Here is a 287,695-nt window from a genome sequence, read left to right on the forward strand (position 1 = left end):
CCTTTTTTAACTCATTATAGATCATTTCCCAAAAGGCCTTCACTTTCGGACATGTCCACCAGAGATGAAAGAACATCCCTTCCGCCTCTTTACACTTCCAGCACTTATTATCAGACAGGTGATATATCTTAGCAAGCTTGACTGGGGTCATGTACCACCGGTATATCATTTTCATAATATTTTCTTTCAGGGCATAATATTTTCTTTCATGGTAATCAGGTGAAATGAAAACTAAGGCACAAGAAGATAGAGGTGAAATTAAGAAAAATTTTTATTGCATTATGTTTTAATCACAATACATAAGATCATGGTTATAATAACTTTGACTTTGGTAACATGATGAATTGAAAGATACAATAAGTAATGAAATAAGATAATAAATAGCTGAAGACTTTGTATTATGAACATTGGGTTACAAATATACTGAAATGGGTAATATGACAAAATGAAAGATACAATAAGTGATGAAATAAGATAACAAAATGCTGAAGTTGGTATTATAAATAATGCAGATTCGGGAAGATGTGGGGAAGTCCAAAAGATTCTGTAAAAGAAATATGATTTATGAAACTCTTGTATTTTTTTTTTTTTTTGTTCTTTTTCTTATTCTGTAAAATTAATAAAAATTTAAAAAAAAAAAATAATAAAAGCAACAAGACTAAAACCTGAGGAGGGGAGAGCTACATTTATAGGGACAGGGAACAAGCTAGAAGGGATACATTTTGGAGGGAACAATATCAGGCAATCACAGTCCTGCCTTTTGGAGGAAACCAATAAGACAGAGGATCCAAATACAGCAGCTTAAATGAACCAATAGTAGCTGTACCCTCTGGAACCAAAAGGCAGTTACTTTACCCTAATTCAATTACAGACAATAATAATACAGATATAAAATCCTTTGACTCAATACACAACAGCAGGATTAAGATTTGGGACTGGGATTTTCAGAGCCACTTTTCGCATGAGATTTCTTCCGCAAAGAGGCCTGAAGATGTTTGGCTTTACCTGTCCCAGTTGTCGTCCCAATAGCCGCAGTTGGGCTTCTCCAGCCAGGTGCCAGGGCAGGACAGGAGGCTGTGTTGGCCGGTGAAGACAGAAGCAGTAGCAGCAGAAGAGTTTGGATTTGATATCCCACTTTATCACAATCTGAAGGAGTCTCAAAGCGGCTAACATTCTCCTTTCCCTTCCTCCCCCACAACAAACATTCTGTGAAGTAAGTGGGGCTGAGAGGCTTCAGAGAAGTGTGACTGGCCCAAGTAACCCAGCAGCTGCATGTGGAGGAGCGGAGACGCGAACCCGGTTCCCCAGATTACGAGACTACTGCTCTTAACCACTATACCACACAGCCCTGGTGGAGAACCGGTAGGGGAACCAGGGCGTTGCCAGAGCTTTTACCCACCAACAGCAACTGCTGCTGCTTCCCAACCCGCAAGCGGCAGCTGCAGCTGCTGCAACAAACTGCCTGAACGCCATGGAGGAATGAAGGAGGGAGGGGGTGACGAAGAAAGCGCGTGAGGAAGCGGCACGGAAAAGGGGCGCAAAAAGGGAAGGAAAGGGCGGACTGAGGGAGAGGGAGGAGGAGCAGGAGGAAAACTCAGCAGCAGCCGGCAGCCAGCGTCACACCCCCTTCCCAGCGCCACCCTTCTGAGGCAGGCAGGCGGGTGAGCTGACTCCACCCATTGATGGCACCCGTTGTGGGACAAGATTGCTCGTCCCTGAGGAGAAAAGCGCCGCCGGGTGATGGAGAGGGAAAGAACGTGCGTGCTGGCAATCCATGCGGTGATTTCCGGACCGTCCACAGGCCGGATCTAGAAGGCAATCGCGCCTGATCCGGCCCACAGGCCTTAGTTTGCCAACCCAGATGCTTGGAGATTCAGACACCCATTAGAACAAGAGTAAACATGTTCTTCTGATTCAAAGGATTCTGCGGGAAGAAGAAACATGATCTGGATATTGAAGGAACTGCCTACAGGATTAAAGACTGTAGAGATCCAGCCAAGAACTATATCAGATCAAACTCAACATGGATGATAATGAGGGGTGAAAAGAGTTCATTGTATAGATGGAGACTAAATAAGGGTTTATTTGAAAAACACTGAATTACAACATATTCCAATTACGTTAGAGTATCAAAAAATGTTAAAAACATTTGGAAATATAGGGGAGGATGAAACTATCACTTTTACGAAGGATTTCAACCATAAAGAGAAATGTTTTACCTAAGATACTGTTTTTATTCTAAATGATACCAATAATAAATAATACAAGCTTCTTTAACGAATGGCAAAGAGATATTTCATGATTAATCTGGCAGGGGGGAAACACCAAGAATAAAGTATAAAATTTTGATAGATACTAAAAATAGAGGTGGCTTCGCACTGCTAGATTTTCTACTACGAGGCAGCCTCTTTGTGTTGGTTAAAAGAATGGATATCGTTGGACAACACACTATTGCTGGATTCTCAGTGGAATCTCGGTTGTAGAAGGCTTCGGAAGTTGAACGTTTGGGGCTTTCAAGCGCCAAGAACCCAGAGGTGAATGCTTCCATTTTTGAACGCAATTTGTAAATGAAATTATATACAGTGGTGCCTCAGGTTAAGTACTTAATTTGTTCCAGAGGTCCGTTCTTAACCTGAAGCACCACTTTAGCTAATGGGGCCTCCTGCTGCTGCTCTGCCGCTGGAGCATGGTTTCTGTTCTCATCCTGAAGCAAAGTTCTTAACCTGAAGCACTATTTCTGGGTTAGCAGACTCTGTAACCTGAAGCGTATGTAACCCGAGGTACCACTGTATTAATAAAATTATCTATATATAAAGTAAATGAAACACTTCCCACACTGTTGGGTTGAAATAAGCGACAGACGAATGGCAAGGTGTCATACGGGAGGCAGGTTAAGGTTAAGATGGGAGGCATCGCTCGAGCAAGTCTCGGAGAGTCCCTTTTATTGAATATTACAGCATTACATATGTGCTTGTTGCTGATTGGTTAACATGAATACAATGCAAGGGTTGAATATAGGTATTAATCATCAATAGATTAAAGGGTGGGAAAGGGAACACAGAATTGGACAGGCATGAAACCTCCTTATTAAACTATTAACTAGTGATTGAGTATCAAGACTTAAACTATTACTAATAATTGATTTTGCATGACATGAAAGAACATAACAATCGCGTTCCGTAGATGTGGTCAACAATGCGTTAAGAACAGGTCAGGGTACTGAACTCAATGTGAACTGATCAGAACATTCCCAGACCCATGCGTAGAGGCAAAAACATCCCAGCATCCATCCCAGCACCACACTCCTTCCATTCAAACCATTTTAGATTTTTCAGTTTGTGGATTGTAGGGTTTCAACTCTTAAAGCTTTTCCTCCTTGCGAGTCCATTGATGGTTTCTAAGAACATCAGGACTGAAGCTCTATGTACGCTCCATATACGTAAGTGGTTTTCCCTTTTTGAGTTCGCTGATGTTTGCTAAGGTTTCCACTTCTATTGACGCTCCTCCCACACTCCATACATTTATTTGCTTGTCCCCGAGTGAGTCTGTTGAAGTCGTCTAAGTTTCCTGTGTGTGAAATTAGGGTTCCACTCTGAAAGAAACGCTTTCAACTCTCCATACATTTAAATGGTTTCTCCCGTGTGAGTCCGTTGATGTCTTCTAACATTTCCAGCATTGGTGAAGCCCTTTCCACACTCCTTACATTTAAATGGTTTCTCCCCTGTGTGAGTTTGATGGTGGATACTAAGTGCTGTACCATCAATAAAGCTCTTTCCACATTCCATGCATTTAAATGGTTTCTCCCCTGTGTGAGTCCGTTGATGTTTTCTCAGTGTTCCACTGCGATTGAAGCTCTTTCCGCACTCGGTGCATTTAAATGGTTTCTCCCCAGTGTGAGTTCGATAATGGCTTCTCAGGTCTCTACTCTCAATAAAACTCTTTCCACATTCCATGCATTTTAATGGTTTTTCCCCTGAGTGAGTCCATTGATGTCTTCTTACTGCTCTATTAGAAGTAAAGCTCTTTCCACACTCCTTACATTCAAATGGTTTTTCCCCTGTGTGAGTCCGTTGATGGAGTCTAAGTGTTCCACGATCAGGGAAGTTCTTACCGCAATCCATGCAATTAAATGGTTTTTCCCCTGTGTGAGTCCATTGATGGATTCTAAGGTATCCACTACAAGTGAAGCTTTTTCCACACTCCATACATTCAAATGGTTTTTCCCCTGTGTGAGTTTGATGATGGATACTAAGTGCTGTACCATCAATAAAGCTCTTTCCACATTCCATGCATTTAAATGGTTTGTCCCCTGTGTGAGTCCATTTATGTTTTCTCAGTGTTTCACTGTGACTGAATGTCTTTCCACAATCCATACATTTATATGGTTTTTCCCCTGTGTGTGTTCGATGATGGATTCTAAGTTTTCTACTCTCAGTGAAGCTCTTATCACACAGCATACATTTAAATGGTTTTTCCCCAGTGTGAGTTTTATGATGAATATTCAGTCCTCTATTTGAACTGAAGCTCTTTCCACACTCCAAACATTTAAATGGTTTCTCCCCTGTGTGAATCCGTTGATGAATTCTAAGGTATCCACTCTGACTGAAGCTCTTTACACATTCCATGCATTTGAATGGTTTCTCGCCTGTGTGTGTCTGTTGATGTTTTCTAAATGTTCCACTATCAGTGAAGCTCTTTCCACACTCCATACATTTATAAGGTTTTTCCCCTGTGTGGGTTCGTTGATGGTTTCTAAGGTGTCCAATCTGACTGAAGCTCTTTCCACACTCCTTACATTTATATGGTTTCTCCCCCGTGTGAATGTGTTTATGTATACGAAGGTTTGAACTCCAACCAAAGCTTTTTCCACACTCCATGCATTTAAATGGTTTCTCTCCTGTGTGAGTCCGTTGATGTTTTCCAAGTGTTCCACTGTCAGTGAAACACTTCCCACACTCCATACTTTCAAATTGTTTCTCCTCTCTCTTTTCACATTCCATGAATTTATATGGTTTCTTCGTTATTCCCATTGGACATGGCCCTCCAGAATTTTGAATGCCTTCTCCATTGTCTTCTTTCAACAGGGAGGAGCGGGCGGGGGGGAGGAAACCTAGGAAGAGAACAAAGGAATATTACACACATCAATTAGCACCTGCTCTTATTTTGACGTCCCGTACATTCTTTCCTGTCCTCCATATGTTCCAATTTTTAAGGAAAGACAGATGAAATAATGTTAAATAATGGTAATGCATCATCAGCCTTTCCTAACCCTTAATTAAGCATTAATGAAGCAGCATTATCTTAGAATACGGTTGAACTGTGGGGTTTACGTTTTATAAAAAGTGGTTTCTCACGGGAACGGGAGCTGCTCTATGTTCCATGAACCTGGCCAATATTAATTAGGATCCTAAATTCATCATGAAGTTCTTCATCTGCTGCACTATAATCCTCCACCCCTTGGGCCACATTTTGTCCCCTTCAACCTCTAGATCTTTATTAATCACCTGCACAGTCCCTTTGGCCTCAGGAGGTCCAGACTGACCATTTTGGGAAACCCATATATAAGTCTAGTGACAAGGCTTGGTGCTTGTGGTCGGTTGAAGGAGCGCTCAGTTGGAGAATGTTCTTGGGGTTGGACCTCCATCTCTCAGCCTTGCATTATGGAATGGAGAGAGCTGGAGATGCAGAAGGAAAGCAGCTGGAGCCTGACTGCTGGGAAGGCCAGATTGAGACACCCACCCCAATTATGATTTATAATAATTATATGCCACCGGGTCTCGCACCCGCCTCCTGACACTGGCTTATCTTAGTGGAGATTCCCTGTCCAGGCCTCTCTCACTGTTCTTCCTCCTTTGTTATGGGTGGCCAAGGGCTTCTGGATATTCTAGCTCTGCTCCAACTGGGAATTATTTATTAAATTGTTATACCTCTCTTCATTTGAAGATCACAAGATAAAAATATGTGTTACAGTGAAAAAGGTATTAAAGGTGAATAACACTGATTGTGGGAAAGAATAGAAAGATGATGAAACCAGTGGTGTGTCCACCTGAATGTAATATAATAAGAATAAGAATAAGAATAAGAATAATGAAGTGTAAAGAAGAAACCAATCTTCAAATCAGTTTCATATACCCTGGCTGTATTTCTCAGCCACGATTGTGACTCAGAATCTTAGCCACACTTTTTTCTATAATATCAACTGGATCTCTTTGTAATAGGAGCCAGACATCCCTGGGATTTCATCCAGACATTCCTTTAGTGTGGGCAGCAGCAGCGGAGAAAGGAAGGAAGCAACTTTGGGGGCAAACCATTTCCTTCAGAAGGTCTTCCCCAACGGCCAGCAGGGTTGATAAACTGCTCAGTGGGGACACCTTGGCTTTATAGTGTTAGGGTCTGGATCACAATCCCTTGGAAATGTCTCAAGAACCCTTAAGATCCAGTTCCACCAACTCCCAAGTAACACTGAGCCCTAGAGGAACCTTCTGTGCTGAGTTGAGGCATCTCTGGTCCTCCAGATGTGGTTGGACTCAAAGTACCACCTGCCCAAGCAAGGATGGCCCATGGCCAGGGAGGATGGGAGTCTTATCTGGTGGGACAAACTTTCCCCTTCTTCCCCCCTCCTCTGAAAATTCTGTATATCTGCATTTTGTTTCCTCCTTCCTCCGTGATCTCCAACATCTTCCTGATGAAGTCCCACCAACTGCACACATTCCCAAATCATCCTGCACCATTGACTTCCCAAGGCTGCTGCATTGTGTCTGGGACACTGGCAATGGGACAACACTTTCCACTGGATGAGAGGATAGAGGGTTAAATCAGGGCTGGCCAAATGGGACTCAGCTCCGTCCCCTCTTTGCCCCTCCCTGCATCTCCTGCCTGAGGGGGCTGCCTCAGTTTCCCTCATGGTGGAGCAGGCCCTGAGAACAGCCTTTTCTCTTCCCCCAAAATACAGGAAACACGACAAAGAAGGCCTTGGAGCGTCACCGTGGAACATAACAACAACAACAACAACAACAACAACAACAACTGGTTGTAAGTCACTTTGGGTTGCCCTGGGCAAGAGAAAGCAACTAATAGATTCAATAAATAAATAACAATAAGAATAACTGAAACTGCATTACAGTGGTACCTCGGGTTAAGTACTCAATTCGTTCCGGTGGTTAAGAAAGTGTTCTTAACATAATGGGGCCTCCTGCTGCTGCCGCGCCGCTGGACCACAATGTCTGTTCTCATCCTGGGTGAGCGGAGTCTGTAACCTGAAGCGTGTGTAACCTGAGGTACCACTGGAAGAAGAAGAAGAAGAAGAAGAAGGAGGAGGAGGAGGAGAGGAGGAGGAGGCAGGCTCTTGAGGGGGGAACACGGAAGAAGAAGAAGAAGAAGAAGAAGAAGAAGAAGAAGAAGAAGAAGAAGGAGGAGGAGGAGGAGGAGGAGGCAGGCTCTTGAGGGGGGAACACGGAAGAAGAAGAAGAAGAAGAAGAAGAAGAAGAAGGAGGAGGAGGAGGAGGAGGAGGAGGAGGCAGGCTCTTGAGGGGGGAACACGGAAGAAGAAGAAGAAGAAGAAGAAGAAGAAGAAGGAGGAGGAGGAGGAGGAGGAGGAGGCAGGCTCTTGAGGGGGGAACACGGAAGAAGAAGAAGAAGAAGAAGAAGAAGAAGGAGGAGGAGGAGGAGGAGGAGGAGGAGGAGGCAGGCTCTTGAGGGGGGAACACGGAAGAAGAAGAAGAAGAAGAAGAAGAAGAAGAAGAAGAAGAAGAAGAAGAAGAAGAAGGAGGAGGAGGAGGAGGAGGAGGAGGCAGGCTCTTGAGGGGGGAACACGGGAACCCACCCATTTCCATAACAATCTTCCCCATCCCTTAAACCCACAGAGTTAAGTGAACTGATATAGTGGGAATAATGGAAACCAGGTGAGAAGGAGTTGGGCCCAGGTGTCTCGGGGGGGGGGGGAGCCCTTTAGATGCTTCTGCACAGAAACACAGGCATGTGGGGGAGACTGGAGTTGCCCAGAGAGAAGCCTCAAAGGGGGGGGGATAATAAAGGGGGCTTCCTTTTTCCCCCCATGGTTGGACTCGCTCTAACAGCCCCCAGCGCCCCCTGCAGCTCCTGATCTGGGACCTGAGGCAGGGCAAGGACTGAGCTTCAGGGGAGGAGAGGGTGGCTGGATCGGGGCCCCTGCTCAGGGATCTCTCCCTGGTCTAGTCCTGGCAGATTCCTGGGCGGGAGGGAGAAGTCAAGGCAGGCGGCCCCCCAGTCCCTCTCTCTTTCTCCAAGATGGCTTCGATCCCTCCCCAGGGATGCTTCCCTTCCTCCCTCCGCTCCCCCACAGGGTCCCCTTTCCCCAGAGCCCCCCCTGGCCGGCTCAGCCTCCCTGCCAAATCTCTCCCCATCCCAGGAGGGAGACGGGGGGGGGGTCCTCCATCCAGGCCTCTCTCGCCCCCATTAACCCTTATCCCCGCAAAGGGGACCCACCTAGCCTAGGATCGCGGCGCCCCAAGGATTCCTGCCAGGGGGAAGCCAGAACTGGGGCCTGGGTTCAGGTCCCAGCCCTGGGGGGGGGGTTCCCATTTCCTTCCCGGGGGGGGGGCAGCTGAGCATCTCTTCTCCCCCCTCCCTTGCTCGCTTTGCTATTCCCATTTCCTTCCCCGCAAGACAAAGGGCTGGGGGTCTCCAAGGAGGCGCCCCTTCGGGGGGAGGGGCTCCTTTCTCCTAAACCAGCCCCTCCCCCGCTCGCCGGATCCCCAGAAGGGAGGGGGAGGAGGAGGAATCCCCCACTTTCCTTTCACCCCCCGCCCCAAATCCTGCCCCCCCTTCCCAGCTGCCCTGTTTGCAGATTCCGGGGGAGGAAAAGCGCCTCCTTCTCCCCCCACCCACGATGATATAGATATATTTCGCACCTCTTTTCCCTCCTCCTCCTCCGCAGAGCTGCTCCTCTTCCGGGAAGGTGGATCAGGCCCCTCCCCTCCCCCCTTGGCCCCCTCCCCCCTGCCTCTCTAGGAAGCGGAGCTCACTGGCCGGGGGGGGGGCAGGAATGAGTGGCCCCTCCCTCCCCGAAGACACAAATTCTCCTCCTTCCAAACCAGCTCCGTTTTCCGGATTCTCTCCTGAGAAAGTCCCGGGTTCGATCCCCGGAGGCGGCAGGGAAGGAGACCCCGCCCCACCTGGGAAAAAGCCCTCCGGGGCAGGAAGGAGACCCCCCCCACCTGGGAAAAAGCCCTCCGGGGCAGGAAGGAGACCCCCCCACCTGGGAAAAAGCCCTCCGGGGCAGGAAGGAGCCCCCCCCCACCTGGGAAAAAGCCCTCCGGGGCAGGAAGGAGACCCCCCCCACCTGGGAAAAAGCCCTCCGGGGCAGGAAGGAGACCCCCCCCACCTGGGAAAAAGCCCTCCGGGGCAGGAAGGAGCCCCCCCCCACCTGGGAAAAAGCCCTCCGGGGCAGGAAGGGGACATGCCCCCCCACCTGGGAAAAAGCCCTCCGGGGCAGGGAAGGAGACCCCCCCCCACCTGGGAAAAAGCCCTCCGGGGCAGGAAGGAGACCCCCCTACCTGGGAAAAAGCCCTCCGGGGCTGGAAGGGGACATGCCCCCCTTTTAATCCCTTGCCGGGAGAGGGGGGTCCGGTCAGTCTCACCCCCATTTCCCGACGGGGGGGGCAGGGCCGGGGCGCAGGGGGTCCCCGTTACAACAGCCCCGCAAAGTAGAGCGGAGTTGCTGCGCCCTTTGGGGACTCGGAGCAGTAACTTAGGACCCCCCTAAATGGGGTTATCCCTTGCCATTATATGTATATATATATATATATCCGCTGATTTTGTGTGAGCTGCTCGCAGGACAGCTTTGGTTCAAAGGCAAGACTGAAATGCAAAGGTTTTCCCCATTCGTAGCAAAGAGCTCTCCCGCCAGGGCTCCCCCCTTCCTCCCCCCTTGGAAGACAAAGCCAGAGCATCGCCCCCTCTCCTGGGAGTCTCTTCCCCTGCCAAACAGCTCTTGCTGGCAAAGGTTTAGTCAGAATCGCCTTTCTTGCAGCTTGAGGCCATGGGTTCGAGTCCTACCCTACAGCCTAGAACAGAGTTCTCTTTCTTTGTTGCTGCATCACCCTGTGGACTCAGGTTAAGCTAGTGGTCCACCGAGACCCCTGGGTGCTCCTCACGTGTACTGCTAGTCAGCCAGGTGTCCCCCATCCTCTATTTGCGCAGGTGGGTCTCCCTGCCTAAGTGCAGAGCCTGACCTTTGTCCCTGTTGAAGTTCATTCTGTTACTCATTCTGTTCTGCAAGGACGTCCCCCAGCGGAGCTGCTATTCCTGTTACAGGAAATCTCAGGGGAGCATCAATAGCGCAAGTTGCACCCAAATTCTCGGTCCTGGTCCTCCCGAGTGGTGGCTCTATGGCTGGGCAGGATCTGTCCCGCCTCAGACTGCAGGGGAGGCAGCTGGCAGGATGGACCACTCCCCAGTGCACTCCTTCTCCCAAGGGAGGAGGGTCCTGGCTGGACATCTCCTCCCCCCTGACTTGCTCTGCTTCCCCACGTGGTGGAATCCATGTGTCCCAGAACAGAGGGTCTTCCTTGCAGGCTGAAGTGGTGCAGTCCAGATACAGGCCAAACCCCTGGGGTGTGTGGAGGAGGCAGAGACCTTGGGCCTCTCCCTCCCTTCCCCACCCCCTGTGAACCATGGGTTCAGCCGTTCCTGGAAAGAGCCCTGAAAACTGGCCACGCCAGGTCCACGTGCCCCTATGACCTTCAAAGGAAGCTGCCTCAATGCTCAGAGGTGGCTCCTGCCTCCAGGCAGCGTGTGGATTTGTAGAAAGTTGACCCTTAAGTCTGGGACCTGCCAAACGCACACTATAGACATCCACAGGGTTTCTCCCCTAGGTGTGTTATCTAGGGGATAATGTGAGAGGAGCTTCCAGTGAAGCATTTAACACACACTTAGGCCACCTCCCCACTGCATCGAGGTCTCTCTGGCACTGCCCACTCTCTGCTCTGCCACCTTCCCCCTTCATGCAAGATTCGCAGCTAGGAGGCCAGTCCTTCCTGGTTATGCCGCTAAACAGATCTCCCCCCCCCCCCCCCGAGATAATGTTTTATATGAACACTTCCCTCTTCACATAGCTAAGAACGAGGAGGTGTTGTGACACAATTTATTTGTAAAATATAAACAATAGCACTTCCAGTCTGGAGCTGCCATGGCAAACAGCAGATCCCATGATAGTGGACATGCAGATAATTAAGGAGGATTGGAGAGTAATTCTCTTTGGAAGCCCCCCCCCCCCGGGTCGAGGGGGTGAGCTCTCACTCGCAGATCGTCCAATACCTGTCGCTTCCCTCTAAGATGCGGGGCAGGGGACGCTGAGTGCATGGCGCTGCACTTATCGGTAACTCTCCAACGTAGTCACCATGAGCGGCGGTTCCTCTGTTTTTTAAGATAGATATGAATTTGGACTTAAAAAACAGACATGCTCTGGAAGAAGGAGACAAGATAACCTGCTGATTGAATCAGCCACTGAGTGCAAGGGTCTCGATCTGGAGAGGACTATTGTCGTAACCGGATTGGAAGGTGGGTGAAGGGAAGCCTTTGTGGGAAAACGCTCTGGGCTACCTGCAGCCCAGCCTCCCCGGATCTCCAAGCGTCCTCTGGTGAGCATAGCTCTGGAAAAGGCATCCCCTTCTTCTCCAGGGCGCTCCAGCGACATAAACCATCTTGATTGATGCACACTAGCCTTCTGGCTTAACTCAGCAAAAGAAAGAAGCATCGTCGTTCTAAACTACTATTTATTTACATAATATTTATTTACATAATACATATGCATAATGGCATCCGTTCTCATCAGCTCCAAGAACAAAACAGAATGACATAAAAGTGACAGAAGTTTCACAGTCTCACACCGGAAGGGAGATAAGACAGTCTTCCTTTCTCATGCTCCACTCAGACAGGCGTGTGAAATATATCAAACATAAAATCAGCACTGGGGAACATGAAATCCCAACAGCCTTTGTTCTCTCTCTATACATGCACTACATTGTTTTATGATGTGGCAATCCTTCACTCAAGAAAGAAAAATAATTCCTAATGGAATATAATTATTAATGGATGGTAATTAGTAATGGAAAGCTGGAAGTCAGCCCTTGTTGTTGTGGTTTAGTCGTGTCCGCCTCTTCGTGACCCCCTGGACCAGAGCACACCAGGCACTTCTATCTTCCACTGCCTCCCGCAGTTTAGTCAAACTCATGCTGGTAGCTTCGAGAACACTGTCCAATTATGGTGCTGGAGTTTCCTCCAGCACCATAATTCAAAAGCATCAATTCTTCAGCAATCAGCCTTCTTTACGGTCCACCTCTCACTTCCATACATCACTACTGGGAAAAGGCAAAATGCCAATGAAAGATGGCCGAGTCGATTGCACAGCAAGAATCAAGTTCTCAGAGTGGGGTTGGGGTGGGGAATACCGGAAATAATAGATTACAACAGGAAGGGAAAGACCAACCTTAAAAGATATTCCACACAGAAAGTTACAAGATATAAACCCCTCTGGAAAATTGAAAGATATGGAATAGCTAAATACGAACCAAGTGGCTACGTCAGTGGCTGCGAAGATTAAGGAACAACATTGGAACTGAACTATTTGAATTAAAAAAGAATGGAAGCAGGAGAAGGAACAACAACAGCATCTCCCCAAGACCACAACATGGGAAGTAATCCAAAAATGCTTAATTTGGAATAGAATAATTGGCTTTTTTAATTGTATTATGAATTGGTATTGTATTAATGTGGCTTATATTGGATTATTATTAATAAAAAACTAATAAGATTATTATAATAACAATATATGAGGTTTTGGATATTAGCAGTACGTATAAGATGCTTCTACTCTTTTTGTGTCTTTTATTATTAATAATAATAAATACATTGGGTATACAATATTCAATAATATACATATTCAATAATAACATATTCAGCTCAACCATATGTACAATTCTATATACCTTAACACTCCTCCCTCCCCAAGGTTTATTTAACTTTTAACATTTTAATTGCCCCAAATTGTTCAAACCTACCCAAATAATTCAGTATCTTCTCAAAACAATCCTCCTCTTTCTCACTGACCTTAAGCCCTTTCAGTCTATGTATAAGATGCTTTTCGTCTTTTTGTGTCTTTGTTGTTCCATCAATGGGAGTTATGATGCTGTTCCTATAATACTAATCCCACCAACCCTGCTCCCAAACTACCACCACAACTCAAACACCAACATTTCCAACTCCTTCCACCAAGGCCCAAAAATCAGCTGGCTCTCAGCCCAGCATCACTCACCCCAGCACCCCAGATTCTCCCCCTCCCTATCTAACATTATATTATATCTGCTATTCTACTTGTGAGACATGACCTTCATTTCTTTAAAGACCTGTCTATACAACTTTATATACAAATACCAGAACTTCACATGCACTCCATGCATTTAAGACTGATTTCCCATTATCTGAGTTCATTGATGGGAAGGAAAGTGAACTCGGAGAGAAATACGTCAAACACTCCATACATCTAAAGGTTTTCCTCTTCCCTTTGAGAATCCGTAGAGGTTTCTTAAGCATCCCATTCTAACTGATGCACCGCTCTGGGACTTCCAGGTTGTCGCATCGGAGTTCAGTCGCCTGCCATGCACCCTCCGCAGCAGATCAGGTCCTGTGGTCAACTGGTCCCCAACCATTAGCCCCTCCCTCACCTGTCTTTGCTCTCCGGCCAGACCAGGTTTCTGGAGCAAGGCTGGCAGACCCTTTGACCTTTTCAGAAACAGGACGAAACAGAACTGGTAAGGCTGGCACCACTCCCTTGTCCCAGGGTTACCTTAAGCCACAGCTCAAGGGAGACGGCCGTGCTTCTTTGATACCGGTTAACCCCAAACTACAAGTTGCTTCCACAAGCTTGCAGGCAGAAATTCTTTAGTAAGGCGCAACCAAGAAGCTAGACGTTGGATTTAGCTATTCCCCCGGATAGGCACACACAATACAAGAGAAAGTTTCTTGCTTAAAATTTATTTTAAAACATAAAGAACATGCTAAAAAGCAGGCTCATCTTTTGTTAGATTACAAGTAAAGAGAAAATAAAAACGTTGCAAAATATAGCTAGCTAATACTCACTTCTACACTCTAAGGCAAAGATAGGATAGTTCAGAGTCCTTCAGAGATCCGCATTCAGAGGTCTTAGAAAATCTTCATCACAAAAGAACGGCTGCTTAGGTGGAACATCAGCAGCAGCCGGGCGATTTTGCGGACTGCAGAGCGCACCTTCCCAGCCATTCTCAAGATCTTCTATCCCTAATTTGCACGTGGAATCCGATCCCCCAGGCCCAATCACCACTCTTGGTTACATTTGAATTCTCCAATGACCAGCTTGTGGGCTAATAATTTTAACTTCTGACAGCTGGGCCAATTAAGACTCCAGAGCCTAGGTCAAAGATGTTTCCTCCCTTTCTTAGAGCTTATGCAGATGCACCTCCTTTGGGCAATTAACAGGGAGATAACATCACCGGCTGGATATACATAACTTCCCTCACAGGTATCTGAAGAAGTGTGCATGCACACGAAAGCTCATACCAAGAACTGACTTAGTTGGTCTTTAAGGTGCTACTGGAAGGAATTTGTTTTGTTTTTCCCTCACAGGTGTCAACCCTTGACATTACCCAGAGAATTCCTCTCCCATAGTAAACCTTTCAGGCCCTTGGAGCCAACGGGTCTATGGGTTAAAGCAACAGGACCTAGTTCCCATAATTCTTGCTGGTTTCCCACAAGGCCTCACTCTCCGCTTGAGCAAAGTACTAACTTTACTACAGGTGCCATGGGGGTGGGAGAGAGAGTGTGGGTATAGGCCCCCCCATAAGGCTCTGGGGTTACTGGAACATCGGAGCACTCTGCCAAAAGTGGAAAGCTATAAAAATGTTGGGTGTTAACAAGAACTTGACTATGGGCCAGACGAGGAAGACACCCTCAACCAAAGTAGAGAAGGAGAAACAAGAGGAGAAAGAAAGAAAAAACCGACTTGATGGAGATTCTTGCTTTCAGAGTGAAATCAGCTTATGCAAAAGCAAATAAACTACCAGGAGTTTGATTGATTTTATGAAACTCAAGATCAAGAACGCCAAACACACTACCAGAAAAACTGATTACAATGCTCAAAATTGCTGAAGAAAAGAACCAGCTATAAGTTTCTGGCTGATACGCTCAAGAAGAATTCAATTCCCTTTAGTTGAGAATTCCTGGAAGGGAATTTTTTTATGTACATAGGGAAGAAACAAAGATGGCCTGTTTATGTTGGCCAGATTTAACATGTTTCCCTCGGTGGTAGTGAGAGGAAGATACTTAGCTATTCCAGAATTAGAGCGTCTCTGCAAATGCAGAAAACAGGAACCCGATACTTTAGAGCATATATTCTTTTCCTGTGATTTTGGCAGTTATGCCAGAAGACAATTATTTGAGGCCCTAAAATTTAATAGACAGGTGTTTACACAACCACCTGTTCAGGACCTGCTGGCGGACAGCGAAGATCAAATTACTTTAATAGCGGCTGAATTTTTAAGTGCTGTCCATGAAGAAAGAATGGGCCATGATAAAGAGACTTAGTGGTTTTTAATGGTAGGTGATGTTGATATGCTGTGGAAAAGGTAAGGTGTAAATATCTGAAATATGCAGCAATTTAAAATTCTATGGGGAGACCATGAAGTCAAGTATGAAATAAATGTGTATCTGGAAAGTAGGTAGCAATTTGTAAATAAATTCCATATAAAAATAAATTGCATATAAAATTATATACATATAAAGTAATAGAAGAACTTCCCACACTCCTTCCATTCAAATCATTTCTGCTTTTTCAGTTTGTTGGTAGATTGTTGGGTTTCAACTCTTAAAGCTTCTCCTCCTTGTGAGTCCATTGATGTTTTGTAAGAACATCAGGACTGAAGCGCTATCTACACTCCATTTAAGTAAGTTGTTTTCGCTCTGTGAGTTCGATGGTGTTTGCTAAGGTGTCCACTTCTATTGAAGCTCTTTCCACACTCCATGCATTTAAACGGTTTCTCTCCTGTGTGACTCCGTTGATGAATTTTAAGGTGTCCACTCTGACTGAAGCTCTTTCCACACTCCATGCATTTAAATGGTTTCTCTCCTGTGTGACTCCGTTGATGAATTTTAAGGTGTCCACTCTGACTGAAGCTCTTTCCACATTCCATACATTTAAATGGTTTCTCCCCTGTGTGACTCCATTGATGAATTCTAAGCTGTCCACTCTGACTGAAGCTCTTTCCACATTCCATACATTCAAATGGTTTTTCCCCTGTGTGAGTCCGTTGATGGATTCTAAGTGTTCCACTACAAGTGAAGCTTTTTCCACATACCATACATTCAAATGGTTTTTCCCCTGTGTGAGTTTGATGATGGATACTAAGTGCTGTACCATCAGTAAAGCTCTTTCCACATTCCATGCATTTAAATGGTTTCTCCCCTGTGTGAGTCCATTGATGTTTTCTAAGTGTTCCACTGCGATTGAAGCTCTTTCCGCACTCGGTGCATTTAAATGGTTTCTCGCCAGTGTGAGTTTGATAATGGGTTCTCAGTTCTCTACTCTCAATAAAACTCTTTCCACATTCCATGCATTTTAATGGTTTTTCCCTTGAGTGAGTCCATTGATGTCTTTTTACTGCTCCACTAGAAGTGAAGCTCTTTCCACATTCCATACATTCAAATGGTTTTTCCCCTGTGTGAGTCCGTTGATGTCTTCTTATTGCTCCATTAGAAGTGAAGCTCTTTCCACATTCCATACATTCAAATGGTTTTTCCCCTGTGTGAGTCCGTTGATGGATTCTAAGTGCTGTACCATCAAAAAAGCTCTTTCCACATTCCATACATTCAAATGGTTTCTCCCCTGTGTGAGTCCATTGATGTTTTCTAAATGTTCCACTATCGGTGAAGCTCTTTCCACACTCCATACATTTATATGGTTTTTCCCCTGTGTGAATTCGATGATGGATTCTAAGTGTTCTACTCTCAGTGAAGCTCTTATCACACAGCATACATTTAAACGGTTCTTCCCCAGTGTGAGTTTTATGATGAATATTCAGTCTTCTATTCGTACTGAAACTCTTTCCACACTCCAAACATTTAAATGGTTTCTCCCCTGTGTGAATCCGTTGATGGATTCTAAGGCTTCCCCTCCGACTGAAGCTCTTTCCACATTCCATGCATTTGAATGGTTTCTCGCCCGTGTGTGTCTGTTGATGTGTTCTAAATGTTCCACTATCGCTGAAGCTCTTTCCACACTCCATACATTTATATGGTTTGTCCCCTGTGTGGGTTCGTTGATGGTTTCTAAGGTTTCCAATCTGACTGAAGCTCTTTCCACACTCCATACATTTAAATGGTTTCTCCCCTGTGTGAATCCGTTGATGGATTCTAAGGCTTCCACTCTGACTGAAGCTCTTTCCACACTCCTTACATTTATATGGTTTCTCCCCCATGTGAGTGTGTTTATGTATACGAAGGCTTGAACTCCTAGCAAAGCTTTTTCCACACTCCGTGCATTTAAATGCTTTCTCTCCTGTGTGAGTCCGTTGATGTTTTCCAAGTGTTCCACTGTCAGTGAAACTCTTCCCACACTCCATACTTTCAAATTGTTTCTCCTCTCTCTTTTCACATTCCATGAATTTATATGGTTTCTTCGTTATTCCCATTGGACATGGCCCTCCATAATTTTGACTGCCTTCTCCATTGTCTTCTTTCAACAGGGAGGAGCGGGGGGAAAGGAAACCTAGGAAGAGAACAAAGGAATATTGCACACATCAATTAGCACCTGCTCTTATTTTGACGTCTCGTACATTCTTTCCTGTCCTCCATATGTTCCAAATTTTTAGGAAAGACAGATGAAATAATGTTAAATAATGGTAATGCATCATCAGCCTTTCCTAACCCTTAATTAATTGTCAGGGAACTGACATCGGAGCGAGAGGTGGAGGCAAGGCTCCCGAGCGATGCAGGAGAGGGGACCAGCAGAGGGGAAGGAATTCAGCGCAACACCAGTAGAGAAGGTAGGGAGATGGAGGATTCGGAGAGGGGTCTCCAAGAGGAACCGAGATTTGGAACAGCGTGTGGCTCTACTGACGGCGCGGCTGGATGAAAGGCGAGCTCAGGATGCACAGGTCAGACCCACCCCCGTGGCAAGGAAGGTGCCAGGACTGGTACACAAGTTTGGGGGGAAGCCCCAGGACTATAACGCATTCCGAACGGAAATAGAGTACGCTTTGGAACTGCAGCATGATGACTTTGCTGATGACGGGGAGAGGGTGGCATACATCATGGGGCATCTGCAGGATGGGGTGCGTGAATGGGTCAGGCCCCTAATGGCTACGCAGAATGCTGCCTTGAAGGACCTTTGGAAGTTCTTTCAGGCTTTGGACACGATGTATTACAGCCAAGTGGAACAGAGTGTGACCAGACGGGAACTGATGGGGTGCAAGCAGGGGAACCTATCAGTTAGAGACTACTGGTCCCATTTTGCGATGTTGATACACCGGCTGGAGTGGGACCTAGATTCTCCACCCATACAAATGCTGTTTGAAGAGGGGTTGTCTCCAACCGTGAAGGACGAGCTTTCCCGCGCGCCCCGCCCGCAGTCGATGGATGAATTGACGAAAGCTGTGCTTGCAATAGGAGTGAGACAGGAAGTGCGCGCTTTGGAGAAGCGGGAGGGGAGAGGAGAGCGTTGCCTTGACTACCGCATTCCTGAAATGCCAAGGCAGCCTTCCCAGCCAGTTGAGCCAATGGAAATCGATGGAGCGCGCGCGCGCGTGAGGTTTCAAACTCCAGTGAAGGACGCAAGAGGGAGGGAAAGGATTGGAAAGGCACCAGGAAGTGTTTCCTCTGCCAACGGCCAGGACATTCTGCCAGGGCCTGTCCACAAAGAAAGGCTTGGCAAGGGATGGTGGGAGCCGCTGGTGGTGAGGAGGAGGGGGAAGAGGGGAAGGTGCAGGGAAATGCCAACACTTGGCTGCCAATCAGCGGGCACAGCAGCCAGGCCAGCAACTAATAGAAGTGCCCCAACCAGACCCCCCCCCAAGGCAGCAATAGCCATAGAGGTGGTGCTAGAACTCCAAAACGGACACCCAGTCAAGGTGAAGGAACTGCTGGATTCAGGCAGCTCCTGCAATTTCTTCAGCAAGGACTTTGCTCTAGAGCACCAACTCCACCTACTGCCCCTGGATTTCCCCCTCCAAGTCACAACGATAGATGGCAGGGAACTGCTGGGAGGGGAGGTGACGCATCAGACCCCACCAATGAGAATGAGGGTTTCCAGGCACACGGAAACCATTGCCTTTCACGTGGCCACACTGGCAGGACCCCCAATAATATTAGGCATGAGCTGCCTAGCACTACATGATCCAGTAGTGGCTTGGCATCAGCGGACGGTCACCTTTGGGTCAGCTCACTGTTTGGAACACTGTCTAGGGGGGCGAAAGCCAAGGATGATGGTGGCCAGGGTGGCGGGAATGGCAGTGGAGCCAAGAGGAGAGGTGCCACCACAGTATGCTGACCTGCAGGAGGTCTTCAGCAAGAAGGAGGCAGACAGGCTACTACCCCATAGGCCCTTTGACTGCCAAATCAACTTACTCCCAGGGGCTCAGCTGCCGGTGGGTAAGCTGTATGCCATGTTGGACCGGGAGATGCAGGAGTTGCGGGATTTTATTGACAAGAACCTGAAAAGAGGTTTCATAAGAGAATCAAAGGCCGTGGGGGGCAGTCCGGTGTTCTTTGTGGACAAAAAAAACACTAATCAGCCCAGATTAGTCGTAGATTATAGGGCCTTGAACCTTGTATCAGAACCCGTGACCTTCCTGTGGAGTTTGGAACTGACAGGGTTAAAACTCCGTGGTGTCCTGTATCTGGGAGGAGCTTGACGCAGAGAAGTGCGTCAGTGTTCAGACTTGCTTTCGCTTCTGTCTGAGACACAGCTCAGGCTCGGAGGCTGCGTGTGTGTGCTTTTGGAAGCACGGAGATGCCGGAAAGCTCCGATGGAATGAGACTGATATATGGCTTGTAAATAAACGCTTCTAGAGATAAGAACTGATCTGTCTTTGGACTTGATTTATCCCTCTCTCATCTCACACGGACGCAGGACCGCTGCTGCTACTCTGCTCTCCTGCCGGGTCAGCTTCAAAGCAGAGGCAACGCAGGGAAGCCTGACTGGACGCAGGATTTGTTTACCCGAAAACTTCCCAATGCCCAGAATTGATGACATTTTAACACGGGGGAGGAAGGGGAAAATCTTCACCAAGCTGGACCTAGAGGAGCGTACAATTTGATTAGGATGAGGGAGGGGGACGAATGGAAAACCACCATGTTCACCCCCCTGGGGGGCCTTTGAGTACTTAGTTATGCCATTTGGATTACAGTCAGGCTCAGCCTGTTTTCAAGCCTTCATGCACCATGTGTTGGGTTCCCTACTGTACAAGAACTGCGTAGCCTTTCTGGACGACGTCCTAATCTATTTGGACAATGAGAAACAGCATGTGAAGGACGTCAGGGAAGTGCTAAAGAGACTGCAGAAGCACCAGTTGTGGGTCAAGCTGGAGAAGTGCCAATTTCATGCCAGAGAAGTTGAATTTCTGGGGTACAAGTTGTCAGACAGGGGCCTAGCTATGGACCCCAGCAAGGTGCAGGCGGTGCTGGAATGGAAGACCCCCAAAACACGGAAGGATGTGCAGAGGTTCCTCAGGTTCAGCAACTTCTACCGGAAGTTCTTCAAGAACTTCGCCCACTTGACCGCACCCATCACGGATTGTCTCAGTAGCAAAAAGAAGTTTGCCTGGACAGAAAGTGCCCAACAATCCTTCGAAAGACTGAAGAAGGCGTTCGCTTCGGAGGAGCAACTCCTGCACGTGGATCTGCAGAAGCCAATGAGGCTGGAGACCGACGCATCAGACCGGGCCATCGGAGCGGTGTTGTTGCAGCCAGGGGGGGGGGTCCAGCAAAACTGGAGACCGTGCGCCTTTTTCTCGCGGAAACTAAGCAAGTCGGAACAAAACTACACGGTGTATGATCGCGAACTGCTTGCGATTTATGCAGCCTTTCAGCGATGGAGACATCTGCTAATAGGGGCCCAGCACAAGATCCAGGTGTGCACGGATCACAAGAACTTGGAATACTGGAGAACGGCTTGAGTTCTCAACCAGAGACAGATTCGATGGGCACAGGAGTTCTCCAAGTTCGTCTTCGAGATCCGATACATGCCGGGAGAGGAGAACGTAAGAGCAGACACTCTATCCCAGAAGCCGGAGTACACGGAAGGAGAGGGACCGCCGGAAGTCAGACACGTATTCCCAGAGGAACGATGGGTGTGTGGGGGAGCGTTGGTTGGGAAACGAGAACTAGCCGAGCTGATTCGCAACGACGAATTCGCTCAAACAAGAATCAGGGAACTCCGGGAAGTGAGGGAAAACCAGGGAGGCTTTGAGGAAAGGGAAGGGCTACTGTACTACAAGGGGGCGATGTACGTACCAGGGGAGACCTTGAGGGGAAGGGTGCTCAAACAGCTCCACGACAACCCAACGGCGGGGCACTTTGGTCAGCACAAAACCATGTTGCTGGTTACCAGGCAGTTCTGGTGGCCAAGGGTAAGGGAAGATGTACGAGAGTATGTACAGGGGTGTGACCGCTGCCAAAGGGCTAAAGGGGAGAGGGCTGCCCCCGCAAGGTTGCTGGAACCCTTACCCACGCCGGGAAGACCCTGGGAGGTGGTATCCATCGATTTTATGACAGATTTGCCCAAGTCTAGAGGGAAGACAGCAGTCATGGTAGTAGTGGATCTGCTAACCAAAATGTGCCATTTCATAGCTTGCTCACATGCAGTAACGGCAGAGGAAACAGCCAGGTTGTTTGTTGATCACATCTTCAGGCTGCATGGAGCTCCCTCGAGGGTCATATCGGATCGCGGGAAACAATTTACTTCGTGGTTCTGGAGGAAGCTCATGCACTTGCTGCAGGTGGAGGTGGGGTTCTCGACGGCGAGACACCCGGAAACCAACGGGCAAGCAGAGAGAGCGAACAGTATTTTACAGCAATACCTACGCTCCTACGTCAATGAGAGACAGAACGATTGGGTAGAGAGACTAGCGCTGGCTGAATTTGCGTACAATAACGCTGAGCATGTGTCCACGGGAATGAGCCCGTTCATGGCCAATTATGGGTGTCACCCCAGGGCCTTCCCGGGGAGGGGGGAGGAAGGGTGGAGCATGCCTGCGGCAGAACAGTTTGTGGAAGAAATGGAGGCCCTGCACCAGCAACTTAAGATGAACTTGGAAAGGGCCAAGGAAGCTTACAAGAGGCAAGCAGACAAGCGCCGCCGGGAAGGGGAGACCATAAGGGTGGGAGACCGGGTGTGGTTGTCTACCCAAGGGCTACCCTTCAAGGGAGGGTGCAAGAAGCTACGGCCAAAGCGGCTGAGACCCTTTGAGGCAACACAGCAAGTGAACCCTGTGGCATTCAAGCTCAAGTTGCCAGACAGCATGAAAATACACCCGGTGTTTCATAGGTCCCTACTCTCACCGTACAGGGGGGGAAACGGGAGTTCCGGGGGGAGAGGGAGAAGTCACCACACACCCGCAGGTAGAGGAGAGGGAACACCACAACCAAGCGGTAGAAATCCTAGATTCAAGATGGCGGGGGCGGCAGATGGAGTACTTGGTAGCTTGGGAGGGAGAACCCAAGTCAGAAAACACGTGGGTTCCCGCGGGGGCGATCGATGATGGATATCTTGTGGAGCAGTTCCACGACAGGTATCCGGGTAAACCCAAACCAATAGAGAGATTCTGGGAGGAGCAATTTGGGACCACAGACGAGGAAGAGGATTTTGTGGGTTTTCCTGCTTCCGAATAGGAAGGGGGAGAAGCGTCAGAGGAGGAGGAATCGGACTGGGAAGCCTGTCCCGCGCGAAGAGATCGGAGCGGGTGGGAAGCGGGGTTTGAGTCCTCGGGGGATGACGGCAGCTCCTTCCAGGGATTCCCTGCATCGTCGGCTGAAGAAGGAGACGAAGTTACGTCACAGGGTTGGGCCGGGGGTGGAGGGGGTCCTGGGAGGGAGGTGGATGTCAGGGAACTGACATCGGAAAGAGAGGTGGAGGCAAGGCTCCCGAGCGATGCAGGAGAGGGGACCAGCAGAGGGAAGGAATTCAGCGCAACACCAGTAGAGAAGGGAGGGAGATGGAGGATTCGGAGAGGGATTGGATTGGATTGGATTGATCTTTATTACGGCCATTGGCCCATTACACGACAGTTTCCCATACCAACATATTATACTTAGACCTCCAAATTTAAAATCGCCTAAACTTACAAAAGACAAACAGGAACCGAAGCAAAACAAAAACAAGGACGACCATCATACATTACAATAAATTTGTAACCTATACATCGCCCTCTGCTCATAAATTAATCACGGATATCAATGGTGATATCGCTTAAAACATAGATCATGGTTTAAAACAATGGTGATATCACCTAAAACATAGATCATGGTTTAAAGGGGTTATCCGAGCCACACAGGAGACCGTTTCTCTTCTTTAGGGATAGGACGTTGATCAAGAATCTGGCAACCATGAGTGATCTTAGGGGGTCATCGTCAATTAGTAGATATCTCAGTTTGGCTTCAATCGTATCATCGGCAATTCCCTTAAGATATTGAGCAAGAAACTTGCTCCTAGCCGGTAAGTGCAGAGCACAGTCAAAAATTATGTGATGTAACGATTCCGGTGCCCCACAATTACAATCACATAAGAGCGATATCTGTCCATTGGAGAATCTATTTCTCAGCACGTTCGATGGGAAGGTGTTGAATCTTGCCTTTACAAAGGCATATCTATGAGCTGAAGAAGTTAAGGAATTCAAATAGTTTGGGAGCCTTAAGAGGGGTAATAAACCAAGATTTAGAGGTGAGCAGGTACCATTGCCCAAGACCATTTTCTGCTGCAAGTCCATCTCCTCTAGCTTACAGGTTACTGTTCTTTTAGCTGGGACTATGTCCTGCTCTAGTAATTTGATGGGGAGATTCCCATTGCCGTAATTTTCAGCTGTAAATTTTTTACCCATGGGCTCTGGAAATCATCTCTCCACATACATTGTATCAAGTACAAGTTTGGGAAATTGTGCCATAGAGATAACCAGTGACAAAGTATGTGCTTCCACAGAGCATTTTCCAGGGATACAATATTAAGTTCCATGCGTAACGCTGTATTACTTACACAGTTGGGCAGTTTCAATATCCCTCTTAAAAACTGATTTTGAATGACCTCCAGGTGAGATAGGTTGGCAAAAGTCCCCCAAATTGAGATGGCATAAGCAATTGTCGGGATCACCTTGGCCTTGAAGACTTTCAACGCCGATGGGATATGAAGGGCCCCATCGGTGAAGAAGAATCGCAAGATCACCAAGGAGATAGCTTTGGCTCTATTTGTAACATAGGCTACATGGGCCTTCCATCTGAGGTTATGTTGTAACCAGACTCCCAAATATTGGAATCTGTAGACTTGTTCGATGACTCTCCCATCAATTCTCCAATTATGGAGTTTCTGGCTCTTTGAGAAAATCAGGATCTTAGATTTTCCATAATTAATTGTAAGGGAGTTTGCGTTACAGTATGATCCAAAAATTTTTAAGGCCCTCCTGAGACCTACTCTAGAAAAAGAAAGAATGGGAATAATGATGGCAAAAAAGGTAAAATACCTTGGGGTATGGATTACGGCTAAGAATATTAACCTGTTTAAAGATAATTATGAGACCACCTGGAAAAACATTAAGAAAGATTTGGAAATTTGGGACAGAATGAGACTATCCTTCTTAGGAAGGATAGCAGTTGTAAAAATGAACGTTTTACCCAGAATGCTGTTTTTATTTCAAACTATCCCGGTACTTAAAGGTCCAAAGCAATGCCAAGAATGGCAGAGAACCTTGGCGAGATACATCTGGCAGGGAAAAAGACCGCGAATTAAAATGAAAATATTAGTAGATAAAAAGGAAAGAGGGGGCTTTTCCCTACCGGACCTGAGTCTATATTATGAAGCGGCATGTTTATTGTGGTTAAAAGATTGGATAAGATTGGAAAACAGAGAATTACTAGATCTGGAGGGCTTCGACAACAGGTTCGGGTGGCACTCGTACCTGTGGTACGGAAAGGTGAAGGCACACAGGGGCTTCCTAAACCATATTTTTAGGGGTCCAATACTCCAGGTATGGGAGAGGAATAAAAATCTTTTGGAAAGGAAGACTCCTTGGTGGATTTCACCAATAGAGGTGTTGACTGTTAAGAAAACTAATATGGAAGAGAAGAATGCCACTTATGAAGAACTTATAACCAAATCAGAACAAGGTTTGAAACTTAGACCATACGAGCAGATAAAATCTTTTTTCACAAGTTGGCTACAATACCACCAGGTGAATGGTTTGTTAATTGAAGACAAAAAGAATTCAGGATTTGAAGATAAAAAATCTAGGTTTAGTGTGGAGGTAATAGAGGGAAAGAGTAAAACACTGTCTAGGATTTACGACATATTACTGGAGTGGTACACTAAAGACGAGGAGGTGAAGGAGGCAATGACAAAGTGGGCGATAGACGTGGGTTATAACATTGATTTTGAAAGGTGGTTAGAATTATGGAATAATAACACAAAGTTTACGGCGTGTATGGCACTGAGGGAAAATATGTGGAAGATGATATATAGGTGGCATCTTACACCTGTGAAACTAGCTAAAATCTACAGGTTAAAGAACAAAAGGTGCTGGAAATGTGGGGAAGCAGAAGGCGATTTTTACCACATGTGGTGGTTATGTAATAAAGTGAAAAAAATTTGGGAACTAATATATAATGAACTTTAAAAAATTCTTAAATATACTTTTCCCAAAAAACCTGAAGCCTTTCTGCTAGGAATGTTGGGTAAAGAGATTAAAAAAGAAGACAAGAATATATTCCTCTATGCCACCACAGCCGCAAGAACTATGCTGGCACAAAACTGGAAAATGGAAACCATACCTAGTATAAGTGATTGGCAGGTTAAAATGGTGGAATACGCCGAACTTGCTAGATTAACGGGTAGAATACGAGACCAAGATGAGCAAAAATTTCATAAAAATTGGAGTAAATACTGGAAATATATTGAAAATAAATAGTAGAAGACACTGGTGGGCCTGGATTAACTCTAACAGAGAATGTCTAATATTTAAGATTAAGAGAAAATACGTGAATGTAGGATTATTTGATACTTACCAATAGGGTGGAGGGAAGTCCAAAGGGTTTTGTTTGTTTGTTTGTTTGTTTGTTTTGATGATAAGAAATTTTTGTTTTTTGATCCTTTTTTTCTTTTCTCTTTTGTAAAAAAGAAAAAATGAACAATAATTTATTTATATGTATGTTTATACGTTCAGTGATATGATGATTTGTACAATGTATATTTATATAGACATGTGTATTATTTAAAGCTTGAATAAAAAAGTATTTAAAAAAAAAAAAGAAAGAATGACTGCGTCATCCGCATATAGTAACAAGGGGCAGCGATAAAGTGCTAGGCGGGGTGCATGAATCCTTTCTTGGGCCTCTATTAGGGGAGTCCTCATGTCGCTTATGAACAAATTGAACAGGAGTGGAGCCAACATACAACCCTGTCGGACACCTCTGTTAATGGGAATTGAATTGGTGAGATCACCCTCGGGGGTGAATCTCACTCTAGCCGCTGAGTTCTCATGGAGTTTGATTATTAGCCAGAGAAGCCTTCTGTCGATGCCCCAGCGGGTGAGTTTTTCCCAGAGGGTGCTCCTGGGGATACTATCGAATGCTGCCTTTAGGTCAATGAATGCCACACAGAGTTGGCCACCCTTTGGGGTGGAATATTTCCAGGCAAGATGTTGTAAAATTAGAATATGATTGATTGTTGACTGTTTTGGGCGGAATCCAGCTTGTTCGGGCCCAATTAATTTTTTCTCTTCGGCCCATTGGATAAGTCTGTTCAACAGGGAGCGGGCATACAGTTTCCCCACTATTGAGAGCAGGCTGATGTTTCTGTAATTCCCCGGGTCATCTGGTGAGCCCTTTTTGTGGATTAGAACGATAACAGCGTCCTTCCATACTTCCGGGATCATTCCAGAGTTGTTAACTGCATCGAAGATGGTCGCCAGGACCTTGGCCCACCAGTCCGCATGGTATTTTATAGCTTCTGCCGGGATCAGGTCTGGCCCAGGCGCTTTCCCTGTTTTGAGTTTGACGATCAAGTCATGGATGTCTTCCGGATCGGTGGGGGGCCAGAGGGGAAGCTGATCTTGAAATCCGTCTCTTGTGTTAACGATACAGTCAGTTGTGGTAAAGTAATTTTTTAAATAAGATTCCCAAACCGGGGTGGGAATAATAGTTAAAGGGTATCTTTTAGTTCTTTTATTTACCAGGAGCCAAAATTGTCTGGAGTTCCGTGATGATGAGGCTTCTATAATTGCCCGCCACTGGTTCACTTGCCATTCCAGTCTGGCACCCTTTTGAATTTGCTTGTAGGCCGATTTTGCTTGGAAATATTCTTTTGGCTTTCCCCCCCCTTTCTCTCCAGTTCCATTAAGGCCAGAGTTGCATCATGTTCACTCACTTTTTTTGCAATTGGCACAAACTTTTCCCTTGTCTCCTCAGCAGTACTTTTAGCACTTTCAGCAATTTTCCTTGTTTCTGAACTTTCTTGTATTAATCTATTTATAGAATCTGTATTAGATGTTACAGTTGCCATATTCAAATCCAATCTCACTGTCAGTTCTGTCAATTTTTTAGAGTTCTCTGTAGACTGCTTTGTCAGTGCTTCCAAAGATTGATTTATTTTAAGCAGTGCCTGTGTCATAGATTCCATTGATGCTGTTGTTACTTTTTCCTGTGCAGCTGGTACTCCTGACATAGAGCCCCTTTTCTTTTGTGCTTGCTTTGTTTTTGATCTGGTTGATATCTCATCCGCTCATATCCTCATGGTCGTTCTCACAGGAAAGATTTACAAGTGGAAAATCCCACTGTTTCTTCCTCAATGAAACTGTCTCCCTTTTAATCCTCTAGAGGGAGCAAATTGTATCCAAATGGAAGTAAACAACAAAGAAACAAGGAAACATAGAGCGATGAAAAAGTTCCAAAAGTCCAACTGTAAATCCTTACTTTGTCTCAGTCTGAAGTGCAACAGTTTAAGTCCACTAAAGTCCCGTTATTTTGTTTCAGATAAAGTCCCACTTTGTATCCAAAGTCAATCTGACAGATCACTTTCCCGGTGCCTTGTTCAGGCAGCTCGGGCCAGGGGATTTGGCAGTGCAAGGTTTCCCGTCCAATTTATTTTAATGCAGGTTAAACAAAGTCCAAATTTTCTTCCCCCCTTCTCCTGCCTGATGGGGGGAGGTCTACGTTAGATGTCAGGTTTAGCAGAGTAAAAAGGGATTTTTCTTTTAAATACAGCTTGCTTTTTCGTTGCTTTGTTAGTCATGCAGTTCGGGGAGGCAGACTTCCTTAATTTTTGCCTTTCCCGTTTTCAGCCAAATGTCAAAATTTAATGTCCCGTTAAATCTCTTATTCTCTTGTTCTTACTCACGGGTGTTGCTGTCAATCTGTAGTTTCAGGAAGGAATCGGTGCTCTCTGTTCATGGCGACGCGGCTTCACTCCGCGGGCTGGGTAGCGATTCTCAGCACTGCGCTCACTCCCGGTGCCGCTCCGGAGCCTTTAAAAAGGCTCTTTCACAGTGAGGCAAGGGAGAAGGGCTACCCCTATGCTATCCACATAATCAGTTATCAGAAACCAATATATTCAATATATTCAATATATACCCACATATGCTTATACAAATCAAGGATTACAGTACTTTATAATCCATTTTGAATCAAAAGGGAAGCTGTGCTGCAAACTGCTTGAAACGGCAAAAAGTTAGAGCCAACCTTTCCCCTAAATATCTGTGCACCCCGGACAAGGGGGAAAGACATGAATCAGAGATTCTGGTACAAAATCCCCTCAGATACAGGCTAAATTAATCCACAGAACAGGAAGAGCAAAACCACAAAATGTCCAAGCTCCCTGTCCTGTCATAACTGGGGGAAAGGTTAGACAGAGCGTCACTACAAGCATCGGAAAGCAGAAGTAGGATCCGGTGCTGACCAAGGTTTGACCGGGGGTCAAGTAGCGTGACAACCGCTTGCTGATTGGCTGATTCTCGCTGACAATATTGTGAATCCTTCCTGATTGTCTCATGATCAATGATTTGCTGTGTTCTGCTCAGGTATAAAGACCTCTGGATTTCTGTCAATCGGGGTCCCCAGTTCTTTGGAAAATATTCCAACTGGGTACCTTATTGCCTGGCAATAAACCTCACCTTCTTATTCTCCATTGCTGTCTGGCTGATCTATTTTTAACACAATGTGAGTACCTCTTTGCTTCATTTGGTGCCGTGACTCGGATCAGACAGGCCAGTAGGGTTTTTTTAACCCAAAAGAGCCTCGCTCGGTTCTTGCGGGGGGGGGGGGCGTGTCGGGGACCTTGTTCCAGCTCCAGGCGCCATTCGGACATCATTTCCGAAGGAGGGGGGCAATCGCCTCGGCCCGGATCCCCGGCAAGACGGAGGCAAGGACTGAGGAAGGAGAATCTGAACGTGAGCCAACAGGAAAAGCGCGCCACGGAAGGAACTCACGGTGAGTTGAGATAAAAAATGAGTGCTTGATCAACACTCGGGCGACCCACTAGTAACCTCCCGTTAAAGGGGAAAGGATTCCCAGAAGGGAAAGGGAGGAGAAGCTGGGTGAGCCCAAAAAAGGAGGGAATAAGGGAGTTCTGCAGGAAAAGGTTAGGAAAACAAGAAACAAAACAGCTGTGTGTGTGTGTGTGTGTGTGTGAGTTTCTCTGCCAAAGTTGTTTCGCCGCAGGCAAAGGGGGGCGAAAAGGGCGGTGTGTGTGTATGATCGAATGGAAGAGTGTCCCGGGACTTGTGGTTGAATGAGTAAGGACTGTGATATATATAAAAGGAAGAGTGTTTGAAAAGAAAAAAAGGGAGAAAAGGGTTCTGAATGAGCGCAGAAAAGCAAGAAAAAAAGGGGGAAGTGTGCTGTGGGTTTCCTTGTCCTATTTTTGAAACTGCCTAGCTAAAAGCTTGCCTGGCGAAGAGGGAAAGTTTTTGCAAAGAACAACTATGGGGGGAAAATGTTCAAAACCAGTTCAAGCCTGTACACCCCTAGAATGCATGTTAGAGAATTTTAAAAGAGTTTTTCCAGAAGAACAGGGAGAGGTCAAACCAAGTAAGGAGGTTTTAAAGAAATATTGCCAGCAGATTTGGCCCCAACAGGTCAAAAATTGGCCACGGGGAGGTACCTTCAGGATTGAGCTATGTCAAGCAGTTATGGACTCAATAATGCAGAAACCGGATTTGCTTAAGGAGCAGTTTTATTATATTTCAAAATGGACTACTATTTGTTAAAAAAATCCGGACTGGCTCAGGATAAAGGGGAATAATAGCAGCTGTGAGATTTTTGCTGTAAGACAGGAAGCCAGGAAAACCACAAATTCTTCTGCAGCTGACAGAAAAATTTATGTTGCTCCACCAGAGGAGGAGGGAATCCCTCCACCGCCATACAATTATAGCAGCACAAATCAAGCAATGCAGCCGCCTTCAGGGCAAGTGTTGCCAAGTCAAAATGCAATGACAGGACAAGCCCAACAGATACCTGTGCCCCGCCCATCTCAGCTGGCGGTAAATAACTCACAACAAGCTTCTCAGGCAGCCCCACCTTTTCAGGCAACGCTGGATGTGCCTAGCCTTCCAGATTTGCCTTCCCAGCCAAATCAAGCGGCTGCCTTAGATCAAAGCATGTTACCCTCCCCTCCCGAGGAAAAATTCAACCAGGACCTGTCAGTCCGGCAGACACAGACAGAGGGAGCGGAAGGAGGAACCAGTACATTTCAAATGTCTGGAGCATGGGGGGAACAAACTAATTCATTAAGAACCCCAGGAAGCCATGACAGTTCAAAATTATGGAAATTAATGGATGCAATTACAGATTCAGGCCTTTGATCCAGAAGCCCCAGAAAGTAAGCAAATGGTAAATGCGGCATTTGTGGCTCAGAGTGCTACGGACATTAAGAGGAAATTACAAAAGTTAGACGCTTTTGAAACATTGCAAATGGATCAGCTCCTAGCAATCGCTCAAAAGGTTTCTTGAACAGAGAGAATGAGGTTAAGAAGGACAGAGTTCGGGAAATGAAGCAAAAGGCAGTGTTTTTGGCTGCAGCCATCAGCCAAGGATCGGCATTTGATGCAGGTGCCCAAGGGAGAGGTTCAAGTAGGGCACGTGGAGGTAGAAGTGGAAGGGGAAGAGGACTGCCATTGGGAAGGAATCAATGTGCAATTTGCAGGAAGGAAGGTCATTGGAAGCAAGAGTGCCCTGATGCAAGGGAAGCAGAGGGAGAAGGTGGATTCAGGGATCAGAGGGAACGTGGACGTGAATGGGGATCGCAGAGAGGAAGGATGCAAGCAGGAAGATATGTGAGAAACAGAGGAAGTAGCAGAGATTTTGTTGGATTAGCGCAATTGGAGGAATATGAGAATGAGAATGCATAGGACTGACCGGGCTCAAACCTTTCTTTAGGCTCCCAGGAGCCCATGGTCTCGGTTAAACTGGGGGGGCCGTTTAGTAAATTTCATGATAGACACTGGAGCGCAATTTTCGGTGCTCACGAAGCCATTAAAAGCAAAAAGCAACCAAGCAGTGACAATTGTGGGAGCCACAGGCAACAGGGTCCTAAAACCGTTTCTGCAACCTCAAGAATGCCAGATTGGAGGGAAAACACTTACACATCAATTTCTGTATGTGCCTGAATGCCCAATTCCCTTGCTGGGACGTGACTTTCTATCAAAGGTCCAAGCACAGATTACATTCACACCAAAAGGGGCAGAAATGAAATTACCCCAGGCTGCATCTGGGATAGTCACAGTAGAGGTGCCTAGGGAACAGGCATGGAAAATGATGGTGGCTTTGTCAAGTAAAGACTCTCAAAAAGAAATTTCACAGATTCCTAAAAATCTGAGAGCCCCACCTGGAGTATGGGCAGAGGACAACCCACCAGGCATGGCAAAGAATATAGCCCCATTCATAATAAATTTAAAACCAGGGGCAAAGCCGATAGCAACTCGACAATATCCAATCCCAAGACAAGCAGCAGAGGGAATGCAGTTGCATATAGATAAGTTTTTGCAATATGGGCTTTTGGTAAAGTGCCAGTCCAGCTGGAATTCTCCACTTTTTCCGGTGCGCAAGCCGAATTCAGATCAGTTTCGCCCAGTCCAAGATCTGAAAAGGATTAATAATTTAATACAGACTCTGCATCCATGTCTGCCCAATCCTTACAACCTCCTAGGATTGATTCCCTCAGAGGCAACTGTGTTTACAGTATTGGACTTAAAAGATGCATTTTTCTGTTGCCGTGTTGCCTCCCAGAGTCAGCCAATATTTGCATTTCAATGGGAGGATCCTTACAAGGGGACAAAGACTCAGTTAACGTGGACAAGGTTGCCTCAAGGATTCAAGAATTCCCCAACACTTTTTGGTACAGCAAATACAATGGAAACTGCATGCGGCATATAGACCTCAAAGTTCAGGAAAAACAGAAAGGATGAATCGGACTCTGAAAGCACAATTAGCGAAATTGTGCCAGGAAACTCATTGTAAATGGATAGACATGTTGCCTATAGCTTTGTTTAGGATCAGATGTTCACCAACAAAGAGACTGAAACTTTCTCCGTTTGAGCTTTTGTATGGGAGACCACCTCCAATAGCCAGGGGGAAAACAGCAGACTTGACTCAGGTGGGGGGGCAGATAACAGCAGAACAAATCCAGGCTCTTTCCCGTGTTTTTCTTGATTTAAACAGGTGGTGTCTCCAGCGCATTCCCATCTGCTTATCCGACCCAGTTCATCCTTTTCGGCCAGGAGACCGAGTGTGGGTACGAGATTGGAAAGACGAACCACTGACGGCTCGCTGGAGAGGTCCCTACACGGTTCTGCTGGCCACACCTACTGCAGTAAAAGTAGCGGAAGTAACCCCGTGGATTCATCATTCTCGTCTGAAGCGGTCTGAGGGTCATTGGAACTGTGAGCTGAACCCGTCTGACCCTCTGAAGCTGAAGCTCACCAGGAAACCTTGCACCTAGCCCCTCCGGAAGCGGGCAGGAGCACGGGCAACGGGACTACAGGTCTGCTCTCACTGCACCTGGAAGCCAGTGAGTCTACGCACACCGGAAGATTTGGAGCTGCACCAGCATATGGGAGGACCCCTACCAGTTAAAATTTCGGTCAATCCTAAATTCCAGCCAGACTTTGCTCATAAACCCTTAGTGCAAATAACAATAACAAGGGTGGACAAAAAGGGGGACATTCGTGACAAGTGGGTGGATTGGGTAACTGCATACGGTTGTTACATCCCTTTCTTTCTTTGGGAACTCTACATACCAGATTGGGCACAAGCAGGTCCAAGACAATAGTTCACATACAAGGGAAGAGTACATGCCAGGGGAACCAAGGAGAGCCATACGAAGCTTCTCCTACCCACCTCCCCAAAAGAGCATTTCCTGGTGCTATACTGGTCACTGTAGCTGTATTTCCTCCGCCACCCACAGGTCCCTTCAAGGTAGCAGTTGCAGAGTGTATACAGTGTGAGTTGACCTCACCAGTTCGATCAGAACCTGGGGACCACCAATAAGTCCACTGGGTGCGGCCGAGCGGGAGGCTATATCTCACTGAAGGGTATGTTCTGGTACCTGCTACCTTATTTAATTGTTGCAATTTCGCTCCTTCTGGTCCTGATCATTGTATTTTGTTTATACAAGAAGGATCACAGTATTAACATCGACCTAGAGCCAGAACTGATAAGGTTCAACCTTGAAGGCATACATGGGGAAAATGAAAATGAAGCTTCTGTTGATATTGATGTGCTTGTGGCTCCAGAGAGGCCCAATGGTAGTAGGTAATGTCTTTATAAACCATGCTGAACACATGTTCCAGATATATGGGGAGAATGCTACCCTATATTATGAACACCTAAGGAAGGTAGCAGACATGTCCCTTATACCAGGATTAATCAAGGATCCTGATGTTGTTTTGGCAGGCCTACTTTACAATCAGAGTGGTCTCTTTGCAGCCCCACCTACTGAAATGAATGACATCCCCTACCGATATATCAGATATACCAGAACCACAAAAGGTCTATGTTTTTGTTGTTATGCCACTGGAGTATGGAATTCCAAATGGAGGTATTGGCCCCAAGTTAAGTACCACATTGACAAAGGATGGCTGGGAAATTATACCCAATGCTCGGATAAATTTTGGCTTTGGGGATCCCACAATGCCTCCTACCAGGGCAATACGACCTCATCAGATTTATACCCATACTTTCCTCAGTATTCAGTTAATTTCACCGGACAAGGGTCCATTTGTTCTGGTTGGATGATTAAAGATCCTAACCTCTGGTTTCTATATGATGGATTGGCGACAAATTTCCATCCAGGAAATTTCCAGTGTGTCGGTGTAGGGGCATTCACCTTTCCGGTTGCAGTGGAGGTCAACCACATGGTACCTCGTCTTGCAAGCAGACGGAAAAGGGCAGCCCTAGGCGAACACTGTGAAGATGAAATTTATCTGACAAATTCTGTAGGGAGCGTTGGGGGTGGATTTATAGGATTCCTCTCAATGGGAATTTACCCAGGAGTAGTTTCCGAGCAAAATAAGGAAGCACTGTTTGCTCTTACATGCAGGTTGGAAAAAACTATCAATGCCACCATCCATGTCTTGCGCTCTTTGCAGTCAGAGGTTGAGGATTTGAACCAACTGACGATGACCCATAGATTGGTTTTAGACTACCTCCTTGCACGTTCAGGCGGTTTTTGTAAAATTGTCCCAAAAGGTCAATGCCAGGTTAAGTTCCACGACCTTAACAAGACAATCGAGGATGAATTGGAAAAACTTCAATCCCTGGTAGTTGACAACACACCCACTCAGAATCCCTGGGGAAAGATGTGGTCATGGATCCCAGGAGAGGGGTGGGTGCATGGCCTTCTGACCGCCTTAGCTATAGGAGGAATTGTTTTTCTGTTGTTTCTTTCTGTAATCCCTTGTTGTCTGTCTTTGCTTAGAGGAATGATAGCCCGCAATGTTAAACATCTCACTGACCCTCAGATTCTGGCAATATATCGAGCTTTGCCACCTGTGCCAGATGAGCCAGAGGAAGACGATGGTTACGAGCGAATGCATAGGGAACCGGTTCCGGTGCAGGAACAGGCCCCATTGCAGGAAGCAACGGTTTATTCTGATGTCTTGAGTGGTGTTCAAGCTCAGGAGTCAGATGAATCTTCTCTCTGAGCTTGAAAAGGGGGGAATGAGGCAAGGGAGAAGGGCTACCCCTATGCTATCCACATAATCAGTTATCAGAAACCAATATATTCAATATATTCAATATATATCCACATATGCTTATACAAATCAAGGATTACAGTACTTTATAATCCATTTTGAATCAAAAGGGAAGCTGTGCTGCAAACTGCTTGAAACGGCAAAAAGTTAGAGCCAACCTTTCCCCTAAATATCTGTGCACCCCGGACAAGGGGGAAAGACATGAATCAGAGATTCTGGTACAAAATCCCCTCAGATACAGGCTAAATTAATCCACAGAACAGGAAGAGCAAAACCACAAAATGTCCAAGCTCCCTGTCCTGTCATAACTGGGGGAAAGGTTAGACAGAGCGTCACTACAAGCATCGGAAAGCAGAAGTAGGATCCGGTGCTGACCAAGGTTTGACCGGGGGTCAAGTAGCGTGACAACCGCTTGCTGATTGGCTGATTCTCGCTGACAATATTGTGAATCCTTCCTGATTGTCTCATGATCAATGATTTGCTGTGTTCTGCTCAGGTATAAAGACCTCTGGATTTCTGTCAATCGGGGTCCCCAGTTCTTTGGAAAATATTCCAACTGGGTACCTTATTGCCTGGCAATAAACCTCACCTTCTTATTCTCCATTGCTGTCTGGCTGATCTATTTTTAACACAATGCGAGTACCTCTTTGCTTCAACAGTACCGGGGGGCGCAAAGGTGCCCACCGAATCTCCTTGCTCACAGGCTTCAGCGCCTGTGATTTTAGGGGTCCCCCGCTCGCCGTAGCGGGTCAGACCCGAACTCGCGGAGCAGTCCTGCTTCGGAGCTCGAAGCAAGGACCGCCATTAAACGCTGGCGCCGACCGGAAGTCCCTAAGATTGGTTCCTGAAAGTGAGGGGGACAGCCTTGCGGAATTCCTTACAGAGAACTTTGAAGAATTTTGGCATGATGTTTTGGAGGAAGAGGAGGAGTTTGTGATAACTACAGCCTTCCGGCTTGGCAGGAGACAAGGCAAGAAACCAAGGGATTGTCTAATTACACTGAGATCTAAGGAAGAGAGAGATAAAATACTGAACCTACATTATCAGAAGGCACTGGTGATTCAGAATTGTCAAATACAGATCTTCAAGGACATCCCTAGACACATTTTGGAGGTGAGAACCTTCTATAAAGATCTAGTCGACCTGCTGAAGGAAAATAACATCCCATTTAGGTGGGAGTTCCCACAAGGACTGTCCTTTAATTTTAAAGGTAAGAAGATTAAAATAAAAACAATTCAAGACAAAGAACACTTTTTGGAGAGATATTTTGAGGACCTACAGAAAGGAACTGTAAGAGAGAAAGAATCAACTGATATTGCAAATGTATCATTTGGACTTAACCTAACACCAACCGAGGAGGAACAAAAACTTGGAGCAGTCGGTGGAAAAGCCCAGTAACAAAATCTCTCTGCAACTTCTGAGCTGGAACTGTAATGGTTTGAACCTTCCCCGAAAAAGAAATCAAGTTTTTCATATCTTAAAGAAAGAACAGTTAGACTTAATATGTTTACAAGAAACCCATATTGCCAGGATACACAGGAAGCTTTTGACAAATAAGGGATTGGGAATGGAATTTATTTCATCAGATAAAGTTAAGAAAAGAGGTGTGGTGATCTACGCAAAAGAAAAATTGGCACCAAAAATGATATTCAAAGATGAACAAGGAAGATACCTGGCAGTTGAAATTCAAATTCAAGGAGAAAAAGATTTGATAGTTGGAGTTTACGCGCCCAATGAAGGGAAGGCTGAATTTTTTAAGAAGTTGCATGAGACTTTAATGGATTTTTTGGATTATAAAATTGTAATGATGGGCGACATGAATGGAGTCGTCTCCACAAACATGGATAAAGCACAGAGACAAGTGATTTCCAAGGAAGGGAGACTACCAAAGACCTTTTTTGAAATGACTGATACCATGGACCTTATTGATATTTGGAGAACAAGGAACCCTCTGGAAAGAGAGGGAACTTATTTCTCTGAAGCAAAAATGACATGGACAAGAATTGACCAAATCTGGGTTTCTAGTTGCCTGGTACCAAGAATTAAAAAAACAGAAATCTGCCCAAAAACCTGCTCCGACCATAATGCAGTAAAGATGGAGATAAAACTAACAACAGCTGGATCCTTTTGATGGAGAATGAATGACACCTTATTTAGAGATGAAGAAATCTACAAGAAGGCCCAAAAAACATTGAAAGACTATTTTGAGATAAATTTGAGAACAGAAGTGGAGAAAAGAACAATTTGGGACGCTAGCAAGGCCGTGATGCGTGGTTTTTTTAATTCAGCAGAACTCTATAAAGAGGAAAAAACAAAATGAGAAGAAAGAGAAAATTTTGGAAAAAATGAAAGAAGGAGAGAAGAAATTGAGATCTAAACCAAAGTCCCAAGAGATTTTGAGGGAAATAAAATATTATCAGACGCAATATATGGAATTGATGAACCAAGAAATAGAATGGAAAATAAAGCAAATGAGACAAAAAACATTTGAATCGGCAGATAAATGTGGGAAACTTCTGTCATGGCAACTGAGAAAGAGGCAAAAATTGAACACTGTGACAAGCCTAGAAATCGACGGAAAGATCATCCACAAACCTAATGAGATAAGTAATTGCTTCCAAAGTTTTTTCAAGAAATTGTATGCGCAAGGGCCAGTAAAGGAACAAGAAATAGAAGACTTTATTAAAAAATATGGACTACCAAAGATTTCAGAACAAAGTAAAATGACTTTGAGCAAGAAAATTACAGAACAAGAAATAGAGGGTGCCATCCAGAACATGCAACTGGGGAAATCACCAGGACCAGACGGTTTGACTGCTAGATACTACAAAGCGCTGAAGGAATGGTTAATACAACCATTGAAGGAAGTATGCAATCAAATTTTGGAGGGGAAAAAGGCTCCTGAATCGTGGAAAGAGGCATTTATCTCACTTATACCAAAAACAGAGACTGAAAAAAACCAGGTTAAGAACTACCGCCCTATATCATTATTGAATGTGGATTACAAAATTTTTGCAGACATTTTGGCAAAAAGATTTAAGAGAGTGCTGTTAGAGGAGATTCACAAGGACCAGACAGGCTTTCTCCCAGGGAGACAGATGTCAGACAATGTGAGGAACATTATAGACATTTTGGAGTTGCTGGAGGTGGACATTAACAGAAAGGCGGTTTTGATTTTTGTGGATGCGGAGAAAGCCTTCGATAATATTTGTTGGAGCTTTATGAAGAAGAATCTCCAAGGGATGGGGGTAGGCCAAGGTTTTGAAAACGGTATAGGTGCAATATATTCTGAACAAAAAGCAAAATTAATTGTAAACAATGTGGTAATGGAGGAAATACCAATAGAAAAAGGTACACGACAGGGATGCCCAATATCCCCTTTGCTTTTTATATCAGTCCTGGAGGTTTTGTTAAACATGATTAGAAAGGACCAGCTGGTTAAAGGAATACAGGTCGGAGCTAAACACTATAAACTAAGGGCTTTTGCAGATGACTTAGTGTTAACTTTGCAACAGCCAGATACTAGTACTAAAAGAGTATTAGAACTAATTGAGATATTTGGTCAAGTAGCAGGATTTAAATTGAATAAACAGAAAACAAAAGTGTTGGGGAAAAAATTAACAATGGAGGAAAAAGAGAGATTTCAGAGTGAAACTGGTTTGGAAATAACGAAAAAAGTCAAATACCTAGGGGTGAACTTAACATCTAAGAATGTGAACCTATTTAAAGATAACTATGAAAAATGTTGGACAGAAGTAAAGAAAGATCTAGAAATATGGTCTAGGCTGAGACTTTCCTTGTTAGGCCGAATTGCTGTTATTAAGATGAATGTATTGCCGAGAATGCTGTTTTTGTTCCAGACGTTACAGATTTTGGATAAAATGGACTGTTTCAAGAAGTGGCAGAAAGACATATCTAAATTTGTCTGGCAGGGCAAAAAGCCCAGAATAAAATTTAAGATTTTAACAGACGCAAAAGATAGAGGGGGCTTTGCCCTGCCGGACTTAAGACTTTATTATGAATCAGCAGCATTCTGCTGGTTGAAAAAATGGCTACTTCTTGAGGATACAGACATTTTGGATCTGGAAGGGTATGATAACAACTTTGGTTGGCATGCATATTTATGGTATGACAAGGTAAAGGTGCATAAAGGTTTTAAAAACCATATTGTTAGGAAAGCATTGTACAATGTTTGGAATCGATATAAAGATTTGTTGGAAAGTAAAACTCCCAGGTGGTTGTCACCAATGGAAGCTAAGGCGGTGAAAAAACTTAATATGGATTCTAATTGGCCAAAATACTGTGAAATCCTAGAACAAGAGGGTGAAAAGTTTAAACTTCAGAGTTATGAGAAACTAAAGTTCAAAGTTCGAGACTGGTTACATTACCATCAGATAAAGGAGACATTTAAGCAGGACAGGAAACTAGGATTTCAGAAGGAGAGGTCAAAGTTAGAAATAGAACTGCTAGAACCCAATACTAAGAATTTGTCTAGAATGTATAACTTGCTGTTGAAATGGAATACACAAGAGGAAACGGTTAAATCAGCTATGATTAAATGGGCACAGGATATCGGTCATGACATCATGTTTGCTGACTGGGAACAGTTATGGACCACTGGCATTAAGTTTACGGCATGTAGTGCCTTAAAAGAGAACATAATGAAAATGATCTACAGGTGGTACATGACCCCAGTCAAGCTTGCAAAGATCTATCATTTGCCCAATAATAAATGTTGGAAATGTAATGAGTCTGAAGGAACCTTCTATCACCTTTGGTGGACCTGCTCAAAGATTAAAGCCTTTTGGGAAATGATCTATAATGAAATTTAAAAAGTCCTTAAGTGGACATTCTCAAAGAAACCGGAGGCTTTTCTCTTGGGCATGGTGGGCCAATTGGTGCCAAGAAAGGATAGGACATTTTTTATGTATGCAACCACAGCAGCAAGAATTCTTTTGGCAAAGTATTGGAAGATGCAAGAACTACCTACTCTGGAAGAATGGCAGACAAAGGTGACAGAATTTATGGGACTGGCAGAGATGACCGAGGGAATCCGCGACCAGGGGAACGAGGCGGTGGAAGAGGACTGGAATAAATTTAAAATATATCTTAAAAATTGTTGTAAAATTGAGGACTGTTAAGATGTCAAGGGGTAAGAAAAAGAGAATTACAGCGGTAAACAATTATTTTAAGGAAATCTAAAGAGAATTAAATAGAGAAATTGACTTAAGGGTTGCTAAAGAATTGCAAAATAAGCATGCAGAGAAAGGGAGGTGTGGGGAAGTCATGTTTTATGTTTCTGTTTTTTGTGTTTTGTTTGTGTTGTGTTGTGTCTTTTGTTGTGGAAACCAATAAAAATCATTTTTTAAAAAAGGAAATATTCTTTTGGCAAGACCGTTGCCCCAGAGGCTTTGTACTCTGTGTAGATGTTACCAAGAAGTTGTCTAGCCTGTTTACAAGCACTGTTGAACCACAATGCACCTCTCTTCCTTTGTGTTCGATTTATTTTATGCGTCAGGACAGAGAAAAAAGACGTTAGATCTTCCGACAGATTCGAGAATAGTCTTAGAGTTTGGTCATAATCATGATAATCCTCAGTTAAGCCTGAATATGCTTGTTTTAGTCCTTGTTGGAAATATGCTGAGAATTTTTGAGCCTGTAGTTCGGACCATTTTACACTTTTGACTTGCAGTACTGAGTTCGTAATCAAATGTGTTGGATGTCTGTCTCCATCTGGGGTCCAGTCTATAATCATTGTGGCGACCAACGGTAGGAGGTCGCTCAGTTGAATATTTTCAACTTTAAAATGGGAAAATTTCATGAGATAGATTCGGAGAGGGGTCTCAAAGACTCTTCGCCCAAAACTAGTGGGGAGAGCACGGCCACGCCTCTGCCCACTCCTTCCCTGTGCAGAAGATTTCCGCGCAGGAAGAGTAGGCGGAGACTTGGCATCAAACAACTTCTTTGCTGAAAGAGGTTCAAGAAACGCCCACTGACGGATTCTGCAAGCGACTGAACGGCCACGGAGTGAAAGGCTGTCAGCCGAGGCAAAGTTAGCCAGGCAATCTGCCCAGCAGTAATGGCAACTTACGCACAAGTAACCCCTTATAACAGTTACATTAATCATTAATGAAGCAGCATTATCTTAGAATACGGTTGAACTGTGGGGTTTACGTTTTATAAAAAGTGGTTTCTCACAGGAACGGGAGCTGTTCTATGTTCCATGAACCTGGCCAATATTAATTAGGATCCTAAATTCATCATGAAGTTCTTCATCTGCTGCACTGTAATCCTCCACCCCTTGGGCCACATGCTGTCCCCTGCGACCTCTAGATCTTTATTCATCACCTGCACAGTCCCTTTGGCCTCAGGAGGTGCATAGTGACCATTTTGGGAGACCCATATATAAGTCTAGTGACAAGGCTTGGTGCTTGTGGTTGGTTGAAGGAGTGCTCAGTTGGAGAATGTTCTTGGGGTTGGACCTCCATCTCTCAGCCTTGCATTATTGAATGGAGAGAGCTGGAGATGCAGAAGGAAAGCAGCTGGAGCCTGACCGCTGGGATGGCCAGATTGAGACACCCACCCCAATTATGATTTATAATAATTATATGCCACCAAGTCTCGCACCCGCCTCCTGACACTGGCTTATCTTAGTGGAGATTCCCTGTCCAGGCCTCTCTCACTGTTCTTCCTCCTTTGCCGTGGGTGGCCAAGGGCTTCTGGATATTCTAGCTCTGCTCCAACTGGGAATTATTTATTAAATTGTTATACCTCTCTTCATCTGAAGATCACAAGATAAAAATCTGTGAGACACTGAAAAAGGTGAGTATTAAAGGTGAATAACACTGATTGTTGGAAAGAAAAGAAAGAAGATGAAACCAGTGGTGTGTACAGCTGAATGTAAAATAACAACAACAACAACAATGTGTAAAGAAGAAACCAATCTTCAAATCAGTTTCATATTCCCTGGCTGTATTTCTCAGCCACGATTGTGACTCAGAATCTTAGCCACACTTTTTTCTAGAATATCAACTGGATCTCTTTGTAATAGGAGCCAGACATCCCTGGGATTTCATCCAGACATTCCTTTAGTGTGGGCAGCAGCAGCAGCGGAGGAAGGAAGGAATTAACTTTGGGGGCAAACCATTTCCTTCAGAAGGTCTTCCCCAGCGGCCAGCAGGGTTGATAAACTGCTCAGTGGGGACACCTTGGATTTATAGTGTTATGGTCTGGATACCAATCACAATCCCTTGGAAATGTCTCAAGAACCCTTAAGATCCAGTTCCACCAACTCCCAAGTAACACTGAGCCCTAGAGGAACCTTCTATGCTGAGTTGAGGCACCTCTGGCCCTCCAGATGTGGTTGGACTCAAAGTACCACCTGCCCAAGCAAGGATGGCCCATGGCCAGGGAGGATGGGAGTCTTATCTGGGGGGACACACTTTCCCCTTCTTCCCCCTCCCCTGAAAATGCTGAATATCTGTATTTCGTTTCCTCCTTCCTCCGTGATCTCCAACATCTTCCTGATGAAGTCCAACCAACTGCACACATTCCCAAATCATCCTTCACCACTGACTTCCCAAGGCGGCTGCATTGTGTCTGGGACACTGGCAAAGGGACAGCACCTTCCACTGGATGAGAGGATAGAGGGTTAAATCAGGGCTGGCCAAATGGGACTCCGCTCCCTCCCCTCCTTGCCCCTCCCTGCATCTCCTGCCTGAGGGGGCTGCCTCAGTTTCCCTAGTGGGGGAGCAGGCCCTGAGAACAGCCTTCTCTCTGCCCCCCAAATACAGGAAACACGACAAAGAAGGCCTTGGAGCGTCACCGTGGAACATAACAACAACAACAACAACAACAACAACAACAACAACAACTGGTTGTAAGTCACTTTGGGCTGCCCTGAGCAAGAGAAAGCAACTAATAGATTAAATTAATTAAAAAAATTAAAAAATTAACCCTTTCATGGATTCCCCACTCTCCCCCCAAAGGGGACCCGCCAAGCCAGAATCGCAGCACCCCAGGGATTCCTGCCAGGGGGTTCAAGTCCCAGCCCTGGGGGGGGGGCTCCCATTTCTATTGCCTCAAAGGCGCCCAAGGGGGGGCAGGGGAGCTGAGCATCTCTTGACAGCTGAGCATCTCCTTGCGCTGCAAAGGAGCTCTTGCAATGCAAACCCTTTCGGTGCTGCCTCTGCAGGAAGCCCCCACCCCCACCCCGCCGCATTTCCCATAGTAAAAGGCAGGAAGGCTGATCTCGGGGGGGGGGGGGCGTGCAATGCAATCCCTGCGAAAGGAGGGGCCTCGATCTCCAGCCGGATTGCATGCATCGGGGCCTCTGTTGTTGGGGGGGGGTCTCTGCCCCCTTCCCCTCCCCGCCCTACAGCTTTGCCTCTTTGTCCTCTCTGTCGCTCCCCTTCCATCGCTCGCTCTGCTATTCCGATTTCCTTTCTCGGGGGTCTCCAAGGAGGCGCCCCCTCGGGGGGAGGGGCTCCTTTCTCCTAAACCAGCCCCTCCCCCGCTCGCCGGATCCCCAGATCCGCCCCAAATTTCACACCCCCCGCCCCAAATCCTGCCCCCCCTTCCCAGCTGCCCTGTTTGCAGATTCAGGGGGAGGAAAAGCGCCTCCCCCCCAAGATATAGATATATTTCGCACCTCTTTTCCCTCCTCCTCCTCCGCAGAGCTGCTCCTCTTCCGGGAAGGTGGATCAGGCCCCTCCCCTCCCCCCTTGGCCCCCTCCCCCTCCCTGCCTCTCTAGGAAGCGGAGCTCACTGACCGGGGGGGGGGAAGGAATGAGTGGCCCCTCCCTCCCAGGAGACACAAATTCTCCTCCTCCCAAACCAGCTCCGTTTTCCGGATTCTCTCCTGAGAAAGTCCCGGGTTCGATCCCCGGAGGCGGCAGGGAAGGAGACCCCCCCACCTGGGAAAAAGCCCTCCGGGGCAGGAAGGGGACACCCCCCCTTCATCTCTTTTAATCCCTTGTCGGGAGAGGGGGGTCCGGTCAGTCTCACCCCATTTCCCGACGGGGGGGGAGGCAGGGCCGGGGCGCAGAGTGTCCCCGTTACAACAGCCCATCGCCCCCTCTCCTGGGAGTCTCTTCCCCTGCCAAGCAGCTCTTGCTGGCAAAGGTTTAGTCAGAATCGCCTTTCTTGCAGCTTGAGGCCATGGGTTCGAGTCCTACCCTACAGCCTAGAACAGAGTTCTCTTTCTTGGTTGCTGCATCACCCTGTGGACTCAGGTTAAGCTAGTGGTCCACCGAGACCCCTGGGTGCTCCTCACGTGTACTGCTAGTCAGCCAGGTGTCCCCCATCCTCTATTTGCGCAGGTGGGTCTCCCTGCCTAAGTGCAGAGCCTGACCTTTGTCCCTGTTGAAGTTCATTCTGTTACTCATTCTGTTCTGCAAGGACGTCCCCCAGCAGAGCTGCTATTCCTGTTACAGGAAATCTCAGGGGAGCATCAATAGCGCAAGTTGCACCCAAATTCTCGGTCCTGGTCCTCCCGAGTGGTGGCTCTATGGCTGGGCAGGATCTGTCCCGCCTCAGACTGCAGGGGAGGCAGCTGGCAGGATGGACCACTCCCCAGTGCACTCCTTCTCCCAAGGGAGGAGGGTCCTGGCTGGACATCTCCTCCCCCCTGACTTGCTCTGCTTCCCCAAGTGGTGGAATCCATGTGTCCCAGAACAGAGGGTCTTCCTTGCAGGCTGAAGTGGGGCAGTCTAGATACAGGCCAAACCCCTGGGGTGTGTGGAGGAGGCAGAGACCTTGGGCCTCTCCCTCCCTTCCCCACCCCCTGTGAACCATGGGTTCAGCCGTTCCTGGAAAGAGCATTTAACACACACTTAGGCCACCTCCCCACTGCATCGAGGTCTCTCTGGCACTGCCCACTCTATGCTCTGCCACCTTCCCCCTTCATGCAAGATTTGCAGCTAGGAGGCCAGTCCTTCCTTTCTGCCCGGATTGGAAGGTGAGTGAAGGGAAGCCCTTGTTGGAAAACGCTCTGGGCTACCTGCAGCCCCCCTTCCGGATCTCCCTCCGAGCGTCCTCTGGTGAGCATAGCTCTGGAAAAGGCATCCCCTTCTTCTCCAGCGACATAAACCATCTTGATTTGTGCACACTAGCCTTCTGGCTTAACTCAGCAAAAGAAAGAAGCATCGTAGTTCTAAACTACTATTTATTTACATAATATTTACATACATATGCATAATGGCATCCATTCTCATCAGCTCCAACAACAAAACAGAACGACATAAAAGTGAAAGTAGTTTCACAGTCTCACACCGGAAGAGAGAGAAGACAGTCTTCCTTTCTCTCGCTCCACTCAGACAGGCGTGTGAAATATACCAAACATGACATCAGCATTGGGGAGCATAAAATCCTTTATATTTGAATATTATTAATAAAAAACGAATAAAAACTATTATTATTATACAATACTTGTGAGACATGACCTTCATTTCATTAAAGACCTGTCTATACAACTTTATATACAAATACCAGAACTTCACATGCACTCCATGCATTTAAGACTGATTTCCCATTATCTGAGTTCATTGAAGGGAAGGGAAGTGAACTCTGAGAGAAATTCGTCAAACACTCCATACATCTAAAGGTTTTCTTCTCCCTTTTGAGAATCTGTAGAGGTTTCTTAACCATCCCATTCTAACTGATGCACCGCTCTGGGACTTCCAGGTTGTCGCATCGGAGTTCAGTCGCCTGCCATGCACCCTCCGCAGCAGATCAGGTCCTGTGGTCAACTGGTCCCCAACCATTTGCCCCTCCCTCACCTGTCTTTGCTCTCCGGCCAGACCAGGTTTCTGGAGCAAGGCTGGCAGACCCTTTTACCTTTTCAGAAACAGGACGAAACAGAACTGGTAAGGCTGCCACCACTCCCTTGTCCCAGGGTTACCTTAAGCCACAGCTCAAGGGAGACGGCTGTGCTTCTTTGTTACCGGTTAACCCCAAACTACAAGTTGCTTCCACAAGCTTGCAGGCAGAAATTCTTTAGTAAAGCGCAACCAAGAAGCTAGACGTTGGATTTAGCTATTCCCCCGGATAGGCACACACAATACAAGAGAAAGTTTCTTGCTTAAAATTTATTTTAAAACATAAAGAACCTGCTAAAAAGCAGGCTCATCTTTTGGTAGATTACAAGTAAAGAGAAAATAAAAACGTTGCAAAATATAGCTAGCTAATACTCACTTCTACACTCTAAGGCAAAGATAGGATAGTTCAGAGTCCTTCAGAGATCTGCATTCAGAGGTCTTAGAAAATCTTCATCACAAAAGAACGGCTGCTTAGGTGGAACATCAGCAGCCGGGCGATTTTGCGGACTGCAGAGCGCACCTTCCCAGCCATTCTCAAGATCTTTTATCCCTAATCTGCACGTGGAATCAGATCCCCCAGGCCCAATCACCACTCTTGGTTACATTTGAATTCTCCAATGACCAGCTTTTGGGTAATAATTTTAACTTCTGACAGCTGGGCCAATTAAGACTCCAGAGTCTAGATCAAAGATGTTTCCTCCCTTTCTTGGAGCTTATGCAGATGCACCTCCTTTGGGCAATTAACAGGGAGATAACATCACCGGGCCCCTTCATGGATCACTGCCTTGCTGTGGCGAAGGGGCTTGAATAACTCAGAGAATCTATGAACTATGCCGAGCAGGGCACCCAAGATGGACAGGTCATAGTGGAGAGTTTTGACCAAACGTGATCCACCTGGAGGAAGAACCGGCAAGCCACTCCAGTATCCCTGCCAAGAACACTCCATGGACAAAGACAACAGGCATATAAAAGTTATGACGCTGGAAGATGAGCCCCTCAGGTCGGAAGGCGTCCAACATGCTACTGGGGAAGAGCGGAGGACAAGTACAAGTAGATTCAGAGCTGATGAAGCAGCTGGGCCAAAGCCAAAAGGTCACTCAGTTGCGGATATGCCTGGAAGCGAAAGGAAAGTCCAATGCTGTGAAGAAAAATATTGCATAGGAACCTGGAATGTAAGAACCATGAACCTGGGTAAGTTGGAGGTGGTCAAAAATGAGATGGCAAGAATAAATATTGACATCCTGGGCATCAGTGAACTAAAATGGACGGGAATGGGCGAATTCAGTTCGGATGACTATCATATCTACTACTGTGGGCAAGAAACCCGTAAAAGAAATGGAGTAGCCCTCATAGTCAACAAAAGAGTAGCGAAAGCTGTACTGGGATGCAATCTCAAAAATGAGAGAATGATCTCAATACGAATCCAATGCAGACCTTTTAACATCACAGTAATCCAAGTTTATGCACCAACTACTGGTGCTGAAGAAACTGAAATTGACCAATTCTATGAAGAGTTACAAGACCTTATAGAAGTGACACCAAAGAAGGATGTTCTTCTCATTATAGGGGATTGGAATGCTAAAGTAGGGAATCAAGAGATAAAAGGAAAAACTGGCAAGTTTGGCCTTGGAGATCAAAACAAAGCAGGGCAAAGGCTAATAGAGTTCTGTCAAGAGAACAAGCTGGTCATCACAAACACGCTTTTCCAACAACACAAGATACGACTCTACACATGGACATCACCAGATGGGCAACATCAAAATCAGATTGATTATATTCTCTGCAGCCAAAGATGGAGAAGCTCTATACAGTCAGCAAAAACAAGACCTGAAGCTGACTGTGGCTCAGATCATCAGCTTCTTATAGCAAAATTCAAGCTTAAACTGAAGAAAGTAGGAAAAACCACTGGGCCGGTAAGATACAATCTAAACCAAATCCCTTATGAATACACAGTGGAAGTGAGGAACAGGTTCAAGGATTTAGATTTGCTGGACAGAGTGCCTGAAGAACTATGGATGGAGGCTCGCAAAATTATACAGGAGGCAGCAACGAAAACCATCCCAATGAAAAGGAAATGCAAGAAAGCAAAGTGGCTGTCCAATGAGGCCTTACAAATAGCGGGTGAGAGAAGGCAAGCGAAATGCGAGGGAGATAGTGAAAGATACGGGAAATTGAATGCAGATTTCCAAAAAATAGCAAGGAGAGATAAGATGGCCTTCTTAAACGAGCAATGCAAAGAAATATAGGAAAACAACAGAATGGGAAAAACCAGAGATGTGTTCAAGAAAATCGGAGATGTGAAAGGAACATTTTGTACAAAGATTGTGGAGTTTGGAACTGACAGGGTTAAAACTCCGTGGTGTCCTGTATCTGGGAGGAGCTTGACGCAGAGAAGTGCATCACAGTCTGTGAGCAGAGTTGCTTTCGCTTCTGCCTGAGAGACACAGCTCAGCTCCGAGGCTGCAGGCTGTGTGAATGTGTGCTTTTGGAAGCACAGAGAAATGGCCGAAGTTTCCGATGGAAAGAGACTGATTTATGGCTTGTATATAAACGCTACTAGAGATAAGAATCGAACTGTCTCTGAACTTGATTTATCCCTTTTCTCACACAGGACCGCTGCAACTCTGCTATCCTGCCAGGCCAGCTTCGGAAGAAGAAGAAGAGTTTGGATTTGATATCCTGCTTTATCACTCCCCTTCAGGAGTCTCAGAGCGGCTCACATTCTCCTTTCCCTTCCTCCCCCACAACAAACACTCTGTGAGGTGAGTGGGGCTGAGAGACTTCAAAGAAGTGTGACTGGCCCAAGGTCACCCAGCTGCTGCATGTGGAGGAGCGGAGACGCGAACCCGGTTCCCCAGATTACGAATCTACCGCTCTTAACCACTACACCACACTGGCTCTCGACACAGAAGGCTGCGCAGGGAAGCCTCGCTGGACGCAGGTTTTATATTCACCCGAAGAAAGATTACCATAATAAAGGACAAAAGTGGTAAGGACCTAACAGAAGCAGAAGACATCAAGAAGAGGTGGCAAGAATACACAGAGGAATTATACCAGAAAGATATGGATGTCTCGTACACCCCAGGTAGTGTGGTTGCTGACCTTGAGCAAGACATCCTGGAGAGTGAAGTCAAATGAGCCTTAGAAAGCACTGCTAATAACAAGGCCAGTGGAAGTGATGGTATTCCAGCTGAACTATTTAAAATTTTAAAAGATGATGCTGTTAAGGTGCTACACTCAATATGCCAGCAAGTTTGGAAAACTCAGCAGTGGCCAGAGGATTGGAGAAGGTCAGTGTACATCTCAATCCCAAAGAAGGGCAGTGCCAAAGAATGCTCCAACTACCGAACAATTGCACTCATTTCAGAAAGACATCTACTTCTGCTTCATTGACTATGCCAAAGCCTTTGACTGTGTCGACCACAGCAAACTATGGCAAGTTCTTAAAGAAATGGGAGTGCCTGATCACCTCATCTGTCTCCTGAGAAATCTCTATGTGGGACAAGAAGCTACAGTTAGAACTGGATATGGAACAACATTGGTTCAAAATTGGGAAAGGAGTACGACAAGGCTGTATTTTGTCTCCCTGCTTATTTAACTTATATGCAGAATTCATCATGCGAAAGGCTGGGCTGGATGAATCCCTAGCCGGAATTAAGATTGCCGGAAGAAATATCAACAACCTCAGATATGCAGATGACACAACCTTGATGGCAGAAAGTGAGGAGGGATTAAAGAACCTTTTATTGAGGGTGAAAGAGGAGAGCGCAAAATATGGTCTGAAGCTCAACATCAAAAAAACAAAGATCATGGCCACCTGTCCCATCACCTCCTGGCAAATAGAAGGGGAAGAAATGGAGGCAGTAAGAGATTTTACTTTCTTGGGCTCCATGATCACTGCAGATGGTGAGAGCAGTTGCGAAATTAAAAGACGCCTGCTTCTTGGGAGAAGGGCAATGACAGACCTAGACAGCATCTTAAAAAGAAGAGACATCACCTTGCCAACAAAGGTCCGTTTAGTTAAAGCCATGGTTTTCCGAGTAGTGATGTATGGAAGTGAGAGCTGGACCATAAAGAAGGCTGATCGCCGAAGAATTGATGCTTTTGAATTATGGTGCTGGAGGAGACTCTTGAGAGTCCCATGGACTGCAAGAAGATCAAACCTCTCCATTCTGAAGGAAATCAGCCCTGAGTGCTCACTGGAAGGACAGATCGTGAAGCTGAGGCTACAAGACTTTGGCCACCTCATGAGAAGAGAAGACTCCCTGGAAAAGACCCTGATGTTGGGAAAGATGGAGGGCGCAAGGAGAAGAGGACGAAAGAGGACGAGATGGTTGGATGGTGTTCTTGAAGCTACCAGCAGGAATTTGACCAAACTGCGGGAGGCAGTGGAAGACAGAAGTGTCTGGTGTGCTCTGGTCCACAGGGTCACGAAGAGTCGGACACGACTAAACAACAACAACAACAACATCACCGGCTGGATATACATAACTTCCCTCACAGGTGTCAACCCTTCACATTACCCAGATAATTCCTCTCCTATAGTAAACCTTTCACACCCTTGGAGCCAACGGGTCTATGGGTTAAAGCAACAGGACCTAGTTCCCATAATTCTTGCTGGTTTCCCACAAGGCCTCACTCTCCACTTGACCAAAGTACTAACAATAAAAGCAGAGGCATTCTAGTTATAAAGATGAATGTATTGCCAAAAATGTTGTTTTTGTTTCAAACTTTGCAGATTGTGGACAAGATGGATTGTTTCAAGAGGTGGCAGAGAGATATTTCTAAATTTGTCTGGCAGGGCAAAAAGCCCAGAATAAAATTTAAAATATTGACTGATGCTAAAGAAAGAGGGGGGTTTGCCCTGCCAGACATGAAGTTGTACTATGAATCAGCAGCATTCTGCTGGTTGAAAGACTGGCTACTTCTTGAGAACACTGACATTTTGGATTTGGAAGGGTTTAACAATGCTTTTGGGTGGCATGCATATCTGTGGTACGACAAGGTTAAAGCTCATAGAGCATTCAAAAACCATATTGTCAGGAAAGCCGCGTTTAATATCTGGACAAGATATAAAGACTTACTGGAAAGCAAGACCCCAAGGTGGTTATCACCTATGGAAGCTAAAGCTCTGAAAGGAGGGAGGCCAAGTGGCCGAAATATTGGGAGATATTATAACAAAATGGAGACACATTGAGATTGCAGAGTTTTGAGAAACTAAAAGATAAAGTGCGAGATTGGTTACATTATTATCAAATTAGAGAGGCCTTTAATTTGGATAAAAAAAATAGGCTTCCAGGTGGAAAAATCGAAATTAGAAACAGAATTGTTAGAACCTAAAACTAAGATACTTTCAAGAATGTATAACTTGCTGTTAAAATGGAACACTCAGGATGAAACGGTCAAATCAGCTATAATTAAGTGGGCGCAAGATATTGGTCATAACATCATGTTTGCTGACTGGGAACAGTTATGGACCACTGGTGTGAAATTTACGGCATGTAATGCCTTAAAAGAAAATATTATGAAAATGATGTACAGGTGGTACATGACCCCAGTCAAGCTTGTAAAAGTATATCATTTGCCTGATAACAAATGCTGGAAATGTAAAGAAACTGAGGGAACATTCTTTCACCTTTGGTGGACGTGCCCAAAGGACAAGGCTTTATGGGAAATGATCTATAATGAACTGAAAAAGGTATTTAAATATACCTTTCCTAAGAAACCAGAGGCCTTTCTTCTGGGCATTGTCAGCCAATTGGTGCTAAAGAAGGACAGAACATTTTTTATGTATGCAACAACAGCAGCAAGAATACTCATCGCAAAGTATTGGAAGACACAAGATTTGCCCACCCTGGAAGAATGGCAGATGCAAGTGATAGACTATATAGAATTGGCAGAAATGACTGGCAGAATCCAAGACCTGGGAGAAGAGTCGGTGGAAGAGGACTGGAAGAAGTTCAAAGAATATCTCCAAAAACATTGTAAAATGTTTGAATGCTAAAATGATGTTGGATATAAAGATAATATGGCATCAGTGACATAGTTAAAAGGATTATGCAAAAATGTTTTAAAAGAAAAGGGTGAAAAGACCAGAGTAAAATTATGTCAAAATTAAACAAAATGATACAAGGGATTAAGTTATAAAGAACATGTAAAAATTGATTTAAAAGGAAAGGGAAAACCGGAGACATAATAGGTTGAAATGTATAATATTGAATAAGATTTGAAAGAGGGTAAAGAATTGCTGAATTTGATTGTGTAAAGGGGAACACAGAAAAGGGAGATGCGAGGAAGTCAGGAAAGAGGGTTATAAAGATAATAAGTAAAAAACTATATTTTCTTTGTTTTTTCTTACCTTTTCTATGTTTTTTATTGTACTTTTCTGTTTTGTTTGATTATGCTGTTTTTTTATTGTCTTTCTCTTTTGCGTTTGATTGTGATGCTTGTTTTATTAAACAAAATCTTAATAAATATCTTTTTTAAAAAAGCAGAAGCATTCTAGAGGAAATATATTAAAAAAAAGAGCTGGTAGATGGATGCATCAGTAGAAGAGCTGGAGGAGGGAGATAGCTGATAAGGGGAAAGGGGACTTAAAACTGTTTAAAGGATTCAATGATGGATTTAAAACTGTTTTCATTGAATGTGAATGGTTTGAATAACAAAACCAAATGAAATAAAATTACACATATTTTCACAAGGAAACAACAACAAAAATGATTATTGGTAAATAAAGGACTAGGACAGGAATTCATATAAAACAAAGAAAAGAGGGGTGGTACTATATATGGATTCCAAACTGGACTCTAAACAGATCTTTAGAGGCGAAGAATGATTGCAGTGAAAGTGATGGTGCAAGGAGAAAAAAATATTATTGGTAGGAGCTGACGCACCTAATGAGGAAAAAGAAAGATTTCTTCCAACTATTGGATGAAAGTATGTCTGAGGTTTATGATGGAAATATAATTATTATGGGCGATTTTAATGGAGTAGTATCACTGGACTAAGACAGAAAACTGCAGAAAGGTATCTCAAAAGAAGGCAAAATACCAAATACGTTTTTTGTAATTAATTATGTAATTAGGGAGAATTTATAGAGAGTTTGGGAAATGTATAATTGCAAACATGCGCTGGATTATGGAGAAAGCTAGAGAGTTCCAGAAAGACATCTACTTCTGCTTCATTGACTATGCAAAAGCCTTTGACTATGTTGACCACGGCAAACTATGGCAAGTTCTTAAAGAAATGGGAGTGCCAGATCACCTCATCTGTCTCCTGAGAAATCTCTATGTGGGACAAGAAGCTACAGTTAAAACTGGATATGGAACAACTGATTGGTTCAAAATTGGGAAAGGAGTACGACAAGGCTGTATTTTGTCTCCCTGCTTATTTAACTTATATGCAGAATTCATCATGCGAAAGGCTGGGCTGGATGAATCCCTAGCCGGAATTAAGATTGCCGGAAGAAATATCAACAACCTCAGATATGCAGATGACACAACCTTGATGGCAGAAAGTGAGGAGGAATTAAAGAACCTTTTAATGAGGGTGAAAGAGGAGAGCGCAAAATATGGTCTGAAGCTCAACATCAAAAAAACGAAGATCATGGCCACTGGTCCCATCACCTCCTGGCAAATAGAAGGGGAAGAAATGGAGGCAGTAAGAGATTTTACTTTCTTGGGCTCAATGATCACTGCAGATGGTGACAGCAGCCACGAAATTAAAAGACGCCTGCTTCTTGGGAGAAGGGCAATGACAGGCCTAGACAGCATCTTGAGAAGTAGAGACATCACCTTGCCAACAAAGGTTCGTATAGTTAAAGCTATGGTTTTCCCAGTAGTGATGTATGGAAGTGAGAGCTGGACCATAAAGAAGGCTGATCGCCGAAGAATTGATGCTTTTGAATTATGGTGCTGGAGGAGACTCTTGAGAGTCCCATGGACTGCAAGAAGATCAAACCTCTCCATACTGAAGGAAATCAACCCTGAGTGCTCACTGGAAGGACAGATCGTGAAGCTGAGGCTCCAGTACTTTGGCCACCTCATGAGAAGAGAAGACTCCCTGGAGAAGACCCTGATGTTGGGAAAGATGGGAGGGCACAAGGAGAAGGGGACGGCAGAGGACGAGATGGTTGGATAGTGTTTTCGAGGTTACCAGCAGGAATTTGACCAAACTGCGGGAGGCAGTGGGGGACAGAGGTGCCTGGCGTTCTCTGGTCCATGGGGTCACGAAGAGTCGGACACGACTAAACGACTAAACAAATAAGGATTTGTTGGAAAAGAAAACATCTTTGTGGCTTTCAGCCAACCAGATGAATTATAACTAGGGAGGAAATTACTTAGGATGATGCTCCTGAAGAAACCATGAAGCATTTCTTTTAGGGATAACTGGGTCAAATGTTCCAAGAAGACAGATGAACGACAGCAGCAAGAGTACTTTATGCACAAAAATGGCCAAATCAAGAGACAGTTACACTTGATCAAGAGAGCAGCAGTTAAAAGTGATGGAATATGTCAAATTGGCAAATTTAACTATGAAAATAAGAAATCAAGGCAGACTTTAAGGAGGAGTGGAAACCTTTTGTTGAATATTTAAAGAATTTTTGTAAACATGTACAAACACAGGTAGGAGCTGAATAAAAAACAACAGTTGAATACTTGCTGGAGAAGAGTGTGGAAAAGGTAAGGTGTAAATATCTGAAATATGCAGCAATTTAAAAATTCTATGGGGAAACCATGGAGGCAAGCAATGAGGAAGCAAATCTGTGGCCAGAAGGCCTGATCCTTTATTTGTTGCAACAAAGGTCTCAATCTCTAATTTGAGTGCCAAATTAAAGTGTTTCTAAGCCCAATTTTCCGTTCTACTCACGGGTACTTGTTTAGAGTCCAATTGTCCACAGGAAAAAGTCAGCTCTCTCCGGCAACGGCTGTGCGGCTTCACCGTAAAAATAGCGGTCAATTCAAAACACCGCGCCGCTCTCCCCACGTCGCTTCGGATCCCCGAAAAGGGGTCTCCTTGCGTGTAGGGGGGCACTTCTGGAGTCAGCCGAATCCCACATTCCCAGGCTTCCTCCGCCTGGGATTTTTAAGGGGTCTCCGCCTTCGCTGCAGCGGCAAGACCCGATTTTTATTAACAATTGTTAGTTTTTTTGAAAATGTCTGTTGGGTCACTTTGATACACTAAGACATGGGACGCATTGATATGTATAAAAGTGCCCCGCTTAGTGTACAATAATCTCTAAACAAGTGTCATATCTCAGGAAAAAACCAGAATCTTGTATGTTTGTCTTCCCTATTGCAAGTGTTGAATTCAAGGATGTTGTTTTGCGGTTGCCAAAACCAAATTTCCCAAAGGGCACATCTTGAACATCATCTCTTTATACTTTTTCTATTCACTTATGTGGATATAATGTGTAACAGAAGCTAAATGTTAAGTAATTATCTTATTTTTATAAGCATTTTGTTTAAATTACTATTTTTTGACTACCTAATGTGAGTTCTTATACTTTTTAAAGTTTTTCCAAACTTCCGGCCCATGGGCCTTAGGGTGCCTATGCCTGGGATAGAGGGTTAAATCAGGGCTGGCCAAATGGGACTCAGCTCCGTCCCCTCCTTGCCCCTCCCAACATCTGCTGCCTGAGGGGGCTGCCTCAGTTTCCCTCATGGTGGAGCAGGCCCTGAGAACAGCCTTCTCGCTGCCTTCCAAAAGACAGTCATACCTCGGGTTACAGACGCTTTGAGTTGTGTTTTTGGGTTGCGCACCGCAAGAAGGACACTGACAAACTGGAACGTGTCCAGAGTAGGGCAACCAAAATGGTCAAAGGCCTGGAAACGATGCCTTATGAAGAACGGCTAAGGGAGCTGGGCATGTTTAGCCTGGAGAAGAGGAGGTTAAGGGGTGATATGATAGCCATGTTCAAATATATAAAAGGATGTCACATAGAGGAGGGAGAAAGGTTGTTTTCTGCTGCTCCAGAGAAGCGGACACGGAGCAATGGTTCCAAACTACAAGAAAGAAGATTCCACCTAAACATTAGGAAGAATTTCCTGACAGTAAGAGCTGTTTGACAGCGGAATTTGCTGCCAAGGAGTGTGGTGGAGTCTCCTTCTTTGGAGGTCTTTAAGCAGAGGCTTGACAACCATATGGTGTTTCCTGCTTGGCAGGGGGTTGGACTCGATGGCCCTTGTGGTCTCTTCCAACTCTATGATTCTATGATTCTATGACTTGCCCTGCCGGGTCCTGGGGCGAGTTCTGCACGCCATAGTGGGGAGTGGAGAGGGGGCTGGGGGGGTCAGGCTGTGCCCCCAGGAGGAGTCTTTTCAGGGATTGGGGAGGGGGGGTCTTCTCCAGCCGGGGATGGAACCAGAGACCTTTTCAGGAAAGAAAAGGAATTATAGGGCTTGTTTGGAGGGAAGGGAAATGACGTTTTCTGGGAGGGGGAAGAACACCTTTTTGCCCCACATTCCCCCCCCCCCGAGTCCCAGAGGAAAGAAGTTGTTTAAAGGAGAGGCAGGTTAAAGGAGAAGGGTCTCTCCCCTCATTTTCAGAGGCCTGGAGAGAAGGAGGAAGAGGGGCCACTTGGGGAGGGAGAGGAAGGCAGAGAAGTGCTCCCCTCCCCGTGGATCAGAAGAGTGGGAGAAGGGCTGGGGGGGGGACTCCCCCCAATGTTTGCATTGCAAGATAATTTTTACAGGGCAGAGATGGAGCCAGCCTTGAGGGCGGGGGGGCCAGAGACGAGTGCCCCCCCTAAAGCAGCCCCACTGGGACCCTGAGCAGTCACCTGGCGACAACTATCTTCTCCCCACCAAAAAGGAAAGGCGTGGTCTTAGATGCAGCCTCTCCAGCACTGTTTTATGGATTGGGACACATCCAGCAGCAGGCTGGACTCTGTGACTTCTGTGTTATGGGGAAAATTGGGGTTCAGTTTTGACAGCTCCCCAACTCCATTCAGGTGAAAAGAACATTTCTTGCGGTGCGCTACCTTAAAGCGCTTTCCAACTTTGCTAGAGTCTAGTCCTGTGGATGCTGGATTGATCAGAAAACGCGAGACGGCAGGCAAGCAATGAGGAAGCAAATCAGTGGCCAGAAGGCCTGATCATTTATTTGTTGCAACAAAGGTCTCAATCTCTAAGGAGGCAAAAAAAGAAAATGTCCAGAAGAAAGATTACGTGAGTTTTTAATAGTTTCCACGTTTCTCAGTGGGTCATCAAAACATCCCAGGTATGTCCCGGAAGAGGAGTGGTGTTGGGCAGAAATCTGTGATCCAGACATGCCCATGTCAATCACACCTTGTTTCAACATCCAGCTAACACAAGGAAAAGAAAATATCATTACTGAGGTCCACTTCCGAGGGTCTTCTGGCAGTTCCCTCACATTTACAGGGTACCAGGCAGAGGGCCCCATATCACCCCCCCCATATCAGATGTCAAAGAGAGAACTACATAACTTTTGGGAGACATCTGAAGCAGGGTGGAGATCTCTCAGAAGTGAAGGCTTTGCGCTGTGATATGGAAAGGGGGGGTGCCTTCCTTCACCCTTCCGTCAGTCACCAGATGGTCCGAGGCGATGACCTCAAGGGCACCCAGCCCTACATCAACCCCTCAGCCCCCACACCGTTGCATAAGCACCACACTATACCCCTAGCCCCATAAATAAAGTGCCTTTCCCTTTCCTTATACGGGCGAAATAAGCCCCTCTTTTCCTTAAGCCTCCCTCTCACTCCATCTTTACTGTGGGTTGACCGTATCAAGCTGTATCCTCCATTCGCTACAATGGCTGCGTTCTACCCAATCAGAACCATGCATTCGCTTTGCAGAGCTAGCTCAGTGAGCTCCTGCACGCCTCATTTAACCTCTTGACAAGCTGCTGACGGCTCCCCACTGGGGGAACAATGGAACCGAAACTTGTGAACCCATAAAAGTGTCAAATCTCGCACCAATGTATCTATTTTATTTCCGACTTCAATTATCAATATAAGAATGGACTGAAACGGACTAAAAACTTCTAAAATTCGTATAAAATCAACCGCAGCTCCGATCTCCTTGGTTTTGGTGTCGATCGACTCAGTTTCTTCAGGACTCCATGACACCTCCTCTGTCTCCATAATCCCTCGAGCGAGGAGTCACATACTCAGGAAGACCCTAATCCGGTCAAATCACCCTGCCCAACCTTTCCTCTGGGCAATACCAGGTGCCAGACTTTACATACTTGGACTATTGTCCTCTCATCACCAATACTCAGGAAGCGATTATCCGCGCATATCTCCAGCTCTGCATATTCCCCCTCCCTCCTCGGTATGCTAATCTCTGTAACCCGACCTCTCTTTAATGTATTCATGATGTAACTATGATGTATTTTGCACTGTATTCTGGGACATGGAGGGAAGTTTCAAAAACTCATGTCACCCCTTTCTCGATGTTCAATCTCGCCTTGAACCTGTTGCGCAATAAACTTGGATCTTCTGCAGCTTGCTCCTGTCTCCGGCTGAGCTCATTTTCCTCCGCAGGGACCCGCGGACTTAGTCCGATGAGCTGGGTGGCAGAGCAGCCTCGCACCCAGATTTTTCCGTAACAGCTGAGAGATCTGCTGAGGAGCGGCTGGCTGCCTTCAGGTGGTGCAGGGGCTCTCAGATGCAGCTTCCGGGCTGCCTCCACCTTCCCCAACCCCAGCAACTATTCCGCCTGGCTGCCTTCACGGGGTTGCAGGGGATCTGAGGCGGGGGGGGGCTCCTTTAAAATTCTCCCTTGAGGGGAGAGCACAGCCTCAAACCCCTCAATGGAAAGGGTGACGGAGCCTGTCCCTCCCCAGCTCAGCAGCCCCCATCCAGCTCCTCTTCCCGTGCAAGCAGCAACGCTGCCTAGCGGAGCAGCCCCATCCCATTCCTACTTGCCGCCCGGCCCGCCTTCCCTCACAAGGAAAACAGAAGTATGGCACTCAAAATGGAAGTTATACTCAGAACAGAACATGTTCGGCTTCCGAAAAAAGTTCCAAAACTGGAACACTTGTTTCTCGGTTTGAAGAGTTCAGGTTCCAAGTAGTTTGAGAACTAAGCTGTTCGAAAACTGAGGTACCACTGTATTTATTTTTCCCAATTACAACTGTATTTATCCCCTCCCCTGGTGGTGATTTTCTTGAGTCAAAATGAGAGTATACCCCTAAACATTTTCTTTTTTTTGGGGGGGGGGAGAACTGAGTTATACCATAACATTACATATCAATGGAAAGATAATTTAATGAAGAATGTAATGCAATAACTTTTATGAAGGATTATTTATTACAACAGTAGTCATAAAGAAGAAATGTGAAACAAACAGAAAAAAATTAAATATATAGGTACAATTGCCACGTTATAGTAATAATAATAATTTATTATTTATACCCTGCCCATCTGGCTGGGCCACTCTGGGTGGCTTCCAACAAAATATTAAATTACAATAATGCATCAAACAAAAAAAGCTTCCCTAAACAGGGCTGCCTTCAGATGTCTTCTAAAAGTCTGTTGTTAGTTGTTATCTTTGACATCTGATGGGAGGGCGTTCCACAGGGCGGGTGCCACCACCAAGAAGGCCCTCTGCCTGTTTCCCTGTAACTTGGCTTCTCGCAGGGAGACAACCGCCAGAAGGCCCTCGGCACTGGACCTCAGCGTCTGGGCAGAATGATGGGGGTGGAGACGCTCCTTCAGGTATACTGGACTGAGGCCGTTTAGGGCTTTAAAGGTCAGCACCAACGCTTTGAATTGTGCTCGGAAAAGTACTGGGAGCCAATATAGGCCTTTCTAGACCGGTGTTCTGTGGTCTCGGCGGCTGCTCCCAATCACCAGTCTAGCTGCCGCATTCTGCATTAGGTGTAGTTTCCAGGTCACCTTCAAAGGTAGCAACCACATAGAGCGCATTGCAGTAGTTGGAACTTTATGATGAAAAAGTGGGTTTCGTGTTGCAGTTTGGGTACTCGGTCTGGAAAAGGTTTGCAGTCACTGCCCTCGGATCATGTCCAGTTGCAAAGGTGGAGGGAGGCTTTCCACCCTCAGGGCCCAGAGGTGGCTCCTGCCTTGGGGCAGCTGGTGGATTTGGAGGAAGCTGACCCTTAGCAGTCTGGGTTGGGGTCCTGCCTGAACCTCCTTCCCCATTATACTCATCCTTACGCTTTCCTTGTGGGGATAGCATTCTACACACACTTGTGTCACCATGGTTCCCGCCCCCCAGCACATTGCTTTGAGATGCTCTGGTACGGCCCCTTCTTCCCTATGCCCCCTTCCCTCCTCACGCAAGACCACCAGTCTCAGCTCCACTTTGAGCAACTCTCCATTCCCAGATACAAGCATTTCCAACTCCCTCCACCAAACACCAACACCAGCTCACTCTCAGTCCACCCTCATTCAGCAGCAACACAACTGATTCACATTAAATATTATATTAGGCTTAATATTGTGAAATGTGACCTTCATTACTTTAAATAAATGTCTAGACCACGTTACAAACAACAGAAGCTCACATACGCTGCATGCAATTAAGACTGATTTCCTGTTATTGATGTGAAAGAAAGTGTCAATTCGGAGAGAAAAAGGTTCTACTCTCTAAAAAGCGTTGCATAATAAACAAAGCAGGATCCACACTCCTTCTAGTTAAACCACTTCACTTCCTTAATTCATGGCCTGTAGGTGTTTCCACTCTTACAGCTCTTACTTCTGGGAGTCTTTTGATGGTTCGTAAGACTTCCACTATAACTGAACCTCTGTCCATTTCCCTAGGACTTATATGGTTTCTCCCCTGTATGAGTTTGTTGACGTTTTGTAAGAACTCCATTTGCACTGAAGCTCTTTCCACACTCCATACATTTAAATGGTTTCTCCCCAGTGTGACTCCTTTGATGAATTCTAAGGCTTCCGCTAGTAGTGAACCTCTTTCAACACCCCATAAATTCAAATGGTTTCGCCCCTGTGTGATTCCGTTGATGAATTCTAAGGTCTCCACTCTGACTGAAGCTCTTTCCACACTCCATGCATTTAAATGGTTTCTCCCGTGTGACTCCGTTGATGAATTCTAAGGTGTCCACTATGACTGAAGCTCTTTCCACACTCCATGCATTTAAAAGGTTTCTCCCCAGTGTGACTCCGTTGATGAATTCTAAGGTGTCCACTCTGACTGAAGCTCTTTCCACACTCCATGCATTTAAAAAGCTTCTCCCCAGTGTGACTCCGTTGATGAATTCTAAGGTGTCCACTCTGACTGAAGCTCTTTCCACACTCCAAACATTTAAAAGGTTTCTCCCCAGTGTGACTCCGTTGATGAATTCTAAGGTCTCCACTCTGACTGAAGCGCTTTCCACACTCCATGCATTTAAATGGTTTCTCCCCAGTGTGAGTCCGTTGATGAATTCTAAGTTTTCCACTCTCAGTGAAGCTCTTTCCACACTCCAAGCATTTAAATGGTTTCTCCCCTGTGTGACTCCGTTGATGAATTCTAAGGTGTCCACTCTGACTGAAGCTCTTTCCACACTCCATGCATTTAAAAAGTTTCTCCCCAGTGTGACTCCGTTGATGAATTCTAAGGTGTCCACTCTGACTGAAGCTCTTTCCACACTCCAAACATTTAAAAGGTTTCTCCCCAGTGTGACTCCGTTGATGAATTCTAAGGTGTCCACTCTGACTGAAGCTCTTTCCACACTCCAAACATTTAAAAGGTTTCTCCCCAGTGTGACTCCGTTGATGAATTCTAAGGTCTCCACTCTGACTGAAGCGCTTTCCACACTCCATGCATTTAAATGGTTTCTCCCCAGTGTGAGTCCGTTGATGAATTCTAAGTTTTCCACTCTCAGTGAAGCTCTTTCCACACTCCAAGCATTTAAATGGTTTCTCCCCTGTGTGACTCCGTTGATGAATTCTAAGGTGTCCACTCTGACTGAAGCTCTTTCCACACTCCATGCATTTAAAAAGTTTCTCCCCAGTGTGACTCCGTTGATGAATTCTAAGGTGTCCACTCTGACTGAAGCTCTTTCCACACTCCAAACATTTAAAAGGTTTCTCCCCAGTGTGACTCCGTTGATGAATTCTAAGGTCTCCACTCTGACTGAAGCTCTTTCCACACTCCATGCATTTAAATGGTTTCTCCCCTGTGTGAGTCCGTAGATGAATTCCAAGGCTTCTGCTAGTAGTGAAGCTCTTTCCACACTCCATGCATTTAAATGGTTTCTCCCCAGTGTGAGTCCGTTGATGAATTCTGTTATAATAATTAGGCTTAATTGGTTTACGACCCCAATTAAGCGCAGCTCCTTCAATGGCTGTCCGGCACTCTTCCGTTGCGACCTCTGCTCAGGTCCTCCTCCGGCAGCCGCAAGTTTGCAGAGTAAAATACAGCGGAACAACTGTTGCTTCAAAACCATCCAAACACACGAAGCGTTAGTGTGCTTAATTATTTATCAGTCCTTTATTGCAGCAGAATATTTACAGCTCAGCATTTCTCAGATTCTCCTGGGCTGCTAGCAGCCATGGCCACCGTCTCCCTCGGAAACAGAGACGGAATAGTGAGAAACAACTCCTCCCTCTTTCTGAGTCACGCGACAGGAATTGAGGGACGTCACACAGAACTCTTTAACCCTGTGAGTTCTGAAAACACTAACACCCCCTCTTCCCTCCATTCCTGAGGTGACTTGGGTGTTTACCTCTCCAGACTTCTGTGAGATCAATCCCATCCCCAATGCCTTGCGCCCTCCCTTGGCGTACCTGTTGGGCATCTGTGGAACAACCTCACAACTCTCAGATTCGCACTGTGCGAAACTTACCCACGCACCTGTGGCCTGATACCTCTCAGGTGGAATACCCTTCGTTGTGCGACTGGATCGCCTAGGCACAAACTCAGATGTTTCCTCTGACTCACCGCGATCATCAGGTGTGTCCTCAGCATCACGGGATTCCCCCTCTGACTTAAAGCGTCTTCGAATCCTCTCCATTACATTAACAGGAGAACTAGGCTCACTCTTGGGCTGTCCTTTAACAACCTGTGGAGATGCCCCATCCAGCTCCTGACTCTGGTCAGCGAGCTGATCGTCAACAGCTGACTCAGCCTCTCCTTCTTCCTCATCAGAACTGTCTTCTGGATCAGAGAGACATTCTGAAAGAACATCATGCTGTGCAGAAATCTTTGGCCTTTCATCCTGCTCAAAGAATTCAGCGTGCTTACTGATCAGCACTTTACTCTGATCACCTGATGGGTAAGCAAACCGCCATGCACGAGCTTCTGGCTCATACCCACAGAAGATCATTTTCTGGAACTTGGCTCCATCTGGCCCTTGCAAAGCCTTAGGCACAGGGACAACCGCAGGAGACCCAAACTTGCGCAGAAAATGGATCTGGGGTTTCCTGCCATGCAGCAAACCATAAGGTGTGTCACCTATCACTGAATTATAGATGCGATTCCAGGTGACACACACACACCGTACCGCCTCCAACCAAAACCTTGGAGGTAACCCAGAGTCTGCAAGCATCACCTGTGCAGCTTGAACCAGAGCTTCACTCCTCAGCTCTGCCACCCCCCCTTGCTGGGGAGAAGTAACTGTGTGACGTATCCCTTTCTTGTGAAAGAACTCCTGCAACGCAGAACCAGTGTACTTAGCATTTCTGTCACTGATGACCGCTTGCACTCTGGTGCAGAACCTTAGTTCCACCCCTTCAATCCAGCTCTTGATCAGCTGTGCTGCATCCTCCCTGGACCTGAGACCATGAGTCCAGGAGTTCTGCGAAAAATCATCGTGAATCGTTAGCAGAAACCTGGCCCCCCCTAGACTCTGTTCTTTTACAGGATTGAACAGATCTATGTGTACCAGCTCAAAAGGTTTAGTGGTTACTCGTTCCACCTTTGGGTAACTGCACCCTCTCACCTTCGCCTGTTTGCAAGTGTCACAATTAATGGCACTTTCACAATTTTTAATCTTACAACCTTTGGTGACCTCGGGTAAAACCTGCAAATCCTCTACAGGGCTGTGATTCGTTTTCTGATGCCATGCGCAAGCACATTGAACATGAGTGGGAACTGTATCACGCTTATTGGGAACTGTAGCACGCAACGCTTGTGCTTTCTCAACCTTCCCCTCACCCCCAAGAGACGTTTTAAGAACGAAAAGATCATTCTGTCCCCTTCTCACTTCAACAAGTCGTCTTCCTTCTCTGGAGATTGTGCAGAAATCCCCCTGGAAACAAACCTGAAAACCTTTTTTCAACAAATAAGGCACAGATAACAAACAGTGATGCACCCCTGGAACAATACAAAAATCCAGCTGTTCCTGCAAAACAGAAAAATAAGCATTAGCAACAGTTGTTATTTTTCCCTTTTGTCCATTTGCGAACTTAACAGTTTGCCCTTTCGGAACTGCCATGCAATTCCACATCTCGACTGCAGGGGTCTCTGGAACCATGTTGCGGTTAGCTGCTGAGTCGATGACAAAGCTTAGTTCAGTGTCTCTCTCAGAGCTGTCCTCAAACATTGCCATAGCAACAAAAGTCTCGCTGCCCCCTCCCACTGGGCGTCTGCAGCAGTTCTCTCTGGTTGCCATGTCAACCAACTCCCCCTTGCAGGAAGCTACTTCCTCTGTTGCCTTGGAGACCGGACTGGCCTCTGCTTTCCCACGCAACTCTTTGGGGCTTATCTTGACTTTTCGCAGGTGGCCGGCCTTGAAGCGTCTAGCTCTCCGCAGCTTCCCAGACCTCTGCGCACGACGAAAACAACTCTTGGGTGCCTTTGGAAAACAAGCCGTTTCTGAGCTTTCACCGCTCACTGCCCCCCCACTGCTCTCAGGGCTCCCAGGACGTTTTCCTGCACCCCCTCTGGTGGGTAAAGGGCTCCCAACGCTTGGCTCTTGGCCTGGCTCCTCACACAGGCACGGTGCAGCATTAGTACAGCTGCCAGCAATAGTCCCTTCGTCCCCCTCTGGGGGCTTACAGCTTCCCTCAGCTGTGTGTTGGCTCTCAAGAATGTGCCCAGCGCCATCTTGCCTCTCCCCTTCTGATGCAGCCGCGTCTAGGCATTGGCGTTCCACTCCTGCTTCACAGGCCTCACAGGCCACAGGAGTGCTAGCCACGCAACCTCAGGCCTCTCAGCATCTATGATAATAGGCTTCAGCGCATCACTTACATTCTCTGTCAGGAAAGCTAGCACACACTCTTCAGCTTTACTCAGCTCTGTAGCTGCTCCAGCCGCTTTCTGTGGCTGTACTGCTTCCCAAAGGTTTGTCCCCACAAGAAGAATTTCTACGTGGAAGCTCCACTGCAGCCAGCCTTCGCGCGTCAGCTTTTCACATGGTAGCTTAAGCTCAAAACCATGCTTCTGAAACTGCGCCATCTTCTCCCCCAGTGCCCCAGCTTACTCACGTAGCAGTAGCCTCCAGCACCTGTCTTTGGAGAAGTGATTCTCAGCTGCTCTCAGCATCGGGCAAAAAACAGCGTCTCACAGCCAGCTGCTTTGCCTCAGAACGCACACCTCCGCTCTCGGTAGCGTCTTCCAGCTGACCCAGCTGACTTCAAAGCATTCCAGCAGACCTCCAGCAACAGTTTTACAAGCGGTAATTAGGGTCCATAACCTGTGCCAATAATTAGGCTTAATTGGTTTACGACCCCAATTAAGCGCAGCTCCTTCAATGGCTGTCCGGCACTCTTCCGTTGCGACCTCTGCTCAGGTCCTCCTCCGGCAGCCGCAAGTTTGCAGAGTAAAACACAGCGGAACAACTATTGCTTCAAAACCATCCAAACACACGAAGCGTTAGTGTGCTTAATTATTTATCAGTCCTTTATTGCAGCAGAATATTTACAGCTCAGCATTTCTCAGATTCTCCTGGGCTGCTAGCAGCCATGGCCACCGTCTCCCTCGGAAACAGAGACGGAACAGTGAGAAACAACTCCTCCCTCTTTCTGAGTCACGCGACAGGAATTGAGGGACGTCACACAGAACTCTTTAACCCTGTGAGTTCTGAAAACACTAACAAATTCTAAGTTTTCCACTCTCAGTGAAGCTCTCTCCACACTCCAAGCATTTAAATGGTTTCTCCCCTGTGTGAATCCGTTGATGATTTCTAAGGTTTCCACTCTGACTGAAGCTCTTTCCACACTCGATACATTCAAATGGTTTCTCCCCTGTGTGTGTCCGTTGATGAATTCTAAGATTTTCACTATCAGTGAAGCTCTTTCCACACTCCATGCATTCAAATGGTTTCTCCCCTGTGTGAATCCGTTGATGAATTCTAAGGTGTCCACTCTGACTGAAGCGCTTTCCACACTCCATGCATTTAAAGGGTTTCTCCCCTGTGTGAGTCCGTTGATGAATTCTAAGTTTTCCACTCTCAGTGAAGCTCTTTCCACACTCCAAGCATTTAAATGGTTTCTCCCCTGTGTGAATCCGTTGATGAATTCTAAGGTTTCCACTCTGACTGAAGCGCTTTCCACACTCCATACATTCAAATGGTTTCTCCCCTGTGTGTGTCCGTTGATGAATTCTAAGTTTTCCACTATCAGTGAAGCTCTTTCCACACTCCATGCATTCAAATGGTTTCTCCCCTGTGTGACTCCGTTGATGAATTCTAAGGTGTCCACTCTGACCAAAGCTCTTTCCACACTCCATGCATTTAAAAAGTTTCTCCCCAGTGTGACTCCGTTGATGAATTCTAAGGTGTCCACTCTGACTGAAGCTCTTTCCACACTCCAAACATTTAAAAGGTTTCTCCCCAGTGTGACTCCGTTGATGAATTCTAAGGTCTCCACTCTGACTGAAGCTCTTTCCACACTCCATGCATTTAAATGGTTTCTCCCCTGTGTGAGTCCGTAGATGAATTCCAAGGCTTCTGCTAGTAGTGAAGCTCTTTCCACACTCCATGCATTTAAATGGTTTCTCCCCAGTGTGAGTCCGTTGATGAATTCTAAGTTTTCCACTCTCAGTGAAGCTCTTTCCACACTCCAAGCATTTAAATGGTTTCTCCCCTGTGTGAATCCGTTGATGATTTCTAAGGTTTCCACTCTGACTGAAGCTCTTTCCACACTCGATACATTCAAATGGTTTCTCCCCTGTGTGTGTCCGTTGATGAATTCTAAGGTTTTCACTATCAGTGAAGCTCTTTCCACACTCCATGCATTCAAATGGTTTCTCCCCTGTGTGAATCCGTTGATGAATTCTAAGGTGTCCACTCTGACTGAAGCGCTTTCCACACTCCATGCATTTAAATGGTTTCTCCCCTGTGTGACTCCGTTGATGAATTCTAAGGTCTCCACTCTGACTGAAGCTCTTTCCACACTCCAAGCATTTAAATGGTTTCTCCCCTGTGTGAATCCGTTGATGAATTCTAAGGTTTCCACTCTGACTGAAGCTCTTTCCACACTCCATACATTCAAATGGTTTCTCCCCTGTGTGTGTCCGTTGATGAATTCTAAGTTTTTCACTATCAGTGAAGCTCTTTCCACACTCCATGCATTCAAATGGTTTCTCCCCTGTGTGACTCCGTTGATGAATTCTAAGGTGTCCACTCTGACTGAAGCTCTTTCCACACTCCAAGCATTTAAATGGTTTCTCCCCTGTGTGAATCCGTTGATGAATTCTAAGGTTTCCACTCTGACTGAAGCTCTTTCCACACTCCATGCATTTAAATGGTTTCTCCCCTGTGTGACTCTGTTGATGAATTCTAAGTTTTCCACTCTCAGTGAAGCTCTTTCCACACTCCAAGCATTTAAATGGTTTCTCCCCTGTGTGAGTCCGTTGATGAATTCTAAGTTTTCCACTGTCAGTGAAGCTCTTTCCACACTCCATACTTTTAAATTGTTTATGTTCTTGTTTTCTAGGAAGAGAACAAAGTACTATTACAATTAGCACCTGCTCTTATTTCAACGTCTTTTACAATCTCTCCTGTCCTCCATATGTTCCAAATTTTTAGGAAAGGCAAATCAAATAATGTAAAATAATGGTCATGCATCATCAGGCTTTAATAACCCTTAATTATTGTTAATGAAGCAGTATTATCTTAGAATACGGTTGAACTGTGGGCTTTATGTTTGATAAAAAGTGGTTTCTCACAGGAAAGGGAGCTGCTCTATGTTCCATGAACCTGGCCAATATTTATCAGGGTCCTAAGTTCATCATGATGTTCTTCATCCGCTGCACTATAATCCTCCACCCCTTGGGCCATATTTTGTCCCCTTTGATCTCTAGATCTTTATTCATCACCTGCATATTCCCTTTGGCCTCAGGAGGTGCATAGTGACCATTTTAGGAGACCCATATATAAGTTTAGTGACAAGGCTTGGTGCTTGTGGTCGGTTGAAGGAGTGCTCAGTTGGAGAATGTTCTTGTGGTTGGACCTCCATATCTCAGACTTGCATTATTGAATGGAGAGAGCTGGAGATGCAGAAGGAAAGCAGCTGGAGCCTGACCGCTGGGAAGGCCAGATTGAGACACCCACCCCAATTAGGATTTCTAATTATATGCCACCGGGTCTCGCACTATCTCCTGACACTGGCTTATCTTAGCGGAGATTCCCTGTCCAGGCCTCTCTCGCTGTTCTTTCTCCTTTGCCCTGGGTGGCCTAGGGCTTCTGGATATTCTAGCTCTGCTCCAACTGGGAATTATTTACTAAATTGTTATACCTCTCTTCATCTGAATATCACAAGATAAAAATCTGTGTGACACTGAAAAAGGTGAGTATTAAAGGTGAATAACAATGAAACCCGTGGTGTGTCCTCCTGAATGTAATATAACAACAACAACAACAACAATGTATTTCTCAGCCATGATTGTGACTCAGAATCTTAGCCACACTTTTTTCTAGATTATCAACTGGATCTCTTTGTAATAGGAGCCAGACATCCCTGGGATTTCATCCAGACATTCCTTTAGTGTGGGCAGCAGCAGCGGAGGAAGGAAGAAATTAACTTTGGGGGCAAACCACTTCCTTCAGAAGGTCTTCCCCAGCGGCCAGCAGGGTTGATAAACTGCTCAGTGGGGACACCTTGGCTTTATACTGCTAGGGTCTGGATACCAATCACAATCCCTTGGAAATATCTCAAGAACCCTTAAGATCCAATTTCACCAACTCCCAAGTAACACTGAGCCCTAGAGGAACCTTCTAGGCTGAGGTGAGGCACCTCTGGCCCTCCAGATGTGGTTGGACTCAAAGTACCACCTGCCCAAGCAAGGATGGGAGTCTTATCTGGGGGGACACACTTTCCCCTTCTTCCCCCTCCTCTGAAAATGCAGACACACCAACAATATTTCAATATCAATAAATGATATTCCTGTCGCGACATCACCCAAATGTGCCTATACATGTATGAGTAGAACAGTTGCGACTGCGCTGGCTGCCAGTTAGCCGTTGGCATTTGAAGAGAGTAGGTGTGTTTTTAGCACGACCAACTAAAATTTGTGTGAAATGTAAAAGTGTTCCAACACTTTTTTACGTCATTTAGTTAAGATTTAAAAATACCAAAGGTAAGTTATTCTACTCAGTAATCATGATTACAGGTGATTTTCAAATAAGTTCAGTGCCTTTATTAACAATTGTTAGATTTTTGAAAATGTCCGTCGGGGCACTTTGATACACTAAGGGTTAGCGCCTCCAGTAATGGCTGAATTCCTCTGATCGGGAGGAACTTGCTTTGTGGAAATCTGTGTCTGGCCGCCACGGCGAAGGCGGAGACCCACTAAAAATCACAGGAGGGAGAAGCCTGTGAACGTGGGATTCGGCTGGCACCTTTTGCGCTTCCTCTACTTGCGGGGAAACCCGGTTTCGGGGATCCGGAGTGACGTGGGGTGAGTGGCGCGGTGCTTCGAATTGACTGCTTCTTTCACGGAGTGAAGCCGCATTGCTGTTGCCGGAGAGCGCTGACTTTTTCCTGTGGACAATTTGATTCTAAAACAACTACCCGTGAGTAGAACGGAAAATTGGATCTTTAAACGTCTTAATTTGGCACCGTAACGGGGAGGTTTCAAACAGGATGTCCGCCTCCCCTTTTTGCAAATAGACTGAAGCAAAGAGGCTGCAAGCTAAAGTGTTGGAAAGCCTTCCGTAAAGGATTAAACTTCCATCGGTTAAAATCACTAAAACCCCCTTGGAAGCAGGAGAAGAGGGGGGAAATTTTGGACCGTGTAAGCCTGCAGGAGAGAGTGAAGAAAGTCAAATTGCCACCGCTCTGAACCTGGAAACGGGCTGCTAGTAAGACCGACGTTTTGGAATTGCCCATTGAATGTGAATAGATCGTTCGTTGACAGCTAGTTAAATAAGAGAAATACATTGTTTCCATTGTCTCCCTCTGCGTTTAAAAAGGAGTAAAAGTAACTGAAAATTGAAACTAACTTTATTGTTTGAACTCTGCTTAAAAGGATTGATACAAATCGAAATTGTTTCCCTCTAGAAGAAGCTTTTGAAATTGTTACATGAGTTGAGCTGGGGGGGTCTCCAGCTGCAAGATAAAAAACTGTGAGAATCTGGGACTGACCTTGGATCGTTAAGAATGTTGACAGAAGAAGCCTTAGTGGTTGCATTATGCAAGATAAATGACTCACTGGAACAGCTCCACAAGAAGACGGATGTGATGACTATAAAAATTGATAACGGGACAAAAAGTGACTAATTTTGGACAAAAAGCGAACATTAATACAGAAACTATTCAGGAATCGATACAGGGATCTACTTTGACATGGCAAATTGTAGAGAAGGCGGGGAGAAAGTTGTCGTTGTTGAACCTAAAATAGCACAAGTGGACAGGGAGAGAGCCCCAGCCTCACAGATGTAATTTGATGACTATAAGTTGATGCCTTTTATGATTGAATTTAGGGAAAGTCAGATTTTGAGGATTGGAGCCCCGCTTCGACTGGAGAAGGAAAGTTGGATAGATCCCTTCATACAGGGATTTATTGACCTCCGGGACCTGGACTTGGGTCAGGAGGAGATTGGAGTTGTGGGGACCTCCAGATTTAGAGGAACTTTGAAATACGTCCTTAAATATCTTTGGGATCTTAGTTTTAACTAGGGAGATTTGGCTGAGCTGTCGAGAAGGAATAAAAACATTGCTAGGTGGGAATTTCCCCGAGATCTACTCTTCAGCATCAAAGGAAGGAAAATACGAACAAGATCAGCAGAAGGCAAAGCAAAGTGCATGTATAAATATGAAGAAGACTTCCAAGTCCCTTCTGCAAGAGTTAAGAGCCTCGGAGTATAGTCCAGGTTGATGGACTATATGGAATTGACGGAGATGACTGGCAGGGTCCGAGACCAGGGAGAGGAGATGGTGGGAGAAGATTGGAAAAAGTTTAAAGTTTATCTATGGAAATACAGTGGTGCTCTCTAGACGAAAGAGTCTTCTGTTTTGGAGGTGCTTCGCAAAACGAATTTCCTATGGGCTTGCTTCGCAAGACGAAAATGTCTTGCGAGTTCCTGTGGTTTCCCCCCCTTCCCCCCTTTTTCTAAGCCGCTAAGCCGCTTATCCGCTAAGCCGCTAATAGCGCTAATCCGCTAAGCCGTCAATGGTCTTGCTTCGCAAGACAAAAAAAACCGCAAGACGAAGAGACTCGCGGAACAGATTCTTTTCGTCTTGCGAGGCACCACTGTAATGTAAAATTAATGAGTGTTAGAAAAATGTTGGAATGAAATTATATGGCTTTAGTAGAAATGTTATAAGGAATTAAGCATAAATAAGTATTTGAGTATTAACGGAAAATAAGGTTAAAATATGTTGAGATAACTATATGACAGAAAATAGAGAAAGATGGAGAGGACTTGCTGAAATAATTTATACAAATGGGAGGTGAGAGGAGGTCGATGAAACAAGGGAATGAAAGAGAGGGTATTGAGATGGTATGATGTGTGTTCTTTTTGAATTGTTTTTGTTGTTGTTTTGTTTAATGTGTTAATGTCGTGTTGTGTATTTTTTATATATTGTATTGTATTGTATTGTTTTTTCTTTCTTTTGTTTTTTCTTTTCTTTTCTCTTTTTTTGTAAGGTTTAAAAGTAATAAATATTATTTTTTTAAAAAAGATTTAAAAATACCAAAGGTAAGTTATTCCACTCAGTAATCAGGATTACAGGTGATTTTCAAATAAGTTCAGTGGCTTTATTAACAATTGTTAGATTTTTGAAAATGTCCGTTGGGGCACTTTGATACACTAAGACATGGGACGCATTGATATGTATAAAAGTGCCCCGCTTAGTGTACAATAATCTCTAAACTCATTAAATTTGAAAAGAAAAAACCTGTTGTTTACTACGAGGCCAAAGTCATTTCTAAATATAATATGATTTCAAGGATGTTGTTTTGCGGTTGCCAAAACCAAATTTCCCAAAGGGCACATCTTGAACATCATCTCTTTATACTTTTTCTATTGACTTATTTGGATATAATGTGTATCAGAAGCTAAGTGTTAAGTACCGTATTTTTCGCCCCATAGGACTGTCACAGCTAAAATGGCCGCTGTTTCTTTAATGCGAATAAAGCTGGGTCAGCATGGCTCAGCGGTCTGCACCAAGTTGTATATATAAGTGAGAAATGTTAGTTTGTTGCTGAGGCTGGTGTTTGGGTTGGTTGGTTGGTTAGTGCTGGTGTGTATAGTTATTCAGTCGTGTTTTGCACAAAGACTTTTAAGAATAAAACTCTGCAAGGATATTCTCGTGGACTCTTTTTGTGCCGACATGGAGACTGAGGAGACAAAGGGAGGTCAGAACCCTTTCCTTCTTTTTTTTGCTTTTTACAAACACTGACAGGTTATGGGCCCAGTGTTTCTGAGCATCTGCAGAGTGCAAAACGACTGACCGCAGCTCAGCAGGGAGCTGGTGAGTCCTGGTGGTGTACGAAGCCAGTGACTGTGCGTTGGAGCAGTTGGTGGCAAGCTGTAACTGTCTGCAGTGACGCTGGAGCGGCTAGGATCTGAGGATCAGCAAAGCACTCAGTGTCGGCTACTGGAACAGTTTGAACTGCTAGAGGACCACAGTAGGCGACTCACAGAGCGGCTACACCAGTTGCAGAGCCAGACGGGACCTGAGGGTCAAGAGGCAGCAGCTAGAAGCCGGTGAGTGCCAGCCAGGACCATCCAGTTGGACTCTAAAGAAAGAGTCAGGAGAGATTGCTGGAGGCCCCACAGAAGGGGCTCAGCAAGCACCAGCAGAGATGGCAGATTTCCAGCCTTCCCAAGTTGTAAATATTGGGGGAGGCATCCCTTTTGAACTTCTCTCAGAAAACAACTGGCTGAGTTGGTCAATTAAAATGCAGCAGTTGTTAAGGAGAGATGGACTATGGGACTGTGTTGAAACTGAGGTTTTGAGACGGTACTCTGCTGAGAAAATAGCGTTTGAGTGCTGGAATTTATTAAGGGCAATGCATGTCAGAGAAACTGCCGGAACTATCATTTCTCTGACCAGAAGGCTGTTCAGGACTGTTATGAAGGAAGGTGAGAGTTTGGCAACTCATCTTCAAACGCTGAAATCTCTGTTTCTTCAACTACAGCAGAGAGGTAAGCGTTATGATGAGACTGACCAAACCTACATTATCCTTTTAAGTTTGCCTGAAAGCTGGTTGCCCGTGATTAACAGCATGGAGAGTATGCGTCCCCAAGATCTGACCCTTGAGTATGTGGTTGGCAGATTGACCGAAGAAGCAGAAAGAAGGTCAGATAAACAGGCTGAACTCCAAGAGCGGAGGAGTTACAGTCGAGGGGGCCAGCAGCAGAATCTGCCAATGGAGCAACGCCAAGGTTTGGACTTGGCCATGGCGGTGAGGAGGTGCTATAGATGCAACCAACCCGGGCATCTCCAACGTCAATGCAGGGCAAGACTTCCAGGAGACGACATGGAGCAGAGACAGCAATCAACGCAGAAACGTAAGCAGAAGGGGTTCTCTTCAGGGAAGAAGAACACACGTTCTGCTCAGTTTGTTTCTGCATTTTCTCAAGAGGAGAGGAAGATACCTCGAGGAACATGGTTGCTGGACTCTGGGAGCAGCAGGATTATCTGCAACCGTCAGGAGGACTTTAAGACCCTGGGGAAGCCAGCTGATGGAAAAGACTCAATCTATCTTGCTGATGGTCGTAGAAGCAAGATTGATGGCCAGGGAACATGTTTCCTGTAGTTCTTGAACACTACTCTACCAGAGACTCTGTTTGTCAGCAGTTTGGACTATTGTTTGCTGTCTGTAAGATTAATGCAGGGTATAGTGTTAAGTTCACGCAGGATGGCTGTCTGATAAAGAATGGAACTCAGGTATGTGGCCATGCAAAGATGGAGAATGGGTTATATGGCCATGCAAAGATGGAGAATGGGTTATATGGCTGTCTGATAAAGAATGGAACTCAGGTATGTGGCCATGCAAAGATGGAGAATGGGTTATATGTAATGCAGGACAAGCCTGTTAAAGCAGCTCAGGTGGTTCAGGAAAATTTACCAGTTCATAAGGGGTGTGTACATGAACTGCACAGAAAACTGGGTCACGCCAATTTCCGTGGGCTTTCAGAGATGCAAAAGGTGTGCAAGAACCTAAAAGTAAATAGCTGTAATTGTTTCCTAGATTGCAATGTATGTAAAATGCAATGTATGTAAAATGTAAAATGGCCAAATCTAAGAGGAAGCCTGTGGCTTCTAAAAGTGGCAGGGGGTTGGACACGATGGCCCTTGTGGGGAAACTCTGCAAGGATATTCTCGTGGACTCTTTTTGTGCCGACAAGGAGACTGAGGAGACAAAGGGAGGTCAGAACCCTTTCCTTCTTTTTTTTGCTTTTTACAAACACTGACAAGGACGCACATTTCCCCCTCCAAAAATGAAGGGGAAATGTGTGTGCGTCCTATGGGGCGAATGCAGGCTTTCGCTGAAGCCTGGAAAGCGAGAAGGGTCGCTCTCGCTCTCCAGGCTTCACGCAGATCTCCACAAGCCGTAGGAGCCCACGCTGGGCTCCCACGGCTTGCGGAGAGTTGCCTGTATGCTGAAGCCTGGGCATTTCCCTGCTATAACACACAACTTCCAATTAAATCCTAGTATTTGCTATACCTAACATTGAGCACCACAGACTAATAATAATAGCGATAATAATTGATTATTTATACCCTGCCCATCTGGCTGAGTTTCCTCAGCCACTCTGGGCGGTTCCCAATCGAGTGTTAAAAACAGTAAAGCATTAAATATTAAGAACTTCCCTAAACAGGGCTGCCTTCAGGTGTCTTAAAAATAAGATAGCTGCTTATTTCCTTGACATCTGATGGGAGGGCATTCCACAGGGCGAGCACCACTACCCAGAAGGCCCTCTGTCTGGTCCCCTGTAACCTCACTTCTCACAGGGAGGGAACCGCCAAAAGGCCCTTGGAGCTGGACCTCAGTGTCCGTGCTGAATGATGGGGGTGGAGACGCTCCTTCAGGTATACAGGACTGAGGCCGTTTAGGGCTTGAAAGGTCAGCACCAACACTTTGAATTGTGCCCAGAAACGTACTCAAATATTCCTCTGCGGTAAAGGAGGCAAATGGAAGCCTTCTCATTGTCTTTGTGCTTACAAATACCGCCTTAAGGAGGGATGAACAGGGTGGGCCTGTGACCTGGATTCAGGAACTAAAGTATTTGCCATCACAAAAGAATGGCCAGGCTGCCCAGGTAATGAAGTTAGTGACCATTAACAGGTATCCTTGGGGACAGGTTTTCTGCTGTAGACCGCCTTCTGTGATCTATTCCTGCTGTAGACGGTCTCCTTCTGTATATTTGGGGGGGTGGTCTTGGGTGGGCAATTTCAAAAGACTATATAAGGCCTTGCACACCTCCCTCCTGGTTGTGGTGAGGGGGGGACACTGTTGCAACAGGGTAATAAAGATCAGGCTTACTAGCCGCTTTGCTTCCCATATACTCTGGTTGGCCTCTGTTATTTTCTCCTACCTATATGGAACCCACTTAAGGACTATATGGGCTCTTGGATACCCCATAAGGGGAAAGGAGCAGGCTTTTTCTTAGAACAAAGGTTGTAAGAATATGTTTGGTTGGCACGCTTATTTATGGCAGGATAAAACTAAAACACACAAGAGCTCTATGAATCAGGGTATGGGATAAATATAATAATCTGCTGGAAAGAAAAACACCTCTTTGGCTTCCACCCACAAAAGCAACAGCTTTTTAAAAAATGCAATACGGAAGAAGCAATGGGCAACTTACAGAGATCTTTTTGACTTTTCGGAAGAAGAAATGAAACTGAATAAACAGTGTTGTGTATTGAGTCAAAGGATTTTATATCTGTATTATTATTGTCTGTATTTGCATTAGGGTAAAGTAACTGCCTTTTGGTTCCAGAGGGTACAGCTACTATTGGTTCATTTAAGCTGCTGTATTTGGATCCTCTGTCTTATTGGTTTCCTCCAAAAGGCAGGACTGTGATTGCCTGATATTGTTCCCTCCAACATGTATCCTTTCTAGCTAGTTCACTGTCCCTATAAATGTAGCTCTCCCCTCCTCAGGTCTTAGTCTTGTTGCTTTAATAAAGAAGTGTTACTAGAGAACTGTCTCCAGCATATTATGTCAAGAGAGCTGAAATCACAAACCCCACATCACAACAAACAGGATGAGGTGGGAGGTGTGGTGGCGGATTGGTTTCAATACCATCAAATCATCTTGTTTGGACAAGATAAAGGGAGAGGTTTTTGGACTGAAAGTTCACAGTTTGGAGGACTTCCGGAGGCGGCGCGAACGACAATGGCGGTCCTCCTTACTTGCTGAGGAGGAAGCTCCGCAGAAACGGGTCGTCCGCTACGGCAAAGCGGAGACCCGCACCGAAAAACCTCAGGCAGCAAGAGCCTGAGGACGTGGGACTCAGCGGGTGCCAGAAGCGGCCCCTGAAACGGAGAGGAGACCCCGTAAGGAGCCTCCGATCGTGGAGGGGGTCGCGGCGCTGTGAGTCAATCACTATTCTGCGGAACGAAGCTGCGCAGCTGCTGTCGGTGAGCGCTGACCTTTCTTCCTGGAAATTTTCGAATTAGAAAGCTACAACCCGTGAGTAAGAAAGGACTCTTACAATTTGAACTTAAAATTGAGGAAATTTGGCTAAAAGCGGAGCGAGGAGAACAGGAAGTCCGTCTTCCGCTGCTATTTAAACTTCAAAGCAAAAGAGCTGGAGGTGGAGTCGTTAAAGAGGCTTTTAAATAGATTGTTTTGAGCATCCATTGAAGGTACAATTTATCTACATGATTTATCCTTTATATGGACTGTGTTTATCCTCTTCTTTTGGATTACAAATTATTGATTGCGAAGCCCAGATACTTGGGCTGCCAGGAACAGAGCTGTCAGTTTGCAGACTTAGTTACTTTAAAACTGGACTTGCAACAATCTGAGGGTATTTGTACTTGCTACTTTGAAACACCAGCTGGTACTTGTCAGAATCATCGCAACACTGTTAACACCAACTCTGCTAAATTTTAGCCACGGAAGGTCTTTGGATAAACTGATTATCTTTGGATAAACTGATTATTTTATTATTCTGTTTACTTTTATTTTCGATCCGGCTTCTCTCATTAAGAAATTTTAAGCCCCCTCTAGAGGACTTTGGACTTACAGCAGTGACACTATTTTATTTCTCTTTCCTTTCCTCCTATTTGACGGTGCTCTGGGGCTGCTGTATTCCCATGGGAACATCCGAATTTGACCTTGACTCAGAGATAAACTTGGAATGAGCAGTACAAGAAGAAGAGGACCAAGAACTAGACAAACAACCTTAACCTCAGCCCTACAGACACGCAGATCCTCTGTACCTACTTTGCCCTCAGCAGGGGGAGAAGAAAGTGTGCCTGTGCTGCCGTTGGAAGAAGGAACAGAGCAGCTACAATTGGAAGATATGGCTACAGGAGCAACTGCTTCAATTTTAGAGAAAATATATGAAAAATTGGAATCTTTGGACAAGAGAGTGGAATCTTTGGATAAGAAAGCTGATGAACAAACAGCTAAAATTGATCAAAATACAGCTTGCCTAAATAAAATAACTGGGCAAGTGGCACAGAATGTACAAGCAATAGGACAGTTAACTGAGGCCACTATAGAAAATCGTAAATTGGCTGAGGCAACTAGCCAAAAAGTTGAAAATTTAGAACAAGAGGTAAAACCATTCTGCAAACAAGTTGAAGGGCACCAGACGTATTTGTCTATGTTAGAATTGCGGAATCGGGAAAGTAATTTAAGATTAAGGGCAATACCAGAAGTTGAAGAAGGCAACTTAGCTGAGTTCCTGACCAAAGAATTCTCCAAGTTTTGGCCTATCCAGGAGGAAAAGGACTTTAAAATTGTATCGGCTTTTAGACTTGGAAAATTTGCAAAGAAAGATAAGCCCAGAGACTGTTTGATAATTCTGAGATCGAAGGAGGAAAGGGATAAGATATTAGGCTTACACTACGAAAAGTCACTGGATATTTTGGATAAAAGGGCTGAAATTTACAAAGATATCCCGAAACAACTGTTGGATCTTAGATCCGCCTACCTTGAACTGGTTAGATTGCTAAGGAGTAATTCAATCATCTTTAGGTGGGAATTTCCCCAGGGACTATCTTTCACCTTCAGAGGGAAGAAGGTTAAAATCAAAACACTTGAGGACAGAGATAAATTTCTGACTGCTTACGGAGAGGACCTTCAGAAAGGAATTGAAACATCCTTTGGGCCTGGAGCATCGGCTGTACCTTCACCCCTAGAACCTGGAGATCCGGAAAAAAAGACACCACCACCAGAACAATAACAGATTTATCCAGGATGTCTCTGCAACTTTTGAGTTGGAACATTCATGGTTGCAACTCCCCAGAAAAAAGGAGGAAGATATTTCATATATTAAAAAAGGAACAATTGGACATTATTTGTTTGCAAGAAACACACGTGACTAGGCTCCATAGGAAAGTGTTAATTAACAAAAGACTAGGCCAAGAATTTATTTCTTCGGATAAAGTAAAGAAGAGAGGAGTGGTGATTTATGCAAAGGAGAGCCTGGCACCTAAACTCTTATTCAAAGATGAACAAGGAAGAATTGTGGCAATTGAGATACAACATCAAGGAGAGAAGTTTTTGATATTAGGAATTTATGCACCGAATGAGGGGAAATCAGAATTTTACAAGAAGTTGCATGAGAGTGTCCTGGACTATCTGGACTATGATAACATCATTATGATGGGAGATATGAATGGTGTGGTATCAACCAACATGGATAAGTCACAGAACCAAAATATATCAAAAGATGGCAGACTACCTAAGACTTTTTTTGAACTGACTGACAATATGGACTTGATTGACATTTGGAGGACAAAAAACCCCTTGGGAAGAGAAGGAACATTCTTTTCTGAAGCCCAGCTGACATGGACAAGAATCGACCAAATATGGCTATCTAGAGGCCTGGCACCGAAGACCAGAAAGGTGGAAATCTGCCCAAAAACCTGCTCCGACCATAATGCCGTAAAGATGGATATGACACTACTACCATCCGACTCCTTTAGGTGGAAGATGAATGACAACTTGTTCAGAGATCAGGAGATTGTCAAAAAAGCCCAAAAAGTTTTGAAGGACTACTTTGAGATAAACTTGAACACCACAGTGGAAAAAACAACTATCTGGGACGCAAGCAAAGCGGTGATGAGGGGGCTCTTGATACAACAGAATGCTGTAAAAAAAAGGACACAAAATGAGAAAAAAGACAAGATCTTGGAGAAAATTAAAGAACTGGAGAAGAAATTAAGATCAAACCCGAAGTCACAGCAGATTCTGAGAGAAATTAAATTATACCAAGCACAATATTCTAAATTGATGAACCAGGAAATAGAGTGGAGAATTAAATTAATGAAACAAAAAACATTTGAATCGGCAAATAAATGTGGGAAACTGCTAGCATGGCAGTTGAAGAAGAGACAGAAAATGAATACAGTTACCAACTTAGAGATTGAAGGGGAAAATGTTCAGAACCCCACGGAGATTAGAAAGTGCTTTCAGAGGTATTTTAAACAACTATACACTCAAGGCCCACAAGATGAGGCACAGATAGAACAATTTCTGATAAAGAATGGGCTGCCAAAATTGTCACAAGAAAATAGATCAATCCTGAAAAGCAAAATAACACGACAAGAGATGGAACAAGCCATTCAGAACATGCAACTGGGCAAATCTCCAGGGCCAGATGGGCTCACCTCCAAAGACTACAAGATACTGAGAGACTACTTGATACAACCATTGATGGAGGTCAGCAATGGAATTTTGGAAGGGAAGAAGGCGCCGGAAACGTGGAAAGAAGCCTTTATCACATTGATACCAAAATCAGAAACTGAAAAGACACAACTTAAAAACTACCGCCCCATCTCGCTTTTAAATGTGGATTACAAAATATTTGCAGACATTCTAGCAACTAGATTTAAGAAAGTGCTAAATGAAGTAATTCATAAGGATCAGGCAGGCTTTCTCCCTGGCAGACATTTGTTTGCTAATACAAGGAATATTATTGACATTTTGGAACTTTTACAAACAAACATTAATACAAAAGCAGTATTAATTTTTATAGATGCGGAGAAGGCCTTCGACAACATCTCTTGGAAATTTATGAAGAAAAATCTGGAAGGAGTGGGAGTGGGACGGGGGTTTGAAAATGGGATAGAGGCAATCTATTCAGAACAAAAGGCTAAATTGATAGTTAACAATGTGATTACGGAAGAGTTTAAAATTGAAAAAGGAACACGACAAGGCTGCCCTATCTCTCCATTGTTATTTATCTCGGTCCTGGAGGTGCTCTTGAACATGATTAGGGGGGACCGGATGGTTGAAGGAATTCAGGTCGGAGCGAAACAATACAAATTGAAAGTGTTTGCAGATGACCTAGTTTTGACCCTACAGAAGCCAGAGCCTAGTACGAAAAAAACATTACAATTGATTCAAGAATTTGGCCGGGTGGCGGGATTCAAATTAAACAAACAGAAAACTAAAGTATTGGGAAAAAACTTGACAGATACAGAGTCAGAATGGTTTCAGAAAGAGACAGAGTTAAATGTTGTGAAAAAAGTAAAATACCTAGGGGTAAATATAACATCAAAAAATCTAAATCTATTTAAGGATAACTATGAGAAATGTTGGTCAGAAATTAAGAGATCTAGAAAGCTGGACAAGATTGAAACTTTCTTTGTTAGGCCGAATCGCCGCTGTAAAGATGAATGTATTGCCAAAAATGTTGTTTTTGTTTCAAACATTACAGATTGTGGATAAAACAGAATGCTTCCAGAAGTGGCAGAGAGATATTTCCAAATTTGTCTGGCAGGGAAAAAAGCCCAGAATTAAATTTGAGATACTAACTGATGCGAAAGAGAGAGGGGGCTTTGCCCTGCCAGACTTAAGGCTGTACTATGAAGCAGCAGCTTTCTGCTGGTTAAAAGACTGGCTACTTCTGGAGGACACTGATGTATTGGATTTGGAAGGTTTTAACAATGCGTTTGGTTGGCATGCATATCTATGGTATGATAAGGCTAAGATTCATAAGGCTTTTAAGAACCATATTGTCAGAAAAGCAGTGTTTAATGCCTGGACAAAATACAAAGACTTATTGGAAAATAAAACTCCAAGGTGGCTTTCACCATTGGAAGCTAAGGCCCGAAAAAGACTCAATATGGAGGCCAAATGGCCGAAGTATTGGGAAATATTAGAAAAAGATGGAGACAATTAGAAATTGCAGAGTCAGGAGAAAATGAAAGACAAAGTGCGAGATTGGTTACACTATGCCCAGATTAAAGAAGTTTTTAAACTTGATAAAAAACTAGGATTCCAGGTGGAAAAATCAAAATTAGAAACGGAACTGTTAGAGCCTAAGACCAAGGTACTTTCAAGAATGTACAACTTGCTGTTAAAATGGAACACACAAGATGAAATGGTTAAATCGGCTATGATAAAGTGGGCACAGGACATTGGGTATAATATTATGTTTGAGGACTGGGAAAAGTTGTGGACTATTGGGTTGAATTTCACTGCATGTAATGCTTTGAAAGAAAATGTAATGAAAATGATATATAGATGGTACATGACCCCAGTCAAACTTGCAAAAATATACCACTTGTCTGATAATAAGTATTGGAAATGTAAGGAAAATGAAGGAACGTTCTTTCACCTTTGGTGGACCTGCCCTAAAGTGAAGGCCTTCTGGGAAATGATATATAACGAGCTGAAAAAGGTATTTAAGTATACCTTCCTTAAGAAACCAGAGGCCTTCCTTTTGGGTATTGTCGGCCAAGGGGTGTTAAAGAAGGATCAAACTTTTTTCATGTATGCAACAACAGCAGCAAGGATACTTATTGCCAAGTACTGGAAAACCCAAGATCTACCCACACTGGAAGAATGGCAGATGCAACTGATGAATTACATGGAATTGGTTGAGATGACTGGCAGAATCTGAGACCTGGGAGAAGAAACCGTAGAAGAGGACTGGAAAAAAATTAAGTTTTATTTGCAAAAATATTGTAAACTGTATGAATGTTAAGCAGGATGCTTGATTTTAGACAAATTGGCACCATTAAAATAGATGAAGCAAATCATGAAGATAATTTAAATATAAGATGAAAAATCTCTTTTTTTAGATAACTATTAGGTTAAATTTAACTTTCTTTTGTAAGGATTGGAATAAATGTATCTAAAATTTGAAACATATTCGAAATTCGACAGTAAGGATGGAGATAAGGGAATAAATTGTTGTTTTAAGTTTATTAAACTAGAACGTAGGAGCGGGAGATGTGAGGAAGTCCAGAAGTGATAAGAAAATATGTTATATGTAATGTTTTGTTCATTCTTTCTTTATTGTAAATGAAAAACTCTTAATAAATATCATTTAAAAAAATAGAAATAAGAGTTAGAAATCACTAACATTATCTTTTTTTTTAAAGAATATTTATTAAAGTTTTCAATAGTAATACAATAAAAAGAAAAAAGAAAGAAAGAAAATAACAAAAATACAAAAATACAAAAATGAAAGTTCACAGTTTGAAAGAGATATTATTGCGAGGAAAGAGAAAGTGTTTCCCAAATTTCAGGTAGAAAATTGTCCAATCTGAAGAAGTGTGCATGCACACGAAAGCTTATCCCCAGAACAAACTTAGTTGGTCTCTTAGGTACTGCTGAACAATTTTTAAAAAAAAAACTTTCCAAAATGTATGAGATACTATTAGAATGGGAAACAAAATAAAACTGGTAAAATCTGCAATGATACACTGGGCCAGAAATTTAGGTCATAATTAGAGCTGGGCTTGATGTTAATGTGCCAACTGTTTCCCAATATTTGAGCTGACATTATATCGCAAATCCAATGTGTATAAGGACTAGGAAATATGTGATTTTCAATATCGTGATAACTCGTCAGCTAACATTTGCAATGTTCTCACCAGCTAAACCTCACAATATGACCTGCTAAACATTGCCATGTTATCAGCAGCTAAAGATTGCAATCAGGGTGGATACAATCAATGATTTTTTTAAAAAATATATTTTTTTATTTAAATCAGTTTTTTTTAATCAGATTTTTTTCATGTGCGCTAAAACTCAGCCTGTTTGGTTGTTGTTTTTTATTTTAAAAAAATATTTTTACCAACATGCTATCATATTATTGTTTTAGTTAAATAAATTGTTTAAGTTGTTACTAAGGAAATTATTATTTTTCTCCTTCCAATAAATTACAGCAGAACTGTTGTCCAAATATAGACAGTTAACTTATTAAACCTCAGACTGATTTCATAATTATCTGTCTATGTATTTCTAATAGTGTAACCAAATCAGAAATTTTTGATTTAAATAGAATCATACTGACTAGTGATTTACTGTAAATTGTGATTGAAATCAATTTGATTTATATCAAATCCACTCTGATTGCAATCTACCACAATGTCTGAAATAAGGCTGGAACTATACAGAGGCGAACAGGACAATGTCCTGGCAGGTGCTACTACTATTTAGGGGTCTGAAACGGATAAATGAAAATATTATCAATCCTCACACACTCAGTTTCATCAGCAGGGAAGCCAAGATGCATCCTAGCAGGACTTTTGGGTTTGGGCTAGGCTACCAAATGGTGGAATTCAGGACAATCCAAAGTATGGAGATGAGTCCTAGTGAATGCAGATAACCTGGTAGTGTCATCAGGGAAGGGGGGGAGAAGGGGAATAAGATGTGATGGAAGGGGAGGGGTCTCTGTTGAGGCTCCTCTTTTTTATTATTTTTATAATATTTATTGAAATTTTCCATATAATAACAAAACAAAAAGCAAAAATTAAAAAACACAAAAAATATCCAAAAAAGGAAAAAAAATTAAAAAAACACATATTTAAAGAACTTTATCTTCTTTCACCTTATTTCTCAGACCTCCTCCCCCCTCCCCTTCTTGCATTCCAGTTTGTGTTCTCTGCTCAACAAGTTCTTATCATTTTTCTCAACCTTAACTTAATAATTTCTTTATTCCTGCTATTTATTTTCCTTTTCTTCTTTCTTCCATTTCTCAATTAATTTTAAAAGCCTTATTTCTAATTAATTTAAAAAAACCCATGATGATCTGGGACAGCCAAGACCCTAGGCAGGGAGGCTGGGTGATGGGGGTGGGGGTCAGGGGTGCTGGAAGGGGAGGGGTCTCTGTCGAGGCTCCTCCCCTTCCTTTAACCCTTCCATGGACTCCCTCTCTCCGTTCCCAAAAGGGACCCAGCCAGGCGCCCCATGACCCCAGGGATTCCTGGGGACAAACTGGTAAAATCAGCAATGGTACACTGGGTCAAAAATATAGGTCATGATTAGAGCTGGGTGATATATTGGTATATTGCCCAAGACTGGCTTGAAGTTTACATCGTGATAACTGTTTCCTAATACTGAGCTGGCAATATGTTACGAATCACAGTGTGTGCAAGGGCTAGGCAACACCTGCTTTTCAACACTGCGATAACTTACCTGCTGTGCGCTTTAATGTTCTCACCAGCTAAACCTCACAATATCACCTGCTAAATGTTGCAGGGCTATTAGCAGATAAAGATCGTAATGTTATTATTACCAAAACTCACAATATCACTTGTGGTTTATTACCAGCTAAACCTCACAATATCACCTGCTAAACGTTGCCATGTTATCAGCAGCTAAACATTTAAATCGGCCACAAGGTCTGAAATAGGGGTGGAACTGTACAGAGGAGAGCAGCACAATGTCCTTGCAATTGCTACTACTTAGGGGTCCAAAATGGATAAATGACAATATTATCAATCATCATCTCAGTGGGACTTTTGGGTTTGGGCTTGGCTAGCAAATGGTGGAATTCAGGGAAATCCTGTATGGCAATGGTGGAATTCAGGGAAATCCTGTATGACCCCTTCCGGGTCTGGGAACTTCCGGCGCCTTTCGCGGCGACACTTCCGGTTCCTTTTGAGACGCGCGCATCCCTAGAGCTACGAATTTAGAGCAGCCCCTCCCTGTGTCCGGAGGGGAAGGAGACGGGACGGCGCTGCCTCTGGCCTCCTGCTCTGGGGGCTCCATGGGGACCCGGCCCCCGCCCCCCAACTGCCTCTCCTCCTCACGGGGAGTCTCACGGGGGGCGGCAGGGAGGGGGAGGGTCTCCTTCTGCAGGCCAAGCACTCAACCGGGGTCCTTCTGCATGCAGAGCAACTGCTGCATTGCTGAGCTACGCCCCCCAACAGCCAAGCCCCGCTTCAAACACCAGCCCCCCTCCTCTCCCCCATTAAAAGACCCCCCCCCCCTGGATTCAGAGGCAGGGAGGGATTCCAGTCACGAAATTAAAAAACGCCTGCTCCTTGGGAGAAAAGCAATGAAAAAGCTGGACAGCATCTTAAAAAGCAGCGACATCACCTTGTCGACAAAGTCCATATAGTTAAAGCTATGGTTTTCCCAGTAGTGATGTATGGAAGCGAGAGCTGGACCATCAAGAAGGCTGATCTTCAAAGAATTGATGCTTTTGAATGGGCTGCAAGAAGACCAAACCTCTCCATTCTGGAGGAAATCAGCCCTGAGTGCTCACTGGAAGGACAGATCCTGAAGCTGAGGCTCCAGTACTTTGGCCACCTCAGGAGAAGAGAAGACTCCCTGGAAAAGACCCTGATGTTGGGAAAGATGGAGGGCACAAGGAGAAGGGGACGACAGAGGACGAGATGGTTGGACAGTGTTCTCGAAGCTACCAGCATGAGTTTGACCAAACTGCGGGAGGCAGTGGAAGACAGGAGTGCCTGGCGTGCTCTGGTCCAGGGGGTCACAAAGAGCCGGACACGACTAAACAACATCAACAACAACAACAACAACATAACTTTGTGTACAAGTGAGCCCAAGGATTTTCCTAGAACAAGATACCTTCAGTCCTTCTTTGTCTTCATTTAGTAGCAAAAGCTGGCTGGTGGCATTTTAAATATTTTTGGCTAAGCTCAGTGGTAAGAAAATCCGCTTTGCATGCAGAAGGCCCAATGTTCCACCCCTGGCACCCCCAGGGAGAACTGGGAATGTCCCCCATCTAAAATTACAAGGTCCTGTGATGGTGTTGCTTAAACAGGGACAGGGGCAGAATTGGGCTCAGAGGTTACCTGCAGGGCCCACTGAGTTTCTGTCTCGCCCTCCCTGAAAACCTGCAGAACCATTTCCCCCATACCTTTGGATTTTCAAAGGTTGAATTGACGGCCGGGGGGGGGGGGATTTTCAAAAGAAGGCACTTTGTCCTCGATTTAAGACAAGTCAATTGAAAACTCATGGGCTTTTTTGGCGTTTATTTGGGGCCTTGTCTAAAAAAGAAAAAAAAAAGTTCTACAGTTTTGGGGTTGTCCTGGTTTTTACTTTTTGAAATACGGCAACCCTAATTACTCTGGTCTCTGCTTGAACTGAATCTCTCCCTTTTAGAGCTCAGTCGGTAGAGCATGAGACTCTGAATCTATGGGTTAGGAGTTTGAGCCCCACTTTGGGGAAAATACCTTAATTCCAGGGGGCTGGGCTAGATGACCCTCGTGGTCCCTTCCAACTCTGCAATTCTAGGATTCTACCATGTGTAGAGGAAAGATCGCCCTCTTGTGGGCAGTGGAGGAATGATGTAATGTTGGTTGGTGGGAACTGTTCTTGAGTGTTGCCTTGTCACACACATGCAACACCACAACGGTCCTGTGAAAGGAAGGGGGTGTGTGCATTTCTGCAGGCTGATGTCCATCCATCCAGCTGCCCAGGCCCCAGCACCTCCCCCTAAGAGTGAAGGGTCCCAGTCTGGAAATCCTCCCTTCCTGTTGGAGATGAGGCAGTGAGGGATTCCAGACAGACAGAGGCGCCCTTGCTCTGGAATTTCCTTGCCAGCAGGGAGACTTCAAAAGCCCCCCCCCATGCCTCCCCCTTCCCTCATTTAGTAGGGAGACTTTTCATCTTGTGGTTGGGTCGTTTTAAATCCAGTTTTTCTCTCTCTCCCTGCAATTTTAAGCAATTGTGGCTCTTATGATCCCTGCAGGATATTAAGTGTTGTTCTAACCTCCCTATTGCAGGTGGAAAGAGGAATGTGGGGCTTGCTTATAATATCTTAGGGTGGCAGGATTAAGATTTGGGACTGGCACTTTCAGATTCAGAGCCACTTTTCACTTGAGATTTCTTCCAACTACTGGGAGCCGACTCCCCCCGTTGATGGCACCCGGTGTGGGACAAGATTGCTCGTCCCTGAGGAGACTAAATAAGGGTTTATTTGAAAAACACTGAATTACAACATATTCCAATTACGTTAGAGTATCAAAAAATGTTAAAAACATTTGGAAATAGAGGGGAGGATGAAACTTTCACTTTTACGAAGGATTTCAACCATAAAGAGAAATGTTTTACCTAAGATACTGTTTTTATTCTAAATTATACCAATAATAAATATACCACTGTATTAATAAAATTATCTATATATAAAGCAATTGAAACACTTCCCACACACCTTCCATTCAAACCATTTCAGATTTTTCAGTTTGTGGATTGTAGGGTTTCAACTCTTAAAGCTTTTCCTCCTTGCGAGTCCATTGATGGTTTCTAAGAACATCAGGACTGAAGCTCTATGTACGCTCCATATACGTAAGTGGTTTTCCCTTTTTGAGTTCGCTGATGTTTGCTAAGGTTTCCACTTCTATTGACGGTCTTTCCACACTCCATACATTTATTTGCTTGTCCCCGAGTGAGTCTGTTGAAGTCGTCTAAGTTTCCTGTGTGTGAAATTAGGGTTCCACTCTGAAAGAAACGCTTTCAACTCTCCATACATTTAAATGGTTTCTCCTGTGTGAGTCCATTGATATCTTCTAACATTTGCAGCATTGGTGAAGCCCTTTCCACACTCCTTACATTTAAATGGTTTCTCCCCTGTGTGAGTTTGATAATGGGTTCTCAACTCTCTACTCTCAATAAAACTTTTTCCACAATCCATACATTTATATGGTTTTTCTCCTGTGTGAGTCCGTTGATGGAATCTAAGTGTTCCACTACAAGTGAAGCTTTTTCCACACTCCTTACATTCAAATGGTTTTTCCCCTGTGTGAGTTTGATGATGGATAGTAAGTGCTGTACCATCAATAAAGCTCTTTCCACATTCCATGCATTTAAATGGTTTCTCCCGTGTGAGTCCGTTGATGTTTTCTAACAGCTCCAGCATTGGTGAAGCCCTTTCCACACTCCTTACATTTATTTGCTTGTCCCTGAGTGAGTCTGTTGATGTCATCTAAGTTTCCTGTGTGTGAAATTAGGATTCCACTCTGAAAGAAACTCTTTCAACACTCCATACATTTAAATGGTTTCTCCCGTGTGAGTCCGTTGATGTTTTCTAACAGCTCCAGCATTGGTGAAGCCCTTTCCACACTCCTTACATTTAAATGGCTTCTCCCCAGTGTGAGTCCATTTATGTTTTCTAAGTGTTCCACTGCGATTGAAGCTCTTTCCGCACTCGGTGCATTTAAATGGTTTCTCCCCAGTGTGAGTTCGATGATGGGTTCTCAGGTCTCTACTCTCAATAAAACTCTTTCCACATTCCATGCATTTTAATGGTTTTTCCCCTGAGTGAGTCCATTGATGTCTTCTTACTGCTCTATTAGAAGTAAAGCTCTTTCCACACTCCTTACATTCAAATGGTTTTTCCCCTGTGTGAGTCCGTTGATGGAGTCTAAGTGTTCCACGATCAGGGAAGTTCTTACCGCAATCCATGCAATTAAATGGTTTCTCCCCTGTGTGAGTCCATTGATGGATTCTAAGTGTTCTACTGCGATTGAAGCTTTTTCCACAATCCATACATTCAAATGGTTTCTCCCCTGTGTGAGTTTGATGATGGATACTAAGTGCTGTACCATCAATAAAGAAGAAGAAGAAGAGAAGAGTTTGGATTTGATATCCCGCCTTTCACTCCCTTTAAGGAGTCTCAAAGCGGCTAACATTCTCCTTTCCCTTCCTCCCCCACAACAAACACTCTGTGAGGTGAGTGGGGCTGAGAGACTTCACAGAAGTGTGACTGGCCCAAGGTCACCCAGCAGCTGCATGTGGAGGAGCAGAGACGCGAACCCGGTCCCCCAGATTACGAGACTACCGCTCCTAACCACTACACCACACTGGCTCTTTCCACATTCCATGCATTTAAATGGTTTCTCTCCTGTGTGAGTCCGTTGATGTTTTCTCAGTGTTTCACTGTGACTGAATGTCTTTCCACACTCCATGCATTTAAATGGTTTTTCCCCTGTGTGAGTTCGATGATGGATTCTAAGTTTTCTACTCTCAGTGAAGCTCTTATCACACAGCATACATTTAAATGGTTTTTCCCCAGTGTGAGTTTTATGATGAATATTCAGTCCTCTATTTGTACTGAAACTCTTTCCACACTCCAAACATTTAAATGGTTTCTCTCCTGTGTGAGTCCGTTGATGTTTTCCAAGTGTTCCACTGTCAGTGAAGCTCTTCTCACACTCCATACTTGCAAATTGTTTCTCCTCTCTCTTTTCACATTCCATGAATTTATATGGTTTCTTCGTTATTCCCATTGGACATGGCCCTCCAGAATTTTGACTGCCTTCTCCATTGTCTTCTTTCAACAGGGAGGAGCGGGGGGGAAGGAAACCTAGGAAGAGAACAAAGGAATATTACACACATCAATTAGCACCTGCTCTTATTTTTACGTCTTGTACATTCTTTCCTGTCCTCCATATGTTCCAATTTTTTAGGAAAGACAGATGAAATAATGTTAAATAATGGTAATGCATCATCAGCCTTTCCTAACCCTTAATTAAGCATTAATGAAGCAGCATTATCTTAGAATACGGTTGAACTGTGGGGTTTACGTTTTATAAAAAGTGGTTTCTCACAGGAACGGGAGCTGCTCTATGTTCCATGAACCTGGCCAATATTAATCAGGATCTTAAATTCATCATGAAGTTCTTCATCTGCTGCACTATAATCCTCCACCCCTTGGGCCACATTTTGTCCCCTTCGACCTCAAGATGTTTATTCATCACCTGCACAGTCCCTTTGGCCTCAGGAGGTCCATACTGACCATTTTGGGAGACATATATATAAGTCTAGTGACAAGGCTTGGTGCTTGTGGTCGGTTGAAGGAGTGCTCAGTTGGAGAATGTTCTTGGGGTTGGACCTCCATCTCTCAGCCTTACATTATTGAATGGAGAGAGCTGGAGGTGCAGAAGGAAAGCAGCTGGAGCCTGACCGCTGGGATGGCCAGATTGAGACACCCACCCCAATTATGATTTATAATAATTATATGCCGCCAGGTCTCGCACCTGCCTCCTGACACTGGCTTATCTTAGCGGAGATTCCCTGTCCAGGCCTCTCTCACTGTTCTTCCTCCTTTGCCCTGGGTGGCCAAGGGCTTCTGGATATTCTAGCTCTGCTCCAACTGGGATTTATTTATTTAATTGTTATACCTCTTTTCATTTGAAGATCACAAGATAAAAATCTGTGTGACACTGAAAAAGGTGAGTATTAAAGGTGAATAACACTTATTGTGGGAAAGAATAGAAAGATGATGAAACCAGTGGTGTGTACAGCTGAATGTAATATAATAATAATAATAATAATAATAATAATAATAATAATAATAATAATGTGTAAGGAAGAAACCAATCTTCAAATCAGTTTCATATTCCCTGGCTGTATTTCTCAGCCACGACTGTGACTCAGAATCTTAGCCACACTTTTTTCTAAAATAACAACTGGACATAGGAGCCAGACATCCCTGGGATTTCTTCTAGTGTGGGCAGCAGCAGCAGAGGAAGGAAGGAATTAACTTTGGGGGCAAACCATTTCCTTCAGAAGGTCTTCCCCAGCAGCCAGCAGGGTTGATAAACTGCTCAGTGGGGACACCTTGGCTTTATAGTGTTAGGGTCTGGATACCAATCATAATCCCTCAGAAATGTATCAAGAACCTTTAAGATCCAGTTCCACCAACTCCCAAGTAACACTGAGCCCTAGAGGAACCTTCTATGCCGGGTTGAGGCATCTCTGGTCCTCCAGATGTGGTTAGCCAGGAGGATGGGAGTCTTATCTGGTGGGACACACTTTCCCCTTCTTCCCCCTCCTCTGAAAATGCGGAATGGGGGAGGTGGGGCACATTGACACTGAGGAGATTTCACCCCTCCCATACCCAAGAATCTCCTGATCATCTCCTGAGGTCTCTGCTGACTCTACAGAGGAGGAGCAATGTACTGCTCTCTACTTAATTAGTCAAGTGAGTGAATAAGCTCTGTGTGTGAGAAAGTCAGTCAGTGTGTCGGAGAGAGAGTGCAAGAGATCGTGTTTATAGATAAGATTGCTGCTAAGAGCAGCTGCAGGCACTCAGAGTATAGCATTGATTTATGCTCAGAATATTTAGCTCTGTATATATTTTTGTATTATAGCTGTAGTTGTAGAATAAAAGGAAGATATTTTACAGAGCTGCTCTCCGAGTGGTTTATACTCTGCAAGACTCTGCAAAACGCTGCTGCGCAACGACTGCATCATTGAGACAGTGAATTCGGTGCTCTCAGCTCCAAGCTGTGAGTCCACAGCACTGTCACCTGTTCCTGTGGGAAAGGAGGTCTCTGGCAGTGCTACCCAGCTCGCCTAGCCCAGTCGGGGCTGTAGTGCATGAGTCCAGTTGGTACACTGGCTCCAGGGCGATGCTGACATCGGTTATGGGCCCAGTCGTCTGACCAGTCGTTGTTCCAGTCATCCCAGTCGTCCCAGTCGCCAGAGGTGTCTGTTGCTGATCGCTGGACGGTGGAACGGAGGCTGCATGCTGGACTGATTTGTGGTGCCTAGAAGCAGAGCTGTGTTGGAGCAGAGTGTTCAAGCTGCCGCTGTTGCTGCTGCTTGAGGTATGTTGCTGACTGCCAAAGAAAGAAGATAGCATCCCTGTTTGCCTGTTAATTGCGCTCTGAGTGGGAGAGAGAGTGGCTGAAGAAGTCCAAGGCTTTATCTGTGTTTGCACGAGGGAAGTGTCTTGCTCTAAGTAATAGCAGACAAGGCCTGTGCACATTCTGGCCAGATGGCTCTATCCTTTCCCCTCCTCACGCCTGAAAACTATGCAGTTTGGCAAGTTAAGATGAAAGCGCTTTTACAGAGGGAAAAGCTATTTCACACGATAGAAGATGACCCTCCAGATAAAGATGATGATGATTGGGCTGAGTGGCATGCTGCAGATATGAAAGCCCGAGGGACAATTGTTTTGAGTGTTTCAGACCACTTGCTGGTGAACTTAGAGGGTCAAGAGACTGCACAAGCTGTTTGGCATAAGTTGAGAGATATGCATCTGAGACAAAATGCTGGTTCCAGTGTGATTTTCTTCAAGAAGCTGTGCAGGTTACAGTTGCAGAAAGGTGGTGATTTGCCTAGCCATCTATCTCAGTTAAAGCGTCTCAGACAGGACCTTGTTCAGCGAGACCTGGCTATTTCAGAGGCTGTGTTTGCAATGCTGATGATAAATAGCCTAGATGAGTCTTATGATGGAGTAGCTGCCCAGATTTCTACAATGCCTGCTGACCGGCTAACAGAAGATTATGTGTCTAGCATGCTCCTGAATGAGTGGGATCGCAGACAGGCTGTTAGAGAAAGCCGGGACAATGGTGCTGTTAAAAATGTGCTTGAAAATGTGCCTGAGTTTTCAGCAGGGGAAGGTGAAAGTGAAACTGCTGCTGTTAAAGCACTAAAGTTGAAGCGGTGCTTTTCATGTGGAGCACAAGGCCATTTGAGTTTCCAGTGCTGCAAGAAATCTTCAAAGAAGAAGGGAAACTTCAGAGGCAGAGGGGGAGGAGGACGAAATCCCCAAGCACCTGCTACTTCAAAGGTTTTGATCTCTCGCTGCTGCAATCAACGTGGGCGGAGTTTCTTCGTGATCGACTCTGGCTGTTCCAACCACGTAGCCAAAGATAAGGATCTCTTTGTTCAGCTTGAGAAGCAAGAGAAAGTAATTCATCAAGCAGATGGGACAGTTCTCACGAGTGAGGCTAAGGGAACTGTGTTCTTAAAGAGCCTGAATGCAACAATTAAGAATGTCCTGTATGCGCCTGATATTCAGGACAATTTGTTGAGTGTTTCCCAGCTTGATCATCAGGGTTTTAAGGTGGTGTTTGCTAAATCTCGCTGTGAAATTCGTCGAGATGGCAAGCTCATTCTATATGCAAAATGTGTTAATGGTCTGTATCAATTGCCTTTTGTTTCAGGTACAGGTACTGTAGCAGCAACTGAGAAAGAGTGTTGCAATTTGTCTGTTGATAAGAATGAGAAGTTGCATGATCAATGTATTCATTATTACCATCGTGTTTATGGTCATTTGAATTTCCAGGCTGTGGCAAAAATGCCTGATTTGGTTCAGGGTATGAAGCTGAAAGAGTGTCCCTACCACATGAAATGTGTTTCTTGTGCTGAGAGTAAGGCAAAGCAAGCTCCCAAAGGTACAGAGTCTGGGAGAGAGGCCAAGAAACCATACGAAGTCATTCATGCAGACTTAGTGGGGCCTCTAGCGCTCTCTAGAGGCAATTCAAGGTTTTTCATGGTTTTGATAGACTCCTACTCTAAATATGCATGGGTCTATCTGCTGCAGAAAAAGTCTGAAGCCTTTACCAAGTTTCGTCAGTTTTGTAAATGGCTCAGGAATGTACATAATGAGAATGTGCATTGTTTTTTCACTGACAGGGGTGGAGAGTTTTGTTCAGAAGAGTTTGAGGCTTTTCTTTCTGAACAGGGCATTGAGCATAGGACCGCCACGCCCAGATCACCCTGGCAGAATGGTTTATGTGAGAGAATGAACCAGACCCTGCAGCAAGGAATCAGAACACTGTTACATGATTCGGGGCTGCCCAATCCCTTTTGGGCCGAAGCTCTTTCGTTTTTCTGTCACGTGTATAACAGGAGGTACCAGTCTAGTGTAAACTGCACCCCATATGAGATGCTTCACGGAAGGAAGCCATGTGTGAAGCACTTTAAAATTTTTGGTTCGGAGGTTTGGGTGCACACCTCGCAGGGTGACAAACTGAGTAAGCGTGGAGAACATGGTGTTTTCCTAGGATATGAGAAAGGGTCTTATCGTGTCCTGATCACAGACACGAAAACTATAAGGCTGACCAGGAGCATTGACGACAATCCACAATGGGACAGAGTTGGCGTTTTTCAGTGCCATCCCATTTGTGATGATGGTGCAAAGGGGGCAAAGAAAGTTAAAAGGGAGGCAAGTTCTGATGTGATTGATAATTCTGATGCCAATGTAGATCCAGATGATGGCACAGATTATCAGAGCCCAAAAGCCACAGGTGAGTCTGACGCTGATTCAGACTTAGCAGCTTCATATACTTTAGCTCCCCATTCTCCTGAAGAGGAGGAAGCACCAGAACAAGAGGATCAGAGAGTTTTGCGCAGATCTGAGAGAACAACCAAGGGGGTACCACCGAAAAGGTTTTCTGAAGAGTTTGCAAAGGCTGCGGTCACATGCAACTCTGGTGGGGTTTTTAAACCTAGCATGAAGTGTACTGAGAGTAGTGGCACAAAACGCTGAATTTATTTCCTTACCTGACATTTGAAGGATCAGGATTGAAGGAGCAAGCATGTGTTTAAAGTGGTTTGTTCAAATCTGCCTAATTAGAAATGTAAATTTGTATTTGAGAGGAAGCAATGTGTGTGAAGATTTTTCTAGAAGCTGCTTATTCATTTGTGTGTTCACAATGTGTATTTTGTGTAAACTACAGGTTGAGATTTATGCTTTAACTCTTTCTTAATAGACACAGAGTGGTTGAAGTAACTGTTTAATGATGTGATAAAGTGTCTTAGATAAGGGGGGAGAGAGATACCTGCAAATATGTAAACCAAGGTTGTAAGCAGAGAACAACTTTTGGAGTGTGTGTGCAAATTGCAGTCATGTTAAAGATTCTTGAATGGTCGGATGAAATGGGGGAGGATGAGGAGATTTCACCCCTCCCATACCCAAGAATCTCCTGATCATCTCCTGAGGTCTCTGCTGACTCTACAGAGAGGAGGAGCAATGTACTGCTCTCTACTTAATTAGTCAAGTGAGTGAATAAGCTCTGTGTGTGAGAAAGTCAGTCAGTGTGTCGGAGAGAGAGTGCAAGAGATTGTGTTTATAGATAAGATTGCTGCTAAGAGCAGCTGCAGGCACTCAGAGTATAGCATTGATTTATGCTCAGAATATTTAGCTCTGTATATAGTTTTGTATTATAGCTGTAGTTGTAGAATAAAAGGAAGATATTTTACAGAGCTGCTCTCCGAGTGGTTTATACTCTGCAAGACTCTGCAAAACGCTGCTGCGCAACGACTGCATCATTGAGACAGTGAATTCGGTGCTCTCAGCTCCAAGCTGTGAGTCCACAGCACTGTCACCTGTTCCTGTGGGAAAGGAGGTCTCTGGCAGTGCTACCCAGCTCGCCTAGCCCAGTCGGGGCTGTAGTGCATGAGTCCAGTTGGTACACTGGCTCCAGGGCGATGCTGACAGACACACCAACAATATTTCAATATCGAGAAATGTTATTCGTCTCACGACATCACCCAAATGTGCCTATACATGTGTGAGTAGAAAAGTTGCGACTGCGCTGGCTGCCAGTTAGCCGTTGGCGTTTGTAGCACGACCAACTAAAAATTATGTAAAATGTAAAAGTGTTCCAACACTTTTTTACGTCATTTAGCTAAGATTTAAAAATACCAAAGGTAAGTTATTCCACTCAGTAATCAGGATTACACGTGATTTTCAAATACGTTCAGTGGTTTTATTAACAATTGTTAGTTTTTTGAAAATGTCCATTGGGTCACTTTGATACACTAAGACATGGGACGCATTGATATGTATAAAAGTGCCCTGCTTAGTGTACAATAATCTCTAAACAAGTGTCATATCTCAGGAAAAAACCAGAATCTTGTATGTTTGTCTTCCCTATTGCAAGTGTTGATTTCAAGGATGTTGTTTTGCAGTTGCCAAAACCAAATTTCCCAAAGGGCACATCTTGAACATCATCTCTTCATACTTTTTCTATTGACATGTGGATATAATGTGTAACAAAAGCTAAATGTTAAGTAATTATCTTATTTTTATAAGCATTTTGTTTAAATTACTATTTTTTGACTACCTAATGTGAGTTCTTATACTTTTTAAAGTTTTTCCAAACTTCCGGCCCATGGGCCTTAAGGTGCCTATGCCTGGGATAGAGGGTTAAATCAGGGCTGGCCAAATGGGACTCAGCTCCGTCCCCTCCTTGCCCCTCCCTGCATCTGCTGCCTGAGGGGGCTGCCTCAGTTTTCCTCATGGTGGAGCAGGCCCTGAGAACAGCCTTCTCGCTGCCTTCCAAAATACAGGCATACCTCGGGTTACAGACGCTTCGAGTTGTGTTTTCGGGTTGGGCACCACACGGAATCTGGAAGTACCAGAACAGGTTAATTCCGGGTTTCGGCACTCGCGCATGTGCAGAACCACTAAATCACGCTTTGCGCATGTGCAGAAGCACTGAATTGCAACCCGCACATGCACAGACATGGCACTGCAGGTTGTGAATGTGCCTCCCGCACGGATCACGTTCGCAACCCAAGCATCCACTGCACAGGAAGGATGACACAGAAGACCTTGGAGTCTCACCGTGGAAAACAACAACAACAACAACAATTGGTAATACATCACTTTGGGCTGCCCTGGGCATAGGGTGTCCCCGTTACAACAGCCCTGCAAAACAGACCGGAGTTGCTGCAAGCTTTTGGGACTTGGAAGAGTAACTTACGGCAACCGTAAAGGGCAGTTCAGTGTCGTCATTACGGGGGCCTCTTTTAAATAGGGGTGGTGTTTGAACTTGGGCTTTGCTAATATTACGGAATTGGCGGCGGGGGGGGGCACTTGTGTGAGAGCAAGTTTCTTTGGCCGTCTCCCCCTTCCTTGCTTGCCCCTTCTGCGTTCCCATGGCAAGCCCAGCCGAATTCGACTATGGTGTGTGGAGCATATCTCCGCCTTCAGACGGATGGAGCCAGGCAGCTTTCCGGGTCATGTGCCCAACTTTTCATGAGCTGATATTAAATCCCAAAAGAACTACAGCTGCTTGTTACAAAGGGAGGGGGCAGATTCCGGTAGGTTAATGATATTAACTCTTTCCATGCTCATTTCTGATGCTCAGAAGCAGGTGCACCCTTTCCTATACCTTCCTGATGACATTCTCAGTCTGACACACAGTATTTACACAGAAACACGGATCAAACACAAAAAACCCTTCACATAACTCCCTTTCTAAAATACACCGAGACTACCTTATAACATATCTCCATTATAACACACAAGTTCTAATTAAATCCTAATATTTACTATGCCTAAGCATTGAGCACCACAGACCTATAATAGTAGTAGTAGTAGTAGTAATAGTAGTAGTAGTAGTAATAATAATAATAATATTTATTATTTATTCCCAGCGCATCTGGCTGAGTTTCCCCACTGGTTAGTGGGGTAGAAGTGGAAGGATCATTAGGCGCGAGTGATCATGCTCTTCTGAAGTTTACTATACAGCGGAAAGGAGCAGCCAAGCATACTAGGACTCTATTTCTTGACTTTAAGAAAGCCGACTTCATAAATCTTAGAGAAGTGCTGGGTGAGATCCCATGGACAGTAATACTAAAAGGAAAGGGAGTTCATGATGGCTGGGAGTTTGTTAAGAGGGAGATAGTAAAAGCACAACTTCAGGCAATACCAATGAGACGGAAACATGGAAGGTGCCTCGAGGTGGCTTTCCCCTCTGGAAGCTAAGGCCCGAAAAAGACCCAATATGGAGGCCAAATGGCCAAAATATTGGGAAATATTAGATAAAGATGGAGACAATTGGAAATTGCAGAGTTTGGAGAAAATGAAGGATAAAGTGCGAGACTGGTTACATTACGCTCAGATTAAAGAAGTTTTTAAAAATGATAAAAAGTTAGGGTTCCAGGTGGAGAAATCGAAGTTAGAAACAGAATTGTTAGAACCAAAGACTAAGGTATTATCAAGAATGTATAACTTGCTGTTAAAATGGAATACACAAGACGAAATGGTTAAATCGGCTATGATAAAGTGGGCACAGGACATTGGGCATAACATTATGTTTGAGGACTGGGAAAGGTTGTGGACCAATGGGCTGAACTTCACTGCATGTAATGCTTTGAAGGAAAATGTAATGAAAATGATATACAGATGGTACATGACCCCAGTTAAACTTGCCAAAATATACCATTTGTCTGATAATAAATGTTGGAAATGTAAAGAAAATGAAGGAACATTCTTTCACCTCTGGTGGACCTGCCCTAAAGTGAAGGCCTTCTGGGAAATGATATATAATGAGTTGAAAAAGGTATTTAAGTATACCTTCACTAAGAAACCAGAAGCCTTCCTTCTGGGTATTGTCGGCCAGAAGGTGTTAAAGAAGGACCGAACATTTTTTATGTATGCAACAACGGCAGCAAGGATACTCATCGCTAAGAACTGGAAAACTCAAGATCTACCCACACTGGAAGAGTGGCAGATGCAGCTGATGGACTATATGCAATTGGCGGAGATGACTGGCAGAATCCGAGACCTGGGAGAAGAAAGGATTGAAGAAGATTGGAAGAAATTTAAGATTTATTTACAAAAATATTGTAATTTGGTTGAATGTTAAGAAGGATGCTTGATCATAAAATAATTGGCCACCACTAAATTAGACTGGAATTTGATGATAAGTGAGATTAAGGAAAATATAAACCTTTTGGAGAATTGTTAGACTATTTTTAAATGAGTGGAAATAAGACTGTAAACAAGATAATTTGCTTGAAAAAAAATTTCAACGATGTAAGTGGGAGCAGGAGACGTGAGGAAGTCCAAAGAAGCTATGAGATTTTGTTATGACATAACTAATGTTGTTTATTATTTGTGCATTTCTTTTATAAAAAAACCTTAATAAATATTTATATATATATAAAAAAAGAAACATGGAAGGTGCCTAAAGAAGCCAGGGTGGCTATCTAAAGAACTTTTAACTGAGTTAAGATTAAAAAAGGATGTGTACAAAAAATGGGAAAGGGGGGAAACCACCAAAGAGGAATTCAAACAAATAGCCAGCACGTGTAGACACAAAGTCAGAAAAGCTAAAGCACAGAATGAACTCAGGCTTGCTAGAGAGGTTAAAAGCAACAAAAAAGGCTTTTATGGGTATGTTTGTAGCAAAAGGAAGAACAAAGAAACTGTGGGGTCACTCAGAGGAGAAGATGGTGAAATGCAAACAGGGGACACAGAAAGGGCTGAACTCCTCAATGCCTTCTTTGCCTCAGTCTTCTCCGAGAAAGAAAACAATGCCCGACCTGAAGAATTTGGAGCAAATGATTCAGCAGAGGAAACACAGCCCAGAATAACTAAGGAGATAGTACAAGAATACTTGGCTAGTTTAGATGTATTCAAGTCTCCGGGGCCAGATGAACTGCATCCAAGAGTATTAAAATAACTGGCAGATGTGATCTCAGAACCACTGGCAGTCATCTTTGAGAATTCCTGGAGAACAGGCGAAGCCTAACCAAAATGGTCAAAGGCCTGGAAACGATGCCTTATGAGGAACAGCTAAGGGAGCTGGGCATGTTTAGCCTGGAGAAGAGGAGGTTAAGGGGTGATATGATAGCCATGTTCAAATATATAAAAGGATGTCACATAGAGGAGGGAGAAAGGTTGTTTTCTGCTGCTCCAGAGAAGCGGACACAGAGCAATGGTTCCAAACTACAAGAAAAAAGATTCCACCTAAACACTAGGAAGAACTTCCTGACAGTAAGAGCTGTTCGACAGTGGAATTTGCTGCCAAGGACTGTGGTGGAGTCTCCTTCTTTGGAGGTCTTTAAGCAGAGGCTTGACAACCATATGTCAGGAGTGCTCTGATGGTGTTTCCTGCTTGGCAGGGAGTTGGACTCGATGGCCCTTGTGGTCTCTTCCAACTCTATGATTCTATGATTCTATCTAACCACTCTGGGCGGCTCCCAATCGAGTGTTAAAAACAGTAATGTGCTAACTGTTTCCTAATATTTGAGCTGACATTATATCGCAAATCCAATGTGTATAAGGACTAGGAAATATCTGAAGATGTTTGGCTTTACCTGTCCCAGTTGTCGTCCCAGTAGCCCCAGTTGGGCTTCTCCAGCCAGGTGCCAGGGCAGGTTGGAGGCTGCGTTGGCCGGTGAAGACAGAAGCAGAAGCCCCGGCGGAGCCCCGGACGGAGGCAGGGGAACGGGGGCATTGCCAGAGCATTTAACCACCAACTGCTGCTGCTTCCCAACCCGCAAACGGCAGCTGCAGCCGCTGAAACAAACCGCCTGAACGCCATGGGAGGAATGAAGGAGGGAGGGGGTGACAAAGAAAGCGCGTGAGGAAGCGGCACAGAGAAGGTGCGCAGAAAAGGAAGGAAGGGCGGACTGAGGGAGAGAGAGGAGGAGCAGGAGGAAAACTCAACAGCAGCCGGCAGCCAGCGTCACCCCCCTTCCCAGCGCCACCCTTCTGAGGCAGGCAGGCGGGTGAGCCGACTCCCCCCGTTGATGGCACCCGTTGTGGAACAAGATTGCTCGTCCCTGAGGAGAAAAGCGCCGCCGGGTGAGGGAGAGGGAAAGAACGTGCGTGCTGGCAATCCATGCGTTGATTTTCGGACCGTCCGCAGGCCGGATCTAGAAGGCAATTGTGCCTGATCCGGCCCACAGGCCTTAGTTTGCCAACCCAGATGCTTGGAGATTTAGACCCCCAATAGAACAAGAGTAAACATGTTCTTCTGATTCAAAAGATTCTGCGGGAAGAAGAAACATGATCTGGATATTGAAGGAACTTCCGACAGGATTAAAGACTGTAGAGATCCAGCCAAGAACTATATCAGATCAAAACTCAAAATGGATGATAATGAGGGGTGAAAAGAGTTCATGGTATAGATGGGAGACTAAATAAGGGTTTATTTGAAAAACACTGAATTACAACATATTCCAATTACGTTAGAGTATCAAAAAATGTTTAAAACATTTGGAAATAGAGGGGAGGATGAAACTATCACTTTTACGAAGGATTTCAACCATAAAGAGAAATGTTTTACCTAAGATACTGTTTATATTCTAAATGATACCAATAATAAATAATACAGCTTCTTTAACAAATGGCAAAGAGATATTTCATTATTACTCTAGCAGAGGGGAAACACCAAGAATACAGTATAAAATTTTGATAAATACTAAATTTTTCAGTTTGTGGATTGTAGGGTTTTGTTGGAGCCAGCCATCACAAGTGGCACTTCTTTAGGGTAAAATAAAGACGCAGAAAGCCAGTAATATTTCCATAATATGAGAGAGCAGCTCATTCAGACTTCTTCTCCTCTCCGGTAACTTTTTATTGTCCTTTGTTCTGTCCAGCCGCATGGCCGTTTGCCAATCTCATGTTACCTCATCCGGTCAAGCTTTTATTACCCCTTTACCATATAAGGTAATCATTGCCCAGAGGAATGTCAGGGGGCACCCTTAGTTCCAGTTACAGATAGGTAGCCGTGTTGGTCTGCCATAGTCAAAACAAAACAAATTCAAAACAAAACAAAACAAAGGTGCTACTGGAAGGAATCTGTTTTGTTTTGAGGGGGCACCCTGCCGTATTTACAAGCCTCTGCATTGGCTTTATGACTCCCACAGGGTTTCAACTCTTAAAGCTATTCCTCCTTGCGAGTCCATTGATGGTTTCTAAGAACATCAGAACTGAAGCTCTATGTACGCTCCATATACGTAAGTGGTTTTCCCTTTTTAAGTTCGCTGGTGTTTGCTAAGGTTTCCACTTCTATTGACGCTCTTTCCACACTCCATACATTTATTTGCTTGTCCCTGAGTGAGTCTGTTGATGTCATCTAAGTTTCCTGTGTGTGAAATTAGGGTTCCACTCTGAAAGAAACTCTTTCAACTCTCCATACATTTAAATGGTTTCTCCCGTGTGAGTCCGTTGATGTCTTCTAACATTTCCAGCATTGGTGAAGCCCTTTCCACACTCCTTACATTTAAATGGTTTCTCCCCTGTGTGAGTCCACTGATGTTTTCTAAGTGTTCCACTGCGATTGAAGCTCTTTCCGCACTCGGTGCATTTAAATGGTTTCTCCCCAGTGTGAGTTCGATGATGGGTTCTCAGATCTCTCCTCTCAATAAAACTCTTTCCACATTCCATGCATTTTAATGGTTTTTCCCTTGAGTGAGTCCATTGATGTCTTCTTACTGCTCCATTAGAAGTGAAGCTCTTTCCACATTCCATACATTCAAATGGTTTTTCCCCTGTGTGAGTCCGTTGATGGAATCTAAGTGTTCCACTACAAGTGAAGCTTTTTCCACACTCCATACATTCAAATGGTTTTTCCCCAGTGTGAGTTTGATGATGGATACTAAGTGCTGTACCATCAATAAAGCTCTTTCCGCATTCCATGCATTTAAATGGTTTCTCCCCTGTGTGGGTCCATTGATGTTTTCTTAGTGTTTCACTGTGACGGAATCTCTTTCCACAATCCATACATTCAAATGGTTTTTCCCCTGTGTGAGTCCGTTGATGTCTTCTAACATTTCCAACATTGGTGAAGCCCTTTCCACACTCCTCACATTTATATGGTTTTTCCCCTGTGTGAGTTCGAAGATGGATTCTAAGTGTTCTACTAACAGTGAAGCTCTTATCACACAGCATACATTCAAATGGTTTCTCCCCTGTGTGAGTCCGTTGATGTTTTCTAAATGTTCCACTATCGGTGAAGCTCTTTCCACACTCCAAACATTTAAATGGTTTCTCCCCTGTGTGAATCCGTTGATGGATTCTAAGGTATCTACTGTGACTGAAGCTCTTTACACAATCCATGCATTTGAATGGTTTCTCGCCCGTGTGTGTGTGTTGATGTTTTCTAAATGTTCCACTATCGGTGAAGCTCTTTCCACACTCCATACATTTATATGGTTTTTCCCCTGTGTGGGTTCGTTGATGGTTTCTAAGGTGTCCAATCTGACTGAAGCTCTTTCCACACTCCTTACATTTATATGGTTTCTCCCCCGTGTGAGTGTGTTTATGTATACGAAGGTTTGAACTCCAAGCAAAGCTTTTTCCACACTCCATGCATTTAAACGGTTTCTCTCCTGTGTGAGTCCGTTGATGTTTTCCAAGTGTTCCACTGTCAGTGAAACTCTTTCCACACTCCATACTTTCAAATTGTTTCTCCTCTCTCTTTTCACATTTCATGAATTTATATGGTTTCTTCGTTATTCCCATTGGACATGGCCCTCCAGAATTTTGACAGCCTTCTCCATTGTCTTCTTTCAACAGGGAGGAGCGGGGGGGGGGGGGAAGGAAACCTAGGAAGAGAACAAAGGAATATTACAAACATCAATTAGCACCTGCTCTTATTTTGACGTCCCGTACATTCTTTCCTGTCCTCCATATGTTCCAAATTTTTCAGAAAGACAGATGAAATAATGTTAAATAATGGTAATGCATCATCAGCCTTTCCTAACCCTTAATTAAGCATTAATGAAGCAGCATTATCTTAGAATACGGTTGAACTGTGGGGTTTACGTTTTATAAAAAGTGGTTTCTCACAGGAACGGGAGCTGCTCTATGTTCCATGAACCTGGCCAATATTAATCAGGATCTTAAATTCATCATGAAGTTCTTCATCTGCTGCACTATAATCCTCCACCCCTTGGGCCACATTTTGTCCCCTTCGACCTCAAGATGTTTATTCATCACCTGCACAGTCCCTTTGGCCTCAGGAGGTCCATACTGACCATTTTGGGAGACATATATATAAGTCTAGTGACAAGGCTTGGTGCTTGTGGTCGGTTGAAGGAGTGCTCAGTTGGAGAATGTTCTTGGGGTTGGACCTCCATCTCTCAGCCTTGCATTATGGAATGGAGAGAGCTGGAGATGCAGAAGGAAAGCAGCTGGAGCCTGACTGCTGGGAAGGCCAGATTGAGACACCCACCTCAATTATGATTTATAATAATTATATGCCACCGGGTCTCGCACCTGCCTCCTGACACTGGCTTATCTTAGCAGAGATTCCCTGTCCAGGTCTCTCTCACTGTTCTTCCTCCTTTGCCGTGGGTGGCCAAGGGCTTCTGGATATTCTAGCTCTGCTCCAACTGGGAATTATGTATACCTCTCTTCAACTTAAGATCACACACTGTGACACTGAAAAAGGTATTAAAGGTGAATAACACTGTTGGAAAGAAAAGAAAGAAGATGAAACCCGTGGTATGTCCTCCTGAATGTAAAATAATAATAATAATAATAATAATAATAATAATAATAATAATAATAATAATGTGTAAAGAAGAAACCAATCTTCAAATCAGTTTCATATTCCCTGGCTGTATTTCTCAGCCACGATTGTGACTCAGAATCTTAGCCACACTTTTTTCTAGAATATCAACTGGATCTCTTTGTAATAGGAGCCAGACATCCCTGGGATTTCATCCAGACATTCCTTTAGTGTGGGCAGCAGCAGCGGAGGAAGGAAGGAATTAACTTTGGGGGCAAACCACTTCCTTCAGAAGGTCTTCCCCAGCGGCCAGCAGGGTTGATAAACTGCTCAGTTGGGACACCTTGGCTTTATAGTGTTAGGGTCTGGATACCAATCACAATCCCTCAGAAATGTCTCAAGAACCCTTAAGATCCAGTTCCACCAACTCCCAAGTAACACTGAGCCCTAGAGGAACCGTCTATACTGAGAGGAGGCACCTCTGGCCCTCCAGATGTGGTTGGACTCAAAGTACCACCTGCCCAAGCAAGGATGGCCCATGGCCAGGGAGGATGGGAGTCTTATCTGGGGGGACAAACTTTCCCCTTCTTCCGCCTCCTCTGAAAATGCGGAATGGGGGAGGTGGGGCACATTGACACACCAACAATATTTCAATATCAAGAGATGATATTCGTGTCGCGACATCACCCAAATGTGCCTATACATGTGTGAGCAGAACAGTTGCGACTGCGCTGGCTGCCAGTTAGCCGCTGGCGTTTGAAGAGAGTAGGTGTGTTTTTAGCACGACCAACTAAAAATTATGTGAAATGTAAAAGTGTTCCAACACTTTTTTATGTCATTTAGTTAAGATTTAAAAATACCAAAGGTAAGTTATTCCACTCAGTAATCAGGATTACAGGTGATTTTCAAATAAGTTCAGTGGCTTTATTAACAATTGTTAGATTTTTGAAAATGTCCATTGGGGCACTTTGATGCACTAAGACATGGGACGCATTGATCTGTATAAAAGTGCCCCACTTAGTGTACAATAATCTCTAAACTCATTAAATTTGAAAAGAAAAAACCTGTTGTTTACTACGTGGCCAAAGTCATTTCTAAATATAATATGATTTCAAGGATGTTGTTTTGCGGTTGCCAAAACCAAATTTCCCAAAGGGCACATCTTGAACATCATCTCTATACTTTTACTATTGACTTATGTGGATATAACGTATAACACAGGGGTCTGCAACCTTTAAGACAAAAAGAGCCACTTGGACCCGTTTCCGAAGGGAAAAAAACCTGGGAGCCGCAAAACCATTGCGACATTTAAAACAAATATATCTCTGGAGCCGCGATCTGACAGCGGGCAGGAAGGTGACGTCAGGACGGTGCGTGACTAACGCACGCACTGCCCCCATGCAACGTCACAGCCAGTACAGCGCCCGCCACAGTGGGGAGTGTCGGGGCGCACAATGCGCCTCCTCCCCTCGCTAGTATCCGCCCCGGAGCCACGGCAAAGGTGTAAAAGAGCCACATGCGGCTCCGGAGCCGCGGGTTGCAGACCCCTGGTATAACAGAAGCTAAATGTTAAGTACCGTATTTTTCGCCCCATAGGACGCACTTTTCCCCCTCCAAAAGTGAAGGGGAAATGTGTGTGCATCCTATGGGGCGAATGCAGGCGTTCGCTGAAGCCTGGAGAGCGAGAGGGGTCAGTGTGCACCGACCCCTCTCGCTCCCCAGGCTTCACGCAGATCTCCGCAAGCCGTACGAGCCCTTGCAGGGCTCCCACGGCTTGCGGAGAGTTGCCTGTATGCTGAAGCCTGGGCATATCCCCGCTATAACACACAAGTTCTAATTAAATCCTAATATTTACTATACCTAAACATTGAGCACCACAGACTAATAATAATAGTAATAATAATTTATTATTTATACCCTGCCCATCTGGCTGAGTTCCCCCAGCCACTCTGGGCGGCTCCCAATCGAGTGTTAAAACAGTAAAGCATTAAATATTAAGAACTTCCCTAAACAGGGCTGCCTTCAGATGTCTTTTAAAAATAAGATAGCTGCTTAATTCCTTGACATCTGATGGGAGGGCATTCCACAGGGCAAGCGCCACTACCCAGAAGGCCCTCTGTCTGGTCCCCTGTAACCTCACTTCTCGCAGGGAGGGAACTGCCAGAAGGCCCTCGGAGCTGGACCTCAGTGTCCAGGTTGAACGGTGGGGGTGGAGACGCTCCTTCAGGTATACAGAACTGAGGCCGTTTAGGGCTTGAAAGGTCAGCACCAACACTTTGAATTGTGCCCAGAAACGTACTCAAATATTCCTCTGCGGTAAAGGAGGCAAATGGAAGCCTTCTCATTGTCTTTGTGCTTACAAATACCGCCTTAAGGAGGGATGAACAGGGTGGGCCTGTGACCTGGATTCAGGAACTAAAGTATTTGCCATCACAAAAGAATGGCCAGGCTGCCCAGGTAATGCAGGTAGTGACCATTAACAGGTATCCTTGGGGACAGGTTTTCTGCTGTAGACCGCCTCCTGTGATGTATTCCTGCTGTAGACAGTCTCCTTCTGTATATTTGGGGGGGGTGGTCTTGGGTGGGCAATTTCAAAAGACTATATAAGGCCTTGCACACCTCCCTCCTGGTTGTGGTGACAGGGGTGGGGGGACACTGTTGCAATAAAGATCCGGCTTACTAGCCGCTTTGCTTCTCCATATACTCTGGTTGGCCTCTGTTATTTTCTCCTACCAATATGGAACCCACCTAAGGACTATATGGGCTCTTGGATACCCCATAAGGGGAAAGGAGCAGGCTTTTTCTTAGAACAAAGGTCGTAAGAATATGTTTGGTTGGCACGCTTATTTATAGCAGGATAAAACTAAAACACACAGGAGCTCTATGAATCAGGGTATGGGATAAATATAATAATCTGCTGGAAAGAAAAACACCTCTTTGGCTTCCACCCACAAAAGCATCAACTTTTTAAAAAATGCAATACGGAAGAAGCAATGGGCAACTTACAGAGATCTTTCGGACTTTTCGGAAGAAGAAATAAAACTGAATCAACAGGATGAGGTGGGAGGTGTGGTGGCGGATTGGTTTCAATACCATCAAATCATCTTGTTTGGACAAGATAAAGGGAGAGGTTTTTGGACTGAAAGTTCACAGTTTGAAAGAGATATTATTGCGAGGAAAGAGAAAGTGTTTCCTAAATTTCAGGTAGAAAATTGTCCAATCTGAAGAAGTGTGCATGCACACGAAAACTTATCCCCAGAACAAACTTAGTTGGTCTCTTAGGTACTACAGAACAATTTTTTTAAAAAAAACTTTCCAAAATGTATGAGATACTATTAGAATGGGAAACAAAATAAAACTGGTAAAATCTGCAATGATACACTGGTCCAGAAATTTAGATCATGCTCTTCCAGAGGTTTCTGTAAGATTATTTGGAGAAGTTTTTCTAATGAGAAGATATTGTCACAGATGCTTGTTTTTGCCATTCTCAAAAGTGTGAATTTCTGTATCTGCAGAGATAACATGCCTTTACAGGAAAAATGTTAAAAAATAAACATACAGAGTTGACGGAAAACCTTAATCCCATTGTTCCTTTGCAGATTTATATACACAGAATCAACCCCTTAAATTCTAAGTTCCAAGAAGTTCAATGAACAGATGGTTTGCAGTGTAAGAGATCTGCACAAGTAGCTAAGTGTGAAGCAGTAAAAACGAAAGTGCAACCTTGTGAGCAGAATACTCCACACATCTTGGGGTCTTTGTGTAATAATTGTGCAAGTCAGACTTGAGGCAAGCGCTGAAGGCTCTTCAGGGCTGGCAACCTCTTCCCAATCCCACTGGGTTCCAACAACCGCACTAACACTTAACCGTACAGAATAGGCACCTGGATGCAGAAGCCAATCCAAAGGGGTGGCTGGTAGTGGAGGTGGTGAAATCCACAAGTTCTGAGTTTTTCATGTGCCCTAAAACTCAGCCTGCTTGGTTGTTGTTTTTTATTTATTTATTTATTTTACCTATAATTTCCGTTTTCCAGTTTTGTGCCAACATAATTCTTGCGGCTGTAGTGGCATAAAGGAATAGTATCTTATCTTCTTTTTTGATTTCTTTATCCAACATTCCTAGCAGAAGGGAAATTATACCCAGTATAAATGATTGGCAGGTTAAAATGATAAATTACGCCGAACTTGCTAGACTAACAGGTAGAATAAGAGACCAAGATGAACAGAAATTTCATGGAAATTGGAATAAATATTGGAAGTATATTGGAAATAATTTGTAGAGGGCACTAGCGGGGCCGGAACAACTCTAACAGTGAGCGGCTAATATTTAAGATTAAAAATAAATTACGTGACTGTAGAACTTATTTGACACTTACCAAAAGGGTGGAGGGGAGTCCAAGGCTAGGTAGAGCCTAAAATATTGTGATTCTTTGTTTCTTTCTTTTTATATAATTTGGGGAGGGGATATAAGAACCTATGTAAATGAACTCTATGTGTATATATATATATATGTACGCTGATATGTTTATGGATATGTTTATGTATTCAATACCTACATTGATATATTTATTTGCATAATTTGAATAAAAATGCATTGGGGGGAAAAATAATTTTTTTTTTACCAACATGCTATAATATTATTGTTTTAGTTAAATAAATTGTTTAAGTTGTTACTAAGGAAATGATTATTTTTCTCCTTCCAATAAATTACAGCAGAACTGTTGTCCAAATATAGACAGTTAACTTATTAAACCTCAGAATGATTTCATAATTATCTGTCTATGTATTTCTAATAGTGTAACCAAATCAGAAATTTTTGATTTAAATAGAATCATACTGACTAGTGATTTACCGTAAATTAAAACAAAAAATTCCTTCCAGTAGCACCTTAAAGACCAACTAAGTTAATTCTAGGTATGAGCTTTCGTGTGAGCTTTTGACTATGGCAGACCAACACGGCTACCTATCTGTTACCGTAAATTGTGATTGAAATCAATTAGATGTTTATCAAATCCACCCTGATTGCAATCTACCACAATGTCTGAAATAAGGATGGAACTATACAGAGGCGAACAGGACAATGTCCTGGCAGGTGCTACTACTATTTAGGGGTCTGAAACGGATAAATGAAAATATTATCAATCACCACACACTCAGTTTCATCAGCAGGGAAGCCAAGATGCATCCTAGCAGGACTTTTGGGTTTGGGCTAGGCTACCAAATGGTGGAATTCAGGACAATCCAAAGTATGGAGATGAGTCCTAGTGAATAAATACAGATAACCTGGTAGTGTCATCAGGGAAGGGGGGGAGAAGGGGAATAAGATGTGATGGAAGGGGAGGGGTCTCTGTTGAGGCTCCTCTCCCTTCCTTTAACCCTTCCATGGACTCCCTCTCTCCGTTTCCCCACCCAAAAGGCATCCAGCCAGGCGCCCCATGACCCCAGGGATTCCTGGGGACAAACTGGTAAAATCAGCAATGGTACACTGGGTCAGAAATATAGGTCATGATTAGAGCTGGGTGATATATTGGTATATTGCCCAAGTCTGGCTTGAAGTTTACATCGTGATAACTGTTTCCTAATACTGAGCTGGCAATATATTACGAATCACAATGTGTGCAAGGGCTAGGCAACACCTGCTTTTCAACATTGCAATAACTTACCTGCTGTGCGCTTTAATGTTCTCACCAGCTAAACCTCACAATATCACCTGCTAAACGTTGCCATGTTATCAGCAGCTAAACATTTAAATCAGCCACAAGGTCTGAAATAGGGGTGGAACTGTACAGAGGAGAGCAGCACAATGTCCTTGCAATTGCTACTACTTAGGGGTCTAAAATGGATAAATGACAATATTATCAATCATCATCTCAGTGGGACTTTTGGGTTTGGCCTTGGCTATCAAATGGTGGAATTCAGGGAAATCCTGTATGGCAATGATGATCTGGGACTGCCAGCAGGGAGGCTGGGGAATAAGATGTGATGGAAGGGGAGGGGTCTCTGTCGAGGCTCCTCCCCCTCCCATTAACCCTTCCCTGGACTCCCTCTCTCCCTTTCCCCAGCCAGGCGACCCCAGGGATTCCTGCCAGGGGGAAGCCGGGAGAATGGGGGGCCTCAGCCCCACCCCCAGCCCTGCTTGGGGCGTCCAGGGGGGGGGCAGGGCAGCTGAGCATCTCTCGGCCCCCCAGGAAAGAGAAAGGGGAGTCTGGCGGTGCTGCTGCTGCTGCCCAGGAGATCTTGCCAGGTGTAGATCCCTGCAGGTGTTGGGTCCCCCCTTCCCCCCTGGGTCGGGGCCTGGATCGGGGCCCCTGTCGACGGGCCCCAGGGAGGGCGCTTTCCTTACGGGGGGGGTCTCTTCGTCCTCCCCCCCTCTTATCCCCTCCTCCCCCCTTATCCCCCCCTCCTCTCCCTCCCTCTTTACCTCTTGGTCCTCCGCCTCCCTGGCTCCAGATTAGTCCGCTTTCCTGGTCTGCAATAGAAAGGGGGGCGGCGGCGACGGGGGGGGGGGGCTCTTCAGCGACGCCCCTCCTCCTTTCCCGGTCTGGACACTTCCGGCGCATTTCGCGGCGACACTTCCGGCTCCTTTTGGGATTCGCTTGCCCCTAGAGCTACATCCGCAGAGCAGCCCCTCCCTGTGTTGGGATGGGAAGAGGACGGGACAGCGCTGCCTCTGGGGGCTCCATGGGGACCTGGCCCCCCTCCTTCCTCCTCCCCACAGCAGGGGAGGGAAGAGGATGAATGAGAAGGAGGGAAGGGCTGCCCCTCCCCCTGTGGGTCAGGAGAGTGGGGGAGGGGCGAACCCAGGGAAGCCAGGGGGGGTCCCTCCCCCCTCCGCCCAGATTTGCCTCGCAAGGTCCTCTGTGAAGCCCAGAGATGGAGCCAGCCTCGGGGGGTGGGAAGAGACATGGGGCTGCCCGAGAGAGAAGGGGCGCTTCCTTTCCTCTCCCCCCTCCTCCCCACAGGCTCTCCTGCGCCCAGAGACCCCCTTGGCCCGGCTGCCCCCTCGCCAGGCAGGGAGAGGGTGGGGTCCCCTTCCGCCATGAGAGGAATGCAATGGGGTTGTGGGGGGGGGGAGAGAGAGAGAGACCCCTTTCTGCTCCCCTCACAAGAGGGTCCCCGTTGTGTCTCTGAGGGACAAGAGAGGAGGCGCCCCTCCCCCCGCTGCTTCTTTCCCTCAGCGACTCTGAGGGCAACGACTTTTCCCGCCTTTTCCCAACTTCCCGCCCTTCGAAATCTGAGCCTCGCCTCAGTTTCAGGCGCCAAGGAGGCAGATTCCCGGGGCTCCCTCATTTATTAGTGGATTTCTTCTCATTCGCCCTGATTTCTGCTCATATATCTGGCTTTTGGAGCTTTTCCCTGCTTCTTTAGTAAGAAGGCTGTATAACACCCCCTCACCACTGCCTGCACCCCATACAGTATGTAAAAGTCTGATTTCTTCCCATTTGCTGTGTATAATTCTTCCTCCAGGACTGTTCTTCCTTCCTCCCAGTGTCACTTCCAAACTAATGATTCTTCCCTCACTGTCCTTATATAGCTGCTTGGAGTCTAGTTTGGGGCCTGCATAAAGAACCTCCTCTCTTTTCTCCTTTTAGCTGTAGGTACTGTAGCAGGAACCCCCCCCCCCCATCATCCAGTTTGTACAAACTTCACACACACACTCACACACTACATACGCCACACTTCTGTTATAAATTCATATAAAAAAAATCAACCATACATCGGATTTGCACTGTTCCATTTTTATTTTATTCCATATGACAAGGACTATCAAAAGGGGGTGGCTTGGTTCTGGTCAGCCATAATCCCTTGACCATCCCAGCACATCTACAGGAGCCCTGCCCAGTTATGGCTGTACCAACCCGGATGGTCCCAGACAGAAGACAATCAAGATCACAAAGAACTTGCATATGGGAGTGGATTCAGCATGGACTGAAACAAAGGACACTGATCAGCTCTTCCCTCTGGGGGCAGGAAACTGCAAACTCCCCTTTGTCTCCTGGAAGTGACTCATGGGGAGGGGGAAAGGAGGAACCAGCCAGGTGACAAGACACTCAGGTTACCACCAACTCCTTCCTCAACCCCTCCTTTCTGTAATGTATGATAGCCCTTTCCTGTAAATAAAGGAAGCACTCCCTTGCTTGGGCTACATGAAACATGATCCCTTAGAAAACTTCTTGCCTTGGTAAGTGCTTGAATTGCGGAGTTTATTGTTTTATTTTAAATCTAACCCTATTTTTAAAAATCTACTCCTTACCCTTCATTTCCTTTATTCAAATGGTAATTTAGCCAAAAGATTCAACATTTTCAATAGTATAAAAGGTTTGCTGAGACATGAACTCTGCACATGCACAGAGGCTAGATCAGCAAAAAGAGAGAGAGAGAGAGAGAGAGAGAGAGGAAGGAGGGGGAACTGTAGAGAGAGGAGATGCTCGGCTGCAGGGAGAAACTTACCCAAATTTCCTTATGTAAACTTGGAACCATTGAGGGAAATCACCCTTGATGTGTCCTTTGCTCCAGGAACTACGTAAAGCAAAAGGATTAAGTACTAGACCATCAAAAGTCAAGACCTTGCCAAGTTTCAAATCTTAACATGCCAAATTCTTTTCACAGGTAAATATCAAAGCACTCCCACTGTGAGTTCCACTCTTGACTAGTTCTCCCCCCATGGGATTTAACTTTTATAACAGGTTTTGTGTGCATTATAGGAACAGCATTCCTCACAGAGATTTTCACAGGAAATAAAAAAAATTCCCTTTCAAACAGGATACGTGAACCCCTAAGAGAATTCGGACCCACATAAGCAAAATGTTTAATAACTTGCCAATTGTGTTCAAATTAACAAAGGTTTTGTCCCTTCGTTTTTTTCCACAGGCAAACTAAGTGAAGGAAACAAACAAACTTAGCAGATAATAACAGTAATTATATGAAAATGTGATGATAATAATATTAAAATGAGTAAAATGCTTAAGATGCTAAGATTTTATTATTTGCAGCTAATAACTCAAGGAGATTTTATTGGGGAGGGGTTTTTTTTTTGCTCCTGCCTTTTCTAACTGTCTTTTAAGTCCCCAAAAAACCCTAACCCCTTACAGGATATCACTTCTACAGATGTGCAATGATGAAAAAGCAGCAACAACCCCTCAACTCAGTTCTTCGCCATCACAAGACCTGCAACAACAGACACCAGAGTTTTCAAAATGCCCACAGCTATCTCTTTCAAAGGATATAGACTGCCGGGGGAGTGGGGCTGACAAAGGGGGGTGGAGTTGAATTGCAAGGACATCTTCTCACTTTGAACCTCAAGATACATGCGTAAAAATATCACAATTGTCTCAAGATATGCAACTGATATTTAATTAGTTTGTTTTGTATTATGTGTTATTACGTAGGAATGTTGAAATGTGTCTTGACAGTTTGTTATTTCCACAAATGGGGGGGGGGGGCTATTTTTGTGTGTAATTGTTTTTATGTTTAATGTCTTATTCCTTACACCCCAGTGGAGGATTCTCATACATTTTATGCTTTTTTACAGATCAGGCTATTATGTAGTCCAATGTTTAGAATTAGATAAATTTATAACCACATTTAGTTGTTTCACCTGGCACTCTGCCAACTTCCCTACCCATTTTAACAATGTTCTAAAACTCACTTTACCAAGGAGAAGCTTCAGGAAGGTGTATATGCTTTGGTTTAGCCGGAATAATCCCTTATGGAGTTAAATTGACTTATTTGGAGAAGTGTCCCTTAAGAATGGTTTTGCTTTAACAGATTGGTTTGAAAAGTTGAGAACCATGGGGCAAGATAAATTCAAATTGGACTCAGTTTGAATTGGGCAAGTGTATCCAGGCTGCAATTAGCTTTTTGGTCCTTAATGTGCAAGTGAGCAACTTCCCATGACTGCAAGACCAGAGCCTATAATAATAAAATCCCATGGAATGGCCAAGGCAAAGATATTTCTCTCATGACGTATCCAAACCTGTGCCAGCTGTGGTGGGTGCCAGGCAACATGGTTAATATGAAAGCCCTAAGTGAATTCACCAGGGATTGCCACTACTGTGACACCATGCCGGTGTGAGACCACAGAAGAGCTACCTTGACACCTGAGAACACAAAAATGGCGGGGGGGGGGGCAAAGCAAACTGCATCTTTCAGTCATTAGTGGATCTTCCTGCTAAATGCAAAGCATAGACCACTATTGAGAAAATATTTCTTCCAAGGTGCTAGAATACCACAAGTAACTGAGCAACAAAATATTAATTTAATGTCTTAACTATGTGCACTGTTACACTGTTATATTTCTATGCAAATATCCTTGAGAATCGTGACATCCAAGTCCCTTTCAGGTTCACATGGACACACGCATCTGGGAGGGAGAATAGCAGGTTAATATTTACCACCTTAAATTGTGCGGAGAAAAGGATTGCAAAGTAGCCACCTTTGCAATCTTATCTCTGAAGGGGGGAACTGTAGCAGGACCCCCCCCATCATCCAGTTTGTACAAACTTCACACACACTCACACACTACATACGCCACACTTCTGTTATAAATCCATAGAAAAAAAATCAACCATACATCGGATTTGCACTGTTCCATTTTTATTTTATTCCATATGACAAGGACTATCAAAAGGGGGTGGCTTGGTTCTGGTCAGCCATAATCCATTCACCATCCCAGCACATCTACAGGAGCCCTGCCCAGTTATGGCTATGCTAACCCTGATGATCCCAGGCAGAAGACAATCAAGATCACAAAGACCTTGCATATGGGAGTGGATTCAGCATGGACTGAAACAAAGGACACTGATCAGATCTTCCCTCAGGGGGCAGGAAACTGCAAACTCCCCTTTGTCTCCTGGAAGTGACTCACGGGGAGGGGGGAAAGGAGGAACCAGCCAGGTGACACGACACTCAGGTTACCACCAACTCCTCTCTCAACCCCTCCTTTCTGTAATGTATGCATGATGTTTCTGGGGGTAGGCTTGACCTAGAGGAGGGGAATTTCAAAAGTTTTTATAAGGTCTTGCACACCATTATTCTGGGTCTTTCCTCTCACCTGCAAGTGAGGGGAGCACCCTGTCGCGACAGTCTTTCTTCAATAAAGGCCAAGCCTACAGGCTGCTGATTTGCTCCAATTTACTCTGGTTGGTGTCTTTAATTTTTGTCCAAGGGAGCCCTCGGATTTTTCCGGTAACAGTACAAATTCATGGCCAAAAGCCTTATTGAGACACAATCTTCCATCCGCTGTCTGCTTACTCGGAAGTAAATCCTAATCTGCTCCCATGTGCGGAGCCAGCAGTTCAGGCTGTTCTGCTAGCAGGAGGCCAAAGGACCCAGAGTGGTTTGCAACCAGGGTGGTTTCCAAATGCTGCCCTTTTTGATACATTTCCATTTATTCTTTTGCGTGGGGACTGGCCAGATTGAACCCCCACCCCCGCCATTGAAAAGAAAGACTAGCAAAAGATTTCAAAGGCGGAATTTCCAAAAGATGACACTGTCCTGAATTTAAGACAAGTCAGTTGAAAACTCATGGGCTTTTTTGGCGTTTATTTGGGGCCTTGTCTAAAAAAAAGCTCTACAGTTTTGGGGTTCTCCTGGTTTTTACTTTTTGAAATATGGCAACCCTAATTATTCTGGTCTCTGCTTGAACTGAAACTCTCCTTTTTAGAGCTCAGTCGGTAGAGCATGAGACTCTGAATCTATGGGTTAGGGGTTTGAGCCCCACTTTGGGCAAAATATTCCTGCATTGCAGGGGGCTGGGCTAGATGACCGTCGTGGTCCCTTCCAACTCTGCAATTCTAGGATTCTACCATGTGTAGAGGAAAGATGGCCCTCTTGTGGGCAGTGGAGGAATGATCTAATGTTGGCTGGTGGGAACTGTTATTGAGTGTTGCCTTGTCACACACATGCAACACCACAACAGTCCTGTGAAAGGAAGGGGTGTGTGTGCATTTCTGCAGGCTGATGTCCATCCATCCAGCTGCCCAGGCCCCAGCACCTCCCCCTAACAGTGAAGGGTCCCAGTCTGGAAATCCCCCTTTCCTGCTGGAGATGAGGCAGTGAGGGATTCCAGACAGACAGAGGCGCCCTTGCTCTGGAATTCCCTTGCCAGCAGGGAGACTTCAAAAGCCCCCCCCCCATGCCTCTCCCTTCCCTCATTTAGTATGGAGACTTTTCATCTTGTGGTTGGGTCGTTTTAAATCTAGTTTTTCTCTGTTTTAATACTGTTGTTGGTTTCCTTGTTTAAATTATTCTGTTTACTAGTGATATTTCACATAGTGTTTGTGAATGCAAAGCAATTGTGGCTCTTGGGTAGAAATCTGTGATCCAGACATGGCCTAGTTAATAACACCTTGTTTCAACATCCATCTAACACAAGGAAAAGAAAATCCCCCCATCATTTAGGCCGGACACTGAGGTCCACTTCCGAGGGTCTTCTGGGAGTTCCCTCATAATTCCAGGGAACCAGGCAGAGGGCCTTCTTGGTAGCGGCGCCCTCCCTGTGGAACACACGCCCCCATAATAATTTATTAATAATAATTATCATCATCATCATCATCAGATGTCAAAGAGAGAAAGTAACTTTTGGAAGACCTCTGAAGGCCTTCAGGGAAGTTCTTAATGTTTGACATTTTACATGTTCCTTTGTCATAGAACCAAGCTGGCACCATCCATTGGTTCTGGCAGGGTTCTAGTTCATGGTCAACAAGATTAAACACATGCACGTTGGGCTGATGAGGAGGAGGTGAGGGACCAGGAGTGAGACCTTGGGGTCATGTTAGGTAACTCTGGGAAATTGTTGACCCTGTGTGCACTGGCTCGGGAAACTGCAAATCTCACGCTGGGGATGTTTAGGGAACCGATTGAAAATACACCTGCCACTCTCCTAATGGTTGTAGTGCAGATCTTGTTGGCATGCAGAGGGTCGCAAGCCCAGCTGGCTAGCCCCAGGTGGGTCATCTCCTTCCAGCCGTCCTGCTGCGAAGACCCATCAACCTCTGCTCCAATTTAAATCAGCGGCCCAGGCTTCGAAGCCAGGGCACACTATATCAGCAGAGCGAACTGCGGACACAGAATAGGCGTGAGGCTTGTGGAAGCATACTACAACTACGGATTTATTAATCATAAATCAGGACAAAGAAACATTCCGTCTCTCTCTTTGTATTCTCAGAGAGACAGAGAAAAGCAACGTTACACACAACGGAAATTCCCAGCATACTGTGCTGGAATGTAAACCGAAATGTGACACATAACAAACCCATATCTGCTCCTTAAGGAGGAATGGAAATTATTTATGGAGATCTATGGTGTGAACACATTTGGAGTACTGTGCACAGTTCAGTATCTGGGACCTTTCAGTTTGGAGAGAAGACGAGGAAGGAAGGACATGTCAGATAGAATGGAGAAAGAGGATAGAGAAAAGCCCCCCCCCCAATAAAAATAGAACTCATGGAATCCAGTGAAGCAGGAATGGTGGAAGATTTAGGAGAGCGAAAAGAAGGGTCTCCCCCCCCCCTTCTCTGCATCCAGCCAGTCCATGATGGCAACAGCAACAATAAGATAATTACATCAATAGTATGCATTGTGCTCTGCTGGCAGGAGGACTCCCTCGGATCATGTCCAGTTGCAAAAGTGCAAGGAGGCTTTCCACCCTCAGGGCCCAGAGGGGGATCCTGCCTTGGGACAGCTGGTGGAATTGGAGGAAGCTGACCCTTAGCACTCTGGGTTTGGGACCTACCGGAACCTCCTTCCACATTATACGCATCCATATTGTTTCTCGCCTGCGTCATTTTGGGGATAGCATTCTACACACACTTGCGTCACCATGTGCCCCCCTCCCAACATTGCTCTGAGATGCTCTGGTACAGCCCCTTCTTCCCTGTGCCCCCTTCCCTCCTCATGCAAGACGTGCAGCTGGGAACAGAGCCTTTCCTGGTTATGCCAGGGAATGCCCCTTTTATTTCTCCTGCCATCAAATATATCTATACACATTATATCTGACATGATGCATCTATAAATCAAAAGAATAGATCAGGGTTTCAAGACTACCTTCGGCATATAAGTAGGTGCTTTCAATCTTTCTGTGTCTTCAGGGTTCCACTATTGCAATTATAACAATGGGAGTTATGCTGCTGTTCCTATAATATTAATCTAATTATGCTTCCAAAGCAACACCACCAGTCTCAGCTCCACTTTGAGCAACTCTCCATTCCCAGATACAAACATTTCCAGCTCCCCCCACCAAACGCCAAAACCAGCTCACTCTCAGGCCACCCTCATTCAGAAGCAACACTACAGATTCACATTAAGTATTATATTCTACTTACTATTGTGAAATGTTACCTTCATTACTTTAAATAAACGTCTAGACAACATTACATGCTAACAAAAGCTCACATACGCTGCATGCGTTTTGATTTCCTGTTATTGATGTGAACGAAAGTATATAAACTTATATAAGGACACTTATGAGAAGAAGTGGAAGGAAATAAAAAAAGAATTAGAGACTTCGGGAAAATTGAATTTGTCTCTGTGGGGGAGAATATCCACAGTTAAAATGATGGTATTGTCAAAGATGATTTTTATGTTCCAAACAATACCTATAATTAGAGGCATAAAGTGTTTTAAGGATTGGCAGAAAGACCTTGCCAAGTTTATTTGGCAAGGGAAAAAACCACGCATAAAATTTAAGCTACTAACAGAGTTGCAGGAAAAAGGAGGCTTCGTGGTCCCTGAGCTTAAACTGTACTTTGAGGCAGCGTGCTGGACATGGATTAAGGAATGGATATTAATTAAAAACACGGAAGTTCTAGATCTGGAGGGATGGGATATTGTGTACGGGTGGCATGGCTACATAGGCTATAACAAGGTTAAATCTCACAAAGGATTTTTAAATCATATGGTGAGAAGGGCATTATATGAAGTATGGGAGAGGAGTAAAAAATCAGTAGTAACCAAAACACCATGGTGGCTGTCACCAATGGAATCTATGTCGGTCCACAGGCTGAATATGAACAGCGATTGGCTAACATATAAGGATTTAGTAGAGGAAACAAGTAGTGATCCGAAAATAAAGGACCTAGGCGAATTGAAACAGAAGGGAATAACCTGGCTGGAGTATTATCAATTAAAAGCCGCCCTTGAAAAGGATAAAAGAACCAAAGGATTTGACAAAAAAATATCCTATCTAGAGAAGGATATTTTATATAATAATCAAAAGACACTTTCTAAAATGTACAAACTACTTTTGAATTGGCAAAGAAAGGAGGAAGATATCAAAGAAATTACAGAAAAATGGGAGAGGGACCTGGGACATACGAATTATGGGCTAAAAATATAAAATTCACGGCTTGTCTCCTTATAAGGGAAAATCTTATGAAAATGTACTATAGGTGGTACCTGACCCCTGTAAAACTTGCAAAAATAAATAAATCAAATATTAATAAGTGCTGGCGATGTAAGGAGCAGATAAGAACATACTACCATATGTGGTGGTCCTGTCTAGAGATACAAAGATTTTGGAACATGATTTATGAAGAGATAAATAGATTGATAAAAACTACATTTAGCAAGAAACCGGAATAATTTTTACTAGGAATGGTTTCAGATAATATTCCCCAAAACAAAACTAGGCTATTTATGTATGCAACGTCAGCAGCAAGGGTTATAGTGGCAAAACACTGGAAAGATAAAAATACACCCACTAAAGAGGAATGGGTAGTCAAATTGTGTGAGTACTTGGAGCTCGCAAAGCTGACAGATGCAATAAGAGATAAACCTAAAAAATTGGTGAAAGAAGAATGGGAATGTTTAAATAATTATTTAGGGGACAAGGGCTCAGGAAGAAAGATTGGCTATGTTTAGAATGATGCCGCATAGAGAAATGTTCCCTGATACTAAGATGAGGGATTCCTTTGGAATGCAGATAGAGTTAATTGATAAGAATAATGATCTGTTGAGTTTGACAGAAGTGTACAATAGATGAGCTTTCCTGCTTTGGCTCATCTTCCTTTTTCTTTTTCTTTTTTTCTATTTTTCTTTTCTTTTATCTTTCCCATAGTTGCTTATGTTCTGTGTCATGTACTTCAATAGTTTTTGTAGTTTTTTTCATTACTATTAAGGAATTCTCCTTTGTAATTTTTGGCTGTTTATATTTATGTGTACCTGTTTAAGCAAAATAAAAGCTATTAAAAAAAAGGAAGTGTCAACTTGGAGAGAAAAAGGTCCTACACTCTAAAAAGTGTTGCATAATAACCAAATCAGGATGCAGATAGGTAGCCGTGTTGGTCTGCCATAGTCAAAACAAAACAAATTCCTTCCAGTAGCACCTTAAAGACCAACTACAGTGGTGCCCCACAAGACGAAATTAATTCGTTCCGCAATTTTTGTCGTCTAGCGAATTTTTCGTCTTGCGAAGCACGAAATCCCATAGGAATGCATTGAAAATCAATTAATGCGTTCCTATGGTCAAAAAAAGTCCAAACAAAGCCAAATTTGGTACAACAACAGTTTATTAACTGCTCTTTAAAGTCACACATACTGTAAAGAGCAGTTCAAAAATTGAAGGGAAAATAAATTAACTTTATAAACATGACAGAAAAACATTTAAAAATCAACAAAGTGTACAGTACATTTTCTAAGACTCTGGGGGACCACTCGAAGAAGGCTCCTCTTCCACTCTTTGCTTCTTGGTCAAGAACCTGTCCATAGTCTGCTGCTTTATCCGCCTTTTCAGCAGCTCCCTGAAAGACGACATGACCCTCGTATCATAAAAGTTCCCAGCGTCATGTGCCACGTGCTTCTCATGGTGGTGTAGATCTGCAAAAGTCTGCACCTCCTTCCACTTCTGGCAAATGTCCCTCAGTCTTTCGGAGGACAGCCGTTCCTCAGTTGCTTCCTCCTCTTCCAGTGAGGCCTGCTCCTGCGCAGCCTCTGCCTGCAGAACGTAGCCCTCCGTCGTCACAACCTCCAGGAACTCCGCTGCAAAGTCTTCAGCCGCAGGAACATCAGAACTGGCAGCCTCTCCATGCCTGACCACACTGTGGATGCCAGATCTTGTCTTGAACCGGTCAAACCAACCTCTGCTAGCCTTGAAGACTTCTGGCTCGGCTGAGGTTCCTGGCTGTTCCCGGATGAGGTCAGCGTGCAAGGCCTTGGCCTTCTCACAAATGACGGCCTCAGACACTGTGTCCCCTGCACGCTGCTTCTCTTCTATCCAGATGAGCAGCAACTTCTCGACCTCCTCCAGGACAGCTGGGCGGTTCTTCACGATCCTGGTGACTCCCTTGGCTGCATCAGTCGCCAGGATCTTCTCCCTCATCTTCAGGATGGTCCCGATGGTCGATGGGTTCCTGCCGTACTCCCTGGCAATGTCCGTCACACGCATTCCGCCGTCGTGCTTCCAGATGATCTCCTTCTTCATTTCCAGCGTCACCTTCTCCTTCTTCCTCTCGCCGGCCACCACAGCAGCAGTCTTCTTGGGTCCCATGGCAGCACAGCTCCTACCTTCGTAAACTCAGAAACAGAAAAAAAAATCAGTGATGTGCTTCAAACCCAAAAAATACAAAAGCAGCCAGCCACCCACCACACAGAAATTAAAACCCAGAACCAAGGCCTTGAATCCCAAGCACCCCAACCCCAAATCCAAAATCCAAAAACCCCCAAAAAAGTTTTAAAAGTTTAGCTTACCAAATGGATGAAAGAGAAGTTCTGGAAAAGCTTCAACAATCAACCACCGAAGTCCTCAGAAACCTCAAATGGCTGCAAAATAAGTTTAGGAAAAGCTTCAAAAATCACCAATGTCTTCAAAAACCTCAACTGCTCCCACAGACACGCACCAACCCACCCACAACACAGAAATTGCAAACCCCTCCCCAACTACTCCCCCAGCCCCTCCCCAACTGCTGCAAACCCCTCCCCAACTGCTTCCCCACCCAGACAAAAAAAAATTTCAAAAAATAACAACATGGCCAGCACTCAGAAATTCAAACTCAGAAAATTTTTCAAAAAAAAACAACCTGGCCCAGTGGTCACAGAAAATCATAAAAATTCCCCAAAAAACCCCACATGGTCCCAGATTTCTGCAGAAACCTCCCCAACTGTTCCCCTAGCCAGCCAGCACTCAGAAATTCAAACTCAGGAAAAAAAAATGAAAATAAACAACCATGCCTAGTGGTCACAGAAAATCATAAAAATTCCCCAAAAAACCCCACATGGTCCCAGATTTCTGCAGAAACCTCCCCAACTGTTCCCCTAGCCAGCCAGCACTCAGAAATTCAAACTCAGAAAAAAAAATTGAAAATAAACAACCATGCCTAGTGGTCACAGAAAATCATAAAAATTCCCCAAAAAAACCCACATGGTCCCAGATTTCTGCAGAAACCTCCCCAACTGTTCCCCTAGCCAGCCAGCACTCAGAAATTCAAACTCAGAAAAATTTTCAAAAAAAATCAACCTGGCCCAGTGGTCACAGAAAATCATAAAAATTCCCAAAAAAGGCCCACAAGCCCCCAGATTATCACAAACCCCTTCCCAACACCAAGTCCTTGAATCCCAAAAACCCCAACCCAAAATCCAAAACCCCCCAAAAAAGTTTTAAAAGTTTAACTTACCAAATGGATGAAAGAGAAGTTCTGGGAAAGTTCTGGAAAAGTTTTGGAAAATCTTCAAAAGTGAGCAAAGTCTGAGAAAAGGCTACCAAACCACGTGCTAACAGTTGCTCCTCGAAGTCAAGTCACAACTGCAGCTGCTCAAGCTAAGCACCCTTGGTTTTAACGGTTTTTACACAAAGGAAACAAAGTCGCGAGACGTTTTCGTTTTGCGAAGCAAGCCCATAGGGGAATTCGTCTTGCGAGGCAAATCGCGGGCGAAAAAACCTTTCGTCTAGCGAGTTTTTTGTCTTGCGAGGCATTCGTCTTGCGGGGCACTACTGTAAGTCAGTTCTTGGTATGAGCTTTCGTGTGCATGCACACTTCTTCAGATACACTTCTTCAGATACACTTCTGAAGAAGTGTGCATGCACACGAAAGCTCATACCAAGAACTGACTTAGTTGGTCTTTAAGGTGCTACTGGAAGGAATTTGTTTTGTTTCAAATCAGGATGAACACTCCTTCTGTCTAAATCCTTTCTCTTCTTTGAGTTAATTGATGGCCTGAAGGTGTTTCCACTATTACAGCTCTTACCCTGTAGCAGGAACCCCCCCCCCAATCATTCTGTTTGTATAAACTTCACACACACACACACACACACACGCCACATTTCTGTTATAAATTCATAGAAAATCAACCATACATCGGATTTTCACTGTTCCATTTTTATTTTACTCCATATGACAAGAACTAACAAAGGGGGGTGACTTAGTCCTGGTCAGCCATAATCCCTTCACTGTCTCAGCACATACACAGGAGCCCTGCCCATGCCAACCCTGATGATCCCAGACAGAAGACAATCAAGATCACAAAGAACTTGCATATGGGAGTGGATTCAGCATGGACTGAAACAAAGGACACTGATCAGATCTTCCCTCGGGGGCAGGAAACTGCAAACTCCCCTTTGTCTCCTGGAAGTTCCTGGAAGGGGAGGGGGAAAGGAGGAACCAGCTAGGTGACAAGACACTCAGGTTACCACCAACTCCTCCCTCAACCCCTCCTTTCTGTAATGTATGCATGATGTTTCTGGGGGTGGGCTTGATCTAGAGGAGGGGAATTTCAAAAGTTTTTATAAGACCTTGCACACCATTATTCTGGGTCTTTCCTCTCTCCTGCAAGTGAGGGGAGCACCCTGTTGCAACAGTTCAATAAAGACCAAGCCTACAGGCTACTGTTTTGCTCCAAGTTATCCTGGTTGGTGTCTTTGTTTTGTCCAAGGGAACCCTCGGATTTTTCCTGTAACAGTTTTGGTGACCATGCTCAGGGACACTTGGTTCTCCTGCAAAGGTGAGAGGGGAGATAGAGGGGATCGGGCGCCACTGGGCAACCTTAGCCCAGGGATCCTTCTTCCTCTCCCTGCCTCCTCTTTGCGGGCGGTAATCAATCATCACCAAAAGCCCAGCCAGGGGGAGCAAAGGCAAGGTCAAGCCGGCTAAAGAAAAAGGATCCCGGGATCCGCGGGGGACATCTTCAAACGTATGGTTTGAAGTAAATACATTGGGAGGGGGGTGGAAAAGTAACGTCCTCATGACAGCCAGACTTTCCTTCTTTCATTTCTGACGTTGCCCTTCGGAGTCGGCCGGGAACGTTTAGCTCTATTCTTTTCTCCCCCGATCCTCCCCTTTCGGAAAGTGGCCGGGAAGGTCGCAGAACTTTACTGTCTAACGTTGCCTCTCGGGGTCGTCTAGGATCGTCAAAACCTTTCCCTTTCTCTCCCCCAAATTTCTTATGCGGAACGTGTCCGGGGAAATTGTGGTACTTTTACTGTTTTCCAACGTTACCTCTCGGGGTCGTCCAGGAACGTCTTAATCTCTCTATCCCTTTTCTCCCCCGTTTTCTGCCTTGGAATTGAGTCCGGGAATGCGTGGCCCTTTACTATTTTCTCTGACGTCCCTCTCTCGGAGTCGTCCAGAGGCGTCCTTCAAAGCACACTCTCTCTCTCTCTCTCTCTCCTCTAATTATGCAAACAAAGCCTCCCCTCCTGCCCGGCGACCTTTGTTAGGGATGACCCGGGTACGTGAGAACGCAAGGTTGTTTGTTTCCTTTCCAAACCTTCATTTTCTCGGGCCTTAATCTGGCATTGCACTGCGCAAGCGTCCAGTAGGGGTTCCGAACTTAGTCTCAACAGCTAGGCAGGAGGCTGTTGTGGAGGGTAGAGCGGGAGGTTCACAAATTGGGGCCCCACACTAGGATTAGTCTTGTAAACAGCGCTGAGGTAAAGGAATTCTGGGCAGAGGGACCCGTGGTTTGAGTTTCCGGGCAGAGGGACCCGTGGTTTGAGTTTCCGGGCAGAGAGACCCGTGGTTTTGTTTCAGGTTCAGGTTTGAGATTTCCAGAAATTAATTCGTGGTTTATAGATAAGTAGGAATTGTGTTAGTCAAGGATACTTCAAGTACTGAAAGGATCTTTTTTTCTGTCCCCCCTTTCTTTCCCATTGCCCCTCTTTCCTTGTGTGTGTGCGTCCACTCTTTCTGTCTTTAGCGTACTTCGTTAACGAAAAAGAAGAAGAAGAAAAAAGCCTAATAATAACATATGAGAGAATGGGAGCTCACTAAACACCCTAGCTGGACTCCTCCTGGCAACAAAGCTTCCATGAAGCCTTTTTGCCCCAGAGAGGATTCTAATATGCCCCTCCAGCTTGTCATCTCCAATTGAAAAAATAAAATAAAGGGGCAAAATGGTCTTTCCAAGTACAAAGTACGAGACCATTGTAACTTTTAGTGGGTGGCTTAGGCCCACCACCTGGAACCCAGGGCACAGTGGCCACCCCAGGGATCCTTCAACAAAATCAGTGTTTGAACCCTTAGGGAGAGCTGAACACATCAAATTTGGGTCATTAAACTATAACCTAAAGCTAGAACATGAAACCGTAAACTTAATGGTGCTCAAAAGGCAGTAGATATAATAGCCCAGCCTCAGCCTGGGAGCCCACGCATTTGAGATCTTAGTTTCTCAAAAAAAAAAAAAAAAAAAAAATTAATAAGAGATGTACTCAAAGATTTGGAAATATTTAAAGGGTTTGTGTTTACATTGGCTTCGGCATCCACAGACTGTTCTTAAATGCACCTAATTTTTAAATTGCAAGCATGCTTCAAAATTTTAAATCTAAGGAAGCCATGTTGGGCCTCATCAATCTTAAACAGGACCAATAAATAAATAAATAAATAAATAAATAAATAAATCATTAGAATGAAGTGTGCAAATGTTTGTTCTTTGAGAGAGGCTCCAAGGAGTCTTCCTCCGAGTAGCTTGAGTGAGGAGTATGATTTTAAGTTGATGGTAGATAATGTTATGTTGCAACGTTTGAGTTTATATCCGTGTTCCAGTATTTTTTTCCAGTATTTAGAAATGTGCTGTGAAGGAACTAATGTTTCTGCTGCAAAAGCCTAGTAGAGCCAACTGCTCTCTCAAGCTAAAATGCAGTGTGTGTATTTCATTAAGCATCTGCCTATGAAAATGTGTTCTTTCTAAGAAAATTGGTATTAAAATTGGTATTAAATGTAGAGGCTTCCATAGCCAGCAAAATTGTCTATCTGAGTCCAGTCCTGATATCAGTCTCTATAAGACTTCCTGGCCTCTTTTCTTAGAAAATGCCCCCCTTGTTTCATTCTGTCTCTTTCATGTTTTTTTTCCTTTCTCCTTCTTACTTCTGTGCCAGGTAAATTTACACCCAAGTAAGCTTCCTTTAAAGGAAACTGCAAGGGGGGGGGCATAAATTAGGGTTACTATTCCTCTGCAAGTTCAGAAAAAAAAGTTCACTTTTGTATTCCCTTTAAATCAAATCTATGGCTGTTTTAACTATGTTTTATAAGAGATCCTCTCCCTCTTAGGAAAAATGTTCACTTCAATCTTCCTTTAAAGATAATTTCTCTAGGAACTTGAAGGAAGCAAACTCACTCAAACCATCTCAAGATCTGCTAGAACGGTTCTGTGTAAAGTTGGCTACTTTCCTTTCCCTCTTCCTTAGTACATGATACGAGCATAGATGTTTCCTTTCCCGGTTGAAAATCTGTACTTAAATGTATATGTCCTTTTGGTAGTGCAAATCTTGCTTTGAAATCTTGCTATGAACACTGTATTTAGGGTTGGACTAGATGACCCAAGGGTCCCTTTTAGCTCTCCCAATTTGTGGCTGTGTGGAGGGCCATGTGTCTGCAAGCATGTGATGAGTTGAAATTCAGCCCAACTTTGCTCTTTGTTTTTCTTTAAAAAAGGTGAGAGGTAAAATCCGTGATGTTTTGAAGCAGAACTGGTGATATCAGGCATTTGAGTGATTACAGTGCTTATCATTTTGTCTATTATTTACAAAAAAATCCGACTTAAAAGTCTACACAAAGTTTAAGCACATACAAATTCATATTCAAAACAAAACAAATTCCTTCCAGTAGCACCTTAAAGACCAACTAAGTCAGTTCTTGGTATGAGCTTTCGTGTGCATGCACACTTCTTCAGATACCTATTGTTTCCGCCATCTTCTATGCTGAGTTGAGGCACCTCTGGCCCTCCAGATGTGGTTGGACTCAAAGTACCAAGCTGCCCAAGCAAGGATGGCCCATGGCCAGGGAGGATGGGAGTCTTATCTGGGGGGACACACTTTCCCCTACTTCCCCCTCCCCTGAAAACGCTGAATATCTGTATTTCGTTTCCTCCTTCCTCCGTGATCTCCAACATCTTCCTGATGAAGTCCAACCAACTGCTCACATTCCCAAATCATCCTGCACCACTGACTTCCCAAGGCTGCTGCATTGTGTCTGGGACACTGGCAAAGGGACAGCACCTTCCACTGGATGAGAGGATAGAGGGTTAAATCAGGGCTGGCCAAATGGGACCCCGCTCCGTCCCCTCCTTGCCACTCCCTGCATCTGCTGCTTGAGGGGGCTGCCTCAGTTTCCCTCATGGTGAAGCAGGCCCTGAGAACAGCCTTCTCTCTTTCCCCAAAATACAGGAAACACGACAAAGAAGGAACATAACAACAACAACAACAGGTTGTAAGTCACTTTGGGCTGCCCTAGGCAAGAGAAATAGACTAATAGGTTTAATAAAAATAAAGGGGGGGGGGACACGGGAACCCACCCTTTTCCATAACAATCTTCCCCATCCCTTAAATCCTACAGAGTAAAGAGATCTGATATAGTGGGAATAATGGAAACCAGGTGAGAAGGAGTTGGGCCCAGGTGTCTCGGGATGGGAGCCCTTTAGATGCTTCTGCACAGAAACACAGGCATGTGGGAGAGACTGGAGTTGCCGAGAGAAGCCTCAAAGGGGGAGGGGGATGATAAAGGGGGCTTCCTCTTTCCCCCCATGGTTGGACTCGCTCTAACAGCCCCCCAGCGCCCCCTGCAGCTCCTGATCTGGGACCTGAGGCAGGGCAAGGACTGAGCTTCAGGGGAGGAGAGGGTGGCTGGATCAGGGCTCCTGCTCAGGGATCTCTCCCTGGAGTCATGGCAGATTCCTGGGCATAGCTAAGAATGAGGAGGTGTTGTGAGACAATTTATTTGTAAAATATAAACAATAGCACTTCCAGTCTGGAGCTGCCATGGCAAACAGCAGATCCCATGATAGTGGACATGCAGATAATTAAGGAGGATTGGAGAGTAATTCTCTTTGGAAGCCCCCCCCCCCGGGTCGAGGGGGTGAGCTCTCACTCGCAGATCGTCCAATACCTGTCGCTTCCCTCTAAGATGCGGGGCAGGGGACGCTGAGTGCATGGCGCTGCACTTATCGGTAACTCTCCAACGTAGTAACCATGAGCGGCGGTTCCTCTGTTTTTTAAGATAGATATGAATTTGGACTTTAAAAACAGACATGCTCTGGAAGAAGGAGACAAGATAACCTGCTGATTGAATCAGCCACTGAGTGCAAGGGTCTCGATCTGGAGAGGACTATTGTCGTAACCGGATTGGAAGGTGGGTGAAGGGAAGCTTTTGTGGGAAAACGCTCTGGGCTACCTGCAGCCCAGCCCCCCCAGATCTCCCTCCAAGCGTCCTCCAGTGAGCATAGCTCTGGAAAAGGCATCCCCTTCTTCTCCAGCGACATAAACCATATTGATTTATGCACACTAGCCTTCTGGCTTAACACAGCAGAAGAAAGAGGCATCGTAGTTCTAAACTATTTATTTACATAATATTTACATACATATGCATAATGGCATCCGTTCTCGTCAGCTCCAAGAACAAAACAGAACAACGTAAAAGTGAAAACAGTTTCACAGTCTCAAACCGGAAGAGAGATAAGACCGTCTTCCTTTCTCACGCTCCACTCAGACAGGCGTGTGAAATAAATACCAAACATAACATCAGGATTGGGGAGCATGAAATCCTAACAGCCTTTGTTCTTTCTCTATACATGCACTACATTGTTTTATGATGTGGCAATCCTTCACTCAAGAAAGAAAAATAATTCCTAATGGAATATAATTATTAATGGATGGTAATTAGTAATGGAAAGCTGGAAATCAGCCCTTGTTGTTGTGGTTTAGTCGTTTAGTCGTGTCCGCCTCTTCGTGACCCCCTGGACCAGAGCACGCCAGGCACTTCTGTCTTCCACTGCCTCCCGCAGTTTAGTCAAACTCATGCTGGTAGCTTCGAGAACATTGTCCAATTATGGTGCTGGAGTTTCAAAAGCATCAGTTCTTCAGCAATCAGCCTTCTTTACGGTCCACCTCTCACTTCCATACATCACTACTGGGAAAAGGCAAAATGCCCATGAAAGATGGCAAAGTCGATTGCACAGCAAGAATCAAATTCTCGGAGTGGGGTTGGGGTGGGGAATACAGGAAATAATAGATTACAACAGGAAGGGAAACACCAACCTTAAAAGATATTCCACACAGAAAGTTACAAGATATAAAGCCCTCTGGCAAATTGAAAGATATGGAATAGCTAAATACGAACCAAGTCGCTACATCAGTGGCTGCCAAGATAAAGTGGCTGCCAAGATTAATAAAAAATACATTGGGTATACAATATTCAATAATATACATATTCAATAATATTCAATAATAACATATTCAGCTCAACCATATGTACAATTCTATATACAGTGGTGCCTCGCAAGATGAAAAGAATCCGTTCCGCAAGTCTCTTCATCTTGCGGTTTTTTCGTCTTGCGAAGCAAGTCCATTGACGGCTTAGTGGATTAGCGCTATTAGCAGATTATAGCGGCTTTTAGCAGCTTATCGGATAAGCAGTTTAGCGGCTTAGAAAAAGGGGGGGAGGAAAAAAACCCCGCAGGAACTCACAAGACATTTTCGTCTTGCGAAGCAAGCCCATAGGAAATTCGTTTTGTGAAGCACCTCCAAAACGGAAAACTCTTTTGTCTAGCGAGTTTTCCTTCTTGCGAGGCATTCGTCTTGCGGGGCACCACTGCACCTTAACGCTCCTCCCTCCACAAGGTTTATTTAACTTTTAACATTTTAATTGCCCCAAATTGTTCAAACCTACCCAAATAATTCAGTATCTTCTCCAGAATCTAGTACGAAAAGAGTATTACAATTGATTCAGGACTTTGGTCGGGTGGCGGGATTTAAATTAAACACAGAAAACCAAGGTGCTGGGGAAAAATTTGACAGATACAGAGTCAGAACGGTTTCAGAGAGAAACAGAACTAACTATGGTTAAAAAGGTAAAGTACCTAGGGATAAACATAACAGCAAAAAATCTGAGTCTATTTAAGGATAACTATGAAAAATGTTGGTCTGAAATTAAGAGAGACTTGGACAGTTGGACAAAACTGAAGCTTTCTTTGTTAGGCCGAATTGCTGCTATTAAGATGAATGTATTGCCAAGAATGTTGTTTTTGTTTCAAACACTACAGATTGTGGACAAAACGGAGTGCTTCCGGAAGTGGCAGAAAGATATATCTAAATTTGTCTGGCAGGGCAAAAAGCCCAGAATTAAGTTTAAGATATTAACAGACGCGAAAGAAAGAGGGGGCTTTGCCCTGCCAGACTTAAAGTTGTACTATGAAGCCGCAGCTTTCTGCTGGCTAAAAGACTGGCTACTTCTCGAAGACACTGACGTACTGGACCTGGAAGGTTTTAACAATGCTTTTGGTTGGCATGCATACTTATGGTATGACAAAGTTAAGATCAATAAGGCCTTTAAGAACCATATTGTCAGGAAAGCAGTGTTTAATGTCTGGACAAAATATAAAGACTTATTGGAAAATAAAACTCCAAGGTGGCTTTCACCTCTGGAAGCTAAGGCCCGAAAAAGACCCAATATGGAGGCCAAATGGCCAAAATATTGGGAAATATTAGAAAAAGATGGAGACAATTGGAAATTGCAGAGTTTGGAGAAAATGAAGGATAAGGTGCGAGACTGGTTACATTACGCTCAGATTAAAGAAGTTTTTAAAAATGACAAAAAGTTAGGGTTCCAGGTGGAGAAATCAAAGTTAGAAACAGAATTGTTAGAACCAAAGACTAAGGTACTATCTAGAATGTATAACTTGCTGTTAAAATGGAATACACAAGACGAAATGGTTAAATCGGCTATGATAAAGTGGGCACAGGACATTGGGCATAACATTATGTTTGAGGATTGGGAAAGGTTGTGGACCACTGGGCTGAACTTCACCGCATGTAATGCTCTGAAGGAAAATGTAATGAAAATGATATATAGATGGTACATGACTCCAGTTAAACTTGCCAAAATATACCATTCGTCTGATAATAAATGTTGGAAATGTAAAGAAAATGAAGGAACATTCTTTCACCTCTGGTGGACATGCCCTAAGGTGAAGGTCTTCTGGGAAATGATATATAATGAGCTGAAAAAGGTATTTAAGTATACCTTCACTAAGAAACCAGAGGCCTTCCTTCTGGGTATTGTCGGCCAGAAGGTGCTAAAGAAGGACCGAACATTCTTTATGTATGCAACAACGGCAGCAAGGATACTCATCGCAAAAAACTGGAAAACTCAAGATCTACCCACACTGGAAGAGTGGCAGATGCAGCTGATGGACTACATGGAACTGGCCGAGATGACTGGCAGAATCCGTGATCTGGGAGAAGAGAAGATGGAGGAAGACTGGAAGAAATTTAAGATGTATCTACAAAAACATTGTAATTTGGTTGAATGTTAAGAAGGATGCTAGATTATAAAAAATTGGCCACCACTAAATTAGATTTAAATTTGATGATAAGTGAGACTAAAGAAAATATAAATTTTTTTGGAAGAATTGCTAGATTATATTTGAATGAGTGGACATGAGATTGTAAACAAGTTGATAATTTGTTTGGAAAAAACTTTTAACGATGTAAATGGGAGCGGGAGACGCGAGGGAGTCCAAAGAAGTGATGAAACTATGTTTGTGACAGAAGTAAGATTGTTTATTATTTGTGCATTTATATTTAAAAACTTTAATAAATATTTATTAAAAATAATAATAATAATTCAGTATCTTCTCAAACCAATCCTCCTCTTTCTCACTGACCTTAAGCCCTTTCACTCTATGTATAAGATGCTTTTCGTCTTTTGGTGTCTTTGTTGTTCCATCAATGGGAGTTATGATGCTGTTCCTATAATACTAATCCCACCAACCCAGCTCCCAAACTACCACCACAACTCCTAACACCAACATTTCCAACTCTCTCCACCAAGGCCCCAAAATCAGCTGCCTCTCAGCCCATCATCACTCCCCCCAGCACTCCAGATTCTCCCCATCCCTATCTAACATTATATTATATCTGCTTGTGAGACATGACCTTCATTTCTTTAAAGACCTGTCTATACAACTTTATACAGTGGTGTGAAACCTTTATACAGTGGTGTGAAACCTTGAAACGCCGTTTACCTTCCCGCCAGTAAGCGGTCCCTATTTATCTGCTTGCACCCGGGGGTGCTTTCGAACTGCTAGGTTGGCAGGCACTGGGACCAAGCAACGGGAGCGCACCCTGCCGCGGGGATTCGAACCGCCGACCTTTCGATCGGCAAGTTTTTCCAAACTTCCGGCCCATGGGCCTTAGGGTGCCTATGCCTGGGATAGAGGGTTAAATCAGGGCTGGCCAAATGGGACTCAGCTCCGTCCCCTCCCTGCATCTGCTCCCTGCATCTGCTGCCTGAGGGGGCTGCCTCAGTTTCCCTCACGGTGGAGCAGGCCCTGATTTCTGGTTTCTGCTCTCTTCACTGTGCAGCGAAATGCTTGTCACAAGACAATGTTTACATTCCACAGTCTGTGCTGTTGGGTTTTCCCACGGGAAAGGGAGACTGGATGTGACGTACACTGGTTTCCTGTTTTTCACTGTTCTTTGCAGTTCAGTGTGTGTGTTGTTCTCTCCGTGCTTTAGAGGAGAGAGGATGCTTTTCTCTGCTCCGGCAGAGGCAAGATGCTTTTCTGTAACATACCAGCTTTGAAGTGTAAATAAAGCAATATAGAGTATGTGGCACGTACTCCTCATCCTTCCGCTGTGCACGGGACACTGCATATCACCAACAGTTTTGCGGTTGCCAAAACCAAATTTCCCAAAGGGCACATCTTGAACATCATCTCTTTATACTTTTTCTATTGACTTATGTGGATATAATGTGTAACAGAAGCTAAATGTTAAGTAATTATCGTATTTTTATAAGCATTTTGTTTAAATTACTATTTTTTGACTACCTAATGTGAGTTCTTATACTTTTTAAAGTTTTTCCAAACTTCCGGCCCATAGGCCTTAGGGTGCCTATGCCTGGGATAGAGGGTTAAATCAGGGCTGGCCAAATGGGACTCAGCTCCGTCCCCTCCTTGCCCCTCCCTGCATCTGCTGCCTGAGGGGGCTGCCTCAGTTTCCCTCACGGTGGAGCAGGCCCTGAGAACAGCCTTCTCGCTGCCTTCCAAAATACAGTCATACCTCGGGTTACAGACGCTTCGAGTTGTGTTTTTGGGTTGCGCACCGCAAGAAGGACACTGACAAACTGGAATGTGTCCAGAGGAGGGCAACCAAAATGGTCAAAGGCCTGGAAACGATGCCTTATGAGGAACGGCTAAGGGAGCTGGGCATGTTTAGCCTGGAGAAGAGGAGGTTAAGGGGTGATATGATGTTGTTGTTGTTGTTTAGTCGTTTAGTCGTGTCTGATTCTTCGTGACCCCATGGACCAGAGCACGCCAGGCACTCCTGTCTTCCACTGCCTCCCGCAGTTTGGTCAGACTCATGTTTGTAGCTTTGACAACACTGTCCAACCATCTTGTCCTCTGTCGTCCCCTTCTCCTTGTGCCCTCCATCTTTCCCAACATCAGGGTCTTCTCTTCTCATGAGGTGGCCAAAGTATTGAAGCCTCAGCTTCACGATCTGTCCTTCCAGTGAGCACTCAGGGCTGATTTCCTTAAGAATGGATACGTTTGATCTTCTTGCAGTCCATGGGACTCTCAAGAGTCTCCTCCAGCACCATAATTCAAAAGCATAAATTCTTCGGCGATCAGCCTTCTTGATGGTCCAGCTCTCACTTCCATACATCACTACTTGGAAAACCATGGCTTTAACTATACGGACCTTTGTTGGCAAGGTGATGTCTCTGCTTTTTAAGACGCTGTCTAGGTTTGCCATCACCTTTCTCCCAAGGAGCAGGCGTCTTTTAATTTCGTGACTGCTGTCACCATCTGCAGTGATCATGGAGCCTAAGAAAGTAAAATCTCTCACTGCCTCCATTTCTTCCCCTTCTATTTGCCAGGAGGTGATGGGACCAGTGGCCATGATCTTCGTTTTTTTGATGTTGAGCTTCAGACCATATTTTGCGCTCTCCTTTTTCACCCTCAATAAAAGGTTCTTTAATTCCTCCTCACTTTCTGCCATCAAGGTTGTGTCATCTGCATATCTGAGGTTGTTGATATTTCTTCCGGCAATCTTAATTCCGGTTTGGGATTCATCCAGCCCTGCCTTTCGCATGATGAATTCTGCATATAAGTTAAATAAGCAGGGAGACAATATGCAGCCTTGCCGTACTCCTTTCCCAATTTTGAACCAATCAGTTGTTCCATATCCAGTTCTAACTGTAGCTTCTTGTCCCACATAGAGATTTCTCAGGAGACAGATGAGGTGATCAGGCACTCCCATTTCTTTGAGAACTTGCCATAGTTTGCTGTGGTCGACACAGTCAAAGGCTTTTGCATAGTCAATGAAGCAGAAGTAGATGTCTTTCTGGAACTCTCTAGCTTTCTCCATAATCCAGCGCATGTTTGCAATTTGGTCTCTGGTTCCTCTGCCCCTTCGAAATCCAGCTTGCACTTCTGGGAGTTCTCGGTCCACATACTGCTTAAGCCTGCCTTGTAGAATTTTAAGCATTACCTTGCTAGCGTGTGAAATGAGTGCAATTGTGCGGTAGTTGGAGCATTCTTTGGCACTGCCCTTCTTTGGGATTGGGATGTAGACTGATCTTCTCCAATCCTCTGGCCATATCAAATTTGCTGGCATATTGAGTGTAGCACCTTAACAGCATCATCTTTTAAAATTTTAAATAGTTCAGCTGGAATATCATCGCTTCCACTGGCCTTGTTATTTGCAGTGCTTTCTAAGGCCCATTTGACTTCACTCTCCAGGATGTCTGGCTCAAGGTCAGCAACCACACTACCTGGGGTGTACGAGCCATCCATATCTTTCTGGTATAATTCCTCTGTGTATTCTTGCCACCTCCTCTTGATGTCTCCTGCTTCTGTTAGGTCCTTACCACTTTTGTCCTTTATTATGGTAATCTTTGTACGAAATGTTCCTTTCATATCTCCAATTTTCTTGAACAGATCTCTGGTTCTTCCCATTCTGTTGTTTTCCTCTATTTCTTTGCATTGCTTGTTTAATAAGGCCTTCTTCTCTCTCCTTGCTATTTTTTGGAAATCTGCATTCAATTTCCTGTATCTTTCACTATCTCCCTCGCATTTTGCTTGCCTTCTCTCCCCTGCTATTTGTAAGGCCTCGTTGGACAGCCACTTTGCTTTCTTGCATTTCCTTTTCATTGGGATGGTTTTCATTGCTGCCTCCTGTATAATGTTGCGAGCCTCCACCCATAGTTCTTCAGGCACTCTGTCCAACAAATCTAAATCCTTAAACCTGTTCCTCACTTCCACTGTGTATTCATAAGGGATTTGATTCAGATTGTATCTTACCGGCCCAGTGGTTTTTCCTACTTTCTTCAGTTTAAGCTTGAATATTGCTATAAGAAGCTGATGATCTGAGCCACAGTCAGCTCCAGGTCTTGTTTTTGCTGACTGTATAGAGCTTCTCCATCTTTGGCTGCAGAGAATATAATCAATCTGATTACGATGCTGCCTATCTGGTGATGTCCACGTGTAGAGTCGTCTCTTGTGTTATTGGAAAAGGGTGTTTGTGATGACCAGTTTGTTCTCTTGACAGAACTCTATTAGCCTTTGCCATGCTTCATTTTGATCTCCAAGGCCAAACTTGCCAGTTGTTCCTTTTATCTCTTTATTCCCTACTTTAGCATTCCAACCCCCTATAATGAGAAGAACATCCTTCTTTGGTGTCACTTCTATAAGGTCTTGTAAGTCTTCATAGAATTGGTCAATTTCAGTTTCTTCAGCACCAGTAGTTGGTGCATAAACTTGGATTACTGTGATGTTAAAAGGTCTGCCTTGGATTCGTATCGAGATCATTCTATCATTTTTGGGATTGCATCCCAGTACAGCTTTCGCCACTCTTTTGTTGACTATGAGGGCCACTCCATTTCTTTTACGGGTTTCTTGCCCACAGTAGTAGATATGATGGTCATCCGAACTGAATTCGCCCATTCCCGTCCATTTTAGTTCACTGATGCCCAGGATGTCAATATTTATTCTTGCCATCTCATTTTTGACCACATCCAACTTACCCAGGTTCATGGTTCTTACATTCCAGGTTCCTTTCGCTTCCATGCATATCCGCAACTGAGCGTCCTTTCGGCTTTGGCCCAGCCGCTTCATCAGCTCTGGATCTACTTGTACTTGTCCTCTGCTCTTCCCCAGTAGCATGTTGGACACCTTCCGACCTGAGGGGCTCATCTTCCAGTGTCATAACTTTTATATGCCTGTTGTCTTTGTCCATGGAGTTTTCTTGGCAGGGATACTGGAGTGGCTTGCCGGTTCCTCCTCCAGGTGGATCACGTTTGGTCAAAACTCTCCACTATGACCTGTTCATCTTGGGTGCCCTGCTCGGCATAGTTCATAGCTTCTCTGAGTTATTCAAGCCCCCTCGCCATGGCAAGGCAGTGATCCATGAAGGGGGGTGATATGATAGCCATGTTCAAATATATAAAAGGATGTCACATAGAGGAGGGAGAAAGGTTGTTTTCTGCTGCTCCAGAGAAGCGGACACGGAGCAATGGTTCCAAACTACAAGAAAGAAGATTCCACCTAAACATTAGGAAGAATTTCCTGACAGTAAGAGCTGTTTGACAGTGGAATTTGCTGCCAAGGAGTGTGGTGGAGTCTTCTTCTTTGGAGGTCTTTAAGCAGAGGCTTGACAACCATATGTCAGGAGTGCTCCGATGGTGTTTCCTGCTTGGTAGGGGGTTGGACTCGATGGCCCTTGAGGTCTCTTCCAACTCTATGATTCTATCATTCTATGACTTGCCCTGCGGGGTCCTGGGGCGAGTTCTGAACGCCATAGCGGGGAGTGGAGAGGGGGCTGGGGGGGTCAGGCTGTGCCCCCAGAAGCAGTCTTTTCAGGTATTGGGGAGGGGGGGTCTTCTCCAGCCAGGGATGGAACCAGAGACCTTTTCAGGAAAGAAAGGGAATTATAGGGCTTGTTTGGAGGGAAGCGAAATGACGTTTTCTGGGAAGGGGAAGAATACCTTTTTGCCCCACATTCCTCCCCCCCCCCCGAGTCCCAGAGAGGAAATAAGTTGTTTAATGGAGAGGCAGGTTAGAGAAGGGTCTCCCCCCTCATTTTTGGAGGCCTGGAGAGGAGGAGGAAGAGGGGCCACTTGATTGGGAGGTTTGGGGAGGGAGAGGAAGGCAGAGAAGGGCTCCCCTCCCCGTGGATCAGAAGAGCAGGAGAAGGGCTGGGGGGGACTGCCCCCAATGTTTGCATTGCAAGATCCTTTTTGCAGGGCAGAGATGGAGCCAGCCTTGAGGGTGGGGGGGCCAGAGACGAGTGCCCCCCCAAAGCAGCCCCACTGGGACCCTGAGCAGTCACCTGGCGACAACTATCTTCTCCCCACCAAAAAGGAAAGGCGTGGTCTTAGATGCAGCCTCTCCAACACTGTTTTATTGATTGGGACACATCCAGCAGCAGGCTGGACTCTGTGACTTCTGTTATGGGGAAAATTGGGGTTCAGTTTTGACAGCTCCCCAACTCCATCCAGGTGAAAAGAACATTTCTTGGGGTGCGCTACCTTAAAGCGCTTTCCAACTTTGCTGGAATCTAGTCCTGTGGATGCTGGATTGATCAGAAAACGCGAGACGGCAGGCAAGCAACGAGGAAGCAAATCAGTGGCCAGAAGGCCTGATCATTTATTTGTTGCAACAAAGGTCTCAATCTCTATTTTTTTTTTCTTTTTCCAAATACATTTTTATTAAGGTTATACACATAACAAACATACAACCAAATACAAAAGAAAAAATTGTAACAAAAAAGTCAAGATATACAAGCCAACTTTTTCCTCTCTCTAACTATACAAAGATAGATTAATCTGGCTATTTCACAAAACAGTAAAAGATAAAAAAAAACAAAAAAACAAAACACACACACACACACACACACAAACCACCTCCTGGACTTTCTTCCATCCTTTTGGTAAGTATCAAATATCTGCTTCCATTTACGTATTTGATTTTTAATCTATAGGCCTAAATTCACACGCTGGTAGTATTTGTTCTGACCCCGCCAATCACATTAAACATTTATTCCAATATAGTTCCAGTATTTACTCCAATTTTTCAGAGATTTCTGTTCATCGTGGTCTCTTAATTTACCTGTTAATTTATCAAGCTCAGCATATTTTATCATTTTAATTTGCCAATCATTTATATTGGGGATAGTTTCCACTTTCCAATATTGTGCCAATAAAATTCTCGCTGCTGTGGTGGCATAGAGGAATATCGTTCTATCTTCTTTCTTAATATCTTTACCCGTCATTCCCAGCAAAAAGGCTTCGGGTCTTTTGGGAAAAGTGTATTTAAATATTCTTTTAAGCTCATTGTAAACCGATTCCCAAAAGCCTTTCACCTTTTTGCATGTCCACCATAGATGATATAGGTCACCCTCCACCTCCCCACATTTCCAGCATTTCTTATCTTTTAGTCTATACATTTTGGCCAACTTCACAGCCCTACATCGACCCCTCAGCCCCCACACCGTTGCATAAGCACCACACTATACCCCTAGCCCCATAAATAAAGTGCCTTTCCCTTTCCTTATACGGGCGAAATAAGCCCCTCTTTTCCTTAAGCCTCCCTCTCACTCCATCTTTACTGTGGGTTGACCGTATCAAGCTGTATCCTCCATTCGCTACAATGGCTGCGTTCTACCCAATCAGAACCATGCATTCGCTTTGCAGAGCTAGCTCAGTGAGCTCCTGCACGCCTCATTTAACCTCTTGACAAGCTGCTGACGGCTCCCCACTGGGGGAACAATGGAACCGAAACTTGTGAACCCATAAAAGTGTCAAATCTCGCACCAATGTATCTATTTTATTTCCGACTTCAATTATCAATATAAGAATGGACTGAAACGGACTAAAAACTCCAATCTCCTTGGTTTTGGTGTCGATCGACTCAGTTTCTTCAGGACTCCATGACACCTCCTCTGTCTCCATAATCCCTCGAGCGAGGAGTCACATACTCAGGAAGACCCTAATCCGGTCAAATCACTCTGCCCAACCTTTCCTCCGGGCAATACCAGGTGCCAGACTTTACATACTTGGACTATTGTCCTCTCATCACCAATACTCAGGAAGCGATTATCCGCGCATATCTCCAGCTCTGCATATTCCCCCTCCCTCCTCGGTATGTTAATCTCTGTAACCCAACCTCTCTTTAATGTATTCATGATGTAACTATGATGTATTTTGCACTGTATTCTGGGACATGGAGGGAAGTTTCAAAAACTCATGTCACCCCTTTCTCGCTGTTCAATCTCGCCTTGAACCTGTTGCGCAATAAACTTGGATCTTCTGCAGCTTGCTCCTGTCTCCGGCTGAGCTCATTTTCCTCCGTAGGGACCCACGGACTTAGTCCGATGAGCTGGGTGGCAGAGCAGCCTCGCACCCAGATTTTTCCGTAACAGCTGAGAGATCTGCTGTGGAGCGGCTGGCTGCCTTCAGATGGTGCAGGGGCTCTCAGATGTAGCTTCCGGGCTGCCTCCACCTTCCCCAACCCCAGCAACTATTCCGCCTGGCTGCCTTCACGGGGTTGCAGGGGATCTGAGGCGGGGGGGGGGCTCCTTTAAAATTCTCCCTTGAGGGGAGTGCACAGCCTCAAACCCCTCAACGGAAAGGGTGATGGAGCCTGTCCCTCCCCAGCTCAGCAGCCCCCATCCAGCTCCTCTTCCCGTGCAAGCAGCAACACTGCCTAGCGGAGCAGCCCCATCCCATTCCTACTTGCCGCCCGGCCCGCCTTCCCTCACAAGGAAAACAGAAGTATGGCACTCAAAATGGAAGTTATACTCAGAACAGAACATGTTCGGCTTCCGAAAAAAGTTCCAAAACTGGAACACTTGTTTCTCGGTTTGAAGAGTTCAGGTTCCAAGTTGTTTGAGAACTAAGCTGTTCGAAAACTGAGGTACCACTGTATTTATTTTTCCCAATTACAACTGTATTTATCCCCTCCCCTGGTGGTGATTTTCTTGAGTCAAAATGAGAGTATACCCCTAAACATTTTCTTTTTTGGGGGGGGGGGGAGAACTGAGTTATACCATAACATTACATATCAATGGAAAGATAATTTAATGAAGAATGTAATGCAATAACTTTTATGAAGGATTATTTATTACAACAGTAGTCATAAAGAAATGTGAAACAAACAGAAAAATATTAAATATACAGGTACAATTGCCACGTTATAGTAATAATAATAATTTATTATTTATACCCTGCCCATCTGGCTGGGCCACTCTGGGCGGCTTCCAACAAAATATTAAATTACAATAATGCATCAAACAATAAAAGCTTCCCTAAACAGGGCTGCCTTCAGATGTCTTCTAAAAGTCTGGTGGTAGTTATTCTCTTTGACATCTGATGGGAGGGTGTTCCACAGGGCGGGTGCCATCACCAAGAAGGCCCTCTGCCTGTTTCCCTGTAACTTGGCTTCTCGCAGGGAGACAACCGCCAGAAGGCCCTCGGCACTGGACCTCAGTGTCTGGGCAGAATGATGGGGGTGGAGACGCTCCTTCAGGTATACTGGACCGAGGCCGTTTAGGGCTTTAAAGGTCAGCACCAACGCTTTGAATTGTGCTCGGAAAAGTACTGGGAGCCAATATAGGCCTTTCTAGACCGGTGTTCTGTGGTCTCGGCGGCTGCTCCCAGTCACCAGTCTAGCTGCCGCATTCTGCATTAGGTGTAGTTTCCAGGTCACCTTCAAAGGTAGCAACCACATAGAGCGCATTGCAGTAGTTGGAACTTTATGATGAAAAAGTGGGTTTCGTGTTGCAGTTTGGGTACTCGGTCTGGAAAAGGTTTGCAATCACTGCCCTCGGATCATGTCCAGTTGCAAAGGTGGAGGGAGGCTTTCCACCCTCAGGGCCGAGAGGTGGCTCCTGCCTTGGGGCAGCTGGTGGATTTGGAGGAAGCTGACCCTTAGCAGTCTGGGTTGGGGACCTGCCTGAACCTCCTTCCCCATTATACTCATCCTTACGGTTTCCTTGTGGGGATAGCATTCTACACACACTTGTGTCACCATGGTTCCCGCCCCCCAGCACATTGCTTTGAGATGCTCTGGTACGGCCCCTTCTTCACTGTGCCCCCTTCCCTCCTCATGCAAGACCACCAGTCTCAGCTCCACTTTGAGCAACTCTCCATTCCCAGATACAAGCATTTCCAACTCCCTCCACCAAACACCAACACCAGCTCACTCTCAGTCCACCCTCATTCAGCAGCAACACGACTGATTCACATTAAATATTATATTAGGCTTAATATTGTGAAATGTGACCTTCATTACTTTAAATAAATGTCTAGACCACGTTACAAACAACAGAAGCTCACATACGCTGCATGCAATTAAGACTGATTTCCTGTTACTGATGTGAAAGAAAGTGTCAATTCGGAGAGAAAAAGGTTCTACTCTCTAAAAAGCGTTGCATAATAAACAAAGCAGGATCCACACTCCTTCTAGTTAAACCACTTCACTTCTTTAATTCATGGCCTGTAGGTGTTTCCACTCTTACAGCTCTTACCCCTGGGAGTCTTTTGAAGGTTCGTAAGACTTCCACTATAACTGAACCTCTGTCCACTTCCCTAGGACTTATATGGTTTCTCCCCTGTATGAGTTTGTTGATGTTTTGTAAGAACTCCATTTGCACTGAAGCTCTTTCCACACTCCATACATTTAAATGGTTTCTCCCCAGTGTGACTCCTTTGATGAATTCTAAGGCTTCCGCTAGTAGTGAACCTCTTTCAACACTCCATAAATTCAAATGGTTTCGCCCCTGTGTGATTCTGTTGATGAATTCTAAGGTCTCCACTCTGACTGAAGCTCTTTCCACACTCCATGCATTTAAATGGTTTCTCCCGTGTGACTCCGTTGATGAATTCTAAGGTGTCCACTATGACTGAAGCTCTTTCCACACTCCATGCATTTAAAAGGTTTCTCCCCAGTGTGACTCCGTTGATGAATTCTAAGGTGTCCACTCTGACTGAAGCTCTTTCCACACTCCAAACATTTAAAAGGTTTCTCCCCAGTGTGACTCCGTTGATGAATTCTAAGGTCTCCACTCTGACTGAAGCGCTTTCCACACTCCATGCATTTAAATGGTTTCTCCCCAGTGTGAGTCCGTTGATGAATTCTAAGTTTTCCACTCTCAGTGAAGATCTTTCCACACTCCAAGCATTTAAACGGTTTCTCCCCTGTGTGAATCCGTTGATGAATTCTAAGGTGTCCACTCTGACTGAAGCTCTTTCCACACTCCATGCATTTAAAAAGTTTCTCCCCAGTGTGACTCCGTTGATGAATTCTAAGGTATCCACTCTGACTGAAGCTCTTTCCACACTCCAAACATTTAAAAGGTTTCTCCCCAGTGTGACTCCGTTGATGAATTCTAAGGTTTCCACTCTGACTGAAGCTCTTTCCACACTCCATGCATTTAAATGGTTTCTCCCCTGTGTGAGTCCGTAGATGAATTCCAAGGCTTCTGCTAGTAGTGAAGCTCTTTCCACACTCCATGCATTTAAATGGTTTCTCCCCAGTGTGAGTCCGTTGATGAATTCTAAGTTTTCCACTCTCAGTGAAGCTCTTTCCACACTCCAAGCATTTAAATGGTTTCTCCCCTGTGTGACTCCGTTGATGAATTCTAAAGTTTCCACTCTGACTGAAGCTCTTTCCACACTCCATACATTCAAATGGTTTCTCCCCTGTGTGTGTCCGTTGATGAATTCTAAGTTTTTCACTATCAGTGAAGCTCTTTCCACACTCCATGCATTCAAATGGTTTCTCCCCTGTGTGAGTCCGTTGATGAATTCTAAGGTGTCCACTCTGACTGAAGCGCTTTCCACACTCCATGCAGTTAAAGGGTTTCTCCCCTGTGTGAGTCCGTTGATGAATTCTAAGGTATCCACTCTCAGTGAAGCTCTTTCCACACTCCAAGCATTTAAATGGTTTCTCCCCTGTGTGAATCCGTTGATGAATTCTAAGGTTTCCACTCTGACTGAAGCTCTTTCCACACTCCATACATTCAAATGGTTTCTCCCCTGTGTGTGTCCGTTGATGAATTCTAAGTTTTTCACTATCAGTGAAGCTCTTTCCACACTCCATGCATTCAAATGGTTTCTCCCCTGTGTGACTCCGTTGATGAATTCTAAGGTGTCCACTCTGACTGAAGCTCTTTCCACACTCCATGCATTTAAATGGTTTCTCCCCTGTGTGACTCCGTTGATGAATTCTAAGGTGTCCACTCTGACTGAAGCTGTTTCCACACTCCATGCATTTAAATGGTTTCTCCCCTGTGTGACTCTGTTGATGAATTCTAAGTTTTCCACTGCCAGTGAAGCTCTTTCCACACTCCATACTTTCAAATTGTTTATGTTCTCTCTTTTCACACTCCATTTATTTAAATGGTTTCTTCGTTAGTTCCATTGGACATGGCCCACCAGAATTCTGACTGCCTTCTCCATTGTCTTCTTTTGATGGGGTGGGGAGAAAATCCTATTTGTTTTCTAGGAAGAGAACAAAGTACTATTACAATTAGCACCTCCTCTTATTTCAACGTCTTTTACAATCTCTCCTGTCCTCCATATGTTCCAAATTTTTAGGAAAGGCAAATCAAATAATGTAAAATAATGGTCATGCATCATCAGGCTTTTATAACCCTTAATTATTGGTAATGAAGCAGTATTATATTAGAATACGGTTTAACTGTGGGCTTTACGTTTGATAAAAAGTGGTTTCTCACAGGAAAGGGAGCTGCTCTATGTTCCATGAACCTGGCCAATATTCATCAGGGTCCTAAGTTCATCATGATGTTCTTCATCCGCTGCACTATAATCCTCCACCCCTTGGGCCGCATTTTGTCCCCTTCGACCTCTAGATCTTTATTCATCACCTACACAGTCCCTTTGGCATCAGGAGGTCCATACTGACCATTTTGGGAGACCCATATATAAGTTTAGTGACAGGGCTTGGTGCTTGTGGTCGGTTGAAGGAGTGCTCAGTTGGAGAATGTTCTTGGGGTTGGACCTCCATCTCTCAGCCTTGCATTATAGAATGGAGAGAGCTGGAGATGCAGAAGGAAAGCAGCTGGAGCCTGACCGCTGGGAAGGCCAGATTGAGACACCCACCCCAATTAGGATTTCTAATTATATGCCACCGGGTCTCGCACTATCTCCTGACACTGGCTTATCTTAGCGGAGATTCCCTATCCAGGCCTCTCTCGCTGTTCTTCCTCCTTTGCCCTGGGTGGCCTAGGGCTTCTGGATATTCTAGCTCTGCTCCAACTGGGAATTATTTACTAAATTGTTATACCTCTCTTCATCTGAATATCACAAGATAAAAATCTGTGTGACACTGAAAAAGGTGAGTATTAAAGGTGAATAACAATGAAACCCGTGGTGTGGCCTCCTGAATGTAATATAACAACAACAACAACAACAACAATGTATTTCTCAGCCATGATTGTGACTCAGAATCTTAGCCACACTTTTTTCTAGATTATCAACTGGATCTCTTTGTAATAGGAGCCAGACATCCCTGGGATTTCATCCAGATATTCCTTTAGTGTGGGCAGCAGCAGCAGCAGCGGAGGAAGGAAGGAATTAACATTGGGGGCAAACCATTTCCTTCAGAAGGTCTTCCCCAGCGGCCAGCAGGGTTGATAAACTGCTCAGTGGGGACACCTTGGCTTTATACTGTTAGGGTCTGGATACCAATCACAATCCCTTGGAAATGTCTCAAGAACCCTTAAGATCCAATTTCACCAACTCCCAAGTAACACTGAGCCCTAGAGGAACCTTCTATGCTGAGGTAAGGCACCTCTGGCCCTCCAGATGTGGTTGGACTCAAAGTACCACCTGCCCAAGCAAGGATGGCCCATGGCCAGGGAGGATGGGAGTCTTATCTGGGGGGACACACTTTCCCCTTCTTCCCCGTCCTCTGAAAATGCAGACACACCAACAATATTTCAATATCAATAAATGATATTCATGTCGCGACATCACCCAAATGTGCCTATACATGTATGAGTAGAACAGTTGCGACTGCGCTGGCTGCCAGTTAGCCGTTGGCGTTTGAAGAGAGTAGGTGTGTTTTTAGCACGACCAACTAAAAATTGTGTGAAATGTAAAAGTGTTCCAACACTTTTCACGTCATTTAGTTAAGATTTAAAAATACCAAAGGTAAGTTATTCTACTCAGTAATCAGGATTACAGGTGATTTTCAAATAAGTTCAGTGCCTTTATTAACAATTGTTAGATTTTTGAAAATGTCCGTCGGGGCACTTTGATACACTAAGGGTTAGCGCCTCCAGTAATGGCTGAATTCCTCTGATCGGGAGGAACTTGCTTTGTGGAAATTAGGGTCTGGCCGCCACGGCGAAGGCAGAGACCCACTAAAAATCACAGGCAGGAGAAGCCTGTGAACGTGGGATTCGGCTGGCACCTTTTGCGCTTCCTCTACTCGCGGGGAAACCCGGTTTCGGGGATCTGGAGTGACATGGGGTGAGTGGCGCGGTGCTTCGAATTGACTGCTTCTTTCACGGAGTGAAGCCGCATTGCTGTTGCCGGAGAGCGCTGACTTTTTCCTGTGGACAATTTGATTCTAAAACAACTACCCGTGAGTAGAACGAAAAATTGGATCTTTAAACGTCTTAATTTGGCACCGAAACGGGGAGGTTTCAAACAGGAAGTCCGCCTCCCCTTTTTGCAAATAGACTGAAGCAAAGAGGCTGCAAGCTAAAGTCTTGGAAAGCCTTCCGTAAAGGATTAAACTTCCATCGGTTAAAATCACTAAACCCCCCTTGGAAGCAGGAGAAGAGGGGGGAAATTTTGGACCGTGTAAGCCTGCAGGAGAGAGTGAAGAAAGTCAAATTGCCACCGCTCTGAACCTGGAAACGGGCTGCTAGTAAGACCAACGTTTTGGAATTGCCCATTGAATGTGAATAGATCGTTCGTTGACAGCTAGTTAAATAAGAGAAATACATTGTTTCCATTGTCTCCCTCTGCGTTTAAAAAGGAGTAAAAGTAACTGAAAATTGAAACTAACTTTATTGTTTGAACTGTGCTTAAAAGGATTGATAAATAGAAATTGTTTCCCTCTAGAGGAAGCTTTTGAAATTGTTACATGAATTGACCTGGGGGGAACTCCAGCTGCAAGATAAAAAACTGTGAGAATCTGGGACTGACCTTGGATTGTTAAGAATGTTGACAGAAGAAGCCTTAGTGGTTGCATTATGTAAGATAAATGACTCACTGGAACAGCTCCATAAGAACACGGATGTGATGACTATAAAAATTGGTAACTTGGGACAAAAAGTGACTAATTTTGGACAAAAAGCGAACATTAATACAGAAACTATTCAGGAATCGATACAGGGATCTACTTTGACATGGCAAATTGTAGAGAAGGCGGGGAGAAAGTTGTCGTTGTTGAACCTAAAATAGCACAAGTGGACAGAGAGAGAGCCCCAGCCTCACAGATGTAATTTGATGACTATAAGTTGATGCCTTTTATGATTGAATTTAGGGAAAGTCAGATTTTGAGGATTGGAGCCCCGCTTGGACTGGAGAAGGAAAGTTGGATAGATCCCTTCATGCAGGGATTTATTGACCTCTGGGACCTGGACTTGGGTCAGGAGGAGATTGGAGTTGTGGGGACCTCCAGATTTAGAGGAACTTTGAAATACGTCCTGAAATATCTTTGGGATCTTAGTTTTAACTATGGAGATTTGGCTGAGCTGTCGAGAAGGAATAAAAACATCGCTAGGTGGGAATTTCCCCGAGATCTACTCTTCAGCATCAAAGGAAGGAAAATACGAACAAGATCAGCAGAAGACAAAGCAAAGTGCATGTATAAATATGAAGAAGACTTCCAAGTCCCTTCTGCAAGAGTTAAGAGCCTCGGAGTATAGTCCAGGTTGATGGACTATATGGAATTGACGGAGATGACTGGCAGAGTCCGAGACCAGGGAGAGGAGACGGTGGGAGAAGATTGGAAAAAGTTTAAAGTTTATCTATGGAAATACAGTGGTGCCCCGCAAGACGAATGCCTCGCAAGACGGAAAACTCGCTAGACAAAAGAGTCTTCTGTTCTGGAGGTGCTTCGCAAAACGAATTTCCTATGGGCTTGCTTCGCAAGACGAAAATGTCTTGCGAGTTCCTGCGGGGTTTTTCCCCCCTTCCCCCCCTTTTTCTAAGCCGCTAAGCCGCTTATCCACTAAGCCGCTAATAGCGCTAATCCGTTAAGCCGTCAATGGGCTTGCTTCGCAAGACGAAAAAACCGCAAGACGAAGAGACTTGCGGAACTGATTCTTTTCGTCTTGCGAGGCACCACTGTAATGTAAAATTAATGAGTGTTAGAAAAATGTTGGAATGAAATTATATGGCTTTAGTAGAAATGTTATAAGGAATTAAGCATAAATAAGTATTTTAGTATTAATGGAAAATAAGGTTAAAATATGTTGACATAACTATATGACAGAAAATAGAGAAAGATGGAAAGGACTTGCTGAAATAATTTATAGAAATGGGAGGTGAGAGGAGGTCGATGAAACAAGGGAATGAAAGAGAGGGTATTGAGATGGTATGATGTGTGTTCTTTTTGAATTGTTTTTGTTGTTGTTTTGTTTAATGTGTTAATGTCGTGTTGTGTATTGTTTATATATTGTATTGTATTGTATTGTATTGTATTTTCTTTCTTTTGTTTTTTCTTTTCTTTTCTCTTTTTTTGTAAGGTTTAAAAGTAATAAATATTATTTTTTTTAAAAAAGATTTAAAAATACCAAAGGTAAGTTATTCCACTCAGTAATCAGGATTACAGGTGATTTTCAAATAAGTTCAGAGGCTTTATTAACAATTGTTAGATTTTTGAAAATGTCCGTTGGGGCACTTTGATACACTAAGACATGGGACGCATTGATATGTATAAAAGTGCCCCGCTTAGTGTACAATAATCTCTAAACTCATTAAATTTGAAAAGAACAAACCTGTTGTTTACTACGTGGCCAAAGTCATTTCTAAATATAATATGATTTCAAGAATGTTGTTTTGCGGTTGCCAAAACCAAATTTCCCAAAGGGCACATCTTGAACATCATCTCTTTATACTTTTTCTATTGACTTATGTGGATATAATGTGTATCAGAAGCTATGTGTTAAGTACCGTATTTTTCGCCCCATAGGACTGTCACAGCTCAAATGGCCGCTGTTTCTTTAATGCGAATAAAGCTGGGTCAGCATGACTCAGCGGTCTGCACCAAGTTGTATATATAAGTGAGAAATGTTAGTTTGTTGCTGAGGCTGGTGTTTGGGTTGGTTGGTTGGTGCTGGAGTGTATAGTTATTCAGTCGTGTTTTGCACAAAGACTTTTAAGAATAAAACTCTGCAAGGATATTCTCGTGGACTCTTTTTGTGCCGACAAGGAGACTGAGGAGACAAAGGGAGGTCAGAACCCTTTCCTTCTTTTTTTGCTTTTTACAAACACTGACAGGTTATGGGCCCAGTGTTTCTGAGCATCTGCAGACTCCAAAACGACTGACAGCATCTCAGCAGGGAGCTGGTGAGTCCTGGTGGTGTACGAAGCCAGTGACTGTGCGTTGGAGCAGTTGGTGACAAGCTGTAACTGTCTGCAGTGACGCTGGAGTGGCTAGGATCTGAGGATCAGCAAAGCACTCAGTGTCGGCTACTGGAACAGTTTGAACTGCTAGAGGACCACAGTAGGCGACTCACAGAGCGGCTACACCAGTTGCAGAGCCAGGCGGGACCTGAGGGTCAACAGAGGCAGCAGCTAGAAGCCGGTGAGTGCCAGCCAGGACCAGCCAGTTGGACTCTAAAGAGAGAGTCAGGAGAGATTGCTGGAGGCCCCACAGAAGGGGCTCAGCAAGCACCAGCAGAGATGGCAGATTTCCAGCCTTCCCAAGTTGTAAATATTGGGGGAGGCATCCCTTTTGAACTTCTCTCAGAAAACAACTGGCTGAGTTGGTCAATTAAAATGCAGCAGTTGTTAAGGAGAGATGGACTATGGGACTGTGTTGAAACTGAGGTTTTGAGACGGTACTCTGCTGAGAAAATAGCGTTTGAGTGCTGGAATTTATTAAGGGCAATGCATGTCAGAGAAACTGCCAGAACTATCATTTCTCTGACCAGAAGGCTGTTCAGGACTGTTATGAAGGAAGGTGAGAGTTTGGCAACTCATCTTCAAACGCTGAAATCTCTGTTTCTTCAACTACAGCAGAGAGGTAAGCGTTATGATGAGACTGACCAAACCTACATTATCCTTTTAAGTTTGCCTGAAAGCTGGTTGCCCGTGATTAACAGCATGGAGAGTATGCGTCCCCAAGATCTGACCCTTGAGTATGTGGTTGGCAGATTGACCGAAGAAGCAGAAAGAAGGTCAGATAAACAGGCTGAACTCCAAGAGCGGAGGAGTTACAGTCAAGGGGGCCAGCAGCAGAATCTGCCAATGGAGCAACGCCAAGGTTTGGACTTGGCCATGGGGGTGAGGAGGTGCTATAGATGCAACCAACCCGGGCATCTCCAACGTCAATGCAGGGCAAGACTTCCAGGAGACGACATGGAGCAGAGACAGCAATCGACGCAGAAACATAAGCAGAAGGAGTTCTCTTCAGGGAAGAAGAACACACATTCTGCTCAGTTTGTTTCTGCATTTTCTCGAGAGGAGAAGAAGATACCTCGAGGAACATGGTTGCTGGACTATGGGAGCAGCAGGATTATCTGCAACCGTCAGGAGGACTTTAAGACCCTGGGGAAGCCAGCTGATGGAAAAGACTCAATCTATCTTGCTGATGGTCGTAGAAGCAAGACTGATGGCCAGGGAACATGTTTCCTGCAGTGCTTGAACACTACTCTACCAGAGACTCTGTTTGTCAGCAGTTTGGACTATTGTTTGCTGTCTGTAAGCTGTTTGATTAATGCAGGATATAGTGTTAAGTTCACGCAGGATGGTTGTCTGATAAAGAATCGAACTCAGGTATGTGACCATGCAAAGATGGAGAATGGGTTATATGTAATGCAGGACAAGCCTGTTAAAGCAGCTCAGGTGGTTCAGGAAAATTTACCAGTTCATAAGGGGTGTGTACATGAACTGCACGGAAAACTGGGTCACACCAATTTCCGTGTGCTTTCAGAAGGTGTGCAAGAACCTAAAAGTAAATAGCTGCAATTGTTTCCTAGATTGCAATGTATGTAAAATGTAAAATGGCCAAATCTAAGAGGAAGCCTGTGGCTTCTAAAAGTGGCAGGGGGTTGGACACGATGGCCCTTGTGGTCTCTTCCAACTCTATTATTCTATGATTCTATGATCTAAAGAGGTTTTAGAACTTGTCCATTGTGACGTGATAGGCCCTTTTCCACAAAAGACTGAAGGGGGCGCCAGATATGCTTTTCTGGTAATAGATGATAAATCACGTTTCAGTTGGTTGTTTTTGTTAAAGCAGAAATCTGAGTGTTTCCCTCATTCAGAGAATGGGTTGCCCAAGCTGAAAAGCTCTTCGCTCGCCCTGTTGTGCAGTTGCAAACAGATAGGGGCGAAGAATTTTTGAACAAACAATTTGGGGCATGGCTGCGACATAGGGGATCATTCATCGCTTGACTAACTCTTATAGCCCTGCTGAAAATGGTCTGTGTGAAAGGCGTGGGGCTGTGATACAGTCAGTAAAGGACTGCCTGCTAGTGGATGCAGGATTGGGTCACAACCATAGGCTGTGGGGCGAGGCTCTCCTGACAGCAAACTTTTTGATTAATAGAACCTGGTCTAGCTCTATAAAAGATATTCCTTATCGTGTGTTGTTTGGGAAAGAACCAGAGTGCTCCATAACTGGGGTGCTTGGGCATATGTAAATATTCCCAAAGCTCAGCGCCACAAAGGGGGTGCAAGAGCGTGCAAACTGTGCTTTGTGGGATATCAGTCCTATGGCAAAGGGTGGCGTTTCAATTTACGCCCAGGACGTGTGGTTCTGTCACGAAGTGCAGACTTCGCTGACCGGGACAGATGGACTGCGATCCATGCCAACCCAGATTGCCTACTGCCCCTGCAAGTAAGAGAAGAGGCTTCTTCTCAGCCATTGGCAACACAGGAGCAGGATGAGGAGGAGGCACAGATTTCCCCAAAAGATTTGGCAATAGATAATACTTCTTCTCTAGAAGAAGAGGAAGAAAAGCCAGAGATAAGGGGGGAAGAAGAAGTAGTTGTGCCTAGGCGCTCCCAGCGTTCAAACAAGGGCGTACCTCCTCAGCGTTTGACCCTAGGAGGAGTGAGAGTATGCAATGTGAGTTGTGTGGAACCACAAAGTTATAATGAAGTCTTAGACTTACGCCCTGGGGAACGCGCTTTGTGGGAACAAGCTATGAAAGAAGAAATGGACTCTTTTAAAGGTAACAAAGTGTTTGAGGTCATAATGCCGCCCCCTGGTGGCAGAGTGGTGTCATGCAAGTGGGTTTACAAAAGGAAAACCCTTGCATCTGGGGAACCACGTTTTCGAGCCAGATTAGTAGCCAGAGGGTTCACTCAGATTAAAGGGGAGAGTTATGATAAAGTGTTTTCTCCCACTGTAAAGAGTGAAACTTTTCGTTTAATGCTTTCCATTGCTGCTGTAAGACAACTAGCAGTGCACCATTTTGATGTTGGTGCTGCATATCTGCATGCAAATTTAGACCATGAAGTGTTCATGAGACAACCCCCTCCTGGGTTTGAAGAGGAGAATGGTGCAGTCTGGCGTTTGAAAAAAGCTGTTTATGGCCTCAAAGTGGAAGGTGTTGGAACCAGTGTTTAAATGAAGCCCTTGTAAAAACTAGTTTTAAAAGGAGTGTGGCTGATCCATGCCTGTACACCAAGGGGACAGGCAACAAATATCTAATGCTCTTAGTCTTTGTTGATGATTTGCTTGTAGCAGGGAGTTCCACAGATGAGATCCAGAAGCTCACAAGTCAACTGGAAAAGAGGTTTAAGCTTAAAGCCTTAGGGCCTGTAAGCAATTACTTGGGAGTAGAAGTAAGGCAGGAAGCTGATGGAAGCTTCCTATTGAACCAGAAAGAGAAAATTCTTCATTTGATAGAGCAGTTTGGCATGGAAAACTTCAAGCCAGTTCAAACTCCCATGACACCAGATTTTCCAAAGACAGTGTGTGATGATGAATTGGATCAGCCTGAGTTGTATCACTCAAAAATAGGATCACTGTTGTATTTAAGCCCGTGGTCAAGGCCAGACATTGCATGTGCTGCAAATGTTCTGAGTCAACGTGTATCTAAACCCAGTACTGCTGATTGGTGTGCTTTGAAAAGGCTTATCAGATATCTAAAAGGGACATTAAATGTATGTTTGAAGATATCTAGTACACAAGACGAAAAACTAGAAGTATTTGTTGATGCGGACTGGGGAAGCTGTGTAGCTACCAGAAAATCTACAAGTGGAATGGTTATGATGTTTGCCAATTCCCTAATTGGATGGAGGTCAAAGAAACAAGGATTTGTTGCGACCTCATCCTGTGAGGCAGAATATGGGAGCCTGTCGCTAGCATGCAATGAAATCATGTGCTTTGTACAGATACTAAAAGATCTAGATTGTAAAGTAGATTTGCCAATCGTGTATTGCTTTAGCGGGCTCAGAAATAATGAAATCTGCATCAAAACATATTGCTATCCGTCATGCGAATGTGAGAGATTGTGTACAGAATGGGGTGATCAAACTGGAGAATTGTCAATCACAAGATAATATTGCTGATATGTTTACCAAGCCTTTGCCAGCAACATGCCATAATGAATTGATGACAAAACTGGGTTTATGTATATAATGTATGTATGCATTGTTTCTGTTGGGGTTTTTCGCATTTAAGAAACAGAAGGGGTGTCACGGCTAAAATGGCCGCTGTTTCTTTAATGCGAATAAAGCTGGGTCAGCATGACTCAGCGGTCTGCACCAAGTTGTATATATAAGTGAGAAATGTTAGTTTGTTGCTGAGGCTGGTGTTTGGGTTGGTTGGTTGGTTAGTGCTGGAGTGTATAGTTATCCAGTCGTGTTTTGCACAAAGACTTTTAAGAATAAAACTCTGCAAGGATATTCTCGTGGACTCTTTTTGAGCCGACAAGGAGACTGAGGAGACAAAGGGAGGTCAGAACCCTTTCCTTCTTTTTTTTTGCTTTTTACAAACACTGACAAGGACACACTTTTTCTCCTCCAAAAATGAAGGGGAAATGTGTGTGTGCGTCCTATGGGGCGAATGCAGGCTTTCGCTGAAGCCTGGAGAGCGAGAAGGGTCGCTCTCGCTCTCCAGGCTTCACGCAGATCTCCACAAGCCGTAGGAGCCCACGCTGGGTTCCCACGGCTTGCGGAGAGTTGCCTGTATGCTGAAGCCTGGGCATATCCCCGCTATAACACACAAGTTCTAATTAAATCCTAGTATTTACTATACCTAAACATTGAGCACCACAGACTAATAATAGTAATAATAATAATAATTGATTATTTATACCCTGCCCATCTGGCTGAGTTTCCCCAGCCACTCTGGGCGGCTCCCAATCGAGTGTTAAAAACAGTAAAGCATTAAATATTAAGAACTTCCCTAAACAGGGCTGCCTTCAGGTGTCTTTTAAAAATAAGATAGCTGCTTATTTCCTTGACATCTGATGGGAGGGCGTTCCACAGGGCAAGCGCCACTACCCAGAAGGCCCTCTGTCTGGTCCCCTGTAACCTCACTTCTCACAGGGAGGGAACCGCCAGAAGGCCCTTGGAGCTGGACCTCAGTGTCCGGGCAGAACAATTGGGGTGGAGACGCTCCTTCAGGTATACAGAACTGAGGCCGTTTAGGGCTTGAAAGGTCAGCACCAACACTTTGAAGTGTGCCCGGAAATGTACTCAAATATTCCTCTGCAGTAAAGGAGGCAAATGGAAGCCTTCCCATTGTCTTTGTGCTTACAAATACTGTCTTAAGGAGGGATGAACAGGGTGGGCCTGTGACCTGGATTCAGGAACTAAAGTATTTGCCATCACAAAAGAATGGCCAGGCTGCCCAGGTAATGAAGTTAGTGACCATTAACAGGTATCCTTGGGGACAGGTTTTCTGCTGTAGACCGCCTCCTGTGATGTATTCCTGCTGTAGACAGTCTCCTTCTGTATATTTGGGGGGGGTGGTCTTGGGTGGGCAATTTCAAAAGACTATATAAGGCCTTGCACACCTCCCTCCTGATTGCGGTGAGGAGGGGGGACACTGTTGCAACAAAGATCCGGCTTACTAGCCGCTTTGCTTCTCCATATACTCTGGTTGGCCTCTGTTATTTTCTCCTACCAATATGGAACCCACCTAAGGACTATATGGGCTCTTGGATACCCCATAAGGGGAAAGGAGCAGGTTTTTTCTTAGAACAAAGGTCGTAAGAATATGTTTGGTTGGCACGCTTATTTATAGCAGGATAAAACTAAAACACACAGGAGCTCTATGAATCAGGTTATTCAGAAAATCCTTTTTACAGTATGGGATAAATATAATAATCTGCTGGAAAGAAAAACACCTCTTTGGCTTCCACCCACAAAAGCAACAGCTTTTTAAAAAATGCAATACGGAAGAAGCAAAGGGCAACTTACAGAGATCTTTTGGACTTTTCGGAAGAAGAAATAAAACTGAATAAACAGGATGAGGTGGGAGGTGTGGTGGCGGATTGGTTTCAATACCATCAAATCATCTTGTTTGGACAAGATAAAGGGAGAGGTTTTTGGACTGAAAGTTCACAGTTTGAAAGAGATATTATTGAAAAGAGAAAGTGTTTCTCAAATTTCAGGTAGAAGACTGTCCAATCTGAAGAAGTGTGCATGCACACGAAAGCTTATCCCCAGAACAAACTGTTCAATGAACAGATGGTTTGCAGTGGAAGAGATCTGCACAAGTAGCTAAGTGTGAAGCAGTAAAAATGAAAGTGCAACCTTGTGAGCAGAATACTCCACACATCTTGGGGTCTTTGTGTAATAATTGTGCAAGTCAGACTTGAGGCAAGTGCTGAAGGCTCTTCAGGGCTGGCAACCTCTTCCCAATCCCACTGGGTTCCAACAACTGCACTAACACTTAACCGTACAGAATAGGCACCTGGATGCAGAAGCCAATCCAAAGGGGTGGCTGGTAGTGGAGGTGGTGAAATGCTTAAGTTCTGAGTTTTTCATGTGCGCTGAAACTCAGCCTGCTTGGTTGTTGTTTTTTATTTTAAAAAATATTTTTACCAACATGCTATAATATTATTGTTTTAGTTAAATAAATTGTTTAAGTTGTTATTAAGGAAATGTTGTCCAAATATAGACAGTAAACTTATTAAACCTCAGAATGATTTCATAATTATCTGTCTATGTACTTCTAATAGTGTAACCAAATCAGAAATTTTTGATTTAAATAGAATCATACTGACTAGTGATTTACCGTAAATTGTGATTGAAATCAATTTGACTTATATCAAATCCACCCTGATTGCAATCTACCACAATGTCTGAAATAAGGATGGAACTATACAGAGGCGAACAGGACAATGTCCTGGCAGCTGCTACTACTTAGGGGTCTGAAACGGATAAATGAAAATATTATCAATCATCACACACTCAGTTTCATCAGCAGGCAAGCCAAGTTTCATCCTAGCAGGACTTTTGGGTTTGCACTAGGCTATAATTGGTAGTATTCAGGACAATCCAAAGTATGGAGATGAGTCCTAGTGAATAGAGATAACCTGGTAGTGTCATCAGGGAAGGGGGGGAGAAGGGGGGTCAGGGGTGCTGGAAGGGGAGGGGTCTCTGTCGAGGCTCCTCCCCTTCCTTTAACCCTTCCATGGACTCCCTCTCTCCGTTTCCCCACCCAAAAGGGACCCAGCCAGGCGCCCCACGACCCCAGGGATTCCTGGGGACAAACTGGTAAAATCAGCAGTGGTACACTGGGTCAGAAATATAGGTCATGATTAGAGCTGGGCGATATATTGGTATATTGCCCAAGTCTGGCTTGAAGTTTACATCGTGATAACTGTTTCCTAATACTGAGCTGGCAATATATTACGAATCACAGTGTGTGCAAGGGCTAGGCAACACCTGCTTTTCAACATTGCGGTAACTTACCAGCTAAACGCTGTAATGTTAGTAGCAGCTAAACCTCACAATATCACCTGCTAAACGTTGCCATGTTATCAGCAGCTAAACATTTAAATCGGCCACAAGGTCTGAAATAGGGGTGGAACTGTACAGAGGAGAGCAGCACAATGTCCTTGCAATTGCTACTACTTAGGGGTCCAAAATGGATAAATGACAATATTCTCAATCATCATCTCAGTGGGACTTTTGGGTTTGGGCTTGGCTAGCAAATGGTGGAATTCAGGACAATCCTGTATGGCAATGATGATCTGGGACTGCCAGCAGGGAGACTGGGGAATAAGATGTGATGGAAGGGGAGGGGTCTCTGTCGAGGCTCCTCCCCTTCCTTTAACCCTTCCCTGGACTCCCTCTCTCCCTTTCCCCAGCCAGGCGCCCCACGACCCCAGGGATTCCTGCCGGGGGAAGCCGGGAGAATGGGGGGCCTCAGCCCCACCCCCAGCCCTGCTTGGGGCGTCCAGGGGGGGCAGGGCAGCTGAGCATCTCTCGGCCCCCCAGGAAAGAGAAAGGGGAGTCTGGCGGTGCTGCTGCTGCTGCCCAGGAGATCTTGCCAGGTGTAGATCCCTGCAGGTGTTGGGTCCCCCCTTCCCCCCTGGGTCGGGGCCTGGATCGGGGCCCCTGTCGACGGGCCCCAGGGAGGGCGCTTTCCTTACGGGGGGGGTCTCCCCTTATCCCCCCTCCCCCTCTATTTGCCCCCCTCCTCTCCCTCCCTCTTTACCTCTTGGTCCTCCGCCTCCCTGGCTCCAGATTAGTCCGCTTTTCTTGTCTGCAATAGAAAGGGCGGTGGCGACGGGGGGGGGGGCTCTTCAGCGACGCCCCTCCTCCTCTTCCGGTCTGGGAACTTCCGGCGCCTTTCGCGGCGACACTTCCGGCTCCTTTTGAGACGCGCGCATCCCTAGAGCTACGAAATTAGAGCAGCCCCTCCCTGTGTCCGGAGGGGAAGGAGACGGGACGGCGCTGCCTCTGGCCTCCTGCTCAGGGGGCTCCATGGGGACCCGGCCCCCGCCCCCCAACTGCCTCTCCTCCTCACGGGGAGTCTCACTGGGGTCTCCTTCTGGGCCTCCTTCTGCAGGCCAAGCACTCAACCTGGGTCCTTCTGCATGCAGAGCAACTGCTGCATTGCTGAGCTAAGCCCCCTAACAGCCAAGCCCCGCTTCAAACACCAGCCCTCCTCCCCCCCCCATTAAAAGACTTCAGGTAGTTGTTTTTCTCTTTGACATCTGGTGGGAGGGCGTTCCACAGGGCGGGTGCCACCACCGAGAAGGCCCTCTGCCTGGTTCCCTGTACCCTCACTTCTCGCAGGGAGCGAACCGCCAGAAGGCCCTTGGAGCTGGACCTCAGCGTCCGGGCAGAACGATGGGGGTGGAGACGCTCCTTCAGGTATACTGGACCGAGGCCGTTTAGGGCTTTCAAGGTCAACACCAAGACTTTGAATTGTGCTTCGAAATGTACTGGGAGCCAGTCTAGGTCTTTCAGGCTCTCCCTCTCCCGTTAAGAAACTACCCACTGGATTCGCCTGGTAAAATGAGTGCAGGAATGACGGACCTTCCAACTCAAGGGGGGGGGGAGGAAGAGGAGCTGTCAATACTTGTGAAACCAGTTTCCCAGAGGGGAGGCTCAGGAAGAATCTCCTGCTAGGGGACTGGAGGACTTTTGGTTAACCCCCCCCCCCTCTGTCTGGGCCTGTATGCACTTGACCTGAGCAACCTGCAGCCTGAGTTAGTGAGGGTCCATCACCTCCTGGCAAATAGAAGGGCAAGAAATGGAGGCAGTGAGAGGTTTTACTTTCTTGGGCTCCATGATCACTGCAGGTGGTGACAGCAGTCACGAAATTAAAAGATGCCTGCTTCTTGGGAGAAGAGCAATGACAAAGCTGGACAGCATCTTAAAAAGCAGTGACATCACCTTGCCGACAAAATCCGTACAGTTAAAGCTATGGTTTTCCCAGTAGTGATGTATGGAAGTGAGAGCTGGACCATCAAGAAGGCTGATCACCGAAGAATTGATGCTTTTCAATGGACTGCAAGAAGATCAAACCTCTCCATTCTGGAGGAAACCAGCCCTGAGTGCTCAGTGGAAGGACAGATCCTGAAGCTGAGGCTCCAGTACGTTGGTCACCTCATGAGAAGAGAAGACTCCCTGGAAAAGAACGTGATGTTGGGAAAGATGGAGGGATGAAGTCCTACGGAGGTTGATTCTGTGCCCCATAATGAAGGGGGTAGTTCATTCTCTAGTTCAGGAGGGAGTTCGGGAAATTGGCGGTCTGATTTCGCTTCCTGTATCATGCCCTGGCATGCGGGGACAGAGTCTTCAGGCATATACAAGTAGATGCCATCCCCGGAACATTTTATTGTGGCATTTAGTTTACAGAGCAGATCTCTGCCGAGGAGGTTTACAGGACTGCTAGTTAGGAGGAAAGTATGCTCTGCCAGTAGGGGTCCGAGAGTGACTTTAGCCGGTTGTGAGAGTGGGCAAGTGCGGGGTATCCCATCCAGTCCCATGATCTTCCTGGTCTCAGACCCTGGTTCCAGGTGGCTGTCGGTTAAGGTGGAGTATGTGGCTCCTGGGTCGATCTCGATAGTACAAACAGGGTCTTCTGGTGATAATGCCAGGACGGGACAAATGGCTTGGGTTGGGTTGGGTTGTCAATATGTCTCCTGGTCATCAGGGGGTGGTTGATTTGGTGGGTGTAAGGGAGGAGCAGTGGCGTTAGTCCAAGGGTGAGTAGTAGTAGTAGTAATAATAATAATAATAATAATAATTTATTTGTACCCTGCCCATCTGGCTGGGTTTCCCCAGCCACTCTGGGCGGCTTCCATAGAAACCAAAAATACACTAAAATATCACATATTTAAAAACTTCCCTGAACAGGGCTGCCTTAAGATGTCTTCTGAATGTCAGGTAGTTATTTATCGCTTTGACATGTGATGGGAGGGCGTTCCACAGGGCAGGCGCCACTACCGAGAAGGCCCTCTGCCTGGTTCCCTGTAGCTTTGCTTCTTGCAATGAGGGAACCGCCAGAAGGCCCTCAGTGCTGGACCTCAGCGTCCGGGCAGAACGATGGGGGTGGAGACGCTCCTTCAGGTATACTGGGCCGAGGCCGTTTAGGGCTTTAAAGGTCAACACCAGCACTTTGAATTGTGCCCTGAAACGTACTGGGAGACAATGTAGGTCTTTCAAGACCGGTGTTATGTGGTCTCGGCGGCCGCCCCCAGTCACCAGTCTGGCTGCCGCATTCTGGATTAGTTGTAGTTTCTGAGTCACCTTCAAAGGTAGCCCCACGTAGAGCTGTTACCAGAAAAATCCGAGGGCTCCCTTGGACAAAAAGTAAAGACACCAACCAGAGTAAATTGGAGAAAATCAAAATAAAAAAAATTCCTTCCAGTAGCACCTTAAAGACCAACTAAGTTAGTTCTAGGTATGAGCTTTCATGTGCATGCACACTTCTTCAGATACACTTCTTCAGATATTCTTCAGAGCTTTCGTGTGCATGCACACTTCTTCAGATGCACACTTCTTCAGATTCTTCAGATGCACACGAAAGCTCATACCTAGAACTAACTTAGTTGGTCTTTAAGGTGCTACTGGAATGAATTTTTTTTATTTTGTTCTTCCTTTTAGCTGTAGGTATAAATTCACGGCCAAAAGCCTTATTCATACACAATTTTCCATTCGATTCCTGCTTTGTTGTTTAGTCGTTTAGTCGTGTCCGACTCTTCGTGACCCCATGGACCAGAGAACGCCAGGCACCTCTGTCCTCCACTGCCTCCCGCAGTTTGGTCAAACTCATGCTGGTAACCTCGAAAAGACTATCCAACCATCTCGTCCTCTGCCGTCCCCTTCTCCTTGTGCCCTCCATCTTTCCCAACATCAGGGTCTTTTCCAGGGAGTCTTCTCTTCTCATGAGGTGGCCAAAGTACTGGAGCCTCAGCTTCACAATCTGTCCTTCCAGTGAGCACTCAGGGTTGATTTCCTTCAGTATGGAGAGGTTTGATCTTCTTGCAGTCCATGGGACTCTCAAGAGTCTCCTCCAGCACCATAATTCAAAAGCATCAATTCTTCGGCAATCAGCCTTCTTTATGGTCCAGCTCTCACTTCCATACATCACTACTGGGAAAACCATAGCTTTAACTATACGAACCTTTGTTAGCAAGATTCCTGCTTACTCGGAAGTAAGTCCTACTCTGCTCCCATGTGCGGAGCCAGCAGTTCAGGCAGCTCTGCTAGCAGGAGGCCAAAGGACCCGGAGTGGTTTGCAACCAGGTGGTTTCCAAATGCTGCCCTTTTTGATACTTTTGATACCTTTTTGATACTAAAGCCCTTCTTGGTCTTTAAGGTGCTACTGGAAGGAATTTTTTTATTTTGTTTTGACCATGGCAGACCAACACGGCTACCTATCTGTAACTTTTTGATACGTTTCCATTTTGTGTGGGGACTGGCCAGATTGAAACCCCCCCCCCATTCAAAAGAAAGACTAGCAAAATATTTCAAAGGCGGAATTTCCAAAAGATTGCACTTTGTCCTGAATTTAAGACAAGTCAATCGAAAAATCATTTTCAACTGTCCTGTGAAAGGAAGGGTGTGTGTGCATTTCTGCAGGCTGATGTCCATCCATCCAGCTGCCCAGGCCCCAGCACCTCCCCCTAAGAGTGAAGGGTCCCAGTCTGGAAATCCCCCCTTCCTGCTGGAGATGAGGCAGTGAGGGATTCCAGACAGGCAGAGGCGCCATTGCTCTGCGATTCCCTTGCCAGCAGAGAGACTTCAAAAGCCCCCACCCAACGCCTCCCCCTTCCCTCATTTGGTATGGAGACTTTTCATCTTGTGGTTGGGTCATTTCAAATCCAGTTTTTCTCTCTTTTAATACTGTTGTTGGTTTCCTTGTTTAAATTATTCTGTTTACTAGTGATATTTCACATAGTGTTTGTGAATGCAAAGCAATTGTGGCTCTTGGGTAGAAACCTGTGATCTAGACATGGCCTAGTCAATCACACCTTGTTTCAACATCCATCTAACACAAGGAAAAGAAAATCCCCCCATCATTTAGCCCGGACACTGAGGTCCACTTCCGAGGGTCTTCTGGCAGTTCCCTCATAATTCCAGGGAACCAGGCAGAGGGCCTTCTTGGTAGTGGCACCCTCCCTGTGGAACACACGCCCCCATAATTTTTATTAATAATTAATATTATTTATTATTATTATTATCATCTTCATCATCAGATGTCAAAGAGAGAAAGTAACTTTTGGAAGGCCTTCAGGGAAATTCTTGATGTTTGACATTTTACATGTTCCTTTGTCATAGAACCAAGCTGGCACCATCCATTGGTTCTGGCAGGGTTCCAGTTCATGGTCAACAAGATTAAACAGATGCACGTTGGACTGATGAGGAGGAGGTGAGGGACCAGGAGTGTTAGGTAACTCTGGGAAATTGTTGACCCTGTGTGCACTGGCTCGGGAAACTGCAAATCTCACGCTGGGGATGTTTAGGGAACCGATTGAAAATACACCTGCCACTCTCCTAATGGTTGTAGTGCAGATCTTGTTGGCATGCAGAGGGTCGCAAGGCCAGCTGGCTAGCCCCAGGTGGGTCATTTCCTTCCAGCCGTCCTACTGCGAAGACCCATCAGCCTCTGCTCCGATGTAAATCAGCGACCCAGGCTTCGAAGCCAGGGCACACTATATCAGCAGAGCGAACTGCGGACACAGAATAGGCGTGAGGCTTGTGGAAGCATACTACAACTACGGATTTATTAATCATAAATCAAGACAAAGAAACATTCCATCTCTCTCTTTGTATTCTCAGAGAGACAGAGAAAAGCAAAAGCTATACGCACAACGGAAGTTCCCAGCATACTGTGCTGGAATGTAAATAGACACGTACCAATCTCATGGCTGCTCCTTAAGGATGAATGGAAATTATTTATGGAGATCTATGGTGTGAACACATTTGGAGTACTGTGCACAGTTCAGTATCTGGGACCTTTCAGTTTGGAGAGAAGACGAGGAAGGAAGGACATGTCAGATAGAATGGAGAAAGAGGATAGAGAAAAGCCCCCCCCCCCAATAAAAATAGAACTCATGGAATCCAGTGAAGCAGGAATGGTGGAAGATTTAGGAGAGCGAAAAGAAGGGTCTCCCCCCCTTCTCTGCATCCAGCCAGTCCATGATGGCAACAGCAACAATAAGATAATTACATCAATAGTATGTATTGTGCTCTGCTGGCAGGAGGACTCCCTCGGATCATGTCAAGTTGCAAAAGTGCAAGGAGGCTTTCCACCCTCAGGGCCTAGAGGGGGATCGTGCCTTGGGGCAGCTGGTGGAATTGGAGGAAGCTGACGCTTAGCACTCTGGGTTTGGGACCTGCCTGAACCTCCTTCCACATTATACTCATCCATATTGTTTCTCGCCTGCGTCATTTTGGGGACAGCATTCCACACACACTTGTATCACCATGTGCCCCCTCCAAACATTGCTCTGAGATGCTCTGGTATGGCCCCTTCTTCCCTGTGCCCCCTTCCCTCCTCATGCAAGACATGCAGCTGGGAACAGAGCCTTTCCTGGTTATGCCAGGGAATGCCATGCATTTAAAAGGTTTCTCCCCAGTGTGACTCCGTGGATGAATTCTAAGGTTTCCACTCTGACTGAAGCTCTTTCCACATTCCATGCACTAAAATGGTTTCTCCCCTGTGAGTGTGTTGATGAATTCTAAGGTTTCCACTAGTAGAGTGAAGCTCTTTCAACATTCCATGCACATAAATGGTTTATCACCTGTGTGACTCCGTTGATGAATTCTAAGGTCTCCACTCTGACTGAAGCTCTTTCCACACTCCATGCATTTGAATCATAGAATCACAGAGTTGGAAGAGACCACAAGGGCCATCGAGTCCAACCCCCTGCCAAGCAGGAAACACCATCAGAGCACTCCTGACATATGGTTGTCAAGCCTCTGCTTAAAGACCTCCAAAGAAGGAGACTCCACCACACTCCTTGGCAGCAAATTCCACTGTCGAACAGCTCTTACTGTCAGGAAGTTCTTCCTAATGTTTAGGTGGAATTTTCTTTCTTGTAGTTTGGATCCACTGCTCCGTGTCTGCTTCTTTGGAGCAGCAGAAATGGTTTCTCCCCTGTGTGACTCCGTTGATGAATTCTAAGGTCTCCACTCTGACTGAAGCTCTTTCCACACTCCATGCATTTGAATGGTTTCTCCCCTGTGTGACTCCATTGATGAATTCTAAGGTTTCCACTCTGACTGAAGCTCTTTCCACACTCCATGCATTTAAATGGTTTCTCCCCAGTGTGACTCAGTTGATGAATTCTAAGGTGCCCACTCCCACTGAAGCTCTTCCCACACTCCATGCATTTACATGGTTTCTGCCCTGTGTGACTCCGTTGATGAATTCTAAGGTGTCCACTCTCACTGAAGCTCTTTCCACACTCCATGCATTTAAATGGTTTCTCCCCCGTGTGACTCCGTTGATGAATTCTAAGGTGTCCACTCTGACTGAAGCTCTTTCCACACTCCATGCATTCAAATGGTTTCTCCCCAGTGTGACTCCGTTGATGAATTCTAAGGTGTCCACTCTGACTGAAGCTCTTTCCACACTCCATGCATTTAAATGGTTTCTCCCCTGTGTGAGTCCATTGATGAATTCTAAGTTTTCCACTCTGACTGAAGCTCTTTCCACACTCCATACATTTAAATGATTTCTCCCCTGTGTGACTCAGTTGATGAATTCTAAGGTTTCCACTCTGACTGAAGCTCTTTCCACATTCCATGCATTTAAATGGTGTCTCCCCTGTGTGACTCCGTTGATGAATTCTAAGGTTTCCACTCTGACTGAAGCTCTTTCCACACTCCATACATTTAAATGATTTCTCCCCTGTGTGACTCCGTTGATGAATTCTAAGGTTTCCACTCAGACTGAAGCTCTTTCCACAGTCCATGCATTTAAATGATTTCTCCCCTGTGTGACTCCGTTGATGAATTCTAAGTTTTCCACCCTCAGTGAAGCTCTTTCCACACTCCATACATTCAAATGGTTTCTCCCCTGTGTGACTCCGTTGATGAATTCTAAGGTGTCCACTCTGACTGAAGCTCTTTCCACACTCCATGCATTTAAATGATTTCTCCCCTGTGTGACTCCGTTGATGAATTCTAAGGCCTCCACTCTGACTGAAGCTCTTTCCACACTCCATGCATTTAAATAGTTTCTCCCCTGTGTGACTCCGTTGATGAATTCTAAGGTATCCACTCCCACTGAAGCTCTTTCCACACTCCATGCATTTAAATGGTTTCTCCCCTGTGTGACTCCGTTGATGAATTCTAAGGTATCCACTCCCACTGAAGCTCTTTCCACACTCCATGCATTTAAACGGCTTCTCCCCCGTGTGACTCCGTTGATGAATTCTAAGGTGTCCACTCTGACTGAAGCTCTTTCCACACTCCATGCATTTAAATGGTTTCTCCCCCATGTGACTCCGTTGATGAACTCTAAGGTTTCCACTCTGACTGAAGCTCTTTCCACACTCCATGCATTTAAATGGTTTCTCCCCCGTGTGACTCCGTTGATGAATTCTAAGGTGTCCACTCTCAGTGAAGCTCTTTCCACACTCCAAGCATTTAAATGGTTTCTCCCCTGTGTGAGTCCATTGATGTTTTCTAAGTTTTCCACTGTCAGTGAAGCTTCTTCCACACTCCATACTTTCAAATTGTTTATGTTCTCTCTTTTCACACTCCAAGTATTTAAATGGTTTCTTCGTTAGTTCCATTGGTCATGGCCCACCAGAATTCTGACTGCCTTCTCCATTGTCTTCTTTCGATGGGGTGGGGAGAAAATCCTATTTGTTTTCTAGGAAGAGAACAAATTACTATTACAATTAGCACCTGCTCTTATTTTAAAGTCTTTTACAATCTCTCCTGTCCTCCATATGTTCCAAATTTTTAGGAAAGGCAAATGAAATAATGTAAAATAATGGTCATGCATCATCAGCCTTTATAACCCTTAATTATTGGTAATGAAGCAGTATTATATTAGAATATGGTTGAACTGTGGGCTTTACGTTTGATAAAAAATGGTTTCTCACAGGAAAGGGAGCTGCTCTATGTTCCATGAACCTGGCCAATATTCATCAGGGTCCTAAGTTCATCATCAAAACAAAACAAATTCCTTCCAGTAGCACCTTAAAGACCAACTAAGTCAGTTCTTGGTATGAGCTTTCGTGTGCATGCACACTTCTTCAGATACACTGAAACAGAAGTTTCCAGGCCCTTCTATATAGTGAGAAGTTGGGGAGGGGTATTACTCAGAAGGGTGGTGGGAATGGGTGATTGGCAGATAGCTGTGATGAGCCTGTTGACGACTCTTAACGACTGCAATAGGTCTTACAGGAAAAAGCAAGGGGTGAAAAGGTGAAAAATGGCTTTGTCATGTATAATGAGATAAGAATCCAAGGTCTTTGTTCAGACCAGGTTTCTCCATGGTTTTAAGTTTGGTGATAAGTTGTAATTCAGCAGCTTCTCTTTCCAGTCTTTTTCTGAAATTCCTTTGTAGTAAAACAGCTACTTTGAGATCTTGTATAGAATGTCCTGGGAGATTGAAGTGTTCTCCTACTGGTTTCTCTGTCTTGTGATTCCTGATGTCCGATTTATGTCCGTTTATTCTTTGGCGTAAGGTCTGGCCTGTTTGTCCAATATAGAGAGCTGAAGGACACTGTTGGCATTTTATGGCATACACAATGTTAGACGATGAGCAATTAAATAGTCCCGAGATGGTATGTGTGATGTTGTTGGGGCCAGTAATGGTGTTGTCCGGGTGTATGTGGCAGCAAAGTTGGCATCTGGGTTTATTGCAGGCTCTGGTGCCAGTGTCCGTGTTAGGTCTGGTTGTAGTATTATTGTGGGTTAGGAGTTGTTTAAGACTGGGTGGCTGTCTGTAGGCAATGAAAGGTCTTCCTCCCAGAGCTTGAGAAAGAGAACTGTCATTGTCCAGGAGAGGTTGCAGATCTCTGATGATGCGTTGTACTGTTTTAACTTGGGAGCTGTATGTGATGACTAGAGGTGTTCTGTTATTTTCTTTTTTGGGTCTGTCTTGCAGCAAGTTCTCTCTGGGTATCAGTCTGGCTCTGTTGATCTGTTGTCTAACTTCATCTGTTGAGTATTTTAGTTCTAAAAAGGTTTGCTGTAGATCTCTTAGGTGAGAGTTCTCTTTCTCAAGCTCTGGGAGGAACAGCCACGCAATCTTAAACAACTCCTAACCCACAATAATGCTATAACCAGACTTAACACGGACACTGGCACCAGAGCCTGCAATAAACCCAGATGCCAACTTTGCTGCCACATACACCCGGACAACACCATTACTGGCCCCAACAACATCACACATACCATCTCGGGAATATTTAATTGCTCATCGTCTAACATTGTGTATGGCATAAAATGCCAACAGTGTCCTTCAGCTCTCTATATTGGACAAACAGGCCAGACCTTACGCCAAAGAATAAACGGACATAAATCGGACATCAGGAATCACAAGACAGAGAAACCAGTAGGAGAACACTTCAATCTACCAGGACATTCTATACAAGATCTCAAAGTAGCTGTTTTACTACAAAGGAATTTCAGAAATAGACTGGAAAGAGAAGCTGCTGAATTACAACTTATCACCAAACTTAAAACCATGGAGAAACCTGGTCTGAACAAAGACCTTGGATTCTTATCTCATTATACATGACAAAGCCATTTTTCACCTTTTCACCCCTTGCTTTTTCCTGTAAGACCTATTGCAGTCGTTAAGAGTCGTCAACAGGCTCATCACAGCTATCTGCCAATCACCCATTCCCACCACCCTTCTGAGTAATACCCCTCCCCACCTTCTCACTATATAGAAGGGTCTGGAAACTTCTGTTTCAGTGTATCTGAAGAAGTGTGCATGCACACGAAAGCTCATACCAAGAACTGACTTAGTTGGTCTTTAAGGTGCTACTGGAAGGAATTTGTTTTGTTTTGACTATGGCAGACCAACACGGCTACCTATCTGTAACTAAGTTCATCATGAAGTTCTTCATCCGCTGCACTATAATCCTCCACCCCTTGGGCCACATTTTGTCCCCTTTGACCTCTAGATCTTTATTCATCACCTGCACAGTCCATTTGGCCTCAGGAGGTGCATACTGACCATTTTGGGAGACCCGTATATAAGTTTAGTGACAAGGCTTGGTGCTTGTGGTCGGTTGAAGGAGTGCTCAGTTGGAGAATGTTCTTGGGGTTGGACCTCCATCTCTCAGCCTTGCATTATGGAATGGAGAGAGCTGGAGATGCAGAAGGAAAGCAGCTGGAGCCTGACCGCTGGGAAGGCTAGATTGAGACACCCACCCCAATTATGATTTATAATAATTATATGCCACCGGGTCTCGCACCCGCCTCCTGACACTGGCTTATCTTAGCGGAGATTCCCTGTCCAGGCCTCTCTCACTGTTCTTCCTCCTTTGCCCTGGGTGGCATAGGGCTTCTGGATATTCTAGCTCTGCTCCAACTGGGAATTCTTTATTAAATTGTTATACCTCTCTTCATCTGAATATCACAAGATAAAAATATGTGTGACACTGAAATAGGTGAGTATTAAAGGTGAATAACACTGGCCAGAGTGGTGCATGCTCTGGTTATCTCCCGCTTGGACTACTGCAATGCACTCTACGTGGGGCTACCTTTGAAGGTGACTCGGAAACTACAACTAATCCAGAATGCGGCAGCTAGACTGGTGACTGGGGGCGGCTGCCGAAACCATATAACACCGGTCTTGAAAGACCTACATTGGCTCCCAGTACATTTCCGAGCACAATTCAAAGTGTTGGTGCTGACCTTTAAAGCCCTAAACGGCCTCGGTCCAGTATACCTGAAGGAGCGTCTCCACCCCCATCATTCTGCCCGGACGCTGAGGTCCAGCGCCGAGGGCCTTCTGGCGGTTCCCTCATTGCGAGAAGCAAAGCTACAGGGAACCAGGCAGAGGGCCTTCTCGGTAGTGGCGCCCGCCCTGTGGAACGCCCTTCCAGCAGATGTCAAAGCGATAAACAACTACCTGACATTCAGAAGACATCTTAAGGCAGCCCTGTTCAGGGAAGTTTTTAACGTGTGATATTTTACTGTATTTTTGGTTTCTATGGAAGCCGCCCAGAGTGGCTGGGGAGGCCCAGCCAGATGGGCAGAGTATAAATAATAAATTATTATTATTATTGTTGTTGTTGTTGTTGGAAAGAAAAGAAAGAAGATGAAAACCATGGTGTGTCCTCCTGAATGTAATATAATAATAATAATAATAATAATAATAATAATAATAATAATGAAGTGTAAAGAAGAAACCAATCTTCAAATCAGTTTCATATTCCCTGGCTGTATTTCTCAGCCATGATTGTGACTCAGAATCTTAGCCACACTTTTTTCTAGAATATCAACTGGATCTCTTTGTAATAGGAGCCAAGCATCCCTGGGATTTCATCCAGACATTCCTTTAGTGTGGGCAGCAGCAGCGGAGAAAGGAAGGAAGCAACTTTGGGGGCAAACCACTTCCTTCAGATGGTCTTTCCCAGCGGCCAGCAGGGTTGATAAACTGCTCAGTGTGGACACCTTGGCTTTATAGTGTTAGGGTCTGGATACCAATCACAATCCCTCAGAAATGTCTCAAGAACCCTTAAGATCCAGTTCCACCAACTCCCAAGTAACACTGAGCCCTAGAGGAACCTTCTGTGCTGAGTTGAGGCATCTCTGGTCCTCCAGATGTGGTTGGACTCAAAGTACCACCTGCCCAAGCAAGGATGGCCCATGGCCAGGGAGGATGGGAGTCTTATCTGGTGGGACACACTTTCCCCTTCTACCACTTCCTCTGAAAATGCGGAATGGGGGAGGTGGGGCACATTGACGCAAGGGGGACATTGACACACCAATAATCAAGAAATGATATTCGTGTCACGACATCACCCAAATGTGCCTATGCATGTGTGAGTAGAACAGTTGCGACTGCGCTGGCTGCCAGTTAGCCGTTGGCGTTTGAAGAGAGTAGGTGTGTTTTTAGCACGACCATCTAAAAATTATGTGAAATGTAAAAGTGTTCCAACACTTTTTTATGGCATTTAGTTAAGATTTAAAAATACCAAAGGCAAGTTATTCCACTCAGTAATCAGGATTACAGGTGATTTTCAAATAAGTTCAGTGGCTTTATTAACAATTGTTAGATTTTTGAAAATTTCCGTTGGCGCACTTTGATACACTAAGGGTTAGCGCCTCCAGTAATGGCTGAATTCCTCTGATCGGGAGGAACTTGCTTTGTGGAAATCTGGGTCTGGCCGCCACGGCGAAGGCGGAGACCCACTAAAAATCACAGGCGGGAGAAGCCTGTGAACGTGGGATTCGGCTGGCACCTTTTGCACCTCCTCTACTCGTGGGGAAACCCGTTTTCGGGGATCCGGAGTGACGTGGGGTGAGTGGCGCGGTGCTTCGAATTGACTGCTTCTTTCACGGAGTGAAGCCGCATTGCTGTTGCCGGAGAGCGCTGACTTTTGATTCTAAAACAACTACCCGTGAGTAGAACGGAAAATTGGATCTTTAAACGTCTTAATTTGGCACTGAAACGGGGAGGTTTCAAACAGGAAGTCCGCCTCCCCTTTTTATAAATAGACTGAAGCAAAGAGGCTGCAAGCTAAAGTCTTGGAAAGCCTTCCGTAAAGGATTAAACTTCCATCGGTTAAAATCACTAACCCCCCCCCTTGGAAGCAGGAGAAGAGGGGGGAAATTTTGGACCGTGTAAGCCTGCAGGAGAGAGTGAAGAAAGTCAAATTACCACCGCTCTGAACCTGGAAACGGGCTGCTAGTAAGACCGACGTTTTGGAATTGCCCATTGAATGTGAATAGATCGTTCGTTGACAGCTAGTTAAATAAGAGAAATACATTGTTTCCATTGTCTCCCTCAGCGTTTAAAAAGGAGTAAAAGTAACTGAAAATTGAAACTAACTTTATTGTTTGAACTGTGCTTAAAAGGATTGATACAGGACTTCCGGAGGTGGCGCGAACGGCAATAGTTGCCCTCTTCTAACCGGGAAGCTCCGCTGAGAACGGGTCGTCCGCTGCGGCGAAGCGGAGACCCACTTTGAAAAACCACAGGCGGCAGAAGCCTGTGGTCTCAGGACCCGGTGGGCGCCAGGAGCAGCCCCCGAAACGTTGAAGGGACCCCGTAAGGGGCTCCGGATCGCGGAGGGGGTAGCGGCGCTGTGTGTCGTCTCGCAATCAACGGAGCGAAGCCGCGTTGCTGCTGTCGGTGAGCGCTGACCTTTCTTCCTGAAACTTCTGATTCGGAAAGTAACAACCCGTGAGTAATAAGGACTTTACAAAACTTTAAGATCTAAAAATATCGAATTTGGCTGAAAGCGGAGTGACGAAAAACAGGAAGTCCGTCTTCCGCTGACACTGAACTTCAAAGTAAAGAGCTGGAGGAGTGGAGGCAAAGAGTGAACTTTCAACCTAACTGATCTGGGCACCCACTGAAATTACTTTTAAGCAGATTAAGGACTCTAAGTAATTGATCTTATGACTTCTATTGGGATTGTGATACCTTTCTTCTATTTGGATTACAATTTAAGTAAGAAACCCAGGCGCTGGAACTGCCTGAGCAACTGAGCAGTCAGCCTGCAGATTTGGATACTTTGAATTTAAACTTTGAAACATTCTGAGGGAGTTTGGACTTGCTACTTTGAAGCACCTTTCGGAATTCCAGTAAGCACTGTCTGAAACGTTGTGGCTTTTTAAATACTAACTCTGCTAAAACCTATCTTAGTGAAGGTTCTTGGACATTGAATTAGACTTTATTAATTTTATTGGAATTGATCTCTTCCCTAAAGACATTTTAAGCTCCCCCTAGAGGATTTGGGACTTACAGCAGTGACATTGTTTTACTTTCCTTTTCCCGGCCTCCTGTTTGACTGTTACCATCTGGGCCGTTGTTTTCTCATGGGAACAACTCAGCTTGACCTTGACTTTTAGATAACTTTGGGATGAGTGGCGCAAAAAGAAAGGGACCAAAAACCAGACAAACAACTCTAACAACTTTAACTGCAGCCTCACAGGCACGCAGATCATCTGTGCCTACTTTGCCTTCTGAGGAAGAAGCTGCTTCTCTGCCACGGGCAGGGGAGGGAGAAACTGAGGAATTACAATTGGAAGATATGGCCTCAGGAGCAACTGGCTCTATTTTAGAGAAAATTCTTGAAAAATTGGAATCTTTGGATAAAAAAGTTGATCAGCAAACAGCTAAAATTGATCAAAACACAGAATGTTTAAATAGACTAACTGGACAAGTTGCACAGAATGCACAAGCAATTGGAGAACTGAAGGAGGCTGCAGGTGAAAATCAGAAATTGGCTGAGGATACCAGCCAAAGATTGGGAGAGTTAGAAAAAGAGGTAAGACCACTCAGTAAACAAGTAGGTAAACATCAGACCTATCTTTCCATGACAGAACTGCGGAACAGGGAGACCAACTTAAGGATAAGGTCGGTACCAGAAGTGGAAGAAGGCAACCTAGCTGAGTTTCTGACTAAAGAATTTTCCAAGTTTTGGAACCTAGAGGAAAAAGACTTTAAAATCGTATCAGCTTTCAGGCTTGGAAGACTTACAAAGAAAGAGAAGCCCAGAGACTGTTTGATAACACTGAGATCAAAGGAGGAAAGGGACAAGATTTTGGACCTGCATTACGGAAAGTTACTGGACATTTCGGACAAAAGAATTGAAATTTACAAGGACATTCCTAAACAACTGTTGGATCTTAGATCTGACTATTTGGAACTAGTAAGATTGTTGAGGAGCAACTCAATCATCTTCAGATGGGATTTTCCCCAAGGACTATCTTTCACTTTTAGAGGGAAGAAGATTAAAATCAGAACACTGGAAGACAGAGATAAGTTTCTGACTGCATACGGAGAGGACCTTCATAAAGGACTTGAACTACCCTCGGGGCCTGAACCACCAGGGGTACCTGCACCCTCGGACCCTGAAGACCCGGAGAACAAAGTACCACCCCAAGGAAAATAACCAGATTTATTCAGGATGTCTCTGCAACTTTTGAGCTGGAATATAAATGGCTGTAACATCCCGGAAAAAAGGAGGAAAATTTTTCACATATTAAAAAAGGAACAATTGGACATTATTTGTTTACAAGAAACACATGTGACGAGGCTCCACAGAAAAGTATTAATAAATAAAAGGCTTGGCCAGGAATTCATATCTTCGGACATAGTAAAGAAGAGAGGTGTGGTGATATATGCAAAAGAGAGCCTCTCACCTAAATTTCTATTCAAAGATGAACACGGAAGAATTTTGGCAATCGAAATACAACATCAAGGAGAGAAAATCCTGATATTAGGAATTTATGCTCCAAATGAAGGGAAATCAGAATTTTACAAGAAGTTGCATGAGATTATGCTGGATTATCTGGACTACAACAACATCATTATGATGGGAGATATGAATGGGGTCGTATCAACTAACATGGATAAGTCACAAAGCCAAAACGTTACAAAAGACGGAAGACTACCAAAGACCTTCTTCGAAATGACAGACAATATGGATTGGATTGATATTTGGAGAATGAAGAACCCCTTGGGAAGAGAAGGAACATTTTTCTCTGAAGCCCAGCTGACTTGGACAAGAATCGACCAAATATGGATAACTAGAGGTCTGGCACCCAAGGTCAGAAAGGTGGAAATCTGCCCAAAGACCTGCTCCGACCATAATGCACTGAAAATGGATATGACACTATTACCAACCGGTTCCTTTAGATGGAAGATGAATGACAATTTGTTTAGAGATCAGGAGATCATTAAGAAGGCCCAAAAAGCTTTGAAGGACTACTTTGAGATAAACATGAACACTACGGTGGAAAAAAGAACCATTTGGGATGCAAGCAAAGCCGTCATGAGGGGGTTCTTGATACAACAGAATGCTGTAAAGAAAAGGACACAAAATGAGAGGAAATATAAGATTTTGGAGAAAATTAAAGAATTAGAGAAGAAGTTAAGATTAAATCCGAAGTCACAGCCGATTCTGAGAGAAATCAAACTTCATCAAGCACAATATTCTAAACTGATAAATCAGGAAATAGAGTGGAAGATTAAACTAATGAAACAAAAAACCTTTGAATCGGCAAACAAATGTGGGAAACTGCTAGCGTGGCAGTTGAAGAAGAGACAAAAATTAAACACAGTTACAAATTTGGAAATTGAAGGAAGAAAGATTCAGAACCCCGTGGAGATTAGAAAATGTTTTCAGAAATATTTCAAAAAATTATACACTCAAGGGCCGCAGGATGAGGTTGAGATTAAACAATTTTGGGGGGAAAATGGACTAAAAAAACTGTCACAAGAAAATAGATCACTCCTGAACAGTAAAATAACACGACAAGAGATTGAACAAGCCATTCAGAATATGCAACTGGGCAAATCTCCAGGGCCAGACGGGTTGACCTCCAAGTATTATAAGACATTAAAAGACTACTTGATACAACCACTGATGGAGGTCAGCAACGAAATTATGGAGGGGAAGAGGGCGCCGGAATCGTGGAAGGAAGCCTTCATCACATTGATACCAAAATCAGAAATTGAAAAGACACAACTCAAGAACTATCGTCCCATCTCCCTTTTAAATGTGGATTACAAAATATTTGCAGATGTTTTGGCAAGTAGACTTAAAAGAGTTCTAAATGAAGTAATTCATAAAGACGAGGCAGGCTTTCTCCCAGGTAGACACATGTTTGCTAATACAAGGAACATTACTGACATTTTGGAACTTTTGCAAACAGACATAAACACAAAAGCAGTGTTAATTTTCATAGATGCGGAGAAGGCCTTTGATAATATCTCTTGGAAATTTATGAAGGGAAATCTAAAAGAAATGGGAGTGGGATGGGGTTTTGAGAATGGGATTGATGCAATATATTCAGAACAAAAGGCTAAATTGATAGTTAACAATGTGGTTACAGAAGAGTTTAAAATTGAAAAAGGAACACGACAAGGCTGCCCGATTTCCCCTTTGCTATTTATTTCGGTTCTGGAGGTGCTCTTGAATATGATCAGAGGGGACCGGTTGGTGGAAGGGATTCAGGTCGGAGCGAAACAATATAAACTTAAAGCCTTTGCAGATGACCTAGTTTTGACTTTGCAGGAGCCAGAATCTAGTACAAAAAGAGTATTACAACTGATTCAAGACTTTGGTCGGGTGGCGGGATTTAAACTAAATAAACAGAAAACTAAGGTGTTGGGGAAAAAATTGACAGATACAGAGTCAGAACAGTTTCAGAGAGAAACAGAACTAACTGTGGTAAAAAAAGTAAAGTACCTAGGGGTAAATATAACAGCAAAAAATCTGAGCCTATTTAAGGATAATTATGAAAAAGGTTGGTCTGAAATTAAGAGAGACTTGGACAGTTGGACAAAATTGAAACTTTCTTTGTTAGGCCGAATTGCTGCTATTAAGATGAATGTATTGCCAAAGATGTTGTTTTTGTTTCAAACATTGCAGATTGTGGACAAGACGGAGTGCTTCCGGAAGTGGCAGAGAGATATTTCTAAATTTGTCTGGCAGGGCAAAAAGCCCAGAATTAAGTTTAATATATTAACTGATGCGAAAGAAAGAGGGGGCTTTGCCCTGCCAGACTTAAAACTGTACTATGAAGCCGCAGCTTTCTGCTGGCTAAAAGACTGGCTACTTCTCGAAGACACTGATGTGTTGGATCTGGAAGGTTTTAACAATGCTTTTGGTTGGCATGCATACTTATGGTATGACAAGGTTAAGATCAATAAGGCCTTTAAGAACCATATTGTCAGGAAAGCAGTATTTAATGTCTGGACAGAATACAAAGACTTATTGGAAAACAAAACTCCGAGGTGGCTTTCTCCTCTGGAAGCTAAGGCCCGAAAAAGACCCAATATGGAGGCCAAATGGCCAAAATATTGGGAAATATTAGAAAAAGATGGAGACAATTGGAAATTGCAGAGTTTGGAGAAAATGAAGGACAAAGTGCGAGACTGGTTACATTACGCTCAGATTAAAGAAGTTTTTAAAAATGACAAAAAGTTAGGGTTCCAGGTGGAGAAATCGAAGTTGGAAACAGAATTGTTAGAACCAAAGACTAAGGTATTATCAAGAATGTATAACTTGCTGTTAAAATGGAATACACAAGACGAAATGGTTAAATCAGCTATGATAAAGTGGGCACAGGACATTGGGTATAATATCATGTTTGAGGACTGGGAAAGGTTGTGGACCACTGGGCTGAACTTCACTGCATGTAATGCTCTGAAGGAAAATGTAATGAAAATGAAATACAGATGGTACATGACCCCAGTTAAACTTGCCAAAATATACCATTTGTCTGATAATAAATGTTGGAAATGTAAAGAAAATGAAGGAACATTCTTTCACCTCTGGTGGACCTGCCCTAAAGTGAAGGCCTTCTGGGAAATGATATATAATGAGTTGAAAAAGGTATTTAAGTATACCTTCACTAAGAAACCAGAAGCCTTCCTTCTGGGTATTGTCGGCCAGAAGGTGTTAAAGAAGGACCGAACATTTTTTATGTATGCAACAACGGCAGCAAGGATACTCATCGCTAAGAACTGGAAAACTCAAGATCTACCCACACTGGAAGAGTGGCAGATGCAGCTGATGGACTATATGCAACTGGCCGAGATGACTGGCAGAATCCGAGACCTGGGAGAAGAGAGGGTTGGAGAAGACTGGAAGAAATTTAAGATTTACTTACAAAAATATTGTAATTTGGTTGAATGTTAAGAAGGATGCTAGATCATAAATAATTGTCCACCACTGAATTAGATCTGAATTTGACGATAAGTGAGATTAAGGAAAATATAAATTTTCTGGAGAACTGCTAGATTCTATTTAAATGAGCGGATATAAGATTGTAAACAAGATGATAATTTGCTTGAAAAATTTTTATAACGATGTAAGTGGGAGCGGGAGACGTGAGGGAGTCCAAAGAAGCGATGAAACTATGTTATGGAATAAGTAATGTTGTTTATTATTTATGTATTTGTATTCAAAAAACTTTAATAAATATTTATTAAAAAAAATTAAAAGGATTGATACAAATAGAAATTGTTTCCCTCTAGAAGAAGCTTTTGAAATTGTTACATGAGTTGAGCTGGGGGGATCTCCAGCTGCAAGATAAAAAACTGTGAGAATCTGGGACTGACCTTGGATTGTTAAGAATGTTGACAGAAGAAGCCTTAGTGGTTGCATTATGTAAGATAAATGACTCACTGGAACAGCTCCATAAGAACACGGATGTGATGACTATAAAAATTGATAACTTGGGACAAAAAGTGACTAATTTTGGACAAAAAGTGAACATTAATACAGAAACTATTCAGGAATCGATACAGGGATCTACTTTGACATGGCAAATTGTAGAGAAGGCGGGGGAGAAAGTTGTCGTTGCTGAACCTAAAATAGCACAAGTGGACAGGGAGAGAGCCCCAGCCTTACAGATGTAATTTGATGACTATAAGTTGATGCCTTTTATGATTGAATTTAGGGAAAGTCAGATTTTGAGGATTGGAGCCCCGCTTGGACTGGAGAAGGAAAGTTGGATAGATCCCTTCATGCAGGGATTTATTGACCTCTGGGACCTGGACTTGGGTCAGGAGGAGATTGGAGTTGTGGGGACCTCCAGATTTAGAGGAACTTTGAAATACGTCCTGAAATATCTTTGGGATCTTAGTTTTAACTATGGAGATTTGGCTGAACTGTCGAGAAGGAATAAAAACATTGCTAGGTGGGAATTTCCCCGAGATCTACTCTTCAGCATCAAAAGAAGGAAAATAAGAACAAGATCAGCAGAAGACAAAGCAAAGTGCATGTATAAATATGTAGAAGACTTGCAGAAGGGACTTGGAAAAGAGTTAAGAGCCTTGGACAGAAGATCACCAGGTTGATGGACTATATGGAATTGACGGAGATGACTGGCAGGGTCCGAGACCAGGGAGAGGAGACGGTGGGAGAAGATTGGAAAAAGTTTAAAGTTTATCTATGGAAATACAGTGGTGCCCCGCAAGACAAATGCCTCGCAAAACGGAAAACTCGCTAGACAAACGAGTTTTCCATTTTGGAGTTGCTTCGCAAAACGAATTTCCTATGGGCTTGCTTCGCAGGACGAAAATGTCTTGCGAGTTCCTGCGGGGGGGTTTTCCTCCCCCCCTTTTTCTAAGCCGCTAAAAGCCGCTAATAGCGCTAATCCGCTAAGCCGTCAATGGGCTTGCTTCGCAAGACAAAAAAAAACGCAAGACGAAGAGACTCGCGGAACGGATTCTTTTCGTCTTGCGAGGCACCACTGTAATGTAAAATTAATGAGTGTTAGAAAAATGTTGGAATGAAATTATATGGCTTTAGTAAAAATGTTATAAGGAATTAAGCATAAATAAGTATTTTAGTATTAATGGAAAATAAGGTTAAAATATGTTGAGATAACTATATGACAGAAAATAGAGAAAGGTGGAAAGGACTTGCTGAAATAATTTATAGAAATGGAATACAAAAAGGGAGGTGAGAGGAGGTCGATGAAACAAGGGAATGAAAGAGAGGGTATTGAGATGGTATGATGTGTGTTCTTTTTGAATTGTTTTTGTTGTTGTTTTGTTTAATGTGTTAATGTCATGTTGTGTATTGTTTATATAGTGTATTGCAGTGTTTCCCAACCGGTGTTCCGCGGCACACTAGTGTGCCGCGAGACGTTGCCTGGTGTGCCGTGGGAGAGGCGGGTGAGTCGGGCGGCGAGAGTCGGGCGGCGAGAGGCGGGCGGCGGCGGCGAGCACACGAGGGGCGGCGAGCGAGCTCCCTCCCACATCCCATCGCCGCTCGCTTCCCAAATCTCCATCCCAAACGCTCCGAGCCACTCCAAGAATCCCTAGGACGAAAGCAGCATCGAATTTCCGCCAATTAAAAAAAAAAAGCCTTATTGCCACCCTCTTCTAACCAATCGGAGCACAGCAGCGAGGAGGCTAAGATTACTCCTAGGAGCTGTAAGGGGAAACGCTGATAGGCAGCTAGCCAATGGGCAAGGTGCTCTCTAAAGTGGGGTGATGCTGCCCAGCTAGAGAATTAGGAGGAGGAGGCTGGTATTAGGAGGTAGCCAATGGCCACAGGGGGGTGGGGGCAGGGTTGGCTGCTGCGCCGCAATTGGCAGCCCTGTAAACCACTTAGAAAATAGAGGCTGGGGTCGCTGCGCGAATGGCAGAGGAGCTGTCAGAAGAGGCTGTCTGCTGTCTGAAAGGGAGATAAGAGTGCCACCTCCCGCAGCCAATGGCTTTGGCATACCTGAGCGGCGCAGCCCAATCGAGGCTTTGGTGGGCGGGGCGGCGGGGGTGAGCCGCCTCCGTGCTCTGAGGAGAGACTTCTGTGGTGGAGGTTGTTGTCGGCGGCGGCAGAGATGGAGCCGTCGGGCTGGATGCGCGCCGGGATCCTCCTGCTGTTGGCGGCCCCGCTCTACGGCCGCGAGCTCCCTCCGGTGAGGGGGGAGGCATGTGAGGGACGCGGGCTGGAGCTTGACGCAGGTGCAGGGAGGGAGACGCACCTGAGGCAGCGTCAGCCTTGGCCTCGCCTCGGCGCCCCAGAACTCTCACAGTCGGCGCCTCTGAACATGTGCAGAGTGTGTTTCGCTGACAGCCACGTAAGATACGGCAGCAGCAGGCAGCAGTTTTTCAGCGTGGGTCAACAACGTTGCTCAGAAGGAGGGTTGAGCCCAGCCACCTCTCTCTGAGGAAGCAGGCAGCATTAAGAAGCTGGAGTGTGTTTGTTTGTGTTGGTGTGGTGTGATGCAGCTCATATGTGGAGAGGAGGAGAGAGAGAGAGCCACACCTGTAGAAGTGAGAGTGCAGAATGGCCAGGTAGTTGTGTAAGGACGAGAGGGACTGGTGCATAGGTATAGTGAAGCAGGACAGATTGAGAAAGGATACAAAAGGAATGGGTGGACTCTACACTTTCCCCAAATCAAATGAGCAACCTCAGGACTGCTTTGAGGCTTTAAAATGTGGCAGAAGCTGATCAATGGCCTCCTCTGCCTCATTTGGTTTAGTCCTGAGAGCATTTCCCCCCACATTTGTGGGACCTTCATAGCTGAGAATCATTGACATTCACAGACTAAAGGCTAGTTTACAACACTGCACACAGCCACTGCGTTTTGTGTTAAAAGCTGATGTGTGCTGTGTTCAGTATAGGGGGCTGACATTCATGTGACCAGCTGCAGTTGCATGGCAGGAAGTTTCTAGAGTTTGACACCAACTCATTCCCCCAAAGCTCGCTGCTATACACGTGAACAAGCCCTAAATTGGTGTGTTTAGCTTTTCAAGCATGATTGCTATAAAAACTAAATACAGAGAGAGACTGAGAGCTGTTGACGAAGAGCTACGTGTGTGTCTTTCTTCGATTCCAGCCAGAATATCAGCTTTGTGTTCAGCCAAACAGGCCCAGGTTGCGCACTGAATAAAGTATTTTATAATTTTTCATATTTCTGTTTACTTACTATTTCATAATAAAGTAATTATAAAATACTTTCTTTGTGTTTATTTGATTACTATTAAAGAGAGTTACTTTATATATAGTCAATATAGGCACAGAGTTAATTTTTTAAACATTTTCTAATGGTGGTGTGCCTCGAGATTTTTTTCATGAAACAAGTGTGCCTTTGCCCAAAAAAGGTTGGGAAACACTGGTGTATTGTATTGTTTTTTCTTTCTTTTTTTCTTTTTTTCTTTTCTTTTCTCTTTTCTGTAAGATTTAAAAGTAATAAATATTATTTTTAAAAAAAGATTTAAAAGTACCAAAGGTAAGTTATTCCACTCAGTAATCAGGATTACAGGTGGTTTTCAAATAAGTTCAGTGGCTTTATTAACAATTGTTAGATTTTTGAAAATGTCCGTTGGGGCACTTTGATACACTAAGACATGGGACGCATTGATATGTATAAAAGTGCCCCGCTTAGTGTACAATAATCTCTAAACTCATTAAATTTGAAAAGAACAAACCTGTTGTTTACTACGTGGCCAAAGTCATTTCTAAATATAATATGATTTCAAGGATGTTGTTTTACGGTTGCCAAAACCAACATCTTGAACACCATCTCTTTATACTTTTTCTATTGACTTATGTGGATATAATGTGTAACAGAAGCTAAGTGTTAAGTACCGTATTTTTCGCCCCATAGGACTGTCACAGCTAAAATGGCCGCTGTTTCTTTAATGCGAATAAAGCTGGGTCAGCATGACTCAGCGGTCTGCACCAAGTTGTATATATAAGTGAGAAATGTTAGTTTGTTGCTGAGGCTGGTGTTTGGGTTGGTTGGTTGGTTGGTTGGTTGGTTAGTTAGTTAGTTAGTTAGTGCTGGTGTGTATAGTTATTCAGTCGTGTTTTGCACAAAGACTTTTAAGAATAAAACTCTGCAAGGATATTCTCGTGGACTCTTTTTGTGCCGACAAGGAGACTGAGGAGACAAAGGGAGGTCAGAACCCTTTCCTTCTTTTTTTTTTTGCTTTTTACAAACACTGACAGGTTATGGGCCCAGTGTTTCTGAGCATCTGCAGAGTGCAAAATGACTGACAGCATCTCAGCAGGGAGCTGGTGAGTCCTGGTTGTTGCAGTTGGAGCAGTTGGTGGCAAGCTGTAACTGTCTGCAGTGACGCTGGAGCGGCTAGGATCTGAGGATCAGCAAAGCACTCAGTGTCGGCTACTGGAACAGTTTGAACTGCTAGAGGACCACAGAGCGGCTACACCAGTTGCAGAGCCAGGCGGGACCTGAGGGTCAACAGAGGCAGCAGCTAGAAGCCGGTGAGTGCCAGCCAGGACCAGCCAGTTGGACTCTAAAGAGAGAGTCAGGAGAGATTACTGGAGGCCCCACAGAAGGGGCTCAGCAGAAATGGCAGATTTCCAGCCTTCCCAAGTTGTAAATGGAGCAGAGACAGCAATCGACGCAGAAACGTAAGCAGAAGGGGTTCTCTTCAGGGAAGAACACACGTTCTGCTCAGTTTGTTTCTGCTTTTTCTCGAGAGGAGAGGAAGATACCTCGAGGAACATGGTTGCTGGACTCTGGGAGCAGCAGGATTATCTGCGACCGTCAGGAGGACTTTAAGACCCTGGGGAAGCCAGCTGATGGAAAAGACTCAATCTATCTTGCTGATGGTCGTAGAAGCAAGATTGATTGCCAGGGAACATGTTTCCTGTAGTGCTTGAACACTACTCTACCAGAGACTCTGTTTGTCAGCAGTTTGGACTATTGTTTGCTGTCTGTAAGCTGTTTGATTAATGCAGGGTATAGAGTTAACTTGAGAAGTAGAGACATCACCTTGCCAACAAAGGTTCGTATAGTTAAAGCTATGGTTTTCCCAGTAGTGATGTATGGAAGTGAGAGCTGGACCATAAAGAAGGCTGATCGCCGAAGAATTGATGCTTTTGAATTATGGTGCTGGAGGAGACTCTTGAGAGTCCCATGGACTGCAAGAAGATCAAACCTCTCCATACTGAAGGAAATCAACCCTGAGTGCTCACTGGAAGGACAGATTGTGAAGCTGAGGCTCCAGTACTTTGGCCACCTCATGAGAAGAGAAGACTCCCTGGAGAAGACCCTGATGTTGGGAAAGATGGAGGGCACAAGGAGAAGGGGGCGGCAGAGGACGAGATGGTTGGATAGTGTTTTCGAGGTTACCAGCATGAGTTTGACCAAACTGCGGGAGGCAGTGGAGGACAGAGGTGCCTGGTGTTCTCTGGTCCATGGGGTCACGAAGAGTCGGACACGACTAAACGACTAAACAACAACAAATAGTGTTAACTTCACGCAGGATGGCTGTCTGATAAAGAATGGAACTCAGGTATGTGGCCATGCAAAGATGGAGAATGGGTTATATGTAATGCAGGACAAGCCTGTTAAAGCAGCTCAGGTGGTTCAGGAAAATTTACCAGTTCATAAGGGGTGTGTACATGAACTGCACAGAAAACTGGGTCACGCCAATTTCCGTGGGCTTTCAGAGATGCAAAAGGTGTGCAAAAACCTAAAAGTAAATAGCTGTAATTGTTTCCTAGATTGCAATGTATGTAAAATGGCCAAATCTAAGAGGAAGCCTGTGGCTTCTAAAAGTGACAGAGTATCTAAAGAGGTTTTAGAACTTGTCCATTGTGACGTGATAGGCCCTTTTCCACAAAAGACTGAAGGGGACGCCAGATATGCTTTTCTGGTAATAGATGATAAATCACGTTTCAGTTGGTTGTTTTTGTTAAAGCAGAAATCTGAGTGTGTCCCCACATTCAGAGAATGGGTTGCCCAAGCTGAAAAGCTCTTCACTCGCCCTGTTGTGCAGTTGCAAACAGATAGGGGCGAAGAATTTCTGAACAAACAATTTGGGGCATGGCTGCGACATAGGGGATCATTCATTGCTTGACTAACTCTTATAGCCCTGCTGAAAATGGTCTGTGTGAAAGGCGTGGGGCTGTGATACAGTCAGTAAAGGACTGCCTGCTAGTGGATGCAGGATTGGGTCACAACCATAGGCTGTGGGGCGAGGCTCTCCTGACAGCAAACTTTTTGATTAATAGAACCTGGTCTAGCTCTATAAAAGATATTCCTTATCGTGTATTGTTTGGGAAAGAACCAGAGTGGACAATGCTCCATAACTGGGGTGCTGGGGCACATGTAAATATTCCCAAAGCTCAGCGCCAGAAAGTGGCGCTAGAGCGCGGAAACTGCGGTTTGTGGGATATCAGTCCTATGGCAAAGGGTGGCGTTTCAATCTACACCCAGGACGCGTGGTTCTGTCACGAAGTGCAGACTTCGCTGACCAGGACAGATGGACTGCGATCCATGCCAACCCAGACTGCCTACTGCCCCTGCAAGTAAGAGAAGAGGCTTCTTCTCAGCCATTGGCAACACAGGAGCAGGATGAGGAGGAGGCACAGATTTCCCCCAAAGATGTGGCAATAGATAATACTACTTCTCTAGAGGAAGAAGAAGAAGAGCCAGAGATAAGGGGGGAAGAAGAAGTAGTTGTGCCTAGGCGCTCCTAGCGTTCAAACAAGGGCGTACCTCCTCAGCGTTTTACCCTAGGAGGAGTGAGAGTATGCAATGTGAGTTGTGTGGAACCACAAAGTTATAATGAAGTCTTAGACTTACCCCCTGGGGAACGTGCTTTGTGGGAACAAGCTATGAAAGAAGAAATGGACTCTTTTAAAGGTAACAAAGTGTTTGAGGTCATAATGCCGCCCCCTGGTGGCAGAGTGGTGTCATGCAAGTGGGTTTACAAAAGGAAAACCCTTGCATCTGGGGAACCACGTTTTCGAGCCAGATTAGTAGCCAGAGGGTTCACTCAGATTAAAGGGGAGAGTTATGATGAAGTGTTTTCTCCCACTGTAAAGAGTGAAACTTTTCGTTTAATGCTTTCCATTGCTGCTGTAAGACAACTAGCAGTGCACCATTTTGATGTTGGTGCTGCATATCTGCATGCAAATTTAGACCATGAAGTGTTCATGAGACAACCCCCTCCTGGGTTTGAAGAGGAGAATGGTGCAGTCTGGCGTTTGAAAAAAGCTGTTTACGGTCTCCAACAAAGTGGAAGGTGTTGGAACCAGTGTTTAAATGAAGCCCTTGTAAAAACTGGTTTTAAAAGGAGTGTGGCTGATCCATGCCTGTACACCAAGGGGACAGGCAACAAATATCTAATGCTCTTAGTCTTTGTTGATGATTTGCTTGTAGCAGGGAGTTCCACAGATGAGATCCAGAAGCTCACAAGTCAACTGGAAAAGAGGTTTAAGCTTAAAGCCTTAGGGCCTGTAAGCAATTACTTGGGAGTAGAAGTAAGGCAGGAAGCTGATGGAAGCTTCCTATTGAACCAGAAAGAGAAAATTCTTCATTTGATAGAGCAGTTTGGCATGGAAAACTGCAAGCCAGTTCAGACTCCCATGACACCAGATTTTCCAAAGACAGTGTGTGATGATGAATTGGATCAGCCTGAGTTGTATCACTCAAAAATAGGATCACTGTTGTATTTAAGCCAGTGGTCAAGGCCAGACATTGCATGTGCTGCAAATGTTCTGAGTCAACGTGTATCTAAACCCAGTACTGCCGATTGGTGTGCTTTGAAAAGGCTTATCAGATATCTAAAAGGGACATTAAATGCATGTTTGAAGATATCTAGTACACAAGACGAAAAACTAGAAGTATTTGTTGATGCGGACTGGGGAAGCTGTGTAGCTACCAGAAAATCTACAAGTGGAATGGTTATGATGTTTGCCAATTCCCTAATTGGATGGAGGTCAAAGAAACAAGGATTTGTTGCGACCTCATCCTGTGAGGCAGAATATGGGAGCCTGTCGCTAGCATGCAATGAAATCATGTGCTTTGTACAGATACTAAAAGATCTAGATTGTAAAGTAGATTTGCCAATCGTGTATTGCTTTAGCGGGCTCAGAAATAATGAAATCTGCATCAAAACATATTGCTATCCGTCATGCGAATGTGAGAGATTGTGTACAGAATGGGGTGATCAAACTGGAGAATTGTCAATCACAAGATAATATTGCTGATATGTTTACCAAGCCTTTGCCAGCAACATGCCATAATGAATTGATGACAAAACTGGGTTTATGTATATAATGTATGTATGCATTGTTTCTGTTGGGGTTTTTCGCATTTAAGAAACAGAAGGGGTGTCACGGCTAAAATGGCCGCTGTTTCTTTAATGCGAATAAAGCTGGGTCAGCATGACTCAGCGGTCTGCACCAAGTTGTATATATAAGTGAGAAATGTTAGTTTGTTGCTGAGGCTGGTGTTTGGGTTGGTTGGTTGGTTAGTGCTGGAGTGTATAGTTATTCAGTCGTGTTTTGCACAAAGACTTTTAAGAATAAAACTCTGCAAGGATATTCTCGCGGACTCTTTTTGAGCCGACAAGGAGACTGAGGAGACAAAGGGAGGTCAGAACCCTTTCCTTCTTTTTTTGCTTTTTACAAACACTGACAAGGACACACTTTTTCCCCTCCAAAAATGAAGGGGAAATGTGTGTGCGTCCTATGGGGCGAATGCAGGCTTTCGCTGAAGCCTGGAGAGTGAGAAGGGTCGCTCTCGCTCTCCAGGCTTCACGCAGATCTCCACAAGCCGTAGGAGCCCGCGCTGGGCTCCCACGGCTTGCGGAGAGTTGCCTGTATGCTGAAGACTGGGCATATCCCCGCTATAACACACAAGTTCCAGGGGGTTGGACTCGATGGCCCTTGTGGTCTCTTCCAACTCTATGATTCTATAAATCCTAGTATTTACTATACCTAAACATTGAGCACCACAGACTAATAATAATAGCGATAATAATTGATTATTTATACCCTGCCCATCTGGCTGAGTTTCCCCAGCCACTCTGGGCAGCTCCCAATCGAGTGTTAAAAACAACAGAGCATTAAATATTAAAAACTTCCCTAAACAGGGCTGCCTGCAGATGTCTTTTAAAAGCAAGATAGCTGCTTATTTCCTTGACATCTGATGGGAGGGCGTTCCACAGGGGAAAGGAGCAGGTTTTTTCTTAGAACAAAGGTAAGAATATGTTTGGTTGGCACGCTTATTTATGGCAGGATAAAACTAAAACACACAAGAGCTCTATGAATCAGGTTATTCAGAAAATCCTTTTTACAGTATGGGATAAATATAGATAGATAGATAGATTCTTTATTGTCATTACACAAGTGCTGGAAAGAAATCCGCTGGAAAGAAAAACACCTCTTTGGCTTCCACCCACAAAACCAACAGCTTTTTTAAAAATGCAATACGGAAGAAATAAAACTGAATAAACAGGATGAGGTGGGAGGTGTGGTGGCGGATTGGTTTCAATACCATCAAATCATCTTGTTTGGACAAGATAAAGGGAGAGGTTTTTGGACTGAAAGTTCACAGTTTGAAAGAGATATTATTGCGAGGAAAGAGAAAGTGTTTCCCAAATTTCAGGTAGAAAATTGTCCAATCTGAAGAAGTGTGCATGCACACGAAAGCTTATCCCCAGAACAAACTTAGTTGGTCTCTTAGGTACTACTGAACAATTTTTTTAAAAAAAAACTTTCCAAAATGTATGAGATACTATTAAAATGGGAAACAAAATAAAACTGGTAAAATCTGCAATGATACACTGGGCCAGAAATTTAGGTCATAATTAGAGCTGGGCTTGATGTTAATGCGCTAACTGTTTCCTAATATTTGAGCTGACATTATATCGCAAATCCAGTGTGTATAAGAACTAGGAAATATCTGATTTTCAATATCGTGATAACTCGTCAGCTAACAGTTGCAATGTTCTCACCAGCTAAACCTCACAATATGACCTGCTAAACATTGTCATGTTATCAGCAGCTAAAGATTGCAATCAGGGTGGATACAATCAATGATTTTTTTAAAAAAAATAAAAATCGGATTTTTTTATTTAAATCAGATTTTTTTTTAAAAAAAATGCTTTTAGAGGAAAAATTCTATCTAAAGATAGTTTTATATTTAATTACATTATAGTCCAAAGGCTATTCATCAGGAAATAAGGATTTGTTTTTAATTATCTAGCATGAGGCTTTATATGCAATATTTAATTTTTTGGGTAAATGAATTCCATTAATCCATTCACAATGTCATACTCTTCCAGAGGTTTCTGTAAGATTATTTGGGGAAGTTTTTCTAATTAGAAGATATTGTCACAGATAAAGTGTGAATTTGTGTCTGCAGAGATAACATGCCTTTTCTTCACAGCAAAAATGTTATATAATAAACATACAGAGTTGACGGAAAACCTTAATCCCATTGTTCCTTTGCAGATTTATATACACAGAATCAACCCCTTAAATTCTAAGTTCTAAGAGGTTCAATGAATAGATGGTTTGCAGTGGAAGAGATCTGCACAAGTAGCTAAGTGTGAAGCAGTAAAAACGAAAGTGCAACCTTGTGAGCAGAATACTCCACACATCTTGGGGTCTTTGTGTAATAATTGTGCAAGTCAGACTTGAGGCAAGCGCTGAAGGCTCTTCAGGGCTGGCAACCTCTTCCCAATCCCACTGGGTTCCAACAACCGCACTAACACTTAACCGTACAGAATAGGCACCTGGATGCAGAAGCCAATCCAAAGGGGTGGCTGGTAGTGGAGGTGGTTAAATCCACAAGTTCTGAGTTTTTCATGTGTGCTAAAACTCAGTCTGCTTGGTTGTTTTTTATAAAAAAAATATGATTACCAACATGCTATAATATTATTGTTTTAGTTAAATAAATTGTTTAAGTTGTTACTAAGGAAATGATTATTTTTCTCCTTCCAATAAATTACAGCAGAACTTTTGTCCAAATATAGACAGTTAACTTATTAAACCTCAGAATGATTTCATAATTATCTGTCTATGTATTTCTAATAGTATAACCAAATCAGAAATTTTTGATTTAAATAGAATCATACCGACTAGTGATTTACCGTAAATTGTGATTGAAATCTATTTGATTTATATCAAATCCACTCTGATTGCAATCTACCACAATGTCTGAAATAAGGCTGGAACTATACAGAGGCGAACAGGACAATGTCCTGGCAGGTGCTACTACTATTTAGGGGTCTGAAACGGATAAATGAAAATATCATCAATCATCACACACGCAGTTTCATCAGCAGGGAAGCCAAGATGCATCCTAGCAGGACTTTTGGGTTTGCGCTAGGATATAATTGGTAGTATTCAGGACAATCCAAAGTATGGAGATGAGTCCTAGTGAATAGAGATAACCTGGTAGTGTCATCAGAGAAGGGGGGAGAAGGGGGGTCAGGGGTGCTGGAAGGGGAGGGGTCTCTGTCGAGGCTCCTCCCCCTTCCTTTAACCCTTCCCTGGACTCCCTCTCTCCCTTTCCCCAGCCAGGCGCCCCACGACCCCAGGGATTCCTGCCATGGGGAAGCCGGGAGAATGGGGGGCCTCAGCCCCACCCCCAGCCCTGCTTGGGGTCCTCCTTCCCCTTCCCGCCAAGGCGTCCGGGGGGGGGCAGGGCAGCTGAGCATCTCTCGGCCCCCCAGGAAAGAGAAAGGGGAGTCTGGCGGTGCTGCTGCTGCCCAGGAGATCTTGCCAGGTGTAGATCCCTGCAGGTGTTGGGTCCCCCCTTCCCCCCTGGGTCGGGGCCTGGATCGGGGCCCCTGTCGACGGGCCCCAGGGAGGGCGCTTTCCTTACGGGGGGGGTCTCCCCTTATCCCCCCTCCTCCCCTATTCCCCCCCTCCTCTCCCTCCCTCTTTACCTCTTGGTCCTCCGCCTCCCTGGCTCCGGATTAGTCCGCTTTCCTTGTCTGCAATAGAAAGGGGGGCGGCGGCGACGGGGGGGGAGGGCTCTTCAGCGACGCCCCTCCTCCTTTCCCGGTCTGGAAACTTCCGGCGCGTTTCGCGGCGACACTTCCGGCTCCTTTTGAGACGCGCGCATCCCTAGAGCTACGGCGTGTAGAGCAGCCCCTGCCTGTGTCCGGAGGGGAAGGAGACGGGACGGCGCTGCCTCTGGCCTCCTGCTCTGGGGGCTCCATGGGGACCCGGCCCCCGCCCCCCAACTGCCTCTCCTCCTCACGGGGAGTCTCACTGGGGTCTCCTTCTGGGCCTCCTTCTGCAGGCCAAGCACTCAACCGGGGTCCTTCTACATGCAGAGCAACTGCTGCATTGCTGAGCTAAGCCCCCTAACAGCCAAGCCCAGCTTCAAACACCAGCCCCCCCTCCCCCCCCCATAAACCCCCCCCGGATTCAGAGGCAGGGAGGGATTCCAGACAGAGAGAGGCGCCCTTGCTCTGGGATTCCCTCGCCAGCAGGGAGACTTCAAAAGCCCCCCCCCCGCCTCCCCCTTCCCTCATTTAGTAGGGAGACTTTTCATCTTGTGGTTGGGTCATTTTAAATCCAGTTTTTCTCTCTCTCCCTGCAATTTTAAGCAATTCTGGCTCTTATGATCCCTGCAGGATATTAAGTGTTGTTCTAACCTCCCTATTGCAGGTGGAAAGAGGATTAAAACTTCACTGATTGAAACTATTACTTACACTCCCTTTGGAAGCAGAGGAAGCCTGCTGGAGAAGGTAAAATTTAGGAACTGAAGCGTCACGTCTCCAAACCCGGGAGAGGTCCTCGAGGAGCCCATCGACGGTGAATAGACAGGTTTGACAGCTGTCAAATTTGACAGCTAGCTGTTAAGATACAAAGAAAGACTTTGTTTCCATTGTCCGTTTCTGTGTTTAAAAAGAAGGAAAGGTAACTGGAATTGTTATTAATTTACTTTTGAGACTTTTGGGACTGTGCTAGAAGGATTGATAGACTGCTTTCCTCTAGAGGGAGTTTTGGGACATTGTCACAAGAATGCAGCTGGGAAATTAGCCTAAAGATAAAAACTCTGAGAAACTAGCTTTGACCTTGGACATTTCAAGGATGTCGGTGGAGAAAAAAGTTACGCTTGTATTGAATAGGACATTTTATCTGTTGGGAAAGTTGCATGAACAGATAGGTGCCATGGCTACCAACGTTGATATTTTGGGAACAAAAGTGGGCATTAGTAAAGAAGTCGACAAGAATCCGGCACAAGAATCTTTCTCAATTGAACAAATTGAAGTACCAGAGAAGGAGAAAGTTGTTGTTAAAGTGATGCAAGGGGGAGCTTTAACCCTACAGAGACAATTGGAGGATTACAAGTTGAGGCCTTATATGACTAATTAAGAGAAGCCAATTTTTGGAGATGGGAGCCTGGCTTGATTTAGAAAATGAAAAGTGGAGAGATCACCCTATGTGGGGATCAAATGACTTTTGGGATATGAATTTGAGCCAGGAGGGGATCGAAGTTTCTGGGGCCTTTGGACTCGGAAGAAGTGTGAAACAAGATTGGGAATACTTTATGGGCCCTATCTTTAATTATGGAAATCTGGCAGACCTGATAAGAAGGAATATGACTATTGTTGGGTTGGAGCTCCCCCGAGAACTGCTTTTTAATATTAAAGATTATCAAGAAGATTGGCAGATGGGACATGAAAAAGACTTAAGAGCCTCGGATTTAAGATCTCCAAGTTGATGGACTGTTGTAAGCCGATGGAACTGTTGGCAGGGGCCGAGACCGGGGAGGGGAGACGGTGAAAGAAAGTTGGGAGTTTGAGGTGTATATATTGAGAATATTTTTTTTTTTTTAAAAAAAGGAAATTGCTTTTGGTGAGAGATGGAGAAATCGTGGAATGGAATTTTTATGACCCTAGGGGAAATGTCTTAAGAGAATAGGTTTAAATATGTCAGTTTTAATGAGAAATAAGATTAAATAAAGTAAAGGTGGATGGCTAATTGGTGAAAGAGAGAATGGAAAATTACAGCATATTAAGATAAATTATTAGGATAAAAATAAAGATGAAGGATTTGCTGAAATATCTATTTGAACTAGAAAACAAAGAGGGGAGGTGTGAGGAGGTCGAGGAGGTGGGTCATGGAAGGAAAATTGTGTAAAGGTTTAACTTGTTTTTTTCTGTTTTCTGTTTTCTGTATGTATTTTCTATTTTTTTTTCCTTTTTGTCTGTTTTTCCTTTTTTATTTTTTGCCTTTTTTCTTGGAAATGTCTTGTTTTTTGTATCGTGTTTTCTGTTGTTGTTTTTTTTTGTAGTGTTTTAAAACCTGAATAAATATTATTTTTTTTAAAAAAAAATAAGATAAACTGCTCAGTGGGGACACCTTGGCTTTATAGTGTTAGGGTCTGGATACCAATCATAATCCCTAGGAAATTTGTCAAAAACCCTTAAGATCCAGTTCCACCAACTCCCACGTAACACTGAGCCATTAGAGGAACCTTCTATACTGAGTTGAGGCACCTCTGGCCCTCCAGATGTGGTTGGACTCAAAGTGCCACCTGCCCAAGCAAGGATGGCCCATGGCCAGGGAGGATGGGAGTCTTATCTGGGGGGACACACTTTCCCCTACTTCCCCCTCCCCTGAAAATGCTGAATATCTGTATTTCGTTTCCTCCTTCCTCCGTGATCTCCAACATCTTCCTGATGAAGTCCAACCAACTGCACACATTCCCAAATCATCCTGCACCACTGACTTCCCAAGGCGGCTGCATTGTGTCTGGGACACTGGCAATGGGACAGCACCTTCCACTGGATGAGACGATAGAGGGTTAAATCAGGGCTGGCCAAATGGGACTCCGCTCCCTCCCCTCCTTGCCCCTCCCTGGGTCTCCTGCCTGAGGGGGCTGCCTCAGTTTCCCTAGTGGGGGAGCAGGCCCCGAGAACAGCCTTCTCTCTGCCCCCAAAATACAGGAAACAGGACAAAGAAGGCCCTGGAGTGTCACTGTGGAACATAACAACAACAACAACAACAACAACAACAACAACAACAACAACAACAACTGGTTGTAAGTCACTTTGGGCTGCCCTGAGCAAGAGAAAGCAACTAATACATTAAATAAATAAATAAAAATAATTGATTAACCCTTCCATGGACTCCCCACTCTCCCCCCAGAGGGGACCCACCTAGCCTAGGATGGCTAGGATTCCTGCCAGGGGGTTCAAGTCCCAACCCCCCGGGGGGGGCCTCCCATTTTTATTGCCTCAAAGGCGCCCAAGGGGGGGGGGAAGGAAAGGTGAGCATCTCTTGACAGCTGAGCATCTCCTCGCGCTGCAAAGGAGCTCTTGCAATGCAAACCCTGTCGGTGCTCCCTCTGCAGGAAGGCCCCCCCCCCGCCGCATTTCCCATAGTAAAAGGCAGGAAGGCTGATCGGGGGTGGGGGGCGTGCAATGCAATCCCTGCGAAAGGAGGGGCCCCGATCTTCAGCCGGATTGCATGCATCGGGGCCTCTGTTGTTGGGGGGGGGTCTCTGCCCCCTTCCCCTCCCCGCCCTACAGCTTTGCCTCTTTGTCCTCTCTGTCGCTCCCCTTCCATCGCTCGCTCTGCTATTCCGATTTCCTTTCTCTGGGGGTCTCCAAGGAGGCGCCCCCTCGCGGGGAGGGGCTCCTTTCTCCTAAACCAGCCCCTCCCCCGCTCGCCGGATCCCCAGAAGGGAGGGGGAGGGGAGGGATACCCCACTTTCCTTTCTCCCCCCGCCCGAAATCCTGCCCCCCCTTCCCAGCTGCCCTGTTTGCAGATTCAGGGGGAGGAAAAGCGCCTCCCCCCCAAGATATAGATATATTTCGCCCCTCTTTTCCCTCCTCCTCCTCCGCAGAGCTGCTCCGCTTCCGGGAAGGTGGATCAGGCCCCTCCCCTCCCCCCTTGGCCCCTCCCCTCCAAACCTCCCTGCCTCTCTAGGAAGCAGAGCTCACTGACGGGGGGGGCAGGAATGAGTGGCCCCTCCCTCCCCGAAGACACAAATTCTCCTCCTTCCAAACCAGCTCCGTTTTCCTGTTTCTCTCCTGAGAAAGTCCCCGGTTCGATCCCCGGAGGTGGCAGGGAAGGAGACCCCCCCACCTGGGAAAAAGCCCTCCGGGGCAGGAAGGGGACATGCCCCCCCTTCATCTCTTTTAATCCCTTGCCGGGAGAGGGGGGTCCGGTCAGTCTCACCCCCATTTCCCGATGGGCCGGGGCGCAGGGGGTCCCCGTTACAACAGCCCCGCAAAGTAGAGCGGAGTTGCTACGCCCTTTTGGGACTTAGAGAGTAACTTAAAAGTAAAGGGACCCCTGACCGTTAGGTCCAGTCATGGCCGACTCTGGGGTTGCAACACTCATCTCTCTTTACTAGCCTAGGGAGCTGGCGTTTGTCCGCAGACAGTTTTTCCGGGTCATGTGGCCAGCATGAATAAGCCGCTTCTGGCGAACCAGAGCAGCGCACAGAAATGCCATTTACCTTCCGCTGGAGTGGTACCTATTTATCTACTTGCACTTTGACGTGTGGTGCATATCTCCGCCTTCAGACAGAGGGAACCAGGCAGCTTTCTGGGTCATGTGCCCAACTTTTCATGAGCGGATATTAAATCCCAAAAGAACTACAGCTGCTTGTTACAAAGTGATACGGAAGGGGGGGGCATGTCTTCTTCACCTTCTTCTTCGCTACAATATATCAATTTATTTCCAATTGTCAATGTCAAAAGGGACTAAAATCTATAAAATTCATAGAAAATCAACGTGCCAGTTTGCTCAATTTCTCTAGGACTCCATCACACCTCCCCTGTCCAGCATAATCCCTCAAGCAAGGTGTTAAGACCCAAATCCTGCCAAATCGCTCTGATCAGCCTTTCCTCCAGACAATGTCAGGTGCCAGACTATGCATATTTGAGACCATTGTTTTCTCATCCTCAGGAAGTGTTTATCTGTGCATATCTCCAGCTCTGCATATTCCCCCCTCCCTCCTCCATATGTTAATCTGTGTAACTCAACCTCCCTTTAATATATTCATGATGTAATCTGTGTAACCAAACCTCTCTTTAATGTATTCATGACGTGTTTTGCACTGTATTCTGGGACATGGAGGGAGTTTCAAAAGTTCATGTCACCCCTTTCTCGCTGTTCAATCTCGCCTTGAACCTGTTGCGCAATAAACTTGGATCTTCTGCAGTTTGCTCCTGTGCCCGGCTGAGCTCATTTTCCTCCGCAGGGACCCACGGACTTAGTCCGATGAGCTGGGTGGCAGAGCAGCCTCGCACCCAGATTTTAGCCGTAACAAAAGGGAGGGGGCCAATTCTGGTAGGTTTAACCTGTTGATGACGGTTAATGACTGCAATTGGTCTTACAGGAAAAAGCAAGGGGTGAAATGGCTAAAACAGCTTTATCATGTATAATGAGATAAGAATCCAATGTCTCTGTTCAGACCAGGTCTCTCCGTGGTTTTAAGTTTGGTAATAAGTTGCAATTCAGCAACTTTTCTTTCCAGTCTATTTCTGAAATTCCTTTGTAATAAGACAGCTACCTTGAGATCTTGTATAGAATGTCCTGGGAGACTGAAGTGTTCTCCTACTGGTTTCTCTGTCTTGTGATTCCTGGTGTCAGATTTATGTCCCTTTCTGAAATACACTGAGACTATCTTATAACATTATAACACACAAGTTCTAACTAAATCCTAATGTTTACAATACCTAAACATTGAGCACCACAGACCAATAATAATAAGAATAAGAATAATAATATTAGAATGATTTATTATTTATACCCTGCCCATCTGGCTGAATTTCCCCAGCCACTCTGGGAAGCATCCAATTGAGTGTTAAAAACAGTATAGCATTACATATCAAAAACTCCCTAAACAGGGCTGCCTTCAGATGTCTTAAAAAAATAGGATAGCTGCTTATTTCTTTGACATCTGGTAGGAGGGCGTTCCACAGGGCGGGCGCCACCACTGAGAAGGCCCTCTGCCTGGTTCCCTGTAACCTCACTTCTTGCAATAAGGGAACTGCCAGAAAGCCCTCGGTGCTGGATCTCAGTGTCTGGGCTAAATGATGGGGGCAGAGGCATAGAAAGGTCAGGTGGTACCCAGTGCAGAAAATTTCTTGTAAACCCCCCCCCCACATATTTATTTTTATCCCCCTCCCCCACAAAAATGGTTTTACGTTATTTCATATTTTCTTACAAAGGAATGTGGATTATGGGTCTCAGGTAACAAGCAGGCGACTATGGACAGATACTTGTGTTATTTTATTTTATTTATTCTTTATTTATTTAATAAAATTTATTTTTAAAAACCTGCCAAGTTGATTTAAAAAACAACAAAAACAGCAGAGCAGTAAAATCAAGAAGAATTAACAATCCTACTTTAAAACATTCAAAAGCTAAAATATTAAGATTAAAATTACTTCAGCTTCCTAAGCACCTAGGTATACTTGCCTAAAGAAGAATGCTTTTAGCAGGTGCCCGAAAAGAGTCTAGCAAAGGCACGTTTCTTTGTTGCAAGAGGCGGGGAGTTCCAAAGGGCAGGTGCTGCCACAGTAAACAATGCAGTACAGATATTATGTGGGACCTGGAGCTGTGCTTGAAACTACTGAAGGGGAGGTTTTATTTACGGTGATTTCACCATGCTCTGTATTATATGAAAAGGAAAACCTTTATTTAAAAAACAGGACTGCACAGCAGAAATCTAGTCACATCATGATCAATGGGACTTATTCCCGAGCCGACGGCGCGTAAGATGGGCTGCAATCCTATGCAGCCCTTGCATCCAACTTGTACCTAAAACTCCGCCCAAGCCTGCACCAGAGAATTGTAGAGCTGGAAGGGACCCTTGAGGGTCATCTAGCCCACCCCCTGGGGCAATGCAGGAATCTCAACTAGACCATCCCTGACCGATGGCCATCCGTCTTCTGTTTCCCCCCTCAGCCAGGACACCCAACAACGGAGATTGGAGATGGGGGGAAAGGTAAATTTTGACAACGGGGCAGATTTGTCAGGCGTGCGCAGGAACAGCTTGAAGACTTTACACAGAGAGGAACCCCACAGGGGTTTCCCCACATGTAAAGTAACAGGCAGGGAGCCAGCTCAGATAGAGAAAAAGACATTGCGGGTGGACAGGACACAAGAGTACCAAAGTCCGCCCATTTTAGCCTTTTAGCCTTTCTGGTGGGACACCCAACCCAGCTGGCCAATCAGCTGCGGGCAGGGGCGGGGAGAATCTACTTGGCCTAGCCTCCTTTCCTTCATATAGGCGAACTTTCCAGAACCCGGAAAGCCCAGCAGAGGATAGGGCAGTAGGGTGGTTCATGAAAAATTTTTTTTTTAAAAAAATGCCTGCTCCAAAGGTCTTAACTTATTACACTAGGGATTATATGGCTATATATATGTTATGGGGAAAATTGGGGTTCGGTTTTGACAGCTCCCCAACTCCTTCCAGGTGAAAAGAACAATTCTTGGGGTGCACTACGTTAAAGCGCTTTCCAACTGTGCTGGAGTCTAGCCCTGCGGACGCTGAATTAATCAGAAAACGCGAGACGGCAGGCAAGCAAAGAGGAAGCAAATCAGTGGCCAGAAGGCCCGATCATTTATTTGTTACAACAAAGGTCTAGATCTCTAAGAAGAGCAAAAAAGAAAATGTACAGAAGATGACATGAGTTTTTAATAGTTCCCACAACACATTTCTCAGTGGGTCATCAAAACATCACAGGTATGTCCCGGAAGAGGAGTGGTGTTGGGCAGAAATCTGTGATCCAGACATGCCCATGTCAATCACACACAAGGAAAAGAAAATATCCCCCCATCATCACGGAGGTCCACTTCCCTCACATTTACAGGGTACCAGGCAGAGGGCCTTCTTGGTAGTGGCACCCTCCCTGTGGAACACACGCCCCCATCAGATGTCAAAGAGATGTCTTTTGGAAGACCTCTGAAGGCAGCCCTGTTCAGGAGCAGGGCGGAGATCTCTCAGAAGTGGAGGCTTTGCGCTGAGAGATCCCTGCCTCCACTCCTCCTTGCACACAAGTAGGAGCGGGAGAGGGCAGCCCCGCTGAGGAGTGGCTGGCTGCCTTCAAGTGGTGCAGGGGCTCTCAGATGCAGTTTCTGGGCTGCTTCCACCTTCCCCAACCCCAGCAACTATTCCGCCTGGCTGCCTTCACGGGGTTGCAGGGGATCTGAGGCGGGGGGGGGGGGCTCCTTTAAAATTCTCCCAAGGGGAGTGCAGCCTCAAACCCCTCAACGGAAAGGGTGACGGAGCCTGTCCCTCCCCAGCTCAGCAGCCCCCGTCCAGCTCCTCTTCCCGTGCAAGCAGCAACACTGCCTAGCGGAGCAGCCCGATCCCATTCCTATTTGCCGCCCGGCCCGCCTTCCCTCACAAGGAAAACAGAAGTATGGCACTCAAAACGGAAGTTATACTCAGAACAGAACATGTTCGGCTTCCGGAAAATAGCTACAAATTGGAACACTCGTTTCTGGGTTTGAAGAGTTCAGGTTCCAAGTAGTTTGGGAACTAAGGTGTTTGAAAACTGAGGTACCACTGTATTTATTTTTCCCAATTACAACTGTATTTATCCCCTCCCCCAGCGGTGAAAATGAGAGTACTGTAGGGATCAGATGGGATTACCATGAGGAATTATAAAATATACATCAAGCCATTGTGTCCACGATGAAGACATTGTGTTGACTGGGTTTGATATATTGACGATAATTTCTGATTAAATCCCATAAGATTCTACATTCGTGCCCTTTTCATGCCCTTTTCCCTCTGCTGCCCATTTCTCTCTTGCCTGAAAAGTCATGTACACAGCCCAGTTGCTTCTTGCTTTGCCAGGCAGGCCTCCTGGGCCATAAAGAGAGTGGGCAAGCTTCTTTGAAGTAGGTTTCTATATGGTAATCTTAGGATGTTAATCTTTGGGCCAGGAAACAGATCTCACATGAAGGGGATGATGATCCGCTGTCCTCCTGGCCACCCTCCTTTTTATGACCTGCGGGGTTGCCAGATGCTCTTCTTTGTACCCCAGAAATATTTGTGCTTAATTAGTTTTAGTAGTTTAACTTTCTCCCCACGTGGGTTTCTTGAAATGCTCAGAAGAAATCTGATTAGTTCTTACGAACACTCTGTAAAAAGTTCTTTTGTGAATAAAATGGCCTGGGCCGGGGGCTTTGGGAATCGGACAAGCACAGAGAGACACGATTATACGCACCCTCCCCAGAGTCTTGCTGGTCCAAGTCTCTGTGTGTATTTTTTTTAATCAGAGTTCAATCCTTCCTTTACTTTGCGAACGGAACAAGTACCACCTAAGCATTTTTTTTAAAGAAAAAAAGCACTGAGTTATACTATAACATTACAGATCAATGGAAAGACAATTTAATGAAGAATGTATGGCAATAACTTTTATGAAGGATTATTTATTACAACAGTAGCCATAAAGAAGAAATGTGAAACAAACAGAAAAAAATTAAATATACAGGTAGAATTGCTGCGTTATAGTAATAATAATAATTTAGTATTTATACCCTGCCCATCTGGCTGGGCCACTCTGGGCGGCTTCCAACAAAGTATTACATTACAATAATGCATAAAACATTAAAAGCTTCCCTAAACAGGAGAGCCAGTGTGGTGTAGTGGTTAAGAGCGGTAGTCTCGTAATCTGGGGAACCAGGTTCGCGTCTCCGCTCCTCCACATGCAGCTGCTGGGTGGCCTTGGGCCAGTCACACTTCTTTGAAGTCTCTCAGCCCCACTCACCTCACAGAGTGTTTGTTGTGGGGGAGGAAGGGAAAGGAGAATGTTAGCCGCTTTGAGACTCCTTAAAGGGAGTGAAAGGCGGGATATCAAATCCAAACTCTTCTTCTTCTTCTTCTTCTTTTCAGATGTCTTCTAAAAGTCTGGTGGTAGTTGTTCTCTTTGACATCTGGTGGGAGGGTGTTCCACAGGGCGGGAGCCACCACCAAGAAGGCCCTCTGCCTGGTTCCCTGTAACTTGGCTTCTCGCAGTGAGGGAACCGCCAGAAGGCCCTTGGCGCTGGACCTCGGTGTCTGGACAGAAAGATGAGGGTGGAGACGCTCCTTCAGGTATACTGGACCGAGGCCATTTAGGGCTTTAAAGTTCAGCACCAACGCTTTGAATTGTGCTCGGAAACGTACTGGGAGCCAATGTAGGCCTTTCAACACCGATGTTCTGTGGTCTCGGCGGCCGCTCCCAGTCACCAGTGCAGCTGCCGCATTCTGCATTAGTTGTAGTTTCCAGGTCACCTTCAAAGGTAGCCCCACATAGAGCGCATTGCAGTAGTTGGAACTTTATGATGAAAAAGTGGGTTTTGTGTTGCAGTTTGGGTACTCGGTCTGGAAAAGGTTTGCAATCACTGCCCTCGGATCATGTCCAGTTGCAAAGGTGGAGGGAGGTTTTCCACCCTCAGGCCAAGAGGTGGCTCCTGCCTTGGGGCAGCTGGTGGATTTGGAGGAAGCTGACCCTTAGCACTCTGGGTTGGGGACCTGCCTGAACCTCCTTCCCCATTATACTCATCCTTACGCTTTCCTTGTGGGGATAGCATTCTACACACACTTGTGTCACCATGGTTCCCGCCCCCCAGCACATTGCTTTGAGATGCTCTGGTACGGCCCCTTCTTCACTGTGCCCCCTTCCCTCCTCATGCAAGACCACCAGTCTCAGCTCCACTTTGAGCAGCTCTCCATTCCCAGATACAAGCATTTCCAACTCCCTCCACCAAACACCAACACCAGCTCACTCTCAGTCCACCCTCATTCAGCAGCAACACGACTGATTCATATTAAATATTATATTATGCTTACTATTGTGAAATGTGACCTTCATTACTTTAAATAAATGCCCAGACCACATTACATACAAACAACAGAAGCTCACATAGGCTGCATGCAATTAAGACTGATTTCCTGTTATTGATGTCAAAGAAAGTGTCGACTCGGAGAGAAAAAGGTTCCACAGTCTAAAAAGTGTTGCATAATAACCAAATCAGGATCCACACTCCTTTTATTCAAACCCTTTCTCTTCTTTGAGTTAATTGATAGCATGTAGGTGTTTCCACTCTTACAGCTCTTACCCCTCGGAGTCTTTTGATGGTTTGTAAGACTTCCACTACAACTGAACCTCTGTCCATTTCCCTAGACTTATATGGTTTCTCACCTGTATGAGTTTGTTGATGTTTTGTAAGAATTCCACTTGTACTGAAGCTCCTTCCACACTCCATGCATTGAAATGGTTTCTACCCTGTGTGAGTTTGTTGATGTTTTCTAAGATGTCCACTATCAGTGAAGCTCTTTCCACACTCCATGCACTGAAATGGTTTCTCCCCTGTGTGAGTCCGTTGATGAATTCTAAGGTTTCCACTCTGACTGAAGCTCTTTCCACACTCCATGCATTTAAATGGTTTCTCCCCCGTGTGACTCCGTTGATGAATTCTAAGGTGTCCACTCCCACTGAAGCTCTTTCCACACTCCATACATTTAAAAGGTTTCTCCCCAGTGTGACTCCGTTGATGAAGTCTAAGGTGTCCAATCCCACTGAAGCTCTTTCCACACTCCATACATTTAAAAGGTTTTTCCCCTGTGTGACTCCGTTGATGAATTCTAAGGTGTCCACTCTGACTGAAGTTCTTTCCACACTCCATGCATTTATATGATTTCTCCCCTGTGTGAGTCCGTTGATGAATTCTAAGGTGTCCACTTCTATTGAAGCTCTTTCCACACTCCATGCATTGAAATGGTTTCTCCCCTGTGTGAGTCCGTTGATGAATTCTAAGTTTTCTACTCTCAGTGAAGCTCTTTCCACAGTCCATGCATTTAAATGATTTCTCCCCTGTGTGACTCCGTTGATGAATTCTAAGGTTTCCACTCTGACTGAAGCTCTTTCCACACTCCATGCATTTAAATGATTTCTCCCCTGTGTGAGTCCGTTGATGAATTCTAAGGTGTCCACTCTGACTGAAGCTCTTTCCACACTCCATGCATTTAAATGGTTTCTCCCCTGTGTGACTCCGTTGATGAATTCTAAGGTCTCCACTCTGACTGAAGCTCTTTCCACACTCCATGCATTTAAATGGTTTCTCCCCTGTGTGACTCCGTTGATGAATTCTAAGGTGTCCACTCTGACTGAAGCTCTTTCCACACTCCATGCATTTAAATGGTTTCTCCCCCGTGTGAGTCCGTTGATGAATTCTAAGGTCTCCACTCTGACTGAAGCTCTTTCCACACTCCATACATTCAAATGGTTTCTCCCCTGTGTGAGTCCGTTGATGTATTCTAAGGTGTCCACTCCCACTGAAGCTCGTTCCACACTCCATGCATTCAAATGGTTTCTCCCCAGTGTGACTCCGTTGATGAATTTTAAGGTGTCCATTCCCACTGAAGCTCTTTCCACACTCCATACATTTGAAAGGTTTCTCCCCAGTGTGAGTCCGGAGATGAATTCTAAGGTGTCCACTCTGACTGAAGCTCCTTCCACACTCCATGCATTTAAATGGTTTCTCCCCAGTGTGAGTCCGTAGATGAATTCTAAGTTTTCCACTCTCAGTGAAGCTCTTTCCACACTCCATGCATTTAAATGGTTTCTCCCCAGTGTGAGTCCGTTGATGTTTTCTAAGTTTTCCACTGTCAGTGAAGCTCTTTCCACACTCCATACTTTCAAATTGTTTATGTTCTCTCTTTTCACACTCCATGTATTTAAATGGTTTCTTCGTTAGTTCCATTGGACATGGCCCACCAGAATTCTGACTGCCTTCTCCATTGTCTTCTTTTGATGGGGTGGGGAGAAAATCCTATTTGTTTTCTAGGAAGAGAACAAAGTACTATTACAATTAGCACCTGCTCTTATTTTAACGTCTTTTACAATCTCTCCTGTCCTCCATATGTTCCAAATTTTTAGGAAAGGCAAATGAAATAATGTAAAATAATGGTCATGCATCATCAGCCTTTTATAACCCTTAATTAAGCATTATGAAGCAGTATTATCTTAGAATACGGTTGAACTGTGGGCTTTACGTTTGATAAAAAGTGGTTTCTCACAGGAAAGGGAGCTGCTCTATGTTCCATGAACCTGGCCAATATTAATCAGGATCCTAAATTCATCATGAAGTTCTTCATCCGCTGCACTATAATCCTCCACCCCTTGGGCCGCATTTTGTCCCCTTCGACCTCTAGATCTTCATTCATCACCTGCACATTCCCTTTGGCCTCAGGAGGTCCATACTGACCATTTTGGGAGACCCATATATAAGTCTAGTGGCAAGGCTTGGTGCTTGTGGTCAGTTGAAGGAGTGCTCAGTTGGAACATGTTCTAGGGGTTGGACCTCCATCTCTCAGCCTTGCATTATTGAATGGAGAGAGCTGGAGATGCAGAAGGAAAGCAGCTGGAGCCTGACTGCTGGAAAGGCCAGATTGAGACACTCACCCCAATTATGATTTATAATAATTATATGCCGCCAGGTCTCGCACCCGCCTCCTGACACTGGCTTATCTTAGCGGAGATTCCCTGCCCAGGCCTCTCTCACTGTTCTTCCTCCTTTGCCGTGGGTGGCCAAGGGCTTCTGGATATTCTAGCTCTGCTCCAACTGGGAATTATTTATTAAATTTGTATACCTCTCTTCAACTGAAGATCACAAGATAAAAATATGTGTGACACTGAAAAAGGTATTAAAGGTGAATAACACTGATTGTTGGAAAGAAAAGAAAGAAGATGAAATCCGTGGTATGTCCTCCTGAAAGTAATATAATAATTAATAATAATAATAATAATAATGATAATGATAATAATAATAGCAATAACAACAATAAAGTGTAAAGAAGAAACCAATCTTCAAATCAGTTTCATATTCCCTGGCTGTATTTCTCAGCCATGATTGTGACTCAGAATCTTAGCCACACTTTTTTCTAGAATATCAACTGGATCTCTTTGTAATAGGAGCCAGGTCTTCCGGGGTGGCGCCTTCGGCAATGGCTGCCTCCCTCTGAACTGGAGGGACTAGCTCCGCGTGAAAAGGGTCGTATCCGCTACGGCGAAGCGGGGACCTTTTAAAAAATCACAGGTGGACGAAGCCTGTGACCATGGGACTCGGCGGGCACATTTAGCACCCCCCCAACCCGCAAAGGAACCCATTAACGGGCTCCGAAGAGAAGAGGGGGAGGTGGCGCGGTGCTGTGAGTCTACTGCTTTTTCCGTGGAGTGAAGCCACATTGTCGTTGCCGGAGAGCGCTGCCTTTTTCCTGGACAATTTGGCATCTAAAGAATCACCCCTGAGTACTTAAAATTCGAACAACTGGATCTTAAATAAGGACTGGCCAGTAGAGAAGAATTGGACTCAAAATTTATTTCAATTCGGTACTGAAACGGGAAGGTCTATACAGGAAGTCAGCTTTCTGTTTCTTTGTAGTCAGAACAAAGCAAAGACAATGTAAACTAGAGCTCAGAAAATTACCTTTAAAGGATTGACTTTCATCATTTAAAATTGTGGAACCCCCCTTCGGTGGCAGGAAAAGAAGGGGGATTCTTTCTGGGACTGTTTAAACCTGTAGAAGTGAGTTTAAAGTAAAGTAACTTTCCACCGTCCTGATCCTGCAGCGGAGTGTCAGGACTGACGTTTGAAGCTCATTGACCAGAGACAAATGTTTTTGACACATAGTTAAAAGAAAAGTAACATAGGGATTCCATTGTTTCCTTTCGCATTTTAAAGGAACAAATATTGATTGAATATCTTAAAAAAGAAACTTTGTTGCTATTGTTCTTAATAAAAGAAAGAAGAAACAGACGTTTTCCCCCTAGAGGGAGACTGTGAAATTGTAACCAACTTCAGGAGCTTGCAGCTGTTACAGATTACAATCGTGGGAAAGGACTTGTGACCTTGTAGAACAATGTCTCCAGAAGCGCGTTTGGGCGCTCTCTGCAAAATAAATGCCCTACTGGACCAGTTAGGACAGAAGATTGATATGGTGACTAATGCGGTTAGAAACTTTGAACAGGCAATAGGAAAGTACGCGGAGCCTACCCAGGAACTCAATTTGATTTATATCAAATCCACTCTGATTGCAATCTATCACAATGTCTGAAATAAGGATGTGTATCTGAAGAAGTGTGCATGCACACGAAAGCTCATACCTAGAACTACCTTGATTGGTCTTTAAGGTGCTACTGGAAGGAATTTTTTGTTTTGAAATAAGGATGGAACTATACAGAGGCGAACAGGACAATGTCCTGGCAGCTGCTACTACTTAGGGGTCTGAAACGGATAAATGAAAATATTATCAATCATCACACACTCAGTTTCATCAGCAGGGAAGCCAAGATGCATCCTAGCAGGACTTTTGGGTTTGCGCTAGGCTATAATTGGTGGTATTCAGGACAATCCAAAGTATGGAGATAAGTCGTAGTGAATACAGATGATCTGGGACAGCCAAGACCCTCAGCAGGGAGGCTGCGTGATGGGGGTGGGGGTCAGGGGTGCTGGAAGGGGAGGCGTCTCTGTCGAGGCTCCTCTCCCTTCCTTTAACCCTTCCATGGACTCCCTCTCTCCGTTTCCCCACCCAAAAGGGACCCAGCCAGGCGCCCCACGACCCCAGGGATTCCTGGGGACAAACTGGTAAAATCAGCAATGGTACACTGGGTCAGAAATATAGGTCATGATTAGAGCTGGGTGACATATTGCCCAAGACTTTCTTGAAGTTTACATCGTGATAATTGTTTCCTAATACTGAGCTGGCAATATATTACGAATCACAATGTGTGCAAGGGCTAGGCAACACCTGCTTTTCAACATTGCGATAACTTACCAGCTAAACGCTGTAATGTTAGTAGCAGCTAAACCTCACAATATCACCTGCTAAATATTGCAGGGCTATTAGCAGATAAAAATCATAATGTTATCATTACCAAAACTCACAATATCACTTGTGGTTTATTACCAGCTAAACCTCCAATATCACCTGCTGAACGTTGCCATGTTATCAGCAGCTAAACATTTAAATCAGCCACAAGGTCTGAAATAGGGGTGGAACTGTACAGAGGAGAGCAGCACAATGTCCTTGCAATTGCTACTACTTAGGGGTCTAAAATGGATAAATGACAATATTATCAATCATCATCTCAGTGGGACTTTTGGGTTTGGGCTTGGCTAGCAAATGATGATGATCTGGGACTGCCAGCAGGGAGACTGGGAAATAAGATGTGATGGAAGGGGAGGGGTCTCTGTCGAGGCTCCTCCCCCTCCCATTAACCCTTCCCTGGACTCCCTCTCTCCCTTTCCCCAGCCAGGCGCCCCACGACCCCAGGGAGAATGGGGGGCCTCAGCCCCACCCCCAGCCCTGCTTGGGGTCCTCCTTCCCCTTCCCGCCAAGGCGTCCAGGGGGGGGGCAGGGCAGCTGAGCATCTCTCGGCCCCCCAGGAAAGAGAAAGGGGAGTCTGGCGGTGCTGCTGCTGCCCAGGAGATCTTGCCAGGTGTAGATCCCTGCAGGTGTTGGGCACCCCCTTCCTCCCTGGATCGGGGCCTGGATCGGGGCCCCTGTCGACGGGCCCCAGGGAGGGCGCTTTCCTTACGGGGGGGGTCTCCCCTTATCCCCCCTCCTCCCCTATTTCCCCCCCTCCTCTCCCTCTTTACCTCTTGGTCCTCCGCCTCCCTGGCTCCAGATTAATCCGCTTTCCTGGTTTGCAATAGAAAGGGCGGCGGCGACGGGGGGGGGCTCTTCAGCGACGCCCCTCCTCCTTTTCCGGTCTGGAAACTTCCGGCGCGTTTCTCGGCGACACTTCCGGCTCCTTTTGGGATTCACTTGCCCCTAGAGCTACATCCGCAGAGCAGCCCCTCCCTGTGTTGGGATGGGAAGAGGACGGGACGGCGCTGCCTCTGGGGGCTCCATGGGGACATGGCCCCCCTCCTTCCTCCTCCCCACAGCAGGGGGGCGAGATGGCTGCGGGGGGGCATCATATCTGGGGGTGACCTGGGTTTGCGGGGAGAGAAGGACGTGATTTTAAATCTGCAAACAGGGAGGCTGGGAGGGAAGAGGATGAATGAGAAGTAGGGAAGGGCTGCCCCTCCCCCTGTGGGTCAGGAGAGTGGGGGAGGGGCGGACCCAGGGGGATCCCTCCCCCCCCGCCCAGGTTTGCCTCGCAAGGTCCTCTGTGGAGCCCAGAGATGGACCCAGCCTCTGGGGTGGGAAGAGACGTGGGGCTGTCTGAGAGAGAAGGGGCGCTTCCTTTCCTCTCCCCCCTCCTCCCCACAGGCTCTCCTGCGCCCAGAGACCCCCTTGGCCCGGCTGTCCCCTCGCCAGGCAGGGAGAGGGTGGGGTCCCCTTCCGCCATGAGGAACGCAATGGGGTTGTGAGGGGGGGGGGAGAGAGAGAGACCCCTTTCTGCTCCCCTCACAGGAGGGTCCCCGTTGTGTCTCTGAGGGACAAGAGAGGAGGCGCCCCTCCCCCCGCTGCTGCTTTCCCTCAGCGACTCCGAGGGCAACGACTTTTCCCGCCTTTTCCCAACTTCCCGCCCTTCGAAATCTGAGCCTCGCCTCAGTTTCAGGCGCCAAGGAGGCAGATTCCCCGGGCTCCCTGATTTATTAGTGGATTTCTTCTCATTCGCCCTGATTTCTGCTCATATATCTTGCTTTTGGAGCTTCTCCCTGCTTCTTTAGAAAGAAAGCTGTATAAAACCCCCCTCACCACTGCCTGCATCCCATACAGTATGTAAAAGTCTGATTTTTTCCCATTTGCTGTGTATAATTCTTCCTCCAGGACTGTTCTTCCTCCCTGCCAATGTCACTTCCAAACTAATAATTCTTCCCTCACTGTCCTTAAATAGCTGTTTGAGGTCTAGTTTGGGGCCTGCATAAAGAACCTCTCTTTTCTCGTTTTAGCTGTAGGTACTATAGCAGGAGAAGGGGATGGCAGAGGACGAGATGGTTGGATAGTGTTTTCGAGGTTACCAGCATGAGTTTGACCAAACTGCGGGAGGCAGTGGAGGACAGAGGTGCCTGGCGTTCTCTGGTCCATGGGGTCACGAAGAGTCGGACACGACTGAACGACTAAACAACAACAACAACTGTAGCAGGAACCCCCCCACCCCAATCATCCAGTTTGTACAAACTTCACACACACTCACACTCACAAACTTCACACACACTCACACACACTACATACGCCACACTTCTGTTATAAATTCATAGAAAAAAAATTAACCATACATCGGATTTGCACTGTTCCATTTTTATTTTACTCCATGAAGGAAGGACTACTATCCCAGCACATCTACAGGAGCCCTGCCCAGTTATGGCTATGCCAACCCTGATGATCCCAGACAGAAGACAATCAAGATCACAAAGAACTTGCATATGGGAGTGGATTCAGCACGGACTGGAGCAAAGGACACTGATCAGATCTTCCCTCAGGGGGCAGGAAACTGCAAACTCCCCTTTGTCTCCTGGAAGTGACTCATGGGGAGGGGGGAAAGGAGGAACCAGCCAGGTGACAGGACACTCAGGTTACCACCAACTCATCCCTCAACCCCTCCTTTCTGTTACAGATAGGTAGCCGTGTTGGTCTGCCATAGTCAAAACAAACAAAAAAAAAATTCCTTCCAGTAGCACCTTAAAGACCAACTAAGTTGTTCTAGGTATGAGCTTTCGTGTGCATGCACACTTCTTCAGATACACTGAAACAGAAGTCACCAGACCTTTCTATATAGTGAGAAGGTGTGGAGGGGTATTACTCAGAAGGGTGGTGGGAATGGGTGATTGGCAGATAGCTGTGATGAGCCTGTTGACGACTCTTAACGACTGCAATAGGTCTTACAGGAAAAAGCAAGGGGTGAGAAGGTAAAAAATGGCTTTGTCATGTATAATGAGATAAGAATCCAATGTCTCTGTTCAGACCAGGTCTCTCCATGGTTTTAAGTTTGGTGATAAGCTGCAATTCAGCAGCTTCTCTTTCCAGTCTATTTCTGAAATTCCTTTGTAATAGAACAGCTACTTTGGGGCATGGAGGCAATGTCCAAGGTGCGCACCTCCCGGTGCTGCTGGAGACACAGGACCAAGGGCTGGGTCTCCCGAGTGACGGCACCCGAATGCAGGAGCCATCCATCAATTGCCTCCACCTGTACCGGTTCTGGCTTGTTCTGAAGTGGCACCTGATGATGAGCGGCATAGGCAGCGTCCATATAGGAGCGGGTTGCCCCCGAATCTACCAAAGCGTGGGTAAGAATCCAGGGACCACCTGGAGGGTAGAGACGCACCGGTACCATGAGATGTCGCAATTCCACTGGAGAGGGCCCTTCTTGCATGGTTTGGGACCCCACGCTGCTTGGGCCTTCGGCTACCGAGGTTGGCGGTCTCCCTGCGACTGGTAGCTTCTTGGGACAGGAACGGGCGTAATGTCCACCCCCACCGCAGTAAAGACACAGGTTCCCCTCCCGACGCCGCGACTTCTCCGAGGGGGAGAGCCGAGGTCGCGCAGCCCCGAGCAGCGTTGGCTCGACTGGCAACTCGGCTGTGGGCGTGGACCTGCTGGGAAGGACTGGCGCTAGGAGCCGGGAGTGCTGGCGGTCCCGGGCCTGGTGATGGTCCTCCAACCGATCGTCTATCTGCAGGCTCCGCTGAATGAGGGTATCCAGTGTGGTGGGACGATCCATCATGGCCAACTGGTCCAGTATCTCGTCCGACAGTCCCTCAAGATACTGGTCCCGTAGTGCATAGTCATTCCAAGACAAGTCTTGTGCCAACAGCCGAAATTCTGTGGCGTAGGCGGCGGCGGTGGACTTGTCCTGTCTCAACCGACGAATCGCCCGATTGGCTTGGCTCTCCTTCAGAGGGTTACCAAACGCAGTCTCTAAGTGGTTACAAAACCCCACATAGTCCGTTAGCAAAGGAGAGTCTTGCCGGAGCAGTGGCAAAGCCCACTTGGCCGCCTGGTCCTTTAACAAACTGATTAAAAAATGCACCTTGGTGCGGTCATCAGGGAAGTTCCGGGCTCGCCCCTGAATGTACAACTTGGCCTGGGCGAGGAACATGGGAAAACTGGCCTGGGTCCCATCAAATTTCTCTGGCAAGGCCACTGGGTACTTGCCTGGAGCTAGGGCGTCGGCCCCAGGATCTGGATAGGCTTCCAACCGCTGCTGAAGCGCCGCAACCACATCGCTTAGCTGCTGAATGGTGTGGGTCAAGGCCTGGTTTTCCTGGGCCAATGCCACCAGGGCAGCTGCCTGGTCAGCCATGGCCTCTGGCTCTTCCTGAACGCACTCCAACGAAGGGGGAGTGCGGGTGTGGCGGGAGCAAACTGTGCTGGCCCCGGGGGGAAGGTACCGTGATCGTAGTCAGAGTTCTCAAGATGAGAGGCGAGGTCAGAAGCAGGAGGCCGGGCAGGGAACAGGAACGCTGGAAGGTCAGAAGCAGGAGGCCGGGCAGGGAACAGGAACGCTGGAAGGTCAGAAGCAGGAGGCCGGGCAGGGAACAGGAACGCTGGAAGATCTGAAGCCAACAACGACGTTGCTCCCGCAACCTGGGACCGGGCTGACTGACCTTTATCTTCTTCTAAGGCCAGGGGCGGTCCCGGTCCCCAGGAGCCCCGCCTCCTCTGGCCTTAAGGCAAGCACTCTTCCTGGGAGCAACCAGTTCCCTTCGCCTCTCTGCCCTAAGCTTCTGTAGTTCAGGAGAGGCCGAAGGGTTACTGGGCCCCGGAGGAGGCTCACCTGTAGCCACTGAGTCCTCAAGCACCTCTGGGGCCAGAAGGGTTTCACCAGGTGCCTGCTCCTGAGGATCTGACACAGGTGCAGGCTCCTCAGAATCTAGGCCTTGCCCCAGTTCAGCCGGCCCTGGAGGCGGGGACTCCTGTGCAGGCTGGGATTCCTCTGGTTCAGCCTCTGAATCGGAATCCCAGGCCATCACACTGATCTTGAAATCCGTCTCTTGTGTTAACGATACAGTCAGTTGTGGCAAAGTAATTTTTTTAATAAGATTCCCAAACCGGGGCGGGAATAATAGTTAAAGGGTATCTTTTAGTTCTTTTATTTACCAGGAGCCAAAATTGTCTGGAGTTCCGTGATGATGAGGCTTCTATAATTGCCCGCCACTGGTTCACTTGCCATTCCAGTCTGGCACCCTTTTGAATTTGCTTGTAGGCCGATTTTGCTTGGAAATATTCTTTTGGCAAGACCGTTGCTCCAGAGGCTTTGTACTCTTTGTAGATGTTACCAAGAAATGGTCTAGCCTGTTTACAAGCACTGTTGAACCACAATGCACCTATCTTCCTTTGTGTTCGATTTATTTTATGAGTCGGGACAGAGAAAAAAGACGTTAGATCTTCCGACAGATTCGAGAATAGTCTTAGAGTTTGGTCATAATCATGATAATCCTCAGTTAAGCCTGAATATGCTTGTTTTAGTCCTTGTTGGAAATATGCTGAGAATTTTTGAGCCTGTAGTTCGGACCATTTTACACTTTTGACTTGCAGTACTGAATTCACAATCAAATGTGTTGGATGTCTGTCTCCATCTGGGGTCCAGTCTATAATCATTGTGGCGACCAACGGTAGGTGGTCGCTCAGTTGAATATTTTCAACTTTAAAATGGGAAAATTTGGGGAGTATATCATGAGATAGATTCGGAGAGGGGTCTCAAAAGACTCTTCGCCCAAAACTAGTGGGGAGAGCACGGACACGCCTCTGCCCACTCCTTCCCTGTGCAGAAGATTTCCGCGCAGGAAGAGTAGGCGGAGACTGGGCGTCAAACAACTTCTTTGCTGGAAGAGGTTCAAGAAACGCCCACTGACGGATTCTGCAAGCGACTGAACGGCCACGGAGTGAAAGGCTGTCAGCCGAGGAAAAGTTAGCCAGGCAATCTGCCCAGCAGTAATGGCAACTTACGCACAAGTAACCCCTTATAACAGTTACATTAAGCATTAATGAAGCAGCATTATCTTAGAATACGGTTGAACTGTGGGGTTTACGTTTTATAAAAAGTGGTTTCTCACAGGAACGGGAGCTGCTCTATGTTCCATGAACCTGGCCAATATTAATTAGGATCCTAAATTCATCATGAAGTTCTTCATCTGCTGCACTATAACCCTCCACCCCTTGGGCCACATGCTGTCCCCTTCGACCTCTAGATGTTTATTCCTCACCTGCACAGTCCCTTTGGACTCAGGAGGTGCATACTGACCATTTTGGGAGACCCATATATGTCTAGTGACAAGGCTTGGTGCTCAGTTGGAGAATGTTCTTGGGGTTGGACCTCCATCTCTCAGCCTTGCATTATGGAATGGAGAGAGCTGGAGATGCAGAAGGAAAGCAGCTGGAGCCTGACTGCTGGGAAGGCCAGATTGAGACACCCGCCCCAATTAGGATTTCTAATTATATGCCACCGGGTCTCGCACCCGCCTCCTGACACTGGCTTATCTTAGCGGAGATTCCCTGTCCAGGCCTCTCTCGCTGTTCTTCCTCCTTTGCAGCGGGTGGCCAAGGGCTTCTAGATATTCTAGCTCTGCTCCAACTGGGAATTATTTATTAAATTGTTATACCTCTCTTCATCTGAATATCACAAGATAAAAATCTGTGAGACACTGAAAAAGGTGAGTATTAATGGTGAATAACACTAATTGTGGGAAAGAATAGAAAGAAGATGAAACCAGTGGTGTGTACAGCTGAATGTAAAATAACAAGAACAACAACAACAACAACAACAACAATGTGTAAAGAAGAAACCAATCTTCAAATCAGTTTCATATTCCTTGGCTGTATTTCTCAGCCACGATTGTGACTCAGAATCTTAGCCACACTTTTTTTCTAGAATATCAACTGGATCTCTTTGTAATAGGAGCCAGACATCCCTGGGATTTCATCCAGACATTCCTTTAGTGTGGGCAGCAGCGGAGGAAGGAAGGAAGGAAGGAAGGAAGGAAGGAAGGAAGGAAGGAACTTTGGGGGCAAACCACTTCCTTCAGAAGGTCTTCCCCAGGGGGCGGCAGGCTTGATATACTGCTCAGTGGGGACACCTTGGCTTTATAGTGTTAGGGTCTGGATATCAATCACAATCCCTAGGAAATTTGTCCCATCACCTCCTCGCAAATAGAAGGGGAAGAAATGGAGGTAGTGAGAGATTTTACTTTCTTGGGCTCAATGATCACTGCAGATGGTGACAGCAGCCACGAAATTAAAAGACTCCTGCTTCTTGGGAGAAGGGCAATGACAGGCCTAGACAGCATCTTGAGAAGTAGAGACATCACCTTGCCAACAAAGGTTCGTATAGTTAAAGCTATGGTTTTCCCAGTAGTGATGTATGGAAGTGAGAGCTGGACCATAAAGAAGGCTGATCGCCGAAGAATTGATGCTTTTGAATTATGGTGCTGGAGGAGACTCTTGAGAGTCCCATGGACTGCAAGAAGATCAAACCTCTCCATACTGAAGGAAATCAACCCTGAGTGCTCACTGGAAGGACAGATTGTGTAGCTGAGGCTCCAATACTTTGGCCACCTCATGAGAAGAGAAGACTCCCTGGAGAAGACCCTGATGTTGGGAAAGATGGAGGGCACAAGGAGAAGGGGACGGCAGAGGACGAGATGGTTGGATAGTGTTTTCGAGGTTACCAGCATGAGTTTGACCAAACTACGGGAGGCAGTGGAGGACAGAGGTGCCTGGCGTTCTCTGGTCCATGGGGTCACGGAGAGTCGGACACGACTAAACGACAACAACAACAAGGAAATTTGTCAAAAACCCTTAAGATCCAATTTCACTAGCTCCCAAGTAACACTGAGCCCTAGAGGAACCTTCTATACTGAGTTGAGGCACCTCTGGCCCTCCAGATGTGGTTGGACTCAAAGTACCACCTGCCCAAGCAAGGATGGCCCATGGCCAGGGAGGATGGGAGTCTTATCTGGGGGGACACACTTTCCCCTTCTTCCCCCTCCCCTGAAAACGCTGAATATCTGTATTTCGTTTCCTCCTTCCTCCGTGATCTCCAACATCTTCCTGATACAGTCCAACCAACTGCACACATTCCCAAATCATCCTTCACCACTGACTTCCCAAGGCGGCTGCATTGTGTCTAGGACACTGGCAAAGGGACAGCACCTTCCACTGGATGAGAGGATAGAGGGTTAAATCAGGGCTGGCCAAATGGGACTCCGCTCCGTCCCCTCCTTGCCCCTCCCTGCATCTGCTGCCTGAGGGGGCTGCCTCAGTTTCCCTAGTGGGGGAGCAGGCCCTGAGAACAGCCTTCTCTCTGCCCCCAAAATACAGGAAACACGACAAAGAAGGCCTTGGAGCGTCACCGTGGAACATAACAACAACAACAACAACAACAACAACAACTGGTTGTAAGCCACTTTGGGCTGCCCTGTGCAAGAGAAAGCAACTAATAGATTAAATTAATTTTAAAAAATAAAAAAATTAACCCTTCCATGGATTCCCCACTCTCCCCCCAAAGGGGAACCACCAAGCCAGAATCGCAGCGCCCCAGGGATTCCTGCCAGGGGGTTCAAGTCCCAACCCCCCGGGGGGGGCCTTCCATTTTTATTGCCTCAAAGGCGCCCAGGGGGGGGGAAGGAAAGGTGAGCATCTCTTGACAGCTGAGCATCTCCTTGCGCTGCAAAGGAGCTCTTGCAATGCAAACCCTGTCGGTGCTCCCTCTGCAGAAAGCCCCCCCCCCGCCGCATTTCCCATAGTAAAAGGCAGGAAGGCTGATCTCGGGGGGGGGCGTGCAATGCAATCCCTGCGAAAGGAGGGGCCCCGATCTCCAGCCGGATTGCATGCATCGGGGCCTCTGTTGTTGGGGGGGGGGTCTCTGCCCCCTTCCCCTCCCCGCCCTTCGCCCCCCTCCCCGCCCTACAGCTTTGCCTCTTTGTCCTCTCTGTCCCTCCGCTTCCATCGCTCGCTCTGCTATTCCGATTTCCTTTATCTGGGGGTCTCCAAGGAGGCGCCCCCTCGGGGGGAGGGGCTCCTTTCTCCTAAACCAGCCCCTCCCCCGCTCGCCGGATCCCCAGAAGGGAGGGGGAGGGGGAGGGATCCCCCACTTTCCTTTCACCCCCCGCCCCAAATCCTGCCCCCCCTTCCCAGCTGCCCTGTTTGCATATTCAGGGAGAGGAAAAGCCCCTCCTTCTCCCCCCCCCCGATGATATAGATATATTTCGCACCTCTTCTCCCTCCTCCTCCTCCGCAGAGCTGCTCCTCTTCCGGGAAGGTGGATCAGGCCCCTCCCCTCCCCCCTCCCTCCCTGCCTCTCTAGGAAGCGGAGCTCACTGGCCGGGGGGGGGCAGGAATGAGAGGCCCCTCCCTCCCCGGAGACACAAATTCTCCTCCTTCCAAACCAGCTCCGTTTTCCTGATTCTCTCCTGAGAAAGTCCCGGGTTCGATCCCCGGAGGCGGCAGGGAAGGAGACCCCCCCCACCTGGGAAAAAGTCCTCCGGGGCAGGAAGGGGACATGCCCCCCCCTTCATCTCTGTTAATCCCTTGCCGGGAGAGGGGGGTCCGGTCAGTCTCACCCCATTTCCCGACGGGGGGGGGGAGGCAGGGCCGGGGCGCAGGGGGTCCCCTTTACAACAGCCCCGCAAAGTAGACCGGAGTTGCTGCGCCCTTTGGGGACTCGGAGCAGTAACCTACGACCCCCCTAAATATATATATGGATCCGCTGATTTTGTGTGAGCTGCTCGCAGGACAGCTTTGGTTCAAAGGCAAGACTGAAATGCAAAGGTTTTCCCCATTCGTAGCAAAGAGCTCTTCCGCCGCCCCTCCTCTCCAGATCCAGGGCTCCCCCCTTCCTCCCCCCTTGGAAGACAGAGCCAGAGCATCGCCCCCTCTCATGGGAGTCTCTTCCCCTGCCAAACAGCTCTTGCTGGCAAAAGTTTAGTCAGAATCGCCTTTCTTGCAGCTTGAGGCCATGGGTTCGAGTCCTACCCTACAGCCTAGAACAGAGTTCTCTTTCTTTGTTGCTGCATCACCCTGTGGACTCAGGTTAAGCTAGTGGTCCACCGAGACCCCTGGGTGCTCCTCACGTGTACTGCTAGTCAGCCAGGTGTCCCCCATCCTCTATTTGCGCAGGTGGGTCTCCCTGCCTAAGTGCAGAGCCTGACCTTTGTCCCTGTTGAAGTTCATTCTGTTACTCATTCTGTTCTGCAAGGACGTCCCCCAGCGGAGCTGCTATTCCTGTTACAGGAAATCTCAGGGGAGCCTCAATAGCGCAGGTTGCACCCAAATTCTCGGTCCTGGTCCTCCCGAGTGGTGGCTCTATGGCTGGGCAGGATCTGTCCCGCCTCAGACTGCAGGGGAGCCAGCTGGCAGGATGGACCACTCCCCAGTGCACTCCTTCTCCCAAGGGAGGAGGGTCCTGGCTGGACATCTCCTCCCCCCTGACTTGCTCTGCTTCCCCACGTGGTGGAATCCATGTGTCCCAGAACAGAGGGTCTTCCTTGCAGGCTGAAGTGGGGCAGTCCAGATACAGGCCAAACCCCTGGGAGATGTGGAGGAGGCAGAGACCTTGGGCCTCTCCCTCCCTTCCCCACCCCCTGTGAACCATGGGTTCAGCCGTTCCTGGGAAGAGCCCTGAAAACTGGCCACGCCAGGTCCACGTGCCCCTATGACCTTCAAAGGAAGCTTCCTCTTGGCTGCCTCAATGCTCAGAGGTGGCTCCTCCCTCCAGGCAGCGTGTGGATTTGTAGAAAGTTGACCCTTAAGTCTGGGACCTGCCAAACGCACACTATAGACATCCACAGGGTTTCTCCCCTAGGTGTGTTATCTAGGGGATAATTTGATAGGAGCTTCCAGTGAAGCATTTAACACACACTTAGGCCACCTCCCCACTGCATGGAGGTCTCTCTGGCACTGCCCACTCTCTGCTCTGCCACCTTCCCCCTTCATGCAAGATTCGCAGCTAGGAGGCTGGATTGGAAGGTGAGTGAAGGGAAGCCTTTGTTGGAAAATGCTCTGGGCTACCTGCAGCCCCCCTTCCGGATCTCCCTCTGAGCGTCCTCCGGTGAGCATAGCTCTGGAAAAGGCATCCCCTTCTTCTCCAGCGACATAAACCATCTTGATTTATGCACACTAGCCTTCTGGCTTAACACAGCAAAAGAAAGAAGCACCGTAGTTCTAAACTACTATTTATTTACATAACATTTACATACATATGCATAATGGCATCCATTCTCATCAGCTCCAACAACAAAACAGAAGGACATAAAAGTGAAAGTAGTTTCACAGTCTCACACCGGAAGAGAGATAAGACAGTCTTCCTTTCTCATGCTCCACTCAGACAGGCGTGTGAAATATATCAAACATAAAATCAGCATTGGGGAGCATGAAATCCAAACAGCCTTTGTACTTTCTCTATACATGCACTACATTGTTTTATGATGTGGCAATTCTTCACTCAAGAAAGAAAAATAATTCCTAATGGAATATAATTATCAATGGATGGTAATTAGTAATAGAAAGCTGGAAGTCAGCCCAGAGCAAGGCAAAATGCCAATGAAACATGGCGGAGTCGATTGTGCAGCAAGAATAAAGTTATCGGAGTGGGAGGGGGGAGACTGGAAATAATGGATAGAAAGTTACAAGATATAAACCCCTCTGTCAAATTGAAAGATATGGAATAGCTAAATACGAACCTAGTGGCTACGTCAGTGGCTGCGAAGATTAAGGAACAACATTGGAACTGAACTATTTGAATTAAAAAAGAATGGAAGCAGGAGAAGGAACAACAACAGCATCTCCCCAAGACCACAACATGGGAAGTCATCCAAAAATGCTTAATTTGGAATAGAACAATTGGCTTTTTAATTGTATTATGAATTGGTATTGTATTAATGTTGCTTATATTGGATTATTATTAATAAAAAATACATTGGGTATACAATATTCAATAGCATACATATTCAATAATAATCAATAACAACATATTCAACTCAATCATATGTACAATTCTATATACCTTAACACTCCTCCCTCAAGAGAGCCAGTGTGGTGTAGTGGTTAAGAGCGGTAGTCTCGTAATCTGGGGAACCGGGTTCGCGTCTCCACTCCTCCACCTGCAGCTGCTGGGTGACCTTGGACCAGTCACACTTCTCTGAAGTCTCTCAGCCCCACTCAGCTCACAGTGTGTTTGTTGTGGGGGAGGAGGGGAAAGGAGAATGTTAGCCGCTTTGAGACTCCTGAAGGGGAGTGAAAGGCAGGATATCAAATCCAAACTCCTCCTCCTCTTCTTCTTCTTCTTCTTCTTCTTCTTCTTCTTCCACAAGGTTTATTTAACTTTTAACATTTTAATTGCCCCAAATTGTTCAAACCTACCCAAATAATTCAGTATCTTCTCAAACCAATCCTCCTCTTTCTCACTGACCTTAAGCTCTTTCAGTCTATGTATAAGATGCTTTTCGTCTTTTTGTGTCTTTGTTGTTCCATCAATGGGAGTTATGATGCTGTTCCTATAATACTAATCCCACCAACCCTGCTCCCAAACTACCACCACAACTCCTAACACCAACATTTCCAACTCTCTCCACCAAGGCCCCAAAATCTGCTGGCTCTCAGCCCATCATCACTCACCCCAGCACTCCAGATTCTCCCCCTCCCTATCTAACATTATATTATATCTGCTATTCTACTTGTGAGACATGACCTTCATTTCTTTAAAGACCTGTCTATACAACTTTATATACAAATACCAGAACTTCACATGCACTCCATGCATTTTATAATAATAATAATAAATTTTATTTATATCCCGCCCTCCCCAGCTGAAGCCGGGCTCAGTACAACATTATAAAACATCATAAAAATGAATTAAAATCAAAATTAATGGCAACCATAAACTAAAGTCTTGTAAAGATTGCCAGGGAGGGAGTCAGGCTGCGCCCTGACCAAAGGCCAGGTGGAACAGCTCTGTCTTGCAGGCCCTGCGGAAAGATGTCAAGTCCTGCAGGGCTCTTGTCTCTTGTGACAGAGCGTTCCACCAGGTTGGAGCCGCAGCCGAAAAAGCCCTGGCTCTAGTTGAGGCCAGCCTAACCTCTCTGTGGCCTGGGACCTTCAAGGTGTTTTTATTTGAAGACCGTAAGTTCCTCTGTGGGGCATACCAGGAGAGGCGGTCCCGTAGGTACGAGGGTCCTAGGCCGTATAGGGCTTTGAAGGTTAAAACCAGCACCTTAAACCTGATCCTGTACTCCACCGGGAGCCAGTGCAGCTTGTATAGCACCGGATGAATGTGATCTCTAAGCGAAGACCCCGTAAGGAGTCTCGCTGCGGCATTCTGCACCCGCTGGAGTTTCTGGGTCAGTCTCAAGGGCAGCCCCACGTAGAGTGAGTTACAATAATCCAGTCTGGAGGTGACCGTCACGTGGATCACAGTGGCTAGGTCAGGGCGAGAGAGGTAAGGAGCCAACTGCTTAGCTTGGCGGAGATGAAAAAATGCCGCCTTTGTTATAGCTGCAATCTGCGCCTCCATGGAGAGGGAGGTATCGAAGATTACACCCAAACTCTTAACGGACGGTGCTGGCACTAATTGCACCCCCGCAAGAGATGGGAGTTACCCCCTCAGTCCCATGTCATCCCGTCCCAGCCAGAGGACCTCTGTCTTCGAAGGATTTAACTTCAACCGGCTCCCACGAAACCATCCAGCCACAGCCTCCAAGCATCTGATCGGTGTGTCTGGGGCCGAGTCCGGGTGGCCGTCCATCAACAGATAGAGTTGGGTGTCATCAGCATACTGATGGCAGCCCAGCCCAAAACTCCGGACAAGCTGGGCGAGGGGGCGCATAAAGATGTTAAAAAGCATCGGGGAGAGTATTGCACCCTGGGGCACACCACACACCAAGGAGTGGCGGGATGACAATTCCCCCCCAAGCGCCACCCTCTGTCCCCGACCAGAGAGAAACGAGTGCAGCCATTGAAGGACTGTGCCCTGGATCCCCACGTCGGCAAGGCGGTGGTCCAGGAGTTCGTGATCGACCATGTCGAAGGCTGCTGACAGGTCTAGAAGAATCAGCAGCCCCGACCCGCCTCGATCCAGCTGCCTGTGGAGATCATCTGTTAGGGCGACCAGAGCCGTCTCGGTCCCATGACCAGCGCGGAAGCCGGACTGGAATGGATCCAGAGCTGATGTTTCATCCAGAAACCTACCAAGCTGTTCAGCAACCGCTCTCTCAATCACCTTACCCAGGAATGGAAGATTCGAAACCGGGCGGTAATTGGATAGATCTAAGGGATCTAATGATGTTTTCTTTAAGAGTGGGCGCACCACTGCCTCCTTCAGTTCCCCTGGGAATGTCCCGGTGCCAAGGGACAGATTGATGATATCCCCCAGGGGGGCCCGTACCTCGTCTGGACACGCTCTAATCAGCCAGGACGGGCACGGGTCGAGAGGACAGGTGGTGGGCTTTCCAGCTTGGAGGAGTCTGTCCACATCGGCTGGGGATATCCAGTCAAAGTGGTCTAATACTGAACCCGAGGACAGTCGAGGGGCCTCCAGTTCCTTTATTGTATCCAAATTGGCAGGGAGGTCATGGCGGAGCAACAAGACCTTCTCCGCAAAAAAGCTCGCAAATGCCTCACAGCTGTGTGTCAAATTGTTATTTAAATTTGGCTGTCCTTCAAGGGACGTTAAAGACCAAATTATACTAAATAATTGCGCCGGGCGAGAGCTAGCGGATGCAATGGAGGCCGAGAAGTAGGACTTCTTAGCGGCCTTCACTGCCATCTCGTAGGTTTTCATAAAAACCCTATAAGATGTTCTTGAGGCTCCGTCACAGGCACCCCGCCATACTCGCTCTAGCCGTCTGAGGTCCCGCTTCATTTTCCGAAGCTCCTCGGTAAACCAGGGAGCCCAGTTTCTGCGGGGTCGCAGAGGGCGCTTAGGTGCGATCTCATTGATGGCTGCTAGGAGCTGGGTATTCCAGGCCTCAACAAGCTCAGTCAATGAGTCGCCAGGGGGAGAAAGGTCCCGCAAGGCTTGACGGAATCTATCAGGGTCCATCAGCCTCTGTGGGCGAGCCCAAATTGGCTCGCCACCCAAGCAGGGTGGGGGTGGAATGTCAATCCTGGCTTTCAGAGCATAGTGATCAGACCATGGCACCTTCATCGAAGGAGACATGATCACATCTATACCGGCACCAAAGATCAAATCCAGCGTGTGGCCTGCTTGATGTGTGGGGCCCGAAACAAACTGGGAGAGCCCTAGTGTCGCCATGGAAGACACCAGGTCCAGAGCCTGTGAGGAGGGAGTGGCATCAGCATGGATGTTGAAGTCCCCCAACACCAATAGGTTAGGGAACTCCAAGGCCCAGCCGGCCACCGCCTCCAGCAGGCCTGACAGGGTGGCTGCTGGTGCGCTAGGTGGCCGGTACACCAGCCAGACAGCCAAGCTCTCCTCGGAGCCCCACACTAGGCCAACACATTCAATGCCGGGGATCGATGGCGATGGTAGAGCCCTGAAAGAACAATCTTCCCGGATTAATAACGCCACCCCTCCCCCCCGGCCCACAGTCCGCGACTGGTGGAGGACGGAGAAACCCGGGGGCACCATCTCTCGTAAGGTAACAGTATCCCCTTCGTGCACCCAGGTCTCAGTCACACATGCCAGGTCAACCCCCTGCGAGGTGAAGAAATCTCACAGGGTGGCGGTTTTGTTGCCTATAGACCTGGCATTGCACAACACCAGTGACGGAGGTGAGTAATCCTTGCTCACCCTACCCTCGTCTCTCGGGATGGGGCGCAGATTGGAAGGGGTACAAGCATATCCGTATCTCGATCCCCTTCGCCTATGACATCTGCCCCCATTTAAGACTGATTTCCCATTATCTGAGTTCATTGATGGGAAGGAAAGTGAACTCTGAGAGAAATACGTCAAACACTCCATACATCTAAAGGTTTTCTTCTCCCTTTTGAGAATCTGTAGAGGTTTCTTAAGCATCCCATTCTAACTGATGCACCGCTCTGGGACTTCCAGGTTGTCGCATCGGAGTTCAGTCGCCTGCCATGCACCCTCCGCAGCAGATCAGGTCCTGTGGTCAACTGGTCCCCAACCATTTGCCCCTCCCTCAGCAGTCTTTGCTCTCCGGCAAGACCAGGTTTCTGGAGCAAGGCTGGCAGACCCTTTTACCTTTTCAGAAACAGGACGAAACAGAACTGGTAAGGCTGGCACCACTCCCAGGGTTACCTTAAGCCACAGCTCAAGGGAGACGGCCGGGCTTCTTTGTTACCGGTTAACCCCAAACTACAAGTTGCTTCCACAAGCTTGCAGGCAGAAATTCTTTAGTAAGGCGCAACCAAGAAGCTAGGCGTTGGATTTAGCTATTCCCCCGGATAGGCACACACAATACAAGAGAAAGTTTCTTGCTTAAAATTTATTTTAAAACATAAAGAACATGCTAAAAAGCAGGCTCATCTTTTGGTAGATTACAAGTAAAGAGAAAATAAAAACGTTGCAAAATATAGCTAGCTAATACTCACTTCTACACTCTAAGGCAAAGATAGGATAGTTCAGAGTCCTTCAGAGATCCGCATTCAGAGGTCTTAGAAAATCTTCAGCACAAAAGAACGGCTGCTTAGGTGGAACATCAGCAGCAGCCGGGCGATTTTGCGGACTGCAGAGCGCACCTTCCCAGCCATTCTCAAGATCTTCTATCCCTAATTTGCACATGGAATCAGATTTCCCAGGCCCAATCACCACTCTTGAATTCTCCAATGACCAGCTTGTGGGCTAATAATTTTAACTTCTGACAGCTGGGCCAATTAAGACTCCAGAGCCTAGATCGAAGATGTATCCTCCCTTTCTTGGCGCTTATGCAGATGCACCTCCTTTGGGCAATTAACAGGGAGATAACATCACCGGCTGGATATCCATAACTTCCCTCACAGGTGTCAACCCTTCATATTACCCAGAGAATTCCTCTCCCATAGTAAACCTTTCACGCCCTTGGAGCCAACGGGTCTATGGGTTAAAGCAACAGGACCTAGTTCCCATAATTCTTGCTGGTTTCCCACAAGGCCTCACTCTCCGCTTGAGCAAAGTACTAACTTTACTACAGGTGCCATGGGGGTGGGAGAGAGAGTGTGGGTATAGGCCCCCCCATAAGGCTCTGGGGTTACTGGAACATCGGAGCACTCTGCCAAAAGTGGAAAGCTATAAAAATGTTGGGTGTTAACAAGAACTTGACTATGGGCCAGACGAGGAAGACACCCTCAACCAAAGTAGAGAAGGAGAAACAAGAGGAGAAAGAAAGAAAAAACCGACTTGATGGAGATTCTTGCTTTCAGAGTGAAATCAGCTTATGCAAAAGCAAATAAACTACCAGGAGTTTGATTGATTTTATGAAACTCAAGATCAAGAACTCCAAACACACTACCAGAAAACTGATTACAATGCTCAAAATTGCTGAAGAAAAGAACCAGCTATAAGTTTCTGGCTGATACGCTCAAGAAGAATTCAATTCCCTTTAGTTGAGAATTCCTGGAAGCGAATTTTTTTATGTACATAGGGAAGAAACAAAGATGGCAAGGGCCAATAAAAGCAGAGGCATTCTAAGGATCTAGAAATATGGTCAAAATTGAAGTTATCACTGCTGGGCCGAATTGCTGCGATAAAGATGAATGTATTGCCTAGGATGTTGTTTTTGTTTCAAACACTGCAAATTTTGGACAAGATGGACTGTTTCAAGAAATGGCAGAGAGATATCTCTAGATTTGTCTGGCAGGACAAGAAACCTCGAATAAAATTTAAGATTTTAACTGATGCCAAAGAAAGAGGTGGATTTGCCCTGCCAGACCTAAAACTTTATTATGAATCAGCCGCATTTTGCTGGCTGAAGGATTGGCTGCTTCTTGAAAACACGGACATCTTGGACTTAGAAGGTTTCAATAATGTTTTTGGATGGCATGCATATTTGTGGTATGATAAGGTCAAAGCACATAAAGCTTTTAAAAACCATATTGTCAGGAAAGCATTGTTCAATGTCTGGATGAGATATAAGGATTTGCTTGAAAGTAAAACACCAAGGTGGCTGTCACCAATGGAGGCTAAGGCTCTGAAAAAACTTAATATGGAGACAAATTGGCCAAAATATTGGGAAATTTTGGAACAAGATGGAGATAGTTTAAAGCTGCAGAGCTTTGACAGTTTAAAAACTAAAGTACGAGACTGGCTTCACTATTATCAAATAAGGGAGGTTTATAACTTGGATAAGAAAAATCAAAATTGGAAACAGAATTGTTAGAACCTAAAACTAAGAATTTATCAAGAATGTATAACTTGCTGTTGAAATGGAATACTCAAGATGTAATGGTTAAATCTGTCATGATTAAATGGGCACAAGATTTTGGACACAACATTATGATGGCTGACTGGGAAAAGTTATGGACCACAGGTATTAAGTTTACAGCTTGTAATGCCTGAAGAGAGAATATAATGAAAATGATTTATAGGTGGTACCTGACCCCAGTCAAGCTGGCAAAAATTTACCATTTGTCCGATAATAAATGTTGGAAATGTAAGGAGATCGAGGGCACATTTTTTCACCTTTGGTGGACGTGCCCCAGGATTAAGGCCTTCTGGGAGATGATTTATAATGAAATGAAAAAGGTATTTAAATATACCTTCCAAAAGAAACCAGAGGCCTTTTTCCTGGGCATGGTCGGCCAATTGGTGTGAAGGGAAGATAGAACTTTTTTTATGTACGCCACAACAGCAGCAAGAATACTCATTGCAAAGTATTGGAAGACACAAGAACTACCCACCTGAGAAAAATGGCAGACGAAAGTGATGGACTATATGGAACTGGCTGAGATGACTGGCAGAATCCGGGACCAAGGAGAAGAGTCGGTGGAAGAAGATTGGAAAAAAATTAAAGTATATCTTCCAAAATATTGTAAAATTAAGGACTGTTAGAAAGATGTTGGAAAAAGAAAATTAGGTGGTTTTGGTGGAAATGATATAAAGGATTTAATGAAAATGAGTTGATGAAATTGATGAAAGAGAGGACGTTAAATCATAATATATTAAATTAAACTAAATTACTTAAATGACAATAAGGTTGGAAGGATTTGCTGAAAAAAACGATTTGAACTAGAATACAAAATTGGGAGGTGTGAGGAGGTCGAGGAAATAAGTAAAGGAAGAAAGTAATGTAAAGGTTTAATCTGTTTTTTTCTTCTATTTTTGTTTGTTTAAGTGAATGTATTGTTATCCTATTTTTCTTTTCTTTTTCTTTTTTGTATTTTGTATTGCTTATATTTTTTCTGCTTTTTGTAACCTTTAAACTCTGAATAAATATTTTTTTTAAAAAAAAGCAGAGGCATTCTAGAGGAAATATATTTTAAAAAAGAGCTGGGAGATGGATGCATCAGTAGACGAGCTGGAGGAGGGAGATAGCTGATAAGGGGAAAGGGGACTTAAAACTGTTTAAAGGATTCAATGATGGATTTAAAATTGTTTTCATTGAATGTGAATGGTTTGAACAACAAAACCAAATGAAATAAAATTACACATATTTTCACAAGGAAACAACAACAAAAATGATTATTGGTAAATAAAGGACTAGGACAGGAATTCATATAAACGACAGCAGCAAGAGTACCTTATGCACAAAAATGGCAAAATCAAGAGACAGCTACACTTGATCCAGAGAGTGGCAGTTAAAAGTGATGGAATATGTCAAATTGGCAAATTTAACTATGAAAATAAGAAATCAAGGCAGACTTTAAAGAGGAGTGGAAACCTTTTGTTGATTATTTAAAGAATTTTTGTAAACATGTACAAACACAGGTAGGAGCCGAATTTGTGGGGGTGGGGGCACTAGGCACAAAGCCCTCCTGTGGGATTCCGGCACTCCTGGACGCCGTCCCTGATTCGCGCCACTAGTTGCAAGAATCTTCAAAAGAAACAATTTGGACAAGATAAATTGCACATACTTCAAGGAAAAAGGGGGAGTAAAGACTGCTGACAGAAGAGATCTCTGATAACAAGACAAGAATAAAATATGAGAAGATACGTCAAGATACGGTACAACAAATGACTGAGGGGGGAAAAACCTGCCTTTCCTTTTTTTTATGTGAGTAAACAAGAATCCCCTCCCCTAATGAGTCAGAAATTAAGGACTTAAGCTGTGGATTTAAGACTGTGTGGGGATAAACTTTCGAACCAAAGCAATGTCTCAAGACGAAGCTGGAAAGCTAAGAGTTTTGGAATGACGCAGTTAAAAATGCCGTCGCCATTTTGGGAGGCATTGTTGGAGCTCTTGGGTCTGGGAGGAGAAAGAGAGAAATCAACTTCTTGGTGGGACTTAAGAGCGACAAATGCCTAATTTATGATGGAAAGAGCGATGTTATCTACGAAGGAGATATATGGAAACCATCTGGGCTTAGTTTGGAGAAATGGGAAATCCACAAAGGATTATTATATTTGCTTATCGGCTTAAGGAGACTAACAGAAGAGATCGTAAAGGAAAAAGAGAAATTATATGAACAAGATATGATGTGGAAACGCAAAGATAAGACTGGATAGAATTATGAACTTTGTCTGGACTGATTGGGACTGATTTGGACATTAACGCAGTAAGAAGAAGATGATCTGAATCCCCCTTTGGATCTTGAAGTATGGGTTCCCCCAACAAAATTTAAAAATTTGGCTTTGTAATTTGGAATTTATGTGATGTGATTTAATTTGATGTGATTGGCCAGTTAATAAAAAATATTTTTAAAAAAAGAAAAACAAAGAAGGAGACTCCACCACACTCCTTGGCAGCAAATTCCACTGTCGAACAGCTCTTACTGTCAGGAGGTTCTTCCTAATGTTTAGGTGGAATCTTCTTTCTTGTAGTTTGGATCCATTGCTCCATCTCCGATTCTCTGGAGCAGCAGAAATGGTTTCTCCCCTGTGTGACTCCATTGATGAATTCTAAGGCATCCGCTAGTAGTGAAGCTCTTTCCACACTCCAAGCATTTAAATGGTTTCTCCCCCGTGTGACTCCGTTGATGAATTCTAAGGTCTCCACTCTGACTGAAACTCTTTCCACACTCCATGCATTTAAATGGTTTCTCCCCTGTGTGACTCCGTTGATGAATTCTAAGGTCTCCACTCTGACTGAAACTCTTTCCACACTCCATGCATTTAAATGGTTTCTCCCCTGTGTGACTCCGTTGATGAATTCTAAGTTTTCCACTCTCAGTGAAGCTCTTTCCACACTCCATGCATTTAAAAGGTTTCTCCCCAGTGTGACTCCGTTGATGAATTCTAAGGCTTCCGCTAGTAGTGAAGCTCTTTCCACACTCCATACATTCAAATGGTTTCTCCCCAGTGTGACTCCGTTGATGAATTCTAAGGCTTCCGCTAGTAGTGAAGCTCTTTCCACACTCCAAGCATTTAAATGGTTTCTCCCCCGTGTGAGTCCGTTGATGAATTCTAAGGTCTCCACTCTGACTGAAACTCTTTCCACACTCCATGCATTTTAATGGTTTCTCCCCCGTGTGAGTCCGTTGACGAATTCTAAGTTTTCCACTCTCAGTGAAGCTCTTTCCACACTCCATGCATTTAAATGGTTTCTCCCCCGTGTGAGTCCGTTGATGAATTCTAAGTTTTTCACTCTCAGTGAAGCTCTTTCCACACTCTATGCATTTAAATGGTTTCTCCCCCGTGTGAGTTCGTTGATGTTTTCTAAGGCTTCCACTCTGACTGAAGCTCTTTCCACACTCCATGCATTTAAATGATTTCTCCCCTGTGTGACTCCGTTGATGAATTCTAAGTTTTCCACTCTCAGTGAAGCTCTTTCCACACTCCATGCATTTAAAAGGTTTCTCCCCAGTGTGACTCCGTTGATGAATTCTAAGGTGTCCACTCTGACTGAAGCTCTTTCCACAATCCATGCATTTAAATGATTTCTCCCCTGTGTGACTCCGTTGATGAATTCTAAGTTTTCCACTCTCAGTGAAGCTCTTTCCACACTCCATGCATTTAAAAGGTTTCTCCCCAGTGTGACTCCGTTGATGAATTCTAAGGTGTCCACTCTGACTGAAGCTCTTTCCACACTCCAAGCATTTAAATGGTTTCTTCCCCGTGTGAATCCGTTGATGAATTCTAAGGCTTCCACTAGTTGTGAAGCTCTTTCCACAGTCCATGCATTTAAATGGTTTCTCCCCCGTGTGAGTCCGTTGATGAATTCTAAGGTCTCCACTCTGACTGAAACTCTTTCCACATTCCATGCATTTAAATGGTTTCTCCCCTGTGTGAGTCCGTAGATGTTTTCTAAGTTTTCCACTGTCAGTGAAGCTCCTTCCACACTCCATACTTTCAAATTGTTTATGTTCTCTCTTTTCACACTCCATTTATTTAAATGGTTTCTTCTTTAGTTCCATTGGACATGGCCCACCAGAATTCTGACTGCCTTCTCCATTGTCTTCTTTCGATGGGGTGGGGAGAAAATCCTATTTGTTTTCTAGGAAGAGAACAAAGTAGTATTACAATTAGCACCTGCTCTTATTTTAAAGTCTTTTACAATCTCTCCAAATTTTTAGGCAAATGAAATAATGTAAAATAATGGTCATGCATCACCAGCCTTTTATAACCCTTAATTATTGTTAATGAAGCAGTATTATATTAGAATACGGTTGAACTGTGGGCTTTACGTTTGATAAAAAGTGGTTTCTCACAAGAAAGGGAGCTGCTCTATGTTCCATGAACCTGGCCAATATTCATCAGGGTCCTAAGTTCATCATGAAGTTCTTCATCCGCTGCACTATAATCCTCCATCCCTTGGGCCACATTTTGTCCCCTTCGACCTCTAGATCTTTATTCATCACCTACACAGTCCCTTTGGCCTCAGGAGGTCCATACTGACCATTTTGGGAGACCCATATATAAGTTTAGTGACAAAGCTTGGTTCTTGTGGTTGGTTGAAGGAGTGCTCAGTTGGAGAATGTTCAAGGGGTTGGACCTCCATCTCTCAGCCTTGCATTATGGAATGGAGAGAGCTGGAGATGCAGAAGGAAAGCAGCTGGAACCTGACCGCTGGGAAGGCCAGATTGAGACACCCGCCCCAATTAGGATTTCTAATTATATGCCACCATGTCTCGCACCCGCCTCCTGACACTGGCTTATCTTAGCAGAGATTCCCTGTCCAGGCCTCTCTCACTGTTTTTCCTCCTTTGCTCTGGGTGGCCAAGGGCTTCTGGATAATCTAGCTCTGCTCCAACTGGGAATTATTTATTAAATAAAATAATAATAATAATAATAATAATAATAATAATAATAATAATAATTTATTTATTTGTACCCCGCCCATCTGGCTGGGTTTCCCCAGCCACTCTGGGCGGCTTCCATAGAAACCAAAAATACATTAAATTGTTATACCTCTCTTCATCTGAATATCACAAGATAAAAATATGTGTGACACTGAAATAGGTGAGTATTAAAGGTGAATAACACTGCTTGTTGGAAAGAAAAGAAAGAAGATGAAACCAGTGGTGTGTCCTCCTGAATGTAATGTAAAATAATAATAATAATAATAATAATAATAATAATAATAATAATAATAATGAAGTGTAAAGAAGAAACCAATCTTCAAATCAGTTTCATATTCCCTGGCTGTATTTCTCAGCCATGATTGTGACTCAGAATCTTAGCCACAATTTATTCTAGAATATCAACTGGATCTCTTTGTAATAGGAGCCAAGCATCCCTGGGATTTCATCCAGACATTCCTTTAGTGTGGGCAGCAGCAGTGGAGGAAGGAAGGAATTAACATTGGGGGCAAACCACTTCCTTCAGAAGGTCTTCCCCAGCGGCCAGCAGGGTTGATAAACTGCTCAGTGGGGACACCTTGGCTTTATAGTGTTAGGGTCTGGATACCAATCACAATCCTTTGGAAATGTCTCAAGAACCCTTAAGATCCAGTTCCACCAACTCCCAAGTAACACTGAGCCCTAGAGGAACCTTCTGTGCTGAGTTGAGGCACCTCTGGCCCTCCAGATGTGGTTGGACTCAAAGCACCACCTGCCCAAGCAAGGATGGCCCATGGCCAGGGAGGATGGGAGTCTTATCTGGGGGGGGGGACACTTTCCCCTTCTTCCACCTCCTCTGAAAATGCGGAATGGGGGAGGTGGGGCACATTGACGCAAGGGGACATTGACACAACAATAATATTTCAATATCAAGAAATGATATTCCTGTCACCCAAATGTGCCTATGCATGTGTGAGTAGAACAGTTGCGACTGCGCTGGCTGCCAGTTAGCCGTTGGCGTTTGAAGAGAATAGGTGTGTTTTTAGCACGACCAACTAAAAATTATGTGAAATGTAAGTGTTCCAACACATTTTTACGTCATTTAGTTAAGATTTAAAAATACCAAAGGAAAGTTATTCCACTCAGTAATCAGGATTACAGGTGATTTTCAAATAAGTTCAGTGGCTTTATTAACAATTGTTAGATTTTTGAAAAATGTCCGTTGGCGCACTTTGATACACTAAGGGTTAGCGCCTCCAGTAATGGCTGAATTCCTCTGATCGAGAGGAACTTGCTTTGTGGAAATCTGGGTCTAGCCGCCACGGCGAAGGCGGAGATCCACTAAAAATCACAGGCGGGAGAAGCCTGTGAATGTGGGATTCGGCTGGCACCTTTTGCACCTCCTCTACTCGCGGGGAAACCTGTTTTCAGGGATCCGGAACGACGTGGGGTGAGTGGCGCGGTGCTTCGAATTGACTGCTTCTTTCACGGAGTGAAGCCGCATTGCTGTTGCCGGAGAGCGCTGACTTTTTCCTGTGGACAATTTGATTCTAAAACAACTACCCGTGAGTAGAACGGAAAATTGGATCTTTAAACGTCTTAATTTGGCACCGAAACGGGGAGGTTTCAAACAGGAAGTCCGCCTCCCCTTTTTGTAAATAGACTGAAGCAAAGAGGCTGCAAGCTAAAGTCTTGGAAAGCCTTCCGTAAAGGATTAAACCTCCATCGGTTAAAATCACTAAACCCCCCTTGGAAGCAGGAGAAGAGGGGGGAAATTTTGGATCGTGTAAGCCTGCAGGAGAGAGTGAAGAAAGTCAAATTACCACTGCTCTGAACCTGGAAACGGGCTGCTAGTAAGATCGACGTTTTGGAATTGCCCATTGAATGTGAATAGATTGTTCGTTGACAGCTAGTTAAATAAGAGAAATACATTGTTTCCATTGTCTCCCTCTGCGTTTAAAAAGGAGTAAAAGTAACTGAAAATTGAAACTAACTTTATTGTTTGAACTGTGCTTAAAAGGATTGATTGTTGTTGTTGTTGTTTAGTCGTTTAGTCGTGTCCGACTCTTCGTGACCCCATGGACCAGAGCACACCAGACCCTCCTGTCTTCCACTGCCTCCCGCAGTTTGGTCAGACTCATGTTTGTAGCTTCGAAGACACTATCCAACCATCTCGTCCTCTGTCGTCCCCTTCTCCTTGTGCCCTCCATCTTTCCCAACATCAGGGTCTTTTCCAGGGAGTCTTCTCTTCTCATGAGGTGGCCAAAGTATTGGAGCCTCAGCTTCACGATCTGTCCTTCCAGTGAGCACTCAGGGCTGATTTCCTTAAGAATGGATCGGTTTGTTCTTCTTGCAGTCCATGGGACTCTCAAGAGTCTCCTCCAGCACCATAATTCAAAGGAATCAATTCTTCGGCGATCTGCCTTCTTTATGGTCCAGCTCCATACATCACTACTGGGAAAACCATAGCTTTTACTATACGGACCTTTGTTGGCAAGGTGATGTCTCTACTTTTTAAGATGCTGTCTAGGTTTGTCATTGCTTTCCTCCCAAGAAGCAGGCGTCTCTTAATTTCGTGGCTGCTGTAACCATCTGCAGTGATCATGGAGCCTAAGAAAGTAAAATCTCTCACTGCCTTCATTTCTTCTCCTTCTATTTGCCAGGAGGTGATGGGACCAGTGGCCATGATCTTCGTTTTTTTTATGTTGAGCTTCAGACCATATTTTGCGCTCTCCTCTTTCACCCTCAATAAAAGCTTCTTTAATTCCTCCTCACTTTCTGCCATCAAGGTTGTGTCATCTGTATATCTGAGGTTGTTGATATTTCTTCCGGCAATCTTAATTCCGGCTTCAGATTCATCCAGCCCAGCCTTTCGCATGATGAATTCTGCATATAAGTTAAATAAGCAGGGAGACAATATACAGCCATGTCGTACTCCTTTCCCAATTTGGAACCAATCAGTTGTTCCATATCCAGTTCTAACTGTAGCTTCTTGTCCCACATAGAGATTTCTCAGGAGACAGATGAGGTGATCAGGCACTCCCATTTCTTTAAGAGCTTGCCATAGTTTGCTGTGGTCGACACAGTCAAAGGCTTTTGCATAGTCAATGAAGCAGAAGTAGATGTCTTTCTGGAACTCTCTAGCTTTCTCCATAATCCAGCGCATGTTTGCAATTTGGTCTCTGGTTCCTCTGCCCCTCCGAAATCCAGCTTGCACTTCTGGGAGTTCTCGGTCCACATACTGCTTGAGCCTTCCTTGTAGAATTTTAAGCATAACCTTGCTAGCGTGTGAAATGAGTGCAATTGTGCGGTAGTTGGAGCATTCTTTGGCACTGCCCTTCTTTGGGATTGGGATGTAGACTGATCTTCTCTAATCCTCTGGTCACTGCTGAGTTTTCCAAACTTGCTGGCATATTGAGTGTAGCACCTTAACAGCATCATCTTTTAAAATTTTAAATAGTTCAGCTGGAATACCATCACTTCCACTGGCCTTGTTATTTGCAGTGCTTTCTAAGGCCCATTTAACTTCACTCTCCAGGATGTCTGGCTCAAGGTCAGCAACCCCACTACCTGGGGTGTACGAGACATCCATATCTTTCTGGTATAATTCCTCTGTGTATTCTTGCCACCTCTTCTTGATGTCTTCTGCTTCTGTTAGGTCCTTACCACTTTTGTCCTTTATTATGGTAATCTTTGAACGAAAAGTTCCTTTCATATCTCCAATTTTCTTGAACAGATCTCTGGTTCTTCCCATTCTGTTGTTTTCCTCTATTTATTATTGTTTTGCTCATTTAAGAAGGCCTTCTTATCTCTCCTTGCTATTTTTTGGAAACCTGCATTCAATTTCCTGTATCTTTCTCTATCTCCCTCACATTTTGCTTGCTTTCTCTCCCCTGCTATTTGTAAGGCCTCGTTGGACAGCCACTTTGCTTTCTTGCATTTCCTTTTCATTGGGATGGTTTTCATTGCTGCCTCCTGTATAATGTTGCGAGCCTCCATCCTTAGTTCTTCAGGCACTCTGTCCAGCAGATCTAAATCCTTAAACCTGTTCCTCACTTCCACTGTGTATTCATAAGGGATTAGATTTAGATTGTATCTTACCGGCCCAGTGGTTTTTCCTACTTTCTTCAGTTTAAGCTTGAATATTGCTATAAGAAGCTGATGATCTGAGCCACAGTCAGCTCCAGGTCTTGTTTTTGCTGACTGTATCGAGCTTCTCCATCTTTGGCTGAAGAGAATATAATCAATCTGATTTCGATGCTGCCCATCTGGTGATGTCCACGTGTAGAGTCGTCTCTTGTGTTGTTGGAAAAGTGTGTTTGTGATGACCAGCTTGTTCTCTTGACAGAACTCTATTAGCCTTTGCCCTGCTTCATTTTGCTCTCCAAGGCCAAAGTTGCCAGTTGTTCCTTTTATCTCTTGGTTCCCTACTTTAGCATTCCAATCTCCTATAATGAGAAGAACATCCTTCTTTGGTGTCACTTCTATAAGGTGTTGTAAGTCTTCATAAAAAGGTAAAGGTAAAGGTACCCCTGCCCGTACGGGCCAGTCTTTACAGACTCTGGGGTTGTGCGCCCATCTCACTTAAGAGGCCAGGGGCCAGCGCTGTCCGGAGACACTTCCGGGTCATGTGGCCAGCATGACAAAGCTGCATCTGGCGAGCCAGAGCTGCACACGGAAACGCCGTTTACCTTCCCGCTGGTAAGCAGTCCCTATTTATCTACTTGCACCCGGAGGTGCTTTCGAACTGCTAGGTTGGCAGGCGCTGGGACCGAGCAGCGGGAGCGCACCCCGCTGCAGAGATTCGAACCGCCGACCTTTCGATCGGCAAGTCCTAGGCGCTGAGGCTTTAACCCACAGCGCCACCTGCGTCCCGGTAAGTCTTCATAGAATTGGTCAATTTCAGTTTCTTCCGCACCAGTAGTTGGTGCATAAACTTGGATTACTGTTATGTTAAAAGGTCTGCCTTGGATTCGTATCAAGATCATTCTATCATTTTTGAGATTGCATCCCAGTATAGCTTTCGCCACTCTTTTGTTGACTATGAGGGCCACTCCATTTCTTTTGCGGGTTTCTTGCCCACAGTAGTAGATAAGATGGTCATCCGAACTAAATTCGCCCATTCCCGTCCATTTTAGCTCACTGATGCCCAGGATGTCAATATTTATTCTTGCCATCTCATTTTTGACCACATCCAACTTACCCAGGTTCATGGTTCTTACATTCCAGGTTCCTATGTAATATTTTTCTTTACAGCATTGGACTTTCCTTTCGCTTCCATGCATATCCGCAACTGAGCGTCCTTTCGGCTTTGGCCCAGCCGCTTCATCAGCTCTGGATCTACTTGTACTTGTCCTCCGCTCTTCCCCAGTAGCATGTTGGACGCCTTCCGACCTGAGGGGCTCATCTTCCAGTGTCATAACTTTTATATGCCTGTTGTCTTTGTCCATGGAGTTTTCTTGGCAGGGATACTGGAGTGGCTTTCCGGTTCCTCCTCCAGGTGGATCACGTTGGGTCAAAACTCTCCACTATGACCTGTTCATCTTGGGTGCCCTGCTCGGCATAGTTCATAGCTTCTCTGAGTTCTTCAAGCCCCTTCGCCATGGCAAGGCAGTGATCCATGAAGGGGAAAAGGATTGATACAAATCGAAATTGTTTCCCTCTAGAAGAAGCTTTTGAAATTGTTGCATGAGTTGAGCTGGGGGGATCTCCAGCTGCAAGATAAAAAACTGTGAGAATCTGGGACTGACCTTGGATTGTTAAGAATGTTGACAGAAGAAGCCTTAGTGGTTGCATTATGTAAGATAAATGACTCACTGGAACAGCTCCATAAGAAGACGGATGTGATGACTATAAAAATTGATAACTTGGGACAAAAAGTGACTAATTTTGGACAAAAAGCGAACATTAATACAGAAACTATTCAGGAATCGATACAGGGATCTACTTTGACATGGCAAATTGTAGAGAAGGCGGGGGAGAAAGTTGTCGTTGTTGAACCTAAAATAGCACAAGTGGACAGGGAGAGAGCCCCAGCCTTACAGATGTAATTTGATGACTATAAGTTGATGCCTTTTATAATTGGATTTAGGGAAAGTCAAATTTTGAGGATTGGAGCCCTGCTTGGACTGGAGAAGGAAAGTTGGATAGATCCCTTCATGCAGGGATTTATTGACCTCTGGGACCTGGACTTGGGTCAGGAGGAGATTGGAGTTGTGGGGACCTCCAGATTTAGAAGAACTTTGAAATACGTCCTGAAATATCTTTGGGATCTTAGTTTTAACTATGGAGATTTGGCTGAGCTGTCGAGAAGGAATAAAAACATTGCTAGGTGGGAATTTCCCCGAGATCTACTCTTCAGCATCAAAGGAAGGAAAATAAGAACAAGATCAGCAGAAGACAAAGCAAAGTGCATGTATAAATATGAAGAAGACTTGCAGAAGGGACTTGGAAAAGAGTTAAGAGCCTCGGACAGAAGATCACCAGGTTGATGGACTATATGGAATTGACGGAGATGACTGGCAGGGTCCGAGACCAGGGAGAGGAGACAGTGGAAGAAGATTGGGAAAGGTTTAAAGTTTATCTATGGAAATACAGTGGTGCCCCACAAGACGAATGCCTCGCAAGACGGAAAACTCGCTAGACAAAAGAGTTTTCCGTTTTGAAGGTGCTTCACAAAACGAATTTCCTATGGGCTTGCTTCACAAGACGAAAATGTCTTGCGAGTTCCTGCGGGGGTTTTTCCTCCCCCCCTTTTTCTAAGCCGCTAAGCCGCTTATCCGCTAAACCGATAAGCCGCTAATAGCGCTAATCCGCTAAGCCGTCAATGGGCTTGCTTCGCAAGATGAAAAAAACTGCAAGACGAAGAGACTCGCGGAACTGATCCTTTTCGTCTTGCGAGGCACCACTGTAATGTAAAATGAAAGAGTGTTAGAAAAATGTTGGAATGAAATTATATGGCTTTAGTAAAAATGTTATAAGGAATTAAGCATAAATAAGTATTTTAGTATTAATGGAAAATAAGGTTAAAATATGTTGAGATAACTATATGACAGAAAATAGAGAAAGATGGAAAGGACTTGCTGAAATAATTTATAGAAATGGGAGGTGAGAGGAGGTCAATGAAACAAGGGAATGAAAGAGAGGGTATTGAGATGGTATGATGTGTGTCCTATGGGGCGAATGCAGGCTTTTGCTGAAGAGCTCTCCAGGCTTCGTGCAAATCTCCGCAAGACGCGGGAGCCCGGCGCTGGACTCCCACGGCTTGCAGAGAGTTGCCTGTTCTGGGGGCTGGGGTCAGGGGAAGCTTGGGCTTCCCCCGCCCCAGCCCTGTGCCTGGGGGGGAAAAATAATTTCCCCCCCAAAAAACTAGGTGCGCCTTATGGGATGGTGCGTCCTATAGGGCGAAAAATAAGGTGATTATCTTATTTTTTAATAAGCATTTTGTTTAAATCACTATTTTTTGACTACCTAATGTGAGTTCTTATACTTTTTAAAGTTTTTCCCATTGGCCTTAGGTTGCCTATGCCTGGGATAGAGGGTTAAATCAGGGCAGGCCAAATGGGACTCAGCTCCGTCCCCTCCTTGCCCCTCCCTACATCTGCTGCCTGAGGGGGCTGCCTCAGTTTCCCTCATGGTGGAGCAGGCCCTGAGAACAGCCTTCTCGCTGCCTTCCAAAATACAGTTATACCTCGGGTTACAGACGCTTCGTGTTGTGTGTCTTCGGGTTGTGCACAACGCCGAACCCAGAAGTACCAGAACAGGTTAATTCCAGGTTTCAGCCCTTGCGCATGTGCAGAACCGCTAAATCACGCTTTGCGCATATGCAGAAGCACCGAATTGCAACCCACACATGCGCAGACCCGGCGCTGCGGGTTGTGAATCTGCCTCCCACACGGATTACGTTCGCAACCTGAACATCCACTGCACAGGAAACATGGCACAGAAGACCTTGGGTCTCACCGTGGAACACAACAACAACAACAACAACAACAACATCGATTGGTTATACGTCACTTTGGGCTGCCCTGGGCGGTGGCGTAGGGTGTCCCCGTTACAACAGCCCTGCAAAATAGACCGGAGTTGCTACACGCTTTTGGGACTTGGAAGAGTAACTTACAGCAACCGTAAAGGGCAGACCAGTGTCGTCATTACGGGGGCCTCTTTTAAATAGGGGTGGTGTTTGGGACTTCCGGGTTAGCGCCATCGGCGAATGGCGGAGTTCCTCCAACTGGAGGAACGGGCTCCGGGGAAACTGGGTCCTCCCGCCGCGGCGAAGGCGGGGACCCGCTAGAAACCCCAGGTGGAGGAAGCCTGGAAATGTGGGGTTCGACAGTGCCCCAGGAGCACCTCCCCTATTCGCAGGGAACCCCATTTTGGGGCTCCGGAGCGAAATAGGGTGAGCGGCGCAGTGCTGCAAACTGATTGCTACTTTCACGGAGGGAAGCTGCATAGCCATTGCCGGAGAGCGCTGACTTTTTCCTGTTGACAATTGGACTCTAAACAAGTACCCGTGAGTAGAAACGGAAAATTGGATCAAGAAATACCCTAATTTGGCATCGAAGCGGGAAGGTTCAAAACAGGAAGTCCGCCTTCTGCTTTTTGTAGATAGTCTGAAGCAAAAATCTTGTAAGCTAATAGCTTAGGAAATTGTTTTGCAAAGGTCGAAATTTCTTTCTTTTGTAACCACCAAAATCCCCAATTTGACCGTTTAAGCCTGCAGGAGAGGGAGTAAAGAAAAATAAGTTTCCACCGTTTCAAACCTGGGAACGGGGGTCAGAGACAGAAATTGTCTGAGACGTCCATTGGCTGCGAATGGAACATTTTGACAGATAGCCAAAAAAGAGAAACAAATTGATTCCAATGTTGCCTTTTGCATTCTAAAGAAACAAAATACTTGAAAATTGAAAGTAACTTTCTTTTGTTGGATATGCTTTGAAAAGTTACAGATAGGTAGCCGTGTTGGTCTGCCATAGTCAAAACAAAAAATTCCTTCCAGTAGCACCTTAAAGACCAACTAAGTTAGTTCTAGGTATGAGCTTTCGTGTGCATGCACACGAAAAAGGGACGTTGCAGGAAAATTGTGTATCTGAAGAAGTGTGCATGCACACGAAAGCTCATACCTAGAACTAACTTAGTTGGTCTTTAAGGTGCTACTAGAAGGAATTTTTTGTTATGCTTTGAAAAGACGGTTACAAATAGAAATTGTCTCCTCTAGAGGGAGCTTGTCAAATTGTTGCTGCAGTTTACTTGAGGATTTCACAGCTGCAAGATTAAGATCGTGGAAACAGACTGTGACCTTGAATAAAAATGTGTGTGAAGGAAGCTCTGGTGCTTGTTTTTTGCAAGACGAGTGCTTTGCTGGAGCAGCTGCATAAGAAGATGGATTTGATGAATGAGAAGTTGGATTTGATGACTGTTGTTGTCAGGGAATGTGAACAAACAGGGAATATTGACCCAGAAATTATACAGGGACCAACTCAGAAAATTGGTTCGACTGTGCAAATGCAAGGGCAAATGACAACGGAGGAGGTAGCGACGGCACCTCAAGCAATACAAATGGAGAGATCCGAGGCCCTGCAAGAGCATAAGCCGTTGTTTTGGAAGAGTGAATTTGGAATGGGGCAGGAGTTTGGAGCTGAGGAGGCTCTTAAACTTGGAGGGACTTTGAAATATGTTGCTAAATATTCTTTGGATTATATTGATGACTGTGGGGAGTGGGACTGTGGGGAAGGGGAAGGTTTGATGAGGGGAGATGGACATAATTATGGGTTGAAATTCCCCAGAGATCTACTCCTCAATGAGTATAAACAACAAGAAGAAGATCTGCAGAAGGGGCATGGAAGCGATTTAAGGGCCTCGGACATAAGACTACCAGGTTGATGGACTAAGATGGATTGGACAGTAAGGACGGACATAACCCGAGACCAGGAAAAAGGGACGTTGGAGGAAAATTGGAAAATCTATAAAGAAAAATTTTAATTTGGGGAATCAGTGGAAAATTAATGAATATTAGGGAAAATGTTGGAATGAAACTGTCTGGCTTTAGTAGAAATGTTATATGGAATCATGTATAAATAAGCATTAAGTTTTAAGCCTCAAGGTTTTTTACGGTATGATAAGGTTAAATAAAGTAACGCAAATTCTTAGCAGAAACATGGTAAAACTAATAACGGTTAGAAGGATGTTGGAATGCTTATGTGATTTTAGCAGGATTGATATAAAGGAGTTGGGAATAACTGATTGTTAATCGGTGAGAGGAGGAAAAGTAAGACTATATTATACTAGGATAAATTACAGGATAAAATATTTAAAAAGAAGGAAAGAATTTGCTGAAATGGATAATTGATCTAGAATACAAAAAAAGGGAGGTGTGAGGAGGTCAAGGAAACAAGCTAATGAAAGAACATAAAGGAAATATGATGCTTTTTCTTTTTTTTAATTTCTTTTTTATTTAAAGGGTTTTATTTTTCTGTCTTTTTTTCTTTTTTTATATTGTGGTGTATTGTTTGGTTTTTGTTTAATGTGGTATGTTCATTTTTGCTTTTTGTAATTGTTTAAACTTTAATAAATATCATTAAAAAAAATTAAATAGGGGTGGTGTTTGAACTTGCGCTTTGCTAATGTTACGGAATTGGCGGGGGGGGGCACTTGTGGTAGAGCAGGTTTCTTTGGCCGTCTCCCCCTTCCTTGCTTGCCCCTTCTGCGTTCCCATGGCAAGTCCAGCCGAATTTGACTATGGTGTGTGGAGCATATCTCCGCCTTCAGACGGATGGAGCCAGGCAGCTTTCTGGGTCATGTGCCCAACTTTTCATGAGCTGATATTAAATCCCAACTACAGCTGCTTGTTACAAAGGGAGGGGGCAGATTCCGGTAGGTTAATGATATTAACTCTTTCCATGCTCATTTCTGATGCTCAGAAGCAGGTGACCCTTTCCTATATCTTCGTGATGACATTCTCAGTCTGACACACAGTATTTACACAGAAACACGGATAAAACACAAAAAACCCTTCACATAACTCCCTTTCTAAAATACACTGAGACTATCTTATAACATATCTCCATTATAACACACAAGTTATTCAGGTATACAGGACTGAGGCCGTTTAGGGCTTGAAAGGTCAGCACCAAGACTTTGAATTGTGCTCAGAAACGTACTCAAATATTCCTCTGCAGTAAAGGAGGCAAATGGAAGCCTTCCCATTGTCTTTGTGCTTACAATTACTGCCTTAAGGAGGGATGAACAGGGTGGGCCTGTGACCTGGATTCAGGAACTAAAGTATTTACCATCACAAAAGAATGGCCAGGCTGCCCAGATAATGAAGTTAGTGACCATTAACAGGTATCCTTGGGGACAGGATTTCTGCTGTAGACCGCCTCCTGTGATGTATTCCTGCTGTAGACAGTCTCCTTCTGTATGATATTTGGGGGGGGGGTTGTCTTGGGGGGGGGCAATTTCAAAAGACTATATAAGGCCTTGCACACCTCCCTCCTGGTTGTGGTGAGGAGGGGGGACACTGTTGCAATAAAGATCCGGCTTACTAGCCGCTTTGCTTCCCATATACTCTGGTTGGCCTCTGTTATTTTCTCCTACCAATATGGAACCCACTTAAGGACTATATGGGCTCTTGGATACCCCATAAGGGGAAAGACCAGGTTTTTTTTCTTAGAACAAAGGTCGTAAGAATATGTTTGGTTGGCACGCTTATTTATGGCAGGATAAAACTAAAACACACAAGAGCTCTATGAATCAGGTTATTCAGAAAATCCTTTTTACAGTATGGGATAAATATAATAATCTGCTGGAAAGAAAAACACCTCTTTGGCTTCCACCCACAAAAGCAACAGCTTTTTAAAAAATGCAATACGGAAGAAGCAATGGGCAACTTACAGAGATCTTTTGGACTTTTCGGAAGAAGAAATAAAACTGAATAAACAGGATGAGGTGGGAGGTGTGGTGGCGGATTGGTTTCAATACCATCAAATCATCCTGTTTGGACAAGATAAAGGGAGAGGTTTTTGGACTGAAAGTTCACAGTTTGAAAGAGATATTATTGCGAGGAAAGAGAAAGTGTTTCCTAAATTTCAGGTAGAAAATTGTCCAATCTGAAGAAGTGTGCATGCACACGAAAGCTTATCCCCTGAACAAACTTAGTTGGTCTCTTAGGTACTACTGAACAATTTTTTTAAAAAACTTTCCAAAATGTATGAGATACTATTAGAATGGGAAACAAAATAAAACTGGTAAAATCTGCAATGATACACTGGGCCAGAAATTTAGGTCATAATTAGAGCTGGGCTTGATGTTAATGTGCCAACTGTTTCCTAATATTTGAGCTGACATTATATCGCAAATCCAATGTGTATAAGGACTAGGAAATATCTGATTTTCAATATCGTGATAACTCGTCAGCTAACAGTTGCAATGTTCTCACCAGCTAAACCTCATAATATGACCTGCTAAACATTGCCATGTTATCAGCAGCTAAAGATTGCAATCAGGGTAGATACAATCAATGATTTTTTAAAAAAATATTTTTTTTTATTTAAATCAGATTTTTTTAATCAGATTTTTTTTAAAAAAATGCTTTTAGAGGAAAAAATCTATCTAAAGATAGTTTTATATTTAATTACATTATAGTCCAAAGGCTATTCATCAGGAAATAAGGATTTGTTTTTAATTATCTAGCATGAGGCTTTATATGCAATATTTATTTTTTTTGGTAAATGAATTCCATTAATCCATTCACAATGTCATGTTCTTCCAGAGGTTTCTGTAAGATTATTTGGGGAAGTTTTTCTAATGAGAAGATATTGTCACAGATGCTTGTTTTTGCCATTCTCAAAAGTGTGAATTTCTGTATCTGCAGAGATACAGTGGTGCCTCGCAAGACGAAATTAATTCGTTCCGCAAGTCTCTTCGTCTTGCGAGTTTTTCGTCTTGCGATGCACGGTTTTCCATAGGAATGCATTGAAAATCAATTAATGCGTTCCTATGGAAACCGCCTTCCCCCGACCTCTTCTGGCGGCATTTTAAAATCGCCCGGGACAGCGGAGGACTTCTCCGCTGTCCGGGCGATTTAAAAGCCCCTGGGAAGGCAAGCAGGGGGGACGAAGCCTGGGCGCTCCTTGCGGAGAGTTGCCAGCGCGCCCAGGCTTCGCGGCCCTGCCGCCCGGCTTCGGGACATCGTTCCGATGCCAGGCGGCGGGGGGAGGCGTTCCCGCCCCGCCGCTCGGCTTCGGGGCATCGTTCCGATGCCGGGCGGCGGGGGGAGACTTTCCCGCCCCGCCGCCCGGCTTCGGGACATCGTTCCGATGCCGGGCGGCGGGGGGAGACTTTCCCGCCCCGCCGCCCGGCTTCGGGACATCGTTCCGATGCCGGGCGGCGGGGGGAGACTTTCCCGCCCCGCCGCCCGGCTTCGGGACATCGTTCCGATGCCGGGCGGCGGGGGGAGACTTTCCCGCCCCGCCGCCCGGCTTCGGGACATCGTTCCGATGCCGGGCGGCGGGGGGAGACTTTCCCGCCTCACCGCCCGGCATCGGGGCATCCTTCCGGAGCCCGGCGGCGGGAGAAGGTGTCCCCGCCCCGCCGCCAGGCTTCGGAGGAGGTCCGAGGACAGCAGGGAAGACGAGCTGCGCTTCCCCGCTGTCCCGGAGAGATTTCCCTATGGGCTGTCGTCTTGCGAAGCAAGCCCATAGGGAAATTCGTCTTGCGAAGCGCCTCCAAAACGGAAAACCCTTTCGTCTAGCGGGTTTTCCGTCTTGCGAGGCGTTCGTCTTGCGGGGCACCACTGTAACATGCCTTTTCTTCACAGGAAAAATGTTATAAAATAAACATACAGAGTTGACGGAAAACCTTAATCTCATTGTTCCTTTGCAGATTTATATACACAGAATTAACCCCTTAAATTCTAAGTGGTTCAATGAATAGATGGTTTGCAGTGTAAGAGATCTGCACAAGTAGCTAAGTGTGAAGCAGTAAAAACGAAAGTGCAACCTTGTGAGCAGAATACTCCACACATCTTGGGGTCTTTGTGTAATAATTGTGCAAGTCAGACTTGAGGCAAGCGCTGAAGGCTCTTCAGGGCTGGCAACCTCCTCCCAATCCCACTGGGTTCCAACAACCGCACTAACACTTAACTGTACAGAATAGGCACCTGGATGCAGAAACCAATCCAAAGGGGTGGCTGGTAGTGGAGGTGGTGAAATCCACAAGTTCTGAGTTTTTCATGTGCGCTAAAACTCAGCCTGCTTGGTTGTTGTTTTTTATTTATTTATTTATTTTTACCTATAATTTCCGTTTTCCAGTTTTGTGCCAACATAATTCTTGCGGCTGTAGTGGCATAAAGGAATAGTATCTTATCTTCTTTTTTGATTTCTTTATCCAACATTCCTAGCAGAACGGAAATTATACCCAGTATAAATGATTGGCAGGTTAAAATGATAAATTACGCCGAACTTGCTAGACTAACAGGTAGAATAAGAGACCAAGATGAACAGAAATTTCATGGAAATTGGAATAAATATTGGAAGTATATTGGAAATAATTTGTAGAGGGCACTAGCGGGGCCGGAACAACTCTAACAGTGAGCGGCTAATATTTAAGATTAAAAATAAATTACGTGACTGTAGAACTTATGACACTTACCAAAAGGGTGGAGGGGAGTCCAAGGCTAGGTAGAGCCTAAAATATTGTGATATTTTTATTCTTTTTTTTATATATATAATTTGGGGAGAGGATATAAGAACCTATGTAAATGAACTCTATGTATATATATATATACACTGATATGTTTATGGATATGTTTATGTATTCAATACCTACATTGATATATTTATTTGCATAATTTGAATAAAAATGCATTGGGGGAAAAATAAAAAATTTTTTTACCAACATGCTATAATATTATTGTTTTAGTTAAATAAATTGTTTAAGTTGTTACTAAGGAAATGATTATTTTTCTCCTTCCAATAAATTACAGCAGAACTGTTGTCCAAATATAGACAGTTAACTTATTAAACCTCAGAATGATTTCATAATTATCTGTGTATGTATTTCTAATAGTGTAACCAAATCAGAAATTTTTGATTTAAATAGAATCATACTGACTAGTGATTTACCATAAATTGTGATTGAAATCAATTTGACTTATATCAAATCCACCCTGATTGCAATCTACCACAATGTCTGAAATAAGGCTGGAACTATACAGAGGCGAACAGGACAATGTCCTGGCAGCTGCTACTACTTAGGGGTCTGAAATGGATAAATGATAATATTCTCAATCATCACACACTCAGTTTCATCAGCAGGCAAGCCAAGATGCATCCTAGCAGGACTTTTGGGTTTGCGCTAGGCTACCAAATGGTGGAATTCAGGACAATCCAAAGTATGGAGATGAGTCCTAGTGAATACAGATAACCTGGTAGTGTCATCAGGGAAGGGGGGGAGAAGGGGAATAAGATGTGATGGAAGGGGAGGGGTCTCTGTTGAGGCTCCTCTCCCTTCCTTTAACCCTTCCATGGACTCCCTCTCTCCGTTTCCCAAAAGGGACCCAGCCAGGCGCCCCACGACCCCAGGGATTCCTGGGGACAAACTGGTAAAATCAGCAATGGTATACTGGGTCAGAAATATAGGTCATGATTAGAGCTGGGCGATATATTGGTATATTGCCCAAGACTGGCTTGAAGTTTACATCGTGATAACTGTTTCCTAATACTGAGCTGGCAATATATTACGAATCACAATGTGTGCAAGGGCTAGGCAACACCTGCTTTTCAACATTGCAATAACTTACCAGCTAAACGCTGTAATGTTCTCACCAGCTAAACCTCACAATATCACCTGCTAAATATTGCAGGGCTATTAGCAGATAAAGATCGTAATGTTATTATTCCCAAAACTCACAATATCACTTGTGGTTTATTACCAGCTAAACCTCACAATATCACCTGCTAAACGTTGCCATGTTATCAGCAGCTAAACATTTAAATCGGCCACAAGGTCTGAAATAGGGGTGGAACTGTACAGAGGAGAGCAGCACAATGTCCTTGCAATTGCTACTACTTAGGGGTCTAAAATGGATAAATGACAATATTATCAATCATCATCTCAGTGGGACTTTTGGGTTTGGGCTTGGCTAGCAAATGGTGGAATTCAGGGAAATCCTGTATGGCAATGCTGATCTGGGACTGCCAGCAGGGAGACTGGGGAATAAGATGTGATGGAAGGGGAGGGGTCTCTGTCGAGGCTCCTCCCCCTCCCATTAACCCTTCCCTGGACTCCCTCTCTCCCTTTCCTCAGCCAGGCGACCCCAGGGATTCCTGCCAGGGGGAAGCCGGGAGAATGGGGGGCCTCAGCCCCACCCCCAGCCCTGCTTGGGGCGTCCAGGGGGGGCAGGGCAGCTGAGCATCTCTCGGCCCCCCAGGAAAGAGAAAGGGGAGTCTGGCGGTGCTGCTGCTGCCCAGGAGATCTTGCCAGGTGTAGATCCCTGCAGGTGTTGGGTCCCCCCTTCCCCCCTGGGTCGGGGCCTGGATCGGGGCCCCTGTCGACGGGCCCCAGGGAGGGCGCTTTCCTTACGGGGGGGGTCTCCCCTTATCCCCCCTCCCCCTCTATTCCCCCCCTCCTCTCCCTCCCTCTTTACCTCTTGGTCCTCCGCCTCCCTGGCTCCAGATTAGTCCGCTTTCCTTGTCTGCAATAGAAAGGGGGGCGGCGACGACGGGGGGGGGGGCTCTTCAGCGACGCCCCTCCTCCTTTTCCGGTCTGGAAACTTCCGGCGCATTTCGCGGCGACACTTCCGGTTCCTTTTGAGACGCGCGCATCCCTAGAGCTACGAAATTAGAGCAGCCCCTCCCTGTGTCCGGAAAGGAAGGAGACGGGACGGCGCTGCCTCTGGGGGCTCCATGGGGACATGGCCCCCCTCCTTCCTCCGCCCCACAGCAGGCGGGCGAGATGGCTGCGGGGGGCATCATATTTGGGGGTGACCTGGGTTTGCGGGGAAAGAAGGACGTGGTTTTCAATCTACAAACAGGGAGGCTGGGAGGGAAGAAGATGAATGAGAAGGAGGGAAGGGCTGCCCCTCCCCCCGTGGGTCAGGAAAGTGGGGGAGGGGCGGACGCAGGGAAGCCAGGGGGGTCCCTCCCCCCTCCGCCCAGATTTGCCTCGCAAGGTCCTCTGTGAAGCCCAGAGATGGAGCCAGCCTCGGGGGGTGGGAAGAGACATGGGGCTGCCCGAGAGAGAAGGGGCGCTTCCTTTCCCCTCCCCCCTCCTCCCCACAGGCTCTCCTGCGCCCAGAGACCCCCTTGGCCCGGCTGCCCCCTCGCCAGGCAGGGAGAGGGTGGGGTCCCCTTCCGCCGTGAGAGGAATGCAATGGGGTTGTGAGGGGGGGGAGAGAGAGAGACCCCTTTCTGCTCCCCTCACAAGAGGGTCCCCGTTGTGTCTCTGAGGGACAAGAGAGGAGGCGCCCCTCCCCCCGCTGCTGCTTTCCCTCAGCGACTCCGAGGGCAACGACTTTTCCCGCCTTTTCCCAACTTCCCGCCCTTCGAAATCTGAGCCTCGCCTCAGTTTCAGGCGCCAAGGAGGCAGATTCCCCGGGCTCCCTGATTTATTAGTGGATTTCTTCTCATTCGCCCTGATTTCTGCTCAGATATCTTGCTTTTGGAGCTTCTCCCTGCTTCTTTAGAAAGAAAGCTGTATAAAAGACCCCTCACCACTGCCTGAATCCCTTACAGTATGTAAAGGTCTGATTTCTTCCCATTTGCTGTGTATAATTCTTCCTCCAGGACTGTTCTTCCTCCCTGGCAATGTCACTTCCAAACTAATATTTCTTCCCTCACTGTCCTTATATAGCTGCTTGGGGTCTAGTTTGGGACCTGCATAAAGAACCTCCTCTCTTTTCTCGTTTTAGCTGTAGGTACAAGTTCATGGCCAAAAGCCTTATTGATACACAATCTTCCATCCGATGCCTGCTTACTCGGAAGTAAGCTCTACTCTGCTCCCATGTGTGGAGCCAGCAGTTCAGGCAGTTCTGCTAGCAGGAGGTCAAAGGACCCAGAGTGGTTTGCAACCAGGGTGGTTTCCAAATGCTGCCCTTTTTGATACGTTTCCATTTATTCTTTTGCGTGGGGACTGGCCAGATTGAAACCCCCCACCCCCTCGCGATTCAAAAGAAAGACTAGGAAAAGATTTCAAAGGGAGAATTTCCAAAAGATGGCACTTTGTCCTGAATTTAAGACAAGTCAGTCGAAAAATAATGGGCTTTTTTGACGTTTATTTGGGGCCTTGTGTAAAAAAAAAAGCTCTACAGTTTTGGGGTTGTCCTGGTTTTTACTTTTATAGCTCAGTCGGTAGAGCATAAGACTCTGAATCTATGAGTTGGGAGTTTGAGCCCCACGTTGGGCAAAATACCTTAATTCCAGGGGGCTGGGCTAGATGACCCTCGTGGTCCCTTCCAACTCTGCAATTCTAGGATTCTACCATGTGTAGAGGAAAGATCGCCCTCTTGTGGGCAGTGGAGGAATGATCTAATGTTGGTTGGTGGGAACTGTTCTTGAGTGTTGCCTTGTCACACACATGCAACACCACAACAGTCCTGTGAAAGGAAGGGGGTGCATTTCTGCAGGCTGATGTCCATCCATCCAGCTGCCCAGGCCCCAGCACCTCCCCCTAAGAGTGAAGGGTCCCAGTCTGGAAATCCTCCCTTCCTGCTGGAGATGAGGCAGTGAGGGATTCCAGACAGACAGAGGCGCCCATGCTCTGGAATTCCCTTGCCAGCAGGGAGACTTCAAAAGCCCCCCCCCCATGCCTCTCCCTTCCCTCATTTAGTATGGAGAGTTTTCATCTTGTGGTTGGGTCATTTTAAATCCAGTTTTTCTCTCTCTCCCTGCAATCTTAATACTGTTGTTGGTTTCCTTGTTTAAATTATTCTGTTTACTAGTGTAACGGGAAAATCCGAGGGCTCTCTTGGACAAATGAAGACACCGACTAGGGCAAATCAGAGCAAAACAGCAGCCAGTAGGCTCGGTCTTTATTAGGGAAAAGACTGTCGCGACAGGGCTCCCACCGTCCACGAGGTGAAGCAAGATGGAAGCCCCGAACAAAGGATGACCCCAACCTTTATTAGTTGCTAATCCCCCAAACTACACCCCCAGAATTACATCATATTTACATCACGATTACATTAGAATTAGGAGGAGTTGAGGAGGGGTTTCACAGGTAATCCGAGTGTCCTGACACCTGGCCAGAGCTTCCTCTCCCCTCCCCACATGAGTCACTCTGAAAAACAAAGGAGAAGGGCGAAGTTTCCTGCCCCCTGAGGGGAATCCGGTCAGTGTCCTTTGTGAGGGTCCGCGCGGAATACACTAAGATATGCAAGTTATTGAATCCCTGACAGCCCTGTGTCTGAGCCCATCACGAGGGCTATCAAGGTTGTCCTGTCAGCGGAAAAAGGTTGCAGAGTACGTGACTGCTCGGTCAAGGGATTATGGCCACTCCGTCCCAAGTCACCCCCCTTTGATAGTCCTTGTAACGTGCAGTGGAATAAAAGTGGTCCGATGAAAATCCGACATACGGCTGATTTTTGGTGAATATAAAACGGCGAAAGACTTTGAAGTTCAAACCAGCTCCAAGTTCAGGAAACAATGTAGCAAGGTCTTGATTGGATCAGTCATGGTTGACTGAACTCGGAAACATTGTATCAGTGAGCTGTCAAACAGTGACATAGCGAATGCCGGCTGCAGTACCAGCGCAGCCGCCACCAGGGGCGCTGTTCGGCAACGATGATTGGCAGAGGCGGCCGCTGTTTGACCTAGAGTTCAGGCGCCCGGTCTACTCACAGTAAAAATGGGGCGAAGCGGAGCGCTTATGGCGAACGGTTGTCAGTCTTGCGCTTCCTTATTTACGGAAGGCTTTTAGGAGATGACCCTCTAAAGGGACATCTCTCGGGTCAGGGAGGGGAGATGCGTGTATGTGTGTGTGTGGTGCTTGTGTGGTACACGTGTAGATGAGGGGGGGTGATTTCCGGTGACACTAGTGATATTTCACATAGTGTTTGTGAATGCAAAGCAATTGTGGCTCTTGGGTAGAAATCTGTGATCTAGACATGGGCTAGTCAATCACACCTTGTTTCAACATCCATCTAACACAAGGAAAAGAAAATCCCATCATTTAGCCCGTACACTGAGGTCCACTTCCGAGGGTCTTCTGGCAGTTCCCTCATAATTACAGGGAACCAGGCAGAGGGCCTTCTTGGTAGTGGCGCCCTCCCTGTGGAACACACGCCCCCATAATTTTTATTACTAATAAATATTTATTATTATTATTATTATTATCATCATCATCATCAGATGTCAAAGAGAGAAAGTAACTTTTGGAAGGCCTTCAGGGAAATTCTTTATTTTTGACATTTTATATGTTCCTTTGTCATAGAACCAAGCTGGCACCATCCATTGGTTCTGGCAGGGTTCTAGTTCATGGTCAACAAGATTAAACAGATGCACGTTGGGCTGATGAGGAGGAGGTGAGGGACCAGGAGTGAGACCTTGGGGTCATGTTAGGTAACTCTGGGAAATTGTTGACCCTGTGTGCACTGGCTCGGGAAACTGCAAATCTCACGCTGGGGATGTTTAGGGAACCAATTGAAAATACACCTGCCACTCTCCTAATGGTTGTAGTGCAGATCTTGTTGGCATGCAGAGGGTCGCAAGGCCAGCTGGCTAGCCCCAGGTGGGTCATCTTCCAGCTGTCCTGCTGCGAAGACCCATCAGCCTCTGCTCCGATGTAAATCAGCGACCCAGGCTTCAAAGCCAGGGCACACTATATCAGCAGAGCGAACTGTGGACACAGAATAGGCGTGAGGCTTGTGGAAGCATACTACAACTACGGATTTATTAATCATAAATCAGGACAAAGAAACATTTCGTCTCTCTCTTTGTATTCTCAAGAGACAGAGAAAAGCAAAAGCTATACGCACAACGGAAATTCCCAGCATACTGTGCTGGAATGTAAACCGAAATGTGACACATAACAAACCCATATCTGCTCCTTAAGGAGGAATGGAAATTATTTATGGAGATCTATGGTGTGAACAGGAACGCAGGTGGCGCTGTGGGTTAAAGCCTCAGCGCCTAGGACTTGCCGATCGAAAGATCGGCGGTTCGAATCCCTGCGGCGGGGTGCGCTCCCGCTGCTTGGTCCCAGCGCCTGCCAACCTAGCAGTTCGAAAGCACCTCCGGGTGCAAGTAGATAAATAGGGACCGCTTACTGGCGGGAAGGTAAACGGCGTTTCCGTGTGCGGCTCTGGCTCGCCAGAGCTGCGATGTCACGTTGGCCACGTGACCCGGAAGTGTCTCCGGACAGCGCTGGCCCCTGGCCTCTTAAGTGAGATGGGCGCACAACCCCAGAGTCTGTCAAGACTGGCCCGTACGGGCAGGGGTACCTTTACCTTTACTATGGTGTGAACACATTTGGAGTACTGTGCACAGTTCAGTATCTGGGACCTTTCAGTTTGGAGAGAAGACGAGGAAGGGAATGCCAGGGAATGCCCCCTTTTATTTCTCCTGCCACCAAATATATCTATACACATTATATCTGACATAATGTATCTATAAATCAAAAGAATAGATCAGGGTTTCAAGATTACCTTCGGCATATAAGTAGGTGCTTTCAATCTTTCTGTGTCTTCATGGTTCCACTATTGCAATTATAACAATGGGAGTTATGCTGCTGTTCCTATAATATTAATCTAATTCTGCTTCCAAAGCAACACCACCAGTCTCAGCTCCACTTTGAGCAACTCTCCATTCCCAGATACAAACATTTCCAGCTCCCCCCACCAAACACCAAAACCAGCTCACTCTCACTCCATCCTCATTCAGAAGCAACACTACAGATTCACATTAAATATTATATTCTACTTACTATTGTGAAATGTTACCTTCATTACTTTAAATAAACGTCTAGACAACATTACATGCAAACAAAAGCTCACATACGCTGCATGCGTTTTGATTTCCTGTTATTGATGTGAACGAAAGTATATAAACTTATATAAGGACACTTATGAGAAGAAGTGGAAGGAAATAAAAAAAGAATTAGAGACTTGGGGAAAATTGAATTTGTCTCTGTGGGGGAGAATATCCACAGTTAAAATGATGGTATTGCCAAAGATGATTTTTATGTTCCAAACAATACCTATAATTAGAGGCAGAAAGTGTTTTAAGGATTGGCAGAAAGACCTTGCCAAGTTTATTTGGCAAGGGAAAAAACCACACATAAAATTTAAGCTACTAACAAAGTTGCAGGAAAAAGGAGGCTTCGCGGTCCCTGAGCTTAAACTGTACTTTGAGGCAGCGTGCTGGACATGGATTAAGGAATGGATATTAATTAAAAACACGGAAGTCCTAGATCTGGAGGGATGGGATATTGTGTACGGGTGGCATGGCTACATAGGCTATAACAAGGTTAAATCTCACAAAGGATTTTTAAATCATATGGTGAGAAGGGCATTATATGAAGTATGGGAGAGGAGTAAAAAATCAGTAGTAACCAAAACACCATGGTGGCTGTCACCAATGGAATCTATGTCGGTCCACAGGCTGAATATGAACAGCGATTGGCTAACATACAGTGGTGCCCCGCAAGACGAATGCCTCGCAAGACGGAAAACACGCTAGACGAAAGGGTTTTCCGTTTTGGAGGCGCTTCGCAAAACGAATTTCCCTATGGGCTTGCTTCGCAAGACGAAATGTCTTGCGAGTTCCTGCGGGTTTCCCCCCCTTTCCCCCACTTTGCCTAAGCCGCTAAGCTGCTTATCAGCTGATCCGCTAAAAGCCGCTAAACCGCTAATAGCGCTAATCCACTAAGCTGTCAATGGGCTTGCTTCGCAAGACGAAAAAACCGCTATACGAAGAGCCTCACGGAACGGATTAATTTCATCTTGCGAGGCACCACTGTATAAGGATTTAGTAGAGGAAACAAGTAGTGATCTGAAAATAAAGGACCTAGGCGAATTGAAACAGAAGGGAATAACCTGGCTGGACTATTATCAATTAAAAGCCACCCTTGAAAAGGATAAAAGAACCAAAGGATTTGACAAAAAAATATCCTATCTAGAGAAGGATATTTTATATAATAATCAAAAGACACTTTCTAAAATGTACAAACTACTTTTGAATTGGCAAAGAAAGGAGGAAGATATCAAAGAAATTACAGAAAAATGGGAGAGGGACCTGGGACATACGATCAAACCCAATATTTGGAACCAATTATGGACTAAAAATATAAAATTTACGGCTTGTCTCCTTATAAGGGAAAATCTTATGAAAATGTACTATAGGTGGTACCTGACCCCTGTAAAACTTGCAAAAATAAATAAATCAAATAATAATAAGCGTTGGTGTTATTCTAAAGCAGCAATGCAGCAGCAAGCAAAGGCTTTAACAGCTCAGACGGCTGCTAGTGGCTGGAAAGCCAGACAGGATGTGTGTGACTGCTGCCATGGAAACAAAGGGGCAGTCCATCCTTATTGAGCACAGGATATGAGCTCAGTGTGTGTCATATGACCTGTACAGGATGTATATGGGTGGAGTTTGGAGTTTCTCTCTGTTGAAGAGAGCAGACATCTTTTACTGTATGACTGCTAAAGACAGGAATAAAGCATGTAGTTACATTTCTGTCTGTGTCTGATTCCCCTCCCTGGGGTTATGCAGGGAGGAGGAGAAGAAGGAGAAGCAGTTCGTGTGTTTTTCCCACAGCCTGAGGAAAATCGCCGGAACGGACCTCGTGTTGTTTTTCCTGCCGGCAGTCGCCGGAGGGAGGTCAAAGGAATTCAGCCGGTGCCTGGAGAGATAGGCACATACCTCTGACCGAGCCTGAATTCTAACAGTGGTAGACAGAGCTGATGGTTTGCTTCGATCCATGGGAGTCTGCATCAAAGAGTGGCAGAGCTGCTGTTTCCACTGCTCCATGGAAGCCTGAAGTGAGAGGCTATTTCTCTGCAGCCAGAAGCTCACCAGAGGAAGCTGAAAGCCAAGCTACGGAGCCCAGGTATGAGATTTTCGGGCTTAAAAGTGTGAATGCTTAAAAGAGAATTCATTCTCTGCTTCGAGGGAGCCGCGTTTGGGAAAAACAGCTCCGAGAGAGGAGAACTCTGCATTCCAAACATTCCTGTGGTTAATCCTGTCAAGGAAAAGAATGCAGTTGCTTAGCAACACAGGCCAGTTCCAAGATAAGGGCTGTAAGTCACACAATGCCTCAGAGAGGCAAAAACAAGTTAGTTTTGACTAGGCCCTTAGAAAAAACTCTTGAAAACGACTCTGCAAGCGGCCAGTGTTAAAGCTGCCAGGTGCACAGAGTGTAAACAAGCCAGCTATTGGATTTTAGAGGCTTGTGTTTGAGAATCAGTGCAAGGACTCAAAATGGATGCTAAGAAGGGGGGAGCCCTGCCTTCTCCGCCCCTTTTGACCAGTGACAATTATGCATCTTGGTCTATTAAGATGAAGGCCCTGCTGCAGAATCAGAGACTGTTTGGGGTGATTGAGAACCCCATCCCTCCAGCACCAACGCGTGCATGGGAGTCACAGGATGTGAAGGCCAGAACTGCTATAATCCTGTGCGTGTCAGACTCTGAGCTTATCCATATACAAGATTTACAGCACGCGAGAGATGTTTGGGACATGCTGAGAAGGACACATCAGAGAGATGCAGGTTCTTCAGCGTTGCTGTATTTTGAGAAGCTGACCAACCTGAGGCTTGCGCCTCATGGAGATGCTCAAGCACACCTGACGGAAATGAAATTTCTGCGTCAACAGATGGTGGAACGCAATTTCCGTCTGCAGGAGGAAGTGTTTTGCTTCATGGTGATCAACAGCCTGAATCGGACTTACAAAACGGTTGCCAGTCAGCTGGGGTCTCTCCCAGCGCAAGATTTAACTTCGGAGAGGGTCTTTGCCGTGGTTCTTTGTGAACATGACAGACTTGCCGCCCTGGAAGTCAAGGACAGGGGGAGACAAGAACGGAATTCTGACACCCCCACTGCTACAGCTACTGGAGAAAATGCCGTAGCTTTGAACGTTGTCCGATGCTACAATTGTGGACAGACTGGGCATCTTCAGCGGTACTGCAAGAAGCCACGTCAGAACAAGGGAGCCAAGGAAAGCTCCACGAAGTCTGAGGCGTCAGGCAGAGGTCATGCCAAGTCACAGACGAAGCCTGCAAAGGCTTTGATGTCGAAAGGAACCAAGCCAGATGTGGAGAACGTTTTTATCATAGACACTGGGTGTACATTTCACATGACCCATCGTAGGGATTTGTTTTCGTCGTTTAAGAAGCAAAGCTTCGTTGTACAACAAGCCAACGGTCAAGAGCTGGAAGCGACCGGAATTGGGACTGTATATCTTAAAAGTCAGAACTTGACTATAGACAATGTTTATTTGGTTCCAGAGTTAAAGTACAATCTGCTCAGCGTTTCGCAGATTGCCAAGAAGGGACTAAAACTGTCCTATGATGATCAACACTGCGAGATCTACAAAGATGGAGAGTTGTATCTTTCTGCCGAAGAGAAAGATGGACTATATTTGTTGACTTTTGATCAAAGTGATTACATGAAATGTAATTCTTGTGATTCTAACATGATTTCTTTTGCAGGTGTAGCAAAGAAGAACACCAACCAGGTCACCTCGAGGGTCGACAAGGCATTTCAGCGGGTGTATGCTGATGTGATTGGTCCTTTAGCACCATCTAGAGGCAATGCAAAGTATTACCTAATATGTGTTGATTCTTTCACAGGTTTTGTCTGGATTTATCTTTTGGAGAGACCGAAAGAAGCCTTAGAAAGGTTTAAAGAGTTTTGTGACAAGGTTAAAAATATGCATGATGCTGACATAAATTGTCTTTGCACAGATGAGAAGCCAATTTTTCTTTTACAGGATTTCCAGAGGTTCCTGAAGAAGAAAGGGATAAGACACAAAATTGCAGCTTCCGAAGAAGCTTGGAAGAGATGTGTCTGTGTTAGGGTGAACAAAGAATTGCAATGGAATGGAAGCGCAATTGCTTAGTTCACATCTGCCACATGAGTACTGGGCTGAATCGCTAACGTCGTTTTGTTATACGTGGTTGAGAAAGTTTTCAAAAGAGTTGGGAAGTTCTCCTTTTGAGAAACTGTTCCACAGAAAACCTTCTGTTGCCCATTTCAAGGTTTTTGGGTCTCATGTGAGGACAGAAGCTCTGGGTGGAGTTAAGAATGCCAGAGGCATTTTTGTGGGTTATGAAAAGGGTCTCTACAGAGTAATTTTGTCTGAATCTGGTCAGGTGATTCTCACAAAATTTCTAGAGAGTGCTCCTGAACAGGAGCGAGTGAGTGTTCACACATTTCCCACAGGTGATGATGATGATTCTGATGATGATGTTGATTTTGTTGAGTTCAGTAGTACTGATGACAGCGATAGCTCAGACAGCTCAGTTGTCACAGTCATTGAGAGGAAATCTCACGTAATGACTAGACCCTCAGAAGAGGAGGAAGACGAACCACTGTTTACAATTGGTACTGGTTCTCCAGAGAGTCCAAAGGCTGAACCAGAAAGCAAAGAAGAGCAGCACTTCTTACGTAGGTCTGAGAGAGCAACGAAGGGTGTACCACCCAAGAGGTATTCACAAGAGTTTGCTAACCTAGCTGTTGCTATTGTAAACGACCAAGGTCAGATTGAAGCTGTGTCTGAGTCAGAGACAAAGGCACAACAGAGAGTTGTTAACCAAGGTAATGCAGAAGCACTCATTCCTTGGAAGTCACACAACCAGAGAGGTACATTGGTAAAACCAGTGGCGGGTAGTTCCAAGGGTGGAACTGAAACAACAGGGGAGTGTTATAAGTATAACAACTGTTTGTTTTCTTCTCTGGATGACGCTTTGCTCGCAGCACGCATTGATACTTTAGGGGGAGTATGTTATTCTAAAGCAGCAATGCAGCAGCAAGCAAAGGCTTTAACAGCTCAGACGGCTGCTAGTGGCTGGAAAGCCAGACAGGATGTGTGTGACTGCTGCCATGGAAACAAAGGGGCAGTCCATCCTTATTGAGCACAGGATATGAGCTCAGTGTGTGTCATATGACCTGTACAGGATGGGTGGAGTTTGGAGTTTCTCTCTGTTTGTTGAAGAGAGCAGACATCTTTTACTGTATGACTGCTAAAGACAGGAATAAAGCATGTAGTTACATTTCTGTCTGTGTCTGATTCCCCTCCCTGGGGTTATGCAGGGAGGAGGAGGAGAAGGAGAAGCAGTTGGTGTGTTTTTCTCACAGCCTGAGGAAAATCGCCGGAACGGACCTCGTGTTGTTTTTCCTGCCGGGAGTCGCCGGAGGGAGGTCAAAGGAATTCAGCCGGTGCCTGGAGAGATAGGCACATACCTCTGACCGAGCCTGAATTCTAACAGTAAGGAGCAGATATTTGGAACATGATTTATGAAGAGATAAAGAGATTGATAAAAACTACATTTAGCAAGAAACCGGAATAATTTTTACTAGGAATGGTTTCAGATAATATTCCCCAAAACAAAACTAGGCTATTTATGTATGCAACGTCAGCAGCAAGGGTTATAGTGGCAAAACACTGGAAAGATAAAAATACACCCACTAAAGAGGAATGGGTAGTCAAATTGTGCGAGTACTTGGAGCTCGCAAAGCTGACAGATGCAATAAGAGATAAACCTAAAAAATTGGTGAAAGAAGAATGGGAATGTTTAAATAATTATTTAGGGGACAAGGGCTCAGGAAGAAAGATCTGGCTATGTTTAGAATGATACCGCATAGAGAAATGTTCCCTGATACTAAGATGAGGGATTCCTTTGGAATGCAGATAGAGTTAATTGATAAGAATAATGATCTGTTGAGTTTGACAGAAGTGTACAATAGATGAGCTTTCCTGCTTTGGCTCATCTTCCTTTTTTTTTCTTTTTTTCTTTTTTTCTTTTCTTTTATCTTTCCCATAGTTGGTTATGTTCTGTGTCATGTACTTCAATAGTTTTTGTAGTTTTTGTAGTTTTTTTTCATTACTATTAAGGAATTTTCCTTTGTAATTTTTGGCTGTTTATATTTATATGTACCTGTTTAAGCAAAATAAAAGCTATAAAAAAAGGAAGTGTCAACTTGGAGAGAAATAGGCACTACACTCTAAAAAGTGTTGCATAATAACCAAATCAGGATGAACACTCCTTCTGTCTAAATCCTTTCTCTTCTTTGAGTTAATTGATGGCCTGAAGGTGTTTCCACTCTTACAGCTCTTACCCCTGGGAGTCTTTTGAAGGTTCGTAAGACTTCCACTACAACTGAACCTCTGTCCACTTCCCTAGGACTTATATTGTTGCTCCCCTGTATGAGTTTGTTCATGTTTTGTAAGAACTCCACTTGTACTGAAACTCTTTCCACACCATGCATTTAAATTATTTCTCCCCCGTGTGACTCCGTTGATGAAGTCTAAGTTTTCCACTTTCAGTGAAGCTCCTTCCACACTCCATGCATTGAAACGGTTTCTCCCCTGTGTGAGTCCGTTGATGGTTTCTAAGTTGTCCACTTTGACTGAAGCTCTTTCCACACTCCACACAATTAAATGGTTTCTCCCCTGTGTGACTCCGTTGATGGTTTCTAAGTGTTCCACTGTCAGTTAATCTCTTCCCACACTCCATGCATTTAAATGGTTTCTCTCCTGTGTGACTCCGTTGATGAATTCTAAGTTTTCCACTGTCAGTGAAGCTCCTTCCACACTCCATACTTTCAAATAATTTATGTTCTCTTTTCACACTCCATTTATTTAAATGGTTTCTTCGTTAGTTCCATTGGACATGGTCCACCAGAATTCTTTCGATGGGGTGGGGAGAAAATCCTATTTATTTTCTAGGAAGAGAACAAAGGAATATTACACACATCAATTAGCACCTGCTCTTATTTTAACAACTTGTACAATCTCTCCTGTACTCCATATGTTCCAAATGTTTAGGAAAGGCAAATGAAATAATTTAAAATAATGGTCATGCATCATCAGCCTTTTATAACCCTTAATTATTGTTAATGAAGCAGCATTATCTTAGAATACAGTTGAACTGTGGGGGTTTACGTTTTATAAAAAGTGGTTTCTCACAGGAAAGGGAGCTGCTCTATGTTCCATCAACCTGGCCAATATTCATCAGGGTCCTAAGTTCATCATGAAGTTCTTCATCCTCTGCACTATAATCCTCCACCCCTTGGGCCACATTTTGTCCCCTTCGACCTCTAGATTTTTATTAATCACTTGCAAAGTCCCTTTGGCCTCAGGAGGTGCATAGTGACCATTTTGGGAGACCCAAATATAAGTCTAGTGACAAGGCTTGGTGCTTGTGGTCGGTTGAAGGAGTGCTCAGTTGGAGAATGTTCTTGGGGTTGGACCTCCATCTCTCAGCCTTGCATTATGGAATGGAGAGAGCTGGAGATGCAGAAGGAAAGCAGTTGGAGCCTGACCGCTGGGAAGGCCAGATTGAGACACCCACCCCAATTATGATTTATAATAATTATATGCCCCCGGGTCTCGCACCTGCCTCCTGACACTGGCTTACCTTTGCGGAGATTCCCTGTCCAGGCCTCTCTCACTGTTCTTCCTCTTTTGCCGTGGGTGGCCAAGGGCTTCTAGATATTCTAGCTCTGCTCTAACTGGGAATTATTTATTAAATTTGTATTCCTCTCTTCATTTGAAGATCACAAGATAAAAATATGTGTGACACTGAAATAGGTGAGTATTAAAGGTGAATAACACTGATTGTGGGAAAGAATAGAAAGAAGATGAAACCCGTGGTGTGTCCTCCTGAATGTAATATAATAATAATAATAATAATAATAATATAATAATAATAATAATAATAATAATAAAGTGTAAAGAAGAAACCAATCTTCAAATCAGTTTCATATTCCCTGGCTGTATTTCTCAGCCGTGATTGTGACTCAGAATCTTAGCCACACTTTTTTCTAGAATATCAACTGGATCTCTTTGTAATAGGAGCCAGACATTCCTGGGATTTCATCCAGACATTCCTTTAGTGTGGGCAGCAGCAGCGGAGGAAGGAAGGAAGCAACTTTGGAGGAAAGGATTTCCTTCAGAAGGTCTTCCCCAGCGGCCGGCAGGGTTGATAAACTGCTCAGTGTGAAAGTCTTTTTCTGAAGCTAAAAAGACCTGGACAAGAATTGACCAAATCTGGATAACCAGAGGAATGGCTCCCAAGATTCGAAAAGTGGAAATTTGCCCAAAAACCTGCTCCGACCATAACCCTGTGAAAATGGAAATGAAACTAACATTGACTGGTTCCTTCAGATGGAGGATGAATGACACCTTGTTTAGAGACTCAGAAATTATTAAGAAGGCCCAGAAAATTATGGAAGACTATTTCGAGATAAACTTGAAGACCTCTGTGGAAAAAAGGGTAATCTGGGACACAAGCAAAGCCGTAATGAGAGGGTTCCTGATTCAGCAGAATGCAATAAAAAGGAGAATCCAAGATGAGAAAAAAGAAAAGATTTTGGAGAAAATAAGAGAAGGAGAGAAGAACCTTAGAGCTAAACCAAAGTCGCAAGAGATCTTGAGAGAAATCAAGCTATATCAAGTACAATATATGAAAATGATAAATCAGGATATAGAATGGAAAATTAAACAGATGAGACAAAAGACCTTTGAATCAGCCAATAAATGTGGGAAGCTGCTAGCGTGGCAGCTGAAGAAGAGACCAAAGTTAAACACCGTTACCAATCTTGAAGTGGATGGGAAGAACATCCAGAACCCACAGGAGATTAGAAATTGCTTCCAGATATATTTTAAACAACTCTATACACAAGGGCCACAGATTGAGACTAAAATTGACCAATTTCTGAAAACCAACGGACTACAAAAAATCTCTCAAGAAAATAAATTACTGTTGAATTATAAAATATCCGAACAAGAGGTGGAAGGTGCCATTCAGAATATGCAATTGGGCAAATCTCCAAGGCCTGATGGGTTAACCTCCAAATACTATAGAACTTTGAAAGACTATTTAATTCAACCACTAAAGGAGGTTTGCAACGAAATTATGGAGGGGGGAAAAGCGCCAGAGTCGTGGAAAGAAGCCTATATCACACTTATACCGAAAACTGAATCTGAAAAGACACAACTTAAGAACTACCGTCCCATATCCCTGCTTAACGTGGATTACAAATTTTTTGCAGACATTCTGGCTAAAAGACTGAAAAAAATATTAACAGAGGTGATACATAAAGACCAGGCTGGCTTTCTCCCTGGTAGACATCTATCTGATAATATGAGGAATGTAATTAATATTTTGGAAAAGTTACAAGTGAATATCAATACAAAAGCAGTTTTGATATTCGTAGATGCAGAGAAAGCTTTTGACAATATTTCTTGGAGTTTTATGAAGAAAAATCTTCAGGGGATGGGGGTTGGACAAAACTTTGAAAACGGTATAGGTGCGATCTATTCTGAACAAAAGGCTAAACTGATAGTCAATAATGTGGTGACAGAAGAATTTAAAATTGAGAAAGGGACACGACAAGGCTGCCCAATTTCCCCACTGCTCTTTATTTTGGTCCTGGAGGTTTTGCTAAATATGATTAGAAGGGACCACTTGATTCAAGGTATCCAGGTCGGAGTTAAACAATACAAACTTAAAGCTTTTACAGATGACCTAGTATTGACATTACAGGAGCCAGTATCTAGTACTAAGAGGGCCCTAGAACTAATCCAGGAATTTGGTCAAGTGGCAGGTTTTAAATTGAACAAGCTAAAAACCAAGGTTTTGGAGAAAAATTTGACGCCGATTGAGAGAGAGAGGTTTCAGAAGGAGACAGACTTAATATTAGTAAAGAAGGTAAAATACCTGGGGGTGAACATGACTTCTAAGAATGTGAATTTATTCAAAGATGACTATGAGAAATGTTCGTCAGAAGTGAAAAAAGATCTAGAAATTTGGTCGAATTTGAAGCTTTCCTTGCTTGGTCGAATTGCTGTTATTAAGATGAATGTACTGCCAAGAATGCTGTTTTTGTTTCAGTCATTGCAAATTATTGACAAGATGGACTGTTTCAAGAAGTGGCAAAGAGATATTTCTAGATTTGTCTGGCAGGGCAAAAGGCCCAGAATAAAATTTAAGATACTCACTGATGCTAAAGACAGAGGGGGGTTTGCCCTGCCAGATCTCAAACTCTATTATGAATCAGCAGCTTTTTGCTGGTTGAAGGAATGGCTGCTTCTTGAGAATACAGACATTTTAGATCTTGAAGGTTATGATAATGTATTCGGGGGGCATGCATACTTGTGGTACGGCAAGGTCAAAGCACAAAAGGCAATTAAAAACCATATTGTCAGGAAAGCACTGTTTAATGTCTGGATAAGATATAAAGACTTTTTGGAGAGTAAAACCCCAAGGTGGTTATCACCTATGGAAGCGAAAGCTTTGAAAAAACTTAACATGGAAGCCAAATGGCCAAAATACTGGGAAATTTTGGAACAGGAAGGTAACAAATTGAAACTGCAGAGTTATGAGAAGCTTAAAGAGAAGGTGCGAGACTGGTTACATTACTTTCAAATAAGAGAGGTTTACAATTTGGATAAAAAAATTGGTTTCCAGGTGGAAAAATCAAAATTAGAAACAGAACTGTTAGAACCCAATGCTAAGATACTATCAAGAATGTATAATTTGCTGTTGAAATGGAACACTGAGGAAGAAACGGTAAAATCTGCTATGATAAAATGGGCACAAGATATAGGATATAATATTATGTTTGCTGACTGGGAGCAGTTGTGGACCACTGGGGTTAAATTTACGGCATGTAATGCCCTGAGAAAGAATATTATGAAAATGATGTACAGGTGTTACATTACTCCAGTCAAGCTTGCTAAAATTTATCACTTGCCCGATAATAAATGTTGGAAATGTAAAGAAACTGAAGGTACATTCTTTCACCTTTGGTGGACGTGCCCAAGGATTAAGGCCTTCTGGGAAATGATCTATAATGAAATGAAAAAGGTATTTAAATATACTTTCCTGAAGAAACCAGAGGCCTTTCTCCTGGGCATAGTCGGCCAATTGGTGCCAAAGAAGGACAGAACTTTCTTTTTGTACGCTACAGCAGCAGCAAGAATACTCATCGCAAAGCATTGGAAGACACAAGACCTACCCACCTTGGAAGAATGGCAGATGCAAGTAATCGATTACATGGAAATGACGGAAATGACTGGCAGAATTCGAGACCAGGGAGAAGAGTTGGTGGAAGAAGATTGGAGGAAATTTAAAATCTATTTACAGAAACATTGTAAAATTTTTGAATGTTGATGACATTGAAATGAAATGAAGGGGTTCTAGTAATAAGGCAAAAGATTAGGTAAGAGTGGATTGATATTTGATGAAAGTTCGAAGTTAAAATATGTGAGGAAAAATAACTGTGGAAAAACCAATAGGATACGAATTTGCTGAACCAATTTTTAAGTGGAATACAAAAAAAGGGAGGCGTGAGGAAGTCAGGATAATAAGTTAACTAAAGTGGACAAAAGAAAAAAGAGGGTTTTTTGTTTTTCTTTTTCTTCTTTTATTCTATGTTAATTGTTTGTATTTTTGTGCTTTTGTGTTTTTTCTTGTTTTTTTATGGATTGTCTTATAATTTATTTATTGTGAAAACTGAATAAAATATCATTTTTTTAAAAAAAAAGATAAACTGCTCAGTGTGGACACCTTGGATTTATAGTGTTAGGGTCTGGATAGCAATCACAATCCCTTGGAAATTTGTCAAAAACCCTTAAGATCCAATTTCACTAGCTCCCAAGTAACACTGAGCCCTAGAGGAACCGTCTATACTGAGTTGAGGCACCTCTGGCCCTTCAGATGTGGTTGGACTCAAAGTACCACCTGCCCAAGCAAGGATGGCCCATGGCCAGGGAGGATGGGAGTCTTATCTGGGGGGACACACTTTCCCCTTCTTCCCCCCTCCTCTGAAAATTCTGTATATCTGTCTTTCATTTCTTCCTTCCTCCGTGATCGCCAACATCTTCCTGATACAGTCCAACCAACTGCACACATTCCCAAATCATCCTGCACCATTGACTTCCCAAGGCTGCTGCATTGTGTCTGGGACACTGGCAACGGGACAGCACCTTCCACTGGATGAGAGGATAGAGGGTTAAATCAGGGCTGGCCAAATGGGACTCAGCTCCGTCCCCTCCTTGCCCCTCCCTGCACCTGCTGCTTGAGGGGGCTGCCTCAGTTTCCCTTATGGTGAAGCAGGCCCTATGAACAGCCTTTTCTCTCCCCCCCAAAAAAATATAGGAAACACGACAAAAAAGGCCCTGGAGTATCACCGTGGAACATAACAACAACAACAACAACAACAACAACAACTACCTTTCTGGGTAACTCTGATACCCAGAGAGAACTTGCTACAAGACAGACCCAAAAAAGAAAATAACAGAAAAAAAAAGAAAATAACAGAACACCTCTAGTCATCACATACAGCTCCCAAGTTAAAACAGTACAACGCATCATCAGAGATCTACAACCTCTCCTGGACAATGACAGTTCTCTTTCTCAAGCTCTGGGAGGAAGACCTTTCATTGCCTACAGACAGCCACCCAGTCTTAAACAACTCCTAACCCACAATAATACTACAACCAGACCTAACACGGACACTGGCACCAGAGCCTGCAATAAACCCAGATGCCTACTTTGCTGCCACATACACCCGGACAACACCATTACTGGCCCCAACAACATCACACATACCATCTCGGGACTATTTAATTGCTCATCGTCTAACATTGTGTATGCCATAAAATGCCAACAGTGTCCTTCAGCTCTCTATATTGGACAAACAGGCCAGACCTTACGCCAAAGAATAAACGGACATAAATCGGACATCAGGAATCACAAGACAGAGAAACCAGTAGGAGAACACTTCAATCTCCCAGGACATTCTATACAAGATCTCAAAGTAGCTGTTTTACTACAAAGGAATTTCAGAAATAGACTGGAAAGAGAAGCTGCTGAATTACAACTTATCACCAAACTTAAAACCATGGAGAAACCTGGTCTGAACAAAGACCTTGGATTCTTATCTCATTATACATGACAAAGCCATTTTTCACCTTTTCACCCCTTGCTTTTTCCTGTAAGACCTATTGCAGTCGTGAAGAGTCGTCAACAGGCTCATCACAGCTATCTGCCAATCACCCATTCCCACCACCCTTCTGAGTAATACCCCTCCCCACCTTCTCACTATATAGAAGGGTCTGGAAACTTCTGTTTCAGTGTATCTGAAGAAGTGTGCATGCACATGAAAGCTCATACCAAGAACTGACTTAGTTGGTCTTTAAGGTGCTACTGGAAGGAATTTGTTTTGTTTTGACTATGGCAGACCAACACGGCTACCTATCTGTAACAACAACAACAACTGGTTGTAAGTCACTTTGGGCTGCCCTGGGCAAGAGAAAACAACTAATAGATTAAATAAATAAATAAAAATAACAATACAGTGGTGCCTCGCAAGACAAAATCCGTTCCATGAGGCTCTTCGTATAGCGGTTTTTTCGTCTTGCGAAGCAAGCCCATTGACAGCTTAGTGGATTAGTGCTATTAGCGGTTTAGTGGATCAGCTGATAAGCGGCTTAGCTGCTTAGAAAAAGGGGGGGGGGAACCGCAGGAACTCGCAAGACATTTTCGTCTTGCGAAGCAAGCCCATAGGAAATTCGTTTTGCGAAGCACCTCCAAAACGGAAAACCCTTTCGTCTAGCGGGTTTTCCGTCATGCGAGGCATTCGTCTTGCAGGGCACCACTGTAATTGAAACTGCATTACAGTGGAACCTCGGGTTAAGTACTCAATTCGTTCCGGTGGTTAAGAAAGTGTTCTTAACATAATGGGGCCTCCTGCTGCTGCCGCGCCGCTGGACCACAATTTCTGTTCTCATCCTGGGTTAGCGTATGTAACCTGAGGTACCACTGTAATTATAATAATAATAAGGCAGGCTCTTGAGGGGGGAACACGGGAACCCCACCCATTTCCATAACAATCTTCCCCATCCCTTAAATCCCACAAAGTTAAGAGATCTGATTTCGTGGGAATAATGGAAACCAGGTGAGAAGGAGTTGGGCCCAGGTGTCTCGGGGGGGGGGGGAGCCCTTTAGATGCTTCTGCACAGAAACACAGGCATGTGGGAGAGACTGGAGTTGCCCAGAGAGAAGCCTCAAAGGGGGGAGGAATAATAAAGTGGGCTTCCTCCCTTTCCTCTTTCCCCCCATGGTTGGACTCGCTCTAACAGACCCCAGTGCCCCCTGCAGATCCTGATCTGGGACCTGAGGCAGGGCAAGGACTGAGCTTCAGGGGAGGAGAGGGTGGCTGGATCGGGGCCCCTGCTCAGGGATCTCTCCCTGGAGTCCTGGCAGATTCCTGGGCAGGAGGGAGAAGTCAAGGCAGGCGGCCCCCCAGTCCCTCTCTCTTTCTCCAAGATGGCTTCGATCCCTCCCCAGGGATGCTCCCTTCCTCCCTCCGCCCCCCCCCCCAGGGTCCCCTTTCCCCAGAGGCCCCCCTGGCTGGCTCAGCCCTCCTGCCAAATCTCTCCCCATCCCAGGAGGGAGACGGGGGGGGGGGTCTCCATCCAGGCCTCTCTCGCCCCCATTAACCCTTCCATGGATTCCCCACTCTCCCCCCAAAGGGGACCCACCAAGCCTAGGATGGCGGCGCCCCAGGGATTCCTGCCAGGGGGTTCAAGTCCCAGCCCTGGGGGGGCCTCCCATTTCTATTGCCTCAAAGGCACCCAAGGGGGGGCAGGGGAGTTGAGCATCTCTTGACAGCTGAGCATCTCCTTGCGCTGCAAAGGAGCTCTTGCAATGCAAACCCTTTCGGTGCTCCCTCTGCAGGAAGCCCCCCCCCCGCCCCCCCCGCATTTCCCATAGTAAAAGGCAGGAAGGCTGATCTGGGGGGGGGGGAGGCGTGCAATGCAATCCCTGCGAAAGGAGGGGCCCCGATCTCCAGCCGGATTGCATGCATCGCGGCCTCTGTTGTTGTTGGGGGGGGTCTCTGCCCCCTTCCCCTTCCCCTCCCCGCCCTTCGCCCCCCTCCCCGCCCTACAGCTTTGCCTCTTTGTCCTCTCTGTCACTCCGCTTCCATCGCTCGCTCTGCTATTCCGATTTCCTTTCTCTGGGGGTCTCCAAGGAGGCGCCCCCTCGCGTCTGCCCATAGAGCTACGAAGAAGAGCCGCCCCCTGGGAGCAGGGGAGGCCGGAGCGGAGGGGGGCAAATTGGGCAAGCTTCAGGCACCTGTTACGGCAAAAATCTGGGTGCGAGGCTGCTCTGCCACCCAGCTCATCGGACTAAGTCCGTGGGTCCCTGCGGAGGAAAATGAGCTCAGCCGGAGACAGGAGCAAACTGCAGAAGATCCAAGTTTATTGCGCAACAGGTTCAAGGCGAGATTGAACAGTGAGAAAGGGGTGACATGAGTTTTTGAAACTCCCTCCATGTCCCAGAATACAGTGCAAAACACGTCATGAATATATTAAAGAGAGGTTTGGTTACACAGATTACATCATGAATATATTAAAGGGAGGTTGGGTTACACAGATTAACATATGGAGGAGGGAGGTTGGGTTACACAGATTAACATATGGAGGAGGGAGGGGGGAATATGCAGAGCTGGAGATATGCACAGATAAACACTTCCTGGGGATGAGAAAACAATAGTCCCAAATATGCATAGTCTGTCACCTGACATTGCCTGGAGGAAAGGCTGATCAGAGCAATTTGAAAGGATTAGGGTCTTGACACTTTGCTGGAGGGATTATGCTGGACAGGGGAGGTGTGATGGAGTCCTAGAGAAATTGAGCAAACTGGCACGTTGATTTTCTATGAATTTTATAGATTTTAGTCCCTTTTGACATTGACAATTGGAAATAAATTGATATATTGTAGCGAAGAAGAAGGTGAAGAAGGCATGCCCCCCCCCCTTCCGTAACAGTCCCCCATTCGGAGATAGATTTGCATTAAAGTTCTGTAAGAACTTGCAAATCTTTTCTCCGCACCCTAAATCTCGGTGAAGGTAGGGGTGCCGTGTGAGTGGGAATAGGCCCTAATGGAAAAGGAGGTGGGTTGAGCAGGGCAACAAAGGAGGGAGCAACACGGACCAAGACAATGTATGTTTACGTTATATAGATATGCACTAAATAATAACTTTGTATCTATCGTACTAGATGTGTGGGTTTGTGCAAACCTGAAGGGGACTTGCAAATCATGCCTCTTAAGGCCATTTGCAAGTATAGTAGTGCAAAAAGGACACCTGTTGTATTTTGTTCAATAGTGGTCTATGCTTTACATTTAGCAGGAAGGTCCACTACTGACTGAAAAAATGCAGTTTGCTTTGTCCCCCGCCATTTTTGTGTTCTCAGGTGTCAAGGTAGCTTTTCTGTGGTCTCACAGTAGTGGCAATCCCTGGTGAATCCACTTAGGGCTTTCATATTAACCATGTTGCCTGGCACTCACCACAGCTGCCATAGGTTCGGGCACGTCCTGAGGGAAATGTCCTTGCCTTGGCTTCCTATGGGGGTTTTATTATTGGTCTTGCAGTCATGGGAAGTTGCGCACTTGCACTTTAAGGACCAAAAGCTAATTGCAGCCTGGATACACTTGCCCAATTCAAACTGAGTCCAATTTGAATTTATCTTTCCCCATGGTTCTCAACTCTTCAAACCAATCTGTTAAAAGAAAACCATTCTTAAAAGGGCACTTGTCCAAATAAGTCAATTTAACTCTATAAGGGATCATTCCTGCTAAATCAAGGCATATACACCTTCCTGAAGCTTCTCCTTGGTAAAGCGAGTTTTAACACATTTTAAAATGGGTAGGGAAGGTTGGCAGTGTGCCAGGTGGGACAGCGAAATGTGGTTATCTAAACATTGAACTACACAATAGCTTGATCCATTAGAAAGCATAAAGTGTATGAAAATCCTCCATTGGGGTATAAGGAATAAGGCAGTATACATTAAACATAAGACAATTACACACACACACACACAAATTCCTCCCTTTGTGGAAATAACACTGTCAAACACATTTCAACATTCCTACATAATAACACATAATACACAACAAACTAATTAAATATCAGTTGAATATAAAAGTCAAAAAATCTCCTTGCAATTCAACTCCTCCCCTTTGAAAGAAATTGCTGTGGCCACTTTGAAAACTGTGTCTGTTGTTGTTGCAGGTAATAAGTCTCGTGGTAGCGAAGCTTTTCATTGGATCTGTAATAACACACTTGTAGAAATGATATCCTGTAAGGGCAGGGTGGACTTAAAAGACACAGTTAAAATAATAATAAAACACACACACAAACACACACACACAATGACCTATGAGGAACCAAAATAAATAAATGCTAAGACACAGAATTTTAAGAAATCTGAAGTAACAATGAAAATAAAAGAGTGTTTCTTGATGTGACAACATCGGCTAGAATGTTAATAGCAAAATACTGGAAAATGACTTAATGGCAATTTAAAGTTGTGCAAGTACCTTGAACTAGCCAAAATGACAGAATTAATAAGAAATGCTCAGGCAAAAGGTAAACAAATACCATTCCACAAACAATGTTTGGTTATGCTTCGATTAATTTCATAGACATCATGGAAAAACGGATTAAATAAATGGAAACAGATTATTTGTAACTTTAAAAGTGTCAAAGCCACGAAGAGATGGAAGTCACTAATACAGCAGGGATTTCACAGAACAGAAAGAAAGTTGTTGTGGGAGGAAAAAGGGACAAACACTTTATTCACATATCCTGTTAAAAGGGAAAATTATTTCATGTGAGAAGCCTGTCAGGAAATGCTGTTCCTAAAATGCACACAAACAAAGTCTGTGACTTAAATCCCATTGAGGGGTGGAATTCTTTGATATTTACCTGTGAAAAGAATTTGGCATGTTAAGATTTCAAACTTGGGACACATTAAGGGTGATTTCTCTCAATGGTTCCAAGTTTTAACATAAACCTCCTCTCCCCCCCTCCTTCCTCTCTCTCTCTCTCTCCTTTTCCTATCTTTTTTTTTTTTTTTAAAGCTGATCTAGTCTCTGTGCATGTGCGGAGTTCATGTCTCAGCAAATCTTTTTTACTATTGAAATGTTGCATCTTTTGGCAAAATTAGAATTTGAATAAGGGAAGGGTAAGGAGTAGATTTTAAAAGAGGGTTAGATTTAAAACAAAAAAGAGAAACTCAGCAATTGAAGTATTCACCAACAAAAGCTAGCAATTTCAGCCCAAGCAAAGCGACTGCGTCCTTTATGTACAGGAAAGGGCTAATATCCCTCTGGCCATTCGCGGAACAATGCCGCGCCCTTATATATGGGAAAATGGCCAGAGAGTCAGAATTCATAGGAATTTTTATTTTATTAATTATTATTTTTTAACATTCTAAGTTTTTCGGCCTTACCATTTGCAGACAAAAATTTTCCTGCCCCTTTATTTACAGGATTGGTCAAGGCCCATATGTATTTGTCTGATTTTTAAATAGTAGACAAAATGATAAACACTGTAATCACTCAAATGCTTGATATTACCAGTTGTGCTTCAAAACATCACAGCTTCACCTCTCACCTTTTAAAACTAGAGAGCAAAGCTAGGCTGAATTTCAACTCCATCACCACACCAGAATTTAAGAATTACCCTGCGATGCTTGCGGACACATGTCCTTCCACACAGCCACAAATTGGGAGAGTTGAAAGGGACCCTGGGGTCATCTAGTCCAACCCTCCAAAATATAGGGTTCACAGCAAGATTTCACAGCAAGATTTGTACTACACACACATTCTTATGTATACAGGCACTACTGGGGAAGAGAGCACAATCAGTGCTCCTATCATGTACTAAGGAAGAGGAAAATAAAAATTCCTAACTTTATACAGAACCCTTTAGCAGATCTTGAGATTAGTTTGAGTTTACTTCCTTAGACGTGCAAGTTCCTTAGAGTGCAAGTTCCTAGACAAATGATCTTTAAAGAAAGATTGAAGTGAACATTTTCTTAAGATAGGGAGAGGATCTCTTATAAAGCATAGTTAAAACAGCCATAGATTTGATTTAAAGGGAATACAAAAGTGACAATTTTAAGCCTAATCTATGCCCCCCCCCCCTTTTGCAGTTTCCTTTAAAGGAAGCTTACTCGGAAGTAAATTTACCTGGCACAGAAGAAGAGAAAAAGGAAAAAAACCTGAAAGAGACAGAATGAAACAAGGGGGGGCATTTTCTAAGAAAAGAGGCCTGATATCAGGAGCCTTACAATAACTCTTCTGTCCAACCAAATCAAAGTTAAAACTGGACTCAGATATTTTCTTAGAAGGAAGACCATACTTTCATAGGCATGTGCTTCATGAAATAAATACACTGCATTTTAGCTTGAGAGAGCAGTGGTGCTCACCTACGCTTTTGCAGCAGAAACATCTAATTCACATTAGAAACATTCACATTCCAAAATAGACTGTAGACTCACGATCTGAAAAGTTGCAGCAAAGCAAGAGGTGGGGTAAACATTTGCACCCTTCATTCTCATTTTGTCTTATTTAGGACTGATAAGGTCCAGCATAGCTTCCTTAAATTTAAAATTTTGAAGCAAGCTTGCAGTTTAAACTATGCGCGCTTAAGAAAGGCAGTCTGTCAGAGACAGAAGGAACAGACAACACACATAACAGACAACATGTAAACACACATATTCTCATATATGTATTAACACACAACACACATAACAGACAACATGTAAACATATATACTCTCATCCTTTAGTTGGTTATTGCAAGGAGTTGGGCTGCTTCCTTTAGCTTCATTAAGTGAAATTAGTAGGAAGGTCCCACATGGTTTTAAGAGCCTCCTTGCCTCTTCAAACACCACCAGTTAACCAGCCGGCCAACGCAATTTGGGCTTGGCGGAGGCGGTGCTGGCAGGCCAGATTTCAGAACAGAGGTTCTCTAATTTTGCTTCGATAATAATTTGTGGCCAGGAATCGTCTTCCAATACGTGATGACAAATTGGAGAGGAGAGTCAGGGTCCTTCTGAGACTGAGATGGCTTTCTAGAAGCCTTCTTCCCAGAGTGAGCCCGCTCGCGTTTGGAAGCCTGGGTACCCATTTTATGTTTTACGCGTGTCTAGACAGAAAGAGGGAAGAGAAAGGGTGGTAAGGATTGGTATATCTAGGAGATTGATATACTTAATACGGGATTTATAGTAAAGAGGGGTCTTTAGTCGCTTGGCAACTTCCTTAGAAGGTTTTTTAAAGAGCTCTAGCTATCCGGTATTCCTTCCTATTTCCTTAGTCAATAACCTGGGGTCCTTTTCCACTCTGCCGATCCCGCCCAATTCCTCATGGGCTATCCCTCCTGGCAACCTCCTACCTATCGTCAATCTCAGGAAAAGGGGCCCTACTGAACGCCCGCGCCATGCGGTGCCAGATCGGGTGATCCCTGGATAGAGTTCTGAACCGAAAATCCCCCTTGCTTTTGGAAGCGGGCTCACGCACGATACACGTGTTACGTGGCACCGACCAGTGCGGCTGGGATTGATACAGAAAGCAAGACCCCTTCCTGCCCCCTCCGTAAGGGCGCTCGGGAAGTTCGGAAGAAGAACTCCAGCCCCTTGCTTTCAACTGAGATGCCCATTGCGGAGAGTCGGCTGTCTTTCCAAGCCGGGTCTCTCCGTCTTACTTTCGGACTCTCAATTGGTGCAGCTGACTGGAGGGTTTGAGAGGAGAAAGAGATAGAGCTCAGAACCCCCCTTTTGGGTCGAGCAGCAGTCCACGGTCTCTCTCACCAATTGGACCAAGAGACAGGCGAGAAGGAGCGATAGAGAGGAGGGCAGAGAATTCAGTTGCCAGGAGATTTCCACCCCTTTCCCACCAGTGCACTGGATTTTTCCTTTTCCTTATACTCACGTGTCTTCTATGATGATAAGCCGGCTGGATCCCTCTTTGCTCCCCGGCTGAACTCCTGGGGCTTTTGATTACCGCCCGGAAGATGGCCGGGGGTCCAAAGGATCTTCCCAGGCAAAATGGCCTGGTGCCGGCTGAAGATTTCGGGGGCCCCGGTCAGCAACGCGGGAGAACCGCATGCCCCACGTTGGGGCGCCAACTGTTACGGCAAAAATCTGGGTGCGAGGCTGCTCTGCCACCCAGCTCATCGGACTAAGTCCGTGGGTCCCTGCGGAGGAAAATGAGCTCAGCCGGAGACAGGAGCAAACTGCAGAAGATCCAAGTTTATTGCGCAACAGGTTCAAGGCGAGATTGAACAGTGAGAAAGGGGTGACATGAGTTTTTGAAACTCCCTCCATGTCCCAGAATACAGTGCAAAACACGTCATGAATATATTAAAGAGAGGTTTGGTTACACAGATTACATCATGAATATATTAAAGGGAGGTTGGGTTACACAGATTAACATATGGAGGAGGGAGGTTGGGTTACACAGATTAACATATGGAGGAGGGAGGGGGGAATATGCAGAGCTGGAGATATGCACAGATAAACACTTCCTGGGGATGAGAAAACAATAGTCCCAAATATGCATAGTCTGTCACCTGACATTGCCTGGAGGAAAGGCTGATCAGAGCAATTTGAAAGGATTAGGGTCTTGACACCTTGCTGGAGGGATTATGCTGGACAGGGGAGGTGTGATGGAGTCCTAGAGAAATTGAGCAAACTGGCACGTTGATTTTCTATGAATTTTATAGATTTTAGTCCCTTTTGACATTGACAATTGGAAATAAATTGATATATTGTAGCAAAGAAGAAGGTGAAGAAGGCATGCCCCCCCCCTTCCGTAACACACCGGAGTTTTTCCCGGGGGGGGGGGCGCCTCCTTCCCTGCCGGCAGCTGAAACCAGCTCCTTCTTCCGCCTGCAAAGGAGCGGAGCCGCCCCTGATGTGCTTCCCTCCAGCCAAAGCTGCAGAACCCCCCAGCCTGCTCTTGGACAGGGGCGCCCTCGGCAAGGGAGGGGGCAGGCGTAAAGTAGTAGTAGTAGTAGTAGTAGTAGTAGTAGTAGTAATAATAATAAATAATAAATAATAATAATAATAATAATAATGATGATGATGATGATGATGATGCCAACTGGACAACTTACAGTGCACATAAAAACATCAAACATTTAAAACCTCCTGATACAGGGCTGCCTTCAGACGTCTTCTAAAAGTTGTGTAATTCTTTATCTACTTCTGTAACTTTGCTTCTCACAGTGAGGGAACCACCATCAGACGCTCGGAGGCGACTCGGTGTCCGGGCTGAATGATGGGAGTGGAGACACTCCTTCAGGTTTAGGTCTTTGAAGGTCAGCACAAACACTTCGAATTGTGCTTGGAAATGCCAGTGAAGATCCTTTAGGACCAGTGTTATATGGTCCCGGCAGCCGCCCCTTGTCTCCAGTTTAGCTGCCCCAGTCTGGATTAATTGTAGCTTCTGGGTCACCTTCAAAGGTAGCCCCACGTAGAGCGCATTGCAGTAGTCCAAGCGGGAGATGACCAGAGCATGCACCACTCTGGACAGACAGTCTGCGGGCAGGCAGGGTCTTAGCCTGCGTACCAGGTGGAGCTGGTAACAGCTGGGTGTGATTATGGTGGAATCTCCCCCCCCCCGGGGGGGGTTAACAGACATAAAGGAGTGGGCAGAGAGGGTCCCAGCCGACATACCAGGTGGAGCTGGTAGACCATGTCAGGAGCCCAGGCTGCCATCTTGATAACACAGCATGCAAGTCATAATTAGCTAGAAGATTTATTGCAAGACAAACAATCTGTCTCAGACGCTCTATCGGAGCTTCCGTTTCTTTTGATTCAGTTGACCCTTCTGAGGAGTGCTTCCTGGTTCTGCAGAATATCCTGAACCTATGACACTTATGTTTCTGGGTTTCTTTCCTATCTAATATCTTTCCCATTCGTCTACTCCTTGATGGACAGCTGTGAGTCAAGACTGACTCCCAGGCTGCACACCTGGTCCTTCAGGGGCACAGTTAGCCCATTCAGGACCAGGGAGTCCTCCACACCAGCCTGCCCCGTCCCCCCAAAACAGTACTTCTGTCGTGTCAGGATTCCACCTCAATCCATTAGCCACCATCCATCCCCAACCGCCTTCGGACACTCACACAGGACCTTCACCACCTTCATTGGTTCCGATTTAAAGGAGAGGCAGAGCTGGGTATCTACATACTGATGAACACCCAGCCCCAATCCCCCCCCCCCGCAATGATTTATCCCAGCCGCTTCATATAGATCAGGGGTGGCCAACTCCCGAGACACTGTGATCTACTTTCAGAATTAAAATCTGGCAATGATCTACCCCCCTTATTTGGGTTCAGGTCAAAGTTGTTGAGGAGGAAAGCCCCGTTTTTATACAAATACTTTCTTGGGAGGGAAGTCTGGTTTTGGGGGGTCAGGGTTAAAGGCAAGGGTCAAAGGGAAAAAGTCAGTCACAATTATATCACTTTGATGAAAACAGCCACAAAGAGAAAGCTCCTTCTTCCCTTCCACTGATCAGACAACAATGGAGGGGGGGCGAGGGGGGGCAGGAGTCAGTTTCAAGGACGCTGAGGAAAAGGAGCCAGAGATCGACCTACGATCTACCAAAACCTCGTTGGGATCTACCAGTAGATCGCAATCGACCCGTTGGACTGTTACCATAAAGAAGCAATGCTGCAGCAAGCAAAGGCTCTAGCAGCTCAGTCAGCTGCTGGTGGCTGCAAAGCCAAACAGGATGTTTGTGACTGTTGCCATGGGAACAAAGGGGCAGTCCATTCTCCTTATTGAGCACCGGATGTGAGCTCAGTGTGAGTCATATGACCTGTACAGGATGTACATGGGTGGAGTGAGATTCTCTCTGTTGTTCGAAGAGTGCAGACATCTTTATCTATATGGCTGCGAAAGACAGAAATAAAGACATGTAAATACGTTTCTGTCTGAGTCTGATTCCCCTCCCTGGGGAGCAGAGAGGAGAAGAAGCAGTGGTGTGTTTTTCTCACAGTCTGAGAAAAATCGCCGAAACGGACCTCATCTGTTTTCCTGCCAGGAGTCGCAGGAGGGAGGTCAGAAAGGAATTCAGCCGGTGCCTGGAAGACTGGCACATCCCTCTAACCGAGGCAGAATTCCAACATCCCTGAGATAGATGTTCTCCTTGAGGGAACCAGCAAAAACCCTTGGCGGAGGACCTCAGCCTTGCGGGTGGAGACACTTCTTCCGGTCCACAGGGCCAAGGCCGTTTAGGGTTTAAAGATCAGCACCAACACTTTGAATTGTCCTCAGAAACATTTTGGAGATGTAATGAGACTGAGGGATCGTTCTGTCATATGTGGGGGATCTGTAAGAGGGTAAAAGCGTATTGGGAAATAATTCATAATGAATTGAAAAAAAATGTTTAAGTGTACTTTTCAAAAAAAACTACAACAGAGACGGACATTCCCAGGTGTTGGAAAAACCTATTGAAATATACTTGGAGTTGTGTAGTGATTTCATGTTCTTTATTGCAGCTCGTAAACAGTGAATGAGTCCCCCCCCCCAAAAAAAAACCCTAAAGCTTTATATACATTATTTACACAATGGGCCATGCCTGATTGGCTGATTCACTTCCTCCTGGGGCATGATTGGGCTGCTCCTGCAGGCGAATCAGGTTGTTGTATTCCGGGATCCTACCTGCCTATTGTTCTAGGATCCAAGGTCAGTACATAACAGCTATTTATGTATGCCACTGCTACTACTACTATGTTTTGTTAGCCCAAAAATGGAAAATGAGCTAAGTCGCGATTAAAAAAGAATGGCAACTTAAACTGATGGAATATGCGCAGCTTGTGGACCTAACAAATAGAATAAGAGAACAAGAAGAACATACAGTGAACATACACAAAGAACATACACTTCAGGTTACATACGCTTCAGGTTACAGACTCCGCTAACCCAGAAATAGTGCTTCAGGTTAAGAACTTTGCTTCAGGATAAGAACAGAAATCGGGCTCTGGCGGCGTGGTGGCAGCAGGAGGCCCCATTAGCTAAAGTGGTGCTTCAGGTTAAGAACAGTTTCAGGTTAAGAACGGACCTCCAGAACGAATTAAGAACCCGAGGTACCACTATACGTTTAAAGAAGTTTGGGAAATGTTTATTGAATATATGGAGGGAAATTGTGTTTATTTTAAAAAGTCATTATTATCTTTATATTTGAGCCTCTCAGTTAACTTTGCCATTTCAGAGTATTCCATCAACTTTTCTTGCCATTGTTCTTTTGTTGGTATTTCATCGCTTTTCCATCTTTGTGCTAGTAGAATTCTGGCCGCTGTTGTCGCATAAATAAATAATTTTTTCTTGTCTTTTGGTATATCTTTTGGTATATCTTGATTGACATCGCCTCTGTTGGGACTACCCACCAAGGAGTTTTTTGCTCTAATAAATCTTTATATTTTCCCTGTACTTTTATCAATGCTTTCCTAATTATATGATTATGAAATCCTTTATGTATCTTCCATTTCTTGTACCGTAAACACGCAAGTCAACCAAATCTGTTATCATGTCCCAAATCTAATAGATCAGTGATTTCTAATTTAATCCAATCCCGGATCCAAGTAATGCAGCTTGCTCACAATACAATTTTAAATCTGGAAGAGAGAGTCCTCCTCGATCCTTGACGTCTGTTAGTATTTTATTCTCAGTTTCTTCCCTTTCCAGATAAATTTGGATACCGTATTTTTCGCTCTATAGAACGCACTTTTCCCCTTCAAAAATGAAGGGGAAATGTGTGTGCGTCCTATGGAGTGAAGACGCCATAGCCCTGCTACCCTCTCCCGGCTGGAGAGGTGACGCGCAGCTATGGAAGGAGCCTCTATAGAGCATAGCAGCCTGCTTCCCGGAGTGCCAGGCGCGCTGAAATCAGAGCGCCCGGCGTTTCGGGAACACACCCACAGCCTAGGCAGCCCTGCGGGAGTTCCCTGCAAGGCTCCACACGCTGCGGATAGCAGCCCAGCGCGAAGGGCGCCCTGAAGCAGAGCGCCCCTCGCGCCGGGCAGACATCCGCAGCGTGGGGAGCCCTGCAGGAGTTCCCCACAGGGCTCCCCTCGCTGCAGATAGCAACCTGCCGCCCGAAGCGAGCGGCGCCCTGAAACATCCGCAGCGTGGGGAGCCCTGCAGGAGCCATAGCCCCACTGCGACCCTCTCCCGGCTGGAGAGGTGACGCGCGGCTATGGCAGCAGCCTTTCCGCTGCTCCCTGACCTGCTCTTTGGGGCTGGTGGTGGGCTTCCAGGTGGTGGGGCAGGTCGAAAGGAACCTGAAGCCTGGAGAGTGAGAGGGGTCAGTGCACACCGACTTCCAAGGTAGCCGCCTGAACACACCTTAAATGGCACCTTGTTTTAGAGTGGGAAAACAAGAGGGGGAAATTCTCCCCCTCTCTGCACAGTGCCTCCTGCCGCTTCACTGAAGGGGTGCTGGGCAGAGAGGGGGAGAAATTTTTTTCTTGTTCTCCCCCCTCTAAAACAAGGTACGTCCTATTGTCCGGTGCGTCCTATGGTGCAAAAAATAGGGTATATCTTTTTGGCACTTCTTAAAGGAAACTGCATCACTTATTACCAGTATTGTTTGGAATTAAAGCAGCATTTATCTTCACTGCTGTTATTCTTCCTAATAAGGAGAGATTCATTCTTCCCCATATTTCTTGTTGTCGTTTAGTCGTTTAGTCATGTCCGACTCTTCGTGACCCCCTGGACCAGAGCACACCAGGCACTCCTGTCTTCCACTGCCTCCCGCAGTTCGGTCAAACTCATGCTGGTAGCTTTGAGAACACTAGATTCCTTTTTATCTCATTCCAACATTTTTCATAATTGTCTTTGTAAATATTGATATTTCTGCTTGTGAGACAAATTCCTAAATATTTAACTTTTTGTGGGTTTCTATTTCTGTAACTTGAGAAATGATTTTTTGTCTACTTCTTCTAAATTTTTAACTAATAATCTGGTTTTACTTTTCTTTAGTTTGAATACTGCTACTTGCCCAAACTCCTGGATTTTTTCTATAACTTTTGGAAGAGACTCTTTAGGCTCTTCTACCGTAATTACAAGATCGCCTGCATAGCCTTTCAATTTATATGATTCCTTTAATGCAGGGGGGGGGGGAAAGGAGGGGACGGAGCTGAGTCCCATTTGGCCAGCCCTGATTTAATGGAGGGGGGGGCATGTCTTCTTCACCTTCTTCTTTGCTGCTATATATCCATTTATTTCCAATTGTCAAAAGGGACTAAAATCTATAAAATTCATAGAAAATCAACGTGCCAAATTTGCTCAATTTCTCTAGGACTCCATGACACCTCCCCTGTCCTCCATAATCCCTCGAGCAAGGTGTCAAGGCCCTAATCCTGTCAAATCACTCTGCCAAGCCTTTCCTCCGGGCAATGCCAGGTGGCAGACTATGCGTACATGGACCATTGTCTTCTCATCACCGGTACTCAGGAAGTGTTTATCTGCGCATATCTCCAACTCTGCATATTCCCCCCTCCCCCTCCATATGTTAATCATGTGTAACCCAACCTCTCTTTAATATATTCATGATGTAATCTGTGTCACCCAACCTCTCTTTAATGTATTCATGATGTAACTATGATGTATTTTGCACTGTATTATGGGACATGGAGGGAAGTTTCAAAAGCTAATGTCACCCCTTTCTCGCTGTTCAATCTCGCCTTGAACCTGTTGCGCAATAAACCTGGACCCTTTTGGACCTCCGGCCATCTTCTGGGCGGTAATCGAACGCTCCAAGAGTTCAGCCGGGGAGCAAAGAGGAATCCAGCCGGCTTATTCATCGATCCCGGGATCATCCTAGAAGACGCGTGAGTAAAAGGAAAAAGGAAAATCCAGTGCACTGGTGGGAAGGGGGGTGGAAATCTCCTGGCAACTGAATTCTCTGCCCTCCTCTCTATCGCTCCTTCTTACCTTTCTCTTGGTCCGGTTAGTGAGAGAGACCGTGGACGGCCACTCGACCCGAAAGGGGGGTTCTGAGCTCTATCTCTTTCTCTTGAAAACCCTTCAGCCAGCCGCACCAATTGGGAGCCCAAAAGTAAGACGGAGAGAGCCGACTTGAAAGACAGCCGACTCTCCGCAACGGGCATCTCAGTTGAAAGCAAGGGGTTGGAGCTCTCTTTCCGAACTTCCCTAGCGCCTGGCAAGGGGGCAGGAAGGGGTCTGGCTTTCTATCAATAATCCCAGCCTCACCGGCCGGTGCCATGTAACACGTGTATCGTGCGTGAGCCCGCTTCCGATAGCAAGGGGGATCTTCGGTTCAAACTCTATCCAGGGATCACCTGATCTGGCACCGCATGGCGCGGGCGTTCAGTAGGGCCCCTTTTCCTGAGATTGTGACGATAGGTAGGAGGTTGCCAGGAGGGATAGCCCATGACGAATTGGGCGGGATCAGCAGAGTGGAAAGGAACCCCAAGTTATGGAATAGGAAATAAGGAAAGGAATAGAAAAGGAAACCAGATAGTTAGAGCTCACTAAAACCGCTAGGAAGTTGCCAAGCGACAAGAGATAGAAAACCCTCCCTAAATAAACCCCTGTACGAGTTACCTAAATCCTTACCAACCCCTCTCTTTTCCCTTCTCTCTACCCAGACAAGCGTGAATCATAATATGGGTACCCAGGCTTCCAAGGACGAGTGGGCTCACTCTGGGAGGAAGGCTTCCAGAAAGCCATCCCAGTCCCAGAGGGACCCTGACTCCCCTCTTGAATTTGTTATCACCAATTGGAAGTCAATTCCTGGCCATAAATTGTTGTCGAAACAAAAACTAGAGGACCTCTGCACAGAGACCTGGCCCGCCAGTACTGCCTCTGCCAAACCAGAACTACGTTGGCCAACAAGAGGCTCGTTTAATGAAGACCGCCTGAAACACCTAAGAAAATACCTGTGCTGGTCCCAGGGGGAAGGTTACCGTTGGTGTAGTCAAAGTTCGGTCCTGGGTCAATAGCCTGGAAACAGTTCCGAAGGAGCGGGGCGAGGTCCAAAGCAGGAAGCCGGGCGGGGACAGGAACACTGGAGGAACGGGACTGGATGCTGGCCGAAACAACTCTTCATCGATGTTGCTCCTGCAACCTGGGATCGGGCTGACTGGCCTTTATCTTCTATGAGGCCAGGGGCGGTCCCGGCCCCCAGGAGACCCGCCTCTCCTGGCCTTAAGGCGAGCACTCCTCCTGGGAGAAACCAGTTCCCTTCGCCTCCCTGCCCTGAGTCTCTGCAGTTCAGGAGAGGCTAAAGGGTTACTGGACCCAGGGGGAGACTCACCTGCAGGCACTGAGTCCTCAACCACCTCTGGAGCCAGAGTGGAATCACCTGATGCCTGCTCCTGAGGATCTGGCACAGGTGCAGGCGCTTCAGAATCAAGGCCCTGCCCCAGTTCAGCCGGCCCTGGAGGCGGGGACTCCTGTGCAGGCTGGGATTCCTCTGGTTCAGCCTCTGAATCGGAATCCCAGGCCATCACAATACCTGATGGAAGAAAAACACCGTCAGTTAGAGTATTTGACCGCCTTTGAGACGGTCAAAGGACTACTCCAAGCCTCGAAGGGAGCCCCATCTTATCAGCTGCCCATATTAAATCCCGGAAGGCAGCCTCTGCCCCCCCCCCACGAGGGACACCCCGCAGACGACTCTATGGAACAAGCCCTGATCCCCTTTTACTATAGAGAACCGACACCACCCGCCCCTAGCGACAACTTGGATAGCGGCGAGGAAGCAGGGGAAGAAGGAGCACTGGGGGGGGGGCAGGAATCAGAGACTTACACGATTACAAGCCAGAACAAATAAGAACCCCACCCCAGAGCACTGTAGTCCTGCAGAAAACCCCATAGAAAAACCCAGAGAAACCCCGGGGACTTCTAGTCAAGCGAGTCCTACAGCGGTCCAGATGCCCCTAAGGGCCTTGCCAATTCCACCTCTCCAACCCGATGGAACCCCCCGGATGGTCTACACGCACCAACCCTTTTATACAGCTGACCTAGTAACCTGGTCAAATCAAATGCCTTCTCTGAGGGATGATCCGGATAAGTGCCATCGCCAAGTCAGCGCTATTTTTTCCACCCACAAGCCCACTTGGCCAGATGTCCACGTCCTTTTGAACGCCCTCTTTAACGAAGCCGAAAAGGTGGACATTCTGGCCAAAGCTGGAGAGGCCATAGAACTCCTGGACTATCAGAGAGGACGTCCCGAAGGGTTAGAGGCCCTCTCAGCTCAATGCTTACGTATAGAACCAACCTGGGACTACAACACCACCAACGGGATCTGGTGCTTAAATTTATTTAAGAAAGCAATTTTGGACGGCATAAAAGCTGCTGGACAGCGTACCGTCAATTGGACGAAGGTCCAAACAGTACTGCAAGGACCAAACGAGCACCCATCGGATTATTACACCAGGCTGGTATCAGCTATCAAAACATGGGGGGGGGGGGATAGACCCGGAGAACTCCCAGCATGAAGTTATCGTAAAGGCCTTTTTAAAGGACCAAGCCAGCCCAGATATCAGAAAAGCCCTAAACCTCCAAATAGGATATGACGGGAAGAGTATTAGCAAAATCCTATCTATAGCCAAATCGGTTTACAATTCCCGAGATGAAAGGAAGCGAAAGGAGACCAAACCTGAAATTGAACAGATCTTAGCACTGAGCATGGAACCTAGCCCCAGCCGGGGCAGAGGCTTCGGCCGAGGAAGAGGGGTCCGGGGAGGAGGACCCCCCCAATGCCTACAGGCAGTGGGGACCCACCACCAGAGGATGTTTCCACTGTCAGGAAGAGGGACACATAAAAAGGTTCTGTCAAGAATTTAAATATTTTTATGATAAAACCAACTATCCTCCTTTCCCATCATGTCCCAATATGACCCAGGGATATGGGAACCAGCCACCTACAGCCTATGCTCTGCAAGTGCCCCCGAATTCACTACCCCAAAGCCAACGACCCCAACCGGGTCCACGGACTCAAATGCCCACCATAATGCCCGCCATAAATCCACCTACTCCCTGGTGGCCCGCTGGAATGCGGAGTTAAAAAGGGCTATCGACTGTCTGGCTCCGAAGCGCCCTCTCCGATTGCATGGAGCCCGGACAGCCCCGTGGTTTTCTTTGGAGCTGAGGGCGATGAAACAATCGCTGAGACGGCTAGAGCGTCGGTGGCAAAAAACTCACTCCGAATCTGACCGGACACAGGTTAGAGCTCAACGTCGAGCCTACCAAGTGGCGCTAGCGACGGCAAATAAGACTTTCTTCACCGCCTCTATTGCATCTGCAGAAAATAGTAGCAGGAGACTCTTTCAGGTGGTTCGCAATTTAACGGAACCACCTTTACCACCGGGGCCTTGTAAAGACCCCAAGATCTCCTGCAACGATTTTGCAAAGTTTTTTGCAGATAAAATCACTCATATTCGGAAGGAGCTAGACACCACCGTGGGAGCAGGGCTGGGGCGGGAGAGTGCTAGAGCTCTGTCTGGTCAAGTTGCATGGAATCGATTTCAATCCATTACCCCCGAGGATGTGGACAGGCTGCTTGGACGCGTGAAACCAACCACCTGTCTCCTGGATCCTTGCCCATCCTGGCTAATAAAAGCAAGCCGGGAAGGGCTGGGCAATGGGCTATGTGGGGTGGTGAATGCTTCCCTCTGTGAGGGAACATTCCCAGATCCGCTGAAAGAGGCGGTCATTAAACCGCTTCTTAAAAAAACCATCTTTAGACCCGGCCAGTATGGCCAACTATCGCCCAGTCTCAAATCTTCCATTCTTGGGCAAGGTGATTGAGCGCGTGGTTGCTGAACAACTCCAGGCACGTCTGGAAGATGCGGACCATTTGGATCCCTTCCAATTGGGATTCAGGCCTCATCATGGGACTGAAACTGCCTTGGTCACACTGGTTGATGATCTCCGGCGAGCTAGGGACAAAGGTGAGAGTTGTTTCCTAGTTCTGCTGGATCACTCAGCGGCCTTTGATACAATCGACCATAACATCCTTCTGGACCGTCTAGAGGGGCTGGGAGCTGGGGGCACTGTTATACAGTGGTTTCGCTCCTTCCTCCTGGGCCGTGTTCAGAAAGTGGTGGTGGGGGATGTTATACAGTGGTTTCGCTCCTTCCTCCTGGGCCGTGTTCAGAAAATGGTGGTGGGGGGTGAGTGTTCAGACCCCTGGGCCCTCACTTGTGGGGTGCCTCAGGGTTCCGTCCTCTCCCCCATGCTTTTTAACATCTATATGAAGCCGCTGGGAGAGATCATCAGGGGGTTTGGACTGGGTGTCCATCAATATGCAGATGATACCCAGCTCTACCTCTCTTTCAAATCAGAACCAGTGTGAAGGCGGTGAAGGTCCTGTGTGAATGTCTGGAGGCGGTTGGAGGACAGATGGCGGCTAATGGATTGAGGCTGAATCCTGACAAGACAGAAGTACTGTTTTGGGGGGACAGGGGGCGGGCTGGTGTGGAGGACTCCCTGGTCCTGAATAGGGTAACTGTGCCCCTGAAGGACCAGGTGCGCAGCCTGGGAGTCATTTTGGAGTCACAGCTGTCCATGGAGGCGCAGGTCAATTCTGTATCCAGGGCAGCTGTCTACCAGCTCCATCTGGTACGCAGGATGAGACCCTCCCTGCCCGCAGACTGTCTCGCCAGAGTGGTACATGCTCTGGTTATCTCCCGCTTGGACTACTGCAATGCGCTCTACGTGGGGCTACCTTTGAAGGTGACTCGGAAAATACAACTAATCCAGAATGCGGCAGCCAGACTGGTGACTGGGGGCAGCCGCCGAGACCACATAACACCGGTCTTGAAAGACCTACATTGGCTCCCAGTACATTTCCAAGCACAATTCAAAGTGTTGGTGCTGACCTTTAAAGCCCTAAACGGCCTCGGCCCAGTATACCTGAAGGAGCGTCTCCACCCCCATCGTTCTGCCCAGACGCTGTGGTTCAGCACTGAGGGCCTTCTGGCGGTTCCCTCATTGCAAGAAGCAAAGCTACAGGGAACCAGGCAGAGGGCCTTCTCGGTAGTGGCGCCTGCCCTGTGGAACGCCCTCCCATCACATGTCAAAGCGATAAATAACTACCTGACATTCAGAAGACATCTTAAGGCAGCCCTGTTCAGGGAAGTTTTTTAATCTGTGATATTTTAGTGTATTTTTGGTTTCTATGGAAGCCGCCCAGAGTGGCTGGGGAAACCCAGCCAGATGGGCGGGGTACAAATAAATTATTATTATTATTATTATTATTATTATTATTATTATTACTACTACTACTCACCCTTGGACTAATGCCACTGCTCCTCCCTTACACCCGCCAAATCAACCACCCCCTGACGACCAGGAGACATATTGACAACTAAAAGGGGATCCAACCCAACCCAAGCATTTGTCCCGTCCTGGCATTATCACCAGAAGACCCTGTTTGTACTATCGAGATCGACCCAGGAGCCACATACTCCACCTTAACCGACAGCCACCTGGAACCAGGGTCTGAGACCAGGAAGGTCATGGGACTGGATGGGATACCCCGCACTTGCCCACTCTCACAACCGGCTAAAGTCACTCTCGGACCCCTACTGGCGGAGCATACTTTCCTCCTAACTAGCAGTCCTGTAAACCTCCTTGGCAGAGATCTGCTCTGTAAACTAAATGCCACAATAAAATGTTCCGGGGATGGCATCTACTTGTATATGCCTGAAGACTCTGTCCCCGCATGCCAGGGCATGATACAGGAAGCGAAATCAGACCGCCAATTTCCCGAACTCCCTCCTGAACTAGAGAATGAACTACCCCCTTCATTATGGGGCACAGAATCAACCTCCGTAGGACTTCATCCCTCCATCTTTCCCAACATCACGTTCTTTTCCAGGGAGTCTTCTCTTCTCATGAGGTGACCAAAGTACTGGAGACTCAGCTTCAGGATCTGTCCTTCCACTGAGCACTCAGGGCTGGTTTCCTCCAGAATGGAGAGGTTTGATCTTCTTGCAGTCTATTGAAAAGCATCAATTCTTCGGTGATCAGCCTTCTTGATGGTCCAGCTCTCACTTCCATACATCACTACTGGGAAAACCATAGCTTTAACTATACGGATTCTGTCGGCAAGGTGATGTCACTGCTTTTTAAGATGCTGTCCAGCTTTGTCATTGCTCTTCTCCCAAGGAGCAGGCGTCTTTTAATTTCGTGACTGCTGTCACCACCTGCAGTGATCATGGAGCCCAAGAAAGTAAAACCTCTCACTGCCTCCATTTCTTGCCCTTCTATTTGCCAGGAGGTGATGGACCCTCACTAACTCAGGCTGCAGGTTGCTCAGGTCAACTGCATACAGGCCCAGACAGGGGGGGGGGTTAACCAAAACTCCTCCAGTCCCCTAGCAGGAGATTCTTCCTGAGCCTCCCCTCTGGGAAACTGGTTTCACAAGTATTGACAGCTCCTCTCCCCCCCCCCCTTGAGTTGGAAGGTCCGTCATTCCTGCACTCATTTTACCAGGCGAATCCAGTGGGTAGTTTCTTAACGGGAGAGGGGCAGCCTGAAAGACCTAGACTGGCTCCCAGTACATTTCCAAGCACAATTCAAAGTCTTGGTGTTGACCTTGAAAGCCCTAAATGGCCTCGGTCCAGTATACCTGAAGGAGCGTCTCCACCCCCATCGTTCTACCCGGACACTGAGGTCCAGCTCCAAGGGCCTTCTGGCGGTTCCCTCCCTGCGAGAAGTGAGGGTACAGGGAACCAGGCAGAGGGCCTTCTCGGTGGTGGCACCCGCCCTGTGGAACGCCCTCCCACCAGATGTCAAAGAGAAAAACAACTACCTGAAGTCTTTTAATGGGGGGGGGAGGGGGGCTGGTGCTTGAAGCGGGGCTTGGCTGTTGGGGGGCTTAGCTCAGCAATGCAGCAGTTGCTCTGCATGCAGAAGGACCCCGGTTGAGTGCTTGGCCTGCAGAAGGAGGCCCAGAAGGAGACCCCAGGGAGACTCCCCGTGAGGAGGAGAGGCAGTTGGGGGGAGGGGGCCGGGTCCCCATGGAGCCCCCAGAGCAGGAGGCCAGAGGCAGCGCCGTCCCGTCTCCTTCCCCTCCGGACACAGGGAGGGGCTGCTCTACTTTCGTAGCTCTAGGGACGCGCGCGTCTCAAAAGGAGCCGGAAGTGTCGCCGCGAAAGGCGCCGGAAGTTTCCAGACCGGAAGAGGAGGAGGGGCGTCGCTGAAGAGCCCCCCCCCCGTCGCCGCCGCCCCCCTTTCTATTGCAGACCAGGAAAGCGGACTAATCTGGAGCCAGGGAGGCGGAGGACCAAGAGGTAAAGAGGGAGGGAGAGGAGGGGGGGAAATAGAGGGGGAGGGGGATAAGGGGAGACCCCCCCCGTAAGGAAAGCGCCCTCCCTGGGGCCCGTCGACAGGGGCCCCGATCCAGGCCCCGACCCAGGGGGGAAGGGGGGACCCAACACCTGCAGGGATCTACACCTGGCAAGATCTCCTGGGCAGCAGCAGCAGCACCGCCAGACTCCCCTTTCTCTTTCCTGGGGGGCCGAGAGATGCTCAGCTGCCCTGCCCCCCCTGGACGCCCCAAGCAGGGCTGGGGGTGGGGCTGAGGCCCCCCATTCTCCCGGCTTCCCCCTGGCAGGAATCCCTGGGGTCGTGGGGCGCCTGGCTGGGGAAAGGGAGAGAGGGAGCCCATGGAAGGGTTAATGGAAGGGGGAGGAGCCTCGACAGAGACCCCTCCCCTTCCATCACATCTTATTCCCCAGCCTCCCTGCTGGCAGTCCCAGATCATCATTGCCATACAGGATTTCCCTGAATTCCACCATTTGCTAGCCAAGCCCAAACCCAAAAGTCCCACTGAGATGATGATTGATAATATTGTCATTTATCCATTTTAGACCCCTAAGTAGTAGCAATTGCAAGGACATTGTGCTGCTCTCCTCTGTACAGTTCCACCCCTATTTCAGACCTTGTGGCCGATTTAAATGTTTAGCTGCTGATAACATGGCAACGTTTAGCAGGTGATATTGGAGGTTTAGCTGGTAATAAACCACAAGTGATATTGTGAGTTTTGGTAATGATAACATTACGATCTTTATCTGCTAATAGCCCTGCAACATTTAGCAGGTGATATTGTGAGGTTTAGCTGCTACTAACATTACAGCGTTTAGCTGGTAAGTTATTGCAATGTTGAAAAGCAGGTGTTGCCTAGCCCTTGCACACATTGTGATTCGTAATATATTGCCAGCTCAGTATTAGGAAACAGTTATCACAATGTAAACTTCAAGCCAGTCTTGGACTATATACCAATATATCGCCCAGCTCTAATCATGACCTATATTTCTGACCCAGTGTACCATTGCTGATTTTACCAGTTTGTCCCCAGGAATCCCTGGGGTCGTGGGGCGCCTGGCTGGGTCCCTTTTGGGTGGGGAAACGGAGAGAGGGAGTCCATGGAAGGGTTAAAGGAAGGGAGAGGAGCCTCGACAGAGACGCCTCCCCTTCCAGCACCCCTGACCCCCACCCCATCACCCAGCCTCCCTGCTGAGGGTGTTGGCTGTCCCAGATCATCTGTATTCACTAGGACTCATCTCCATACTTTGGATTGTCCTGAATACCACCATTTGGTAGCCTAGCGCAAACCCAAAAGTCCTGCTAGGATGCATCTTGGCTTCCCTGCTGATGAAACTGAGTGTGTGATGATTGATAATATT

At 45.4% G+C, this 287,695-nt stretch overlaps 9 protein-coding genes and 2 long non-coding RNA genes across 19 annotated transcripts in view; 2 read left to right on the forward strand and 9 right to left on the reverse strand.

The window, feature by feature from the left end:
• Positions 1-2,925: 2,925 nt before the first annotated feature.
• Positions 2,926-84,064, reverse strand: LOC309334734 (uncharacterized protein). The gene is made up of 2 exons (XM_081849346.1): positions 84,038-84,064; positions 2,926-5,110 (listed from the first exon to the last, which is right to left on the reverse strand). Exon 2 carries the CDS (start codon positions 5,028-5,030, stop codon positions 3,624-3,626), a length of 1,407 nt encoding a protein of 468 aa, XP_081705472.1. The 5' UTR covers positions 5,031-5,110; positions 84,038-84,064; the 3' UTR covers positions 2,926-3,623.
• Positions 5,117-9,185, reverse strand: LOC309334757. The gene is made up of 3 exons (XR_014153251.1): positions 8,889-9,185; positions 7,130-7,283; positions 5,117-5,899 (listed from the first exon to the last, which is right to left on the reverse strand). It is a non-coding gene; the product is annotated as an uncharacterized lncRNA (long non-coding RNA).
• LOC309334669 (uncharacterized protein) lies at positions 15,632-112,210 on the reverse strand. Of its 6 annotated transcripts, XM_081849192.1 has the most exons (4): positions 111,343-111,416; positions 57,246-57,391; positions 41,834-41,966; positions 15,632-17,773 (listed from the first exon to the last, which is right to left on the reverse strand). In XM_081849192.1, exon 4 carries the CDS (start codon positions 17,694-17,696, stop codon positions 15,939-15,941), a length of 1,758 nt encoding a protein of 585 aa, XP_081705318.1. In that variant the 5' UTR covers positions 17,697-17,773; positions 41,834-41,966; positions 57,246-57,391; positions 111,343-111,416; the 3' UTR covers positions 15,632-15,938. The 6 variants fall into 6 exon arrangements, with proteins under 6 accessions (XP_081705318.1, XP_081705319.1, XP_081705317.1 ...); XM_081849193.1 differs by lacking the exon at positions 41,834-41,966; XM_081849191.1 differs by lacking the exons at positions 57,246-57,391; positions 111,343-111,416 and adding an exon at positions 74,997-75,041 and having other exon boundaries at positions 41,834-42,218.
• On the reverse strand, positions 88,862-206,621 carry LOC309334740 (uncharacterized protein). Its single transcript, XM_081849353.1, has 3 exons — positions 206,449-206,621; positions 89,791-90,290; positions 88,862-89,539 (listed from the first exon to the last, which is right to left on the reverse strand). Exons 2-3 carry the CDS (start codon positions 90,211-90,213, stop codon positions 88,976-88,978), a joined length of 987 nt encoding a protein of 328 aa, XP_081705479.1. The 5' UTR covers positions 90,214-90,290; positions 206,449-206,621; the 3' UTR covers positions 88,862-88,975.
• LOC309334761 lies at positions 115,449-127,095 on the forward strand. Its single transcript, XR_014153255.1, has 2 exons — positions 115,449-115,817; positions 124,522-127,095. It is a non-coding gene; the product is annotated as an uncharacterized lncRNA (long non-coding RNA).
• On the reverse strand, positions 119,728-123,553 carry LOC309336360 (tigger transposable element-derived protein 1-like; the record flags this gene model as incomplete). Its single annotated transcript, XM_081851980.1, has 3 exons — positions 123,530-123,553; positions 121,885-122,432; positions 119,728-119,733 (listed from the first exon to the last, which is right to left on the reverse strand). Exons 2-3 carry the CDS (start codon positions 122,404-122,406, stop codon positions 119,728-119,730), a joined length of 528 nt encoding a protein of 175 aa, XP_081708106.1. The 5' UTR covers positions 122,407-122,432; positions 123,530-123,553.
• LOC309336361 (uncharacterized protein) lies at positions 138,400-158,520 on the reverse strand (the record flags this gene model as incomplete). Its single annotated transcript, XM_081851981.1, has 4 exons — positions 158,178-158,520; positions 155,930-156,062; positions 143,599-144,844; positions 138,400-138,433 (listed from the first exon to the last, which is right to left on the reverse strand). The coding sequence occupies exons 3-4, from the start codon at positions 144,732-144,734 to the stop codon at positions 138,400-138,402; spliced, it is 1,170 nt and encodes a 389-aa protein (XP_081708107.1). The 5' UTR covers positions 144,735-144,844; positions 155,930-156,062; positions 158,178-158,520.
• On the reverse strand, positions 164,224-197,377 carry LOC309334684 (uncharacterized protein). 2 transcript variants are annotated; one of them, XM_081849235.1, is made up of 2 exons: positions 197,300-197,377; positions 164,224-166,304 (listed from the first exon to the last, which is right to left on the reverse strand). In XM_081849235.1, the coding sequence occupies exon 2, from the start codon at positions 166,222-166,224 to the stop codon at positions 164,500-164,502; it is 1,725 nt and encodes a 574-aa protein (XP_081705361.1). In that variant the 5' UTR covers positions 166,225-166,304; positions 197,300-197,377; the 3' UTR covers positions 164,224-164,499. The 2 variants fall into 2 exon arrangements, with proteins under 2 accessions (XP_081705361.1, XP_081705360.1); XM_081849234.1 differs by lacking the exon at positions 197,300-197,377 and adding an exon at positions 189,762-190,058.
• Positions 200,188-214,861, reverse strand: LOC309336362 (uncharacterized protein; the record flags this gene model as incomplete). The annotated part of the gene is made up of 3 exons (XM_081851982.1): positions 214,658-214,861; positions 201,369-202,631; positions 200,188-200,273 (listed from the first exon to the last, which is right to left on the reverse strand). Exons 2-3 carry the CDS (start codon positions 202,549-202,551, stop codon positions 200,188-200,190), a joined length of 1,269 nt encoding a protein of 422 aa, XP_081708108.1. The 5' UTR covers positions 202,552-202,631; positions 214,658-214,861.
• Positions 214,862-226,306: 11,445 nt separating this feature from the next.
• LOC309334699 (uncharacterized protein) lies at positions 226,307-245,847 on the reverse strand. Of its 3 annotated transcripts, XM_081849278.1 has the most exons (3): positions 245,655-245,847; positions 240,902-241,034; positions 226,307-228,225 (listed from the first exon to the last, which is right to left on the reverse strand). In XM_081849278.1, the coding sequence occupies exon 3, from the start codon at positions 228,113-228,115 to the stop codon at positions 226,589-226,591; it is 1,527 nt and encodes a 508-aa protein (XP_081705404.1). In that variant the 5' UTR covers positions 228,116-228,225; positions 240,902-241,034; positions 245,655-245,847; the 3' UTR covers positions 226,307-226,588. The 3 variants fall into 3 exon arrangements, with proteins under 3 accessions (XP_081705404.1, XP_081705403.1, XP_081705405.1); XM_081849277.1 differs by lacking the exon at positions 240,902-241,034 and having other exon boundaries at positions 245,655-245,845; XM_081849279.1 differs by lacking the exons at positions 240,902-241,034; positions 245,655-245,847 and adding an exon at positions 228,866-228,920.
• A 40,174-nt stretch (positions 245,848-286,021) lies between these two features.
• Positions 286,022-287,695, forward strand: part of LOC309334697 (uncharacterized protein) — a 17,973-nt gene continuing 16,299 nt past the window's right edge. The window contains exon 1 of the mRNA XM_081849272.1: positions 286,022-286,300. The gene's annotated coding sequence lies outside the window, so the exon portion shown is untranslated. The remainder of the gene's footprint in view (positions 286,301-287,695) is intronic.

This window comes from Podarcis erhardii, assembly GCF_964252035.2.
Source record: "Podarcis erhardii genome assembly, chromosome: 2".
Classification (NCBI taxonomy): Eukaryota; Metazoa; Chordata; class Lepidosauria; order Squamata; family Lacertidae; genus Podarcis; species Podarcis erhardii.

Coding starts and splice junctions, on each gene's coding strand:
- LOC309334740 (XM_081849353.1), bottom strand. CDS start 90,213: ATGGGAATAACGAAGAAACCATATAAATTCATGGAATGTGAAAAGAGA. Junction 89,540..89,790: donor GCATGGAATGTGGAAAGAGC/CAGTGTGGTGTA, acceptor TTCTTCTTCTTC/TTTATTGATGGTACAGCACT.
- LOC309334684 (XM_081849235.1), bottom strand. CDS start 166,224: ATGGAACTAACGAAGAAACCATTTAAATACTTGGAGTGTGAAAAGAGA.
- LOC309334734 (XM_081849346.1), bottom strand. CDS start 5,030: ATGGGAATAACGAAGAAACCATATAAATTCATGGAATGTGAAAAGAGA.
- LOC309334669 (XM_081849188.1), bottom strand. CDS start 111,481: ATGCGCCGGAAGTGTCCAGACCGGGAAAGGAGGAGGGGCGTCGCTGAA. Junction 17,774..111,342: donor GGGAGGCGGAGGACCAAGAG/GTAAAGAGGGAG, acceptor TTCTCTTCCTAG/GTTTCCTTTCCCCCCGCTCC.
- LOC309334699 (XM_081849278.1), bottom strand. CDS start 228,115: ATGGAGTGTGAAAAGAGAGAACATAAACAATTTGAAAGTATGGAGTGT.